The sequence below is a fragment of the Carettochelys insculpta genome, chromosome 3 (genome assembly GCF_033958435.1).
Source record: "Carettochelys insculpta isolate YL-2023 chromosome 3, ASM3395843v1, whole genome shotgun sequence".
In the NCBI taxonomy this organism is placed as follows: domain Eukaryota; kingdom Metazoa; phylum Chordata; order Testudines; family Carettochelyidae; genus Carettochelys; species Carettochelys insculpta.
In genome coordinates, this window is record NC_134139.1 from 63,745,428 (window position 1) to 64,010,686 (window position 265,259).

Genomic DNA, 265,259 nt, shown 5'->3' on the forward strand with positions numbered 1-265,259 from the left:
CAATCACTGAGGAGAACATTTAACTAAATGATAACATGGCTACTTGGCTAACAATGGTTTTGAATGTGAATTGCACTGAAATAGAGCTTTTTAGTATATAAAATAAACTCTTTCATATCGAGCATTCTGTCATCCAGAACTCTCAAATAACTGGCATTTTAACCATAGGTAAATTTTAGTTATGTTTTCCATAAGTAGTACTTCTCCGTAGGCGGAACAGAGGCCAGAGTCTGCCATATAGTAATGGCTGACTCCAGAATGGCTTCGTCCAGCGGAATAGCAATTTTGGACGAAGCCAGGGGTCTCAAATTTTCCGGGAGTTTGTGATGTTTCTCCTGTACCTCTGCCGTTTGGATGCCTTGCGTGAAAGCCACCCTTTTAAACAGCTCCTGAAACTGTTTGAGGTCATCCGGGGGAGCAACGTCCCCGGGGGCCGTGGCCTCATCAGGGGAGGATGAGGAGAACCACAAGGGTAAACCTCCCTCGAACTCTCAGGTTCTTGCGGCCGATGGTACACCCGCTCACTGGAGGCTTGCAAAGGAAAGTCTGGGGGTTCTACAATTAACTCCCCTTGAGATAGCTGTGTTTCCATCCCCGGCCGGGAGTGTCCACGGGGGTATTGGACGGCTGGGGGGGACCTGCCCCTAGGTGTATGCCTGGGGTGTCTGTGTCCAGCATGATAAGAACGACCATGGCAGCACGGGTCCGGGGATGGAGACCTGGACCACTCTTGGGGTGCGTACCCCCGATGTCTGGGAGAACGAGATCTCTGCGACGATTCAGATAACGGTGAAGCTGGTTTGTGATAGCACTCCAAGGGATCCAATCCCAGAAGGGGCGAAGGTGGCCCAAGCCATGGTGACGTTGGCTGGAGGAACGGAGAAGGAGGCTCTGGATAGGCCGGTGGAGACCCAGATCTTCTGGGTGGCGTGTGCAGCATAAGGGGAGGGCTTGTTGATAGCAGCATTGCAGCCCTGTCCGGAGAAGGGCTGCGGTGCCGGGTTTTTGCTCTCGCCTTTCCCCTCCCCTGCGGGGCCGGCACCGCCCCCTCCCGTGCCGGGGATCTCGGCGCCGCGCTCGGCCTGCTCAGTTGCAGTGCCGCGCGGATAACGTCCTCCAGTGCCTGCAGGCTCCGTGCCTGTTGGCCCTGCACTGCTGGCACCGCAGGGGTTGGTGCCGCCTGTGGCGGTGCCGCCGGTTCTGGTGCTTGCCTGGTGGCCGCCGCTGTGAGTGCTGCGTGTGCCGGCTGTTTGTTAATCGGAGGCTCAGCCTCTGCCACATGCGCTGCTGCGCTGCCGCTTGTTTGAGTATGCGGCTGGGGGCTGTGTGCTCCGCCCGTCCTGCTCGCTGAGACCGCCGGCAGGGATCGGGCTGGAGAGAGCTTCCTCTGTTTCTGCACCGAGGGGGTGAGGGAAGCTGCCTTCCTTTTGTGGAGCCCAGGGGGTCCCTCTGGTTGAGGCCTCTCCGGCAAGTCAGGCTGGAGAGCCTTATCAAACAAGAGCATTTTCAGCCGCATTTCTCTGTCTTTCCTGGCCCTGGCTGTGAGCTTAGCACAGTGGGAACACTTCTGGGTAACGTGTGATTCCCCCAGGCACCGAATGCATTCGCTATGCCCATCGGAGGCCGGCATAGCTTCGCGGCAGGACTCACACTTTTTAAAGCCTGAAGAGGACATCGCGGTGAGTCTTTTTGCTGTTAATAGGGCACTTAGCACTTAATTCGTGCCTGTTTACCCGTCGCGGACACCAGCCTGCAGCGGCGGGAGGCCTACTGGCCTTCATGTCCACGCGTCTTCTCCGCTCCTCTCTCTCTTTTTATTATTTTTTTTTTTACTCTCTTGCTTTCTCTCTTTTCTTTTTTTTGAAAAGAAAAACAACAATTTACACGTAAAAACTCTATCTAATCTGACTCTGGCCGTAGCCTGAGCAGATTCCGTCTGCAGCCGATGGCGGTTGAGAAGGAACTGGCAGGGACCGGATCGCGCACGTGGCCGGGGACGCGCCAGGGAGCGGCACGCGCTGGCGCATGCGCGATCCAGGAGAAACTGCTGGAAAGTTTCCGATCTGCGGCGCCGGGCGAGCCCGACACCTATGGTGGAGCACCCACGGGGACACTCGTAGAAGAACTTCTCTTTCTGAAGAGAATCATTTAGTTTAATATGCTACAACTGCTTGTCCTAAATCACACATGGAAAAAAACTTTTCAAGACAAACTAAAAGTCAAGGGTCTTAAATCTGACCACAGTAGCAGAAATGTAAATCTGAGGTAGTTCCACTGACTACAGTAAACCCTCAAGATATGTGCAACCAAGTTGCGTGTCTCGGGTTAATGCAGCTGCCGCCTCTGACAGGATTGGGAAACCACTCCTGTCAGGGGTGGCAGCCACAAGTCAGGCTGATCAGTTTCCCAGCTCCTGCAAGCCCAGGGGAGCCGGGAAGGAGGCAGCAGCCTGGTTCCCGTCTCAGCTCAACTTGCACAAAAATGTACTATGTGGTGGTTTCAAGAACGCAACCCCTATGTAACTTGAGGGTTTACTATACAGTGGAGTAATTCTTAATATACATGAAGATATTTAAAAAATAAAACATGTTATCAATGATCTAATGAGCAATTTCTGTTTTTCAATCAGAGACATATTACAGAACTATGGGACTGACTCTGGGTGTAAACTGCCACAGTTTCCTTCACATCTGTGGAGTTATGTCAGTTTATATCAGATGAATATCTGGTCCAAAGTCCCACATCCACTTAGAGGGCTGAAATTAAATAATTAAGAAACATGTCTCTTCTGAAATAATCTATATGAATACATTTTTGTGCTATCTGCTGTTCCTAGGAGATAAAAAAGTAAGGTACAAGCTATTTTAGGTGTAATGAAAGTCACTTTAAATGGCTAGAAAAAGATCTAACCAAAGGAACAATTGAGTTAAAGGAAGTTATGGATATAATGCTTTTATATATAAATATTTTGCAGAGGTATTTTTAGATCAGTATTTCCTAGCATTGAAAGGTAGATCACTGATGCTCCGGTGATGTCTTAAGGAGAGCTGGCTGGCCATGTGATACTAGCTATTCTTGTTCCCAGCTAAGTTGCATTAAAATCAGAAAATACATAAAAATTTCTTAAACAGAAAAGTCACATTGACTGGTCTAATTGCGAAAAGGATGTTATGTAATTGAGAATGGTCTATGCTATCACAAATAGACAGGGGAGTATGAGCTGTATGATTGTAATGGTGAAGCCAAGTGATCCATAAGGAAATTTATGTTTTAAGATTTTGTCTGTACTGTGAAAAAATTGGTAACAGCTGGTTGAGATGCTTTGCAATGAAATAATGGACTCATAGGTCTGGAAAGGACCTCGAGAGGTCATCGTAGTCCAGTCTCCTGTACTCAAAATAGGACTAAATAGTATATAGATCTTTCTTGACAGGTGTTTAGCTAACTCTTCTTAAAAATCTCTAGTGGTGGAGATTCCACAACCTCCCTAGCAATTTATTCCAGTGCTTAACTACCCTGTTTTTTTTCCTAATGCCCAACCTAAACCTTCCTTGCTGCAATTTAAGCCCAGGTTTCTTGTCCTATCATCAAAGGTTAAAGAGAACAATTTTCTGGTTGGGCACATAATTATTTTAAAGCAATATTTCAGTAAGTGACTATGATCAGTGACTTTATTAGCTGAGTAAGGATGGCAGGATCAAAATTCAATGCTAAAATACTCTTCTCATATGAGTGCCTAGAGAATTCTTCAAATTTCAGTCTGTTGTGTGTTCAGCAGGTAAGTTCATAGCAACTACTTCCACCCAACCGGCATGGATGGTCTGGATTCAGTCATTCAATAGAGAAAGTACCATGACTTTATCTCTCCAAAGTCCATCAGTGAACTCAGTGAGGTACATCACTACCATTGGCACCTGAGTAACTCACTTAATTTGTGGAGACCAAACTTCATGCACCTGTAGGAGGCATCAGATAGATGGATGCCATTCCAACTCTAACTAAAAGAAATAACACGGATCCTTTGAAGATATAACACAGGAAGCTTTTAATTATTTGAATTGCAGCTGCACTCAGGTCCCCATTATCATAAATATTGTTCATACGCAAGAGAGGCTACTGCCCAAAAAAGTTTACAACCTCAATAGTAAGACTGATTTCACATAGGGAACTAAATCACAGAGATTGTGATTTCCTAAGGATTATTCAGGGACTCTGTGGTAAAGCTAGGAACTGACTCCAGATCTCCTGAGTCCCTGACAAATCCATAAAACACAAGACCTCAACCATCCTTTTAGGGTAGCCAGGTGTCAGTTTTCATCTGAAAACCTGATCGAAAAGGAACCTTTCCCAACTCTCCCCAACCCAGTGAAAATGAGTAAAGGTGGGGAGAGCAAGCAACACAGGGAGGAGGAATGGAGGGAGTAGGTTGGGCCTCGGAGAAGGGCTGAGTCAAGGGTGTTCAGTTTTGTTCTGTCAGAAGTTTGCACCCCTTCTTCCTTCCTAAATTATAACTTTTTAGATGATGTAATATGAAATCTCCCAGGAGAACAACTGAGAAGTAGTGGCCTGCTTTTCACAGAAGCTGAGTATGTGCAGCTCTCATCAAAGCCAAATGGGGGAATTGCGTTGGGATGACAAGAAAAGAGCAACTTGAGAATCATGGTCTATTTAATTAATGCTGATTTCCACAGAACTGTATCTGAAAAGCAGGTCACACTTTTCCATTCTCAGGTTCAACCTTTTCCACTGTTTCATCAGCAAGTTTTACCACTTCTGAAACCCTGCTCACCTCTGGATTATTTATTACCTACTACTGCTTTTCAGCAAATAGTATTTCTCTTTGTTTACTCCTCTCTGCTCCAAACTCTTACATTCTATGGGCATGCTGCACCCTTACTCCTTTCACCAACCAACCAGCCTGTCTTTCTCCAGCACTAGGACCTACTAAATTCAAGAGTCCCTTCCTGCAGTAGGAAATGAAGCATTTGTTCTAGGCAGCAGCACTTCAGGAATATGTGTAATACTTAGTGCACACTGGGGAGCCCAGGCTGGGCCCCTCACTGGCTGGCAAAGGGCTGGGGCTGGCATGGTGTGGGGGTGGGGTGGGGTGGGTCCACTGGGGGGGCTGAGATGGGCCCTGCATGGGGTGAGGTAGAGGCTGGGGCTGGCATGGTGCGGGGAGGGAATGGGGTGAACATTTCAGAACCTTGCCCAGACAGACACGGACAGACACAGCACAAATAATACATATGGGCTGTGTCTACACTAGCCCAAAACTTTGAAATGGCTATGCAAATGGCCATTTCAAAATTTACTAATAAAGCAGTGAAATACATATTCAGCGCTTCATTAACATGGGGGCGGCCATGGCACTTCAAAATTGACCCAGCTGGTCTAGATGGGGCTCCTTTTCGAAAGGACTCTGGCTACTTTGAAGTCTCCTTATTCCTATCTGCTCATAGGAATAAGGGGACTTTGAAGTTTTGGGCTAGTGTAGACACAGCCATGATGTTCTATAGAATCAATGCTTCTGCTATAATGGACCCTATTTCCATGGGGCAGAAATGTCAGCAGTGAAAGATGACTTGCTGAATTGAAATAAACACTTTCCCTCTTGCAAAGTAATATTTATTTCTTTAAGTGATGCATGATTCCATTACCTAGGTGCCAACCTCACATTAATTACAAATAAGAATGGCCATTCTGGGTCAGACCAAAGGTCCATGTAGCCCCGTATCCTGTCTTCCAACAATAGCCAATGCCAGATGGTCCCGGAGGAGGTGAACAGAACAGTCATTGAGCAAACCCTCTCTTGTCATCCATGCCCAGCCTCAGACAAACAGACTAGGGACACCAATCCTACCCATTCTGGCTAATAGCCATTGATGTACCTAACCTCCATGAATTTATCTAGCTCTTTTTTGAATTCTGTTAAAGTCTTCGTCTTAACAACATCCTCTGGAAAGTAGCTCAGCAAGCCTACTGTGAGCTCCATAAAGAAAAATTACCTTTGGTTAGTTTTAAACCTGATACCCGTTAATTTAATTTGGTAACCTCTAGTTCTTACTTTATGAGAACAAGTAAATAACTTTTCCTTATTCACTTTTTCCATATCTGTCATGCTTTTATGGACTTCTATCATATCTCCTCTTAGTCTCTGCTTTTCTAAGCTGAAAAGTCCCAGTCTTTTTAATCTTCCTTCATATGGCACGTGTTCCAATCCCTGATCATTTTTGTTGCCCTTTTCTGAACCTTTTCCAATGCCCATGTATATCTTTTTTAAGATTAGGTGACTACATCTCTACATAGTATTCAAGATGCAGGTATACCGTGAATTTATACAGAGGCAATAAGATATTCTCTGTCTTATTCTCCATCCCTTTTGAAATGATTCCTAGCATTCTGTTTGCTTTTTTGAAAGCTGCTGCACATGGAATGGCTGTTTTCAGTCACAATGACTCCAAGCTGTCTCTGAGTAGTTATAGCTAAATTAGTCTCCATCATTTTGTATGTGTAGTTGGGATGATGTTTTCCAATGTGCATTACTTTATCAACATTAAATTTCATTTGCCAGTTTGTAGCCTAATCACATAGTTTTGTGAGATCTTTTTGAAGCTCTTCACAGTCTTTATTCTTAATGACCTTGAGCAGTTTAGTATAATCTGCAAATTTTCCCACCTCACTGTTTACCCTTTTCTCCAGAAGATTTATCAATAGGTTGAATAGGATCAGTCCCAGTATTGACCCTAGGGGGGACACCACTACCTAGTTACCACTCTCCATTCTGAACTTATCATTTAGTCCTACCCTTTGTTTCTTGTCCTGTAACCAATTATCAATCCATCAGAGGACCTTCCCTCTTATCCCATGACAACTTATTTTACCTAAGAGCCTTTGGTGAGCAACCTTGTCAAAGGCTTTCTGGAAATCTAAGTACACAAATCCACTGGATATTCCGTGTTCACATGTTTATTGATGGCCTCAGAGAACTCTAGTAGATTACACCAAAGAGAAATCCTCAGTGCGAGAGGATACCACATCATCATCTGGAAGGAGGGGCCCAACTATAGGATTGTTTCCCTCTGCTCTAGTTGAATGTTCTCCTTCCCTTTACCCTCCTCAGCAACACAGGGGCTGTGTGAATGGAGGGATAGTTCCACGGTGTCCCAGAAAGCCTCATCTAAATACAAATATAGTATAAATACCATACGTTTGATTTACTCTACTTGTGTCTATTCTTACAAGCATAGCACTAAAATGTACAACAAACTGTGCATTTAATGGCCTAGTGAAACGCTACTCAAAAAGGTAGCTATACTGGGATATGCTTAAGTACTTACTGTTTGAACTCCTCTTGTCTGGCACCCTCAGGACCTGGTCAGTGCTGAACGAGAGAATTTGCCGGACCAGGGGAGGTCAATATTTTCTAGCACGTTACCAACACTTTCACTGCTTACTGGGCTCTGAGAGGACATTTAGGAGTAAATCACAGCATGGAGTAAATAACAGCACAGAACATTGAGAACCAGGACTGGTGGCTGTAAACAAACTTTACGGGACCACAGGAAGCTTGTCCACACCCATGGTAAGTTGTCGTCCGGCTAGCTAAAATCATTCCAGATTACAGATGTTGCCAGACAAGAGAGTTCCAGATTAGAGACATTCAACTTGTCAGTACGTTATGGACAACTGTCTAACACTGTCAGGTACTCCACAGCATGGTCTCTTGTCTGTGCAGAAACCTTTAAAAAGGGGGTATGACTGAAGTGCCTGACCATGGAACATACTGGCCCTACACATCAGCTAACCCCATCTGACTAGTATCTCTGGGGGGAGCATTTCATGAGTCTAAAGTATCTCACTAACTGGCTTGGTTGGAGACAAAACGTGAGCTTCCTGTTTGTATCTATAGGCAATAGAACTTTCTGACCCCCAAAATATGGGCTACAGCCTTGAAGTTCAGATCCAGATTCAAACTTTTACCCAAGCTTATGCTTGTTTGGATTCAGAGCTCTGGTTTCAGCCTGTTATGTAGTATCTGTAGCACTGTGATATCTAGAGCTCAATCAGATATCCCAGGAAGTGGAATAGAATGTCTGTAAAGTTGGGACAGAGGGTTAGGTCAAAGGTTCTGCTTAAGTTTCGTTCTTCTCTGTTCCTGCAAATGATTTTACAGGGCTCCCGGAGAAGTCTGAGATCAAAGTACGGAATCCAGCATATGGGGTTGGGGTTTGTGATGCTCTCCAGTGGAGTTTTGCATCTATGAGTGGCTTTAAGGGAAAAAAGAAGCTTAAAACACAAAGCAAATTTGGAATATATATCAATGTTATGAAAGGGAAAATAAAAGGCTTTTCTTTTTAACAGACAGTTGTCTTTCTCCCACAGTATGCTATGCAGCGTTCATATCCCAGAAGAGAGCAAGTAAATAATTCAATCATTTACTCTTCAAAAGAAAGTACACAGAAGGTTAACAGAATGAAGCAAATTATCTTTAAGAAATTGGAAGCGGCTACTCAATTTCTCAGTGCTAATTCTGACTGTCTTCATGGCAGGAAAATCCATGTACATGACCACTTGCATTTGACTTTGGTTAGTGGAAGTCAGTGGTTAGAAGCACTTGGTATAGCACAAGCATGTAATGTTCTCTGGTTACTATGTAAATTAAAAACATCCTGAAGAATTGCTAAGAGAAGTCTGTCAGAGGAAAGGATTTGTTTCCCCCCAGGAGGACCTGGAGTTGTAAATTAAGTTAAACAAAAAAGGAAACACACACACACTTTATAAAGGAATTGCAGTGGCAATGATCAAGCTAGAGGAGTAGTAATGCGAGGCACCTTCAATTGGAAAAAGAACTCGTAGACAAAGGGTACTGGAAAAATTTGCATAGTGGGCTTGCTGAGCACCATTGCATCAAACTGTAAACCCCACATATGATAAATGTTGTATAAAGTCCTCCGCTCAGTCCAGTACAATATAAACATAAGTCCTGTAACTTTCAGTCATTGCTGGTTTTAAATCCTGTAACTTTCTGTAAGCTTTGTAACAGTAGCTTTGTTTTGTACATGCAGCTTTCTGCTCTATGGTTGTTTTGTTTCATCAGCTTTGTTTTGTGGCACCTGCTAGACCTATTAAGTGTTATAAGATAGTAAGAAACTAGACAGCGTAAGGAAATACATTTCTTTCTTTCTGTCTCTCTGTCTGTCTGAGTGAGGAAACCGTGACTGTGGGTGGATGTGCAATGGAATCAGTCCCTCAAGCCAACCTATCTGGACAACCAGCTGCCAACAGCACCTGGATGGCCCGTGAATAACAGGGGCTGAACCCTGAAAAAGAATCCACTTAAGAGAAAGAAGGCCCATCAAGAGAAAGTCAAAGGTTATGCTGTCTGTGGATTAACAAAAGACTGTCTAATGCTACCAACCACCACCTAATGGTAAAGCTCTGTATCTTAATTTATTAATGAAGCTGTTATAACTTATAAGTAGGACCATAAGTGACTTTTAAAAGTATCACCAGCACTAGGACTGTACATAGAGGTCAACAAGTCAAATTTTGGCACTCCGCCTCAGAAAGGTTACTGATCCCTGATATAAAGCTTGGATGCATAGGAGTCCTCTCTCTTTTTCCTTTCTCTTCTTGTCATCACCACTCTGCAGGAGTTAGTCTCAACTGTGGGTGAGGGGAGGAGGAGGAGACCCAGGGCTCTGGCCTCCTTCCCCTCTCCCCAGGATGGAGGATACTGACTGCTCCTGAGTAGTCAAGCTGACACCATTCTGGATTCATGAGGGCAGTCAGACACATTGGGCCCACTATGCCTTGGCTATCTCTCCTGTCTTCACTTGTGTGAGTTCATCTGTGTACGGGTGTAAGTGCAGGAGGGTATAGAGAGAGAGAGAGAGAGAGAGAGAGAGAGAGAGAGAGAGAGAGAGAGAGAGAGAGAGAGAGAGAGAGAGAGTGTGTGTGTGTGTGTGTGTGTGTGTGTGTGTGTGTGTGTGTGTGTGTGTGTGTGTGTGTGTGTGTGTGTGTGTGTGTGTGTGTGTGTGTGTGTGTGTGTGTGTGTGTGTGTGTGTGTGTGTGAAAAGCTAGTTCACTTTTTTCTTTAATCCAATAGTTGCATTTAATAAACTACATATATGAATGTAACCCTGGGGTGGTCTCTGGTATAAATTAAGGTAACAGTAACCACTTCAAATCTGGGGGTATGGCAGCATCCCTAATTTCAGCACCTACACCTAGTGTCAACCGAAGAGTTTAACTGACAGTACAAAGAAGCTGGGAATATTTGCTGCAGACTGAGATAATCATAGTAAACTTATAATTTACAATATGCAAACAAAGACTCTATGATAACCATAGCTCCTAGCTTGTAATTTGGGAGTGAGGAGTTGAGGATATTAAGGAACTATCAAACCATAATTTTAAATATCAAACCCATGCAAAACAGCACTGTAAAAAGTGCTGTTTTGCTGAAACTACTACAGTAATAAGCATGAGTTAGGCTATATCTACACTACTTATGTCAGTCTAATTTTTATACGTACGGGTGTGAATAAGCCATCCCCTTGAGTGACATAAATTATACCCATCTACATGCAGATGTGGACAATGCTATGCTGCAGGAGAAGCAATGCTGCTACCAGAGCTGCTCCCACTCACTGGGGATGGATTCAGTCGATGGGAAGCTTCGTTCCTTATGGGTTAGAATGGATCCATTAAAGAGAATTCACAGCAGTGCCACTGTAAAGTCTTGAGTGCAGCCATAGCCTAAATCTAATCACAAGGTAATAAAATATTACAACAGAGAAAAATCATCTTTGTTTTATAGCACAGAGCTTTGCAGTTAAGTGCATTTCAGAGAAATCAGCATTTATATATCCACTGTAATCCAAGAGAACAAATATTAAGCCTGAAGATACTCCTCTGAAACAGGAAGACTTATTACACCTATTTTACTGATGGAGAAACTGAGTCATTGAGAAATGAAACAAGAGGCCTCAGTCAATACACCAAGTTTGCAGCAGGACAGTGAGCAGAACCCAGAAATGGTTAAAACCCCTAATCTCATGACTCAGCCGTTAAAGGACACTTTCTCCCTGTTAGGGAATGAGTCTTTAATTATCAAGTTTTATTTTTACATTAAAAATAGAGAAAGATACTGACAGTGAGAATTTTATTAAAATAATTCTCCCCCACCACTAGCCGTCCCACATGCAGACTACAAATATGAGTTACTTATTGCATTTTATTTCGTTCACTACTTGAAGGAATTCACCACAGTAGTAATCAGCCAATGTTTGTATTGGGTTGGGGAAAGAAAATACAAAAAATACATTTATATGAAGTATTCTTCTTCCTTAGACACAGTCAGTACTTCTTAGTCTCACAGTGTTCTACAGTGTTCATAGGAGGATTTTCAGGATGTTAAGTGTCTCATCAAAATTCATCTCTAATGTTGAAGTGTGGCTGATCCTCAGGTTTGAAATTCTGATTGGGACTGCCATCCTCATTCAGTATTCTTTGAGAAGTGTAACCAACAATAGGGTATTTGGCTTTGTATACATTGTTGAAAATATCATCCAAAGATTTTAATTCTTCTTCTGTGAGTCCTGTCTAAATGAAATATGGGCAAGAAAAAAAAGACAGGTATTTACATATGTCTTTATTGATCATTTTAGTCCTGTAGTCAGCCTTCAGATTTAATTTGCTGGGCACAAAAACAATGAAAGGTTTACATTATCACAGAAACTTTCACCTGTAGGTCACTTATTCAAATTCAGCCTAATAGTGACAGAGCTTGAGCTCCTCAGGTGAAGTCGGTTGTTGGTTTCAATTAATTTTCAAGGGGAAAGGTGCCCACATCAAAAAGCACCATCAAAGCTGGCACACTTGGTATTCAGAGCAGACACACTAAGGATTGAATTGATCAAGGAAACTGAACTACACATCCTTAGATGCTTTTCCTCTAGACAACTATTAAGTTATGTTGATGAGGCAGTTGCTGTCCAAGTTGTGTCTGTTCTCCTGATGGAGAACTTCTCTCTCTAGGGCTCTCAGTTTGGTGTCTTTCACCAGTCCTAAATGCACTTTTTAAAGAATATATAAATAGTGGAAAGCAACATTAGAGGAAAACATCTAAATCCACATAATGGAAGGGGTCTCAGATTAAAAGGTATTGCAGCATTTCTTAGAAAGCATTTTCCTTTTTTACGGAATTGGGCTTTGCATAAATACACAGCAGGAGGACATACTTCAGGGAACTCAGGCAAAAGACTGAAATTTTGCAAAGAAGGAATTAAACAAACAAAGAAACCCATTTCTTACTATGTCATGAGTGAGATCTTCTGGGGCAAGTGACATCTTTGCAACTCCTCTTGTTGAGTCCTTCCCAACGAGGGCATTGTATGGGGCACCTTTCCCATAAAATTCTGTTCAAGGAGAGGACATCCTAGTAATGCTCAGACTACAGACAGTGAGAACAATGGGCTTTTAAATTCAGCCATTTTCTTAAACCAACATGAAATGAACCCTTTATACCCCTATATGAGCCAAAACCAAGGACTCATATCTGAGCCCCTGTCCTCTCAAATTTTGGTGAAGTTCTATGTCAAACTTTGGACTCCTCCTTAACTGTACCATGGTGTACAGAAAGATTTACCCTGTGCTTAGAAAAAGTGCATGCAGTGGCGGGGATAGGAGGAGGGCTGTGTTCTTAAACCTCAATATTTGACCTCAAGTTAGTGTTGGCATCTTATAATTTATCTATTCTTTGCAGAGCTTTGTTTATACCCATCTAAGAGAAAAGATCTTTGCCCTTAAAATGTTATAATCCATAAGGCAGGGGTCAGCAATCCCTGGCACGGGTGCCAAGACTGGCATGCAATCTGATTTTCATCAGCACGTGAGGTGTGAGCTCAGCCCTGCCCCATCTCCCCATGCAGCCAGGAGCTTGCTCAAAGCCATGCCACCTGTTACGTAACTCAACAAAAGACCAATTACTGCTCCCAATCACCACCCAAATGGTAAAGTTCTGCATCTCAATTTATTTATTAATGAAGCTACTGTAAGTGGGACTATTACGCCACCTCTACAAGAGTGGCTTTTCCTGGCAAAACCGGACTTTTGCCAAAAAAAAATGCACAGTGTCTATATGGCAAGCATGCTTTGTCAACAGGTTGTTGCCAAAACCTGGTACATCCACCAGCAGTGTTATACCTCTCAACAGTGTTCTGTTGACAAAACAGCTGTGTAGATGCTCCAGGGCCCTTTTGTCGACAGCCAGGGCTTCCAGTTCACCAGGCAGCCCTGTTTGCAGATATTCCAGTCAGCCCTTCTGTCAAGACAGGTCCTGGCAATGTGCTGTTCTCTGTCAAAAGAACAGACTGTTCTTCTGATCTGCTTTTATGTGTAGACGCAATCTGTCAACGGAAGTTTTGCCAGGAAATCTCTTCCGACAGTGACTGCTATTGACAGATGTAGATGTGGCCTTTGTGACTTTAAATAGCATCTCTGGAACTTGGACCCCACAAAGGTCAAAAGGTCAAATTTCAGCATTCCACCTTGAAAAGGTTGCTGATCCCTGCTGTAAAGCCTTATCTGGATACAAAGGAGTAACTGACTAACAGCCTTGCGTCTATATCTGCAAACCTAATGATGCATCTGATGAACTGGGTTTTTGCCCTAATGAAACTGTTAGTCTTTAAAGCATCACAGGATTCCTCCTTGTTCTTGTCTAGGTTAGGTATGAAAAGTTTATTATCCAGCATGAGATTGTTTGCCAGTGTGATAACAGTCTTGTGTAGGTACTTCAGTGGGCCTTTAATGTGCTAAAGTGGTCAAGTGACACTTTAATTTGCTTACAGTAGGTTAACATGTATGTGTCAGCTAACACATTCTAAATCCTAGCCTTGGTCTATGCTAAGAGAGTAATTTGAATTTAGATGACTTAGGTCCAATTTGTAACTAATCAGTCCTCACTACAAGGCCTAAGCATTTGTCTAAAGAACACACATTTGTATCCTATAAAGACCAGTGAGAATATCCCTCAAACATTTGAGGGACATTCACACCTGCCTTTACAAATGTTTTAACTCTCTCCTGTTAACGAGCAATCAGTTAACTGAAGGTACAAAGGTAATGTTAGATACTCCCTAACTCAAACCTTTTCATCACTGCCAAAAAAAGGTGCACTTTTACCTCCAGGATAATTATCCCAATGAAAACATACTGGAGACAGACCATCACAGTTTTTACCACAAGGTAGTCAATATTATACCCTACACTAACTTATTGTAAAAACAACAGTGGCTTGTTTCCTCTAGGGATTTAAAGAAGGATAATTAGTGTATATTTTCCCATTGTAAACCTATTTGCCATTTTCCTTTTTTTTCCTAGTGAAGACAAAATCTGAAGTAGATAGTCATGAGGGTTTACCTTGACTAGTTAACATGGCCTAAGATGGCAACTGCCTGTCTTTACGAGGATTATAACATGGATAAGATGGGTTATCTTAACAAAAGTTAAAAATACACCTCTTTCCAATGTATGGTAGGATGATATATAAGATAACAGTTCAGACATGAGTGGTGAAACATAAAACACCTCATGTAACAAGTGAATTTTATAAGGCTGAGGTAATGTACTTAGACCCCAATTCAAAACCCATTGAAGCCTGTAGGAGTTTTTCCATTGCCTTTACTGGGCTTTGAACAGGGCCCCTGGGTCACAAAAAATAAGAAAAAGATCTGTTCTGTTCCAGATAGATGTCAGCATGAAATGAGATATGAAATGAGATGTGAAGTTGAGAATGGAAGAAGGCAATTTCAGGAGAATGATTAGGAATGAAGAGCAAATGGATATGTTCTTTGTATTTGAACAGTGTATGAAGTTTTCTAAAGTTTGGGATGTTTAAGAAAAAAGATGAGACAATGTGAAGGTGAAAGAAAAGGGAGGGTGGAATCTGTTGCAAGAAGCCAACTCACCTTTTCCAGAAGTAACATCAAATACTACTCCTTTCACGGCCATGTAAATAGGCTGACCCTCCTAGAAAAAAGAGAGAGGCTAGCATGTGCTCAAAATAAAGCCAGTAAGCATACAGCAGACTGAGAAGATAATAAATCCCTTACTGTGTGTTCTCTAGCAACTTAAATCAAGATCAATGCACACAAGATTCACAGCTTGGAGTTTTCTTTCAGTCCCCAAATCAATTACATGCTGGAAAAAAAAATTCTCTGTGGGTCTCTGAGCAACACAAAGCTGTTTTTCTAACCTGGCTGTTTGGACTGCTGTCAGCTGCCAAATAGTCATTTATCCCTGTGTCAGCTGCTGGTACTAAACAGTAATGAGGCTGAATTCTGAGCCATAAGCAGGGATAGGGGAGAGAACAAAGTCTGCAAATCCCCCAGGTCCCATACAGGTCAATGTACCAAAATTACTCAGTGTTCATCATGTGGTATCCAGTGACATTTAGTTCACAATATCTAGCTTTGATGCCAAGTTCTGAGTGTCTGTGTTGTGACTACTGTGTTGACATGGAGGGGATGCAGGCTCCTGTGCTCACTATTGGAGTTTGCTTCCACTTTTAGGGTACCAAATTTTCTACTGTAATAGGTCTGTTAAACCCTGTTTATTTCTGTGCTGCATGAATCTGTCTCTTGCTCCCACAGGTCCTTGACATTCCTGAAATAAACACTGCTACTTGATATAGTCGATGAGAATATGGATTTAATCCCAGGAAATGATGAAAGTTCAAGAAAGAAAATATTCTGTTTGGAATTTAGCAGTCATATAATACACTCCTCCCTTCAGAGCCTTTTCTGGAGTCAGTCAGTACTTGTTCTAAGATGATTAAGTAAATCATTCTGGAGGTGGATGTTGTCTGAGGTGAAAGAGTGTAATAAGAAATACAGAAAACACACACACAGACACACACAAAATCTGACCTGCTGCCACCTGTTTTGCTTAATAAACCATTGATTCTACTTTGTATTCCTCTCATAACCTATTTCATCTGCCAGTGAGATGCTGGTTAGCATTTCTTAGTTTCTGGAGACAACCCCACGGAGGCCAACCAACAAGCTCTTCAGCAAAGATCTCTATAAATGTAGAAAAGGATTTTATTATTTTGAATTTGTTAGCTAAGATAATTTTCACTGTAGAAAGCTAAAACTTTGAGATTGCATTCCTACATTAATTTCATGATATCAGTAAAAACTGTCTACATACTTGACTTACTGAGTTAGCAGAACACCTTAAAGGAAGATTCAGAATCTATCATCTTAAATGTCATCCCTGGAAGACAAGGAGAGTAGGATGTAGATGCTTCATGTAACCCCCACACATCTCTGACAACTATGGGATTAGTTTAGTGAGAACAATAACTTCGTAAACAGGAAGTATTTTCTTTGAGGATCACCTCATTGGAGGAACCACCACAGCTTTTGGAAGAATAAAGAGATAACTGTGACTGGGTAAAATTTAGAGGTGTTAGTTATAGCAACAGAGATTAGGGAGAAACTATCAAAGGCTCTGTATTACAACATCCTATTGAGAGGTTTGCTCTTTGTGGTGAAACACATTCTACAGATCTTTCAAACTGAGGAACTGTCTATAAGCACTCAGATGGGAGAAGATATCTGGTGTCTGATCTTTTTCTGTGAGGACTGAAACAGGAAGACTATCTCGTTCTACCACTGTGCATCATAGGGGAAAAAAGATCTGACAAACTACTAGAGACTTTGGGCCCAATGCCTGATTATTTTGGTGGTTTTCCCTACCAGCCTGGGAAAAACTGATCAGCCTGACACCCCCGCCCCCACACCCCACTCATGCATCTGAGGAAGTGGGTCTTCACCTGCAAAAGCTTATGCTCCAAAATGTCTGTTAGTCTATAAGGTGCCACAGGACTTCTTATTGTTCTCAAAGATACAGACTGACACGGCTACCTCTCTGATACTTGACAGCTTGGATAGAGGTATGAGAAGCTTGTCCCTAAAGTACCTCAGCAATACTTGAAACTGTACTACTGGTTGAACCTCTCCAGTCCAGCACTCTCTCGCCCACCAACATACGTAATCTGGCATGATTTTAGTTAGCTGTACAACCACTTATCATGGGTGTGGCCAAGACTCATGAAGTCCTATAACGTTTGCTTACAGACACCAGTCCTGGTTTTCAGAGTTCTGTGCTGTTATTTAGCTCTACTTTACCCCCAACTGTCTTCTAAGAGCCCAGTGAGCAGAGGAAGTGTTGATAATGCTTCTAGACAAAATTGACCTCCTATGGTCTGGTAAATTCTCTCATTCAGCACTGGTCAGGTCCCAAGAATGCTGGACTAGAGAGATTCACCTTGTATTTGATTCAAAAAAGCATTTCTATAATATTTGCCTGAGAAGGTAAATGACTTGAGTGAACTTGGTCTATCTCAACAGAAAAACTATCAGATAGGGCTATCTGTAGAAGAGTTTCCACCAGTTACCCATTTTTGCTCTATTGCAGAGATTGGCAACCCCCAGCATGTGTGGCACTCCTGGCACGTGAGCTGATTTGGAGCAGCATGTGGCAGGAGCTCAGCCCCACTGCACCTCCCCCCATGCAGCATGGGAGGGAGCGGGAGCACAGGGCCAGGACTGAAGCCCTGCTACAGGGGTGAGGCTGCCCCCTTTCCACCACCAGAACACAGAAGTCACAAGAAGGCACTCTACCAATTGTAAGTAGGACTATCACTAGGACCATGCATAGAGGTCATAAGGTCAAATTTCAGCACTCCACCTCAGAAAGACTGCTGACCCCTGATCTTCCGGAAGAGCTTCTTTCAGATGAGTGCATCCACACACAAAAAAGCAGATCAAAAGAGTGATCTGCTCTTTCCAAAGACAGTGTGCGCATAGCCCCCGCTCTTTTGAAAGAAAAAGCCAGGGACTGAAAATGAAGACTGCTCTTTCAAAAGAAGGGCCCTGCAGAGCATCTACAGGTTTTCTTTCTAAAGAAGCTTTAGAAAGGGGATGCTCTTCCTGAAACGGGAAAGGAAGAGTGATTCTGAAAGGAGAACCACATTCTTTCAATTTACTTTTGAAAGAATGCTTTTTGTGTGTAGACACTCCATGTGCTCTTTCGAAAGAACCTGCTAGTGTAGACACAGCCAATGAGACCAAAATAAGTAACTGCATCCATGGCTGCCTGTGCCAGACAATCATTTCTGGTAGGTTTATTCAGTCTTTGCCTTACTGATTGTTACCATCAATTACCATGCCATCTATCAATTCCTTCTCATTAGTATATTGATCACTAACATATTTGAGTAGCTCAACTGTTACCTAGTAGAAAGGAATGGTACATATGCACACTACCCAATTCATTACAGAAACATGTCATATTAGCCTCTACATATGAACCATAAGAGTTTGCTATGCCCACCATCCTACAGCGTTGTTGTCTTCAGTGCAAAATTGTAACTTGAGCATTGCTGCATCCCCCACATATACAAACCCTTAGTTTGAGGGTTGTAGCGCTTTTAATTCCTATGGGCCACCCTGACAGGGATAACAGACCAAATCTCAAGTTAGCACAACTGCTAACACAATCATTGTATGTGAATGCAGGCAAGCACCTTTCTTATATACTTTACTCACTGTGCTGAACTTAGCAGGTCAATATCCCTTCACCTTCACTATAAATTACACATCCTCATAAGACAGGTCTTGTATACATATAAATTGGAAGTATGACTATTGAGTGGGGGAAACAGTGCAGGTTATAGCCCCATATAACAAAATAACATACTACTAGTTCAGTTATACCTTGGGGAAGACTTATGTTTCTTTCACATGACAACTACTGGCTTTCTTCTACTGGGAAGGATCAGTTAAGGTTGAATTGGACCCTTAACTGAAAATGTCAGGATTTTCAGATGTTGAGTAGTGACAGAGAAATAGCCATGGTAGTCTGTATTTGATTAAAACAAAAAAGCAGTCAAGTAGCACTTTAAAGACTAACAAAATAATTTATTAGGTGATGAGCTTTCGAGGGACAGACCCACTTCTTCAGATCATAGCCATACCAGAACAGACTCAATATATTAAGCACAGAGGTCCAAAAACTGCGATCAAAGTTGACAAATCAGAAAAATTGTTATCAAGGTTGCCAACAACTTTTCTGATTTGTCAACCTTGATAACAGTTTTTGGACCTCTGTGCTTTATATATTGAGTCTGTTCCATGGCTGTGATATGAAGAAGTGGGTCTGTCCCATGAAAGTTCATCGCCTAATAAATTATTTTGTTAGTCTTTAAAGTGCTACTTGACTGCTTTTTTGTTTTGATAGGCTTGTAAGATGTTAGTCATTATAACTGCAGTGTTTCTAGTTTGCCCACAGTTGCCATCCATTGGTAAATTTATGGACAGTCTGTAAAAAATTACCCGAAGTAGGACGTGTCCATAAAGTCTGTAAAAAAGTTAGATGTCTGTAAGTTTTGTAAAAGTGCAATACAATTTTAAAAAACTGCAATTATTCTATAGCAATTAATTTTTTCTGTGCTGCTTCTGCTGCTGTGCAGTAAAATGGCTGAAATTGGAAGTTTTAGTTGGTTATTTAGCCCAATGGTTGCAGTGATGTAATGTGAACCACCAGCTGTTATCATCTACATTATCCTGCCAAGTTAGCATCAGCACATTGGCAACATAACGAAATGAAAGTGAGTTAAATAACATATTGTTCTTGTGAGGTTACTGACGATTACGTTTCACTATTGGCCATTTATGTCATCTTACAATAGTATAAAAATTATGCCTGTAAAAAAATTTGTCTGTAAATTTTTCCCATTTTCTCCGTAAATGAAGTTTTTGTGGGTTGGCCACCCTGGGTTTGCCCAAGTTAGGTTTTTCCTGTGTGCGTCCTCATTTGTTTCCCAGCCATTATTAGCGTCGGAGAGCGCTGCCTATGCCTCCCACCGGGGCAGAGCAGGTTAGGCAGCTCCAGTCTGTGATGACACTTGATCGCCTGTTGATATGAAAAGTTTTAACATTCCTTAGGGGCGAGGCTGAACGTGGCTCGTTTCTTCCGCAGGGGGCAGAGCCCTTCCCCACGTAACCGTGCCCGCAGGGGGCAGCCCCTTCTCCCCGACAGCGCCTCCCCGCCGGTCCCTCCTGCCCCTACCTCCTGCCCGCTGTACCGGGCCAGTTCGGACTCAGTGAAGAGCCGCACGGGAGCGGGGACCGGCGTCGGCTTGAAGCGCAGCTGCGGCTGCTCCGCCAGAGCGGCCAAGCAGGCCAGGGCCAGGAGCAGCAGCCGCCCGCGCCCAGAAGCCATGGCGAGGGGGAGGTGGCCAGAGAGCTTCGGGGCGGGACTAGGGGCCTAGGAGGCTGGAGCCTGGGGGCTGTAGGCCGGGATCGGCCCCTTTAGGAAACACCTTCTGTCCGTCCCGCCCTGTCTGCTGCGCCCTACCCGCCAGACCCTCAGCCCCGCCCCCAGCTCCCCCCACCCCGCCCTCAGCCCCGCCCCCTCCCCACAAGGCCCTCAGCCCCGCCCCCAGCTCCCTCACCCCGCCCTCAGCCCTGCCCCCCGCCCCGCCAGGCCCTCAGCCCCGCCCCCAGCTCCCCCACCCCGCCCTCAGCCTCGCCCTCCGACCCCCCAGGCCCTCAGCCTCGCCCCCCTCCCGACAAGGCCCTCAGCCCCGCCCCCAGCTCCCTCACCCCGCCCTCAGCCTCGCCCCCCTCCCCACAAGGCCCTCAGTCCCGCCCCAGCTCCCTCACCCCACCGTCAACGCTGCCCCTCGCCCCTTATGTTGCACACCCCAGCACCCTCAGCCCCAGCGTCAGCTTTCCCCAATTGCTCTTTTCCCCCGCCGCACAACCCCCCCAGCCCCAGCTCCCCCCAAACCGCCCTGCCCTTCATCTCCTCCCAACCACCCACAGACCTTCACTTCCCCTGCCCCACAATGCCTTAACCCATAGCCACCTGCAGCCCCAGCTCCCCGCTCAAACTGCCCCTTGCCTTCCACTGCCTTACAACACCTTCTGCACCAACCACCCTCAGACCCAGATCCCCCCAAACCACCCCTCATCTCCCTCTGCCCCACAATACCTCCTGCACCAGCCACCTGCAGCCCGGGTCCCTACAAACTAGGAGGAAAAATTAGAGGGAAGACTGCTCCTTACTTTCTCTTGTCCCATAATGTCCCCAGCTTCCTCCACACAACTCTCACCGCTTCACCTGCTACTATCCCTGTGCCATCTCCACATTCCCAAATCCCCACTCCCTCAGCTCACCTGCTTCATGCCAGCCCTGTAGCTCTCTCCAGACTAGCCCACTCTCTCATCTCTCCCTGTCTCACACCACCCCAGCTCCCCCAATGCCAGTCCTGCAAGCACTTCCAACTCCCTCACTTACCCCCATCCCACACCATCTGGGCAGCTCTCCCCAGCTCCAAACTCCTTTCCTCCCATTTACTCACACAAGTGCTTCAGCACCCTCCAATTCCCAACCCATCTCTTCTACACCCACCCTGCATCTTCCCCAGCTTCAAATCCTTCACTTATCGCAGTAGCCCTGCATCTCCCTTCAAACCATGCCTCCTGTCAGACCTGCATCTTGCCCCAGATCACTCTCCTAATTCCAATCCGCTCTCAAGCCCTGCCCAGCTTTGCATTTTCTAATTCCATCTCTTCATCTGCCTGCCTCACCTGCTGTCCCTCATGCCACCAACCACAATCCCTCCCCAGTCCTGCATCTGCCGAACTGCAGCCCATTACCTTCTCAGTTCCAGCCATCCATCCCTGTGCCTTTCCCTCTAACCCTTTCTCACACCTTCATCCTTCATTTAGACTTCAGTTCATTGCCTGAGCCCTAACCCACAATCTAATCTCAGCACTACTATCAAAACAAAAAAGGCTAACAAAGACTTTAAAGACTAAAAAAACAGCTTTCCTTAACCAGACTTCAGTCTTTAGTTTTCCTTCTACTTTTGCCTTATCAACACAGCTAACCCTCCCTCCAATCTCATGGCCTAATTTTAGCTGTTTTTAATTTCTTTTGCACCACAGCCTAGTTCCAACTCTCCCTTACCTGTTGCTGTGAGAGATATGAATTATATAAGGATGAGGACAAATTGGAAAGAGTACAGAGGAGAGCCACAAAAATTATAAAAGGTTTAGAAAAATCTGACCTATGAGCTAAGGTGGGAAAAAAAAAAACTTGGGCATATGTTGTCTTGAGAAAAGAAGATTGAGAGGCCACCTGAGAAGACTTCCAATGTATTGCGGGCTGTTATAAAGAGGGTGGTGATCAATTGTCCTCCAGCTCCACTGAAGCTACCACCAAGTAATGGACTGAATCTGTAGCAAAGGAGATTTAGGTTACATATTAGGAAAATATTTGTAAGGGTAGTTAAGCTCTGGAACAGGCTTCCAACAGAAGTCATTGGGGTTCTCATCACTGGAAGCATTTAAAAATAAATTGGACAAACACTTGACAGGGATAGTTTAGGTTTACTTGGTTCTGTCATGCTGCAGGTGGCAGGAGATGATGCTCTCCCCAATCCTTCATTTCCATGGGTACATCTACTCTAGAGAGTTTTGTAGACAAAACTGGAGTTTCATGGACAAAACTCACAGAGCATATACACATAAAATGCATGTAGATGCTCCAGGAGGCCATTTTGTTGACAGAGCAGATCAAAAAATTCATCCACTTTCATGTGCAGATGCAATCTGTCGATAGATGTTTTGTCAGAACACCTCTTCCGATAGTAACTGCTGTGGAGAGATACAGCCTATGAGTACTGCAGGTTATGTGTATATAGCAGTCTGACAGCATGATTGATATTCCTCTTTAAACACGTTTATATATATTTTTGCAAAAGTGCAAGAGAAGGTTTTAAGCAAGTGCATATATATATATAAAAATTAGGAAGAATAATTAGGGTGATTGATAGAGCAATATTCCCTGTGGTATAAGCAGCCAGAATTGTAACAGACAACAGCAAATAAAAGTTTCTTTAATTTCATTCTCTGAAGTTTCTCTTCTTGCAGTCTCAGGTGATTATGCAGAAAATCAGGGGAAATAAGGTAAAAATCTTTAATTTAAAAGTGTTAAGGTTTTTCAATCTAAGGAGCAAGTGGGAAAATATGAACAGAGATAAATTCCGATTCTCAATATGCTTTCTCCATGCTTTAAAGTATGTCCTAGGGAAACACTTTGCACAAAAAAGGAGTTTGAAAAATAGATGGTGCAATAGCTGAATTCTATATGGAATGAAAATCAAGAATGAAAATCAGGTTAAACTATTCTTTTCTATTCAGGTTCTGGTACCTCTCTTATCAACATAAAATCTGAATGCCTTTTAGCAGTAGCAGTGTGACTAATATCAGTCATTTATACTGTTTTTGTGGAATATAATCTGATTTTATTATAAGGTATTCTTGTAATTTTTGCTCCATTACAGTGATATTATGAAGGGCAGAATTTTCAATAAAATAGATACAAAAACTAAAAGGCATTTTCAATGCTATTTTACATGGGCTTGAAAATTTTTTAGATATGGCTTAAAGCCTGATAAAGTGAACTGTGTTCATATTTGATTTTACTATAGTTTTCCCTTATACTGCGAAAACAGTACATTCCTTGTTTAAACCATGTTTGTTACAGTAGAAGCTTGATTATCTAGCAACCCTGGGAGATATTTTTGGATGGCAGTGGAGCAGATGCCAGTTATCCAGACGCCGGATAACATGGCTTTTACTGTATTAACGTTTCTGAATAGCATTGGGCTGAGAACTTTGGTACCACAATAGAAAGCTGTGTAGTCTAACATTTGTGGCCAGTTTTGTAACTGCTTAATTTTATTTGGCATGTACGCTTGTTAGGAGGCGTGTGAAGTCTGGACTTATTGCTGGAACCTGTCTCTAAAATCACAGTAAAAACAAACAAACAAACAAAACAAATAACAAAAAATAGACCAATCACAATTACGAATATTGCCAACCGTCCAAAAACAAAAATATGTTCCCTGTGTACTTTCCAGTAAAGTCAGTTCTTTTACAATTCTGCAGCTGTTCTCATCAATATTTTATACAGGAATTTCATGAACTTGACTCATATTTGCAACTGAATCTCCATGTTCCATTAGGTTTTCTGACTGCCAAATAGGTGTAGCATTGGGTGCCGAACACCATAGATTAGTTTCATTTTTTCCAGTTCCTCAATGACTTATCTCAATGACTCTTTAGGTTCCTGGAGTGTGGCGTATTGTTTAATATATGCGGGAACATCCCCTCCTAATGTTACTGAGGTCTGCACCTTTCCTGTGTCTAGGGAATCTACTGCCCAGACAATCTGTATCTCAGTCCACCAGTCCTCTCAGTCGTCTGGTGGAGGAGGTGGTTATTTCAGTTTTATTGCTTTTACAGTCTGAATAGCAAGTCCCATTGGGATCAGAGTCATATCATCAATTCCCTCTGTTGCAGTAAGAATTTGTCGAATATACATATTTTGAAAATCTAAAATTGTTCCCAGTCATTTTAAAGTTCCTGCTCCAGTTAAGTCTTCTCTCAACAGCACACATACAATCCAGAGGTCAACATACTTACTTTAGCAACTTACATTACAGCTTTCTCTTTCTGCCTTCTTCCCCATCATACAAGTATGTATTTGTGCCCACAACTTCCCATTCTTTCCTGTTTTAACATTCCAGGGAGCACCACTCATTCTCTTGACTCACTCCTTTGCTTCTTGCCATTCCACAGCTTTTCCTGGTCCTTCTGTTCTCCACTGTCCCATCTGAATTTCTAGCTCATGCACAGGAGCTCCCTCCTGTTACTTAAAAGTAGTTTGCACGTTTTCCATCCAGTCATTCCAAAGTATACATTCACCTCCATTCTCATACAGTGAATTCATCCATTCCATTACTCCTGGGGGCAGTGCTTCCAGCACCATGTGTTTTAAATCCTCAGTTTCAATTTCCCCTGATGTTAAAACAGTTAATTCATTAATTTTTAAAGCATTAAGCCTGTCTGTTAACCCTCTGGCTTGAGGTGCCCTTGACTTGTTTTCTGAACAGTTTGTTACTGTATTCCCCCATTTAACCAAAGTTCTTTAAATATACCCCCTTTCTCCTGGGCAGTATGTTCTATATATCTTTTAATAGTCTATTTATGGAATAGCCTTCAGGAGCATGTTGGGGTGGTAACTATGAGGAGGCTGTCTCTCTCTTTCACCAGGTGCGCCTCCCATTTTAACAGGAATTGATCTAGGTTTTGGCAAAGGTATTTCCAAAACATGGTTCTTATCTTAAGGTGGTGGTTTTAGTGCAGTAGCCTGTGCCCATGGGTCAATAGAGGATGGGACCCAGTCCCCAATAAAGTCTGTCCCCAGTGCAGCATCCATTCCAAGTGTCCCATGTTCCATTTTTTAATTTGGCTAAGGCCACCTTTTTCTATTTCTGTCCCCATCTTTCAGTGACCGTAAAAGCACTTGAAGGGGTATATTTTTTTCTTACTAATAGGGCACCACATTTTTCTCTTGCAAGTTTTCAACAGCTTTTTACAATTTCTTATTTTTTAATAATTGAAGGAGAAAAATATAATTTGTCTGGACTGTTTGCTGCCCTGCTAGCTGGGCTTGTGTTTTCCAGTGCTCTATTGACTATGTTACCTCCTCTTTCTCTCTGTTTTTCCTTTTCCTTTGCATGGGAGGCAAATAGAGTGGCAGGTTTAAGCCGTCTCACAGCCCTTGCTATCATTTGCAAAGTTCTGGATTTTTTGCTTTTATTACTCTTCCTTAAAGCTTCAGTTTCTATTCTGGCTTTACAAATACCAGTCCATGTTTCCCCACTTTCTTTTTAAATTAAAATGGACTCCCATTTCTGGTAAACCAGCAGGTCTTTACTTCATCCAACTCTGCAGGGAATTGAAGGGAGGGGAAAAGGGGTTTCCCTAGCTCATGGCTTTCTGTCATTTTAGATCGCAAATCCTTTAGAGAACAGCTTGCTTGCTTACCAGATCAGAGGTCCGGGTCACCAGTGTCATTCAGCAGATTTACTGTTGTTGTGTCCTCATAGGTCTTTGGCTCCATTGTTGATAAGCAGAATGCTACTTGCATGCATATTCAATTATATGGGCCCAATAATCACAGCAGACCCCATGAGGTTCCCAGATCGAAGGTGCCCCGCCAGGGTTTATTGCCAAGCAAGGTACAAATAACAGTTGCAAGTATAGTATACTGTACTGATACACTGCACAGATGTACCTGCATCAATGGACTGATGCAGTCAGTGGAAATTTTCCTGCCCACTAGGTCTGACCAAGATGGTCCCCAAGACACCACGTTATATACAGGTACAAACAAAACACATTTCACTGCTGCGTTACCACCCTCTGACGCTACTTAGCTTCAACCCATCACCCTGTACCTCAGGGTTTGATTAGATCATCTCTTATCCATCATGCTGTCATTTTAGACAGATTCCTGAACCTAGGTCTGTATCTGTGAAGAGTAGGTACCTAGGTCCTTTTTAATGAGCTGGTGGTACCTTGCTATTTCCACTTCTACCAATTATTGTTCTGCACCTGCTCCAATTACCAATTAGTGTTCTATACTCTCAGTCCTGTCTGTGCCAAGTTCTGTTAGCAGAGGCCTACCTCTTGCTCACAACTTAGCTTTCCTTTTAGCTATGCTTTGTCCATTGTTACTAGGCCTTAGCCCTCAAACCAGGCCTGGACTGTATGGGCTTAGGCCTTCCATCTTAGTACATTGAATATTCACATATTCTGGATAATAGAGAGGTATACTTAGTAATGCATAACACTAAAGAAAAACAAGATTAGATATAAAGAAACAAACAAAAATGTATGCAGAGTACTTTATTTACCAACAACAGTGGTATTGTACACTGTAAATTTATACTGTTTGCTGTATTTATTTGTATTTAGTTTCACTATCCTGTACTTATGGGAAACATAACCAAAATTTATGTATGGTTAAAATGCTGGTTATCTGAGAGTTCCATATGATAGAATGCTGGATATGAAAGAGTTTACTGTATTATCTGACCCTTTCCTAATGGTTCCCAACATTGTTAACTTTTTTTACTACTGGTACATATGGAGCAGATAATTTTAGAGACCTATCCACAACTTCCAGATCTCTTTCTTGAAGCCAGTCAGGTTGGTTTTTGTTTTGCTTTGTTTTTTGTCCCCACTGCTCTCCTTGATAGGCTGTTCAAGAACTATATCCCTTTGATGGTTAGAAACTTTGGTTTAAATTCAAGCCTAAATTTGGATGGCTATTTATATCTCTTTGTTCTTGTGTCCACATTGGTGCTTCACCTAAATACCTCTTCTTCTCTGGCATTTATCCCTCTGATATGTTGATAAAGAGTAATCATATCTTATCCCAGACTTCTTTTAGTTAGGGTAAACCAGCGTTTCTCAACCTTTTTTAATAAAGTACCCCTTTTTCAGAAAAAAAGTATAAGCAAGCCCCAGACTTCTCTCATATACCGCTAAGGGTACACATACCACCCACCAGTTGAGAAACATGGTCCTAAAGTCATCTGAGGTTTTGAAACAAGCGCCATTCAACCTTTGCAGATCACTGTACCCTTTTCAGGAGTCAGATTTGTTTTGCATGTCGCCAGATTGCACCTTACTTAAAAGGTACTTACTTATAAACACATGCAAAAATATCACAGAAGACTATTACTCCTGAAAACTTGCTGGCTTTCTACCTTCTTATTATCAAATAAATTAATTGAAATAGAAATATTGTACTTAAATTCTCCAGATCTGAGAAGTGAGTTTTTCCCACAAAAGCTCATCACCTGATAAATAATATTGTTAGTTTTTAAGGTGCTACAGGACTGCTTTCTTTGTTTTACGTTTCAGTGTATAAGGCACATGAAGCTGTAGAAATAAGTCATTTTCTGAATGAACTTTTAGATTGTACAGCCTTTACTAGTGTTTTTATGTAGCCTGTTTTAAAACTAGGCAAATATCTAGATGAGTTGATGAACCCCCTGGAAGACCTTTCAAAAGGTAGGTTTTCCATTCTTAAGATCATCCATGTAACCCTTCTCTGCACCTGTTCCAGTTTGAATTAATCTTAAACATGGAAGAACACAATTGCACATAATATTCCAGATGAGAACTCACCAGTGCCTTGTATAATGGTACTAACACTTCCCTGTGCATATTGGAAATAGCTCACCTCATGCATCCTAGACTGTATTAGCTTTTTCACATCTGCATGACATTCATGGCTCATAGTCATTCTGTGAACAAAACAGAACAAAAAAAGCCACTCAGATCTTTTTCTTCCTCTGTCACTTCCAACTGCTAATTCCCAAAATATAGCAAAGATGAGTATTAGTCCTTAAGTGAGTGAGTTTTCCCTTTGCACTATTAAGTTTTACCTCCTTTCTATTACTCCAATTTACATGGTTATATTTTGGTCCTCATCTGTATTGGCAATACTTCTCAACTGAATGACATCTGCAAATTTTATTAACATAAGCCCACTTTTTGTCTGGAGGTTATAAATAAAAATGTTAAAAAAATTTGATCCCCAAACTAATCCCTGAAGAACTTCACTAACAATTTCCTTCAGTCTGACAACTAACCTTTTAGTTTAATCCATTATAGTCTTCCCTTTAACCAGTTCCTTATCTACCTTTCAATTTTCACATTAATCCCCATCTTCTCTAATGTAACTAATAATTTCCTTTTGAGCAACTGTATCAAATGCCATACTGAAATCCAGGAAGATTAGATCTACTGCACTTCCTTTGTCTAAAAATTATTTATCTTCTCAAAGAAGAAAATCAGGTTGGTCTGGCATGATCTTGGGCTTGCAATTTCACATGACAGTTCCTTTCATATTCTTGGATGGAGATTATTAGGGCCCTCAATTTAGACTTATTAAAATGTTTGAGTTTGACTTGCCACTGAGATGTGGTGATTTCTATCTCAATATCCTCATCACCATTAGCCATTTTGCCTCTATTTGTAAGTTCTTCATTAGACTTCTTAAAAATGGAGGCAATGAATTTTTATTTAAGTGTTGGACCATTATCTTTAATCTCTACCCCATCCTCAGTAGTTAGAGGACCCAGTTATTTTTTCCTTATTTTCTTTTTATTTATGTGGCTATAGAACATTTTACTATTGGCTTTAATGAGTTTTAATTCCCTTTGCAATGCCCATATATGCTTGGCTTTTGGCAGTGCTCACTTTATCCCTATGTTTGCTGAGCTTTTCTTGCTGATCTATCCCATCTTCCATTTCTTATAGGTCTTCTGCTCTCTCTTAATCGTCTTTTTTAAGATGCTTGCTCATCCAAGTTGGGCTGCAAGCCTTCCCTACAAATTTTCCCATTGCTTGGGATCCAGGGGAAACCCGTCTATTGACATCTCAATCTGAGACTGTTCCTCAGTTTTGCCATCTACAAAATTGTTTGGATGTGGGAACTCTGATATCCTCTGCAGTGAAGACTGCTGCAGGGAATTCACATAGCTTCTCCAGAATGGCTGGTCTTGAGTGATTTTTTTTTTTTAGCATCTCAATCATCCAGTGACCACTGACTGTCTAGCAGGCTTTCTGCTTCTGATATACTTAAATAATTTTTGCTGTTAGTTTTTGTGTCATCAGTTAGTCACATTTCAAACTCTTTTTTGGTCTACCTTTCTTATAGTCTGTATTACTCTGCTGTGGGCTGTGACTGGAACCTGTACCATTGCTGGAAAAGACCGGAGGATCTGGCTCAGCAAGACCTGGTGTTGGGTCAACCAGAGGGCAGGTTGGCTGGCTCAGTGGTATTTCAGCACATCGAGTGACAGTGTCAGGGGTGATCTCTGTGACCAAACCCATTCTATACCCATCTTAGTATTTAGACTTCTAGCATTTGTATATAAGAACCTGTACATTTTATCAATATGCTGCTTACCCTCATGTGTTATATTTAAATGGGACTCTTATGTTTGCCTACTCTTTACTAGCTCCTACCTGTTCTTTACCACTTCTTTTCTATCCTCTTCACAAGAATATAGAGTTCACGCTTAATAAATTTGTCCCTAAAGAGATGACTAGCCAAATCTTGTGCTGTCCACACCTGTAGTCTTTCCCAGAGCCTTTACTTTAAAAACAAAAAAACCCAAAAAACCTTACCAGCACTGTCTGATCCCTACATTGATACCCTGCATTTATTACAGGCCCTGCATGGGGAATTGGAAATATTTCAAAGAATACTACCATGGAGATCCTGGATGTTAATAATTTACCCAGCTGCTTAAACATGGTGTCCAGGGCCTCTCTTACTTCTGCGATGTCATAGGTACCCATTGGCTCCTACCCAGCCTTGTACTAACGTCTGTCTCAGTGTTTCATGACATCTAGAAGCTTGGCACCTGGCAGGCTGTTTACCATGTGGTCATCTGAAATCCAAATAACTGTATTTCTTCTAATCAAAGGGCATTTTAGGTGACCATAACATCTTCCCAGAAGTTAGAGAACTGGAGGTAGATAGTTTTACAGTTTTCTTTAAGAAAAAGTCATCTTTATGGTCACATCCTAATTTTTTACTCAACATTTTCTACCTCAACCAGGTTATAATTCTTCATGGATTAGAATCTATGAATCTATAAGGCAATTAAGGACCAAATTTAGATCCCAAACAGGAACAGATTTCTTTAATTGTGGGACTATCTTAATCAAAACAGTTAATAAAACTTGTCTTGGTGGGGTGGGCAAATACTGAAAAGCCTCCCATGGGTGAATGGAAGGGTATGAGAGCCAACAGGTGAAATTGAACCAAACTCCTAGAAAAAGCTGGCATTTTAACTCTAACACGTGAGCAAAAACAACATTGAGAGAATGGGCTGGTGAAAACTGCAGGCATCAGTTGTGAGATCTCTTCCATTTTGAAGAAAAGCAGTTCTAATAGAAACCTTTCTGCTGCTTAACAGGACCTGTTGTTGTTGTTGTAGTGATGAGCAGAAAACTCCTATTCTGAGAATCATTCAGGACCCAAGCTTTGAGTCAAAGAATGCCAAGGCTGGGCTGGAGCATCCAACTGGAGTTCTGAAATAACAGTTGAAGAATGGATCAGCAGTGAGGCAAAACAGGTAAGCAGATCATACTTATCTTGGCAACTTGGAGTAACTAGAATGACCTTTGCTCTGTCCTAGCTGATCTTGTTCAGCACCTGCAGGAGCAGAGGCAAGGTTGGAAACACATAAAAAAAGACACTTTCTGCAAAGGCATGAGGATTGTGCCCCCTAGAGACTGATGAACCAGACCTCATCTTGATGAGAATTTCTAGCCCTTAATGTTGGTGGGAGTTAAAAGAGATCCACTTATGAAAGCCTCCAAATTAGAAAAAATATGTTTGAGAGTCAAGGTCCCACTTGTAATCTCAGGAGAAGTGCTTATTCTGATTGTTGGTTGTGGTGTTTTGAATGACCAGCAGGTAAGAGGCTGAAGTAAAAATATGACTTTTTATACAGCTTCATTGCTTCAGCACAGAGGGATAGGGATCTCCTTTCCCTGCTCCCCAGATAATTTATGTAAAACATGGAGGTATATTGACTATCATTAATTTTATGGATTGGCTCTGGAGGAAGGTGAGCATTCCCCAACTGCTCTGGATTCCAGGAGGGTAAAGATAAGACTCTTGGGTAGACCATTTGCTCAGAATAATGTGGGTCCCTGATATGCTCCATACCTCACGATGCATCTGAAGTTATAGTGAGTGTTAAAGGACATTGGTTAAAAGAAACTTCTGCACAAACTTTAGGCGGGTTTTTCCACCTATTGAGTAAGGTCCAGAATGCATCCAGGGAGGTCTTATTTAGACAGTTTATTTGGAGTGTGAACTTTTTTGACTCATCCCTGGCAGCAGCAAAGGTATAACTTATCATGTTGGGTTATAAAGGTACATACTGCCATGTGTATGTACACAATTTCTTGTGTACACAATTTCTTGTAAACATCTGTTGGATTATTTGACTCTTCAAAATTAGGTTTGTTAGTGTCTGCCTGAAGGTAAACCCTTGCCCTTATGGTGTTCAGAGAAGCTCTTACGAAGAATATCAGTTGTACTGTGGTCAAAGTGGACTTAGGCTAGCTCTCTCCAAGTCAGCACTGTGGAACAGGGACAGGGTTGTCTGTGCTGCTGTGCAGAGATTGTATGAATGGCCCTTGAGCAACTAGTTATCAAAGCAGGGGAAGACTGCAGGTAAACAGTTGTCACTGCTATTACATTTGAGAATACCTTTGGGGCAGAGAACAGGTCAGTGGGAAGCATTCAGTATTGGAAGTGATCCTGCCTACTTGTAAAAGACAGAACCTCTTGTGAGAGGTGTGAATTGTGACATGAGATCTGTGTCCTGAAGGCTAAAGGGCAGGATATAATATAGCAAGGCTAAAGCGCTAGAATATAACTATGGAATAATATCTGTGAGAGTCACCATCCAGAATTTCTCTGATTTCATGGTGTTTATCAGTCTGAGCTCTAATATTGATTTCTGCGTCCTCTGTTCATTTAGGCTGCATCTACACTATCGAGTTCTTTCAAAGGAGGTTTCAAAAGAAGAGGGCTCTTACGAAAGATCCCACAGAGCGTCTGCAAACAAAATGCGTTCTTTCAAAAGTAAATCGAAAAAATGTGGCACTTCTTTCAAAATCGCTCTTCCTTTCCCATTTCAGGAAGAGTGCCTTCTTTTGAAAGCTTCTTTCAAAAGAAAACATGTATAGATGCTCTGCAGGGCCCTTCTTGCAAAAGCGGAATGCTCATGGCGCCAGATTTTTGATCCCTGATTTGTTCTTCTGAAAGAGCAGGGGGCTGTGTGGATGCTCTCTTTTGAAAGAGCAGATCAATCTTTTGATACACTTTTTTGTGTGTGGACACACTCTTTTGAAAGAGGTTCTTTTGGAAAAGATCTTTGGAAGGGCATCTTTCAAAAGATCTCTGTAGTGTAGACACAGCCTTAGGGTATCAGAAAATACTTGGAGCAGAATTTGTTTCCTCTTTGGTGAAATGCCACTGTTCCTACGCATAAAAGAGAGGTGACTCCCTGTCTCCGTAACAGTTCATAAGATAAACAGGGACATAAAGAGATTGTGGGGGGAGGAGAGAGGAAAAAGGCAGTCGGGAGGTGAAACAGATCAAGTAACCTTATATTATAGCCTTCAACATCCATTTGTGACACATAATCTGTTCCCAAGCAGTTTGGATCTGAGGAAGTCCAAAGGGAAGGATGGAGGTGTACCAGAAGATTCCTGAGGGGGAGATGTACCAAGCCTTCAACGAAACCATCAGAATTGATAATTGGATGAAGAGGATAATTAGATGGAAGTAGCAGGCACAATAGGCAAGCTACTTGATATCTAAGCCTATTTTTGGGTGGGTCAGTACACTTAGGCTGTGTCTACACTAGCCCCCTTCTTTGAAGGGGGAATGATAATCAGCCTATGCAAAGAATACTAATGAAGTGCTGTCATGAATATGCAGCACCTCATTAAGTTAATTCTCCCTGAGGCAACTTCAAAGTTGCAAACTTCGAAGTGATGGCTTGCCGTGTAGCCACAGACACTTTGAAGTTCCCATGCAACTTCGAAGTACCTTTACTCCCCACTTCGAAGTAAAGTGGGTACTTTGAAGTGCCTGCAGCTACACAGCATGCTGGCTCTTCAAAGTTTACAACTTCAAAGTTGCTGCGGGGAGAATTAGACAAATGAGGTGCTGCATATTCATTGCAGCACTTCATTATTATTCTCTGCTCAGGCTGATTACCATGCCCCCTTCAAAGAAGGAGGGTGGTGTAGACACAGCCCAATAATATTTTAGACCTCTCTAGAAAAGCTGGTTAGCGCTTGCCCACTAATTCTTACTTTTTGTACAGGAGACCCCTTTCACATGCCAAGCCTCTGAGAATGATCCCTCCTCCATAACTTAGAAACACTTTTTATATATTTAACACCATTATAAATGCTGGATGCAAAGTGGGGCTTGGGGAGGAGAAAGACAGCTTGTGATCTCTCACGTAAAAACCTCACAACCCACTGAGGTGTCCCAGCCTCCAGTTTGAGAACCTCTGCTCTAAGCCAAATTGCTCTACTCATGACAATATCAGTAGAAGTGAAGTTGGGCTATTCTGTCACCTGCATTTAGGGAGCCATTCAAAGAGGCTCTTGCTGAGAATTGACCTTTAGCTATGATGATCTGGAACTGCTCACAGTGGTCTACAAGCAAAGATTCAATAAATCTCTTGAATTTGTCATAATTGGAATAGATGTACTTCATAATTAGATCCGGATAATTTAACTTCTAATCCAAAACTGTGGAGGTTGAAAAGTAGCTCTTACTATAAAATAAGTCATGGCATTTCTGGCCTTTATCAGAAGATGTAGACTTTGAAAGATGTTGCCGCCATGGTCACTGACAGACTACAAAACTAAAAAAAATTCATGGAGCGTGGGATCCCACATTTTTGTTGGGATGCATCTAATTCCAATATAAAAGAAAGAAAAATAAATCTTAAACCTACTCAGCTCTAATAATAACATGTTCTGACATCTTGTGGAAAGTCACTGTACTAGATCCTCTATGCATGAGTTGAAACTACTGACTGATAATCCCAGAAAGACGCTGAGCCAATGAAAGAATGAGAGAGGATAAATTTTTAATTCAGCCAACCTCTGACATAGGTGTTCCTTCCTCCTCCAGTAAAACTATGAAAGAGGAGTATAAAACTTGCTGAATTAAGCAACCCAGCAGCTGAGGCTATTCCCTTTCCTCAACTTTACAGTATGCCTCACAGCTCCTCCTGTTCATCTCCGCAAGCAAACAAGTAACAACAATCAACTTAAGAGCAAAAAGGAGCACAGAAGAGCATCAAGAAAAAGCATCAGCCTCCCAGTTCAGTGCTATTCTTAAACATCAAGGGTTAGATTAAATTAGCAAAGCACCCCAAGGAATTAGATACACATTTTCTTGTAGTGATTTTAATGGCATGTTGAAATGGTTGTCTAATTTAAGGTATTAACAGCATCTGTTATTAAATATCACACTGTTTACATGGGCTACGTCTACACGTGCACCCAACTTCGAAATAGCTTATTTCGATGTTGCGACATCGAAATAGGCTATTTCGATGAATAACGTCTACACGTCCTCCAGGGCTGGCAACGTCGATGTTCAACTTCGACGTTGCTCAGCCCAACATCGAAATAGGCACAGCGAGGGAACGTCTGCACGGCAAAGTAGCACACATCGAAATAAGGGAGCCAGGCACAGCTGCAGACAGGGTCACGGGGCGGACTCAACAGCAAGTCGCTCCCTTAAAGGGCCCCTCCCAGACACACTTTCATTAAACAGTGCAAGATACACAGAGCCAACAACTAGTTGCAGACCCTGTATATGCAGCACGGACCCCCAGCTGCAGCAGCAGCAGCCAGAAGCCCTGGGCTAAGGGCTGCTGCCCACGGTGACCACAGAGCCCCGCAAGGGCTGGAGAGAGAGTATCTCTCAACCCCCCAGCTGATGGCCGCCATGGAGGACCCCGCTATTTCGATGTTGCGGGACGCGGATCGTCTACACGTCCCTACTTCGATGTTGAACGTCGAAGTAGGGCGCTATTCCCATCCGCTCATGGGGTTAGCGACTTTGACGTCTCGCCGCCTAACGTCGATTTCAACTTCGAAATAGCGCCCAACACGTGTAGACGTGACGGGCGCTATTTCGAAGTTGGTGCCGCTACTTCGAAGTAGCGTGCACGTGTAGACGCAGCCATGATGAATTTTTGGAGAGGAGACATAAGCTATGTTGGTAAATAGGCAAAAGTTGTGGGATTTAATATGCTTCATGTTAATTTACTTATCTCAAGACAACTCCCTGAATGCCTCTTTTACATTGAGCTAAAAATGTTATTTGGTGTCATAGGACTTAGTGAAGATTGCTCAGTTTTGCCCTTTTATAACTATTTAAGTTATTGATAATATATTAAAAATGATTCAATGACCCTTAAATTATTTTGCCCATCTGTACACTGTTTTAGTTATCTGTGACAGAACCATTATTTGTTGTTTGTGCTTTTTCTTTCTTTAATCATAATTATTACTTGTGACTGTATGATTATATTGCTTAGTTTTAATCATGGTGTCCCTAAAGCATATTAGAGCATCCTATATGACTAAAATAGTGGGAATCACATTTCTGAAGTCGCACTGAGAGACAATTTCTAAGATTGGGGCTATAAACTATAAACTATACATTTTCATTGATTTTTTAGATAAAATCAGTCAGGGCTGTACAATTTCAAACATTCCTTTCTACCCACAGCAACAGCATTAGACAATGTTAATCTGCTAAAGACTCCCAGGAACAATTTTTTCAGGCCTCTGGTAGAAGACTACCATCTATTTATGCCAAGGAGATATTTTATTGCCAGATGACTAATCAGGGAGTGGAGTGGACTGCAAAGTGCTTCTGTAGCCATGGTTGTCCCACAATAGTACAGAGGCCAGTTAGATGAGGTGGTATCTTCTATTGGACCAACTTCTGTTTGTGAGAGAGACCAGGTTTATCACTTGCCTTCCTGTCACCCCAGGAGCACAGTAATGTCTGGGGAAAGTTTTATCCTGCTCAGGACAATTTTAGATTGTCTTGAGGTTTATTGAGAGAAAATTTGAATTGATTACGTGTCAGGAATTCCTTCCATCATAATTTTGTCAACTTGTAAAGTCCTCTGGGATGTCTCTGAATGAAAAATATTCTGTAAAGGCTAGATGTTATATTTACTGCCCAAAATCTGTGTTAATGCTAAAATAAGTTTGACTGCAATGCCTCATGCCCTTCCAGAAAGTGAAGCGCACCTATACTTAAACCTCTGAAAATAATGAAATGCATGCTTAAATTCTGGCTCCCTGGAACTGAGGATGTGCTGTATATTTCAGCGTGGGCTGTCCGATAGTCAGACACAAGGAATGACTAAATAAATGTGCCATTTCATGTCATGTGCTGCACCCCACAGAAATGTATTCTCATGCACTCCCAGCTGCCCTTTGCTATGGAGGGAAAACTGTACTGACTGACATGAGATTATTAGGTTGCCACAGCTCACATGACAATATGCGAGGTGCATTTGTGCCTAAAGGAATCACAGACCCCCTTGTTTCTGTTCTGTTACGTTGGTTGTGCAAATAAACAGGCACAATAATCTACCATGTATTACAGGGCAGATATGAGTACAAAGAAGTTGTTCCAGAAGGAATCTTTAGGACAAAGGTCAGGGGTAGGATGACCATCCATCCTGTACTGGGTGGGACAGTCCTATATTTGGGATGCCAAAAAGGCTTCCTGACTTTTTTTTAAAAGGGACTCATTGTCCCATATTTGCCCACCGCCCCCAGCCTCGGTGGCTTTCGCTTCCCTAGGGCTCCCGGGGCGCACCAGCAGCTGCCACCTCCTTCCTGGCTCCCTGGGGCTTGGAGGAGCTGCCCCTGCCCCCGATATCTCCCTGTCCCTTATTTGGGACAGAGAGGTATGGTCGCCCTAGTCAGGGGGTAGTTACATCTGATGGGGTGGTTTGGGCAGAACAGGTGAAGTGGTTGAGTAAGGTCAAGCATAGCCAGCTGGTGTTCACTAAACCTGACCTTTAAATGTGATATTTGCCTTAAAGAGGATATGGTCTGATAGTTTCTCTTCTTGGACCTTTATGCTGCAGCTCTGTGGTGTACTTTATAGTCTGAAAGGATGGAGTGCTACTTTGTCACGGGGATGCACTGTTGATAAAATGTGTAGTTGATTGACCACTTGAATTTGTTATGAAATATGTTCAAGAAGCCAAATAACCAATGTCAGTCAGATTTATTGGTCTAAACAAATAATAATATAGGACAGGAACAAGATTATATATGAAACCAGCTTCAGGGAAGTTGTCTCATGTACAGGTTTGATCTCCCTAGTCCAGCACCCTCGGGACCTGAATGGGGGAATTTGCTGGACCAGGTGAGATCAGTTCTATCTCTGCTCATAAGCCCAGCTGCTGGTCCCCAGACCACCTCCCTTCTCAGCCCCAGCCAGGCCACCAGCCCAGCTGCCAGTGCCTCTGCAGCTACCAGCCCTCTTGCCATCTGACTCTCAGCTTCTGGGGCTCTCTGGTCAGGTCCTACCACTTGAAGTTGTCGCTTTATATCCTACTTGTTTACCAGTAAAAGGTACTAATATACATCTGCTAAAGCTAGATTTAACCAACAAGGTTTTCACCTTGTTTTTCTGGAACTGTGCCTTTATCTTTATTCTGACAATATGCAATTCCAGGCGTTAACAGACACGAAAGCACCTCCTAGGTCTGTCCTAGGATAGATAGATAGCCTTGTGAGGGTAACTCCCTTTCTGTTGGTATGATAAAGTAAACATATGGCCTCGTCCTGACAGTTGTCCTAGCTGCATAGCTAGTTGTCCTAGCTTCATCTTGGTGGCAGGAAGCTGAGCAACCTGGTCCCAACCCGCTGTGCTCTCCTGAATCTGGCACCCAGCTATGTTGCTTGTGGGGAGTGGAGTAAGATGGGGCTGGGATGCTACACGTCCCACCACCATGGTGAAGCAGAGAAACCCAGCTGTGAGATGGTGGAGAACAGGTTGCTGAGTTGCTCTGTTTCACATGGCTCCTGCCACCACTGGTGTGTGCAGGGACAAGCCTGACCTCTGTTGTTGGTACCACGCCTCTCTGATAATCTCACACAATGCCTGGGCCCAGTGGGGCCCAGACAGTTCTGACTAATGCAAGGTTTTATGGGATATTTAGTATAAGCAAACAGATTGTAAAGGTACAGGACAGGATATGTAACTTTTATATTTATGCTTAACATATAGGGTGCAGATAAAACATACTAGCAATATAAGGTATATATGCTAGCCGGCATATATTGGCCAACAGCAGTTTGAAGCATGACTCAAACAGGACAGAACTAAAGTGTGTATGTTGGGGGGAAGGGTAGGTGGAGGGGAGACAGGGGTTTGGACACTATCTGAGAACCCTAGCAGGAGATACCAGTATGAGGGAGATAAGAGGCCTGGTTTGAGCTTTAGGTGTGCACAGAAAAATGTAAGCATGCTAGAATGTCGATCTCACTGTTTTTTAGAGAGGAGCTTTATCTCAAGTATCCTTGCTCAAATGACCTCGTATTTGGACTGCTACCTCACCCCAGACCCTCATTAATTGCAGGAGTCTTCAAGACAATGCACACAAGTGTTTGGATTTTAGAAAAAGCTGTTAAGCAAACTATCCTCTAGTGGTGTGTTAATACCCATTCTTCCTCTGACGTTTAGAGCTGTGATGAAGCTCCTCAACTTCTGTCTGTTTCTGGCATGTCTTTTAATTGTTCCTCAGCTGTCATACGTTTTTCAGCTCAGCTTCTACAGTTCTTTGCCATATTGTTTTTTGGGGGGACGTCATTTTTACTTGCCTTGAGGTGTCCATCTTATTGATATTCTGGTAATAGAATCAGTTTGGGTGTAACGTTAGAAGTGGTTTGTGTATATTTTTTAATGTGAAATGTAACAGTTGCATGATCAGAAAAGCAGCAATAATGGTATTTAGAATTTACTGACATATTATTTGCATATGCATAGCTTATTATCTTCAGTTTATATGACACTCTTCTGCTCCAAAGAATATCACATATATGGCTCTGATCCTCCAATCAGATCTCTTTGCAGGTGATTCTTTGCAGAGTCCCACCGAATGGAGTGACCATCCATCCCGTTTTGGGTGGGACAGCCCTGTATTTTGGGCACCATCCCAGTGTCCCAATTTATTTTGCCAAAGGAGCTAATTGCCCCATATGACACTTTTTTTTACTAGCGCAGGTGGCTGCCACCCAGCTTCTCCCATCTGGATGGGAGCCGGACCTGCGTGGCACCATAGCTGGCTGGGGCTGAGAAGGGAGCTAGAAGCCAGAGCCACGCGGTGGTGTGGCTGCTACTCGACTTCCCCTGGCTGGAGGGAGCTGGGAGCTTCACTGGCAGGGCTGCAGCCTAGTTTCCCGTACCTCAAATCACGGGGCAGCTGTGAGCCGCACCTGCTCCCCTGCCCCCTCCCCCAGCAAGGTGGCAGCCCCCCACAGGGCAGCCACTGCCTGACTCCCAGGTAGGGTGACCACCCGTCTCATTTTGGCCAGGACGGTGTCATTCCCGGGTCCCATATTTGGTTGGGGGAGATATGGTCACCCTACCACTGGAGTCTTTGGACTCTCTCTGGGCCTGATGGCAGAATCAGGGACCATTAACTGCGTATGACCTAGGGCCGTATGCAGAGAATTAGAAATAATGTGTACATCTCATACAGAGATTGTAAAATTGCTTTTCCAACCCAGTTTCTGAAAAGCCATACACCGTGTATTTTTAAATATTTCATTAAAACACATACTTTCCTAGGTAGCCTTTGCATTTTTACCAGACTGAGGCATTTCCTATTAAAATGTTTTATATCAGTCTGACAACCTCTAAAATGTAAGAAAGAGGTAGCTGAGTTAGTCTGTATCTTCAAAAACAACAAGAAGTCCCGTGGCACCTTATAGACTAACAGATATTTTGGAGCATAAGCTTTTGTGGGCTTTGGTGAAGCAGGTCTTTGCCCACAAAAGCTTATGCTCCAAAATATCTGTTAGTCTATAGGGTGCCACGGGACTTCTCGTTGTTTCTAAAATGTAACATTCACAAGAGGTGCATAGCCCTCTCTGTGGGCGTTGTAGTGCTGGCCCTGATGACTGTTTATTCCCATCTACATCCCCAAACACGTTTCATCAGCAATTACTAAAGAAATGTAGAAAGCAAAATCACTGTGGCCAGCTCTTGCTGTTCTATTGCAGGTCTTGCAGGATTTGGTCTATTTACTAAAGTCCCCAGCTCCTGTGGTTATGTGATAACCCAGGCTTTCATTTTTAAACATGCAAGTTGCTGCCTGTCTTAAAAACTTGAAACTCTGAACCCTCAGTGTTCAAAAACCACAAAGCAAATAAAAAGAAGCCAGAATTATTACTTTAAGCCCATCCCAGGATTTTTTTGGGGGGTAGGCCGGGGGGCTGACAATGTTTTTGAATGCCTGGGATTGGCTCTTCTAGTCGCCACATAGTCATCCCTCTGCGCTGCCTCTTCTAGGCTTCACGCACACGGGCATGTGTGTCTCTCGTGGGGAAACCCTGTTGAACATCACCGCAGACGCAGTCAGGAAAAGCCTCTTTCCTGCTGCACTCCGGGGATAGCTGCTTTAAATGGGTCGCGGCTCCGTGGGCGGCCGCAGGACAATGCACCACGGTCTGTTTTAAACTACATTTCCCAAAATCCCTCCGCCCTCCCGCGCAGGGGTTGGGGTAGCGGCAACTGCAGCCAGAGGAGGAGATAGAGAGCGAGCGGCAGGCGCTTGCGCCCAGAGCCTGCCTCCGGCTGCAAGCCCAGAGCCGTCTGGCATTGCAGCGCCGCGCTTCTTCCTCTGGGCCCCTGCAGATGTTTGTTCCAGTTCTGCTCGCGGATGGATGCCATGCGGAGGCAAGAGATCGCCGCATCGTACCAGGAGGTACCGAGGGACAGCGGGGTGCGGGGGAGGAAAGCAGATAGTTTCGTTGCGTGAGTAAATCTGCGTGAGAAAGGCGAGCTCCGTTGCAGGCGGCTGGCGCGGGCTTTTGTTTGCTGAGCGGTTGTGCGCCGGTCTGTGCCGTGCGACCTGTTTTAGGTCAGCGACGAGGCAGCCTGTTAGGTGCACCAGCCGCGTGAGATGCACATTAAGGGTGAACCCCCCCCAGCTCCAGTTAAACGTCGTTGCTGCTAATGATTACACCGTGATCAAAGAATTAAAAATGAAACTTGGGTCAGCTGCGTTCCTCATTAGGCGTACCTGTGCTCAGGCTCGGGTTACCTGGCTCTTCAGTCACCTCAGGCGAAGCAAGTCAGCTGGGTCACATCTTACCGGTGGAGCCCGAGCAAAACTGACCCACTAGCTTTATATTCCCCTAGGTCGGTGGTGTCCAATAGAAATTCAAGGATCTCTGTGGCGCTTTTCCCCCGGCCTTGCCTGGTCAAAATAAATGCCCTCCCTCAGGCCAGGCACCCCCCGCCCCCGCCCACAAATTGCTGGCAACTCGCCAGAGCTGCTACTGCCACCACGTGCTTGTCCCACCAAGTGGTGGGGTGAGTGCACAGAGCGGGCAGGGGGCGCTCCATGTGTGGGGCTCCAAGGAGCCACATTTTGCCACACTGCAGTGTCCAGTTCACCACGTGGTGATTGACAAGCATATTGGACACTGCAGCGCTAGGCAAACTGGAAAGCTCAATTCCTCCCAACCTGCAATCACTCAGAGATGTCCTCAGGGATCAGTTTGCTGCCCAAGGCATCCACCTGCTCTCTCTCTCCCTATGATAGAGCCCTGATTCCTAGGGTCCTTGTATTTAAATATGTCAGAATGAAACATGCTGATTTTTGATACAGGCTAATGTATGTCTTTGTGTTTAAAAACAAGGAAATGTCACTTAAATACCGTTAGTTGTAATATTATAGAACAAGCATGTCAGACATGCAGCCTGCGTGCCACTTACAGCTCAAGTGAATTTTTTTGCAGCCCAGCTGCCTTCATGTGTCCTCCTGCCCTCCATGCTGGAGGGCTGCAAAAGACAAGCCAGAGGTACGTGGGTCATTGCAGGGGTCATTCCCCTGGTGGCCTGCTGCAGCCCTCCAGCACTGTGGTCGATCATTCCTGTCCTGTGCTCCCAGGCAGCGGCTCAGGTGCAATGCTATTCTGCCTTGTGGAGCTGAAAGTAGCCCACTCCGGGAGGGACTGGAGCCATGGGCTGGGCAGAAGCTGTGCCAGTTCAGGAGGCATCCCAGCCCCTGGGGCACTGGGCACCATGCCTGGCCTGGGGAGCTGAGCATGTTTGCTGGGGAGACAGCATGGCCAAGGGGCTCCAGGGTGAGTGAGAGGGCTGAAGCTGCTGGCAGCTCTGCCCCAACAGCTGGGCGAGATTTGGGGCTTCACTGGGAGGAGTCAGACTGAGACTGCTCCAGGCAAGCCCCCAGCTGAGCTTCCCAGCTCCCAACAGCTTTAGTGGCCACTGAGCACCGGTGAAAGGCAGGAGCGTGTGTCTCTAGTCATCCAGGGTCCTAGAGGCCATGGGAGAGTTATGGCCACACTGAAACTGGAGGCAGGGGGAGGGACACATGCAGTACCATGCACCCAGCACTGCTGTGGCCTGCACCCTTCCTTGCCCTGAAGACCTGGGGCATGCAGCACAGGGTGTTTACTCAAGAACTCTACACTCACTTACGGGGGCTATGGTTTGCTTTGCTTTGCTTGTCAATTGCTTCCCCTGCCCCCATTCTCCAGCTTCTTTCTATTAATGCACCTTAAAGAACTGTGAACCTGGGCAGGAGGGGGAACCACAGACAATAATTACAAGTACCTTAAATGTATATTTAAATTTAAAAATTGCTTATGTATATTTAATATATTTATATTTACAATCAAATTTTATGAACTAAATATGAATTTTATTGTTTTATAATTTTATATAAAGTCTTAAATATGCAATTAAACTTATTGTATTATATTTAAACAAGACCTGAAAAATTTGATCTATAATAATAAATAATTACAACTTTCCTGATAGAAGTACATTTTCTTTAGTGCCCTGAAAGCTATTCGTTTTCATTTGTGTGGCCCTCAGTAGGCTTTGAGTTTAACATGCCTGTTATAGCATGTACAAGTGTAGATGGTTGACAGATGACTATCACTTAGAAGGGATCTGTTGGAAAGAAAAAGATACTGAAAGATCAATTATAAATCCTGCCTGAAGGCTGAACCTAATTTGCATATCAAACTCATATGTAAACCTATTATACTTGCTTGTACTTGTATCTTCCTTGGCAGATGCATAGAAGTTGTTTTGTTCATGTGAACCATCAGTAGAAACCTGCATCTGATCACCTTTGTCTTCACCATGTAGAGGCAGGGACACAGCTGTTTAGCTCATCTTAAGTTGTAAGCTGTATTTGGCTTTGGGTTTGCATTGTGGGAGGCCCTAGTTTAGCCTACCTGCATTTATCAGTTCTGCTCCCATTTCTCATCAGACTAAAAGACATAAGAAGATTTAAATAACCTCACGCACAAACCAGTGAAGCAGAACATTTATCCTTTTATTTCTATTCCCCAACAGGGTTTTCTCTGACTGAATGAAATTCACTCACATAAAGACAGGAAGTGGGTCAAGAGCACGTGTTGCTACTATTTCTGAAACTGCTTGTGAAGCATGGATCCTGTATCTCCCCTATCTGCCCATGTCTTCTAAGTCATTGTTAACACCTATTAAGTGGTTGCTACCAGCCATCCTCCCTTGCAAACAGAGAGCCCCCTTGCACTGACCTTTCACACCAAGATGAATTTCACACACTGTAGCTTCTTATATTCTCTGTGTCTTTTTGTTTTATCATTCCTTATTTTTCTTTCTAGCTGAGGGGCAAAGAACATTTGAATTTGCTTTTTCCTTTGTTCATTTGACTCCCATCAAAATTCTATGTTCAAACAGTAATTTCCTTTCAGAAGGCCAATAACCTCAGCTATATTAGCTTAGACAGAAATTGGGGATGGGGGGGACAAAAGCAGCAGAAATGTAGCACTTTAAAGACTAGCAAAGTGATTTATTCGGTGATGAGCTTTTGTGGGACAGACCCACTTCTTCAGATCAATTTAGTTTCCAGTACAGACTGACATTTATAAGTACGGAGGACAAAAAAATCACAAAGGATTGAACAAGGGGGGTGAGAGGTAGAGGGATGTTAATTGTCCTGTCTGAGATAATTACAAGCATCACAGGAAGGGAAGCAGTCCTTGTAATGCATGAGGTAGTTGATGCCTCTGTTCACACCACGTGCTAACGTGTTGAAATTGAATATGTACTCTAACGCACAAATCTCTCACTCTAATCTGTTGTTAAATTCTCCATGTTCAGTTAACATCCCTCCACCTCTCACCCCCTTCCTTCAATCCTATTTGATTTGTCAGTTTTTATTGCAATTTTTTTTTGGGGTCCTCTGTGCTAATAAATGTCAGTCTGTACTGGAAATGAAATTGATCTGATGAAGTGAGTCTGTCCCAGGAAAGCTCATCACCAAATAAATCATCTTGTTCTCTTTAAAGTGCTACATTTCTGCTGCTTTGTTACATTGGAGTACAGACTAACAGGGCTACCTCTCAGAGATCCTGGAGTTGTTTGTCATCTTTTAGTTTTATCTGAGCTAACAGTTTCCTCTTGTAAGTCTACTTCCTCCCCTATGTATCAAAAAACAGAAGTGCTGCATTCATTCTAGAGTGATTCTCCCTGGACATTGACACAGAACTGAGACACACTTTTAGGTGGTGTGAAAGTACAGCACCCGTTCTCTTCCACTCCTCCCAGCTCTGGAGATTGGAAATGTAAATTCTGTAATGATTGCCGCGGCATAGGAATGTCAGTGCTGAGATGGATTTCAGTTCCAGATCTTGGCATGATGTTGAAACCCTGTGTTCTTCATTACCTTTCACTTAATGTCCTTGCATGTCAGCTAAATATGTGATGGAATCTTGTACTGTATGTTGGGCAGCTATCACCATATGTGGCTGGTCCTTGGTATGTACACAGTGTATGTAAGATATTGATCTGAGAAGGTGAATGCCACTGTTTGCCTCTGTGTTTGCAAAACAACTTTCATTCATTTGGCAAATTGGAATAACCTTTCATGGTAACACCGCTCCTTGCTATCCTGTTATTGATTGGCTGATTTTGAGTACGTATGAAGATAGAACTGACTACAAAGTAGGTTTCGTCTGGTGACTTCTGGATTGAATGCTGTGCTCCCAAGTTTTAGAGGCTTACCCCACACTTCAGTTAAACTTTTGAAGTCTAATGCTATAATCCTTAGCTCTCGTCCACTAACACCCCGTCTCTGCTTACACTACATTGATGACATCTTCCTCATCTGGACCCATGGGAAGGAGACTCTGGAGGAATTCCACCGGGACTTCAACAACTTTCACCCCAACATCAACCTCAGCCTGGAACAGTCCACACAGGAGATCCACTTCCTGGACACCACGGTGCTAATACACGATGGCCACATCAATATCACCCTGTATCGTAAACCCACTGACCATTACGCCTACCTTCATGCCTCCAGCTTCCATCCCAGACACGCCACACGATCCATTGTCTACAGCCAAGCACTAAGATATAACCGCATTTGCTCCAACCCCTCCGACAGAGACAAACACCTACAGGATCTCTACCAAGCATTCTTGAAACTGCAGTACCCACCTGGGGTAGTGAAAAAACAGATCAACAGAGGCAGACGTGTGCCACAAACCCTCTTACTACAGGACAAGCCCAAGAGAGAAACCAACAGAACACCACTAGCCATCACCTACAGTCCTCAGCTAAAACCTCTACAGCGCGTCATCAGGGATTTACAACCCATCCTGGACAATGATCCTCCACTTTCACAGGCCTTGGGAGGCAGACCAGTCCTTGTCCACAGACAACCTGTCAACCTGAAGCAAATCCTAACCAGCAACTATACACCGTACCACAGTCACTCTAACTCAGGGACCCATCCATGCAACAAACCTCGTTGCCAGCTCTGCCCAAATATCTACACCAGCAACACCATTACAGGACCTAACCAGATCAGCCACACCATCATGGGTTCATTCAGCTGCACATCTATCAATATAATTTATGCCATCATGTGCCAGCAGTGCCCCTCTGCTATATACACTGGACAAACTGGACAGTCTCTATGTAAAAGAATAAACGCACACAAGTTGGATATCAGAAATGGCAATATACAAAAACCCGTACGAGAGCACTTCAATCTCCCAGGCCACACAGTAGCAGACTTAAAAGTAGCTATCCTACAGCAAAGAAATTTCAGGACCAGACTCCAAAGAGAAATTTCTGAGCTACAATTCATCTGCAAATTCGACGCCCTCAGCTCAGGCTTAAACAGAGACTGTGAATGGCTGGCTAAATACAGAAGCAGTTTCCCCTCCCTTGGTGTTCACACCTCCAGATCAACTGCTGGTAGTAAGCCTCACCCTTGCTGACTGAGCTAACCTTGTTATCCCCACCCTTGCTCTGGCTTATTTATACCTGGCCCTGCAGATTTCCAAGACCAGCGTCTGATGAAGTGAGTCTGTGCTCACGAAAGCTCATGCTCAAAACTTTTCTGTTAGTCTATAAGGTGCCACAGGACCCTTAGTTGCTGTTACAGATCCAGACTAACACGGCTACCCCCCGATACTTGACACAATGCTATATGTGATTCTTCGTGGTTTGGAGTGAATTTTGTATGCATATTTCTGGTCAAGTGTGTTCTCTGAACTTGCTGTGACTTTGGCTATCTTTAGGAGCATCAGCCCACCAACACAATTGACCTGATTACTAAAGGTATGATCCATGAAGTGACTTAAGTCCCTTTGTGGATCTGGGCCCAGGGGTTAGTGCTTGTAACATTGACAAAGATACCCGAACAGTTTGGGCTCTGAGTTGGAACAAGAAAACATGTGGTTGCTGTTTTTCTTTGCAAAGCATTTACTTGTTTGTTATAAGCTTCACTAAGCTCAAAAATAAAGAACAGCAATTGGTGAACTTTTTGACTGTATTTTTTTAATGACACATCTACTCAGGTAGTTTGGGCTGTGCTTTAGAGTAACTTGCACTAATAGCTCTTAAAAATAATATTTCTTGCGTGCCCTTCTGACTGTAGTGTGTGAATGCTTTGTTCTGTGGCACAGATTGTGATTTGTAGTAATACGTAGGATGAAACATTGACCTTCTCCACTCAAGAACATGGAATCATAGAATACTAGGACTGGAAGGGACCTCGGGAGGTCATCAAGTCCAGCCCCCTGCCCTAATGGCAGGACCAAGTACTATCTAAACCATCCCTGATAAACATCTATCTAACCTGTTCTTAAATATCTCCAGCGATGGAGATTCCACAACCTCCCTTGGCAATTTATTCCACTGTTTGACCACCCTGACAGTTAGGAACTTTTTCCTAATGTCCAACCTAAACCTCCCTTGCTGCAGTTTAAATCCATTTCCTCTTGCTCTATCCTCAGAGGCCAAAAAGAACAAGTTTTCTCCCTCTTCCTTATGACACCCTTTTAGATACCTGAAAACCACTATCGTGTTCCCCCCTCAATCTTCTCTTTTCCAAACTAAACTAGCCCAGTTCTTTCAGCCTTTCTTCATAGGTCACATTCTCCAGACCTTTAATCATTCTTGTCGCTCTTTTCTGGACCATCTCTAATTTCTCCACATCTTTCTTGAATTGCAGTGCCCAGAATTGGACACAATACTCCAGCTGAGGCCTAACCAGCGCACAGTAGAGCAGTAGAATGACTTTTTGTGTCTTGTTCACAACACACCTGTTAATGCATCCCAAAATCATGTGTGCTTTTTTTGGAACAGCATCACACTGTTGACTCATATTTAGCTTGTGGTCCACTATAACCCCTAGATCCCTTTCTGCTATAGTCATTCCTAGACAGTCTCTCACCATTCTGTATGCGTGCAACTGATTGTTCCTTCCCAAGTGGAGGACTTTGCATTTGTCCTTATTAAACTTCGTCCTATTTACCTCAAAACATTTCTCCAGTTTATCCAGATCATTTTGAATTATGACCCTATGCTCCAAAACAATTGCAACCCCTCCCAGCTTGGTAACATCTGCAGACATAATAAGCGTACTTTCTATGGCAATATCTCAATCGTTGATGAAGATATTGAACAGAACCGGTCCTAAAACAGACCCCACTTGTTATGCTTAACTCCTCTCTGAGTATGGTTGTCCAGCCAGTTATGCACCCACCTTATAGTAGCCTCATCTAAGTTGTATTGCTTAGTCTTTTTATAAGAATATCATGCGAGACTGTATCAAATGCTTTACTAAAGTCTAGGTATACCATATCTACTGCTTCTCCGCTATCCACAAGGCTTGTTATCCTATCAAAGAAAAAGCTATCAGATTGGTTCGACATGATTTGTTCTTTACATATCCATGCTGGCTGTTCCCTATCACCTTACCACCTTTCAAGTGCTTGCAGATGATTTCTTTAATTACATGCTGCATTATCTTTCCTGACACAGAAGTAAAGCTGACTGGCCTGTAGTTTCCTGGGTTATTCTTATTCCCCTTTTTATGGATAGGCACTATATTTGCCTTTCTCCAGTCTGGAATCTCTCCTGTCTCCCATGATTTTCCAAAGATAATAGCTAATGGCTCTGATACGTCCTCCATCAGCTCCTTTAATATTCTGGGATGCATTTCATCAGGGCCTGGTGACTTTCAGGCATCTAACTTTCCTAAGTGATTTTTAACTTGTTCTTTTTTTATTTTATCTTCTAAACCTACCCCTTTCCCACTAGCATTCACTATGTTAGGCATTCCTTCATCAGACTTCTCAGCGAAGACCGAAACAAAGAAGTCATTAAGCATCTCTGCCATTTCCAAGCTCCCTGTTACTGTTTCTCCCTCCTCACTGAGCAATTGCCCTACCCTGTCCTTGGTCTTCCTCTTGTTTCTAACGTATTTATAAAAAGCCTTCTTGTTTCCCTTTATGCCTGTAGCTACTTTGAGCTCATTTTGTGCCTTAGCCTTTCTAATCTTGCTCCTGCATTCTTGTGTTGTTTGCCTATATTCATCCTTTGTAATTTGTCCTTGTTTCCATTTTTTATATGATTCCTTTTTTATTTTGAGATCATGCAAGATCTCTTGGTTAAGCCAAGGCGGTCTTTTGCTATATTTTCTATCTTTCCTATGCAGTGGGATAGCTTGCTTTTGGGCCCTTAATAATGTCCCTTTGAAAAACTGCCAACTCTCCTCAGCTGTTTTTCCCCTCAGTTTTGCTTCCCATGGGACCTTACCAACCAGCTCTCTGAGTTTAACAAAATCTGCCCTTCTGAAATCAATTATCTCTATTTTGCTGTTTTCCCTTCTACCCTTACTTAGAATTGTGAACTCTATGATTTCATGATCACTTTCACCCAAGCTGCCTTGGACTTTCAAGTTTTCTACCAATTCCTCCCTATTTGTTAAAATCAAATCTAGACCAGCTTCCCCGCTGGTGGTAGCTTTTTCAACCTTTTGGAATAAAAAATTGTCTCCAGTGCAATCCAAGAACTTACTGAATAGTCTGTGCCCCGCTGTATTAGTTTCCCAACATATATCTGGATAGTTGAAGTCCCCCATCACCACCAAATCCGGGGCCCTGCATGACTTTGTTAGTTGTTTAAAAAAAGCCTCATCCACTTCTTCCACCTGGGTAGGCGGCCTGTAGTAGACTCCTAGACACTATCTTAGTTTTGAGGGTTCATGCGGATTGAAGATGCCACCAAAAAGTTTTGGTTTTTCAAGGGTGTTGGTAATGGTATGCTAGTCTGGGCTCAAAAAATCTGGATTCAGTTTCAGGCTCTCACATTTCCTTTGTTGTTTTGGGCAAATAAGTTAATCTTTTGAGCAGTGAGGATAATATGTCTTTTCTCACAACCTTAGGCTACATGTACACTACAGCCCTAATCAACACTCTGAGACTGATTCACAAGTGGTAAATTTAGCAAATCTAATTAAGACCTGCTATATCTACCACAGATAGCTCCCTGGTCAACCTTGTTGTTCTGCCCCGGATTAGAAGCGTAAGGGAAGTTGATGGGAGAGTTTTTTGTGTCAACCTCCTGGCTGCTCGCCCCGTGGCGTAGAACCCCATGGTAATTAGACTTAAAATATGTTGACTCCAGCTATGTTGTTTATACATCTGGAACTGTGTAGCTTGAGTTGACTTTCAGCTGTAGTGAAGCTCTAGCCATAGTCCTGTCTCTCTATTGTAAGTTCTTCATGCAAGGACTATCTTTTACTGTGTACTGTACAATGAGGCTCTGATACCAATTGGATCCCACTGCGCTGCTATAACACAATTCAATAATTATGATGATGATATAAAAGTACATTTTCAAATGTAATTTTATTCCTTAGCTGAATGAGGATGGGGAGCACGTAGCTGAGCATCCAGAGCCAATGGAGGAAGGGGAAGAAGAGGATGACAATCAGGATACCAGCTCTGCTATTTTACCAGGTGAGAGCTACTGATCCATGAGTCTGCTGGCTATTAAGTGCCTAATAAAAGCTGCTTGTTTTGAATGGTCTGCTGGGGGACATTTGGAACAATAAAAGGCTCAGGGACAGTAATGAACTACCAAAGGAAAGCCAAAGAGTTCCTTACCTGTTAGACCACATCACTGTTTCCTCTGCTCCTGACATCAACCTGGTGTTAGAACTAAACCAGAGAGACTCCAGCAGAATCCATGTAAAAGAAAACGCTTCTTTGCCTCAGTAGGGTGAAGTGCTGACCTGACTCTCCTGGGATTTGACTGTGCAATTCTAGAGAGTTGGTGTATTGCAAATTTGTGGCATGGCCTCACTAAGCAAGTTGCACCAATTGAACAGAAGTTGTGGCTTTAAACAAATTCAGGCCTTGTCTGCACGACAGTTTTGTCAAAAAAAAAAAGTTATGCTGTTTTAATGTCTGATGCATGTCCACACTGTATTTCCTGTGTCGGTAGAGTGCATCCATGCTAGCAGTCCTTGCATCTACACAGAGAGGAAGCCACTGTGAGTAGCTATCCCACTGCAACTGGCCAGGGAGTGCTTTGGGAAGGGTTTTCAATGCCTTACGGGGCAGGTATATCACACAGTGCAAGTTTCTCCATCCCATTGTTCTCTGGCATCCTGTACGTGGTCAGCTGTTTTTTCAAGTGACATGTGGTGTATGGGGAGGTCAGTGACAGAAGTGTGCGTGTTGGCTGGGGGAGAGACAGAAACAGCATGTGTTAGGAAAGTGTGCATGTGTTACTTTGGCCACTGCTGTGGTCCCTACTGATGGGGAGAGCAGGATTCCGTGTTAATGCTTCTGTGATTCCCTCCCAGTTCTTCCACAGCCTCTGCTGCCTGTGGCAGCAACTTGAGCAGCTCTGTGAGCCCTCTGTGCTGAGGAATGGCAAAGCTTCATGGAGCTTTGAAAAAGACCATAAGAACGGCCATACTGGGTCAGACCAAAGGTCCGTCTAGCCCAGTATCCTGTTTGCCGACAGTAGCCAATGCCAGGTGCCCCAGAGGAGGTGAACCAAAGACAACGATCAAGCAATTTGTCTCCTGCCATCCATCTCCCGCGCTGGACAAAAGGCTAGGCACCATACCTTACCCCTTGCTAATAGCCATCTATGGACCTACCCTCCAAACATTTATCCAGCTCTTTTTTAAACTCTGTTGGAGTCCTGGCCTTCACAGCGTCCTCTGGCAAGGAGTTCCTTAGGTTGCCTGTGCGCTGTGTGAAGAAAAACTTTCTTTTATTAGTTTTGAACCTGCTACGCATTAATCTCAATTGGTGTCCTGTAGTTCTTATATTATGGGAACAAGTAAATAACTTTTCTGTATTCACTTTCTCCACACCATTCATGATTTTATATACCTGTATCATATTGCCCCTTAGTGTCCTCTTTTCTATACTGAAAAGTCCCAGTCTCTCTAGCCTCCCCTCATATGGGACCCATTCCAAACCCTTAATCATTTTAGTTGCCCTTTTCTGAACCTTTTCTAATGCCAGTATATCTTTTTTCAGGTGAGGGGACCACATCTGCACGCAGTACTCAAGATGTGGGCGTACCATAGTTTTATATAGGGGAAGTAAGATATTCTTCGTCTTATTTTCTATCCCTTTTTTAATTATTCGTAACATCCTGTTTGTTTTACTGACTGCCACTGCACACTGCATGGATGTTTCCAGAGAACTATCCACTATAATTCCAAGATCCCTTTCCTGATCTGTTGTAGCTAAATTTGCCCCCATCATATTGTATGTATAATTGGGGTTATTTTTCCCAGTGTGCATTACCTTACACTTACCCATATTAAATTTCATTTGCCATTTTGCTGCCCAATCTCTCAGTTTGCTGAGATCTTTTTGAAGATTTTCACAATCTGCTTTGGTTTTGACTATCCTGAACAGGTTGGTATCATCTGCAAACTTTGCCACCTCACTGCTTACCCCTTTCTCTAGATCATTGATGAATAAGTGGAACAAGATTAGTCCCAGGACTGACCCTTGTGGAACACCACTAGTTACCCCCTTCCATTGTGAAAATTTACCATTTATTCCTACCCTTTGTTTCGTGTCTTTTAACCATTTCCCAGGAGGGGCACATGCTTGCTTAGCTAGATGCAGAGCAGGCAAGCTCAAAACAGCAAACAGAGCCAATATGGTGGGAATTGTGGGATATGGGGGGGAGGCCTTTGTAAGATAGGAGGCTTCTCCAGGCTCAGCTGAGAGAGCCAAACCAGGGCGAATTGCTTAAAACAGGGCTACGGACAGCCCAAGACTGGTGGTCCTCCACTATAAGGCAAACCAAAACAGCCACAAAGACCACCTCTGCTGCCACTCTGACCAGTAAAAATTTACACAAGTGAATCCCTCAGAAATTCCAGCTTCCCTTGTGCCATAATCAATACCCTCTTTACACAGATGAGAGGTTGTAAAAACCAATCTCACTAAATCCATTCACTAAATCCCTCAGTCTCAAAGGTCCAGCCACCTCCCTGGTCAATGAGTGCATTAAGATCTTACCCAAAGAGCAACACTGTGCCAATCCTTTAGAACCTAAAACCTAAAGTGATTGTTAAAGCAATTATATTACATACATCAATCACAAAGTTCTTGCAGCAGATGGAATAGGCTGCTATCTTCAGTCTCTTGAGTACATCCTTTATTAGGATGGGTCAGCAATCCTTCCAGGATGAGGCTATAGCAGAGATGTTCCTGAAGTGATGAGCTGGATTGAAAACTGAAAACAAAATGGAGGAGCCTCAGCGTCCCCTTTATACTCTTGCCCATGTGGAGAGAAATACATTGTTCCTCCCTGTGTAGGCACACTTTTGAAATGGACAACCACGTGAGCAGGTCACCCCTCTGTGTCCTTTTTTGGGCAGTCTGGCATTGGCAGCCTTCCAGACTACACATCCACAGCTAAATTCTTAAGATGTTCATTGAAATCAAGTGCTGCTTTACCTGGTGCCCTGCATTGTATTGTGGTCTCCCGGAAACAATAATTTCAGGTACAAGTACAGAGCCAGTACTTACAACTCTCTATATAAAAATGACACGAACATATTCAGTGAGTCTGCAGAGTGTTGCCACCAAAAGTAGCTTTGTAGTGTATACGCCCCTTGGTTCATTGAAACTGTGTAATGTGGACAAAGCACTGGGTTACAGCACTGTAAGTATTGTGTGGATGTGCGTTTTGGTTTAAATCAGGTTTATTGCATTTTAGATTAAGTTGACTTAAGAAAAGGTATTAACTAAAGCTAGAGTGACACAACAGCGGAAGATTGACCCACTCATGGTTGATCTTCTGGGGTTTCATTTCAGGCATGTGTGAAATGATGCTCCCTGGTATCAATGAGGAATAGGGAAGGTTGACCTGCCACGTGGACAGATGTAGAAGTCAACCGTGGATACATCAATTTTAGCTATGCAGTTGGCATAGCTCAAATTGCATATTGGGAAATAGAGGTGGGATGTATACATATCAAAGGACTCTGACTCATGTTGCTCAAGATAGTGAAAGTGGGAGGGTAACCAAATTTTTTTCTCTAGTTAACTAGACAACTTTGTGTAGCTTTATATAATATGCATATGTTAGACTTTACTCTTTAAAATGTAAGGGAACATATAGTTGACTTGATGCAGGCACCCTGCAGTTAACTAGCTGCACAAGAGCATTATAGTACTGAAAGCCTGTGGTTATACATAGGGTTAAAGTTGGTCAGAATCAGTAGGTGCAGCCTTGGGAGAAATGAGTTTTTTATTCTGTGGAAAGAAGGGCTGAACTGGGGACTTTTTGCTGTGAACTCTGGATTTTTCAGATGAACTGCCCTCTTTATTTTTTATTCTGCCTATTGTGTGCCTAGGCACAATGCAAGAGGTAAAAGAAGAGGCAGAACTATTGATCATACCTCCTCATGTTCCAGGGAAATAGCATCATTTGTTCTTACACTTTTAATCTGACTAAGCCCCTTGTTCCCTCTCATTTCAAATAGTTCATCTTGAAATTAATGCTCTGCATGATTCAGTGTGAAAGATTGTAAGTAAATACTCTTAAAAAATTAAATCCTATATTTTTTTCAGTCCTAGATTGTGAATCGGATACCAATAGCCCTTCTGTACGTTTCAGCAAGACCTGCCTAAAGAATGTATTTTCAGTAATTCTCCTCTTCATTTATCTGCTGCTTATGGCTGTAGCTGTGTTCCTTGTCTACCAAACTATCAGTGACTTCAGGGAAAAGCTCAAACACCCAGTGATGTCTGTCTCTTACAAGGAGGTGACCTTGTATGATGCACCTGGTAAGTCTCTGGAAATGAATCTTGGTTGTGAAGTCTGCCTGTATCTCAAGATGCTATTCAAATCTTTGCATGTGTTACTGACAGCATTTTGCAGGTAACAAGTGCTGATGCTGTTTAATCTCCATATTGGTCCAAGTGATGCAAAAAACACTTTGGGGCTTTGCTTCTCTTTTTGTTTAACGTATGGTGGGAGCGGCTTCAGCAAATGGAACCTTCACTCTTGTTCTGAGAGATCTGCTGAATCTTAACATATATAACATAATAGTAGCTTTAGAGCAGTGGTGTCCAACACAAATTTCAGGATTGCCACAACCCCCACCCCCCGCAGAGCCAGGCACCCGTACCCCCTGACAGCCACCCCCTCCCCGCACCAGACGGCTGGCAACGCAATTGGAGTAGCACTAGCTGTTCTGGGCCAGGGGTAGAACCGTGCCAGCTATGCTGGGTTGGAACCTCCGCTGCCTCTGCCACCATGTGCTTGTCCCACCAAGTGGTGGGGCGCATGCATGGAGTGGGCTGAGGGCTCTCCAGTTCCCCACATCGTGGTGTCCAGTTCACCACATGTAGTGAACGGGAGGACACCACAGCTTTAGAGACACATGCAGTTCTCCAGTGGATATGAGTTTTTTTTTTTTTTTTTGCAGAGTCCAGAGGCTTGAATGGGCTCATCTTGATCTCTTGGGAGTGAAAAGAATATTGACCACAGAAAAACTCCTTAAGTTCCTTAACCCAGCCAAGGCAGCACATCCAGCTGCTGCCAGGATCCCTGCCCCTTGAAGTGTCAAGGAAATAACAGTAGTCAAAATAGGGTAGAACTGTGTAGTCAAAGCACTGTATAGGCAGCCATAAAATCATCAGCTGTGATTCTCTGATGTTGCACTGCTATACTTACCTTATGACATTGCATCAGTAGGCAATGCCAATATTGCAACGCAACATCAGAGAATCGTATGGCAGTTACTTGGTGACCTTTTTGTTCTTTGGAGTATTGTATGTATGAGATAAATTAACCAGTTAATAGTCTGTGGTGGAACATGCAGTTCCAATCATCATTATTAGCAGCTGCTTACTCAGAGGGATACCATCAACTTAAAAATCACAATTCCATCTGAAATTTTTAACACCTATTCTTATTAGGAGTAACCCTCAGTGATTATTGCTCAAAAGATTAGAGAGAAAATATTTGGGTTTGTTTTTTTGTTAGTGATACTGTGCCCATGTAGCAGCATTCTGTGTATAGCTAATTGCTTCCTGTGTAGTCATTTAGACCCCAGTTCTGCAATCAGATCTTTGTGAGGAATGGTAGTCATGAGCCCATGTGTCTGCCCTTTTTGACTTCTCATGTGAGGACACACAGATTATTTCAGTAATTAGTTTAGGCTTATAAATCATATGGTAATTTATCACATGTAGAACATTTTACTTTTTTTTTTTTTTCCAATTAGTTGATCTCTATCATCTTCAAGCAAATCTGTGTTTCCAAAACTCATTGTGGCAAAAGAACTTAGCTGGTTTTCATAAGGGGGCAGCCAGAAAGAAACACTTAAAGGTTTTACACCTATCGTTGGACTTAGACATTGCTGTATTAGGTGGGGAAAATAGCTTGCCTATCTAATAGCAAACGTGATGAAGATAATTTGTTGACACATTTTATATTTTTGATTTAGCCCCATAAAGTATTTAGTAATTATAGTATTGGTTGGATAACACAGGAAGGAATGTCTTTTTGCTTTTATTTTGTCAGTCAGTGGCCGTGTCTACACTAGCCCCAAACTTCGAAATGGCCACGCAAATGGCCATTTCGAAGTTTACTAATGAAGTGCTGAAATACATGTTCAGCGCTTCATTAGCATGCAGGCTGCTGCGGCGCTTCGAAATTGACGCGGCTCGTCCTGACGGGGCTCCTTTTCGAAAGGACCCCGCCTACTTCGAAGTCACCTTATTCCCATGAGCTGATGGGAATAAGGTGACTTCGAAGTAGGCGGGGTCCTTTCGAAAAGGAGCCCCGTCAGGATGATCCGCGTCAATTTCGAAGCGCCGCAGCAGCCTGCATGCTAATGAAGCGCTGAACATGTATTTCAGCGCTTCATTAGTAAACTTCGAAATGGCCATTTGCGTGGCCATTTCGAAGTCACCTTATTCCCATGAGCTGATGGGAATAAGGGGACTTTGAAGTAGCCAGGGTCCTTTCGAAAAGGAGCCCCGTCTGGACGAGCCGCGCAGCGGTGAGGCGTGTCAATTTCGAAGTGCCGCCCGCATGCTAATGAAGTGCTGAATATACATTTCAGCGCTTCATTAGTAAACTTCAAAATGGCCATTTGCGTGGCCATTTCGAAGTTTGGGGCTAGTGTAGACGTAGCCAGTGACTTTAGAGATTCCATAGACATTGCTTCTCTTGGTTTTATATGATATGGTTTAAGACCTTGAGCCACTAAAACAATTAATCCGTAGAAGTACGGAGGAGGAGTTTGGATTTATTAGGAACTGGGGAAACATCTGAAAAAGGAGGAGCCTGTCCAGGAAGAATTGGCTCCATCTAAACCAAAATTGAACTGGATTGCTGGCACTTAACATTGAAATGGTCATAGAGCAGTTTTAAAACTAAGGGCTGGGAAAAAGTCAGCAGTTGTAGAGGAGCACATGGATCAGAGAGAGACATCGCTTAGGGGAGGGTGTGTTAAAAGAGATTCTCTTTGTTCTAGCAAGGAGGAGAGGATTGAGGGTAAAACATTGGTAAGATCAGATGAGAAACAATCAAATAAAAATAACACATCAGCAAATGGCAGACAAATAGTAACAAATGTTTAAAGTGCTTCTATACAAATGCTAGAAGTGTAAACAAGATGGGTGAACTCCTGGTATTAAAGGAGGATATTGATATAATAGGTATCACAGAAACTTGGTGGAATGAGGACAGTCAGTGGGATACAGTCATATGAGGGTACAAAATATACTGTAAACCCTTGCATAACTTGAATTTTCTTGCAAGTTGAGGGGAGATGGGAACCGTGGGCTTGCAGGAGCAGGGAAACTGACCAGTCCAGGAGTGCTGGTCAGTTTCCTGGCTCCTAGAGTGGTAGGGAGCTGGAAACCGGGGGCAGCCTAGTTCCCGTCTCCCTGCCGCTTGTGGGACCCAGGAAGCTGACCAGCAGGGAGGGGAAACTGAGCAAGGCAGCAGCCTTGGTCAGTTTCCTGGCTCCAGCCAGAACTGGGAAGCTTGGAACCAGGAACAGCCTGGCTCCCAGCTCCCCTCCGCTCCTTGGAGCCAGGAAACTAAGCAGAGCTGTTGCCCTGTTCAGTTTCCTGGCTCTGCAAGTGGAGGGGAGCTGGGAGCCAGGCTACTGCCTGGTTCCCAGTTCCTAACTACTCCAAGCACCAGAAAACTGCTCCTGTCAGGGGCAGCAGTCGTGTTAACCTGAGACACACTTAACTTGATTGCGTGTGTCTCAAGGGTTTACTGTAGCAGAAGGACAGAACAGTCTGTGCTGGTGGGGGAGTGACACCATACATGAAAGGAAATGTAGAATCAAATGAAGTAAAAATCTTAAATGAACCTAAATGTTCCATAAAATCTGTATGGATAGCAATTCCACAATCTAATAATAAGAATACAGTAACACGTATATATTACTGACTGTCTGACCAGGATAGTGGTAGTGACTATGAAATGCTAAGGGAGATTAGAGAGGCTATCAAAATTTAAAAAAAAAACAAACAAACCTCAGTAGTAATGGGAGATGTCAGCTATTCCCATGTTGATTGTTTATATGTCATCTCAGGATGGGATGAAGAGAGAAAATTTCTAAATACCTTAAATGACTGCTTCTTGGAGCAACTGGTTCTGGACCCCACAAAAGGAAAAGTAATTCCTGATTTAGTCCTATGTGGAGTGTAGGATCTGGTCCAAGAGTTAACTATAACTGGATCACTTGGAAATAGTGACCACAATGTAATAAAATTTAACATTCCTGTGGACTCAGCAGCCTAACACTGTGGTGTTTAATGTCAGAAAGGGGAAACTACAGAAAAGTTAAAAGTTACAGCACCAAAAATAAAATCCCTGCAAGCTGCATGGAAACTTTTCAAAGATATCATAATAGAAGCCCAATTTAAATGTATACTCCAAAGTAAAAAAACATAGAGGCCATGTCTCCACTAGCCCAAAACTTCGGCCATGCAAAGTTTTACTAATGAAGCGCTGAAATACATATTCAGCGCCTCATTAGAATGCTAGCAGCCGCGACACTTAGAAATTGATGTGGCTTGCTGCCGTGAGGCTCGTCCAGACGGGGCTCCTTTTTGAAAGAACCCCGGCAACTTCAAAATCCCCTTATTCCTAACAGCAGATAGGAATAAGGGGATTTCGAAGTTGCTGGGGTCCTTTTGAAAAGGAGCTGCGTGGCAGCGAGCCGCGTCAATTTTGACGTGCCGTGGTTGCTGGCATTCTAATGAGGTGCTGAATATGTATTTCAGCGCTTTATTAGTAAACTTCTAAATGGCCATTTGCATGGCCATTTCGAAGTTTTGGGTTAGTGGAGATGTAGCCTGAGTACCAAAAAAGTGCCTCCATGGCTCAACAACCAGGTAAAAGAAGCAGTGAGAGATAAAAAGGCATAATTTAAAAAGTGGAGGTTAAATCCCAGAGAGTGAAAGAGAAAGGAGCATAAACTCTGTCAAGCTAAGTGGGAAAACATAAGGAAAGCCCAAAAGGAGTTTGAAGAACAAATACTGAATGTTTAAGTACATCAGAAGGAGGAACCCTCCTACACAACCAGTGGGGCCACTGGACAGTCAAGATATTAAAGGAGCTCTCAAAGACAATAAGCCCATTACAGAGAAACTAAATAAATTTTTTGCTTCTGTCTTTATGGCTGAAGATGTTAGGGAGATTTCCAAATCTGAGTCATTCTTTGTAGGTGATGCATCTGAAGAATTGTCCAAGATTGAGGTGTCATTAAAGGAGGTTTTAAAACAAATTGGTAAACATAATAGTAATAAGTCACCAGGACCAAATGGCATTCACCCAAGAGTTCTGAAATAACTCAGATGTGAAATTGTGGAACTATTAACTGTGGTTTGTAATTTATCCTTTAAATCAGCTTCTCTAGCTAATGACTGGAAGATAGCTAATGTGGCACAGCTTAATTCATACATAAATAAAGATGCAGAGCTTTACTGTTTGTGGTGGTTGGTAGCATTAGCTGGTCTTTTGTTAATCCACAGGTAGCTTTGAGCAAGCTCCCAGCTGTGTGTGTTTACGAGGGCTGGGGCTGAGCTCCTGCCTCTTGTGTTGATGAAAATCAGCTCATGTGCCTCTCTTAACACCAAGCTTAATTTGTTGGGAAGAGTCAATGTGGTTTTTCTAAAGGGAAATCATGCTTTACTAATCTGCTGGAGTTCTTTGAGGGTGTGAATAAGCATGTGGACAAGAGGGATCCAGTGCATATAGTGTACTTAGATTTCCTTTGACAAGGTCCTTCACCAAGGGCGCTCAAGTAAACTAAGCTGTCATGGGATAAGAGGGAAGGTCCTCTCATGGTCAAAAAGCAGGAAAGAAAGGGTAGGAATAAATGGTAAGTTTTCAGAAAGAAAAGTGATAACTAGTGGTATCCCCCCAGGGTCTGTACTGGACCAAGCCTATTCAACCTATTTATAAATGATCTGGAAAAAGGGGTAAACAGTGAGATGGCAAAAAGGTCCCACAAAACTAAGTGACTGGGCTACAAAATGGCCAATGAAGTTTAATGTAGATAATGGTAAAGTAATGTACGTTGGAAAAATCGTCCCAGCTGTACATACAAAATTATGGGGAATAATTTAGCTGTACCCACTCAAGAGAGAAATTTTGAAGTAACTGTGGGTAGTTATCTGAAAACATCCACTCAATGTGCAGCAGCAATCAAAAAAGCAAACAGAATGCTAGGAATCATTACAAAGGGGATAGAGAATAAGACAGAATATCTTACCTCTGTGTAAATCTATGGTAGGCCAACTTCTTGAATACTACATGCAAATGAGATCACCCCTTCTCAAAAAAGATCTACAGTTAGCTTTGTTTTAACCAATATTCAGACATCTAGACTTCTCTATTAACTGGCATTCTGTCAGATGCGTGTGCAGCTAGCAGCTTCTCCACTCTCCTGCCCAGTGTCCCGCACCCAGAGTGGCTCCACATGCCATGTGGCCATGCGGGAGCCTCCAAGAGCACCTCCCTGCCCTACCCAGAGTGGCTCCCGATGTGGCGCTCTGCCCAGAATATATTGGAACCTCCTGCATATCCAGTATATTGTAATATCCAGCAATTTCCCAGTCCCAGGGCTGCCGGATATGAAAGAGTTTACTGTATTGGTGTTGGAAAAGGTTTAGAAAAGGGCAGCAAAAATGATCAGGGGTTGGAACACGTGCCATATGAAGAAAGATTTAAAAGACTGGGACTTTTCAGCTTAGAAAAGAAGAGAGTAAAAGGGGATATGATAGAAGTCCATAAAATCATGACTTGTGTAGAACAAGTGAATAAGGACAATTTATTTACTTGGTCTCATAACTTAAGAACTAGAGGTTACCAAATGAAAGTAATGGGCAGCAGGTTTCAAACTAACCAAAGGAAATTTTTCTTCACGGAGCACATGGTAGGCCTATGGAGCTCATTGGCAGAGGATGTTGTGAAGGCCAGAGCTTTAACACGGTTAAAAAAAGAGTAGGTAAATTTATGGAGATTAGGTCCGTCAATGGCTATTAGCCAGGATGGGTAAGGAATGGTGTCCCGAGCCTCTGTTTGTCAGAGGCTGGAAATGGAAGACAGGAGAGAGGTTACTTTGATGGCTACCTGTTCTGTTCCCTCCATCTGGATCATCTGGCATTGGTTTCTTTTGGAAGAGAGGATATTGGGCTAGGTGGACCTTTGGTCTGACCCAGGTACGGCCATTCTGATGTTCTTATGTTATTTGAGTTGTCTCATTGACTTCAGTAGGTCTACTGACATGCTTCAGTGCTTTTCTGGACTGGGATTTAAGGGTGTGACTCACCATCTTCTGTGGTTAATGTAAAGATTCCTATTGACTTTGGTGGATTTTGGATAAGGCCCTGGATGAGGCAAGGTGGGTTTGCTTGTTTGTTTGTTTGTCTTAAGCCGTTGCTCAAGACTCCATCTGACCCTGGTCCAGCAGAACATTTAAGCATGTTGGAACTTGGAATGCTGTGCTCGATCTGGGAGCTCAGCACTTTGCAGGCTTAAATCCAAGCCTAACAATTAACTGACTTTGACAGGAAAAATCAACTCTCTTATTTACACTTTTTCCAATTTTTTTCCCCTGAAACAGGTATTGCACTTTACCCAGGCAAGGCTCAGCTGCTTAGCTGCAAGCATCATTACTATGATAACATTCCGCCTCTGATAAACCCAGGTCAGCCAGGAGAAATTGAGTGCACCACTCAGAGGATCAACTACACAGATCCTTTTACTAATCAAACCATGGTAATAATTAAAAGAACAAAGTAGCAGAGTTCATGGGCTGGGGTGGTTTTGTGCAGTTCAGCATTCTAAAGTAGCAGTCTATGCTAACCAGGAACTGCTGGAAAATACTTCCTTTCTCTTTTCTTAAGCTTGTTCAAACGATCCATTCTTATTTTTAGAAAAGTGAAAGACATCAGTTGTTTTACCTTATTGTGGCTGCTGAAGTAGCTGAGTGATATGTATGTGATAAGAGACTGAATAGAGTGGAATGAAATAGATATTTTTAACAGTGCAACTTTTGGTTCATTTCTTATACACTCAAAACTGGCATGCAAGGTTAGATTGAGATACACGTTCCGTTTGTTGAATCCTGCTTCAGTTGAACGAAATAGAAGTTTTTCCATAAACTTTCAGTTGGAGCAGGATGGGTCCTTAGATTCCCTTTTTACATATTCTGTCTATGGATATACATACATCTAAGCTGTGTCTACACTAGCCCCTTCCTTTCAGAAGGGGCATGGTAATGAGCAAGGTTGGAAGATGCTAATGAGGCGCTGCCATGAATATGCAGCGCCTCATTGGCATAATGGCAGCCACAGTGATTCGAAAGTGCCGCTTTCAAATCATGCGCCGCCTGTGGGGATGGGGGCCTTTCGAAAGGACCCCCCAGACTTCGAAAGCCCCTTCTTCCTATTTGGTTTTAGGAATAAGGAGCTTTCAAAGACTGGGGGTGGAGGGTCTTTCCAAAAAGCCCCTGTCTACACAGGCGGAGTGCGATTTGAAAGCAGCACTTTTGAATTGCCATGGATACCATTATGCTAATGAGGTGCTGCATATTCCTCATTAGCATTTTCCAACCTTGGTCATTACCATGCCCCTTCCAAAAGGAAGGAGCTAGTATAGATACAGCTCTATTGTAATGTCATTTCTACCAGACTTGCTGGAATCTTCATGTGAATTTGGCACCCAGCTCAGCTGATTAGAATTAAGAAGGCATACTGAATATTATTAAGTCAGCCAAGGGTAATGATGCTCATGTAAAAAGGAATTGAGTTGTAATCCACCCTTATTTGCTGCATTTCAGAGATCAATATTTGATCATACTTAAATAATTTAATTTGAAAATATGCTGACGTGCCAGTTTAAATTAACATGAACAACAAATTTATACTTACTTTTTAAAGCCATCTGTGCAAACATTTCTTCAAGCCAAACATTCTTCCTCTTTGCTCTTCCCATAGTCTACCCACTTCTTTCTGGGGAGCTGCTCCCCCCTTTCTTTGTGTTGATCTTTAAGAGCAAAGAATATGTTCGGTTCAATTGTAATGTGTTTCTCTCTCTCTCTCTCTCTCTCTGATTGCCTGTTTCAGTGTGCTAAAATCCTGCATTTTGTGCTGCACATACTAGACACATTCTGAGAATCTTGGTGATCTTGTATGCTCTGATCTCACATTTGACTCCAAATCATCAGACCTTTGTCATTGTGGAGCGCTTTTGGAGTTAATGGGAATTCTCTTTCAATCAACAAATTACAGAATCAGGGCTCTAATATTGTTCATGCTGTCTGGTATGCAACTTAGTTTACACTGTTGTTTTCTCTGCTTAAAGTAGGGTTCATCAGAGTGAGATGACAAAGTGAATGCCCAAGTAAATTTGTTAGTCTTTCAGGTGTCACAGGACTCCTTGTTGTTTTAGCACAGGTGTGGCTCACTGAGCTGAGACTCACACCTCCAGTGTGAAGTGTGGACACACTTTGGCCGTGTCTACACTAGCCCCAAACTTTGAAATGGCCATGTAAATGTAAATGGCCATTTCGAAGTTTACTAATGAAGCTCTGAAATACATATTCAGCACTTCATTAGCATGCGGGTGGCCGTGGCACTTCGAAATTGGTGCGGCTCCTTTTCGAAAGGACCCCGCCTACTTCGAAGTCCCCTTATTCCCATCTGCTCACAGGAATAAGGGGACTTCGAAGTAGGCGGGGTCCTTTCAAAAAGGAGCCGCGCAGCGGCGAGCTGCGTCAATTTCGAAGTCCCCTTATTCCCATCTGCTCACAGGAATAAGGGGACTTTGAAGTAGGCAGGGTCCTTTCGAAAAGGAGCCCCGTCTGGACAAGCCGTGCGGTGGCAAGCCACGTCAATTTCGAAGTGCCGCAGCCGCCCGCATGCTAATGAAGCACTGAATGTGTATTTCAGCGTTTCACTAGTAAACTTCGAAATGGCCATTTACATTTACATGGCCATTTTGAAGTTTGGGGCTAGTGTAGACACGGCCTTCCAGACTAACCAGGGTCCAAGAGCTAAAAAATCAGTCACAGATATTAAGCTCAGAAGGGATTATAATAATCTAATCTGACATCGTATATGATATAGACCGTAAAACCCCATCCAGTAACTTCTGCATCATGCCCAATGACTATAATGAAAGTAGAATTCTAAAATGACATCCAACCTTGATTTAAAGAAGTCAGAGAACTGTCATGTCCACACTGCATAGTGAAGGTGCAGTCCAGCATGGGTAGGCATACCTGAAATTGCTTTAATACAGCTAGCTTGGGTAACAAAACAGCATAGATGTGGTGGCCTCCACACATCTAGGATACATGCTTGGGTTGCTGGCCTGTTACTGTCTCTGTGCTGCTGCTTTACCCATGTTAGCAAAATTAAAGTTAACACAAGTATGCCTACCTGTGCCATGATCACACTTTCCCTTTACTGTAGACATAGACTCTTAATCAGCAGCTAGGAATTTAAGCATGCTCTGGCATTCTCACTGGATAGCTTAGTTGATATATGTTTACCCAGCAACACATGCATGCTAGATTTGTCATGCAATAGTGACACACAGCAAGTTCAGTGGGAGGAAATGGGGATTCCTTTACTTTTTTCATAGGTCTGTCAACAATTTGTGCTCTCTCTCACTCTCTCTCTCTAGAAATATGCTTTGATTGTCCAAGGACCTCGAGATGTGAAGAAAAGGGAACTGGTATTTTTGCAGTTCCATTTAAATGAAACTGACCAGGATTTCAGTGCAATAAACTACCTCCTGTTCTCTTCTTTCCAGGAGTTCCTCAACAGGTACGCACAAGAATAAAGGGTGTGGCCAAGCAACACATTGTAAGATGCATATTTTTCCTAGTAGAATGAAAGCAGGACTTTTTGTTTCCAACTCCTATTTTTACTGAATTTAGGTATGTGTTTGGGGGAGTTTTGTGCTCTTTCATGCCTTGGAAAACTCGGAGGGATATAGCTCAGTGGGTTGAACATTGGCCTTGTAAACCCCTGGTTGTGGGCTCAATACGTGAGGGGGCCATGTGGGGGTCTGGGGCAAATAGATTTAAAACAGAAAACAAATCTGTCAGGAAGAGTACTTGGGCCTACTTAGAGGGCAGGGAACTGGACTTAATGACCTCTCCAGGTCCCTTCCAGTTCTATGAGATATGTATATGTCCATATATTTATTAATTTTTAATGGTGACTGAAAAAATGAGCTGTGAAAACTTTTCCAGAGGCAAAAATTATCTTTGCTCAATGTAGCCACCATTCATCACTTGACTTTTGGCTATTCAGTATCTCAGATGCACACATTCGCTAGCAGCAGTCTGTACTGCTGGTATGGATGACCTGGAAGTGAATCTCAGTGGACAGTACAAGCAGGAAATCCATTTTAAAGAATTATCTTTTTGTTCTTGTTTTTTTATGTCTGTTGGCGGGTTAAAAACCAATTACCAAAGAGCTACACTTACTGCTTTATCTGAAAACTACAAAATGCTTCACCTGTGTTGGTGCGATTTTCAAAAGCACTCAGCACTGGACAAATTTTTGCTTGCATTGAAGTGAAGTGTAAGCCTGCACTGCGGCTGGGAGCAAGCCTGACGTACGTGTGGGGCTCATGCTGGCACAACAAAAATAGCTATATGGTCACTTGCTTTGCTATTGTGATTTGAGCTCTCTCTCCTTTCTCCACCACTTGGGAGCCTGAGCAACAATGTAAACTCAGCACTTCAGTGCACAAGCATGAGTGTTGCTCGCAAGAGCCTGCAGACCTGGGCAGAGAGGTTGTCTACCAGCTACAGTCAGCCATATTCCCACTGATCGCTGCGGGAGCAGAATTAATGCAAAACTGAGCAGTCTGACTCTCTGAAGCATTTATTGAGTGTCCCTTACCTGCAGCAGGGGAGAAAAGGACCTGGCATGAATCATGCTTTTCAGCCTGCTTTTCTTTTCCTAGTGTTTATGTAATGTATAGGGTGCTGCCTTGATAACTTAGTTACCTGCTGCGTGGAGTCCATCAGCAAGTTGTATAATGCCTTTCTTGCTGACCACATACAAAGTCTGAATGCTGGCCCTTCCAAATACCTGCCCCCTTTGTGCCTTATTCAGGCTCTGTGAACGTGGGGATGTGTCCAAGTTAAGTAGGCAGGAATTGTTTAAAAATGAGCTGTACAAAAAATACCAGTGTGTGGCAGGATTGAAGCACAGTTTACGTAATGGCACTACATATGAACCATCTTATAAGCACAACAGCTAGGAATTGTGCTTGAAGGAACTAGATGCTACACCCTGGCACAGGCTTGCTGGAATGTGGCAGATCAGAAGTGACATCCTTACTTACCCTGTGGGAAAGGGGCAAGGTGCTCCACTCCTAAAGAAGCTGCCTACTGCCCCACCTGGCCCTCAGCACAGGAGGGCACCAGAAGTGCAAAGATAAAAATATCAAATGGTTTAAACTGGATGAACCTTTAATCAGAGGTTGATGCAGTGACAGCACCAGTGGGGGTCAGGGCAGGTGCGTGTGGTGCCTTTTCATATGGAGCTAGTGAGTGAGTCTGCACTGTGCTCCCATGGCAGCAGCAGCACCTATTTTATGGGGCTGGTTCCACCTACCTTCTCGGGCTTGCGTAACCTGGTGCTCAAGGTTGCACCCAGTCACACCTCCATCATGATGGCTGATGGCCAGGCCAAACTTGGCTGGCACTGTGACCCCATGCACTTTTCTTGTTGTGGCTGGAGTGAGAACTCAGCCACATGGGACAAGAGCTGTTACTGCTGGGTGACTGGAGTGGGCTAGCTTTGCTTTCCAGCTCACCACCAATTCACCCATTTCACCTCCTCGCAAAACATGATTCTGAAGGGCCTTGCGTGTCCATTTGCAGCAGTAAGAGAAGTGGGATTGGGATTTAGCATTACCTTTGATCAGTGTTAGTGAAGACTTACAGTCCTTTAGTAAACCTGAGCTCAGTTAGATTGGCAAACAGAGCCTAAGTGTTCTAGATGAGAGGCTGAGCTTAAATGAATTTTGGGAAATGATATTTTGTAACTTTTGATATAAAATAAACTTAGCATTAATCAGTTATTTTATAATTTGCTTTCCCTCCCCCATTTTCCCATGCATTATATATTGCTGCATTGGTCACCTAATATTAGCTACAGTATGGAAAAAAAAATGAAGTGAACTGAATAACTGCCAAACTCAAGCTTGACCATGAAATGACTCTAAAAACCTTGTAGCTCCATACATGAAGTGCCCTTGCTCTGATTTAGAAATTAACTGGAAATCTAACTAGTTTAGCACATATTTCATTTCAATAATTTCCTTATTATAATTTGTTCTCCTTCCTCCCGTTATTCCAATGCAGAAATCAGCACTGTGTTTGTAAAACATTAATTGTTTTACATCTTTGTCACTTATACTAAATTCTAGGTATTGGCATCTACCCCGTGTTCTTAATATTCACTCACTGTAATGTCAGGAAGGTCTCATAATAGATGCATTATCAGATATGACATAATAGTTCACAGCAAGTAATTCCTCTTGCAGATGCAGCAGTATGGTGTCTGGCATTGTATCGTAGGGAATTTCCATATGGATTCCTATGCCATGGCTACAGTTAGCTTTCATGTTGCTTTGAAATATAACAGATCAGCTGCTGTGAAATGGGCTCAGTTCTTAGGGTCTCCTGTCATCTATGGATGTGGTCCAAAGCTCCTGGAGACAGTAGAAAGACTCCTGTTGACTTCACTGGGCTGAGATTAGGTGCTACATGATTGCCCCATGGAATTTCTGTCTGTTAGTCTTTATTATATATTGTATGCCTGTGCTTAATAATTTAAGGCAAACACCATGAGTCAAGGCTTCTGCAGGGCTCTGTTGTATCTGGAGCTTTGTATCCTAAGTTTTGTGGTTAACCAGGCATTGAGACCCATGCCGCCTGTCTCTAGCTCAGTTTAACAAGACATCAGAATCACAGATTTACTCTTTGCTTGCTTGCTAGGTGGTCTTTTGGGTTTTATAGAATGTGTGCTATTTCTGGAGCCTGAGCTGTTGCTGCTTCTGCCATTGCACATGCACATGTGTGTGTGTGTGGTTTTTAAAGTTACTGGTGTGTGCCAGTGTTAATTGTAATGAGGAAAATTTAAAGAAACATCTCCTTATTAAAAAGGAAGCTAGAGAATGGAGGGGTTTTTTCTTTGATTTGTTTACCAGCTGGGTTAAAAGGAAGGAAAACAAAAACTTCATAGAAAATCTTGAAGGTATGTAACATCTTAGGAAATTTAAAATAAAATTAAAGTAGAATTGCAAGATGAACAGCAGAATTCAGTCATAACTGACATTGGGAATAGAGATGGTGCTAGTCAAGGTTTAATTAAAGTAACTGCTGGTCCCTAATGCCTGCATTGCCATTCACAGAACTGTAGAGATTAGTGAACAACAACAAAAAGGAACAGAACTTTCATAAAGACGGTCTTCGCACTGACTGTTGTGTATTGTATGTTATGACTTCCTGACTTCAAGACACACTTACACTAGAGCAATAATGAAAGGAATCCATAAAAACCTTGATTCAATACTTGGGCATTTCTGGCTCAGGATCTTGCATCAGGATTTGTTAGTACAGACAGATCCCTGTACTCCACTGAATCCCTCTGATTTCAGCGGGATTCAGTGGCGCTCCAAGTTCAAAATCCTAATGCATGCCTTAGCCACGAAATATTTTAGGCAACATCCATGTGGCTAATCAAAGGTTAGCCAGTGTCCATCTCAATTAAACCCATAATAAGTAGGTATGTTATCACTGGAAGCATTGTCTGGTAGTTTAATCATAACACTGGTGGTGAGGAGAGCAATCTTCTGTGGCTTTGGCACCGGGCAAGCTACAGCCTTTGCGTGTTGCATTTTCCTCATCTGTGAAACCAGGAATGATGATTTATGGGGGAGAAGTTCAGTTAATATTTGTAAAATGCTTTGATAGCCCCAGCCACAGCATGCTGTAGAAAGTGTATTATAAAACACTAATAGCAAATTCAAGATTCCAAGTTGTAATATGTGGAAAAGTCTAATTGGCAAAAGCTGAAACCAGCAGTAACGAGTGGGAAACAGCACTTGTGAACTGAGCAGGGGGAAGGGGTTGCTGAGAGGCACTCAATTAGCTGCTTTCCCTGTTTGTCTGTCTAGAGAAGAGCATTCCATCAGGGTTGCTGCAAGACGCAAAGAGCCCTCTCCCCCTTCCCTCCTTTCACACAGGAGCCAGGACCAGAAAGAGCTCCGCTCAGGGCATCTCTGCACCCTCTTTCCCACTCCTGTGAGCAAGGATGTCAAGGTTCCACTGCCTATTTCTCCTGCAGTGCTCAGCCTTGAAAGAGGGAGAGGAGAATGAAGAGCCCTGAATTGCTTCTCCAGTTTGGAATGGGAGAGAGGACCCAACTGCATAGCTTCCTTCCTGCCCTCTGGCCTGGCAGAGTGCAATAAATACAGGAGCTGTAGGAGAAGCAGAGGTGGTGGCAGAAGTAGATGGGGAATGGCAGATGTTGAGGTGTCAGACTCCTCCCCCCACTCTTTTGTCCAATCCAACCACTGACTGTAGCAATGACAGTGCAGCCTTTTGAAGCAAATTTACCATATGACAGTCAGAGGGAAATAGTTTAAATTATGTATTTAAAATACAACAAAAGTTTTCCTAGCTCACAAAATTCAGGTTGAGTGTCAATTTAAAACCTTAACTTTTCATTGTTACGTGATCCGGCGCATTTCCCTCTCTTCATCCCCACACCTGGACTCCAGAGTTTGGTCTGATACTTTTCAGTGTTTCCTTTTTTGATTCTGGCGCTCTAATAGCGCTACAGTAGCCTGGATTAGAAGCACATGCAAGCGCATAGCTAAATACTCATTGCCACTCCCAGATTTTCATCGACTTGAACATTTTAAAAGCCACAGGACTTCTCATTTTTGAAGATATAGACTAACTTGGCTACCCCTTGGGTACTTAGATTAGCCAGCTGTTTGTAAACACACTCAGACAAAAGGACCAAGCATCAAACACAAGAGACCAACACAAAAAGGGAATGGGCAAAACATCAAACAAAAAGAAAAAAGAAAATGAACCAAAACGTGATTAAAGTGAGACTGAGTCTTACAGTGGCTTATTTTCCCTAAGCGACAGTAATGAGCAGCATGTCTGTAGCTCATGGGGACAAACCTAGAGCAGTCCAATGCTTTATCATTCTGTCACGGAAAATGTATATTTAGACATTTACCAACCAGACAGGCCAATCACAAGACTGAGGAGTGACTAACCTACAGTGTCTTGGAAGAACTTTCCATACACAAGGAATTGGAAAATCTAGGTAGTAAATTATGAAATTCATTTGAAGTTTACAACCTTCGCGTCCCATAATTAAGGGATGCAGATAGATAAGGCCCAAACTAGCTTGCCAGCTGGTCAGTTTCCTGGGTCTCACAAGCCTTTAGTTGGGCTAAACAATCCAAGCTGTTTGCATCTCTTCTTGCAGAGCCGGGAAGCTGAGCAGGGCAGCAGCCTGACTCTCTTGCCAGCCGACATGAGCGGTCTTCCGCTCGTTGGAGTGACAGGGAGCTGGAAACCAGGCAGCAGCCAGACTCCCGGCTCCCCTCCACTTGTTAAAGCCAGGAAACTAACCAGGGCTGCTGCCTTGCTCAGTTTCCCAGCACTGCCCGCAGAGGGGAGCCAAGAGCCAGGCTGCTGCCTGGTTTCCAGCTCCCTGCCACTCCACCTGTATCAAATGCCATACCAAAATCCAGGTAGATTAGCTCTACTGTATTTCCTTTGGCTAAAAGAGTCAGTTTTCTCAAAGAAAGATTAGGTTGGATTGGCACAAGGTACTCTCTTCGTAAAACCACGTATTTTATCCCAGTGCCCGTTTACCCCGCATCCTTAACTATCGTCTCTTTCAGTTCTGTTGTTCTACTTTCACTGTGGAGAGTATTTCACACACACAGGTCGTGCTGCTTTGTTTCTCTACGGAATGACCGCAGACTTCTCTAGCATCTCCCTGGCTGTTAGTTACATGCTTCCCCATCACATGCCCCAAGTGCAAATCCCTTCATCACTAACGGTGGGCTAAATCTGGCACAGTTGTAGCTGAGGCCCATTCCTCTTGAACGACTGATTTACTTGATACCCAGCTCTTTAAATATCACCTGTCCTTGGTTAGTAAAAATGATCAGACTGTGCCTTAATAAATCATATCGGAGGGCTCAGCTACTCATTTCTCATGGAAATGTATTAAAAGTGGCTTCAAGGGCTGGCATCAAACACAGGAGGGCTAGAAACACAGGGATGTGCAGCCCTGCAAAAAGATACTTAATTTTGGTCCAAATGACATGACGTTAATTTCTTGATGTCTCTACCTTTTCGACCAAAGGTGGAGTGGAAAACCAGTGGAATACCCAGGATAATTAGGCTCTCTTTACTAATCAGTGTCAAACAGGTATCAGCAGTTTAAAAATAGTCAGGCCCATAGTACTAAAAAGTACCTATTTCGCTACTACTGATAACTGTCATTATGTGGTAATGTCTTCATTTGGGAACAATAAGGTCGTGGTCTAGATGGTGCTTGATCCTGCCAGGAGGGCACGGGAATGGATGATATGTCAAGGTTACTTCCAGTTCTAGTATTCTGTGATTCTATTAAAACAATTGGTGTTGCAAAACAGGACTCTTATTTTAAAATCAGACCTTCAGTATATATTCAAGGAACAAACAGTGGGAGTTTCACAAGTTAAGATTACTAAGCAAGAACACTGTACTTATCACATCACCAACAAAAGCCAAGAACTTAAAAGCAAGGAAATAAGTAGGTATAAATAACAGCATACAGACATAAAACATTCTGATCAAGTACACAGAATGCTTTGCAAGCATATGAGAGAACATGGACTCTCGTGTCCAGAAGCTAGCTGGAAATATGGGGACTCCAATTCTGATTGGTCTGTAGGTGCTACTGTAATAAAGGTTAATAATTGAGAGGAGACTGAATTACTGAGCATCTTGGAGGTATTTTTACCAACACGGATTGACAGGCAATGCCATTCAGAGAGGAAGGCTAACCTAGTGGTTGGGCCCCAAGCCTGGGACTTGGAGGATGTCCTGGCTCCTCCTAGTTTTTTTTCTGTGTCCCTAGGACATCTTGTAATCTGTGCCTCAGTTGCCAGTTTGTGCACTGGGAATGACTGCATTTCCCTACCTCACAGAGATGCAAGTGAGGGGAAAATACATCGCTAACTGGATCAGAACAGGTGTGTAATACAGACAAAAATTAAAATCCTACCACAAATTGTTTCAAAAAGTGTATCTCAAGTTCAAATAAGCAGGTCCTATTTCAAAGTAACAAAGCGGCATTTTAAAAAGCCTTCAGTGTTTTTAATTTGAACATCCTAATGTAGTGAAATACCTTGGTCCTGATTTGTTCAGATAATTAACACTGTCCTCCTCCTCTCCCCCTCAACCTCCCAGTCCAGATAAAGCAGAATTCATGAAAGACTGCGAGAGCTCATACTCCAGCTGGAAGTTTTCTGGTGGTTTTCGAACCTGGGTCAAAATGTCCTTAGTGAAAACAAAAGAGGAAGATGGGAGTGAGACTGTAGAATTCAAACAGGAGGTAAGTAGTGCTCTGCAATGTGGAAACCCTTAGCTGATTGTTACTCTAGGTGCTGCGGGCATCATTTACTACATAAGCAGCTGTAGCAGTGGCCTTGACTAATGGAGCTGCTTCTCAGAGCAAAAGGTAGCATGGCTTTGAAAAAGCATGCTGTGATGCAAAGTGACAGATACAATTGACTTCCACGTTTCATTGGTCCGTTTACCAGCTCACCAGCTAGCAGCTTCTAAATTGCTTTCCCACATTTCATAAAAGTATAATACAGCAAAGAGTTTATATGGCCCTTAGGGCTTTACTGCTGTTGCCTGGAAAAAAACTTGCCTGCACAGAGAACTCAGGAAGCCAACAGTCTTTGTGTATGTTACACTGATGAGACTAGGCCTAGAATATCAAAGTAAAGAGTAGAAGTTGGGACTTTCAAAAGGCACCCACTCTACACGCATTTTCAAGAGAGAGAGGAATTGTCTACATTTGTTGAAGGGATGGAAGTCAGAGTAATGGGAAAGGAAAATTGAGGCTGAATTTAAAAAAAGAATGCTTAGAAAGATTAAGTAAACTGTAGAATAAATGAAGTAAGTTAAGGAAGCTTGGGTCATTTAGATGTAGAATAGCTCACTTCAGAAAACATGGAAGTGAACATCTGTTCAACTGAAGAGGGCAAAAGACAATTATTTACATAGGTATTTTCATCTCCATGGAATGGTTTTGCCCTGAATTTCTCCCAGCACTAAGATGCTGAAGGACCAGAGCAATAATAGAGATGGAAGACTAGGTAGGTTTCACTGCATCCAGAGGTGTGACAAAGTCCCTGATTGGCATAAACTCCTCTAAGTCCTCTGCAGACATTGCTAGGTCTGTGGAAGAAACTGTTCTGTTGATGTAGTTACCTGCCTTTCAGGGATGTGGATTACTTGTGCCAATGAGCAGATCCTTAAATTAACTGTCCCTTTTGGTCAAATTCATGGTCATGGGATTTTAACATATCAAATTGCACCTTTCATCTATTTAAATCTGAAATGTCACAGTGTTGTACTTGTAGGGATCACAACCCAGAAAGGAGCTGGGGGTGGGGAGGGTGTCACAGGGCAGCCATCCTTCCTTCTGGTGCTGTTGCACGTGGTGGCACTGCCTTCAAAGCTCAGCAGTAGAAGAGCAGTGGCTGCTGACCGGGAGCGCAGCTCTGCTGGCAGAGCCTCCCCCAGCAGCAGCAGTGTAGAAGTAAGGATGACATGGTATTTTCACCTTTACTTTTGTGTTGCTGCCTGCAGAGCTGAACTGAGCTGTGTAGATAGTTCCAATGCTGAAGTTCTACAGTAGTGCTGGCGGTCCCATTGTTGCATTTCAAATGTAGACAAGACAACTTGTCTCATTCCCTGGTGAGGCATCTGCAAAACCACAACTGCCTTGTATGGAAAAAAGGTGTTTTGGAAATGGGCACTTGTGACTGGCAAGTGAAACATTTCTGCACTTAAGAGCAGGATCATAGAACCAGCAGTTTTTAGAGAAGCATGTGTGTTGCAGATTTGGAAAGAGAAATGTTCATTGAGACATACTCCATTTTGCTTTTTGAAGGGAGTCTTCCAGTTCTCACTGAACTCCCTATGTGCAGAAGCAGCATGGGGGCACTTGCGAAGCAATGATGTCAGGAAAAGGAATATCCTACTGGATAGGAATTACAAAGCGATATAATCAGAATATCATAAGAGTTTAAAAAAAAAAAGTTGAGCCGTACCACTATAAGTAGGGGATAAAAGTCAGAATAAACCAGAAAAAAAACCATTTTAGAAAGCAGCAAAGTATGTAAAAGCAAATCCTGGCTTCATACAGTAGATGGTGAAGGTCTTGAGGACTTAACTCAGCTTCCAAGTGGGACACTCTTATATTGGAGGATGTTAAGTCTATTTTTCTCAAGAATATGGGAAACAAAACTTCCTCTCCTCAGTGAGATTTAAAACATTTTAGAGTGTCTGGCTGATGTGCATCCCTCTACACTGTAACTTACAAATTGCATCCCAGGGAAGTAATTCTCTGTGCTTTAATCTACCCTTTCTAGTTGCTTTGTAGCACCTAGCAACCAAGTATGCTTGATCATGTATATCTTTATTTTTGTTAGTAAATCACCCTTTTTTAAGACAGTGATCTGATTCCTGTGTCCTAGGGAAGGGTCTGTGTTTCCAAGCTCTCTCCTAAGGGAGGGTTAAGAGCTTGTGGTTGCCCCACAGGGAGACATCCCAAGTGCGTCTTCCGGGGCTTTAAAGAAGGATTTTTTCTCACTTGGGTGGTGACAGCAACCTCCCAGGATCAGGGGATCTGTGACCTTGGGAAGCTTTTAAGCAGAAGCCTATAAAAGACAAGAGGATTTCAAGATCTCTTGTGGGCCCCCACCTTCTGCACTCAGCATGCCAGAGTGGGGAGACATCCTTGGCAACCTTTACCCAAAGGAAGCTGCAAAATCCTCCAAGAACTTTCCTCTGCCCAGCAGCTTAGTCACTGTTGTGCTCAGTTTCAACCAGATGTTTCAACCAAAGAATCAGTTGATCAGAGCTAAGCATGGGGTGGCAGAGGTATAGTCAGAAGTCTCTTCTGCATAGTGTTAGCATTTAAAAGCTTTATTTTGAAGATATCCTTTGAGATGCTTGAGCCCATAAAGTGCACCAATTGTCAATGAAATCTCCAATAGAAATGCTCTAGTCCAAAATCTGACCCCCTGTGTTAGAACTCTAGTCCAAAGTGGGCAATAAGCAGCCTACAGGCCCAACTCATTTCTTCAGGGTTAGGCCCTGGAGGCCATCTGGCACTTTATTTCCATGTACAGCCACAGGAATGTCTAATTGCAGCCCCAGTGGCCATGGGAGCTGTGGGAAGTGGTGTTCTGGTTGGTTATTGTGACACTGGTTACTCACCGCTGCTCCAGCCACTACATTCATACAGATATGGAGTGCTTGGATTTTTTGATCTGTCAAGGATATGTTTTGAAATGTGCATAAATTAAATAACAGGTATAACTACACTTTTTCTAGTTTGATGGTAAAAGTTAAAGCACGTCTTGTGACTTATTTGTTGGATTGGACACTGTAGTACATTTAGCCTTTCAGGGAGTCAAATGTTAATTTAGAAACTGTCAAAACAAATGAAACAGCTGAGGGGGGAGGAAATCACACAGCATGGCAAGTTTTGGAACTAGTCACATTTTTTTAGGTTGCCTTTTTCCTTTCTTCCATACCCTTGATTTACATTTCTACTGTATTACTCCTGTCGTACAAATTTCTTGAAGTAGCAGAGTTGGAAGTACAATTCTGTAATTAGACACGAGACTGCAGTGGACAGGGATGAGTAGTTCTCTATAGACCCAGCAAAAATATAGGCTACATGTTTCTGTGGTTAATCTCTGTGCAGTTTAAACATCTACTTATTATAATCTGTGCACTCAGAGTACACACAGTGTAATTATTAGTAAGGTACAGACTGTTTTGTTTTGTTAACCTTGATGTATTTCAGAACTAAAAATTGAGAGAAGCTCTTTACAATACAGGGTGAACCTCTCTCATCTGGAACCGGTCAGGTCCCGAGGATTCTGGATGAAGGAATTTGCCAGATATCAGGAGACTATTTTCTAGCATGTTACCAGCCCTTCCACTGCTTCCTGGGCTCTTAGAAAAAACATTTAGGGGTAAATTACAGCAAAATAACAGCACAGAACACTGAAAACCAGGACTGGTGGCTTTAAACAAACCGTGGGACCACAGGAAACTTGGCCGGGCACATCCATGATAAGTGGTCATCTCGCTAACTGAAATCATGCTGGATTACAGAGTTTGCCGTCCAAGCGGGTTCCAGGTTACAGAGCTTCAACCTGTACTTTTTTTATAGGAATTTTCCATTATTAAAATTCAGCGCTACTGTTACCACCTAAAGTGTGACTGTCGATATTTTTCAAAGTTCTAATACAAGCTACTGTACTGACAGTAAAAACATACACAGATATATGAACTCAGCTGCCATGTATTAGTATTTTAGGTACATATCAGTACTTTTGCCTCCTTGCAGGCTTAGAGATGGAATGGACACGTGCTTTCTGTTTGTTCATACATATTGTACAATTCTGGTATTTAGCTTTGTTAGCTCTCACATTTGTTGTTTTTCTAAGCAACTTAGATCAGATCACCCAACAACTGTAGATTATATTAGTATTGTTCCTGTTTGCAGAAAGGTAAGCATAAATTGCATAAGCCCTCCAATGAGTTTTCTAACCCTCATTGTCCCCTTCGTTGAAATTTGGGTTGCCCCAGAGCCACCTCACTTCCAGGAAGCTATAGTAGCTAGTCTGTGGTTTAGTGTTCAACGTATCTTCTGTTAACAGAGGCCTGCACGTTGGAACTGACCTGTTTATCACCCACTACTTGGTTCAGGTAAAATAGGTCATGTTGTCCACCCAATGGCTTGTCTTTACTATTAGCCAGCTGGACAGCAGCACTCATTCCAGGAGAAATTGAGTTATCATGTCTCATATAGTTGTGATAAATTGACCACCTGTCCAGGAGGGGTTAATTTATTGTGTCTAGTATAGATGTAAAATTGACTAATTGCTCACCTGTCAACTGCATCTCAGTGCTAAGTGCAATGGGAGTTGATGGGAGAGTATTTCCTGCTGATGCACCACAGCAGACCCACTATGCTAAGTAGATCTAAGTATGTCTATTTTGGCTATACTATTCCCATAGTTGTGTGACTTAGATCAATCCTTTCTCCCTGCCCCCCCCTTACTCTGTAATGTAGGCCTGGCCTTAGCTGTGGAAGGATCACAGGGGAAGTGACAGACTGAGCTCTCTCTCCCTGGGCTGCAGTTGCCCAGATCCAGCCTAGGCTTAGCATTGGGCATGTGACTGAGTATGGCTCTTCCCCCTACAAGTTTTAGGTGAAATGGAATATAAGTCTTTTATGTTTAGTGACTTTATATGCCAATATGGATCTACTCCTTCAGATGAAGAAAAACTGTACATTTTGGTAGAATTAGGCTATTGAGAGAGAGGGAAGGTTTGCTGTAGTCATTTTCAAAGCTAAGTATGGCTGTGTTGTCACTTGACCCTTTTGGAGCACAAACAGCCTCTCTTCCTGTGGTAGCTGGGCACTCCACAATAAAATAGCCACACTTTTTTTTTTTTTTTTTTTTTTTTTTTTTTAAATTAAGCAGAAGAGAAGAGGTAGATTCTGTTGAAAGTGAACCTGCTGTAAGGGCCTTACTCTTCTACAATAAGAGTTAAACCAGAACAATACTTGCTTCACATCATTTGACAGCCCCATTTCTGGTCTGTAAGTCTTTTCTCATTCCCTAGTCAGTGTAATACCAGGTTGGACTTCTGCTGGAAGAACTGAAGTAAACTGCCTTTTCTTTTCTCCAGACTAGCGTGGTTAACTACATCGACCAGAGGCATAAGCCAGCAAGTGACCAATTGTTTTTTGTGGTATTTGAATGGAAAGATCCTTTTATACAGAAAGTTCAAGATGTAAGTAAATTCTAGTCCATCAGACTCCTGAATGATTTAATTGAAAAACTAAGAAATTCAGTATACAACACTCAGAAGAAGCTGGAGGAAGGGTAAAATTACTTAATGGGGTTGAAAGTCTCAGTTCACTCAAACTCACATAAATGTTGCAAAGGTTGCTGACCAACTTCTACCACTCTTTAGCCTTGTAATTAGAATGCAAATAACATGACTTCCTACTATTGCTGTGCATCCACACAAAGACAAAATTTGCTTTGCATACAGTCTATGAAATTTTAATTGTCTGAACTCTTGTTTGAGAATAGCTCTTTCCTAGGAGCAGCCTAAAGAGGATGAAATGCCAAAATCAGGAAGATGCTTTAGAAAAACTAGGTACCAATGCTACATAAAATGCATAAAAAAATAGTTTGTAATGCAATTGAACATTGAACAGCTGTAACATATGTTGAGTGTGAGAGGAGTCAAAGGTAAACAGTTTCTCTTTTGCAGATTGTCACTGCCAACCCTTGGAACATGATTGCTCTACTATGTGGTATTTTCCTGGCTCTGTTTAAAGCAGCAGACTTTGCCAAACTAAGTGTTAAGTGGATGATCAAAATCCGCAAGAGGCACCTCAAGAGGAGAAGTCAAGCAGTGAACCACATAAGCTGAGGACTTAAACCATCTTGAAAACATTTTTAGCACACTGGATAAAACTTCAGCTGTAACAATGGAGCAGTTACATAAACTAACAAGTCTGGCTTTAAGGAGAACTACCACCTGTCACAGGAGTAACAGCATAAATTAACTGATTCAGTCCTTAAGAGGCTAACTCTGAAAAACAAGCCTACTAAACAAATGCCTTTTTAAAAAATGTAAATCATGAACTTCTTTACATCAAGCTTATGTCAGTTGGAGAATGGGGGTGGAAAGGAATTCATATAGTAATGTTAAAAATGTCAGCATTTTAGAACTGAATACAGACATGTCTAGAGAAACTAAATATGAATAGTAATTTAAGGTTTTATTGTTGTTACTGTAAGAGTTCCCTGAATCAGTAAAATAATGTGTCACCCTCATTGTGATAGGTACTATGCCTGAGACAATCTATAAACCTGAAGGAGCAAAAGCACTTTAAGATCAATGTAAAAATAGGTCAAAAGGTTTAATCTCATCTCCAACCTCTGAGTTAGACCATAAACCACCTTTGATTCCCCCCCCCCCCCCCCCCCCCCCCCCCGCAAAATTAGGTAAAATGTAGGAACTGTGTATTAAAGCAAGTTTTGGAAGCCATGTGGAATGTGTCATGGATCACTGCCAGTTATTTCTTCTTAAACAAAGACTCTTGCCTTAATACTTCCAGCTGTAGAATTATTCTTCCATAAACCAGATTCTCAAATATGTGCATACTCTGGTTGAAGTCAGTGAGAGTTTATTGAGAACAGAATGAAGTATACTTGTAGCAAATACAGAGGCAGGTCTGTGGATTTCTGTCCAGGAAGCCAGTTGGGGACAGCACAAAAAGTTGATAGAACTCAAACTTGTGAGTTTCTGTACCTCAGTTTCACTGAACCTAGTTGTTAAGTTCAATTTCCTTTTCTCATGCCTAAATTATTTCAGGACAGTCTAATACTTGAAGGCATAAGAACACTCATACAGGGTCAGACCAAAGCTGCACCAAGTGCAGTATCCTGTATTCTGACAGTGGTTGATGAATAGAACAGCTAATAACTGAGCGATTCCCTCCCCTGCCACCCATTCCCAGCTTCTGATAAGCTAAGGACTACGGGGATACCATTCCTACCCATCCTAGCTAACAACCCATCCTCCATGAATTTCTCCAGCTTCTTTCAATGCTTTTAAAGCCCCGGTCTTCACAATGTCCTCTGGCAAGGAGTTTCACAGGTTGACTCTGCATTGCATGAAGAAATACTTCCTTTTGTTTGTTCTTCTTATTTATTCATTTAATATGAATTCTAATGAGAGGCATACACCATGGCTATGTCTACACTAGCCAAACACTTTGAAATGGCCATTTTGAAGTTTACTAATGAAGTGCTGAAATACATATTCAGCGCCTCATTAGCACGTGGGCGGCCACGGCACTTCAAAATTGATGCAGCTCGTTCAGACGGGGCTCCTTTTTGAAAGGACCCCGGCTACTTCAAAGTCCCCTTATTCCTATGAGCAGGTGGGAGTAAGGGGACTTCAAAGTAGCTGGGGTCCTTTCGAAAAGGAGCCCCGTCTGAACGAGCTGCATCAATTTTGAAGTGCCGTGGCCGCCCACGTGCTAATGAGGCGCTGAATATGTATTTCAGCACTTCATTAGTAAACTTCAAAATGACCATTTGCATGGCCATTTCGAAGTTTTTGGCTAGCGTAGACATGGCCAATGAGAAGTCATGTGGCACCTTACAGACTAACGTATTTTGGAGCATAAGCTTTTGTTGGTTAAGATCCGCTTTGTCAGATGCAATGTGGGGCACAGTGTTTTCTTTTAAGCTTTCAGCACAACAAACTTATACTGACCTGATTTTTCTCTATAAAATCCAACCCCAATTTCTCTGATTACCTCCTAGAACTCATACCAAGTTCCTATTAGTATCTTACATCTAGAATACATTTATACAAACAAAATATGTGATTAACTCCAAAATACACTGAACAAGGAAGAATGATCAAACACTAGTTCTTCAGCATTTAATCATTCTAAAACAAAGATTTTCTTGTTAAGACTTAGCTCCTATTTGTGCCTTGAGCAATTCCATTACTCTTATGTTCCAAAAAGCAGAACAAACCAAGTTGCCCAAATGGGAAAAATGTGGTCAATTCCCTATGACTTACCTTCTAAGCAACAGGAACATTTGCAGTTGTAAATGCTACTTTTCCCTCTAAAGCTGAGATTATTAGCAGATTTCTGCAAATCTGGGGATAGGATGCAGATACAAATTTTGCCTCTAATTACCAGTACCAAGTAATCCAGCTGTCAAAATGGTCAGTATTTTAAGATGAAAAACTGAATTCTCTGGAGCCAGCATTGTCACAATTTCACACCATTTCTTTTGGGGGGTAAACCAGTTCTCTTTCTGTTCAGGAGCATAACTCTTGAGTGGAAAGAGAACCGGCTTATATCCCTTTGCGCTAAGTTATATTTCCAAGTAGCAAAAGTCAGAAATTTAACTATTCAGGCAGTTCTATTTTTGTGAAATAGAAGCGAAACAAGAGACTCTCTGGGAGTGACATCCTGACATAACTAAACACGAGTAGTTTTTTCTTAAAGAAGCAGTTTTGAAATAGAAACTTTCCTTTTATGTTTTAAAATAAGGTATTGTAACGCACATGACAGGTAGAGGTCCTTCGTGCTTGCATGAACTCTCTCCAGATACCACTAACACACTGTATGGCTTCCTGTTAGCATTAATTTGTTAATGTTTGAATGCATGTCCATAGCCTAGTTTGCCAAATAGGCTCTCTTGTTAGCATTTGAACCTATTCTCATGGTTTTAACTAGCTAGACTAATTGTTGTTTCTGGGAGTGTTGAAGTATCTCACCCAAGAGTTTCTTTTATGAGATCTCAAAAATATAAAATGTAGCTACAAAACAGAATGGTGCACAATCAGCAGGAACCAATGCCAGTATGGAATTGTCAAACCAATTATGCAAACCTTATTCTCATTTATCAAACAAGGTACAAAAAAAAAAAATCTTACTTTAAGCCAATCCCACTCCCTTCCCCCATCAAATGACTAGAAGACTCTCCAGTATGAAATGAAATATTTGCTCTGAATAAAAACTTTCTATAAAAGAACCCATGTGAAGTTTTTCGGTCAGTTTGTCCTCAAGAGACATCTGAGCAACTACAGGATATTTCCATCTCCTGTTTTTGCAAGTCTACCATCACTTTTCTTTTGAATCTTCATTTGCTCTGTAAACATGTTGCCCATTTTGACTTAAGATATACAGTGATGTATATTATTAAAGAGACTAAGTCAGAACTACGTTGTTATGTTCAGCCTTGGTATAGTCATGGTTCCCAAGGAAAAATACTACTCTCATATTTTTGAGCTTCAAGTCCACCGAATCAGCAGTCTTTCTAAGGGGAGCCCAGAAAGTGCATAAGCGCTTATCTGGGAGCAGGCTGTTTAAGGAAAACATTCTTTGATAGATCCTGCATCTCACTGAGACCTTCTCCACACAAGTAGAGACCAGAGTTTCATCAGTCACTCTTGAATCTGCAGCACATTACCATTTCCTTTCTGAAATCTAACATAATCCAAGAAAAAAGGAGTAAGGAAAAAAGTGCTTCTATACAGAAAAGCAGTAAACTTAATATATTGCACAGGATTTGCCTACCAAAGCCTGCATGAACTTTACTACAAACTGGAGTTACAAGCAGCAAAGAAACCTTTCTAGAACTTATCAAGGAAAACTATCTTCTCGACGTCAAGCAATTCTCATACATAAGCGGATACACAGATAAGGCAAATAGTTTCAGGAATGCACAACTTATTGGTGATGCAGTTCAACAGTGAAGACCTGGGCATTGACCATTCCACACTTCCCCAACTGTAGAGCTTGGACCCACATGATCTGTAAATACATACCATTAGTCAACACCCTTTATACTTCGTCAGCCAAGATTAGCCCTATTCCAGTGCTGGAGTATACGTAACTTTGGGGCTTTTCATTCAGGCTGAATTTTGCACACATTTCTACATAACCCACTCAATATAAAATTTCTGATCACCATGGATAGAGAACAAAAAGATGGTGATATACAGCATTAAATACAAACATAAAGACTTTATTGAATGCTGCTCAATCCCCCAGTGAAGATTTTATTACAAAACAGTTTTCACACAACTGCAATTTAAGAGATTGGAATGATACATCTGACAAAAGATGTGAGAAAGACTTGATTAAGTAAAACAAACAAGACTTCTAGTCAGCTTTTTCCATCTTATATTTAAGCATACTGCATTTTCACTAAATAAAACAAGGCATTTGTAGTTAGTGCTCTACACTTCCATATTAGAAACCTTGTCTGGAATGCCAGATTTTGTCTCACTCCCCAAACCCAGCAGAAGCTGAAAGTGCTGCAGAAACAGCTCAATCAGCCTCTGGAGGAGGGAACTGCATTCATTGCTCCACAGAGATTCCTTGGGCTGACACCAGAGCTCCACTGATGAGCTTTAAAGGAAGCTCCACCCTCAGCTGTAGGATGGGAAACAGATCCAGCAGACAGAAGCATGGAGGAGGCATGTGAACAGCATGGTCATCATCAACTGGAAGGTCAGACACAAGATGTACAGTAATCTGTTCAAACTAGTTTTATTTTGTTTTCATACTTCATCTTTTTAACTTGTGCTTTTCATAATTAAAAGTGTAAACACACTGCATAGGCATCTTCACTCAGTGGAATTAATGCGACAATATCAGAGCTCTCTCATAAGGGGCATATAGTATCCCATCAAGTTACAGGTAAAAGTAATGTACCTTAGTTTTATTTGAGAAAATACAGCAGAAGTAGAAGCCTTTTCTAGAATCTTAACATAGCCTGCAGCAATGTAAAAAGCATGTATAAAACAAGGGGGGAAATGTACAGAGACTATACCACCTATGTGCAACACAATCAAAAAGAAAATTCAAGTCATAATTCTCACCACTCCCATAATTCTAACTCATATTATGGATAAAATTCATTTCTGTAAAACTTCAGAAGTGACATATCAATGATCAGACAAATTTACAATATGTTGTGGTAATGATACTTCAACTATTGTATTTCTATTTTATAGATTTTCTTCATTTACATATTGCCAGAAAAATAGTTGGCCATTTCTACTGTATGACTGAAGTTTGTTTTGCAATTTTTACATATTTCAAAAATGTGTACAAAAGTATATCTGTCAAGTAGAGGTCATCATTTCTTTATTTGGCACTTGTACTGTTGTGTGCATTTAGCACATTGTGAGCACTGTTTTGCTTTTCAGCCAGAGTCTTCTTCAGCTTTAGCTCATCTAACTTTCTCCACAACTCTTCACGTTCCAATTCCTTCTTTTTCTCTCTACAGAAAAAGTAAAATGATTAGATGTCTACATTCCGCATGCAATTGTAGTTACTTTGATGAAACAGCATACGCTATTTCTTCCTACAAATTCCAGTCAATTTTCTTTAAAGTCACCTCAATGAGGAGTCAGGATTTTTCCCATGCCAAATATCAAAGCTTAGCTTCCTGATTCTCAATAACAGAATATGACATCTGCTTTTGAGAGCTTACATCATCCTTTGACAAACCATATCAGTCAACTTGCAAGTCCTCTATGCCCAGACTTACACATCGGTTGCATTCCCGGGCAACCACATTTAAGTCACATTTCATGCAAGTCGGGGAGCCAGGAAACAGACCAGTGCAGCAGGACTGGTGGGGAGCTGTGAACTAGGCAGCAGCCTTGCTCACAACTTTCCTCCCTACAGGAGCCGGTAAACTGTCCAGCACTGCTCAGTTTCCCAGCTCCCTGGAGTGGCTGGGAGCTGCCGGATTCCCATATCCCCACCACTCCTGGGGAGCCAGGAAACTGACTAGCGCATTAGTGATGGTCAGTTTCCCAGCTCCTGCAAGTGGAGGGGGGCTGGGACAGGAAGGCAGCTGGAAGCCAGGCTGCCATCTGGGTCCCAGCTCCCCACCACTCATGATTTCGAGTTGCGTTAGTCCAAATAACGCGCAAGTTGAAATTGTATAAACGGGTTTCACTGTATAAGCAATTAATTGTACTATAAATACTGCAGTTTTTGTTGCATTACCAAATTTAGCACATATTTCTTTTTTCCAGGTGTTGCATTTCAGAAACAAACTATTAAAATGAATACCTTTGTCTTTCTGCTTTGTACGAGCCTGTAAGTTCATCAAATAACTTGCCATTCATTTCCATCAATGTTTTCAGCACATTATATACCAGTGCTACAATGGTTCTAGAAAAAACGGAAGGCACTTTTAAGTTATTGACTATAAGGTTTGTTTACTAGCATCTGCTTTAAATGTCTGACTTTCCCTTTCTTTTCCAACTGTACTGCTCTGTTTACAATAATATTCTATGACCAAGAACTTGAGGATTTATTAAATATGCAGCATTTAGTAAATTTCACAGAATCATAGAATCACAGAGCTGGAAGGGACTCAAGAGGTCATCCAGTCCAGCCCCCTGCCTCAAGCAGGACCAGCCCCAACTAAGTCATCCCAGGCATGACTATGTTAAGTGAGGACTTTAAAACCTCTAAGGATGGAGATTCCACAACCCCTCTAGGCAACGCATTCCAGTGCTTCACCACACTCCCAGTCAAGTCGTTTTTCTTAACATCCAACCTACTCCTCACCTTCTGCAACTTCAGACTATTGCTCCTTGTTCTGCCATCTGTCATCACTAAGAACAGTTTCTTTCCATCCTCTTTAGAGCACCCCTTCAGGACGTTGAAGGCTGCTATTAAATCGCCCCTCAGTCTTCTCTTCTGCAAACTAAATAAGCTCAGATCTCTCAGCCTCTTCTCATAGGTCACATGGTCCAGCCCCTTAATCATTTTTGTTGCCCTCTGCTGAACCTGTTCCAGCACATCCATACCCTTCCTATACTGGAGGGCCCAAAACTGGATGCAATACTCCAGATGTGGCCTTACCAGTGCCAAAAAGAGGGGAACAACAACTTCTCTAGATCTGCTTGAAATGCTCCTCCTAATGCACCCCAATATGCCATTGGCCTTCTTGGCCACAAGGACACACTGTTTACTCATATCCAGCCTTTCATCCACTATAATCCCTAGGTCCCTTTTCACTGTACTGCTGCTTAGCCAGTCAGTCCCCAGCCTATAACAATGCTTGGGATTCTTCTGTCCCAAGTGCAGGACTCTACACTTCTCAAGCCACATCAGATTTCTTTTGGCCCAATCCTCCAATTTATCCAGGTGACTCTGGATCCTCTCTCTATCCTACAATGTATCAACCTCTCCCCCTAGCTTGGTGTCATCCACAAACTTGCTGAGGGTGCACTCCAGTCCCTCTTCTGGGTCATTAATAAATATGTTGAACAACACCAGCCCCAAAACCGAGCCTTGGGACACTCCACTTGAAACTTGACCACTACCTGTTAAGCCTGACCATCAAGCCAGTTTCTATCCATCTTACAGTCCCTGTACCCAATTCATACTTCCTTATCTTATGGACAAGAATGCTGTGGGAAGCTCATTGTCTTGGTTTATAAAACATTAACATAGGAAGTCTTCACACAAACCAGCCTTAATGAAAAATTTTAAAAATGTTAATATCCTCCAAGGCTGCAAAAGGCTAGAAAATTGTCAGTGCTTTAAAAGACTAAATTACATTAAAAAGTAAAATGTATTATATAACACTTATGTCCATAAAGAGAAAGGTAACATGGATAAAACCCTCAAACTATAGCCTAATGAGTCTGAAACATCGGAAAAATTTTGACAGAGCTGCTGATTACACTACCAAAAATGCTTCATGAACATGGGAAGTTATTTTGGGGTGATCTATGCTACTCTCCCTGTTAGAAAATTGCAGGGCATCACAACACCAGCTTCATCTTTGATTATGTAGGTAAAAATTAAAGAGAGCTCAGATGTGCATCTAAGTTTTATTTTGAGAACAAGAAATCCTGTGGCACCTTACAGACTAACATATTTTGGAGCATAAGCTTTTGTGGGCAAAGACTCGCTTCATTAGATGCATGACTGTGTATGTGTCCAGAGGGGTATTTAAAAAGTGAGGTCCCAGTAAAAGGGAGCGCCAGAGCTGTCAAGGTCTATTCAGGAAGGAAATGGCCCATTATCAGTGGTATGTATCAAAAGAGGAAAAAAACAAAGCCAGATCAGACAGGAGGATGTAACCCATTGTCAGAATCTAATGGGGAGATAACACCCAGGGCAGAGAAGCTACTTTTGCAAGGTGCCAGCCATTCCCAGTCTCTGTTTAATCCTTGAAGCTTTGTTTTGTGTATGTCTATCAATAATCCAGTTTAGGATTATGCTTCTCTACCAATGCCAGTGAGAAAGATGCTATTCTGACCTACCTCCCTTACTTCTCCTCCAGTAAGTTAGTAGGTCTATACTTGAGAGTTAATATTTCAAAACAAATACTGGCACATTTCCAGGGTAGAAAGAGTTATACTTTACTTTATGAAACCTTCAAAGTGCATATCTTACTAACTCAAGCAGCTGGATGATCTAGTTGTTCTAAACCTTATCCTCTCCTCACTCTCTGAACTAGCATTCATCTTCACTTGTCAAGCTATGTCTGACTTTTAAACTAAGCTTTTCAGGGCTGGGACTATTTGATTGAAGAGTGTCATGTACACTCAGGACACTGTCTATACTATTAATTTCAAATATTTATTAAAATTTAAAATGTTTTTAAGAAGGTATGACTGATTGTTTAATACAATAGATGTGCTCTTTGCACTTCTTAAAGGTGAATAACTAGACATAGCATGGTGAAAACAAACAGGAAGCCAACAGTCACTATATTTTGTTTGCTTACTTTCTCACCCCCAAAGTATCAGGATGGAAAACATCTCCCAAACACAGCACAAGAAGGAACCTTAAAATCTAATTTAGAATACTTAGGATGTTTTCTGATTGCATCCCCACAAGTTTTCACAGTACAAACTTTCACCTTCAATATTATACTAAAACTGATTAAGCTCTTATCTTCTAGTTAGAAAAAAAATCATTTTGAACTATATAGTTCTGAAACATCTGTGTCCAGGAGTGTCAACAGAATAAAAAAAAATCTTCTGAATTTATTAATCCTCTAAGTATACTTTTGTTATCTAACCTATCTGGTTTATGGCACAACTTAGATCATGAGAAGAATTGAGGCAAAAGAGGGACTTCTCCTGTGACTGAGGAAAAGGGATTCACTTCAGGTCTGAATTTTATTAAGGTCCCAAGAAACACAAAAGTCACAGAACTAGTCTTCTATTTAGAACAATGATAGTTCAGACTCACAGCTGATGAGCATGCAGCAAGATAAACAGTCTTAATAATGGGCATCTGTGATGATATTGCACGCTTGCCCACACAAACTTTGAACTATATGGATAACAATCTTACATGTTCGTCAACTCCTACTGCACTGTTCACTTTGCACCTTTGATGTACCAATACAGAGACCCAAAAAATAAATTACTTTCTAAGAAATTAAACTTCCTATCAGTACTAGAAAAGGAATCTATCAGCTCTGAGTAAAATGGAGTCTCCAACTCACACACATTTAGAACCAGATATACTTTCGTTTCTCCTTAATACTAGACTATCTTGGGTAAGTCCAGTTTTTACTACAGGTTGAACCTCTGAACTCCAGGACACTCTGGTCTGGCAACATCTGTGTTCCATGTTGCCAGACCAGAGAGCCCTGGCTGCTGGGATTGGGGGCCAGCTCAGTCAGGCAGCAGGGAACCTTCGTCCATCTGGGCAGCCACCACCACAGCGGGGACCAGTAGTGTGTGGGCAGCAGCAGGTGGAAAGATGGGCAAGAGATGCTGGCAGGACGCCAGCTAGAAAACCAGCTGGGCAGCCAGACTGGGAACCAGCAGGAAGCCAGCTGGGGAGCTAGCAGAGCTAGGAAACCAGCCAGAAAGCCAGCTGAGGAGTAGCGGGGCCACATCAGCTCGGGTAAGGAAACTGCAACCAGGGCCAGGAAGTCTGTGCCCACAACTGGGCTGGGAAGCTGTCAGTCCTGGAGCCAGGATGCAGATGCAGGGGCCAGGAAGCCTGTAGCACCTCAGCTGGGGTTGGAACTGGAAGCCAGTGTTCTGGTCCAGGGAGCCACAGGCTGTGTTGGGGAAGTGGCTGGAGCTGGCAGCTGGGAGGAGAGTCCCAATGGCATTGACCTACCTGGGTCTGGCAAATCCCTGGTCCAGGACCGCTCAGGTCCTGAAGGAGCTGTACCAGGGAGCTGCAACCTGCATCTACTTGAATATTTGTAGCTGAAGATGCATTCTCCATGAAGAATGAATGATTCAACCCATTAGATCAGATTTAGGTATTCTGCTTTTCATATCAAACGAAACTACAGCTTATAAACTTTTCAAGTGAGTTCTTTGTACCTCCTTCATCTTTAGGAAAAAAAAGTTTTCCTTTGAGTGCTTGCTCATATAAATTTCATTCTGGGTGTGCCTGCACCCACAAGTGGGGTCAAAGGATTTTTGGTATACTTACGGATGGCTATGTTGTCTCCTTGCATGCCACGTTTATTCACTGATACATCAGGTGCTGCTAGCCCTCTGCCAGTGGTGGGCAACCCATACTTGAGGGCTCCATGCAGCCCCCTGGGATTCTGTGTGGGGCTCACAAGGCACTGTTTACCATTGCCTATGCACAGGGATACCAGATTCCGCTGGTTTTCACCCACAGTTTTTTCCCTGCCAGTATTACAAAGGGTCACACTCATAAAACAAGGGCACGTGAAGTGAGGTGCATGCTGATTGTACACAACACTGCGATGACCATGCACACCCTCCGTATCCAAACTGCTGCTAGGAATCAATCAGCACACCCTGTGAATTCTAGGTAAGCAAGCACAGTTAGCAAAACTACCATATTGCAGAAGAACATCTTGGTTACAACAATCTTGTGGCCCAGTGAGATTAAGGAGGGTCACCCACTAGCTTAGATTGCCCCTGACTGTCCTACACCATCTTGCTTCCTCCCTACCGCCAGTGGTGGTGCCTTTACTTGCTTGTCAAGGATATGTGGTTTCCCTTATCTGTAACACTAGTCTGCCCAACTCTAGAAAAGCCTTTGCAGATTGCCTCATCGGGACCTTCTCATCTCTCTGCAAGCAGTCCCTCCATCCAGAGCTGGTCAACATAATCTTCCAATGGTGGGGAACTCCCCAGGTGGACCTGTTCATGTCCAGGCAGAACAGGAAGTGCTTTCGGTTCTGCTCCATTCAGGGTCTGGACAAGGGTTCTCTCTCAGAGTCCTTCCTCATTTTGTGATGGGGTGCTCATATATGACTTTCCACTGATGCCATTAATCCACAAGGTTCTGTGGAAAGTCAAGCAGGACAAAGCACAGGTCACCCTCATGGCCCCGGCAGCACGTGATTGGACCTATCAGCAGCAACTCCCCTCCCATTGCCTCTTTGATCAGATCTGTTGTCTCAGAACCACGGTAACCTGCTCAAGCCTGGGAGCCCTCCACTTGACAGTGTAGCTGTTGCATCGCTGAATGAGGATGAAAGAGCATGTTTGGCCTTCGTTCAACACGTTGCTTGGCCACAGAAAACCCTCAGCCAAAGCAACCTATTTGGCAAAATGGAAAAGGTTTGAGTGCTGGACTGCAGAGAGACATCTTCAGGCCAAGCAGGATTTGCTGCAGAAAAGTCCTAGATTACATGTGAAACTTCAAAGATTGTCTTTTTCCTCCAGTAAGGTCCATCTGGTGGACATTTCAGCACTGCATTCATTGGTCCAAAGGGGGTCCCTCTTCACCCATCCTATGACAGTGCATTTCCCAAAAGGGCTAGAGAACCTCTATCTACCTGTACCTTTGGGAGCCTGTCCCCATCTTGGGACCTGAATCTAGTGTTGTCAAGATTCATAGGCCCCCTTTGAGCTCCTAGCTTCCCGCTGCCTCATCCTTCTGTCCTGGAAGATCTCCTTTTTAAGGCCACTAAAGCATCGACAAAGGATGCTGGAGAGCAGGAGGCTTACTTTGGAGCTGCCCTATACGATTTCCTTTGAGAACAAGGTACAGCTGCAGCCTCCTGTGGCATTCCTGCTTACGGTTGGGTCCCAAAGTTTTATATGGATCAGGATATATATATATTTTTTACCAGGATATATTTACCTCTGTGCGTGCGTGCATGAGTGCACATACACACTGGTCAGGATTTTTATTTTTTAAACTTCTTGTATTTATTTTACTTTTACATTTTATTATCATCTTCCCAAAGACCTATGCCTCAGATGAGGAGTGGTGACTTCACACCCTGGCAGTCAAGCAGCTTCTTGTTTTTTATATCGACCGAATTAAGCTGCTCTGTAAGCCATCAAAGCTGTTTGCTGTGGTGGAATATGGGATGAAAGGTCACCTTGTGTTCACACAAAGAATCTGACCCTGGATCACAGCCTGTATCCATTACTGCTAGGAGCCAGCAAGGATACTCCTGTCAGCAATTGTAATGGCTCAGTCAACTCAGGCATGGGAATCCTTGGAGTCCTATCTAGTGTTGGTGCCTATTCAAGAAATCTATCATATTACAACGTGGTCCTCTGTCCACATGCTTGTACCACATTATGTGCTGGTGCAGAGCTGTGCTATAATCTGCAAAACTGGACTCCAAGTCCATGTCCAAAGATTCAGCTTTGGAATCATCTCTAATGAAATCGACATGAGCAAGCACTTGAAGAAGAAACGGTTACTCATCTTTCATAACTCCTGTTCTTTTAGATTTGTTGCTCGTGTCCAATGTCCAATCCATAAAGAAAGGTTACTCACCGTAGTAACGGTGGTTCTTCGAGATGTGTCCCCGTGGGTGCTCCACATTAGGTGTCGGGCTCACCCGGCGCCGCAGATCGGATCTTCCAAGCAGTTTCTGCCGGACCGCGCATGCGCCGGTGCGCGCCACTCCCCCGCGCGCTCCCGGCCACGTGCGCGATCCGGTCCCCGCCAGTTCCTTGACCAACCGCCTCGGATGCTCCTGCAAAACACTAAACAGAGATCCGAAGCGGGGAGGATGGGCGGGTAGTGGAGCACCCACGGGGACACATCTCGAAGAACCACCGTTACTACGGTGAGTAACCTTTCTTTCTTCTTCGAGTGTCCCCGTGGGTGCTCCACATTAGGTGACTACCCAGCAGTAACCCAAGATAGGAGGTGGGTAATCTGAGTATGTGCAGCTTGTCCCCGAGAGGACCGCTGTCGAGAGACGGGTATCCTCCTGGAATACCCTGTGAAGGGCGTAATGTTTGGCGAAGGTGTCACAGGATGACCAGGTCGCCACTCTGCAAATGTCTTTTAGCGCAATGCCCTTGAAAAAGGGCTGTTGATGCTGCCACCGCCCTAGTGGAATGAGTTCTGGGCATGGCCAGGAAAGGAGTCTTTTTGAGTTTGTAGCACTTTTTAATGCAAGATACGATGTGCTTCGAGATTCTCTGCGAAGAGAGACATTCTCCTTTTGATTTGGGAGCGATAGAGACTAGGAGTCTATCCATTCTCTGGAAGGACTTGGCCCTGTCCATATAGAAAGCTAGCGCCTCCTCACGTCCAGGAGGCGTAGGCGCGCCTCTTTGTCAGAGTTATGAGGCTTTGGATAAAACGAGGGTAAACAATAGGTTCGTTAGTATGAAGCTCAGAAGAAACTTTAGGAACAAAGGCTGGATGCAGCCGTATGGTTACCGCCTCCTTGGAAAAAACAGCGCAGGGTGGCGTTGCCACAACTGCCGCAAGCTTGCTCACCCTGCGAGCTGACGTGATTGCGAGAAGAGAGGTCGTCTTTATCATAAGGAGGCAGAGGGAAACCGTGGCCAAAGGCTCGAACGGTGGTCCCCTTTTCGCATTAAGCACCAGGTCCAAGTTCCACGAAGGTGGAAGCGGTTTCCGAGGGGGGACGTATAGGTTTACCAGCCCTTTAAGGAACCTGGTAACCATGGGATGGGCGAACACCGTGTGCCCTGTCTCTCCGTGTGTGAATGCCAAAAAGGCGGCAAGGTGGACCTTAAACGGGGATAGCGAGAGTCCTCCTCTCTTGAGGTCCAGTAAATACTCTAATATCACAGCCATAGGCACCGAAAGGGGGGCTAGCTGTTTGGTAGAACACCATGCCGTAAAGCGAGTCCATTTCTGCTTGTAGGTCTTCCTGGTGGAAGTCCTCCTGCTACTTTCTAGGACTTGCTGCACTTCCTCCGTACATGTGCTCTCTAGGGAGCTGAGCCATGGATTAACCACGTTTGTAGTCGCAGGCCTTGGGGGTGCGGATGCACTATGGACCCCTGGGCTTGCGTGAGCAGATCCGGCGCCAGCGGAAGGGGCATCGGTGGCCGGTCCGACATGCGCAGGAGTAGGGGGAACCATTGCTGTCGATCCCACGTTGGGACTATCGGGATCATTCAGGCTCCTTCCCTCCTGACTTTCTGCAACACCTTGTGGATGAGCACTGTGGGAGGGAAAGCGTAAAGCAGGGGGCCCCTCCAAGAGATCGCGAAGGCGTCCCTCAGGGACCCCCGTCCCAGTCCTGCCCTGGAGCAGAATCGTGGGCACTTCTTGTTGTGCTGAGTAGCAAACAGGTCTATCTGGGGAAAAACCCCAAGCGTGAAAAATCGGTTGCAGCAGATCGGGACGGATCTGCCACTCGTGCGTGAGTGCGAAACGCCTGCTCAGCTGGTCTGCCTGCACATTGTGAGCGCCTGGGAAGTACGAGGCTTCCAGGGTTATATTGTTGGCGACGCAGCAGTTTCACGACCGGACTGCTTCTGCACATAAGGCACGGGACCGAGCTCCTCCTTGCCGATTCATATAAAACATGGTGGAGGTATTGTCTATACTGATCCCGACTACTTTGCCTTTTATATGGTCTCGAAAGTGTCTGCAGGCGTTGAACACTGCTCTGAGCTCCAGTATATTTGTGTGCAGTGACTGCTCCGTGGAGGACCACAGCCCTTGCGTCACCTCTTCGCCCATGTGTGCTCCCCACCCTATGAGGGAGGCGTCTGTAGTAAGAAAAACCAATATGTGTGGTTGGTGGAAGGGTACCCCTGTTAGCAGGTTCTCGGGGTTTACCCACCATTGCAGGGATTTGCGCACCTCTGTTGTGGGCGACGCCACCCTGTGAACAGTGTGTGCTGCCGGGTTGTATACGCTCGCCAGCTAGTGCTGCATGCTGCGCATGTGTAACCTGGCGTTCTGTTGTACGAACGCCGCTGCTGCCATGTGGCCCAGCAGCTGTAAGCACGTCAGAACCAGCACCGTAGGGCTGAAGGTGAAGACTTGCACGAGGGAGCCAACGGCCCGAAAGGGAGTCTCTGGTAGATACGCCCTCACTGTAATAGAATTTATGCGTGCCCCTACGAACTCTATGTCCTGCGTGGGGTCTATCTTTGATTTTGTCAGATTGATAGCCAGGCCGAGCGAGAGAACGTGCCTGTTGTGACGCATATTATGCGTAGTACCTCCTCCTTCGAGGCCCCTTTGAGTAGGCAGTCATCCGGATACTGGAATATAAATACCCCCTGTCTGTGCAGGTAGGCTGACACCACTGCCAAGGGCTTGGTGAAGACTCTGGGGGCCGAGGAGAGGCCAAACGGTAGGACCTTGTATTGAAAATGTTCTTTGCCTACCATGAGAAACCAGAGGAATCGTAGGTGAGCCGGATGAATAGTTATGTGAAAATACGCGTCTTATAAGTCGAGGGCTGCGAACCAATCTCCATCGTATAGTGCCGTAAGGATGGAGGCGATTGTGATCATCCGAAAGCGTTGCTTGCGCAGGTACCGGTTGAGGCCTCGAAAATCTAAGATGGACCTCCCGCCTCCTGTCTTTTTCCCCGTGAGGAAGTACCTGGAGTAGAACCCTCTCCCTTGCAGTTGCTCCGGCACTCTTTCCACTGCCCCTATGAGCATGAGATGGTCTACCTCCTGCTTGAGCCTCGCCACGTGGGAGGCCTCCTGGAGGTGGGGCCTGGGTGGAGGTCATGGCGGTGGGAGCGACTGGAAGGGGATGGCGTACCCCGTGGCTATGATCTCCAGCACCCATTTGTCTGTGGTGATCCTTCGTCACTGGTTATAGAATGGTCGGAGGCGATGGTGGAATAACCGCTTCGGATGACCTTGCGACGGTAGTGATGGCGCAGCCCTGGATCTGTGTGTCAAACTTGTGGCCTTTGGCCCTGCCCGGAGGACGCACGGCTGTGTTGGGAACGACGCCTGGGAGTTCTGTACTGCTGGTGCTGTTGATGTCGCCCTTGCTCGTAACCCCTGTGGTACTGGGGACGCTGTTGCTGAGTCTGCAACATCCAGGGCGATCTGAACTCCCGTCCTCGAGGCCGCGTAGCCTTCTTGCATGATGGCCTTGAGCACTGGTTTCTTGCCCTCTAGAAGCGAGTTCATGAGGGAGGTTAACCTAATGTGGTTATCGAAATTATGGTTCGCTAGATGCGCTGCGTAATTTGCCATTCACAACAGTAGAGTGGAGGAGGAGTAGACCTTTCTGCCCAACAGCTCTAGCTTTTTGGCATGTTTGTCTGTTCCCCCACATTGCGACGACTCCACCACCAAGGAATTTGGTTGTGGGTGGCTGAACAGGAACTCCGTGCCCTTTGTCGGCACGAAGTTTGTTTTTTTTTCGTTTTGTTTTTTTTCCCGCTCTCTTGTGGACAGGCGGAATAGTCGCAGGAGTCTGCCATATCATAGTGGCAGACTCCAAGATCGCGTCATTAAGCGGTATTGCTATTTTGGAGGAGGCCGGAGGTCTCAGATTTTTGAGGAGCTTATGGTGTTTCTCTTGCACCTTAGCTGTCTGGATGCCTTGCGTGAAGGCCACCCTTGTAAAACAGCTCTTGGAACTGTTTGAGATCGTCCGGAGGATGGACGTCCCCCGGGGCCATAGCCTCATCCGGGGAGGAGAGCGAGGAACCACTGGGATACGTCTCTGTGGACCCTTCCGGTTCCTGCTGGTGATGGTACACCCTCTCACTAGAGGTTTGCGAGGGAAAATCTCGGGGTTCCATAACCAGTCCCCCCTGAGATGCTTGAGTCTCTGTCCCCGGTCGCAATTGCCCTCGGGGGTACGAGATCGTCTGTGGGGATCTTTCCCTGGTAGATAGCCGATGGTGTCTATGCCCCGCGTGGTAGGGGCGACCATGGCAGTATAGGCACTGTTCTTGGGAAGGTGACCTAGACCACTCCCTTGGTGCATACCCTCTGCGTCTGGGGGAGGGCTGGAGAGAGCGATTTTGCATAATAGTCCAGCGGTTCAAACCCCAGGAAGGGTGAAGGTGGTCCCAGCCAGGGTGAGGCTGGTTGCAAAAAAATGGAGAAGGGGGCTCCGGGTAGGCTAGGGGGGACCCCTGCCTTCTGGTTGGAGTCTGTAACATAAGCGGAGGGCTGTGAGAAAGCAACTCCACAGCCCTGTGCGGAGAGGGGCTGCAATACCTCCTCTTGTGTGCAGCCTTCCCCCTCCCTTGAGGAGGTAACTCTGCCCCCTGACGTACAGGGGATTCCGGCCCCGTGCGCACCGAGCTCGGCACGCTGGAGGGCGGTGTGCTCCGGTGCCTGCAGGCTGCGTACCTACGCGCTCTGCATCGCCGGTTCCCCGGGGGTCGGTGCCGCTGCCTGCGGTGCCGCCGGTACCGGCACTTGTTTAGCCGCCGCCCTGCCTGCGGTGCAGGGCGGCTGGCTGATTATCGGAGGCTGAGCCGCTTCCACGTGGCTCTCTGTGCCGCTGCTGATCAGCTGTTGCTGCGGCTGGGGGCTGCTCGCTCCTCCGGTCCCGCTCGCTATTGTTGCCGGCAGGGATCGGGCTGGGGAGGCTTTCCTCCGTTTTTGGCAGCTTTCCTTTTATGGGCCCCGCAGGGTCCCTCCTGCTGCGGCCGCTCCGGCACGTCTGGCTGGAGGGCCTTATGAAAAGCAGTTTTAAGCCGCTGCCCTGCCTGCGGTGCGGGGCGGCTGGCTGATCATCGGAGGCTGAGCCGCTTCCACGTGGCTCTCCCTGCCGCCGCTGATCAGCTGTTGCTGCGGCTGGGGGCTGCTCGCTCCTCCGGTCCCGCTCGCTATTGTTGCCGGCAGGGATCGGGCTGGGGAGGCTTTCCTCCGTTTTTGGCAGCTTTCCTTTTATGGGCCCCGCAGGGTCCCTCCTGCTGCGGCCGCTCCGGCACGTCTGGCTGGAGGGCCTTATGAAAAGCAGTTTTAAGCCGCTGCCCTGCCTGCGGTGCGGGGCGGCTGGCTGATCATCGGAGGCTGAGCCGCTTCCACGTGGCTCTCCCTGCCGCCGCCGATCAGCTGTTGCTGCGGCTGGGGGCTGTGCGCTCCTCCCGTCCCGCTCGCTGTTGCTGCCAGCAGGGATCGGGCTGGGGAGACTTTCCTCCGTTTCTGCGCTGATGGAGTGAGGGAGGCAGCTTTCCTTTTATGGGCCCCGGAGGGTCTCTCCTGCTGCGGCCGCTCCGGCACGTCTGGCTGGAGGGCCTTATCCAAAGCAGCATTTTAAGCCGCATCTCCCTGTCTCTCCTTAATCGCCTCTCGGCAGGACTCACATTTTTTAAAGCCTGAAGAGGACATTGTTGGTGAGTCTTTGAGTTTTATTAAGTGGGTACTTAGCACCTTCTTTGTGCTGTTTTCCCCATCCGATGGCCTGCCTCAGCAGGAGGGCTGATGGCCGTAGCTCCTGGCCTCCGGCGCTTGTTACTGGGACTGGCTGAAGCTGTCCCGCTCGTAGTTTGTTTGTTGTTGTTTGTTCCTTTTTTTTTTTTTTTTTTTTTTTTTTGCAAAATAACAACCGGCTAACTCATAATAGCCTAAGTATCTGAAAAAAAACTTTGAAAGAAAAACAGATAAAGTCGTTGAATACGCTATTTGGCCTTAGCCTAGTCGGATTCCGTCTGCAGCCGACGGCGGTTAAGAGGAACTGGTGGGGACCGGATCGCGCACGTGGCCGGGAGCGCGCGGGGGAGTGGCGCGCACCGGCGCATGCGCAGTCCAGCAGAAACTGCTTGGAAGATCCGATCTGCGGCGCCGGGCGAGCCCGACACCTAATGTGGAGCACCCACGGGGACACTCGAAGAAGAACTCACCTTCCTCTGCTGGGCTATGGCTACTCTGTACCCTAAACTTGAAGCAACACACGTAATTTCTGCTACACAAATTGCATAAACTATGTTGAGTTTATTTCAAAATAAGCTATTTTGGCATTTGTTGCTGTCTACACTGCACTATTTTGAGACATTTCTTAGTACTCCTGCAACAAGGTATATAGGGATGCCCAAATAGTGCACCCGTTATGTTGAAAAATATTTCAAAAATAACAGGCACATTTCATAGATGCAGAGGATCTATTTCAGGATCCCACAATAACTCTGCAGTGTACACATAGCCTTGAAGTTGTTAGCAAGAAGTAACTCAAGTGAAGGGCTGGAAAGCACCTGATATACCAGCACATGAGGATGGCATGTAAGGGGGCAACACTGCCAGCCTTACAGATATTTCTGAGGTAAAAATTTCCAATGACCACACACAGGCACACACACTTACAGAACTAACATGGGCAATGCATCTTGAAGAAAAAGTTCCTAAAGGCGGGTAACACTTAAATGCAGAAAGCAACTAACAGTTCTGTTGATCAAGCACGAGCCAGAACAAAATGTAGCTCTTTCTTCCAAAATTCTGTGGTGCCCAATAAACTAAAGACACACACAAACAATCCTGTGTGTATTTGGTGTCAGACACTCATGCTCTGATTAAAATAAGGCTTTACCGGCCAACACTGAAGATAGGTTATCACTTAAAGATGGCAGAATACTGAACATGCTCTAATCTGTTATTTCTATGTCATTTAACAAGAAATCTCATTTTCATTCCAAAACATTTTATTAACTGAAAAAGACACACTGATATCCTAAGTGCAATAGTGATCCTATTTTTTTCACTTTTTAAGTGAAACCTCACACAATGGGACCTTGGCTCTACATTTAGAAGTTGTCTATTACTTTACAGCATTCAAAACTCATTTCTTTTCTCTCACATCTATTTGTATGACTAGATGGTGGACATGCAAAAAAGAAAAAAAGTTGTCCTTGTTTTGAGTTTAAAATTTTCCTTTATTACCCTTGATAAAAATAAACTTATTATTTACATAGCTGTTGCAACAATACTGTGGTTCAAGGTCCCTTTCTTGGATTTTGATAACTCTTAATGTCAGTTACTATGTTATTTTATAATGATACGCAAAGTCAAACTTGTGTAACAACCACATCCCCATCCAATTTTCTTATACATTTTGATGTCAATGGGATTACTCACCTGTGTCAAGATAAGCATCTACTTAAGCACATGCATGATCACAAGCTAAGACAGGAACACAGGCTAATACAATTTATTTCTAACACTTAAAGTCAAAAGCAGCAATACATACGGATTCCAGTGTTCTTTGGAGATCTTGTATAAACTACCAAACATAATTGGTAGAATTTTGTCAATGTTCTCCTCAATCAGACTAAGAATATACTCATTATTCCAGAAGTACAAAGCCCTTTCTGCAACCTGAAATATATATTTCAGAATCAGAACCACAAAACAAGATACTACTAATTAATGTAGAATTCAAATGTGCAACAGTATTGAAAATAGTATTAAATACCTGAAAATGTGAACTTGACACACACTTGGATATCTGCTTAAATAGAGGTTCTTCTATTTTTTTGAACTGAGTAGGTTCTATTACATCTAAGATTTCTTCAACTTCACCTAAAAACATCACCTGTTTTATAAAGAAAGTTATTTGTATTTATGCATGCCATTTAGAAAGTATATAGAAAGTCTATGAAATCTATAACAGAACTAGAGTGAGGACTGCCAGCTGAGTAACAGTAAATAGAGCAGTGGTTTTCAACCAATGTGTGATGAGAACTGTCCCAATGTGCTGTGAAATTTTGCCAGTTTCCCCTCTAAGCGGCTCTGGAAACAACTACCAAGGAGGCAAGGGAGGTAGAGGAAACTAACCACCCCCTACCTGCTGGGGTTCAAGCAGAAAGGCTACCTGAATCTCAGTTGGCATGGGGTTTGTCAATTTCCCCTTGCAGTGGTTCTTTGCAGAGCTGCCCTGTGAGAGGAAACGTTGACCTTGCAGGAGCCTTTTCATGCTGACAGCAGCTGAAATGCTGGGGAGTCCATGTCCCTTCCCTGCTGTAGCAAGTGGGGAGGGAAGGCGGGAGGGAGCCTGTTGGAACTGGGATGCAGTTTAAATGTCACATCCCAGCTCCAATGGGCTGGAGAGGAGGGGAGCCTGCAACTCTGGAATGGCCTCTCCCTGTAACCCCCATAAGTTACCACTGAAAATTTCAGTGGTTAGTTGATTACTCAACATCCCATTTGATCCCTGTTTAGCTTGTTATATGCACTATGTTCCAAACCTCCCTAGTGAGATCATAAGCATAGCAAATATAAATACATGTAAACATTTATGAGCAATCGATTCAGATGAAAAAGGTGGGTGTGCCGTGGAATTGTCTCACTGAAGTGTGCCATGTTACTGCAAAAGGTTGGGAACCACTGAGACAGAGTGCATGCTGACAAGTATGTTGCAAGAAACACAGTACACTACTGCTGTGGCTCACTATCACCTTGTATAAGTCATCTTATTTCAATGTTTTTGTTTTTTCTTCTTGATTTTTGGTAAGGGGGCTTACTTATTGGTTTCAGTTGCCAGAATATAACAACCATCTTTTATTGCCTATTCTTCAGGATTGCTTTTAAAGTTTTTAAAATATGCTTTTGAAGATAAAACTAGAAAAAAATTCTTTAGCTTTGGCTGCATAGACTAATTCCTTTCTAGTCTGGATTTTTTTCTTTCCCTTTTACAAATGCTTCATTTTAATTTTAAAATGCCACGAATTTAACAGTACTAAGGTAATACAGAAAATCAAACACAGCTGACAAATATTGGCATCTTAATGGACAACACTTTCATATAGAACTAGAATGTTTCGCTGGCAAATAAAGCCACCAAACGCCCAGCCATTTTACTTTTAATGACCCAGAATGTAGGAAAAATTGGTTTTAAGACCATTTTAAGAATTAAACAAACATCCTTAAATGTGTACCAAGACAAGAAATTACCATGTATAACATTTTTGTTATAAAGTAATAAACCTTTTCATTTGCTGACTTTGATCACTGTGGAAGTTCAATCAGATCCTTGTCAGTGGCAGAAACAGTAATCTCTTTAACTACTAACATTTTGAAAAAAGCTTTAGTGTTTTGTTTTAAAAAATTACACTAATGCCTGTCAAAGAACAGGACTTAATAAGCACATTTGTTTCAATGATAATACATTATTGGAGTAATCTTCCATGATGAACAAATATAAGAACATTTACTAATTATCTGTGATGTCAGATTTAAAATAAAGTAAGTTTGCATTATTTGTGGCAATTTGTACAGCAAACTTAAGTGCCCTGAGACATCAAAAACCACAAGATCCCACAAACATTACAATAGGCATACATCACTTCTGATCCTGCAGCACTTTTTGTACCAGTTAAAAGAGAATAATTTATTCAAAGGTAAGTAACAAGACCAACCTCTTTCTGACTGCAAGTTTTAGGCCAAAATTTGAGCAATCCTCTGATAACCTATGATAAAATTAAAAACAAGTTAAACCAGAACAAGTTTCTAGTATGTATTCACCTAGATTTTTAATAATATTAAAAATATTAGAATCATTAACATTCTACTTTATAATTAACTCACTACTTTTTCCACAAATGTAGTTCAAAGGTGACAACTATTTTGGGTCATCTGACATGTTTTTCCTTGTGTTCAGAATAATCTAGTATCTTTACTGGTAAATGTATACAGATTCAAAAACTTCTGAGAGCCCCACCTACTGCTTTGGCTAGATCTCTCTCTAGAGAGCCATCCTTTGGGGAGCACTTATGTCAGCAACTCAAGACCTGGAACCATCTAAAGAGCCATAATTGCTCGATCATGCACTCACTCTCTCAGATCTCTCAGCTGTTACAAAGTTAGGAAGAGGAATCACAGCCCCAAATACCTCCTATTCTTTCTATTATTTGAGATGCCAAACTAAGAAAATACTAATATGCAGAAAAAAATATATTGAGGTAACTCTACTGGGAGTTAACATTCTGAGACTGGTAGAGACCCTAGAAAGATTAATTATAGCTGCTCTAGACAGTTGAATAATGTAGAAATTGAGGAACTGAAAACAAACATCTGACTTTACCTCTTAACTGAGAGTGGTGTTAATTAAAAGTGGAATTCCATGTGCCAATTTTACATACTTCAGAGGTGGAAATATTTCAGGTATGACAGACTGACTTCAAAGAAAGGGGCCCAATACGATCCAGTCAGACCAGGCTGATCATAATAGGGCTGAACTGAGAACTTGAGCTACTTGGACAATCTTTGAACAGAGATGAAGTCCCCCATTGGATTTGTTCCCAGTGACAGGCAGATAAGAGGCTTCATGATTTCTTTGTTCTGTTTTACTTGTAGAACAGCTCAAATCTGTTGTATTCTAATGTATGTAGCCTGGATTCACCAAGTAAATTGTGAGTTTTAGCAAAAACGGATGAACTGTTTGAAACAGAAATTCAGAGAACTTCCTTGGAGGAAGTTTAATTCTTGAAGGAGGCTTAATTCTGCCTTATGTCAAAAATAAAACAAAATAATGTCCCACAGTTAACAGGACACTGTAAGAATTTTCCATTAGCAGCTGGACCTCATCTTTTGTCTCAATACAATAAGAACATAAGAATGGCCATACTGGGTCAGACCAAAGGTCCCTCCAGCCCAGTATCCCGTCTGCCGACAGTGGCCAATGCCAGGTGCCCCAGAGAAGGAGAACAGAAGACAATGATCAAGTGATTTATCTCCTGCCATCCATCTCCTGCCCTTGTACTGAAGACTAGGGCACCATACTTTACCCCGGCTATCAGCCATTTATGGACCTAACCTGCAAACATTTATCGAGCTCTTTTTTAAACCCTAATAGAGTCCTGGCCTTCACAGCCTCCTCCGGCAAGGAGTTCCACAGGTTGACTGTGCGCTGTGTGAAGAAAAATTTCCTTTTATTAGTTTTGAACCTACTACCCATCAATTTCATTTGGTGTGCCCTAGTTCTTGTATTATGGGAAAAGGTAAATAATTTTTCTATATTCACTTTCTCCACACCATTCATGATTTTATGTATCTCTACCATATCGCCCCTCAATCGCCTCTTTTCCAGACTGAAAAGTCCCAGTCTCTCTAGCCTCTCCCCATATGGGACCCGTTCCAAACCCCTAATCATCTTAGTCGCCCTTTTCTGAACCTTTTCTAATGCCAATATATCTTTTTTGAGGTGAGGAGACCACATCTGCACGCAGTACTCAAGATGTGGGCATACCATAGTTTTATATAGGGGAAGTATGATATCTTTTGTCTTATTATCTATTCCTTTTTTAAAAATAACATCCTATTTGCTTTACTAACTGCCGCTGCACACTGCGTGGATGTCTTCAAAGAACTATCCACTATAACTCCAAGATCCCTTTCCTGATCTGTCGTAGCTAATTTTGACCCCATCATGTTGTATGTGTAATTTGGGTTATTTTTTCCAATATGCATTACCTTACACTTACCCACATTAAATTTCATTTGCCATTTTGCTGCCCAATCACTCAGTTTGCTGAGATCTTTTTGTAGTTCTTCACAATCCCTTTTGGTTTTGACTGTCCTGAACAACTTGGTGTCATCTACAATGCTCATGCAGAGATAGTACAAGTTGCACCTTCCTGGTCCAGCATGATTGGGATCGTTGAAAACAATGCGCTTGACCAGGGAGGTCCACTGCCATGGGCCCCCAAGCCTGCAGCAGGCACACGGCCTCGTCCCCTTAACTCCCCGGGGCTGCTCACCCAGCTGCTGCTAGAGGATGCCAGCCCCAACCCTGCACTGTGGGGATGCTGGCCTTGTGTTGCCCCCAGTGGTGTTGCCAAGGCTGTTGCCCTGGCCAGACCTCCTGCCCTCAGGCTCCCAGGTCCAGGAGCATCTGTGGTCCCAGTGGACCACAGATGTTGCCAGACCAGAAAGTGCCGATTTTAGGAGGTGTGAACTGTACAGAGAAAATTGCCCTACAGGCACAGAGAAAGTTAGTAGTTTTAAGTCCCTAAATAAACAGTACCACAGACAACAGATATGGACCAGATCACTAAGAAATAAATATTCTGAGTAAATACAAAGAAGTTTTTGAATGGAAAGATAAGTTGCAGCAGCAGCAAGTATTAGTTCAGATCATAACAAAAAGCAAAAGCAACTATTCCATGATGGCCGTGTCTACACTAGCCCCAAACTTCAAAATGGCCACGCAAATGGCCATTTCGAAGTTTACTAATGAAGCACTGAAATGCATATTCAGCGCTTCATTAGCATGCAGGCGGCTGTGGCACTTTGAAACTGACGCGCCTCGCCGCTGCGTGGCTCGTCCCGACAGGGCTCCTTTTCGAAAGGATGGGAATAAGGGGATAAGTTGATGGGAATAAGGGGACTTCGAAGTAAGCGGGGTCCTTTCGAAAAGGAGCCCCGTCAGGACGAGCCACGCAGCAGCGAGGCGCGTCAATTTCGAAGTGTCACAGCCGCCTGCATGCTAATGAAGCGCTGAATATGCATTTCAGTGCTTCATTAGTAAACTTCGAAATGGCCATTTGCGTGGCCATTTCGAAGTCTGGGGCTAGTGTAGACGTAGCCGATGTGTGAAAAAGGGACTAAATGGTGACAGACGTAAGAGACCCTAAACCCAGTCCTCAGGCTCTGTCCACACCAAGGGGCTCTTGTGGCAGAGGGATTGTCAAAGTACCATATGTTCCATAACATGGTCTCTTCTCTTCTAATGGGAAGAGTAGAGGAAAATCTATAGAAGACTGTGTGTTACAAAAAAGGCTAACTGCCATGTTCTCTTAGGAAAAAATGCCAAATCCGGGAACCACTAAATATACAGTATCTTCCTGAAGATGAAACAGAGCCTGTTCCATAACACAGAACTATTCAGATTGGCTGTAGATTCTGGCATGTATCACTGCACTGGTTCATATTTTTGACATTACCATAGCCTCTAACTTTGAAAATCCATAAAACCCTCATTTCAGGAGGGAAGCAGCTGATGATTTTGGAGAACAGAGTATCACTTCAATGAAAAGTGGATGAGAGTGATCATAATCACAGTATGAACCAGGAAAGTCTCAAGTTCAAATTCATGAAAAGGAAGCAAGCTATATGCAGAGAAAAACAGATCGCTTAAGACCACCAGATTTAAAGGAAGCTTAGGGAGTGGGCTTCAGCCCAATCTACAACTTCAAAAAAAAAAAAAAAAAATGTTTAGAGCCCTAGAACAAGCCCTGTCAAAGTCTATTGTGCCAGGCTGGGAGGCTTGTTTCTGTGGGCTTTGTAAACTTACACAATAAATCAGCCACCTAGAATAGCAGACATGGACTGTTAGATACTCAGTAAAGAAATGGAGGGTCTTAAACAAACCAAATGTACCAGACGTGTCTGTAGCCAATTGTTCAAAATTAGTATCAGCAAATAATGCTATCACTGATGAGAGAGCTGCACTGACGTATTTCAATACAGATGAGAAATACAAAAATAAAATCCTCAGTTGACGAACACTTACTGGTTCTGTTAACGTTGTATCTTTTTCCAGGAACTGTACAACACAATAGGCCAGCTAAAATGTAAGTAAGTAACACAGTTATTTAACTATTTTAACTAACCTTGACTATTAATACAGCATAACTAAATATCACAAATGATAGTAGAAGCATTTAATCAGCAAAATATCTTAGTCTTGGCAGATGTAGACCTTTTTAATTTTTCTTCCTAGGCGTAGGAAATAGCTAAATTTAACTAAAAAATATTTCAGTCTATTTTAGCTTTTAAAAGTCTTCAGTAAGTCCAGGGCTGCATCTATACATGCCCCTTCCAGAGGTAATGAGCAGCCCAGAAGATGCTAATGAGGCATGGATGTAAATTTCCTCTACCTGATTAGCATACAGCCATGTGATTTGGAGTTCGGAAGAACAGCCCGGGTGCTTAATTTTTTATTAATGAAGACACTTGATTATTATAATGCAGATCCAGCATTTAGACAGACTTTTCTTGACTTCACTCCTCAATTAGAAGTGCAGTAAACTCTTTCACATCTGGCAGCCCTGGACTGGGAGGTTGCCAGATATTCAAATTTTCTGAACAGAGAGGTATACTTAGCAATGCATAACACTAAAGAAAAACAAGATTAGATACTAAAACAAAAATATAGGCAGAGTACTTTATTTACCAACAACAAACGTATACTGTATATGCTGTATTTATTTGTATTTGCGTTCACTATACTGTGCTTATGGAAAACATAACTAAAATTTACCTATGGGTAAATGCCGGTTATTTGAGAGTTCTGGATGACAGAATGCTCGATATGAAAGAGTTTATTTTATATACTAAAAAGCTCTATTTCAGTGCAATTCACATTCAAAATTATTGTTAGCCAAGTAGCCATGTTATCATTTAGTTAAGGCTGAAAACACAGATCATTAATGTAAGGGTAAAATCTAAGAAAATCAAGAATGAATGCTATACACAAAAAGACAGATATGTTAATATGTCTCTTTTTAAGTAATACCTTCTATTGGATACACTTCTTTTGTTGAGAGATACAAACTTTCTAGTTTAATACACAGAGCTCTTCAGTTCATGGAAAGAACTCTGTCACAGCTAAACACAAGGCAGAACAAAATTATTCCATGTAAGTAGTTAATGCATATTTCAAGGTGAAGTGACTCGTAAATCCAGGAATGGGGAGGAAAAGTGTGTGGGGGAGGGGGATGACCAGGGTGGCATTCTGGGGTTGTTAAAAATTGTGGTAATAAACCTTTAATCCAGTGTCTGTATTCATTCCATGACTTGTAGTGTCCGGTAAAGTAACGAGTTTAAATTTCTAGGCTAATTTTTTCAAAGTGTTGAGCAAGTTTCTGTTGAAGATGGGGACTGAAGTCAGATACAGTGTGATTGCTTTGTTCATCCATGGGTGACGTGTGGTTTTGGTTTTTGGAGTGTCCGGTTTTGGCCCCCTGGATAGATGACAAACTGCCTCAGATTTCCACAACTTCAACTATTCAAATCCATCCATTGAACTCTCCAATAATTTCCACACCAGCATTAGCGTCTTGAAACTAAAATCAGCATCAACACTAGAAACACACAGATAGCTACATAAAAAGAAACCCCAGGATCTCAATGCCTACCTTAACTGACCCAGAACCCACAAACTCTGTAATCCATAACCAGAAACTCAGATATCACACAATATTTTCCTGTGAGAAAGTCCAAGACACACACCTGAGCAAACTCAAAACCACCTTCACCAAACAAGGACATTCCACCAGAAAAGTAGATTGCATCATAGAATAAGGGTGACCTAAATACTCAGAAATGCTTCAGTTCAGAATGCCCTCCTCTGACCACACAGTCCTAGTTGTCACCTACTGCCACCTCACACTGGAACCCATGCAGGCTGCAAGAATAGTCCGATTGAGTCAGACCAAAGGTCCATCCCCCACAGTATTATGCCTTCTAATAATGACCAAAGCCAGGTGGCCCAGAGGAAATGAACAGATAATCAACAAACAATCCATCTTCTGTCCCCCATTCCCAGCTTCTGAAAAACTGAGACTAGGGACACCATCCATGCCCATCCTGGCTAGTAGTCATTCACGTACCTAACCTCCATGAATTTATCTAGTTCTATTCTGAACCCTATTACAGTCTGGACTTTCACAACATTTTCTGGCAAGGGGTTCCACAGGTTGGTTGTGCAATATGTGGAAAAAATACTCCCTTTTCAACCTGCTGCTTATTAAATTTAATTTGGGGATAACACTTCCCTGTTCATTTTCTCCAATATGCATCATGATTTCATTTACCTCTATCATACCATCCCTTATTTGTCACTTTCTCAAGTTAAAAGTCTCATTAATCTCTCTTCTCATGGAAGCTGTTCCACACCACTAATTCTTTTGGTTGACCTTTTCTGAATCTTTCACTCGGCAAGTTTGTGTATACACAGAAAGAGAAAGGGGGGCGGGGGACTAAACCACATCTACACACAGTATTCAAGTTTTTCCTTTTTTATTTTGATAGATTACATATTCAAGATGTGGGGATACTATAAATTTATATAGCAGCAGTATTATATTTTGTCTCATTCGCTATCCCTTTCTTAATTACTCCCAAAATTCTGTTACCTTTGACCGCTTCTGCATACTAAGTGGATGTTTTCAGAGAGACTCCAAAGATCTTCCTTGAGTGATAACTAATTTAGACCCCATCATTTTATACATATATCTAGGGATTATGTTTTCCAATGTGCATTACTTTGCATTTATCAGCATTATATTTCATCTGTCATTTTGTTGCCCACTCATCATATATAAGTGGTTCACTTTCATGATTAAGTTCCTTCCTCTTTGCAGTCTAGCTGAAACTTTATCTTGGGTAGTTTTGCATCATCTGCAAATTTTGTCACCTTGCTGATGAACCCTTTTCAGAGATCATTTATGAATATGTTGAACAGAATTGGTCCCAGAATATACCTCTGGGGGACATGACTATTTACCTCTTGCCAATCTGAAACCTGACAATTAATTCCTATCCTTGGTTTCCTATCTTCAAGCCAATTACTGATCCATGAGAGGACTTTCCTTCCTATCTCATGACAGCTTAACTTCAGGAGCCTTCAGTGAAGGACCTTGTCAAAGGCTTTCTGAAACCTAAGTACAGTATATCCACAGAACCCCCCTTCTCCACAGGCATGTTGACCCCATCAAAGAATTCTAGCAGACTGGCAAGGCATGACTTCCCTTTACAAAAAGCACATTTACTCTTCCCCCACATATTATTTGAATATTTGTGACAATATTTTTCTTTACTAGAGTTTCACCAAGTTTATCCAGTACTTGAAATCAGTCTTTCTGGCCTGTAATTGCTGTGGTCACCTCTGGAGCGCTTTTAAAAAGTTGGCACCACATTAGCTAGCCTCCAGTCATTTGGCACAGTAGATTTATATGTCAGGTTACATACTACACTTAGCAATGGTGTCATTTCACTCTTAAGTTCCTTCAGAACTCTTGGGTGTACATCATGTAGTCCTATTTAGTTATCAAGTCGTTCTAAAGTTCCTCTACTGACACCTCAATCTGTGAAGGTTCCTCAAGTCGTTGCCTAAAAAGAACAGCCCAGGGTAGGAAATCTCCTTCATATCCTCAGCCATGAAGACTGATGCAAGGAGTTCATTTAGTTTCTCCACAAAGGCCTGTCATCTCTGAGTGCTCCTTACCATCTCAATCATCTAGTGGCACCACTAGTTGTTTAGCAGGCTTCCTGTTTCTGACGTATTTTAAAAAAATACTCTCAAATAACTACAATTCATACTCAGTAGAGACCCCATCTTGAAAACAACCTTACCTGATCCCCTTTTTTGGGCTTCAAAAAAAAAACACCCCAAACTCATCAGCTGAAGCAAGCTCCTCACAGAACAGGACAACAACAACTCAAAGTACCACCAGACCCTGCCAGAACTGTAGAAATGCAAAACCTCAGACATATTTCCATTGTTGAAGTGATCAAACCCTCCACAAACACACAACTCAAGATCCCTGGAACCTATATGTCCATCATAAGTAGGCCTCCTACCAAATCCATGGTCTGTTTTGGCCATTCTCATGGTTACAGGAATTTTAATACACACGTATCCCTGGATTCACAAACGTAATTCGTTCCATGAAAACTGTAAGGTGAAAATTCATAAATCAAACATGAAATTCCCATTAATTTCAATGTACAAAAATTCCGACTGGTTCCCACCTCCCCCACTCAAAAAATCACCCAATATTTTCCCCACATATTATATAATCATAGAAATAAGAAAAGTGCTACTTTATTGCTCGTTTATGACATTTATCATCACTAGTCAGTTCTTTCATAGTGGTGAAGAAGGTGGTGTTGATGCAAGTTCCATGGGATGATCTGCGTCCTCATCGGAAGCAGCTTTGTAGTGACTTCATCCTCCTTAACTGTAGCTTTACCTTCAGCTTTTGAGGCTGAGAGTTTAGGATCAGCTGACTGTGATGAATGTTTAAGAGAAGGTGATAAAGTTGAGGGTTGAAAAAAAGTGATAGAACTGAAGTTTGTACTGCAGCCCTCTTTTCCTGATAGCATCGAATGGCTTCATGAATTTGTTGCTTGCATGCTGAGCTCCGTTCTAAATTTGGGTCACTGTCATCGAGAATTTGGATAGCTGCCTCCAACATACTGAAGAATTATGAGAGCGTTTTAGTGTCCAGTGTTTTCATCCAATTCTCTTGCCTCCTTTTCTCATAACCTTTCTGCATCCAGCTGCATTAATTCTTCACTGTGTGACAATAACAGGTCTTGAACATCATCTCACTAAATCCTGCGTGAATTGCCAGTTGCACAACAGAATTTGAATGTCTTCCACTTCACCCTCAAACACATGGAAATCATGAACTTATTTTGGCAATAGGATTTTCCAAACACCATTCAAGATACTTAGCACAAATGCATGGAAAAAAATTACTCAATAAGCAATCTCGATGCTGTAGTTTTTCCACTACTGCTTAATTGTTGGTTTGTCTTCTCCATCTGACGCCGATATAACACAGCAAGATAGCAACATTTGTGACTAACATTCGCGAAGTCAATTGTTTACGAGCAGCTGCCACCACCCCAGGGCAGGGAGGGCCGGTGGCCACCTGTTCACCAGGGCTCCGGGGTGAGCAGCACAGGTGGCGGCCGCTTGGCTGGGGCTCCAGGCCAATAATATTCACAAAATTTAACATTTGCAAGGGTTCTCAACACTGAACCCTCACAAATGTTGCGACCCTAGTGTATACGATAAACCCTCAATTTTATGGGCTAATGGGGGGGATGGGTGCCCATTATACCTGGAGGTCCATTAAATCAGAGGGCTTCCTGGCAGGGGTGGGTCGCAGTCTCCCTCCCTCAGCTCCTCCAAACCTCCGCTCAAAATGCCCACTACTCACTGCCACAGAGGAGCCACTGGAGTCTGCTGCCACTGCTGGGAGCCCGCCATGACCTGGAAGAGCAGCTGCCGCCACTGGAGCCTCCACACACTCCTCCCACTAGCAGTGGGGTACATGTGCGAGTGCTGTCTGCCCACGTATAGGCACCACCCCAATGGGAGGAGTACATGGCGGCTCTGGGGAGAGACAGTGGCTCCGGCGCTGCAGCAGTAAGGTCACTGGGGAGGGAAGGCAGGCATGTATTTAGGATTTTACAGACCCTGGTTAAGTGGACTTTGGGAACAAGGGGTCGGTTTTTCCTGAAGTCCACTAAATCAGTGACTGTAAAAATTGAGGATTTACTATACCTAACCACCAGTTGCAGATAGTAAGCTTTCAATGTAGCAATGATGCCTTGATCCACCGGCTGAAGAATGGAAGTGGTAGTTGGGAGCAAAAAAGCCACTTGAATGATATTGCCATAATCTTCAACATTGATATGGTGGACCGGGAGCATTATTGAGGATCAGCACACATTTATTATCCAGATTATTTTCAGCACAATATTTAGAGATGAATGATGAAAGGTAGCTTGTTATATAATGAGCAAAAAAAAACCTGCTTCGTCACCCAGGCCTTTCAATTAGAATGCCAGACCACAGGTAATGATGCCTTGTTTAAGCCTTTAAGTGCCCTCGCAGTTTCTGAATGGTAAACAAGGAGAGGCTTCAATTTCATGCCTCCTTCCAAATTTCCAACAAGAAGTAATATCAGTCTCTTTTAGAGGCCTTGAAGCCTGTTGCTTTTGTTTTATCCCTTGAAATAAAGGTTTGAGAAGGCATTCTTCAGAAAATTGCAAAATTTTGTCAAAATTTAAGATTTGTTTTGGAGAATATTCATCTTCATCAATTATCCGTTGCAATGCAGCTTGGGAAATGTTGGTCACCTGAATATCAGCAGATGCCGTTTCGTCTGTAACACGCAGATTATGAGAATGTGAACAGACTTGAAAATACTCTGATCACCTGTGAGGTGCTTTGAATGTTACCTCAGTGGCCCCCACTTGCCTCTCTTCCTCAGCTTTCTTCTTCAGGTACTTAAACAAAGACAGGACTTTCTCCCTTATGATGAAGAAGCTCAAAGGCATGTTGCATTCACTATGGCTGTCAATCCAATGTATTAAAAAGCCTTTCAAGTTTACTCATTACTGCATCCCTGACTTTTGTTATTCAATGCAATTTTCAGCTCCACCAACATACATTTCTGCCATTTCTTTTATCTTTTCTTTATGCACAAAGATCACATGCACTGTCGATGCTACCAAGTTCATTGCCAAACGTATGTTTTTTGATTGCTTGACCTCTTCAATTCTTTTAATAACTTCAAGTTTGGTAGCCCTGGACATTGCTTTCCTTGGTTTCTTGGCATTAGTGACAGCTCCTGAAAAAGCTTTTTGACATCTAGGACCTATGATGACCACAAACAGCAAACATATTTGAAGATTATATCACTCACAGTCAAATGACATGAACAAAATGAAGCACGCAAGACAACGGGGAAGAGCTGGATGGCTGAGGGAAATGAGTCAGTCTCACACTGTGTTCTGCTCTATTCCTCCGCATTCATTACTTATGAAGCGGATGCTTGGATGAAGGTTAGTAGTTCTTAGTAGCAAAAACGTTAGTAAATTGAAAAAGAGGTATACATTTACATTGTTGTAGTGAAAATTTGTAAATCAAAAGTTTGTAAATCAAGGGATAATTGTAACACATTTCATGATTTCAGCTTCTGAAATTTCAGTGTTGTAATTGTAGGTTACTATGGAGGTTGTTGTACTGCTATCCTTACACTTCTGTGCTGCTGGTGGTGGCTTGGAGCGATACTGGCACCATTACTGTTGCACTGCTGCCTGCAGATCTGGGCCCTCAGTAAGCAGACCCATTCTTAAGCCACCCAGTTCTGGTGGCACCAATGCAGAGGTAAGGCTCGTATGATATGGTACTGCCACCCTTACTTCTGCACTGCTGCTTAAGGGGCACTGTCTTCAGAGCTGGGCATGTGGATAGCAGCTGCTGCTCTTAAGCCCCTAGCTCTGAAACCAGTGCAGCAGTAAGCATGGCAATACTGCAACCCCTCTAAAATAAATCCTGAAGCCCTCTCACTTCCATCTATGATTTGCTGTTGGGTCAGCACCCCTAATTTGAATAATATAGGGTAAAAACAAAAGATCAGATTTCGTAAGGGGAAGGCCAGAATTCATGGTCCATGCTGTATTTTTCATGGCTGTGGATTTGGTAGGGCCCTGATCATAACATGTTGGGTACCCCATCCTGTACACTAAATGCCCCAACAACAATAATGTAGGTGAAATCAGACAATTACTATGCTCTTGAACAAACTCTCACAGGGAAGCAACAGAGGACAAAAACACCATGTCACCTGTGGGTGGACACTTTTCAGAAAGCAAACACACTATATCTGACCTAATCAGGAAAACTTCACAATACTTTCAAAAGATGAGCCGGGGAGTTGATGTCATAACTCTGCCAAAAACTAAAACGTAACAAATTGAAGAAACATTGGATTTATGGCTTATGACAATTTGTAATCCTCTTACGACTCCTCTCCTCCCCATCGACCCTCAACAGTTCCTTGAAATCTGTTAACTACTTACACTAAACAAGCTGTTTCACCTTATACTGAGGGTTTGTTTACACTATTCCCGCCCCCACCCCAAGGGGGAAAAAATTCCAACCCCCTGCCCCCCAGCATTCACACAGTCAAGCCTGATAATCTGGGATAAGAGAGCTTTTATTTCAAAATAATTACTCAGAATAATTACTCCCACACAAACAACTTTCACCGACTCCCCCCTCCCTTCAAGGTCAAAACTGAGTGTTTGTGTACCAGGCAGAGGTATTGTCAACTTTATCAGCATTCAGGGAAGCTTCCCATCAAGCAGAGATAGGGAGTCACTAACCAGTGCTGCGAGCTCTGCCCTTCCTACCCCCCCACCCAGGTGAGCCAAATCACCCAGGGAAAGGGCCGCCCAGCACCCCATAAGCCCCAAGAATTTGGGAAAGCATTTCTCCAGGTAGCCATTTCTGCAACGTCTGCTTTTCTGGAGGGAGTAAAAGCCACCATGTCACACCACTTCACCCTGACCCCCCAACTGGGAAAGCCCAGGAATTTAGAGAAACGTTACTCGCTTCGTGTTGTAATGAAGGCTCTTCAAGATGCACTCCCCCATGGGTGCTCCACAGCATAGAGATTTTTCGTAGCAGTCCTGAGTGGGGCTGCGCTTGTGCCACCCAAGGTAGCGTATGTATCCCTGCTCTCTGCAGTTGCTTTGTTGATGCCCTACATCAGGTAGGGCCCAACTACAGGTATAGAACCAGCTAGAATGGAGGTGTGCGGGACGTGGAGCAACCACAGGGACACACATCTCGAAGAACCACTGCTACTGCATGAAGTGAGTAACTTTTCTTCCTTCTTTGAGTGCTGTCCCCATGGGTGCTCCATGGTAGGTGACTGTAGAGCAGTATTCCTCTAACTGGATGGTGGGTTTTTATTTGGTACATCTACTGTGGACAGAATTGCCTGACCTACTGCCATATCTGTATATGCATGGGATTGCAGTGCACAGCTGAGTCATGAATTTGTGGTTAGAGGACCATGTAGCTGCTTGACAGATGTCCTCCAAAGGCACTCCCTTTAAAAAGCTGTGGGATGTAGCTATCACTCTTTTAGAGTGTGCTTTTGGAGATGCTGGTAATGCTCTGTTTCGAGTGGAACAACAATGCACTATACACATAGATATGAGTCTTGATAGGCATTGGGATGTTAGAGGCAGTCCCTTTCATCTCTCCGCTATGAACAGAAATAAATTCTGTGATTTTTCTGAACAATTGAGTTGTTTATGTAACAGATAGACCCCCCCTCTGGAAGATTACAGTGTCTAGTTTGGCCTCCATGTGAAAAGTACGCAGTTTAGGATAGAAAGTAGGTAATAATGTTATAGGCTCGTTAATATGGAATGGTGAGCACACTTTTGGTACAAATGTGGGATGTGTGCATAGTACTACCTTGTTTTTCTGGAAGGTTACATCAGGTGGAGAATCAGTCAGAGCTGCTAGCTCGCTAACTCTTCGAGCTGACATTATTGCTACTAGAAATGGTGCTTTCGTTGTTAGCATGGCCAAAGAGCACATAAGCCATTGGTGCAAAGTGGGAGGTCCCACATGTGTGTGAAGGACTAGTTCTAAGTCCTTCTGCAAGGAGGCATGATGTTTTGTAGGCCTTTCCAGAATCTTTTTACAACAGGGGCTACACATCTACACTAGCCCCAAACTTCGAAACAGCCATTCAAATGGCCATTTCGAAGTTTACTAATGAAGCGCTGAAATGCACATTCAGAGCTTCATTAGTATGGGGGTGGCCGTGGCGCTTCGAAATTGACGCAGCTCGCCGCCATGCGGCTCGTCCCAACGGGTCTCCTTTTCAAAAGAGCCCCGCCTACTTTGAGTCCCCTTATTCCCATGAGCAGATAGGAATAAAGGGACTTCGAAGTAGGCGAGGTCCGTTCAAAAAGGAGCCCCATTGGAATGAGCCGCGCAACGGCGAGCTGCGTCAATTTCGAAGCGCCGCAGCCGCCCACGTGCTAATGAAGCGCTGAATATGCATTTCAGCGCTTCATTAGTAAACTTCGAAATGGCCATTTCGAAGTTTGGGGCTACTGTAGACACGGCCAGGATGAGTGAAAATAGAGAAGCCTTCTGTAGGAGGGTGAAAGGCTGAGATCGCGGAAAGGTGAATATGAAGTTGAGGACAGTGACGGAATTCTCTTTTAGGTAGAATATATATTCTACAACCATATGCAGAGGGGTTTCTGTCAGTTGTCTGACTTTCAGAGCAACAGAGCATCACTTCCACTATGAAAGGTAAGTTTTCCTAACTGATGCTTGTCTGCTCTATAGGAGCACACCCCGTACTTGCTGGGAGCAGTGTTCTGGGATCCACAGAGAAACCAGGCCATCAGATGGAGGGCTTGCAGCCCGAGGTGGACAATGGCACCGTTCTGTGAGAGCAGGTCTGGGTGGGAGGGAAGCAGGAAAGGATGACGATGACATAGGCGATAGAGTAAGGGAAACCAGATTTGTCTGGGCCACAGTGGAACAATTATCAGAGAGGTAGCCACGCTAGTCTTTATCTTTGAGAACAACAAGAAGTCCTGTGGCACCTCATACACTAACAGATATTTTGGAGCATAAGCTTTCATGGGCAAAGACCCGCTTCATCAGATGCTGGAACAATGAGGATAATTTGTGCTCTGTCTGAATTTTCCTGAGGACCGGGGCAATTGGGAGAATAGATGGGAGTGCATACAGGAGGTTAGTATGCCAGGAGAGAAGAAAGGCATCTCCTAGAGACTTGTGCCTGTTGCCCGCTCTGGAACAGTGACAAGTAACAAATGCATTTGGTGTTCTCTTGCATTGCAAACAGGTCTGTTGATGGTTGGGCCCACATTCGGAAGAGCTGTTTGGCCACCTTGTGGCGGAGCTCACACTCGTGCTCCAGAGAAGTGGCAACTTAAAGCGTCTGCCAGGGAGGTATTCATACCCAGCAGATATGACACCATGAGGACAATGTTGAGGCTGATACACCAATTCCAAAGTTTTATGGCCTCTGCACAAAGGGACTGTAATCTGGCCCCTCCTTGACAATTTATGTAGAACATCGTTGTGGTGTTGTCTGTAAGGATGTGGATGGTCCTGTTTCGAATGTGATGTAGGACATGTTTGCAAGCACTGGAGACAGTGCATGTTTGAGGAGGTTGATAAGCAGACTCTGCTCCTCTGCAGATCATCGGCCTTGTGCAGGATGCTGTTGGTAATGCACTCCCCAGCCAAGAAGTGAAGCATCTGTTGTAATTTGGCAGGATGGTTGGTTGTGATGGAATGGAACACCTATCAGAGTGTTCCATTCTTGAGTGCACTATCGCAAAGGGTCTTTCTTTAATGAAAATATATGTTGAATCTAGCAGAATATGGAAATAAATGGATTTCATTAAATTGACTAGCTCTTGGTGGTGACCGGTCTCTTTACAGATCAGCTTGACAGTAGTGAGGTGACCTGTAGTATCACTGTTGTTTCTCCATGCTACATCTGTGAAACTCAGAGTTCGGGGATGTAGTGAATCATCCCCTCAGTTCTTGGATTACAGGGCTAGGGCTATTGTCAGCAGGAAACATTTGTTTTAGCCCTAGCCCCTCTCAGTGTTGTGGGTGAGCACTGCTGCTGTTAGAGTTCTCAGTAACAGTTCTCTCGGTGCCAAGAGAGAATGGGGCACCATGCATCGATCAGGAACTAGTGCTAGCAGAATCTCAGAACTGGCACCGTGGGGTTTGAAGCTGGCTTGGAAGCATGGCTCATTGATTTTGAGGAGGTTAACACTGAGGGCTTGGTCTTGGACTGAATGCCCAATGTGCCCAGTTTGTCCCCCATGTTGATCCTTGATCCAGGCACAGGGGGATTGATTTGAAATAGACTGAGTCCCTATTGGCCATGGATGAATGTCCCTGACAGAAGGGAAACTTCCCACTGGTGATGGCTCCACTTGAGGCTGAAGTGCCTTGTCAATCAGGAGCATTTTACATCTGAGCTCCCTTTCCTTACTCACTCTGGCTGTTAAACTTTTACAGTCAGAGCAACAAATAGGATGAATGCAGAAGGTCACCAATGAGGAATTATACAGGAGGATACAGCCTAAAGAGAACCTACTCCAGAAGGTTATACAACAGAAGTTACAGCTATTCGGGCATATTTGCGAATTGAATGACAAACAAACAATCGAGACCCTGGTATTCGGCATACTGGACTGTTCAAATAGGAGAGGCAGACACCGCAGAGAATGAGTAGATGATATTGTAGATTGGTGCAGGGCTAGTCTACAGAAGCTAAGCCACTCTGCACTGGAAGGGAAAGATGGAAGGAAATAACAAGAGAGGCAGACACCAACAGGCGCAGAGCCCATGGTTACTGATGATGATGATAAACCTTGGAGGATGCGTGACTCCCTGAGACAATAGACACATTCCGAGTGTCCATCAGAAGCTAGCACGGAGTCCTGGCACTTGGGGCATTTTTTGAAGCTTCCTGAAGACATCTTATCAGTTGGAGGTTGATCTTTTGTTTCTGCTGTGTTTTAATTGTTGATAAGCTGGTAGGGGTTTTTTTGTTCTTTGAGAAGCTGGCCTGTTAGGAAACTGAATAGCATGAACTGAAACTGATGAAAGGTGGAAAAGTCCCCTTTCTTCATCAACTACTACTACTACTACTACTTCTTCTTCTTTTTAAAACAAAAAAGCAGTCAAGTAGCACTTCAAAGAGTAACAAAATAATTTATTAGGTGAGCTTTGGTGGGACAGACCTACTTCTTCAGAGCATACCCATACCAGAACAGACTCAATATTTAAGGCACTGAGAACCAAAAATAGTAATCAAGGTTGACAAAACAGAAAAGAATTATCCAGGTGAGCAAATCAGAGAGTACAGGGGCAGAAGGCTGGGGGGAGGGAGTCAAGAATTAGATTAAACCAAGTATGCAAAACAGTTTTTTAAAACTATAGTGGAGTAAATTTTATATATATATATATATACATACATACATACACACACACACACACACACACACACACAGGCACACACAGGCACGAAGAATTAACTATGAACAAGAAAAAGAACAAGGTAGAAGCTAACTAACTAAGACTAATTCTGTCTACAGGTTGAGTTGAGAGGAGAGCCATTACTCTGGGCACAGCCGGGGACAGCAAAGCAGCAACTGAGGAGAGCGGGGCCGCTCGTGCTGCCCTGGTGGCACAAATGGCATGTGCCAGGGTGGTGCGAGAGCAGCCCCACTGAGGACTGCTATGAAAGATCTCCGTGATATGATGCTAGGTGAGCCCAACACCTACCCTGGAGCACCCATGGGGAAGGCACTTGAAGAATAAAAGGTATCCAGTGCTGTAAGCTCTGATTTTTTTCCCCCACTCTTGAAGCAGAAACTGCCCTCCCTTCCCCCCACCACAAGCCCCAGGAATTCTGAAAGGCAGACAGTGCTGCATGCTTTTTTTCCCCCATTCTTCCTTAGGGAGCAGAAACTGCTCCACCCACCTCACCCCTCACCCGCAAGCCCTGGACAGGACAGATCGCCCGAGACAGCTCTCACTCCAACACCCCTGACCCCTGTCTGAACCCCCCCCAGCCCAAAGCCCTGTCCTCACTGCTCCACCCTCAGGCCTCACCACACAAAAGCCTTCTGCCCTTACCTTCTATTCCATGCCCATACTGCAAGCACCCTTCACCCCCTGCTCTGACCACCTAACTCTCCCAGTCCCCTTTTCTCACTCTATACCACCTATATCCTACAACCAGCCATCCCACACTATTTATTCTAGCAAGACAGAAAGACTGCAAATGTTGCCTACCAGAAAGGTCGATGGGATCTTTATCAGAGAGGTAGGCGAGTTAGTCTGTATCTTCAAAAACAAATAGAAGTCCGTGGCACCTTATAGGCTCACAGATAATAAGGTTAAATGCAGTGCCTTGCATGGTGACAAGTATCAGAGAGGTAGCCAAGTTAGTCTGCATCTTCAAATATGTTACCTGTTAGTCTATAAGGTGCCATACGACTTCTTGTTGTTTATGTTGATCTTCGAATTACTTGCGACTTTTATTAACGTAAACGTCTTTGTTCCTCATTTTCCAAAAATACAACCATTTGCATGAACCATATATAGTTTTTTTGTTTTCCAAACAGAAAAATAAATCTTACTTCACTTAAATATCTGATAAATACCGGATCAATTTGCTAACATGCAGTATTTACTAAGCAGAGTAGAACATCTTTATTTCAACTGTCTAAGCCCATAGAAGACAAAATTTACTTCTTGAACAAAGACATTCAGAATTCCTGGACTCTTTAGTAAACAGTAATTGTTATATCAAGATCTAACAACATAAAAAAGTACCAAGATTAAATGTCTTTGAGCTGTGATTAATCAGTAAAACCTAAGCATTTTTCAAATGCTGGCTATGGCTTTAAGCCACATTATTGTGCTTGTCTACACTTGCCAGCACATGTTAAAAAACATTATGCCAGAAAGAACATTTTAAAAACTTCTTAGTTGCTTCCCCTTCCCCCACAGATGGAAAAATTTGTAAGGTTTATCTATACTTATAATAAAATATATTCTGTTCCAATTTTTTCAAAAACCTACCTGTGCATGAAATAAAGCTAATCCTTTAGCAGTATGCATAGGAATCAACACCTTCATAAGAAACTGTTTATGTTCTGCTTTCAAAGGCAGTGCAAAACCATTAATAATGCTGAAAAACATGAATAAGCACAATTATTTTATCTTAAAAGCCAGGGGAACATTCTTTTTCTAGGTTGAATAAAAAACTATTGTACTCAAAGCTGACATTTTCTAGATACTTTACAAAATGCAGCTATTACCTGAGAGATTGGGAGGTGGGCAAGAAGCCCATTCTCAGCAGGTATACAGCTGTACCTCAGTTATCAGTTTCTGTAGTACATAAGTTCTGTTCTTTTGTGATCCCTGGTGATAATCTAAAGCAAAGTTTCTAAGATTTTTCCATCTTAGAATCAGGGTGGTACAAAAAAAATTCTCTCTAACCTTCACCAAAGTATCTCACAGTGGAACTTAGCAAGGCCCATTAGCCATACATCATCTTAGTAAAACTGACACACTGTCCAGTCACGATAATTGTAAGGCAACCTTGACAGAGAAGAGACGTGTCCTATTTTACTACTAACATATAAATAAAGGCAGTGGCGGGTGTTAAATCAGCAAAACTGCCAAAAAGTGTTTACATTGATTGACTTTTACTGACAGTTGTGTTGCTAAGATCTGTGTAGTGTAGACATTGCCTAATTAACATGGCAGAGAAGGAAAAACCTGTTAAACATCACCTTCGGTTTAGGAGTAAAAGTTAACACTACCCGCCTGAGATACATAACTGGTCTTTTAGCAAAGTCAAGACTGAGAAATGTCATTGTTTCTAACAAAGCATAGGGAAAACATCCCCTCTTTAAGGGAAAAAGCTACCTTTCATGCTTTTCATACATCACACCAAAGCCAAAAAGAGAAGAAGCCAATTTAAAAAAAAAATCGTTTGTGGATCATGTAACATTTACACAGGGAAAGCACACTATTCTAATTTTATATTTGCATAGCGGCATGGAAATAAAACAATATATCATCATGTCTTAAGCGTCATAACCAGTCTTTTTTGCCATCTCCAAAATAATTGGATAGAAACAAAAAATAATGCTAAATTGTTCATTTCATATTATCAAACAAAATGTACCTTCCCAATATCTCAAGTAGTTCAGCAACACCATTGAAATGTTCTGTTTCATATATAAACCTGTAAAAATAATAATCAAAACACTAATAAAATGAATGTAAGGGGATAAGAGGAATTTCACTTTTAAAATATATTTGATAAATAATTTGTATTTTCGTTCTATTTTTGCTTTCCTTCAAAGTTAAAAAGTCAGTTAGGTCTTTTTTTCCTGCACAGACATACCCCAAACACAAAACTAGGAAGAAGTAAGCCATCCAATGTAACTTGAATCCTTCTATTGTGGGAAACAGTAGCAGTGAAGTCAGGATGAACTATGTAAACACCTACCCAGGATCTGTACTGCGTAATATCCACACTGAAACCAGCAACAGCATTGACATCACTAATTTTATTACCTGCTTCTAGCGGGATTCAAGCTAGTACAGGTGGGCTAACCAACGTATAGTTTCTGCTGTGCAGATCTATGGTTAGAGTTCATTCTTCCTTCATATTAAGCTAAATCACTTGGCGTGTCAACACTAGGAACTAACTTCGACGTTATGCACTACATCGGAGGTAGCCAGCAGAGAGAGTCTACACATTTTTCCTTACTTTGAAGTTAACTTCAAAGCCCTTACTCCATTCCCGGGAATGGAATAGTGCCCTACTTCAAAATTTATCTTCGAAGTAGGATGTTTCGAAGTAGGATGTGTGTAGATGCTCTACTTCGAAGTTGCTTACTTCAAAAGTTCTACTGCGAAGTAAGCAACTTCAAAGTTATTTTTGTAATGTGGGCACAGCCTTACAGAGTGAATTAAACTTGTTGAAGTACAGTAAAATCTCTGTTTATCTGCCACCCCTAGGAAACTGGGGATGCCAGATAATAAAATGTGCTGGATGGTAGAGCAGGGCTAGTTAACACAATGTACTGGTTATCTGGGTGCTGGACAACCAAGCTTTTACTGTAAATATATTAGAAATTTGCACCAGTGTAAATAAAATTTAAAATGGTACAACTAGTACAAAATTTCAAACATAATCAAGCCCTAAACTAATGGCCTGATCTTGCAAGTTCTGAGCTTTCTCAATTCTCATTCATAAACCTCTTACAGATGGAGTTGATGTAACAGACAACCTAAATTCCCTGTTAGCTAGACAACACATGCAATGACAATTCTTCTGACTGGTTCAAGTACCACCATTAAAAGGAGAACCTCATTAAACAGGAAAATATTTATCATGTAGGCTATATAAAGAACTACAGTAATAAAGTACCTGAGGAAAATGTTGTTAATTTGTTTTCTGATGAATGCCCTTAACCCAAGGAATTTTCCATAAATTCGATGAAGGACAGTCTTTAGGAAATCACGCTCTCGCGGGTCTTCACTATCAAAAAGCTCCAACAACTTTAAAAAAAAAAAAAAAGATATTACTTATAAAAAAGAATTACTGTCAGTTAATTCTACGTATTATTAGACGCAAACACAATTCTGTTAAAATATTCAACATTAAATGTATATAACATTAACTCATAGTTCAGAAGCTTTATTTCCTGCCCATAAGCACAGTTTTATCCATCAAACATTTAAAAAGCAGTATACTTTATAGCTTCAAAAGTTTGCAAACAATTTTTAAATTGCAAAATCAAATCAGTATCTTAGCTGTATGTATAACTAATGGGAGATGTATGAAGAATAAGCAGAAAGAATGAAGTGCTAGAAAATAAATACAATCATGACAATTGGTATTTGGGGGATAATATGCATGACTGGAATATTGGAATAGTAGGATATAACTTGCTTAGGAAGGACAGGCAAGTGAAAAATTGAGGAAGTGTTGCCATACATATTAAAAATGTATACACTTGGACTAAAATTGAAATGGAAATAGAACAGATGTGTTGAGAGTCTCCCGGTACAAATAAAGGGGTGAAAAACCACCAAGCATAATGCTATGGCAGAGGTCTAACTACAGACCATCTAACCAGGAAGGTTTTTTTTTTGTTTGTTTGTTTGGGTTTGGTTTTGTTTCTAAAATTAAATGCTAATAAAACTAATACTAATAGTAGCACTATAACCTTGTTCCTCTTTTTCCAAGCCTTATTGTGGGAAAATGCATACAGGGTGGAGGGAACATGTACATGTTTACTCTTTAAAGTATGAAGATGTTGTCATTTTCTCTCCTACAAGCTCCGAGGACCTCTGCTCATGAAGTAGATTTACCTGGTGTCAGCCTGCCAAGTGGTCAGAAAAAATGGCTTTGGGAGGTTCTGAAGCACTGAGCTCATTGTGCAGCAGTTGAGAAACCTTTTGCCCCAACAGACATTTACGGAAACAAAGACAAAGCTCTTCATGTCTTTTCTCCTTTCATTTAGTTTAGTACGGTCTTATCACAACTAGACCCATGTCTCACTGTACTGATGTTCCACTCAGTTTGTTTTTAATATAGGTGGACACCAAACTAAAACTCCAGATTTGAACTATATTGGACCTTGTGATATTCAAGAGTAGCCTTTAATTTTGAAGCTTGGCACCATCTCATTTTGCAGCTTGTATGCTGGAGAGTTAGCTTGTAAAAAAACTTTAGTGGCTAGGGCACTGCACTCCTCTTCTCTGTGCCTTTTGCAAATGATAGCATGGGGCTAAAGCTACAGGTCTTCTGCGGCTTTAAGATCTACAGGTGAAACATAAGCAGCGTTACCTGGGTGCTGCTTTTTGAAATGTTAATATAGGCATCCGAATGTCCATAGAGTGAGTTCAGAAGGGACCATTGTGATGACGGTTGAGTGATCACCCTTGACAACCGTAGATTCTTATGTGCCTCAGGTTCTCTTGGTGCCTTATGCCCAGCCTCATCAGGGATTATCCTGCTTAGCAGAACTATTACTCTTCTCCTCCTTGAACCATTCCCACCTGATTGCCCTGTGTGAAATATGCTGAGGGTTCAGTCCACTTCCTTGTGGGCAGGTACTCATTTTACAAAACTAAACTCGTCTTTCTTTTGCAATGCTGTTTCCTCCATTCATGGATTCTAAAGCCAGAAGGGACTGATCTCTCGCACAATGCTGGCTACAGAACCTCACCCAGGAATCTAAGCCTCAAAACACTAACAGATGTGCTCTAACAGAAAAGGCCTGGTACCTATCAGACATGACTCACTGAAATTTGATCAAAGTGAGCACTAACCAGTATCTACATTCCCCCTATGATTTGTGGCCACACGGTCCTGCAGCTTCCCATTAAACCCTGTACAGAGGGCTCAGGAGGCAGTGGGGAGAGCTCTCTCCCCAAATCCTGAAGCTGCTAGAAATGGTGAGGGGCACTGGCCCCTCTCCTCCAAATTAAAAAATGTCTCTAGTGATTATTATTTATGGGCCCCGCTGATTCCTGAGAGTTCCACCAGCCTCCCTCCAGTGCCCCACAGCCCATGGCCCCCTCCCTGTATCTCTGTTCCCCACTCCTGCCTCCTTCTGCATCTCTGCCCCATGGGCCAGGAGTTGCCAGTGTCTCTCCCACCATCCCCCTCCCTTCCAGTTGTCTCATGCCCAGCCAGGCTGTGCCTGCTCCAATATTCTCCTTCCAGCCTGTCACAGCCCTGCCTTCCCACCCCTCTTGCTTCCTTTTATTTTCTCAAGTCCCAGCTCTGTTCCCCCAAACCCCAGAATTCTCCCCCTGCTCCTGATTCCTGTAAGTTCTATCAGCCTCCCCACAGTGCCCCAGCTCCCTACCCCCCAGCTCCCTGGTCCCCGCCCCCAGCCCTCTAGTTCTCTGAGCCCCAGCCACCTTCCTGCCCCGCAATGGCTCCATCCCCTGCCTGGGCACTTCAGGGCACTCGGGAAGGGCTCTCCCTTGTCAGCACTGTCTGCTCACAGCCCATGGAGAGCAGCTGCAGCTCAGCCCAGGCTCCTGATCCACATGGAAGTGGCAGTAGTATGAGATTGGGAAGCCCCAGTTGTCCCTTCTCATCCTCAGAGCAGGGATTAAACCCAGTAGCTCTCAAAAGCTGCCCGCCCAAGCCGGGCAGGGGCCAGTACAGACAATCTGGAGAGAAAGGGGAGGGGGGCCTTGCAAAGTACCAGAGCTGTGGCCAATAGTGCTGCACCTAGGGCGAATGCCCCACTTGCTCCACCATTGTTACTCCGTGCCAGCAGGGGAGATACAGCAGAACTTAAAAGTGCTGCTCACTCTCGCTGATCACTGCCAATTTCACTCACATTGCCTACAAGTGATGACTAGGATGACAGTGGAAAGATCTTAAAAATAACAGAAGGCCTCTTTAATGCACGTCCCTTCTATTATTATTTTCATCAATAATAATTTTTCTCGCTTTTATCCTTCTTTTAACAGCTCATACTTGTTACAGAGATTGTGAGCTCTTTCCTATGTCTGCAAAGCGCATTCACACCTGTAGTGATGAATTAATCATATTCTGTTACAGGAGTTGGTGGTGAAAGCAGACCAACTATTCTAGCAGATGTCTGGAAAAATAACACAGCAGGGCACAGATTACCAACATGTCTTTATTCACAGGCAGAGAGGGGAAAGGCACTTTGGATCCTATTATTGAGTAGACATCGTGAGGAGCACGGTTGTTCTCATGAAAAATTGGATCCTAGTTCCTGTGAAAGCAGCTAGCTCTGCAACAGATTAAACTTTGGGAAGAAAACCTATTTTATAGCTCAGAAAGGTAAATATGCAGTATGACCCCAGTTATTCATTTTATTTCGTTATGTTCTCTAATTATGTTTCTTTCACTCTCTCTTGTTCCTAGCAGAATCTCTCCCCTTCCTTAAATAAATCTTCTGCGTATAGTAAATACTATACATTATGTAGGAACCATGCCTTAAGATTAAACTAGTAAACTGGGGTACTTTGATGCAGAGGATCTGGAGTTTGTGTGACTACTCAGTGTCAGGGGATAGATATTATAAAAGGAATGTTTCAAAAGGGACATGGCCACTGGGATGCATCTGTTAATAGACAAAGCAAAGACAAAGCTTGCAGAATCCAGAAGAGAGCGTTTGAGGGGTTGAAAGGCTGATAGTGTTAATAAAATGGCAACCAAGTGGACACCGGCAAACTGCACTCATGCTAGGGTTAACAAGTAACTCTCAGCCTTCAGTGCCCTGAGAATCAAACAAGTTTAACTCATGTAGTGAGAGTAAAGAAGTCATTACAACAGATAATCCTCAGTACTGTGCTATTTTCATAGGAAAACATTAAAATACGCATCCGTAAGAAACTTGAGTTTTGTTCCACAAATTGAAGCTATTGTATATTATATTTTTCTTAAAACTCAATATCATCTTTATGTTTTCTGTTTCTGAATTTCCAGACTACTTGTAGTCCAGGTAGATGTTCCTCTACTAGTATAATAGTTGGCAAACAAAGGATTCTTATGTCATTTAAATAAAACTGGGTATTTCATGACCTACAGGTAAAACATGTGCATTATTTAGATATTCAGCTACACAACACAAAACAAGAGCATCACTTTCAGTTAAGAGTTATCTGAGTGTTAAATACCAATAATATAAACTCACCTGCTGTACAAATTTCTGATCAATGTATCGCTTTGCAATACTAGGCTGGAAATCTGGGCTCTCCAAAAATCTCAGGAAAAATTCATACACCAGCTACAACATTAAAATGTAAACATTGAAGTTACTACTACTGTTTAATGAGCTAGTAAAGGGTTCATCTACCAAATACATTATTTCTAATAATTTTAAATGGGAAACTAGGTTATTGAAAATATGTTCATGTCAAGTACAATTCAAAGAGTATATAACTTAAGGTGAAGACAAATATGAATACAATCAGACCTATTCACACCCTTACAAAATTTCCTTTTTCAAAATTCACTTTTTAAAGTTTGCTCCCCAAAGTTAGATAAACTAATTTTGTTTAAAATCTGTGTTTTTAAAAAAAGGCAGAAATGCACTAAACTTTAATCCTTACTATTACTTAGGCTTCTGTATACTTTACACTCCATCCAAACAGCAGAGTCTTGTTGCAGACTTTAGACACAATACTATACAGCATATATTGAGTGTTACACCTAAAATATTCCAAGTGCTAGTACCCCTCCCATGTGCCTTGGCAGTTCCATAGGAAAGAAGGGCCTAAGTGAAGCTGAAGACTTGTAACAGACCAGAGAAGTATGGATGGGTCAGAGCTCATGCCTCACTCCTGAGATGCTGAGCAGCTCAAATGTAGAAAATGGCACACTTCAAGTCATAGTAAAAGGCAAGGGAAATTAAGAGGGAACTACAATTTAAGGCTTCTTCTATACTATGAGATAAAAATCGACAAATTCAATTTTTAACCTCGTCCTTATCAATTTGAATGTAAGTGTCCTCAGATGTTCTGGAAATTCTAGCCACCATTTCTCCATGTCACATTACCACATCTCCATTGTCTTATCGGAGTTCAACTGTGCGAGCAATGCTTTGTTGGATGCTCATCCCACAGTGCCCTAGCCCTGTTGCATTCCGGGGGTTTTGTATCAGAGAGTTGGGGGGCGGGGAAAATTGCAGCAGTTACTTGTGGGTGTTTGATGTCACTATCCCAGAATGCAATGCACCCACTAACTGCATGAAAATAAACAGGAGATCATGCCATTTTCTCCAGCATAGTGGAAGTACAAGCATGGATCCTCGAATGCTTTGAGTCATTGCGCAGACTGTTACAGCAACTTCCCAGAACGTGGTGCACTTTTTCTTTTGACTATAAAGGGAGTGGGTTGAGAGGATGGTTGAGGGTGATGAAGATTTTGAAGAGAAAATTGCTCAACTGCAGGCCAAGAACTTAGAATTGCTAGCTACCCTGGATGCATTGCGGACGGTGGAGCAGTGGTTTTGGACTTGTGAAACCAGCACACACTGGTGGAACCACATAGGTTTGGAGTCCTGTGACGACCGGCAGTGGGTGCAGAACTTTCGCACGTGCAAGTCCACTTTTATGGCACTTTGAGATTTGCTGGCCCCCAGTGTGTAGCACAGCAATACAAGAATTAGGCCAGCTTTAACAGTACATAAGCAAGTGGCAATCACTCTGCCAAAGTACTCAATGCCCAACAGTTACCAGTGAGTGACAAATCAATTCAGGGTAGACAGATCTACAGTGGGGGCCATGGTGATACAGGTAGCCAAGGCAATCTGTCGGCATCTGCTGAGGAAGACTGTGACCCTGAGAAATGTGTGGGATGTAGAGGATGGTTTTGCTGCCCATGGGGTTTCCTAACTGTGGTGGGGCAATAGATGGCACACACATCCCCATCCTGATCCCAGACCACCTGGCCTCTGAGTATATAAATAGAAAGGGATACTTCTTGATGTTGTTGCAGGTGTTGGTAGATCACAAAGGTCATTTCACCGACATCAACATGAGATGGTCAGGGAAGGTTCACAATGTATGCATCTTAGGAAATTTTGGTCTGTACAGAGCTCCTGGATGATATTTTTTTCTCAGACTGGAAAAATCAAGACTGGCAATGTGGAGGTGCCTCTACTAATACTGGGTGACCCCACTTACCCTCTGCTTCCTTTCCTCATGAAGCCATACACAGGCACCATGGATCACAGCAAGGATAACTTCAAAGACTCAGCAAGTGCAGAATGGTGATGGAATGTGCCTTTGGCCATTTAAAAGCGAGGTTCAGGTGCCTATTTGCCCATTTGAACCTTTGTTCAACTAATGTCCCCACTATGATTACAGTATGTTGTATTTTGCATAACATTTGTAAATCCAAGTTTATCTGAAATAAATAGGATGAAATTCAACAAGGACAGATACCACTAGGAAGGAATAATCAGTTGCAGAAAAACTACAGGAGAGAATTGGGGGTTATAGTCTATCACATACTAAATATGAGTCAATGTAATACTGTTGTAAAAAAGGTAAACAATCTTCAATGTGCAGAAGTGTTGTTACAAACCAAGTATGAGAATTTCTTCCACCTTACTCAGCACTGCTAAGGCCTCCACTGGAGTACTGAGTCAGTTTGTGGGCACCACATTTTTGAAAAGATTGTGGGCAAATTGGAGAAAGTCCAGAGGAGAGCAACAATAATGATTAAAGGTGTAGAAAACATGACCTACATTTTAAAAAGAGAAAAACATGCTTCGTCTGGAGAAGAGAACACTATGGAGTGAGGACATGGTAACAATTTCCAAGTACGCAAAAGATTGTTATAAAGAGAAGGTTGACAAGGAGGACAATTTATCTGCTGAGGTCAGGACAAGAAGTAGCTTAAATTGCATCAAGGGAGATTTAGGTTAGACTTAGGAGTTAGTGAAGATGAAAAAAAATAAAACAGGTGAGAAGAAACCAGTCTAAAGTCAGTGCATTGTACTATAAAAATTTACCACCGCTGTGAGGAGGAAACAGAGTTGTGGTGGTCGGTGATTCTCTTCTGAGGGGGACAGAGGCACCATCTGTCACCCTCCCATTTCATCTCGGGAGGTATGCTGCCTGCCGGGGGCCCCGTATCTGAGACATTATGGAGGTGGTGTTGAGGATTATCTGGCCCTCCGACTACTACGCCATGCTACTCATCCATGTGGGCACTAATGACACTGCAAGGTGTGACACTGAGCAGATCAAGAGTGACTACATGGCTCTGGGAGTACGGGTAAAGGAGTTTGGGGCACAGGTGGTACTCTTTAGTCCTTCCTGTCCAAGGTAGGGGCCCAGGCGGAGAGAGGTGCATCCTGGAAGTGAATGCCTGGCCGTGTAAATGGTGTCACCAGAAGGGCTTTGGCTTCCTTGACCACAGGATGCTATTCCAGGGAGGACTGCTAGGCAGAGAAGGCGTTCACCTTTTGAGGAGAGGGAAGACCCTATTTGCACACACCACTGGCTAACCTAGTGAGGAGGGCTTTAAACTAGGTTCAACGGGTACAGGGGAGCAAAGCCCACAGGTAACTAGAGAAGATGGATACATGGGAGATGGGTCGGAAATGGGAGGGAGCACGGACTATTATGGCAGAGAAAAAGGAGGGTCAGGGCAAAACTGGGAGGCAAGATCAAATCAGTATCTTAGATGCCTATATACAAATGCAAGAAGTATGGGTAGTAAGCAGGAAGAACTGGAAGTGCTAATAAATAAATACAACTATGACATTGTTGGCATCACAGAAACTTGGTGGGATAATACACATGATTGCAATGTTAGTATAGAAGGGTACAGCTTACTCAGGAAGCACAGACGGGAAAAAGGGAGGAGGTGTTGCCTTGTATATTAAAAATGTAAACACTTGGACTATGGTGGAGATGGACATAGGAAACGGACTTGTTGAGAGCCTCTGGATTAAGCCAAAAGTGGAGAAAAACAAGGGTGATGTCTTGCTAGGAGTCTACTACAGGCCACCTACCCAGATGGAAAAGGTGGATGAGGCTTTTTTAAACTAACAAAATCATCCAGGGCCCAGGATTTGGCAGTGATGGGGGACTTCAACTATCCAGATATATGTTGGGAAACTAACACAGCGACACACAGACTATCCAGTAAGTTCTTGGACTGCAGAAGGTTTTTTATTTCAGAAGGTTGTATGTTTTACATCAGAACCGGTTCTGTTCAATATTGTATGTTCAATGTTGAAAAACCTACCGGGGAAGCTGTCCTAGATTTGATTTTAAGAAATAGGGAGGAACTGATTGAAAATCTGAAAGTGGAAGGCAGCTAGGGTGAAAGTGATCATGAAACCACAGAGTTCACAATTTTAAGGAAGGGTAGAAGGGAAAACAGCAAAATAGAGACAATGGATTTCAGGAAGGTGGATTTTGGCAAACCCAGAGAGCTAGTAGGTAAGGTCCCATGGGAAGCAAGACTGGGGGGAAAAACAATGGAGGAGAGTTGGCATTTTTTCAAAGGGGTATTATTAAAGGGCCCAAAAGCAAAGTATTCCTCTGTGTAGGAAAGATAGAAAATATGGCAAAAGACCGCTTTGGCTTAACCAGATCTTGCATGATCTCAAAATAAAAAAAGGAATCAGACAAAAAATGGAAACTAGGACAAATTACAAAGGGTGAGTATAGGTAAACAACACAGGAATGCAGGGGCAAGATCAGAAAGGCAAAATGAGCTCAAATTACCTACAGGCACAAAGAGAAACACGACGACTTTTTATAAATACATTAAAAGCAAGAGGAAGACCAAGGATAGGTTAGGCCCATTGCTCAGTGAGGAGGGAAAAACAGTAACGGGAAACTTGGAAATGGCAGAGATGCTCAATGACTTTGTTTCGGTCTTCACTAAAGAAGTCTAAACAAGGAATGCCTAACAGTGAATGCTAGTGGGAAAGGGGTAGCTTTAGAAGATAAAATAAAAAAAGAACACGTTAAAAATCACTTAGGAAAGTTAGATGCCTGAAAGTCACCAGGGCCTGATGAAATGCATTCAAGAATATTAAAGGAGCTGATGGAGGAGGTATCGCAGCCATTAGCTATTATTTTTGGAAAATCATGGGAGACAGGAGAGATTCCAGAAGACTGGAAAAAGGCAAATATAGTGCTCATATATAAAAAGGGGAATAAAAACAACACAGGAAAACTACAGACAGATTAGTTGAACTTCTGTGCCAGGAAAGATAATGGAACAAGTAATTAAGGAAGTCATCTGCAAACACTTGGAAAGTAGTAAGCTGACAGGGAACGGCGAGTATGGATTTGCAAAGAACAAATCATGTCAAACCAATCTGGTACCTTTCTCTGATAGGATAACGAGTCTTGTGGATGAGGGAGAAGTGGTGGATGTGGTATACCTAGATTTTAGTAAGGCATTTGATACTGTCTTGCATGATATTCTTATCAATAACCTAGGCAAATACAATTTAGATGGGAATATTATAAGGTGGGTGCAAAACTAGCTAGATAACCGTACTCAGAAAGTAGTTGTTAATGGTTCTCAATCCTGCTGGAAAGCTATAACAAGTGGGGTTCTGCAGGGGTCTGTATTGGGACCGGTTCTGTTCAATATCTTCCTCAACGACTTAGATATCGGCATAGACAGTATGCTTATTAAGATAAGGAGGGGTTGCAACTGCTCTGGAGGATAGGGTCAAAATTCAAAATGATCTGGACAAATTGGAGAAATGATCTGAAGTAAACAGGATGAAGTTTAATAAAGACAAATGCAAAGTGCTCCACTTAGGAAGGAACAATCAGTTTCACACACACAGAATGGGAAGCGACTGCCTAGGAAGGAGTATGGCAGAAAGGGATTTAGGGGTTATAGTGGACCACAAGTTAAACATGAGTCAACACTGATGCTGAGGCAAAAAAAGCAAACATGATTGTGCGATGCATTTACAGGTGTGCTGTAAACAAGACACAAAGTCATTCTTCCAGTCTACTTTGCACTGGTTAGGCCTCAGTTGGTGTAGTGTGTCCAGTTCTGGGTGCTGCATTTCAAGAAAGATGTGGAGAAATTGGAAAGGGTCCAGAAAAGAGCAACAAGAATTCTCTAGACTTTGATCACATGACCTATGAAGAACGGCTGAAAGAACTGGGCTTCTTTAGTTTGGAAAAAAGAAGATTAAGGGTGGGGGGACGACACGATAGTGGTATTCAAGTATCTAAAAGGGTGTCATAAGGAGAAGGAAGAAGACTTATTCTTCTTGGCCTCTGAGGATAGCGCAAGAAGCAGCGGAGGGAGGTTTAGGTTGGACATCAGGAAAAAGTTCCTGTCAGGGTGGTCAAACATTGGAATAAATTGCCTGGAGAGGCTGTGGAATCTTCACCTCTAGAGATATTTCAGAACAGGTTAGATAAATGTCTATCAGGAATGGTCTAGACAGTACTTGGTCCTGCCATGAGGGCAGGGGGCTGGACTCGATCTCTCAAGATCTCTTCCAGTCCAAGCATTCTAGGATTCTATGACCGCATGGAGTGCAGAGGTTGACACCATGAGCAGGGCTTACTCACAGCTGTCTACAAGGCCATTCTCCAATAATGTAAAAGGATGTAAAGGGAGGGTCACTTTCCCAAAAATATTGGGCAGCTGTGTTATCAGCCCTCTCCACCCCCACGCAGGTCCCTGTACCACAAGTCCTCTGGGGACCTTGGCACAGCAGTGAGCAGCTGTCCCCCATGAGTCCCTGCAATGATTTGTGCACCCCACCCCACCCCGATACCAAAACAAAACAAAACAAAACAAAACAAAAAAAATCACACCCTGGTTGTCATCAAAAGAATAAATTTATGGGGGGAGGGGAAGAGGGTTAAGAGGAAGGGAAAAGAAGGTGTCAAAGGTGGTAGAAAAACCATGCCTTTTGTAGTGGCTCTTGGGAGTAGAGCACCAGACTGGCCTTGCCCTCCCACCCTGCGTTTGGGGACCGCAATGATGGGGGGTGGGAAGCTTGTATTCAGGGGAGTCCAGGCAGCAGGGAACGGAGCCCGCAGTGATCCATAGGGAGTCCCTCTGCAGCTCCAATATGGCATGCAAGACCCCTGTTTGGTTGCCCATTGCTGTAATGATCTTCACTGCATCCTCCCTCAAGTGCGCTGTTTGCTCTCTCCGGATCTCAAGGACAGTCTGTCGCCACTGTGCTATGTTCTTTTTACTCTCTCTGGTTTCTGTGTGAGCCCGCTCCAAGCGCTGCAGGATAAGTTCCTGCTTGGACCTTTTGCACTTCCTTGCCCTGTCTCCATATTGGGGATGCCTGCTGAAAAGTGAAGGTCAAAATGGAGATACAATTAACACAAAGCACTTACCCATGGAATGAGGGAGGGCTCTGTCTTACAATTAGTGAAACTTTCTTTTTGCAAGGCCACTTAAGGCTTCTTAAGGAAGACAAGGATTCAAACTGTGCATTGCACACCATCGCTTAACCACACCATTTGATTGTGGACATGGTAAGCTACTGTCTGCTTTAGAAGGGAATGGGTGCAAAGCAGGGGAAGCAGGCCAGTGTCCTGGAACAGGGAGCCAAGTTTTTTCAGCCATTCAGCAATCCTCCATGAGGAAAACATAGGTGTGCTGGACCAGGGTCCGTAGTGCCCGGCAGCCTCACTGCAGGAGGGAAGGTTCAATCCCAGCCGCGTGGGAAGGGATCCCTGCAAAGTGAAAGAAATGGTGGGAGGGAGAGAAGACTGAGTACCCTCCAGCTGCACGGAGAGGGGAAGACAGAGCGCTCACCAGCCATGTTGTGCAGCAATGCACTCCAGGGAAATGTGAAAAGGAAGGGAGAATTGCAAAAAAATCCAATGCAAATTCCTGTGCTTTTTTAGGTTGCCAAAGACATCACCACCCTCCTAAGAGTAACATAGCAAAAAACAAGAGAGGATTGTCCTGTGTAAGCAAAAGCCTGGAAAATCTGCCAGAAAGCTATCTGGTTGCCTAGCATGGCAAGGTGTGCTATCGTGGAAGCTGCTTTAAGTCAGGCCTGCCCAAAAACTTTGTGCAAAAAATACAAGGAGTACCTGGATGAGGCCTTCATGGAGACTTCCAAAAAGGGTAAGCACTCCATCCTCAGAAATATTAACAGGCTGTTCTGAGGGACACAGCTCCAAAGAAAGCCCACACCCTACACAGCTGCAACCTGCTTCTAGACTTTAGAAACGGAAAAAAAAAAAAAACCCCTCACCAGAACATCTGGGCCCCAGAGGCTCGTGAACCAGCATAGAGGTGATCTACATAGCAGGGGACTGGCTCCAGGTCTATTGTGAAGAGCTCCCTTCGGCCACTGCTGGTTGGCCCTCTCCTTCTCTCCATTGACCTCTTCATTTTGGACCCCAGCGACTCTTGGGTCACCCTGGACGCCGAAACAGGGCCTCCAGAAGTGTGGAAATTCAAAGTGAGCAATGTGTTTGGGTCGTCCCCCCACAAGAAACATGTGCAGCTATTCATAATAGCGGCAGGTCTTTGGGGATGACCTGGATCACTGGTTGGCTACCCGAACTTTGTGATATGCCTGCCAGAGTTTTTTCACCTTCACCCAGCATTACATAGAATACTGGGAGTAACCTCTGGTGATCATCCCATGCAACATCTTCTCAAATTGTTCCAGATTTCTCTTGGAGTCTCCAACTCTGCTCTCCACTGATTCATCTCCCCAAACTGCAATGAGATCCAGAACCTCCTGATGGCTCCATTCTGGAGCTTTCTTGAGACCCTGAGAACTAAGCAGACTACTACCCTGAGTGCTCATGATTGCAAGAGATGGCTACTGATGCAATGGCTACCGATGCAATGGACAAAAGAAAGTTTAGCTTCTGGGAGCCCCTTACATTTCCTGAGCCTTCTGGTGAGGAATTCAAATTAACGGGCTTCCTGTGAGTTACTTCTTGAGCACCTGGAGAGCAGAGGAGATGGAAGCAGCCATAAACAGCAGGTAACTGTGTAGCTTTGTGGGATACATATGAGACATTTCTGGAGGTTAATAAATTTGATGTTAAGACATGGTGCTTCCAAACTGGCCTTCATTTGGACTTTTAAATTTGAACTTGATGCTGCACCAGCCCATTTTGAAGATGTTATCGAAATTAGTGCTCCCTCAAACGAGCTAATGGTAGTTACAGTGATGTTGTACTATCAAGCTAACTGCCTTAAATTCGAATTTCTCTTGTAGTGTAGACATCGCCTCTCTTTCCTCTCCCAAACTATTAGATGCACAAGAGTGAGGCCTCTTTATACAACGAACTGGAGGTGGAAATGTGTTTTGTGCATTGGGTATGGCACATAAGTTTAGGCACAATGTCACTTGGAGAAGAGGCTTGGTTGTTAACAAAGACCATTTTAGCCCTGTTGTGCATACTAAAGCCCATACTACATGCTACTGTATGGTTACTATTGAACGGCTCTTAAAAGCTTATGAAGAGTAATACTTTTAGTCAGATATTGAAACTACAGCCTTTAGAACATCTGGTGATACATGTATGGAATCCTAGTGAAGGCTAGTTAAATCTTTTTGGAGAACCAACAATTAACTACAACTTCTAAATAAAGGTAGTAGAAAAATACCTGTAATGGACCATTATGTAATAATACATCTTAAAAGCATGTATTCCTGGATTTGTGTTTGTGATCATCAATTAAAGCATTTTGAATCTGTGCTCTTGATAGGCCCAAGGAAGGAAATTTGCAGTGAATAGCTGTTCTTTAAAATAGAGTGCTTTCAAATTGAAGAATCACTAACTGCTGGGAATATCAAATTATTTTGATTTTCTGTAATTGGAACCTTTTGGTTCTTTTAGAATAGCCTGAAAATCTGATTTCTTGTGATTCTGTACTTTTTCTGGTGCTCTGTGTGTCTGTGCACCCTTTCCCAGTCACATCTGGCTTCCTTCACCAATACAGCAGAGTTCTAGCACACAGTTGCAGTTTCTCTACCAGCAGACCTTTCAAATAGCTAAGTCTGGGGGGCTCTGGTGGGGGCGGGGGAGAAGCTTGAATTGGTCTTCCCCACCCCGCCCCCCGATAACTGGTCCCATGTTGTCATTTTATTGTGCCTGTATGCAGTTCTCCACAGAGCAATGGAGAAGGTAATGGTGTAGTAACTTACAGTGCCAGCCTCCTTGTGAACAACTGGCATCAAAGCACAACTGCAATATTCTATTGGCTTACTGAAGGACAAAAACTTCAGGCCACAAAAAACAGCCCTCTAGAATTTCTAGAGAATCATGTTCTCCAGAGGGTTTCCAAAGAGCTTCTGAAAGTCCAAGTTATCAGGCTGATTTGACCTAGAAACAACAAATGGTCAAACAACCTGGACATCAAAAGATTTTGTGGAGCCAGCAGTGTTACCTAAATTCTCTTCACGTGTTCAGGGCTCTCCACTGGCGTATATCAGTCTAATTTTGGAATGCTAAAATAACTTTCGCTTTGAAAAGCATACTCCTTGAAAACAATAGCAGTAACTTTGGTTTCAGAATTATATGTAGTAAATGAGAAAATAAGTAAAGCACCCACACTGACCACTGCTGAATTAGCAGAAGTTAGATATGAAGCAGGGTGTACCTGGCTGTAGTGCAAGGATACCCAAGTTTTCAGCTGTCAGGACAGTTAATTACAGAAAATATACACTTTTGTACAAAATTCTGAAGCAACAGAGACAATTCCTACCCTGAAGAGCTTACAGTTAACATGGACAAGGCAGCACAGGGGTGAGACAGGGTGCCTAGTCATTTTATCTTCTGAATGTGCACAATGATGTAGGTAGGAGCTCGGGGAAAAGCAAGAGGAGAAGAAGAGAGGTCATGGTGTGGTAAGAAAGTAAGGGGATATGGCAATGGAGAGGGAAGATGAGGTGGAGAGCAGCACAGGGCCAGGAGAAAGAAGATGGAGAAGAGTCCCTCGTACAGGTTTAGTTTTGTCTTTGCTGCATCAACTTCTTGGGTGTGCTTTTCTGTAGATGTGTGTATATGATTGAATTGATAGTTCTTTGTGGGAATCTCATGTTCTACCACTGCAATCCTACAGTACACTGAAAACTGTTTGCACCAGTTGTTGTATGTCCTGAAAGGCAAGTGGCCCAGTGGTTAAAGTTGTATTAAGTATGTCAATGTGTTTTAAAATGGGAGTTCTCTTAAATCTGGTATCCAAAAGAGAAAGCTTGGCTTGCACAAACTCCATTTCCAAGTCTCTCTGTAACATACGAAGTTCAAAACTCGAAACCACCCCATTTCAGCAAAACTGTGGCCTTGAGTGTCCACAGACACAGATGCCCACAGCTCACAGTGGCTGCATTTCTATGTTCCCAGCCAACCGGAACCGCAGGAAGCAGTGACCAGTTGCTTCGTGAAGCTCCCATTAGAATGGAATGGTGAACCGCAAACTCAATGTAAACAAAACTCTTGTGGCCCACCAAACAATTATCCTGACAAACTGCATCTAACTGTAATGGCACTGGAATCAGCAGGCCAGTCAAAATGTGTTGGAGGACCAAATGTGGCCCATGGGCTACAGTTTCAGAACCTTTGCCTCCCACTGAGGGGGCCTCTGCCTCTCATTGAGTGACAGTGTAAGCTGGTGTTATGACTCAGTACTACTACAGTCCAGCAGCGGACATCTGAACTTGGAAGAAGAGAAAGAAAAAGCCAAACTGCTTCTGTCACGGTGAAATGAACAATACTAACCAAAGAGTGGTATCCAACTCCTATGAATGAGCATATGTGGGAAAAATAATTAATCAATAATTAAAGTTGCCCGGCCAAAATTTGTTTATCAGGAAGAGTAGCTCAACGTAAGGGTCAAAAACTGACCATTTCAAATAGTATATGGGATTCAGACTCTTCAGCTTATTCCTCCTAAACAAATTCACAACATAGAAGATGTTACTTACCCAGTAACTTAGATTTTTTGAGATGTTTTGTTCCTATTCATATATCACTGTAGCTTGCATGCATGTCTGTGCACTCTTGATCAAGCCGATGTATACCGGCACCTCATGCTTCAAACCAAGAGACTATAAGCAGGCATGAACCCATCACCATTCAGTTACTTTTTGAAAATAGCGAAGAGGAAAGGTGAGTGGGAAGTGGAGCACTCCTAAAGACAAAATATCTTGCACTAAAGCAATTTGTAAGTAACTGCTTCATCTTCTGCAAGTATGCGTCCCTATGAATGCAATACTATAGGGCTCCCAAGAAGTAACTCAGCAAGAAGCTGGGTGCTGAGGAGGAAAGGCCAAGGAGGACTCTGTTACCCAAGTTAGTATGTCTGGAAACAGCTAAGACAATGTAATAATTGGCAAAAGTGTGAACAGAAGACTGAGTTGCAGACCTACATATTTCTGCTATGAGAACACTGTTCAGTACAGCCATAGATGTAAACTGAGCCTGAGTGGAGTGTGCTACCAACTTTGAAGGGCAAAATCCAGTAGACCCACAACTGGTTGAAATGCATCTTGGAACCCAGTTTGACAGTCTGCATAGAAAAAGGCTGCTCCTGAACAATCCGTGTAAACAATAATTCAGAGGCCCTGACTTCTAAATCCTGTCAAGGCAGAAAGTGAGAGCCCTTTTGAATAGAGGGTATGTACAGCAGTTTCATCTCTGGAGGCATGAGACTGTAGTTAGAATGCTGGTAAATTAATTTCTTGATTAATACGGTGTTCAAAGAAATCCCTGAGAAACAGTGAGGATGGAGACACAGCAAACCCACCATTTACCTTCAGTAGAGATAAAGTTCTTCAATGTGACCACCATGCTTCGTAATTTGTTTAGTCAATCAAACCTATGACCCAGTGCAATCATAGCTATTTCATGCAGGTAACAGTCAGTAAAAGACATTTTCCTTGCCCCCAGGGAGCTAATAATTATTAAGAGGAACCTTAGAATGAATGGTTACTGCTCAGGAAAATGTGTGTCTAACTTTGACTAAGCAGCCAAATACTGCCTTTAACAGGTTTGTAGGTAATATTCATAGCTGTATACTTATTATTTAAATAAAGTAGCACAATTATGGATTACCATTATACAGTCAAGAAGTGGTATCTGAAATTACCATTTGATATACAAGGGTGCACCAGGTAGCATAAATATCTGCTCCTTACTGAGTTTTTGCAAGAGGACACTTCTCATGCACCCCACCCGCCAAAACCAGGTTTTAAATACTAGAATACTTCATTATTGAAGCTAAATGCGAGGTCACTAAATGCAATCAAAACCCTGCTGACTACTTGGTTTGCTTGTTCAAATAACCATTCATATAAAAAATGGTATAACAAGTCAAACGTGATTAATAGATCACTGCTACAAAATCACGAGGTTGGTACAGGAGTGCAACAATGAAATAACTCATTAACTGTTATCCAATTACAATGACTGTATTGTAGGCATGGGGGTGGGAAGAAGAGGCAGATATCTGTTTTGCTCAAAAGAAAAATTAAGTCTGTTGCTCTTATTTCTTTACTGTCAAAAGAAAAACCAATTTATTTAAATACATGTGTACTTTAGTTAAACCTCACAAAAACGCATTATTAATGGTACACAAGGCAAAATGCTTGAAGACGATGGCTATATAGGAGAAGTTAAAATAATGCTATATTGTACAGGAAAAACATATTCCAGGTTTTCAGCTATCCTCCATATTGTAAAAATATAGGTCCCTGCTTTCAAAAAAAAATCAAAAAACATACCTAAATTCTTTCTGATGGGGGCTTGCATGTAACTAGGGCAGAAAGATGCATTCAAACTTATTCAAATAATAATCCAGCCCTTTCTAAAGTTAGATATGAGAATGATAAGGAAATACAATAAAAGGTCTTCAAAGAAACAACCAAAGGAATACATCACCATTCAATTTCTACATTTCAAGAATGGTTGAAAAAATAATCACATACCTGTATGTGAGGCCAGGAGGCTTCAAGAGTAGGTTCATCTTCTTCTGGATCAAAATCTGGATTATCACTTGGTGGAAGTGTTCTAAAAATATTAGAACTAATCTGCAAAGAAAAAAATTGGATTTGTATTGTTGCTCATCAGATTGCAGAAACCAAACTGAACAATGTTGCCTTTATCTGATATCAACACAACAACAACTATTTTACCATTTTCTTTTCTTTTCACGCCTGCATTATTATCAACCCAAATAATCAAATAACTTGAGTCAAGCCCCAGAAAATCATGAGACTAAAACCTGGATTAATTTTTTGTCTCTCTGTTTTCAGTTTTCTGGGCATTTGGGCTTGATTTTTAAATCATTGTACACAACCATGAGGACTAGAAATTTCTTTTAAATAAAAATTTTAAATTGTATATAAATTACACAATTTCAAGAACTAGAGCTTTAAGTCATGGGCGTCCAACCTTTCGGCTTTCCTGGGCCGCATTGAGTGAAGAGGAATTGTCTTGGGCCGCATATAAAATATATAATATAGTTAATGTACATAAATCACATAATCATGTTAAAAGTTTACGATCTTGTGGGGCCGCATTACTAGCTGTCCAGGGCCACATGCGGCCCGCGGGCTGGACACGCCTGCTTTAAGTAAAACATCTAACATACATAACATGGAATAAAAATTGTGAGCTAGCAGCAATACATTTGGGAATAAGAAAATTGAAGGAATTTGATTTTAAACCTTTAAAGTATTTAAAAAAAAAAAAAAAAAACTTAAAGATTACTCAGTACATGAGAAGTTTTCTTAGAGCTACTATACCAAGCCCAAATTTTCATGTTTGCATTCAGGATCGACAGTAGCATTCAACTGCAAGAGGCAGAACTAAACAAAAATGAGGAAGCTAAATAAGCAGAAACCACAAGAAACAGTCCCAACAGTGAAATGCCTGCATGCTGTATGCAAACTACGAGTGGGGTTCAAACCAGATGTAAATCCCAAAGTAAAAAAGATAAATGCCACCATGCCTAAACTCAGAGAAAAAGAGAAAGGCCGTGTCTCCACGAGCTCCCTACTTCGAAGGGAGCATGGTAAGTAGGGTGTTGGGAGATTATTAATGAAGTGTTGCGCTGCATATGCAGCACTTCATTAAGCTAACTCGCCCCCATGGCAACTTCGAAGTGTTAACATTTTGAGGAGTGAAGGGACTTCGAAGTTGCCCAAGTACTTCGAAGTACTGGCAGGTTAGTTGCGGCTACATGCAAGCCGGCACCTTGAAGTTTAACACTTTGAAGTTGCTACAGGGAAAAATTAGCTTAATGAAGTGCTGCATATGCAGCGCAGCACTTCATTAATAATCTCCCAACACCCTACTTACCATGCTCCCTTCGAAGTAGGGACCTAGCGTAGACACAGCCAGCGAGAGACAAAAAAAGACATCCTGTAAAAACTAGAAAAATACAAAGGAGATAGTCCTCAGTCTGGGAGAAAGACATTCACAATGGACTCGTTGTCCATTCCTGCTCCAGAACAAAACTGTCCCCGTTTTGAGTTGTGTTACTGCAAATATAGCTATCTCCAGATAAACTCACAAAGAGACGTCATTTACTGCAGCGTTCTTCAGTTACTACTTCTGCTGATCAAATAAAATCTCTGCTAATCTTCCAGTAGTATATATTTAACTTGTCTGCAAAGTGGAGATCTATAGGATAAGTTTGCTGTATTATGCACCATTCCCATGGACCTACTCTCTCTGTAACCTCATGCTACCTGTTATATAAAATACTGCTCTGATATTGATAGTTATCTGAAGCACTTTGCCATGTCATCTGGGGAGAAAGGACAAGAAATAATATATAGGCCTTCATTCTAGAACACTGATATGCACTCTTCTCCTCCCAGAAATTCCACTGACCACAAGTTATCAAATTCTTGAAATGAGTTCACCAGCCAAAATTGGAAGCAGATGACTGTGGCCAATGGAACCGGGGAGCTAATGCTGAAATGTCTTAAAAGAAGTTACATTCAAATCCAACATGATCTAGGAACACAAATATAAGTAACATCAATTTCATAAACATGCTGGCTGTATTTGTTATAATGTCTTGCTAGTCTGTGATACAAAAGCCCCATCTTTAGATGGGCATATGGAGATATACACACATCAAGGTCATAAGGCCCCTCAACTTGAGGAACATCACCGGTTCACATGAGTTCTTTTAAAGTTGGGGTGGAGAACCTTTTCCGGGTTGGGGGCCACTAAACCATAGACAAATCAGTCGGGGACCACACAAGTGAGGAAAAAACCCTTCACCTATGTGGGTCCCCAACTGTAGGGGAACATGGAGTATGGACAGGATGGAGGGTGAAGGGGCAGGCTGGAAATTGGGAGGCGTGGGTGGAAGAGAGGCTGCAAGAGTGGGCTGGAGATGGGTGATCCGAGACAGAGTGGAATGCAGGAATTGGCTGTGGGTGGGGGATCTAGACTGGAAGAAGGGTGCAGGAGGGTTTGGGAAGTGGAGTCTATGAGGGAGGGGGCAGAAGCAGGTGTGTGGGGGGGAAGCTGGGCAGGAGCAGGTGAAGTGTTTGGGTTGCAGAGTCAGAGGGAGGAGGCACAGGAGCAGTCAAGGGGCATGGAGTTTGGGTGATGGGGGTGCATTTACCCTCTTTCTCCCAGACACACATGGCTCTCTGCCCCCTCCCTCTGCTCCCAGACACCACCATCCACTGCTCTGACTGGCTGAAATGCCAGCCAATCAAAGAAGTGGGATGAATCCTCCAGGCAGCACTATCAATGCCACTCCCCCTCTCCTTCCCTCGGCTGGAGAAATTGCAAGAGGTGCCACGCCAAGCAGCTTCCTGCTCCCCTCACCCCTCAGCAGAGCCCATGGCCTGGTTCCAGCCCCAGCTTACCTTATCCAGCCTCTGAAGCTCGGGGCTCCACACCCCCAACCCCACCATAGACCAGATGATGGGGAGCAGAGCCCAGAGCCTCAAGGTCCAGATCCAGAAAAGCTGAGGTCCAAATCCAGATCATGGTCAAGAGGTTCCCCACCCTTGTGACGTAAAAGTATTACGACTGTAAACCTCTTTGGTCCAGAAGAAAATAAGCTGTCTTTGAGAATCCAGAACTGCCCAAATAAAATGATACAAAGCTACAACCAAGACTGCATCTTCCAATAGATCTTGAACCCTGGTGTTTGGAAATTTGTTCTCTCTATTGTAAAACTTTTGCTTCATTCTCTATGCCCTTTCCTTGATTCTCAATGAATCAATCATCCAAATAAGGGTAGATACTCTGACATCAAGTGTGCTGTATGAATATTCAAGGTGCTTTATGTAGGCACAATAGAAGCCACTTACTACTGATCTCTTGTAACACTAAACAATCTTAACAAAAGTAATTAACCTTTTTAAATGAAAAAGTGAGTGAGATGTGAAAATGTATCCTATAAATCAACAGCCTCAAAACCAGTAAGGAAGAATATTAGGGACTAGGATAAGCATATGGAATTTGAGCAGATGAGTAAATTGAGCTTCTACAAAGGTCTAGATTGGGTTGGAGACCTCCATCTGAGAAGTTACCTGAAAAAAATCCCTTCCTCTGAAACTCCTCAGGAAACTTCCTCTATGGGACCAGACTTTAGCAGAAAACAAAACTTCTGATCTCAGTAAATTCTCGTGAAGAGGATCCCTGAAGAAAAATAAGGAAGGAACAAGGGAGGATGGAGAAGAAGATGGTGTTTAATTGAATGGAGCAGCACTATTAGATGATCCCCAAGACCTAAGAAAGCTTCCAAATTTAGAACTACTTTGAGATTCTTGTGCATCTCACCAAACTGGGGGCTGGTGAAGAGGAAGATTATTCAGTATGTATCCCTTTATCTCACTGTTTGCAGGGTCTGCCTGTCTGCTGGATATGGTACAACCTGTTACAAGGGTTTCTTCTGAAATGAGCAGAAAATAGACAAGTTACTCCAAACCTCTTCCTAATCATCTGAGAAATCCTACTGATCTCTCAATAGACTTAATATCTTTGATTTTCTGAGCTATGGCTGAATAGCTAGACACCATTAAATGGAGAGCTATTTAGGTGGTTGTTTTTAGTGCAACTGCAGGAGTATTAATGAACAGTCAGGAGCAAACCCCTGAAAGTAATTATGAATGGTGCATCAAAAGCAAAGAAGGATGGTCCTTAAATGTGCTAAGTAAGTAACTGACCTTCAATGACAAAGGTGTCGGCTATTTTTTCTCTGGGCTTCCAGCAGTGACTAAGGAAAACAGTACTACTGTCTCCCATTGATAATATTGGTATGAGGACACTATCAGTTCAGTCTGCCACTCTTATAATACCTGGTATGGACAGAGATGAACATTTTTCTACCCCAAATGTCTACCTTCTTATCTAAAAGGACAGAGTGGGCTCTTTTGCTCTTAGAATGACAGTTGCCATTACCAGTAAATTTGGAGCTGGCTAAGTCTACAAGAACAAGAAGGTGTCAGGAAGCAGCTGGAATAGTTTGTCTGGTTTCTTAGCAACTGCTCACCCAGTTGATAGATTTAACTAGGTTTATTAAGGTATACGTAATGTCAAGAAGCAGTAAGCTACTCATATGTCTTGCAGGCAAGCCCAGAACCCAAAACTAGGTATCATTTTCCTTTAATGTTACTGAAGAGGTCTTCGAGGTAGTAGCTATGGATTCTAAGCTTTCCAGAGGAGGACACTGAAGCACCCCCATACATTAAAATATGTTTCAACATCTGTACATATATATACATTTTGACGTTTGACAAACACTTCTAGTTCTTTAGATAGAGTATCTGGGACAAGTAAAAGAGACTGTTCTTGGTACCAGCGAGACTGAGTGATCCTCGCAGGATGATTTGGCGAGGGCCATTTTCTTGTAACCACTTTTGGGAAAAATCTCCCTTTTTTCAGACCTTTAAATTTAAAAAAGAAACAAATACAAAGGAAAAAGTCAATATGGCCACAAGACCCATGATGAAATATGCTCTAATTTGCCAATATCCAGTAGGGAATTTCTTACTATAATCAACATGGAAGCGCAGGTCATCTCACAGTCAGAAGCAGACAGCTTCAATAACGGTCATAACACTACCTAGGTTCCCCAAATTATCCACTGAAAAAGGAACAGTACCTAAAAACGTGCATCAATTGCTAGTTCACTCTCCTTCCCACAATGCCACACATTAATGAAGACATTAAAAGTGAGTGGCATAGAAGTACCTCAATTGTACACTCAATTCATCTATCAAAAAAAGTTTCTATGGTATCAATATACGTAAAAGACAGAGAGAAAAAGAAAGCTCATTTATAGCGATATACAGTCCAAACTATTAAAAATTTAAATCATGACCAAAATACACTTCTCCATTGCAGTCTTTTCCCGTTACTAAATTAATGAAGATTTCTTTCAGAAACAGTGTTTCAGGCAGGCGAGTCTTGTAAGAGGAAACATCTTATTGGCATTTTCTTGCTGAACAGTCTCTCTACCAAATCCACTGTCTTTCCCACTTTTTTCCCCATGATTACTCCTCCCGATAAGGTACCAGAACTTGAACTCCTGTCTGAGCCCAAACACCACATTACTGTTTTACAGACAGTCAGAGACCCACAAACCCAAGTTAACCGACCTGAGCCAGCCACAGGTTTTGAATTCCTGTGTACACATACCCTAAGGGAGCCACTAACAAAAAAGGAAGTTACTCAACTTGTGCAGTAATGGTGGTTAAGAGGCGTGCCCATAGAGATGCTCCGGTGTAGGTGTATCTGTGCCTCTACAACTCTAATGGGAGATTTTTAAGCCTGCTCATATGCATTCTCACCCTGATGTCTGCTTTGAAGGTATCTAGCATTGTGTGAACAAACTTATGAAACAGTTTGCCCCTTATGGAGAACTCTGAAATGCAGGGTTGCGGAGCATCCATAAATAGACATATCTTGAAGAACCATTGGTACTGCACAAGGTGAGTAACTTCCTCTTTAAATAGCACACCCACCACAGGAGGTTGTGACTTTGTTACTACAGAGAGTACTCAGGAGCCAAAAGATGGCATCAGAGGCTGACTTTCCAGTAATCACAATGTTTGGCAGAGGCTCAAGTTGCTGCTCTGCAGAGTTAGACTCTGGATGGAGGCAACAGATTGTATCCTTGATAAAGGTTAATGTAAACAGACTCATTTGGATAGTTTTTCATCTGCAATTGCAGAGCATTTGGATCATTCTGTCAACAAAAGGAACTTCCTGAAGTCCTTAATCCTGTTCAAGAAGAATGCTACTGTTCTAACATCTAGCATATCCAGAATTGTGTCCCTCATGTTATGATGTGTGTTGCCGGGGGGTGGGGGCGGGACAGGAAGATGGATCTGTTGATTCATATGAAAAACAGACACCTTTGGAGAACAGCTTGGGATGTGGCCTCAAAGATACTTCATCTTGAAAAAAAGACCATGCACGGTGGGTGCACCATCAGGACCTGTTATTTCTCCTGTGTGCCTAGTGGAGGTGATGGTGATTAGAAATGGACAGGTGTAGGAGACAGCAGGTTGCCATTGGCTTAGTGGAAGATCTAGTCAAAGCCTGAGGATTACATTAAGATCCCAGTTTGGAGCAGGTGGTTCATCATGTAGGAAGAGATTCCCAATGACCTTAAGGACTCTGCATATCACCAAGTGTGCAAAGACAGAGTATCCATCTGCAGTGAAAAGCCACTTTAATTGTAAAACATACCTTAAGAAAGCTGAGTGAGTTTTGATCTCTTGAGGTATAAAATGTAACATATTAAAGGGATGGAAGATAAGGTTGGGTGTATGTGCTTAGAACAACAAACCTGGAATTGTTTCCACACTGTAAGTAAGTAAGTAAACTGCATGGTCAACTTTCCGTTGTGCAGAAATAGAACTTTCACCTTAACAGGTGAGGAATGGGCCAAAGAGGAACCAGAGCACATACTGTCAATTTCATGTAAGAGAACGAGACTTGTCTTGGCCAGGAGGTGGCAATCAGAATAACTCTCGCTTTGTCTCCCTGAATTTTGATCTCCTTCAAATTGGAGATCTTCTGCAGTTCTTTGGGAAGCCCAAAAAGGTGTAGTCAAGAAGCCTGCTTCATTACAACTGTCATGGAGATCAAGGGAGCTACTTTATCAGCTATGTCCAATGGCATCCATAACATCATTCGAGCTATTAACTGACCCTCTGACACTGGTGTGTTCAGTAAATAGCCCAGGAATTCATTGTATCCCATAATTAATAAAATTATATACATGACAGCCTGTTACTCTAAACTAGTACTGACAATAAATATACCATCCTCCCATCCTGTTTGAAGTCAATTTGGCATTATGTAGCTTACCTCATACATTAACCACATCAATTACGATGGAGCTGGGTAACAGATGCTGAAACAGGAAGTCTGCCTCTGTGGGAGACGTAATTTTTTTATCTGTTCTCTTGCTGGTAGGTGTGTTGGAGGATGGTGTCTGCCAGATGACTTTGGGAGGATCTAGAAAAGGCAATTCTGGATAAAGAAAAGGTGTTCAGAATATTCACCAGCTTGTGATGCATAGCTGAATATTTGCCGCCTCTTAGTAAGATACAGAAAGTTCTCAAAATCATCCTCTAGTGATGGGGGTGTAGGGAGGGGGGATTTCAGCCTCATACGGTGGAGATAAAGGAAATGTTTGCTGGACGGGTAGCTTCTCCTTCAAGCCCTTCTTCTTACTCTGCAAAAAAGCTTCTTCCTTCCTTAGGCTCAGGAGTTCTAGACAGTCAGGCTATAGAAGACTACAGGAACCTCTGAGGGCCACTGGCTGGCCCCGATGCATATGTTGCCTCAAGATTACAATACAGCCACTGGGGAGAAGGCCAGGAGTCGCGGGTTACCCCGGAGGACTTGTGCCACGATCACTGAATATCTCAATGGAATTGAGGAGTCTTTGTACTGTGATAGCAGGCCACGATGAACAGCCAGGCAAATGACCTCTTCCTGGACATCGCTATGTAAGGGAGGTGCTGACAATGTATTTTTGATACATAGTCCAGTGTAGAAAACAGTTACATGCAGCAGGATGTGACCAGCAGCAGGGCCCCAGTATTGAACAATGGGGATTGCACTTCTTCCCCAACCATAAGGTCTTCCACGGAACTGGAGCTTTTCCCCCTCCAAGCCATTATTGTACAAGGTGAGGAAGACTGATTTTTCTTTGTTCGTGATTCTACACTTTTGGAAGTTACAAGCTCAAGGCAAACTGTGAGGGATGGGGACCACATGTGCAGGCTTAACAGACACTATCGCCAAATACATACATCTACAGTGGAGCAACTATAGGGACTACTCAAAGAAGAAACATGAATCCCTAATTATGCAAGGCAACCCAGAAGGGAAAAGGAGAAGCTTAGAACTGAGTATCAGTTACAGTTCCTTTGGTCTCTGCCACCACAAAGGATGGCTGATCCGTCCCTCTTCTTTTCCATACACAACATGCCACTTACCCCCACAAGAACATAAGAACGGCCATACTGGGTCAGACCAAAAGGTCCATCCAGCCCAGTATCCTGTCTGCCGATAGTGGCCAGTGCCAGGTGCCCCAGAGCAGGTGAACCGAAGACAATGATCAAGCGATTTGTCTCCTGCCATCTGTCTCCAGCCTTTGACTAAAGGTGAGGGGCACCATACTTTACCCTTGGGCTAATAGCCATTTATGAACCTAACCTCCAAAAATTTATCAAGCTCTATTTCAAACTCTGTTAGAGTCCTGGCCTTCACAGCCTCCTCCAGCAAGAAGTTCCACAGGTTGACTGTGGGCTGTGTGAAGAAAAATTTTCTTTTATTAGTTTTGAACCTACTACCCATTAATTTCATTTGGTGTCCTCTAGTTCTTATATTATGGGAACAAGTAAATAACTTTTCAATATTCACTTTCTCCACACCATTCATGATTTTATATACCTCTATCATATCGCCCCTCAATCGCCTCTTTTCTACGCTGAAAAGTCCTAGTCTCTCTTGCCTGTCCTCATATGGGACCCTTTCCAAACCCTTGATCATTTTAGTTGCCCTTTTCTGAACTTTTTCTAATGCCAGTATATCTTTTTAGAGGTGAGGAGACCACATCTGCACGCAGTACTCAAGATGCGGGCGTACCATAGTTTTATATAGGGGAAGTAAGATATTCTTCATCTTATTCTCTATCCCTTTTTTAATAATTCCTAACATCCTATTTGCTTTACTGACTGCTGCTGCACACTGCATGAAGCCTGCTTCATCAGAGAACTATCCGCTATAATTCCAAGATCCCTTTCCTGATCTGTTGTAGCTAAATTTGCCCCCATCATATTGTATGTATAATTGGGGTTATTTTTCCCAATGTGCATTACCTTACACTTACCCACATTAAATTTCATTTGCCATTTTGTTGCCCAATCACTCAGTTTGCTGAGATCTTTTTGAAGTTCTTCACAATCTGCTTTGGTTTTGACTATCCTGAACAGGTTGGTATCATCTGCGAACTTTGCCACCTCACTGCTTACCCCTTTCTCTAGATCATTGATGAACCAGTTGAACAGGATTGGTCCCAGGACTGACCCTTGGGGAACGCCACTAGTTACCCCCCTCCATTGTGAAAATTTAGCATTTATTCCAACCCTTTGTTTCCTGTCTTTTAATCAGTTTCCAATCCATGAAAGGATCTTTCCTCCTATCCCATGACCACCTAATTTACATAGAGCATTACACAGGCATCTGAAGAAGTGAGTTAACTCACGAAAGCTCATGCTCTAAACTTTTCTGTTAGTCTATAAGGTGCCACAGGACCCTTCATTGCTGCTACAGATCCAGACTAACACGGCTACCCCTCCGATACTAATTTACATAAGAGCCTTTGGTGAGGGACCTTGTCAAAGGCTTTCTGAAAATCTAAGTATATTATGTCCACTGGATCCCCCCATCTGCGTGTTTGTTAACCCCTTCAAAGAACTCTAATAGATTAGTAAGACACAACTTCCCTCTACAGAAACCATGCTGACCTTTGCCCAACAAATCATGTTCTTCTACGTGCCTCACAATTTTATTCTTTACTATTGTTTCTACTAATTTGCCTGGTACTGACATTAGACTTACCGGCCTGTAATTGCCCTAGAGCCCTTTTTAAATATTGGTGTTATATTAGCTGTCTTCCAGTCATTGGGTACCAAAGCGGATTTAAAGGATAGGTTACAAATCACCATTAATAGCTCTGCAATTTCACATCTGAGTTCTTTCAGAACCCTTGGGTGAATGCCATCTGGTCCTGGAGACTTGTTACTGTTTAGCTTATCAATTAGCTCCAAAACCTCTTCTACTGACACTTCAATCTGGGACAGTTCCTCAGATTTGTCACCTACAAAGGACGGCTCAGATTTGGGAACCTCTGTAATATCCTCAGCCATGAAGACTGAAGCAAAGAAATCATTTAGTTTCTCTGCAATGGCATTATCTTCCTTGATTGTTCCTTTTATATCTCTATTATCCAGGGGTCCCACTGCTTTTTTAGTGGGGCTTCCTGCTTCTAATGTACTTAAACATTTTACTATTGTTTTTTGAATTTATGGCTAACTGTTCCTCAAAATCTTTTTTTGGCTTTTCTTATTACATTTTTACACTTAATTTGGCAGTGTTTATGTTCCTTTCTATTTTCCTCACTAGGATTTGACTTCCACTTTTTAAAGGATGCCTTTTTATCTCTCACTGCTTCTTTTACATGGTTGTTAAGCCACGGTGGCTCTTTTTTAGGTCTTTTACTGTGTTTCTTAATTTGGAGTCTACATTTAAGTTGGACCTCTAATATGGTGTCCTTGAAAAGTTTCCATGCAGCCTGCAGGGATTTTACTTTAGTTACTCTACCTTTTAATTTCTGTTTAACTAACCTCCTCATTTTTGTATAATTCCCCTTTTTGAAATTGAATGACATTTATGTCAAGGCCTAGAGGATAAGTGCTATAGGAACGGGCTTCATAGTCTCAAACCACTGGAGACTATCCATGCTGACTGAACCTGCTACAAGGGACTGTAAGTGGCTTCCATTCCCACTATGTAACCTGAGCAGTACAATCATGAGCAAGATCAAGCAACATAAGAATGGGCATACTGGCTCAGGCCACTGGTCCACCTAACCAGTGTTCCCTCTAATTTTTTCCACCCATGGTGTAATAAGTTTTATTATGTGGACAAAGGCATATGCAGATGTGCACTACCAATAGAAACACATGCTGCCACTGTGGGCACTCTGTTAATCAGCTAGGCAACACCTGAATCTCTTCTTGTCAGTCGCGGAAGCACTCAGCTTACAGAGAACACTGCACCTAACCCAATAGCCTCTCTTCTATCAGTGAGCAATGCTAGATGATTCAGAAGTAATGAACTGAACAGGCAATCAGAATGATCTATCCCATCATCTAATCCCAACTTCTGGAAAAACAGAGGCTAACAGAGCACAGAGTTACATCTGTAACCAGAATGGCTAAAGCCATTGTGGACCAATCCTCCATGAACTTACAGAATTTTTTCAAACCCTGTGACAGTTTTGGCCTTCAAAACATCCCTGGCAATGAGTTCCACAGGTTGATTGTGGTTTGTGTGCAGAAAGCATTTCCTTTTGATTTAAGCCTACTGCCTACTAATTTCATTTGCTGAACCTAGTTCTTGTGTTGTGAGGAATAAGTAACACTTCTCTATTCACTTTCTCCACATCAGTCAAGATTTTATAGGCCTTTACCATATCTCCTCAGCCATCATTTTCCCAAGGGTATGTTTACACAGAACAGTCATTTTGAAATAAAAGCTGTCTACATGATGGAACTGCTATTGCAAAATAAATTCAATAGTGGGAGTCTTATTTTGATATCGGTAAGCCTCACTTCCCGAGGAACAGCACCTATTTCAAAATAAACCAGAGTGTGTCCAATGGGTCTATTTCAAAGTAGGCTCCATGCATTAAGATGATGTATTTTGAAATAACTAAGGGCTATTTTGAAATACATTTTGTATCTAGCAGTGTTATTTCGAATAACAACTATTCCAGAATAAGGCTGCCGTGTAGACATACCCTACGACTACACTACATCGCTGTTTCAAAAGATGCTGTTTTGGAAGGTATCTTCCAGAAGATCACATTTCAAAAGAACACATCTACACACCAGAAGCAAATCAAGATTGCAATCCACTCTTTCGAAAGACTGGTCCATTCTTTTGAATGGGAGCATCTACACAGCCCAGGGCACTCTTTCAAAAAACAGGTCAGGAAACGATGCGGACAGGGCCACATGGTAGACAAGCCCTTCTGGGGCTGCAGCCAGCCACTCTCTTAAAGGATCCCTCCCAAGCATCCCCGCCCTGCACACGCTGAGGCCTGCTTTGCAACAATGAACACTGCAGAACTCAAGCACGCACAGGAGCCACTGTGGAGAACGCTATGGATCCCCTGTAGCTCCCCGATGGGGAACTCTTCAAGGCTGTGGTCAGCCTGCTGGCTACAGTACTCATGGGTGCCCTCCAGTGGCTTTGGGGGACCACCCACTTTGCTGCAGGCCACCTCTGTGGGGCAACGGCCATGCCCTGCCCCTTTGGATGATCCACTGCTTGTGGGGCTATTCTACCAGCACTGAGTGGTGCGACTGCCTCATGTGCTGGGGGAATGGGATGACGATGACTGGCTCCAGAACTTCCACATGACAAAGCAGATGTTTCTGGAGTTATGTCACTGGCTCGCCCCAGCCCTCCACCCGCAGGACACCTGGATGCAGCCCGTGGTCCCTCTGCAGAAGAGGGTAGCCATTGCCATACAGAAGCTGACCACCCCAGAAAGCCACTGCTCACTCGGCCACCAGTGTGGGGTGGGCAAGGCCACCGTAATGACTGTTCTCATGGACGTAAGACATGCTTGGGTCAAACACCCACCATGTGGAATGGGGAGGGGGTCCCAGGCAAGGGGAACCCACTGGAACTGGGTGCAGAGGCCCAAGAGGGAGCAGGGAGAAATGGAGCTCTCTGTCACGCACTTATGAGCCTAGTCACCTTCTATCCCAAGCATGTCGTCAGGGTGCTCTCTTCTTGTAAGTCACCCAAGCACTCAGCTTACAAAGAACACTGCACCTAACCCAACAGCCTGTCTTCTATCAGTGAGCAGTGCTAGATGATTCAGAAGTAATTACTTCAGTCATACCAGACTGTCTGCGTTGGGGACTTCAACATGACCATCACAGGGTTCATGGAGCTGGGCTTCCTCAACTGCTTCGGGGCACTGGATGGGACCCACATCGCCATCTGGGTCCCAGACCACAGTGCAGGTACCTTCATCAACCACAAGGGATATCACTCCGTGGCGTGCCAGGCCCTTGTCGGCTCCATCGGGCAGTTCATGGACATCTGCATCGGCTGGGTCAGGAAGGGCCCATGATGCCCAGGTGCTCAGGCATTTGTGGCTTGGTCACAGGATTCAAGAGGGGACCTACAACCCCCCATGGGACCTCTGGGTCAGGGATACGACCATACGTCCCTGCATTGTTGCCAATGTTGCTTACCCCCTGCACCTCTGATTCATGCTGCCCTATACAGGACATACTGGCCCCACTCAGGACATTTTTAATGAGTGCCTAAACTGAACCCAGAACAAACATGCTCAGGCAGGCATTTGGGTGCCTGAAGGGCACTTTCAGTGCCTCCTAACGTGCTCGGAGGTCGGTCTCCACAACATGCTGACTGTGGTGAGGGCATGCTGCACTCTCCACAATACTCTGGGGATGAAGCACAAGCCATTCATGCTGAGGTGGGCTGCCAAGGCTGGCCACGGCTATGAGCAGCCAGCCCATGCCCTGTGCTACCGGGCGCACCAGGAGGGTGTGTGGATAAGGGAGGCCTCATTCAAGAGTCTCATTGACCCTCCCTCCCCCCAGCACCATCCACCACACCCCCCCACACTCATCCCTTACTGCTGCCCCCGCCACCCCGTCACCGCTCCTCCACTAATCACACGGGACATGCGAGTGATTGAAAATAAACTGTTTAGCCATATACAGAAACTGTTTTAACTAAAAACTAAACAAGAAGATATATATAAGGAAGAAATGGGAGAGTGGGGAATGAACTTGAAGGGGGGTCCTGGGGCAGAGGCCTTAGTCCTCCATGGGGGTGGACGGCCACGACCCATACAGCGTGCATGGTCTCCTACTGCTCCGAGCCTGGCATCCCCGTTGGGGCTGGAACTAGGGGGTGGCAGGGGTGCTGCAGCCATGGGCTCAGAGGGAGGCATGGGGGGAAGGTGGGGTGAGGGTAGGCTGGCTCACCCTGCCCACAAGTCGCTGGCCAAGTGCCAACCGGGCAGCTTGTGGGAGGTGAGGCAGGACAGCAAGGTCGGGGCAGCGAGGGAGGGGGTTTGCACAGGGAGCTGCAGGACTGTTTAGCATGGGAGTGGGAGACTGGTACAGACAGCTGGTCATGGCCCAGGTGAGACTATCCAGGGCCCCTGCCACCTGATCCCAGGCCGCCTGCTCCAATGCCAGCCACTCCCAGAGGACACTGTTTTGCTCTTGCAAGGTGGCTGTGTGATTAGCAGCCTCCTCTTCATGATGGCACCAGTGCATGCCTCTACTGCAGCAATGCATGGGCACGGAGGTGCCCCAGCCCCCTTGGCAGCTGCTGCGGGGCTCCCTGGGCCCTGGACAGGGCTCATCGGGCCCCCAGCTGGTAGAGCTGTGGAGACAGAAGGGATGACCCATCAGTCCCATGACCCAGCCCCAGGGGCCACAACCCCTGTCCCTGCCCCTGCCCCACTCAGTCCAATGGCTAGAGGCTTTGGGGGATCCCGGGTGCTGGGAGTCCCTGCATGGGTAGAGCATGTGCAGGCTTTGGTCACACACATCCCATCCCTCCCAGGCCATGAGGCCTGTGGTGATATCCATGGGGACAGGTGCTGAATGCCATGCTCGGCCCCCACCAGAGCCTGGGAAACATGGCTGTCCAGGGTGCATCTGGACTGGGGCCGGTGGCCATGTGAGCAGCCCACGGCCAGCTGTAGCAGGCATGGGATCCCTCCCTCTACATCCCAGGGCACCCGGAACACCTGATACCTACCTGGCAGTCCCTCCAGAAACTCGGGGGAGGCGAGGGCCCATATGGATGATGCGCAGGGGACTGCAATGACAATGGTACCGTCACTAGAGCTCTCGTTGTCACTAGGGGGCTTCGTCTCCTGCTCCAGCTGCCGGGGGATGGTGTCACCCAAGGGGCCCAGTGGTCCTTCAGTTCTGTCTTTATCTCTGGCCTAGCAGTGTCCAGCACCATGATCAGCAGGGCCGCCTCCTTTGGCCCAAGGAGGCAGTCCAGCTCCTGGAATTGGGAGTGGCTGGTGGGCACTGCCCCTGAGCAGCTGGCTGTGTCCCAGGCCCAGCAGTACACCTCACTCAGTTCTTTAACTTTGCTGTGTACCCGGTCTGCCATGTGGTGGGGGTGCCCCTGGGCACTCAGACTGGTAGATAGCTAGCCAAATGCCACAGCATTCTGGCTCTGGATGCCTATCTGAAGAAGGGCCTCCTTCTCATCACCCCAAAGTCCTAAGAGATCCTTCACCTCTGCCTCTGTCCAAGAGGTGGCCCTCTTCTTGGGGCCTTGACTGGGCTCCTGAGAGCCCTCTGCCAGCTCAGAGGGGGCCCCGAGGGAGAGCAGGGGTCCTGGCTGCTGGCCCTGGGGGTGGTAGGGTGGCTCTTGCAGGCAGAGCATTGGGAAGAGGGCGTGCTGCTGGAGGTTTGAGCTCTCCCTGCAGCCACCACGCTCTCAGCTTCCTGCCACGGGTTTCTGGATCTGTGCAGCTTTAAACGTGGCCAGACACAGGGACCATAGAACTCTGCTTGTGCTGGCAGGGGTGTGTCTGTGCTCCAGCTGGCCAGCACCATAGAGGACTGCTCTTCTGAAAAGAGTGTCTTCACACATTTTCTTTCAAAAGAGTCTTTTGAAAGTAGGCGCTCTTCCTGAAACAGGAGTGGAAGAGCAATTTCGAAAGGCAGGCTGCGTTCTTTTGAAAGTCCTTTCCAAAGAATGTATTTTGCGTGTAGATATTGGCCGTGTCTACACGTGCCCCAAACTTCGAAATGGCCATGCAAATGGCCATTTCGAAGTTTACTAATGAAGCACTGAAATGCATATTCAGCGCTTCATTAGCATGCGGGCGGCAGCGGCGCTTCGAAATTGACGCTTCTTGCCGCCGCGCGGCGCTTCCCGACGGGGCTCCTTTTCGAAAGGACGCCGCCTACTTCGAAGTCCCCTTATTCCCATCAGCTCATGGGAATAAGGGGACTTCGAAGTAGGCGGGGTCCTTTCGAAAAGGAGCCCCGTTGGGACGCGCCGCGCGGCGGCAAGAAGCATCAATTTCGAAGCGCCGCTGCCGCCCGCATGCTAATGAAGCGCTGAATATGCATTTCCGCGCTTCATTAGTAAACTTCAAAATGGCCATTTGCATGGCCATTTCGAAGTTTGGGGCACGTGTAGACGTAGCCATTCTGTGGGATATTTTAAGAGAGGTCCTCCTTCTGAAAATTATTTAGAAAGACTTTCTAGTGTAGACGTGGCCAATGTGAAAAGTCCCAGTCATTTTAATCTCTCCTCATGCAGATGTTATTCCATACTCATCATTTTTTTGCTTCTAGCCATACCTTTTCCAATTCTAATATATATTTTGAGATTGAGTGACCACAACTGGATGCGGTATTCACTGTTTGTGTGTACTCTCAATTATACTGAAGGATTTTGATATTTTATCTTTATCTATCCTTTCTTTTTCCTAATGGTTCTTCACCTTGTTAGCTTTTTTGACTGACAGTGCACAATGAGTCGATGTTTTCAGAAACCATTCACAATCACTCCAATATCTCTTTCTTGAGTGGTAACAGCTAACATATAACTTTGTAAGTATATCTGCCAGTATCATTCTTTGTAATTATCAACACTGAATTTCATCCACTGTTTTGTTGCCAGTTTTGTGAGATTTTTTTTCTGGATACTCTTCAAGGACTGCTTTGGATTTTTCATAAAAGACAATGACTAAGCATCTGCCACCAAATTACTGACTGTGACCTCTGACGGTTTCCATCACTGTGGACATGATCGCTATCCTGCTTGTCATTCAGGCCTTTAGCATTGTGCATCACCTTCAACTAAAATGTTTTGCTAGAGCCTTATATCCAGGCTATGTCTAAATCTTGCTGATTCTTTCTGCTTAACTGCTCAAAAATAAGGCCCCTCTCATCCATCCAGTTAGAACTCATCCAACCTCTCTTCATCTTGTATTGATTTCTGCAACTTTTTTTCCTGCAATCTTGCCTCACTCATATCCATTCAGAGTGCTGCTGCAAAGTCAACCCCCCATCCTACCTGTCATCTCTTATTCACTATTTGAACTGTGGATGCTTATCTCTGATCAGCCCACAATACCAACTCCTATTGCTGAGTTTACAAAAATCAGCCCCTTTTGGAAAATTTTACAAACAACCAAGCATCTTTGTGCTTTCACCCATGCTTTCTCACATGCCTGGGAGGTGTACCCTGTAAAGTGCTGCAAGCTCCCTGGTTATACAAATTCAGAACCTTCCTCAATATTCTTTTTCCTACAAAAATATTTGATGAAAGTTAGGCTGTTAATATGCATAGCCCACTACCTATATTACTGAACAACACTGCCTTGTTGTGGGAGTAAAAGTGAACAATGTGTCATCTCTTGCTTTATTTTTAATTAGGATTGGCATATTGTTCAACTGACCAGTCAGATAACATCAGATGATCACCTATTATTCGACTACAGTGAAGTATTTCAGCAACAATACTGAGGCAAGCCACAACCTACCATTGTTATCAGTTGCCAGCTTACCTAAACATCTCGATCACTCACTGTGTATTATATGCTAATGTCACCTGCCATGAAAAAGCTGAACATCTCTATTGACTGGAATCTCTCAGAATAAGCACTTAACACTTATATGATACCCTAACTATGCTAAAAATAGTAATTATTCCTTTATATTTTAGAGCATCAGTTCATTACTTTTCATTTTCCTGTGTTTACAAAAACTAAAATTTAACTCAGTTATTTTCTTAAGCATAAGTATCTAAGGCTAAGCTTACTGGACACCATAAAGACACTTACTGTTCTGATACATCAGAACTTTAAAATAGTTGACTATTTTTGACATTGGATAATATCTGACCAATGTCTGGCTGTCAATGGACTGATTACTTTTGGACTAGTAAAATGGCCAACCTACACTGAGTAGTCAGGTGATTAGATTACTAGCAGCCAACTGAAATCCCATCTACACAAACATTGCCACTGTTTACTGCAACCATTGTGGCTGAGGTGGTGCTGATAACAATGGGAAAATTATGGCACAACAGCCTGGTGAAAAAAATACCTCATATCATTAAATATCAAGGTCAGTGGAATGCAATACACTTCTGCTGACAAAAATAACCAAAACAAAGAGCATATGTAACACTACCAAATGACATTTATTGTGAATCTAGCCTATTTACACCAAGCTTCATCCAACTATGTAACAATTCTCATTGATGGGGCCTCCTGATTTTATGAGATTTTATTAAACATAAGTGTCTTTAAATAGCCCTTGGGGAAAAATGGCTTAATTCTATCCGCAAAGCCTACAGACAATCTGTGGGAAGCTTCTGAATGGATTTGGTCTTGCCTAGGCAGCATGAAAGATCACTGACTACAAGTATCGGAGGGGTAGCCATGTTAGCCTGGATCTGTAATAGCAACGAAGGGTCCTGTGGCACCTTACAGACTAACAGAAAAGTTTGAGCATGAGCTTTCGTGAGCACAGACTCACTAATGAAGTGAGTCTGTGCTCACGAAAGCTCATGCTCAAAACTTTTCTGTTAGTCTGTAAGGTGCCACAGGACCCTTCGTTGCTGACTACAACAAGAGAGTTCAGTTATGTTCGCCTCTTGTTTCACTAAGGTTTGGGGGAGAAAACTGGGAAATTAGTCAACTGGTTCAAATGAAAATCTGACACAACCTTCAGCAGGAATTTGAGGTGAGACTTAAGAGTCACCTTATCTTTATGAAACACTATAAAATGGACTTGCCATAAGGGTCTAAATTTAATCTATCCTATAATAGATGCTAGTTATGGATACTAAAATGTCAGTATTCAAAGACTAGTGGAGAAAAGGTGAGAATAAAAGCAGTTCACTAGGGGCTCAAAACAGAGTTCCATTAAACCAGAAAACATTATGTTGATGCCTTAGAAAACACCAGCTTTCAGACTGAAGGTAAAATAAAGCCACAGAGATGCAGGGCTGGAAGGGATCTCAGGTCATCTAGTCCAGATTCCTGTGCCGAGGCAGGACTAAGTATACCTAGACCATTCCTTACAGGAGTGGGCAATAATTATGGGGCCACACTCCAAGATTTTGGTAAGTGGACAAAGGCCACACTTTTCTATAGAGGTGGTGTGAAATTGGGACAGAGGTCGGGCACAGAAAAGAGCTCAGGCTAGAGGATTATGGTGCCAGAGAGGGCCTGGGCTCAGAAAGGGAGTTGTGACCTAGGGCAGAGAGGAGAGGGATATGGAGAGTTTGGGTGGTGACTGGGGCAGCAGATCAAGTGGAGGGTTAGGGAGTGGATAAGGGTGCAGGAAAAGATTCTTGCCTGCAGGAGCAGAGTACTGCACCTGCCCCCCAGCACAATCTCTCAGCTCCCATTTTCTGTAAATCAGCCAAAGGAGCAGCCTGTCACTTCTTAACAATGTGGGCCTGCTCTGTGCCTTAGGGGCCAGTGGGACAGGCTGTGAGCCGGACTGAAAGGCTTGGGCTGTACCCAGCCTGCAGGCCATATCTTGCCCTCCCCTAGTCTAAATCTCTTAAAATCCTACAGTGGCAAGAATTCCTAAAAATGTTTTGGAAGCCTACCGTAGTGCTTAATTATCCTTCAAGTGAGAAAGCTTCACCTAATATTTAACTTACACTACTTTACTGCAAACTAAGACCATTACTTCTTGTCCTACCTACAGTGGACATGCAGAACAAATTATCGTAGTCCTCTTTCGAATCGTCCTTAGTATAAATGAAGATTTATCAGGTACTCGGCCTCTTCTCAATAGTCAACTTACATAATGTTTTTAATCTATCATCCAAGATAAGGTTTTCTAAACTTATTATTTTTGTTGCTTTTTCCACATCTTAGAGTGTCGCACCCAGAACTGAACAAAATACTCCAGCTGAAGCCTCACCAGTACCAAGAAAAGTGAGAAAGCTACCTCTCACACCTTACAAATGACAATCCTGTTAACATATGTCAAAATATTGGTCTTTTTGCCACCATGACACATTGTTGACTCATTTGTGATCCGCTGTAACTCAGATCCTTTTCTTCAGTATTACTACAGTTATTCTCCATTTTCCACAAGTACATATGATTTTTCCTTGCTAAGTGCACTACTTCACATTTATCTTCATTGAATTTCATCTTAATTTCAGAGCACTTCCCAAAAATGCTTATAATCCTTCCCAGTTCACGTCTTTCACAAATTTTATAATCAGCTTCATTAATAACTTAGGGTGAAGTGAAAAGAATGCCTGTTTTGGGTCTGGCCATGGCCATAGGCCCATTAGATGTGTGTTCCCAATTTGACAGTACCCACCTCAGAGTAATTTCATCATGATCACATTTCTGTAGTTTATGAGAATGTCATGTTAGACAGCTTTTGATTTAAGTATAACTTTTGATGCAATCAACTTTACTGCTCTCTCCTATCAACTAGGACAGCAACCCTGTCCAAAATTGATATTAGGTTGATTTGGAATGATTTGTTCCTGATAAATCCTTGCTGGCTATTACTTCCCATCTTATTACCCTCTCGGTATGTACACAGCAACTGCTAAATGATGTGTTTCATTCTCTTTCAAGGCATCAGAAATGGCTGATTCATCTACCAGTCCCTAGCTTCTTTTCCATTCCCCTCCCCCACCCTTTCTAAATATATGTACAGGTTGAACCTCTCTCTTCTGGCACTGCTGGCACCTCACCTGTGTCAGACGAGGGAATTTCCCAGACCAGGGAGGTCAGTATTTTCTAGCACATTACAAAACGCTTCTACTACTTACTGGGCTCTTAAATTACATTTGGGGGTAAATTACAGCTAAATAACAGCACAGAACACTGAAAGCCAGAAATGGAGGCTGTAAACAAGCTTCATGGGACTGCAGGAAGCTTGTTCACACCCATGATGAAGTGGTTGTCTGGCTAATTAAAATCATGTCCAATTACAGAGTTTGCCAACAAGAGAGTTCTGGATTAGAGAGGTTCAACCTGTACTACATTTGTCCTTCTCCAGTCCTCTGGGACCTCACCAGTCTTCCATGAGTTCTCAGACAATTGCTAACAGTTCCAAAGGTGCATCAGCTAGTTCCTAAGTGCTCCATGTTAAATTCTGTTTGCCCCTGCCATCTTGAATATATCTATCTTATCTAAATGTGATTTAATATGTTATTTTCCCTGCTTTGGGATTGTGTTCCTTCCCCCTTGTTGTTATTATTTCTTGTGTTAAGCATCTACAGCATGGGTGTCCAACCTTTTGGCTTGCCTGGGCCGCATTGAGTGAAGATAGTCTTGGGCCGCATACAAAATATATAATATAGTTAATGTATATAAATCACATAATAATGTTAAAAGTTTACGATCTTGTGGGGCCACATTACTACCTGTCCAGGGCTGCATGCGGCCCGTGGGCCGCAGGTTGGACACACCTGATCTACAGGGTGAACCTCCCTGGTTGAGCACAGTTGGTACTCGACAGATCCCAAACAAGAGAATTTGCCAGACCAGGGGAAGTCTGCTGCCAGGTGGCCCTATGCTCCTGAGTGCTACCACGAACCCAGCCCAGGCCTTCTGGGATTGCTCTGGGTCTGGCTCCTTGTTCTGCCACAGGGCAAGCAGGGCGTTGCAGCTCACACCGGCCTGGCCCCACAGATGCCAACTCTGGTTAGGCTGCCAGACACCAGGCTGCAGATGCTGATTCTGCCCCAACCCTTGGGTTCTCTGGTCCTGGAACATCTCTGGTCCAGTACAAGAAAGTCTAGGATTTGAGAGATGCAACCTGCACTCTCAATGCATCTTTTTAGTTAAGTTTGAAACAAATCAGCATTAAACACTTCAGCTTTCCTGATACCTTTATTAGCTCTCCTCACAGACAGCATGTCTATATTATTCCCTGCATTGATAGGCAGTGATAGATTTAGTGGGGAGGAGGGTCAGTATATCTAGGACAGATACAAGGAAATTGACTTCCAATCACTCTCCCGTTGTATCTGGTACACTACCAGAAGGAGAAGCATAGGTGGAGTCAATGGGAGAGTGTCAGCTGTCGTTCCAGTGAAGACACGGTGGTAAGTACATCTAAGTATGTTGCCTTCAGCTACATTTTTTCACATAGCTGAAGCTCCATAACTGAGATCAATGGCCCAGGGTAGTGCAGACTACGCCTAAGTAGCGGATTACACTTTATCTCTCTCCTGTTTTTAATGTATTTAAGAATCTCTTTTTACTGCTTTTTATGTCCCTTGCTACTTGTAATTCATTTTGTACCTTCACATCTGACTTTTTTTCCCTATATTCATAGGGGAATATGCAGACATTGCTGATAAATATACTCTCATAAAGCTGATAAAATCCCAAATGTTTAGAAGATAGTAAATACCAGAACAGAAAAACACAGGCTTCCATAGAAGACAGGTGACAATACAATGCCTAAAAAGAAAATATCTTCTATTTTCATATGTAAATGAGCCAATTAAAATTTCTTCTGCTATGTACCAAGGTGAAGAATGGGATTTTTTTTTTTTTTTGGTACAACCTCCATTAGAGTCTCCGTGTGACCTGGCATATGATGCAAAAGGCCTCGAAAAAATCCTAAAACATTCAACTGTCTAGGAGAAGAAAGGATAACTGCCTCTTTGGTCAAGGTGGACTATGTTGCTCTTGGAATTAATATTCTATTTCCTTCAGGTATTCTTCCACAGACACATTCCTGCTGGTGGAGTCCAAGGCTGTAGATACTGATCCTCTTGAATAGACCTACAAGATCTCATGGAGGAGAGATATTTAATTCTAGAGATGGGCAGTTGAGGAAGGTTTCCTATTTGGTTGTCCCCAAGGAGCTCAGTAAGACCAAGACGAAATGGTTTTAAATGTAAGAGCCAACAGGCTGTATCAGTGGAAACAAGAGTGGATGTTTCTTATGAAGTCCAGAAAAGGTGGAGAGTGTACTCTATTGAAGATGCTTCTTGTTATATTTCTGGTTCACTCTCCCAGACATATCTTCAGTAGATTTCCAAGAATTTCTGATTCATCATGCTGTCTTACTTTCTGGACTCAAAACCCCCTTTCCTCTGATTCATTCTCAGCCAACTTCTTGCATTCCATTCCCACCCCCCATATTTATCCTCTACTCAACATAGTTTCTGACGTCCTCTTCACTATACCTGATCACCTTCTAAAGCCAGTTTTTTTTCAACCTTACACACTCAATCCTCACAAAAGTTGAGGAGAGAAAGGAAAATTTAGCTAGTTGTACAACAGAAAAGCAGGAGGATAAGCTTGACAAGGTATGAAGAAGAATTCTATAACTGGATGCTAGACCATACTTCCAAAGTTATTGGTCAATCCATCAGTACTACTAGTACATTTCAAAATTGTGACAGATGAGAGTTTACAGATCCCTCTATGAGAGAAAGAGCTAAGAACATTTTTCTCCTATGTTAAAACCTTCAAAAACTGTTGTTTAGAAGACTTCAGATTGGTAAATTAGAGTGCTATCAGACAAGATTTAAATACATGGAATATATATATTGCAAACCAAAAGTGAATGAGAAACAGAGATTGTTTGAAACTAACATCTCTTCCTTACGTAAGAGCAGAACTCCTAATATAAAAAACTGAGATGTTACTGTGAACAACACTTATATTTCCTTGGTTTTTTTTTTCCTATAACCACAGCAATTTACAGAAGAAAAGCATTGCAGAACACATTGGTCTAGAATCTGCATAAACCATACAGTTACATCTACGTGATGTAATGAAGTTGCAGAGTGCATTTACTCTGAGTAGGACCAGTTCCTTCAGCTTGTAGCATAGTTTCCTTTTTATTGATTCCAACCTTGATGAGTTTTAGCCCAAGTACTCACTCTTACGAGTTCATTTGTCTATTGAAATTCTCAAGCCAGGAAGCACTGACACAACGACGCTCCAATTTCCTGAACTTTGTGGGATATTTTTCTTCAGCTTGCCCAGAAGGTGGTTATCATCATCATCATCATCATCATCAACAAATATGGGCTCAGTACCTGTTGGTGCCTGATGTCTCTCTCACTACTTCCTTCAACCTTTCCCTGTCAAGTGTGGAGTGGCTTAGTTTCTGTAAACTAGCTTCGCAACAATCTACTATATCTACCCTTTCTCTGTGGGGTCTGCCTCTCCTATCTGAACCATCTGTTATGCTGAATACCAGGTTCTTGACTTTTCATTTGTCATTCATTCTGCAAATATGCCCAAATAGCTTTCACTTGCATTGTAGAACCTTCTGCAGTAGGTTCTCTTTCAGCTGTTTCTTGCTATATAATTCCTCATTGGTGACCTTCTGCATCCATCCTATTCTCATGATCTTTCTAGAGCAACTCCTCACAAATGCCTACCCTTCACTTTGAATCCTTCATTATCACCCACGTCTCACATCCATACAACATGCTGCAGAATAAATGTTTTCAAGATGCTTGGCTTCGTTTCTAAGCTAACCGTTTTGCTTTTCCAGATCTTATCCATCGCCTTCAACTCGCTCTTGCTTTTGCTATTCTAGTTGCTATTTCCTTCTTAAGGACTAGATTATGTGTTACGTTGCTCCCCAGATATGTGAGCTTCTCTAGTTCAATCCCATCTATACTGATCTTCCTTCCTATTCCCTTATCTCCAAATACCATTGTTTTTCTTTTATTGATGTTTATAATCAGTCCATACCACTTCCTTCCTCATTTAGCACCTGCACCGTTCTCAATAGCTCCTCCTCATCTTCCTTAATGATAACTATATCACCCACAAACCTCGAGTTGTTAATTCTTGTCTTGTGCACAGATATCCCTTCTACCTCTTCACTGATCTTGTCCATCACTCTCTCTAGATGCATGATAAAGATAATCGGCAATATCAGCTCTCCTTGTTTCATACCTCTACTTGTTCTAAGCCAACCTCCCAACTTTCTGCATGTTCTCATCACTGCCTCTGCATTGTCACTGATATCCTTCAACAACTGTATCAGTCTGACGTCCTTCGTATGTCAAGTCTAAAAATGTAGCTCTGTTGCATTTACTGTGCTATATCTACCAAAGCATCTTTTCAGATTTGACAAGTTCCACAAAGCTTCTGAAATAATTCTTTAAGCTGTCTAAGTCGATACACTAATGAGCTACACTAATTTACAGTGTTCACCATGGACACGTTCTAGAATTTATTTTGTAACAAAAGTTCTAAGAAATGTTAGTTTTAAATAGATCAAATAAATACTGTTCAGCTCCAGTTTTTAACTTACCATTTTTACTATGTCAGCATAAGCTGACTCAACAATCACTCCACGAGTTGTTGAAACATATTCAACCAGTTCATTCAATGTAGCTCTCTTAATTTCTTTGTTTTTGAGGTCAGAAACAGAGTCCATGAAGTCAAACAGTATACAACACTGCTGCAACTTCTGACAAAAGAGGTCTTGCTGGTCAGTTGAATTGGCATCTATAAGCAAAAGAGAAAAAGCCACTTAAATGGTTAGAAATTGAAAAGTGCTGATTTCTAAATTTCATAACAGCCATAACGTGCATGAAATACCTGCCTTAGTATTAATAATGAAGACTAATTGACCTCCTTTGCTTGTCACCCACAATGTTCAACCTTGTCATATCTAAAACCAAAATTGTTTGTCACACGAATATGAAATTTAACTGAGGTTTTGATAGTATACCCATAATGATTAAGAGATTAAATAGGAAATATATCAAATAAATTACTTCTAAAAAAAACCAAAACTAATGTGTTTTACACAAAATGTTTTAAGCAAGTAACAAGCTTCCTCCCCTATGAAACTAACCACCTCAGTCATCTATTTGTGCCATTCCATCCACTAATTCTTTACTATATTGTCTATTTAAAAATTTAAAAACCTGCTGGGCACATACCCTGTCTTTTTACACATATGTGAAGTTCCTGCTAAAATGTATCAATAAAGAATTGACTCCAGTATTTCCCAGAAATTATTTTATCCTGGATTTTCACAATTAATGAATTAATATTTTTCACTATTTAAATTCTCCAATTTGCGATCACTTAAGATCATATGTTTAACATGACTGACAAGATTTTAATAAGGCATCAGTTTTTGTATATCCTCCCAGCCTGCTACAAAGCAAAATTCATCCATTAATACTGCAATTTGGATCTCCGGCAGAGTAAGTTTTTATAGTTTGTGTCTAAATAACTCAATCTTATAAAAAAAGATTGCTGGAAAAAAATGTTTTTCCTCAAAATATTGTGACCCTTTGAATTTTTCATACAACAGCATAAAAAGCAGGCATAGTTCTTGTGGTTAAGTGATAAAACAATTTAATTTCACACTATGTAAGTAGATGCAACAGTAGGAAAAATGTCCCTTGTCTCACTGATCATTGTTTGTATTGTGACATCATCAGTGTGGAAGACTCCCCTGCTCTGTCAGTCGGTAACATAAAGATGTGCCTTGCTGAAGAATTTTTATTCATATTTCTTTATCTGGGCACACAGGCATGCTTACTCAACTAAGAGTTTTCAGAAACGGAAAGTGAATGTAGTTAACCTATGCTACCTTGACTGTTTGATCAACATAGGCAAGTCCAGTGGAGTGTCTATACTGATATTGCTACATAAGAGGCAAGTCAAAAGAAAGAAAAACTTCTTTAGTAACTGCTTTGCTGCAGATATATAGAGAATTCTTACTCTTGCAACACATGCTACCTGAGTGAGCCAGGAAGGAAAACTTCCCTTGCTTTTAATGTTTTTGGCCTCTGCAGTCAGGCCAGCTGAAAGGCTTTGTCCTTCTGAGCATACATTAATCTTCAGTCTTGGAAGCAGTCAGAGCTTTCCTTTTTTGGATTAACACCCAGAGACCAGCTACTCCAATATAGGCCCAAAAAAGCCAAGAACAGAATACCACTGGTCATCACCTATAGCCCCCAATGCAAAGCACTGCAATGAATTATTAAAGACCTACAACCTATCCTTAATCAGGATGCCACACTCCAGGTGACAGGCCTGTTCTCTCCTACAGACAACCTCCCAACCTTATGAGGATTCTCACCAACAGCCACAGTCTATACCGCAGGAACACCACTCCTAGGACTTTTCCTTGCAACAAAGCCCGATGTCAGCTTTGTCCACATATCTTTTCTGGAGATACCATCACTGGACCTAACCAGGTTATTCACAGAATCACAGGCAGGACTTGAGGCACACCCAAGGACGTGGGCAATCAGGTGATGGCACCTGGATAGGTACAGGCAGAAGCGAAGACTCACCCCTGGACATGCACTGAGGGGCAGAAGTCTCAGTGAATCCTGGGGAAGGTCATCATTTCTGGGCCACCCACTACATATCAGAGTCAATGAAGGACCAACCAGCACCAGATCACCCCGGGTGAATCCAAGAGGATGGGGCTCAGTGCATGGGATGCAGGGGCATTAGGACTACAGGCCCCAGTAGTATCTGGTACCTTCTGCACCAAGGATGCTGCCATCAATGGAGTTGGTGCCAATGACTTGGGCATCTTGGAGGCATGCACTGGAGACTGGAAGCAGTGCTGTGCCAGCAGTTTTGGGTGAGTCAAGCCCTTCCTTGGTGCTGAGCCAGGAGGCAAGGATTGCATACCATGAGCCAAGCATGGAGGTGCGGAGCCTTGCCACAGCAGCTGAAGTGCCGACTCCATGAGAGCTGCTGGAGTTGTGGGTCTTGAAACACCTACAGATAAGGCACTTATCTGCTTCAGGAGTTTCACCCAAACAACACAGGCAGGAGTTGTGATGGTCACTCGTTGGCACAGACCTTAAACAGTCGGAGCACTTAAAGCCCTGTGACTTTGTGATTTTGTCCTCACCCACAACTATTTCAGATTTGGGGACAAACTATACCTTCAAATCAGTGGCACTGCTATGGGCACCCGCATGGCCCCACAGTATGCCGACATTTTTATGGCTGACCTGGAACAACGCTTCTTCAGTTCTTGGGGCCAAGCGCCCCTCCTCTACCTGCACTACACTGATGATGTCTTCATCACCTGGACCCATGGGAAGGAGGCTCTTGAAGAGTTCCACCGTGATTTCAACAGTTTCCACCACACCATTAACCTTAGCCAAGAAATTCACTTCCTGGACACTACTGTGCAGATAAGCGATGGTCATATAAGCACCACCCTATACCAAAAACCCACGGACCGCTATGCTTATCTACATGCTCCAGATTCCATCCAGGGCATACTACACGATCCACTGTTTACAGCCAGGCACTACGGTACAACCATATTTGCTCTGACCCATCAGACAGAGACAAACATATACAAGACCTTTACCAAGCTTTCCCCAAACTACAATACCCACCTAAGGAAGTGAGGAAACAGATTGACAGAGCCAGACAGGTACCCAGAAGCCACTTGCTACAAGACAGGCCTCGTAAGGAAGACAAGAGAACACCACTGACCACCACATACAGCCCCCACCTAAGGCCTCTCCAGCGCATCATCAGTGATCTGCAACCCACCCTGAACAATGGTCTTTCACTCTCACATACCTTGGGAGGCAGGCCTGTCCTCGCCTACAGACAGCTTGCCAGCCTTAAACAAATCCTTTGCAGCCACTACAAATCATAAATCAGTGACTCTACACCTGGAACCAGCCCCTGCAACAGTCCTTGCTGCCAGCTCTGCTCACATATCTACACCAGTGACATCACAGGACCTAACATCAATCATACTATTAGGGGCTCCTTTACCTGTACATCTACTAATCTAATATATGCCATCATGTGCCAGCAATGCCCCACTGCAATTTACAATGGCCAAACTGGACAGTCTCTCCATAAAAGAATACATGGACATAAATCAGATATCAGGAACGGTAATGTACAGAAGCCGGTGGGTGAAAACTTCAATCTCCCTGGACACTCAATGACAGATTTAAGGGTGACAGTTCTGAAAGAAATTTCAAAAATCAAACGGAAAGAGAAATCTCCGAGCTGCAATTCATTTGCAAATTTGACTCCATTAACCATGGATTAAACAGAGACTGGGAGTGGCTCGCAGCTTACAAAACCAGCTTCTCTGCCTTCGGCTTTAATATCTCCCCATTAGACTCTGTCAAAGGCTCACATCCCCCTGTCTGATCTAACTTGTTTTTTCCTCTTTTGATAAGTACTATTGATACTGGGCCATTTCCACCTTGTTGAATAGACCTTGTCAGCTCTGGCCCTCCCTTTTACTGGGACCCCACCCTTTAAATACCCCTCTGAAACCACTCCCCCACTCATGCATCTCATGAAGTGGATCTTTGCCCACGAAAGCTTATGCTCCAAAACATGCTCACCTTGATAATTTTTTTCTGATTTGTCAACCATGATTACTGTTTTTGGTTCTCTATGCCTTAAATATCGAGTCTGTTCTGGTATGGCTATGGTCTGAAGAAGTGGGTCTGTCCCACAAAAGCTCACCTAATAAATTATTTTGTAAGTGCTACTTTACTGCTTTTTTGTTCCAAAATATGCGTCAGTCAATAAGGTGCCACAAGACTTCTTGTTCTTGACGCTACAGACTAACAAGGCTCTCTCTCTGACACTTAAAGCCCTGGAATCTTTTCATCCCTAAGCCCCTGAAGGGGAAAATGGTAGGAGGAGAAAGACTTCCTTATCAAGGGAGACAAACTGAGCCAAAAACAATGATTATGCTAAACACAGCTATTTACAACAATTTGCACAGACAAGGGTAGGGATCTAAGGCATAGCAACAGGTATTTGACTAGAACAATGCAACAGCCATCACAGGCAGTAAGAAGAGAACTGAGGGGTGCCAGGTCCTCTGGATCATGTATAGACTCTGCATAGGCATGCTAGGGGGGTACCCCAGCTGACCAGTTGCTAGTTGCTTTTCAACAGCTGTGCATGCTAACTTAAATAAATATGAACAAGCACTCAAAGAATCTGAAGATACTTTCAGTTTAATGTAGGAGTTAAAAATCTGAAATACAATGGTGAGAAACTATGCTTCTAAAAAATTAAAGTAAAGCAGAAAGTTAACACACGCCACATTGCTCCACTATATTCTTAGTGTCAACATATTCTGGTAGTAGGAGAAATATATTTATCTTGGCCAGTGCTTTTTTCCCCTACCCGCCCCCCCTTGAGGAAAAAAAAAAAAAAGGTGCTGGTACTCAAGTCTGATGGTTCCTCATAGGAGTTGAGTGTTCAATTTTAATGCCCCACTCCCATGCTGCTGTGGGACTGGCAGTGAAAATTTTTTCTGGTGTTCTAACAGAAAAAAGGTGCTGGAAGTCCAGCCCAGTGCGTGCCACCAGAAAAAAAAAAAAAACCACCTTGATCTGTGTGTGTATTTTGTATGACACCAAGATAATAAAGTAAGGTGGGGGGGACTTCCTAAATGTTCTAGTTGCACAGATGGACTCCATTACTTAAACTCACTATAAAACCAATTCATATATTCACTATACAAATTTTTCAACATGACTTTTTCCTGATGAGACTAACAAACTAGCTAGGTTAAAAATCCTTAATTTTTAAAGCATTTACTTTCTAAAAGTAAATCAGGTCTACAATTTTGTATTATTTGCTCAGAACTTCTGTTTAAATATGGTTTTCAGACAGGTAGCTAAACATTTGCCCTGCTGTAGAGTAACTGCGTATCCATTAGCTTCAGTTAACAGTTGAGCCATAAAGCTATACTGACTGGAAGCATTCAAGTAAGTAGTACAGTGTAAGCCACCTAGCACACTTGAAAACTTAAAATCTTGAAAAATTTTAGATTTTTACTGAAGGTCACAGTTGAAACAAAATTTGAAGCCTCAGAGAGAGAGTAATTAGAATGTGTTTTAATAGATATATTAAAATGAGAGTCAGGCTAAAATTTATTATTTTTGTTATAAAATTGCAAAATATTATAAACACAATTTTTCAACAGTGCCCATGTCATTGTTACAGCAACGAAGGGTCCTGTGGCACCTTATAGACTAACAGAAAAGTTTTGAGCATGAGCTTTCGTGAGCACAGACTCACTTCATCAGATGCTGGTCTTGGAAATCTGCAGGGCCAGGTATAAATAAGCCAGAGCAAGGATGGGGATAACAAGGTTAGCTCAGTCAGCAAGGGTGAGGCTTACTACCAGCAGTTGATCTGGAGGTGTGAACACCAAGGGAGGGGAAGCTGCTTTTGCATTTAGCCAGCCACTCAGTCTTTTGTTTAAGCCTGGGCTGAGGGCGTCGAATTTGCAGATGAATTGTAGCTCAGAAATGGCTGGCTAAATACAAAAGCAGTTTCCCCTCCCTTGGTGTACACACCTCCAGATCAACTGCTGGTAGTAAGCCTCACCCTTGCTGACTGAGCTAACCTTGTTATCCCTACCCTTGCTCTGGCTTATTTATACCTGGCCCTGCAGATTTTCAAGACCAGCATCTGATGAAGTGAGTCTGTGCTCACGAAAGCTCATGCTCAAAACTTTTCTGTTAGTCTATAAGGTGCCACAGGACCCTTCATTGCTGTTACAGATCCAGACTAACACGGCTACCCCTCCGATACGTCAATGTTAACATATTTGGAAGCAAAAGGCAAATCTGATTTTAATTAAGTTACATCTTAAGTAGAACATTTATTATTAGTTCTAAAAAGCATGAAGTCTTCCCACTCTTGTGGTTTTCATGATCTTCCTCATCTCCCAGTAGAAAGTTTCTACTGATAGAAATTTTCTATACATAATCTTTGAACTGTTTACCAGAGATGTTAGCTAGATGCATATATAAAAAAAGATTTGAAGGCTGGGGAAATCGACAGCAAGATCCAGGAACAGTGTCTTGGGAAAGACCACATTAGTCTTCTTCCTATGAGGGCTGGAAAAACGAAAAAAAGACTGTGGCATTTCACCAAAAATGTTGGGTTTCCTTCTTGGGAATTAAATCCTTCTATAAGATGCTAGCAAACCATAAAGCCATATCATATATCACATATGGTAAAGCCAAATTACATCTCTATTCTACTTCTTAAAACCAGTGAAAGAAGAAAATCCACTCATGGTTTGTCAGACACACGAAAGAGGGCAAAATTAGATTTAGAACATTATTTATGAAGCAGACAAATCTGAACATAATTTTACACAGAAAGGATGATTACATGGCAATTCATTTCGTGTGCCTATGACAGAGGATCTACCTAGTCTTCACTTTCAAATACAGAAATGGAAGGTGAAAATTATAAAATTTTAGAAACAAATATTTATAATTAGTTTACCATGCACTTGGTTTCTATAGTGATCATGGTATATTAATACCAATAAGTAAAAATAGCCATAAGCCCTTGAGCTTTTGCCTCTCTTTGCTACCACACCACAGACCACTTTTGACTTAATGAATGTCATAGTCCCAGAATCCCTTATTTCTGTGTATACTCTATCAGAAAATCCTCATTTCATTTTCTATCTTTCTACTTCCTCACTCCCTCATATTTTCTCTCATCCTATACCACCTGATGTCGTCATCTCCCAATGCTCCAGAAATAACCAGTAAGTATGGAACCAGCGAGTAAGCTACTTAAATCCAAAACCCCACCCCTTAAAACTTCAAGTTTTAGAACAAAGAATTTATTGCTTCTGCAACCCTGCAAAGTCTGAAAAAGACAAGGTTAATAGAGATGGCGAACCAAATATATGAGTCCTTTTAACTTTTCAAAGAACAATTTCTTTAAGTCTGCAAACAAGCAGAGATACATAATCTCGGTAGAAAAAAAATGTTAATGTTGATTTAGTGTTGCTGGATTTTATCAGCTAAGCATAACTTGAATCTTATATAAATTCAAGCATATCAGGTACAAAACCCTACTGTTTAATAGGAATATTCAGTTGAGTAACCTGAAATAAACCAGAAAAAGGTAATTACCATTCCTCTCACTGTTCTGTTCTATCCCCATTAAGTTTTGAACTTTTGCTGCTTTAAAAAAAAGCAACACAACTCACCAACCATTCCATATTAATTCAAAAAAGGAAGGTGTTGCCTCCGTTAGAATGTACTCCGTTACCATTCAGGCAAAAATGATAAAATGAATACTAAGTTTGTGTACTGAAATGCTTCCAGGTTCACCACAGCATCTCATTTTACCCTGAAAGTTCAAATATCAGGGTATTATTATACTGTATTACCTGTTATGATATAGTAATTTGGTGCGGAGCTAGTCTACAGAAACTAAGCTACTCTGCACTGAACAGGGAAAGATGAAAGGAATAGTGAGAGAGGCCTCAGACACCAACAGGCACTGAGTCCCTGGTTGTTGATAATGATGATCTGTTAGCCATCTACCAATCTTAATTCATTGTAAGCAGCTGAAAGTTCAGTGAGCTTTAAAAAAAAAAAAAAAAAAAAAAATCACTACCATCTTTTTTTAGAAGAATTCAACCTACACTTTGGCAATTCTGCACTGTAATTGTATACAAAAAGGTTGAACTTAGAATAAAAGAATAACTCAATATTTTATTGTGACACACAGTTAAGTAGTACTGAGCTTTTGACAGTCATCCCTGAATGAAAATTTATGAATTTAGGATCCCCCCTATTATTCTACAATGGATTGTTTGAGTAAATATCACATCATAGCAGCACTATACTAACACATCACAGTGATATGCTGCGGATACGATCCAAAGAGGCTAATTTAGGAAACTTGCTCAGCAGTACAAGACATGTAGCTTTTCTTGGCATTGCCCCTAAAATGACAGCAGTCCTCACATGGGATTCTGAGATCTATTTTCACTTATAGTACCCAAAACTCAGTCAGGCTCTTATAAAATAGTTTAGAAAGCACGTAAGAGCTGTAATTGTAATCCAATTTAGTTACTGACCATATCAGTGAAGAAAATGAGTCCTATACTCAAATTAAAAAACTCTCCAATTGTAATTTAATTAGTGTAAATCAAGACATCTGAGGTGTCCTAGTGATTAAATTGTACATACAAAGCCAACTGTAGAAGCAAAAACCACACACAATTTCACTGGTTGCATTTTTAAAAACTGCAACCCATATAAGATGCTCTTGTGAAGCTAGTTCTGCCAACTCAATATGCTACCTGCTCCATGACTAGGCCTTAGTGCATAATTCTCATTTGGCAGAGGGGTACGTTTATCCTGGTTTTGGTCTTTTAAATGAGAGGACACCACTGTAGTCGCCAAATGGAATGTCAGGAATCACTTGTTAGACAGTGGTGTTAACTGTGCTAAGGCCTGGCCTGTAAACTTTCTGCCGCTTTAACAATGCACTTATAGTTAAAGCAGCAGCCCCACAGCATAGACACACTTATAGCACTATTTTAAAACAAACACTGTGTGCACCGCTAAATTCTTAATACAATTCCACTCAAGAACTCACACTTCTTGAGGGCCATGAGGTAGAGAAGCAAAGGCACGTGGGACAGGTCTGCACTAGGAGAGAAAAAAAAAAAAATCTATTTTAGGTACACAACTCCAGCTGCAAAAATTCTGTAGCTGGACTCGATGTATCTAAAAGTCTATTTTTACCACTGTTCCTATAGTGGGAGGTGAATGGGAGAACCTCTCCCTTTGACTTCCCTTACTCCTTGCAGTTGTGAGGAGTACTGGAGTCAATGGCCCCACTAAGCACACTAAATCCAACCCTGGAAGATCAACTGCCAGTGCACTGATCTTCCAGTAAGTATAAACCTACCCTTAGTGGGGGACACCAATCCCATAGCAATGTCAAACAGTTGACTGACCACGTGAGTAGGATTAAGGAGACCTGGCTCTTGCACCAGTACTGTCACTGATTTGCTGTGTGGCTTTAGGCAAGTCTCTAAAAAACTACAGGGCACGTGTTTCATGTAAGTAACTCATTGAATAGTAAGATAATATAGAAAACCTGATCAATGTACAGATTGGTTTTAGACAGAAGGTTTTCAAAGTCTATGATATGTACTGATATGAAAAATATCTTCAATGCAGTGTTGTGCAAGAAGAATATCTGCGTAAGCGGACAAGATTTCAGCTTCTGATCGTAGAGGTAAGGAAAACTATAGCTTCTCCTTAGATTAGTTTATCAAAATGATGTATACAAGTCCAGTAAAACAAGTACAATCCTCCCTTCCAGAGGTGGAGATTGGAATCAAAATCTTGAAACAGAACACTCCCTGTATGACAGTGCAATGCAACTTTAACTGTGTTCGCTGCAACTCCATGAGACACTGGAAATGGTTGAGTAATGGCTTACACCATAATAGACAGGAACAAAAAATGTCTCATCTGTATTATGTTTATCACAATTGAACCAGAGCAGTAATCTGTATGCACTCCAGCTGCATTCACTGTGTCTGGTGTATCAAAACTGTGTAGGGATTAATTAGAGCCAGGTTGCCAAAGCTGTGATGTGTGGCTATCATGTATAATGCCCTACCAAATTCACAGCCCAGAAAAAAACACATCAAGGACCATAAAATGTAGCCTCCCACTATAAAATCTGGTCTTTTGAATGTTTAACTTACAATACAAAGATGTTAGAGAGGAGATCAGCATATCTCAAATTGGGGGTCCTCATCCAAAATGGAGTCGCAAGATTATTTTATGGGAGTTGTGGTACTGTCACCCTTACTTCTGCACTGTCTTCAGAGCTGGTAGCTGGAAAGCACTGGCTGGTATCCAGGTGCCCTGGGCTTCAGATAATGCTCTGCCAGTAACAGCACACAGAAGTAAGGGTGGCAACTGTATCATGCCACCCTTAATTCTGCTCTGCTGTTGGCTGTAGCTCTGCCCTCAAAAGCTGGGCTCCCAGCCAGAAGCCACTACTCTTCATCTGCTCAGCTCTGAAGGCAATGTTGCCCCTTCAACAGCGCAGGATTAAGGACAGCAGTACCACAGGATAGCAACCCACCTTACTCCCTCAATTAACTTATGGGTCAGGACCTCTACACTTACACCACCTCAAACTTTCTAAATTTAAGTAAATGAAATCATGTAATTTATTACTTTTGAAATCCTATGATAGTGAAATTGACCAAAATGGACCATGAACTTTGTATGGCCCTAATGTTCCAGGAGGGATCAAATATGCATAATTTTAGCACTGAGTTCTATAGGTTATTTGTTAGTAACATTGCACTTAGCAGACTGCCCCAAGAGGCAGGGGTTTGTTCCTGTGCTCAGTTCAGGAAGCTCATGTTTTTGCTACTTATTTGAGACTTCCGGTTGAATGAATACCAGATAAAACAGAGTTTACATTCTGACACGATGTCGTGGGAAGTATGCTGTCTACCTGCAGTCCATATTGAAGATGTTACAGAATGGCTGTAGAAGTTTGTCTGTCCCTCTGACTGCTACTCCATATCACTTATTCATGTGGACATTCGTGATACTGCCAGGTATTACTCTGGGCTGATCAACAGTGATTAAAGAGCTCTGGAAGCAAGAGTGAAGGAATCAGAGGTCCAGATTTTGCTCTCATCCATCCTCTCATTTGAGAGTAAGGGCCAAGAGAGGGACATGTGCCTCCTGTAAAAGAATGCATGACTGGGCAGACAGTATCAATGTGAGAAATTTGGATTCTTTGACCACAGGACAATGTTCCAAGAAGGTGGACTACTAGGAAGAGACTAGGTCCACCTACACAGCCTACTGAGGAAGGCTTTACACTAGTTTCATAGGTGACAAACCCCATAATTAAGTATAAAATAGATGATACTGAAGAGAACTAGGTTCTGGGAGGGGAGAAATATGGAAGATTACGACAGTTAGAGAAGCATCAAGAGGGAAAACTGTAGCTAACTCTGCTCAACATCTTTGATATAGTCCTGCTCTAGTAAGGTGCACGTAAACGGACCAAACAAGAACCCTTCCTGTCCTACACTTCTATGAGTCTCCATCTATATATAAATTCAAGTACATAAACTAAGTTACATTGGCACAACAGAGACTTTGAAACATGTCACATGACTGGAACATAGGTATAGGCCGTGTCTACACGTGCCCCAAACTTCGAAATGGCCATGCAAATGGCCATTTCGAAGTTTACTAATGAAGCGCGGAAATGCATATTCAGCGCTTCATTAGCATGCGGGCGGCAGCGGCACTTCGAAATTGATGCTTCTTGCCGCCGCGCGGCGCTTCCCGACGGGGCTCCTTTTCGAAAGGACCCCACCTACTTCGAAGTCCCCTTACTCCCATCAGCTCATGGCCATTTCGAAGTTTGGGCACGTGTAGACGTAGCCATAGAGTGGCATACCTGCATCATGGAGGACAGGCATGATAAAGGAGAAAAAAAATGGCAAGAGGCAGATCAGTTGAGAGACTGCCATTTCAGACTTCATTCCAACCAACAGTGAGGAAGCAGCAGCGAATCTGAAGGTGGAAGACATTCTGAATGAAAATAATCATGAAAAGGGACTTCATGATTCTCGGGAAGGAAGGAGAGCAGCAATATGAGGACAATGGAATTCATAATTTAAACATGAACAACTGTAAGGTCAGGTCTCATGGAGAGAAAAACTAAGGGGAAAAGGAGTTCAGCAGAGCAGGCAGTTTGCCAAAGAGACAACATTAATGGCACAGCTGCCAACTATCCCATGCAAAGGAAAAATAGGAAAAACAGCCAAAGGTCAATATGAATCCATCAGGAGATATTTCGTGACTTGGAAATCTAGAAGGAATCCTACAAAATGTGCAAACAAACAAATTGCTAAGGAGTACAAAAGAACAGTCTGAAGTGTAAAAGGAATAACTTAGTGTGCAACAGCAATCAAAAAAGCAAACAATGTTAGGAACATGAGCTCTGCGCGCAGATACAAAATTTGTAACCACAGCAGTAGCCACAAAAATGAGCCATTGATGCAGATACCCACAGCTATAAAGTGGATAACTGCAAGTTAGCGGGGCTCTAATGATATGCCCACATCTTGAATACTGCATGCCTCTCAATAAAAGATATATAGGAATTGGAAAAGGTTCAGAAAAGGGAAACAAAAATTACTGGGGTATAAAACAGCTTTCATTTGAGAAGAGATTAATAAACTGGCATTTACAGCTTAGAAAAGAGAGAGATGACTGGGAAGATATGATAGAAGTTTATAAAATCATGACTTATGTGGAGAAAGTACATAAGGAAGTGTTATTTATGCCTCATAACACAAGAGCTAGGGATTGCCAAATGAAACTAATAAGCTGATAGTTTGAAACAAACAGAAGGAAGCACTTCATCCACTCCCCTCACCCCACCCTCACACGCAAAGCACTGTCAACCTGTGGAACTCTTTGCCAGAGAATGCTGTGGAGGCCAAGACTATAACAGAGTTATAACAATTCAGTTCATGGAAAACAGGCCCATCGATAGCTAGAGACCAAAATGGGCAGGGTGGTATCCCTAGCCTCTGTTTGCCAGAAGCCAGAAATAGGCAACAAGGGATGGATCACTTGATGTATACTTTTTTTTAAATCATTCCCTCTGGGGCATCTAGCATCGGCCACTTTCAGAAGACAGAATACTGAGGTAGATGGACCTTTAGTCTAACCCAGTATGGCCATTATGTTATAAAGTCTCAACTTTCTTCAGGTAAGCAGCTATTAAGCTCTGCTTGTCTGAGTAGAGGACCTATACTTCAACTTTCTCTTACCTCTCAAGTATTTTGTCTATTTTGCTCCAGAATTCACTAAACTAGTGAATAGTAACAGATAATTAATACAATATTAATAAAAGGAAATAAAAGCAAGCCAAACAGGGAAAGAATAGACTAAAGAATATTTGCATAAGATAGGCGTATTCAAGTCAGCAAGGCATGATGAAATCCATCTCAAGGTATTTAAGGAGCTAGTTGCAACAATCTGAGAATTGTTCGCCATTAGTCTTCGTGAACTCGGAGAATGGGTGAGGTCCCAGAGAAAAAGGACAAACATAGGATCTTTTTTTTTAAAAAATGGGGATAAACAAGAACTGGGGAATTACTACTTTGACTGATTGTTTAATCAAATCCATCTGTAAACATCCAGAGGATATCATCATAATAAGGAATAGCCAGGATAGATTTTGCAAGAACAAATTATGCCAAACCAATACAATTCACTTATTTGGAAAAGGGTTACTGGCTTAATGGATGGGGTTGGAGTTTTAAAAAAAAAAAAGAGATATATCTTGATTTTAAGTAAGGATTCTGACAGTTCCACATGATGTTCTCCTAAGCAGAAGTGGTTAGGATGAAATTACTAGAAGGTGATTGTGTGTAACTGGTTGAAAGACCATACTCTAGGATATGCTGTAACACTCTGAAGCCATAGATAGTGGGATGACACATGGATCAGTTCTGAGTCTAGTACTATTCAATATTTTATTAAATTATATAAGTTATAAAGTAGTGACTATTCATGTAGAGTATGCAATCATCATCAAACTGGAAAAGGCTGCAGCCAGCTTGGAGGATAGAATTAGAATTTAAAATAACTAACAAAATGGAGAACTGGCCTGATTTCAATCACATGAAATTCTATCAAGAAAATACAGTGTACTACACTTGGGAAAGAAAAAAAACAACAAATGCAAAACCAAAAATTGAAAAATAACTGGCTAGATGACAGTACTGCTGAGAAGGATCTGGAGGTTACAGTGGATCACAATTGAGTAGGATTCAACAATGTGATGTACGTGAGAAAAAAGTTAATATTCTGGGGAGTACTAATAGGAGTGTTGTATGTAAGACAGGAAAAACTGTCCTGCTCTACTTGATACTGGTGAGGCCACAGCTGGAGTATTGTGTAGAAGTCAGAATGCCACACTCCAAGATTAGAAAGTGTCCAGAGGAGAACGAGAGAAACAAAGTGGTTTAGAAAACCTGCCCTATGAAGAGAAGTTTAAAGAACTGGGCATGTTTTATCTCCAGAAAAAAAAAAAAGTTACTGAGCGCAGATCAAATAAAAGACTTCAAATGTTAAAGGCTATTATAAAAAGGCCAGTGATCTATTGCTCAGTGTTCACTGAAGGAAGGACAACTAGTAATGGGCTTAATCTGCAGCAAAGGATATTTAGGTTAAATGGTGGTGGGGCAGGAAACCTACTGCATGAGAGTAATTTAGCTCTGGAATATGCATCCAAAGCAAACTGAGCATCCCCATAACTAGAGATATTTCACATCAGATTGGACAAACAAGTGCCAGGGATGGTCTGCATTTACTTAGGCTACATCTATACCAAGCAAAGTCAGACAACCACAGATATGCAATTCTAGCTTCAGTAATTACGTAGCTAAGTAACAGAGAGGAAGCCGTGCTAATATTATTATATAATATATATTAATATAATATAATATGCCGTACGTAGCTAATATTGACATATCTGTGCTCGGCTAACTTGGCTCTCTGTACTGGGGAAGGTCAATGGGAGAGTTTATCCCATCGACCTCCCTTATTCCTTGCATCTCACAAGGAGTGCAGGAGTCAACTGTGATTCTTGAGAGTTGCACTTTGTGCATCTATACTACATGCACAAAATCAAACCTGGGGTAGTATAGACATAGCGTTAGTGCTGTTGTAGAATAGGGGTTAAAGTTGGTGACTTTCAGCTCCTTTCCAGGGCCTAAACTTATAGGATTCCATGTAAGTTAGGAGATGTACTGTATTATCTTAAAATTCAACACACTTGGAAGAGAAGCATGTGGTCTAATCTAACAGAAACATTTTGTTAATAGAGGAAATATCCAGTTTTCCTGAGTTGTTTTGCAACTGTTCTCTCCTCTCCCACACTACATATGAATCTTAACGCAGAGAAATTAAACTTCTTTGATTAATCAATTTTAGCAAGAGAGATAGTTATTTTCAAAGACAAACAAGATCATAGTACAATATATTCTAACAAAGATAAGAATTTTGAGATAATTAGACTGATAGCCAAGGTGAAACTTTGGCTCCTAGTGATAGGACTCCTACTGATTTCCATGGGGACAGGTTTTCATCCCTGATCATTAAAGGAGGGATACTTTAGCACATAAATGTACAAGATCGTCTGAAATCAGTGCAGTATCCCATTACCAGTGAAGCTGAACATAAGCATCCAGTCCTACAAAAGAATGTCTTAACTAGTTTTCATTGACACTGAAGTTCACCTCTCCCCTCCAGACATTCACAGTAGTTCTTCTGAGTTCAGTAGTGATGGACACTGCACTAAAATAAGACTCAAATTTGTTAAGGTGTCTTGCAAAGAATTTTTTTTACAAGATTGGGCTAATTTCCATTATAATGTGCCAAGACAACAACTCTGAACTTTTCTTTTTATTTTCCCTTCCACCCCACCCCCCCTTTAAATATCAGAAACATCAAATCTGATACTCCTGACCTTTTATTAAGGGGTCTGCTGGATGTGTCTGCACGGCTACGTCTACACTTGTCCCAGACTTCGAAATGGCCACGCAAATGGCCATTTCGAAGTTTACTAATGAAGCGCGGAAATCCATATTCAGCGCTTCATTAGCATGCGGGCGGCCGCAGCACTGCGAAATTGACGCGCCTCGCGTCTCATCCCGACGGGGCTCCTTTTCGAAAGGACCCCGCCTACTTTGAAGTCCCCTTATTCCCATAAGCTGGGAATATGAGCTGATGGGAATAAGGGGACTTCAAAGTAGGTGGGGTCCTTTCGAAAAGGAGCCCCGTTGGGACGAGACGCGCGGCGGCGAGGCGCGTCAATTTCGAAGTGCTGCGGCCACCCGCATGCTAATGAAGCGCTGAATATGCATTTCAGCGCTTCATTAGTAAACTTCGAAATGGCCATTTGCGTGGCCATTTCGAAGTCTGGGGCAAGTGTAGACACAGCCCACATATGTTAAGTGTGCAGCGGTGAATCTTTAACAAAGTCATCCTTTAATCTGCATTTATAAAAAGCTGAAGCTGACTAAACATTTCTTCTCTATGTCAGTAGCTTAACTTTCATTCTTAATTGGAGAGCTGGGTATCAGAGCAATCAAGATGTTTTAGGGCAGTCAAACACCAGAATACAGGAGATTTTTTCTTTTTTTTTGCCTTTCAACAAGCACTGGGGGAAAAAAAAAAAAAAGCCACACACACACACACACCCACTGTCCCCTCTGCAGCTACACCCCAAATTCTGAATTTTTTTAGATGTCTTAGTAATGGTTCACCCCCTTATTCTGTAAAACCAGGAACCTCTTAACTTTTTCAAATTACATAAATTGACCCAAAGCACCAAGTTTAGTTATCTACAACCTTAACTCCATCTCATCTATTCAGTTATTTAAGGAAAAAACCCTTGAAATTAATGCAGTCTCAAAAAATGCACACTTGTAAGTTGTGGAGGTTCAAAGCTACAGTAATAAAAAACACCCAATTAAAGTTACAAAAATCAACATGAATTTTATCTGCTCTTCATTCTCTCCAATGACTTCTCTCAAGTCCACATGAAAACCAGACAGGAAGACATTTTGCTAAGCACGTTCTGACATTTTAAGTACATTTTAGTTGTGATTTGCCAGTGGAATCATGTAGCTCTGAAATGTGCTACAGCTTTGGTTTTGTACATTCATAAAAGCAATTCCCCAACATTGTGTTCCCGACATACGATCAACCTAATATTTGGTCCAACCTTTCTGAGTTTTGTAGTTCTAAGTACAAGAGAAATGTGTCTATGCCAAATTTTACGTAAGCACTAGGCTTTTAAACTCTGCCATGAAGTCTCTAGGGGTCCCATGCCAGTCCCAAGCCTGGATAAAGGAGGAGATTTGGTCATATGAGTGATGCTGCGCTGATCGTAAGACAACAAAACAAACGAAATCTGATGCCAGTACACGTAACTGATAAGATGCCAGCTGAGACATCGCCCAGATAAACAAGGTCCACCATACCAATCAAGCAATTGGGGTTAGGTTGATAAGATGGCTACCAAAAGAAAATTACTAAACCCATATACTATGGGCATAATGGACAGGTCAAACAAGAGAGGCAGACCCCGCAGAGAATGAGTAGATGCTACAGTAGACTGGCGCGGAGCTCGTCTACAAAAACTAAGCCACTCCACACTGGACAGGGAAAGATGGAAGGAAATAGTGAGGGAGGCATCGGACACCAATGGGCACTGAGCCCATAGTTGTTCGTGATGATATGGATTTTAGATTTGAAACACCATATATTTTTCAGGGACTAACAGCTAATCTGAATGTGATAAATTCTGCTGAAGAGATTTAAAAACCTTTCTCCCCAAAGTTTTAAAAAGGCAGGAGTAGCTATCATGAAAGATCTCTGGTGCATGGCTAACTAGCTCTTGCTCACATAATCATGGTCTAACTGACTGACACGTGAGGCTCATAAGGAACCTTCCTCCAGACCAGATTGGGAGTGTCCTTGAAGGGGCTACCCACAACAGTTTGGTCTCCTAGAAGCTTGTTCCAAGTGGGCACAGTGTGGGGGGGCACGTCTGGACGGTATTAGTGACCTAATATACCAGAAGTCACACTAAAGAATCTGGTATCCCATATGAGCCTTGAACCTATGACTGACAAGGCTTCTTTCTTAGACAAGCTAATTGTTTCTGCTGAAACTTAATCTACGCTACACTAGTAGTGTACACTACAAAGAAACTGATCTATGTTAAGTCCACTTACAGCCACTGCATTAATTACTGCAGTAACTGACATCCACACTACCCTCCTTCTGTCTATGGTGCAGAAAAATGGCATTACACTTGAATTTAAATTTACACATGTTGCATTCTCATGCAACACAGGAGAGCCAGGAAACTGAGGAGGGCACTAGCCCTGGTCACTTTCCTGTCTCCAGTTAGCAGAGGGCAACCAGGAACCAGGTGGCAGCCTGGCCACTAGCTCCCCTCCACTTGTGGGAGCCGGAAAACTGACCAGCACTTTTCTGGCTCCCACAGCGAGACAAGGAGCCAGGAACCAAGCAGAAGCTTGGGTCCTGGCTACCCTGCTCTGGCAGGAGCCAGGAAACTGATTGGCACATCGCTGTTCAGATTCCTGGCTCCCACAAGCACCAGGGAGCCAGGTGCGGCTGCCCCTAGCTTGAAAAAGCCACGCTGGGCAGACAGCTGTGGTGGCGCAGCTTCTCCGAGCTGGGAGAAGCCAGAGAAAAGCACACCACTGTGGCTGCCTGCCTGCCTCGCTTCCCCAAGCTGGGGGAAGCTGGAGGAACAGACAGCTGTGAAGGCACATCTTACTGTCCACCCAGCTTCCCTCAGGTGGGGGGGCCGGGTGGGCAGACAGCCACAGAGTGGCTTCGAATTGCACTGAACTCACATTAACGCAAGTTAAGCACAACTCAAACGCATGCATTTCGGGGGTTTACTGTACCATGAAGCAACAGCTCCACCCTTTCTTCCAAATCCCTTTTCAAAGTTCCCTTCCCTCCATCAGGCCTGTAACTGTAGAATTAACTCCCACCTCAAGCAAGAGGCTAAAGATTACACTGGAATGAAAGACGAGCTACTTCATTCCCTAATGGTCATTGGGTCGTTTCAGGTCCATGTTACAAGGATATTGGTGAGGAGTCTTGAAAAATTGCTGTGCATCTTGTATGTGTTTCAGATTTAAAAAAAAAAAAACTTCTCAAATCAGTTAACATGGCACTGTTCAAAAGCAGAGAAATCACTTCCAATATACTTGAGAGTTCTACATATCCTTCCCAGATTGATGTAATGTTCTTTTGACGAAATAAAGGCAACTAGTCCTGAGCAATAAATTAAGTACATTAGCTTTCTTGACTGGAGAGCTCTATTATTTTAAACTCAACACCTATAAAATTAATATCTGACCAAACTATGTAGTACTGATTATGGAAAAAAATCTAATACCAAATTGGCACACAGAAGATGCAAAAGATTTAAACAGAAAAGTTCTTCACGTGAAGACTGTCAATATGCTCTATATTTAGGCATCACGTTTGATGAAAGTATATTCCAAGACTAAAAAAATCCAAGTTTAAGGATAAGAAAGGTCACTTCTTTCAAGAATTAGAGGCCAAACGTTCCACTTGATAAACTAGGAGCAGTTCCTAATTTGGACAAAATTCAGTTGCTCAGGGTTGGGCAAAAAAAAAAAAGGCCTCTATACCAAATCCTAAAAAAGAATTTTGAAACAAGTGATAAAAAAACAGTTCTAGGTTCTCTGTTTCAAAACGATGAACTTCTTGCTAGCCAGAAGAGCAAATTGTGCAAAGTTTGTTATGTATTGTAAATATATTTCTAACATTTTTATCAAATACCTCACAGATCTTCCACCTAATTCAAGTTTACTCCCCTCAAAGGAAAATCTTATCCACCCTACTAGTAGCTCTAGAAGATCTTAATAAAAGATACCAAATAGAAAAATAACAGATGGACCAGGGTGAACCCTCACAAATATAAACAAGCAATTCACCACACCTATGAAAGAAATACTTTACAGAAACATTTGCTTAGTGCATAAGGGACAGACATATTTATTAAGTTGGTATTACCTATGGTTGATCAGCTGCCACACACACACACACACACACACACACCCGCCCCCAACTGATTATATGTGGATTACATGGCTTGGTTAAATCAGACCCTCCTGAAAAACATCAACTGTTGCCCATAAAAGGCTGGGAGACCTCAACTGGGGAGGTCATCTTCTGTGATTAGCCCTGAAGGGAGAGTACGACACAAGAGAAGGAGTCTCCTACAGCAAGCGCTAAAGAGGAACAATACCCAGAACAACTTGAGGCAGTCTGGAGGGTTAGAGCTCAAAAAAAGTAGGATGGAAGGTCCCACTTTATGTTTTCTTTAATTCTAAAAGTTATTTTCTGGACCTTGCTTCATGATGCTGAGACAAATAGTATGGGGTGCGGTGGAAGGTGATCCTGCTACAACCTCTATAAATATATTTTTGAATAGAACTGTATGTTACTCAAACACAGCAGTGGATTACAAACATCGAAAACGTAAACTTAAGTCTCAGTTTGATTTTGATTAAGTTATGTACAAGTTCAACTTTAGCATAAAATTTATGTATTTACATTTTTGTAGTATATCCGCTAAAGCTTAGCTTAGATGTAACATCTGGCTTTCAATTAAGTCCAAACTACCTCCCTGGAGGGCTGAGGAACAAATGCTATTGTCGCTAGTTTTCGGATCCCATATTAGGATGTTCAAGATTTTACACTGGAGAAAACATCTTACTAAAGCCTCCAATTACAACAGCATCCTCCCCCACTGTCACCCCTTGCACAGAGATCTCTCAAGCTTTGTAGCTGACGGATGCTTAGACCTGCTTCCAGTTCTTCCACTGCAACAACCAACTAGTTTTCCACCAGAAGACAGCCTCAATTGGAAATAAACTCTCAAACAAAACTTCCTCTCTTTCCACCATGCAAGGTGCCATCAGGAAATGTTTATATTCCTTATACATACAGTCCAAGGAGTGTATAATTACACAGGAAATACATACACATCCATTTTACTGCCTGTACTTAATTTCTCCAGAGGCACTGAGTTACTTGTTTACCAAGGGGGCGGGGCTGGGCGAGAAGCTTGTCTTTCTGCTATTTCACCATTTTTTCAACTGGTAAAGTTTCTTGCTTCAGTCCAAAAACTGAAGTTAATATGGTACTTCAAAAACTACTCACATCAAATTTTGATGTAAGATTACAATAATGCTTTCCAAAATGAAGCTTAAGAATTCCACGACTTTATATGCTGCTGAAGTGCAGTGTATGTTTTAAATATATCAAATACATTATATGTTGGTCAAACATGTATTATACAAACATATATGAGTAAACTGTAACCTTAAACTAAAAGACCAATTAGTTTTGAACTTTGGTTATGTATTTTAGAACTTAAGTACCTGAACAAATTCTTTAAGTTTTTCTCAAGTTTCACAAAGTCAAAGTTAAAAGGAACAGGAAGACTGTTTTAATGTACTTTTTTAAAGCCTTCCACCGCTTTAATGATTTTTAAAGCTCTATCAGGAACACTTAGTTTCTTGAGATTTTTTGGTAATATCACAAATTGGACTCTGCCTATACCATGCACATACAAGGGAAACAATTTAATTAAAGAGCATAATTCTATTATTTTATGCATTCTGCCACTAATAACGCTTTGCTGTCCACTTGTCCAAAATTAACATTTTTGGTTTATTCCAACATACACCATCACCATCTGAAAAAAATATCCACAATGAACCATGTGCATTTATAAAAAAATCAAGTTAACTTCTGTTTCACATAGGGTGCTCTAGTTCTGGAGTGGGAAAAATATTGCCCATGAGCTGAGTACTGTCTGTGGCCCAGCAGAAGCCTCAGCCAGGCTCCCTGCTTGCCTCACTCCCACATGCCACTCAGAGAAGCCAGCTGTGATGGCCATGTGCTTCTCTAAACACATGAGTCTGAGGGAAGGGCTTTGTACCCTGCTCCATCCCCAGCATAATCTCACCTCTCCCACTGGCTGGAAACCAGTCAACAGGAGCTGCCTATTGGCAGGACAGACAGTGCATGAAGTCAAGCAGTAGGTTCACAGTGTTCAGAAGAGCACATGGCCCCTGCAGCAGGCTGCTGTGAATAGCATGCAAGGGAGCTGGGCAGATAGGGAGCCTGGCTGAGGAACCTGCTGGGTTGATGGCCAGGAGCAGCCCAGGTAAGCGCCTCCTAACCACAGACTGCTTCTGGTACCCCAGCCCCCACCCCACATAACTCAAACAATCAACACCATTAAGTGTCCTTAGAATAAGATCAGTCTGTATTTTCTGGGAAAAAGGCATGGTGAGACAGAAAGAGTTCCATTAAAAAAATGCACTTTTGGAGAAAAAACAAACTTTTGTTATCCCTGCAGTTCTGTGTTGCGTGTAAGGGTGACACTATCAGTAAGGGTATGCTTCAGGAAAAATCACATGAAGTAGGAGCTAAAATTTAGCTATATTTCACAACAGATGGGGGGAAGGGTAGATACAAAATTTTAAATTACTAGTGTGCCACCCACCTCTCAGAATGGTTATTTGGAGCATGTGACAAAAATGTATAGTTTTAAAAATAGTTCAATTACAGGTTCTTTTTAAAAGAAAATACATTTTGTTCAATTATTTGTTTTGAAGAAGTTGCAATTATAGGTGCTCCTCTGGAGTTAAATTAAACTAGCAACATGAATAAATAGACAGTTTCACATCCTTAATTTAGGTCACTTCAACCTCAATGTTGGAGCTCATTTGCCCAAAGAGATTCAGTTTGCAGGTTTAAGACTTTGAAGACTTCTAAACCCTTAATTCTGGCACTTAACTAGGATTGAGATGGTTAAGCGACCTAAATGCAAGTATAAGTAACTGTGAAAACAAAACTGCACCCACAAAATTGAAAGCCCCACTAGACTAACTGAACAGCTAGTATTTAAACTCCAATTTGGCAGAGATTTTAATCACAGGATGTACTTTCACATATTCAGTGGGACCCCACATGCAAAAAGTTAAGCATGTGCTTGCATCTTTGTATGATGAAGGCCTCATATTCACGTAAACATTCAGCTTATCACTGAAAAATTATTCGCTCATATGTAGTCTCTAATGCAAGGGCTCTGGTATCAGCTATCTAGAACTGATATAATTGTTTAATATGTTTTATTAGAAGTATAATAATTAGATCACAGCATATTTAAGTATTGACTATTAAAGCGCAATAGAGTTCATCCAGACTTACAAACTCTGGAAACTCAATGGAAAAAACAAATTAATATTTAAAAAAAGAGTTATCTTACCTTAAAATACTAGTTTGCAAAAACTGCATAAGATATTTAACAGGAAAAAATTCACTCATCTGTCAAAAGAATACTCAATTGTCAGCATTATTTTCCCACTCCTGTTTTAAGAGCTGTAATGTCTCCAATAGAAGAGAAAAAAATACCTACTCTGTTCATTTATATTTTGTAGCACTTGGACAGTTTCACTGTTTCTCTTTACACAGTCACTTCTCTTTGAATGGGTCTGTTAAAAGCAGTTTTATCAAGTGTTTAGTTAAAATATACAACTGTGACTAAAAAAACTAAACAAAAAACAAACAAAAAAAACCTCAAACACACAAAGAAGGAGATTGGCCTTTTTCTAGATTGCTGGAAATCTAGTAACTCCAACCACTCTGAAAGTTCTGTTTGTTTGTGTTAAATTTAACCGTGTTATATGAAACCTTGCAGCAAGTCTAATCCTGACAACGGGTAGGATTTTTCACGAGAATTTTTATCAGCCTAATTACAAGACAAACCTAATATGGCTTTTGAAACTATCAGTAAACTGCATGACCTTTACAGTGTAAATCGCTGCAGCAGGGAAGCTGAGTTAGTCTGAAGCATCACAAACAAGCAGTCCTGTAGCACCCTGAAGAGTAACAAATATATTGCATAATAACAACCATACAACTCATGTTTATGGCTAAGGTTCTTTTGAAATTTACTACAACTGTCTGAATCACAAAATTTGCCCTTACCATATAACCACCAGTTTTGTACTATTGTAGCTTTGAAAGACCATGAACAACTTGAATTTTATATTTAAAATATGTGCAAGACTTTAGTTTCTTGCCAAAATAAATCTAAATATCCATAGAGTCTGTTCTGCAATATCCTCATGAGTTTAATTGTCCTGTAACATTTAAAATGTGGTCTAGAACAAAAGATAACATACAAAAATTTAGCTATCAATTTAATATTGGTACTGCCAGCATCTAAAAACCTTAGTTCACCATATGAGAGAGTATCAGCGAGAGAAGAGCTTTTAATGGAAATCTGTAAAGAATTAAACTGAAACAAGGGAAACAATTTACTCAAAATCCTTTGACATGGATGCGAACTGAGCAATTAGGCAAACACATTTTCTCGTATAAATTAGAATACTGTAGCACAAGTGCAGTGTTTGACAGTGTAAAATATGCCTCAGAGGAAGAGCAAACGGCAAACTACACTCCCTCAAAAATTTTTAAGAGCAATCAACTGTTTTAAAAACAACCTGGAGTCGGGAAAGAAGGATTTTGAATTTCACTAACACACAGAGTCAAAACTAAGCTTTTAATCCCAATTACTCAGAAAAGGGGTGTAATCTTGAGGAACTAACTGAGTTAATCTTTCATCACGTAGCAAACTGTAATAGAGCTGTAGGAGGAGTTTTTTTTCTTACATCAAACTAATATGGACCCCAAGCTGTGCACGCCGTGGGACAGAAAGGATGTGTGGGTGCGTTACATTTCCTGACAGCCACTACCTAGAAAAATGCAGGGACAAGAGCAAAAGGAGAACGGTCTTTGAGGACTAAAGGAAGGAGCCAGTAGAAGGCGAGTTCGGGGCTTCGAGATCCGGAAAAGGAAGAAGAGGACACAGACAGTTCTGAACGGGGGAGAAGCGGGGCAAGCTAGGACGAACTAGGAATTTGAAAGCAGGCTATAGCCGCTCAGCCGCACGCGGCTCACTCAAGCATCTGTAGCCCAGGGCTGGGGTGTGTCGGGCCGTACCTTTGAGCTGGGGCAGAGGCGAGAGCTCCACCTGACTGCTCTGACTCCGGAACTGCGAGGAGCCCTGCGAGCGCTTCTGCCTCTGAGCCTTGCGCACCGATTTCCGCGTGAAGCCATCCACCTTCTCCGCTGCAGAGATGGCCGCCGACATGGCTGGGCGGTGAAGAGGGGGACGCCGCTCCCCAGAAGCATATATCAAAGCAGTGGGGGAGGACGGGGAAAGCAACCAAGATAGCCCCCTCCCCAGTGGAGGGGAGCCCGGCAGCGAGCAGGCAGCTGCTCCTCCCCGCCGAGCGACTCCCTCGGCAGATCCTAGATTATCCAAGGGCTGGGAGACTCCTCAGTCCGGGCCGCGGCGTTCCCAAGTTCCTGCTTCGCTCGCAACTTCCTCCCTGCGGAGCCAGCTCCCGAAACTTTCCCGGCGGAGCCGCGGGACGGGCACGGCCGCCACACGCTGAACTTTCCGGCGGACGGGACGGGAGGGAACCGCGCGGCTCGCGCTCTCCCGCCGCCAAAGACAGCGCGAGTGCTGGGTTCGCCTGCGCCCTCTTCTCCTCAGCCGGGCTCGCCTCCGCCAGTGCGCGCGGAGCTCGCTGTCATGGGCCGGAGAAGCACGTTCCCCGCTCCCTCAGCCACCGCCGGGAGCCCCCCGCGACTCTGTTGTCATCCTGTCCCCTGGCGGCCCGGGCCAGCTCACACCGCGGGTCCCCGAGTGTCTTCGCGTCCCCGCGAGGCCGCAGCAGCGCCAGGAAGCCCCCTGAACCAGCTCTAGAGCCTCCGCTGAACTTGCCAGCGCCGAGCCGAGGGAGGAGGCGGGGCACAGTTTGGCGGGGGGCGGTTGGGATGGCTGTTGCGGCTTGCGCGTGAGTGATGGACGGGAGAAGAACAACCAATCGAAAGACTGAGATTGAGGAACATCGTGCGATGGCCCAGTTGATGCCGCGTGACCTCCGGCCCCAAGATTGACAGAAGGATTGGCCAACTGAAGATGGGGATGTGGGCGGGATGTGGAGACGCAAAAGTGATAGGAGCTGGGTAATAAGGCGGGGCAAGCGAGAACCAATCCAGAGTGCGGAACCCTTCATGGGTGAGACTTTGCCTTGGTGTGTCGAGTTTGTCGCACCTGTCCGGGTGGGGTCGAGGGAGGCTGGTCTTGTCAGGGAGGGTGAAACGGCCGAGGCTCGAGCATCCCTCCTCATCCCGCCCAGCGTGTCAGAAATCCGCCAACCCCCAGGCCTCGGTGGTGTGCTTAGGCCGCCACTCCGTGGCCGTGGGATGTGGCGCGGCGCCGTCAACGGAGCGATGCATGTGGCGCTTCTCTGGCTGAAACTGCCGGGCGCGGAATAGAAATACGTCACTTACTATAATAACAGTGAAAGGGATCCAGGGCTTCCGGCTCTGCGGCCGGTGCTGCGCATGCGCTGGATGCGCTCTGCGAAGCGGGAGTGGGCTGTGGAACGGACACGCAGTTAGCGCTCGGCGAAGGGGTGAACTGACTCGTGTGTACGGGCTGTCCTCGGCTGGCCCCACGGGAGGCGCCTCACGCTTCGCTCTCCTGCCAGTGCCTGAGGTCGCGCTGGCTCACTAGTCCCAGGCTGCGCTTCTTTTTAGCCTGCCTTAGTGAGTGCCGGTTTAGCTGATGACAACGGTAGCGCAGGCAGCGTGAGTTATTAGAGACCCCCGCTAAGACGGTGCTCCACAGGGCTCAGCACTGTAATCTGCGTCCTGCAAAAGCACGGAAGCGCCTGCTCATCTTTTAGGACAAGTGTTGTGATTTCAAGGGAAGTAGCCATAGGCTTCCGTGCTTTGCTGAGTCAAAGCGCTCAGCATCTCGTAGGCTTGAGCGCACATGCGGTAAGAGTCAGTGTCCAGCATGAAGTGCTTACGATCTACGGGTCAGACAAAGGCTGGGAGAAAGGAAGCATTATTTTCCTCTTACCAATGAAGCACCGGGCCTGCATGCAGGAGTTTCTGGGAGGTGCTGCTTTTTGTGTAAATATGGACCACCCCTCACAGCCCTTCTACCCCCAGCCTCAGTTTTCCAACTGGCCCTGCCTGTCATGCCTACTAGGCCTAAATAAACTCCCAGCCGTTCCCCAGGCCCATGTACCTGCCTCAGACTGAACCTCCCCCATCCCAAAGATTCACATGTCCCCACCACGTTTGGCCTGGCAGGGGGAGCATGACTGGGAGGGGCCAGGTAACGTACTATAGCAGCAGCTGCAGGGGATTGCCACCCACCTCAGCACTTGCCATGTGGATCTCTACCTCAGCCTGCTGAACCCTTCTTCTCTGCAGGTGGCTGGGAGGCGTCCAGCCACCCAGTGGGGCTTGGTGGCCCCGAGTCAGCAGTGAAGGGATGGGGGTTGTGTTGTGGCAATCCCCTGCAGCTGCTGCTGCTACTGCTACTGCTGCCACCTGACCCAGTAACTTCTGGCCAGGCCGATTGGGAAGGGGTCTAGGGGACAGAGGTCTGGCAGAACAAGGAAGAAGGCTCAGCTCAATGGGGTCAAGTGAGCCCATTTGCACTCATACCATCCCTGAGCATGGGCCTTGGCGTTTCCCCACACACACACACACAGCATTTTAACAAAATCCACTTTACAAACAGTATTTGGCTGTTCATTCCTAAATAACTAAGACAAAATACTGTTCAGCTCTATTAAAGTAAATTCTAACACCTTTTAACTGGTATGTCCAAATTTCAATGTATAGAACGCAGTGCCATGTTCCAGAAGGTCATGGGACATATTCCCTCTACTGGTATTGGAGTGAGTGTTCCTGTCTGTTCCACGTAGTCTTCAATAGTTGTTATTTCCTGATCAAGGCATCCTCTGAACTGTGTTATAACATCCTTTCCTGATGTCTAGCTCCCTATTCCTAGTCCAAAACAGTCAATCCTTAAGTAAAATGCTTTAAGACCTATGGATGAAAATTATATAAATGCCAAGTGCTAAGTTAAATATAAAATATTTTCTAAGCATACGGTTCCTTTCTGAATTTTTTCTTTAAAGTTAATATTTTTTGATTGCCAAATTCAAAAACATCCTGGACTTGAAGTATCTGAGAAAATGCAGGAAAATGGTTCTGGCTAACAGCATTGGGATGCCTGTTTTTAGGTGAATAGTAATAAAGAGGAAGCCATGCTAGTCTATACACTATCAAAACAAAAAGCAGTCAAGTAGCACTTTAAAGACTAGCAAAATGGTTTATTAGGTGAGCTTTCGTGGGACAGACCCACTTCTTCAGACCATAGCCAGACCAGAACAGACTCAATATTTAAGGCACAGAGAACCAAAAACAGTAAGTAAGGAGGACAAATCAGAAAAAGATAATCAAGGTGAGTAAATCAGAGAGTGGAGGGGTGGGGGAGAAGGTCAAGAATTAGATTGACCCAAGTATGCAGACAAGCCCCTGTAGTGACTCAGAAAGTTCCCATCACGATTTAAACCATGTGTTAATGTGCCGAAGTTGAATATAAAAGCCAGCTCGGCTGTTTCCCTTTCCAAAACGGTGTGATAATTCCTTTTCAGTAACACACATACCGTTAGGTCATTGACAGAATGCCCCATTCCATTAAAATGTTGACTAACTGGTTTGTGGATCTGGAGTGTTTTGATGTCTGTTTTGTGCCCATTGACCCTTTGTCTAAGGGAGTTAGAAGTCCTGGAACCTTTCCCTGCAACAAAGCCCGCTGCCAGCTTTGTCCACATATCTTCTCTGGAAATACCATCACTGGACCTAACCAGGTTACTCACAGAATCACGGGCACTTTCTCATGCTCCTCTACTAACATCATATATGCCATCATGTGCCAACAATGCCCAGATGCTTTGTATATTGGACAGACTTCTAACTCCCTTAGACAAAGGGTCAATGGGCACAAAACAGACAACAAAACACTCCAGATCCACAAACCAGTTAGTCAACATTTTAATGGAATGGGGCATTCTGTCAATGACCTAAAGGTATGTGTGTTACTGAAAAGGAATTATCGCACCGTTTTGGAAAGGGAAACGGCCGAGCTGGCTTTTATATTCAACTTCGGCACATTAACACATGGTTTAAATCGTGATGGGAACCTTCTGAGTCACTATAGGGGCTTGTCTGCATACTTGGGTCAATCTAATTCTTGACCTTCCCCCCCACCCTTCCACTCTCTGATTTGCTCACCTTGATTATATTTTTCTGATTTGTCCTCCTTACTGTTTTTGGTTCTCTGTGCCTTAAATATTGAGTCTGTTCTGGTCTGGCTATGGTCTGAAGAAGTGGGTCTGTCCCACGAAAGCTCACCTAATAAACCATTTTGCTAGTCTTTAAAGTGCTACTTGACTGCTTTTTGTTTTGTTTTTAGGTGAACATTGTGTTCTGCAGTAGTCTCTTCAGAAGTCTTGTGGGGGGGGAAAACCACTTGACCGCTGAAAATATTTCAGCTCAGTATTATAGTGTAACTTCATACCTCACCTGTAAAAGAAATATCAGCAACAGACAAGCTATTCCAAGAAAAAAGGAACAAATTACAATGTTCATTTTATCAAAAAAGGAGACTGTTTTAGTTGGGTTTATTTAACTTTTTCCTATCTTGAAAAAGTTGAGTCAGAATCACTGCCCAGTTCATAAAAGACAAAAGTGAAAAAATGTTTGGCTCTAGGTTCTGCTTTATGATAGATTCTACTTATAGCTTTTAGGAATGATCCTCCATTGCAGGGAGGGAAAAATTATTCTTAAAGGCTGTAATGTTTGAAGAAACACTACAAACTTGATTTTTAATTGACTAAATTAAAAACAATTCCTTTGAACAGTATGACCTGAAGTTTAAAAAGATTAATCATTTGAAGAAATTGGAAGGTTTTTTCCCTTCCCCATTCATGTTTTTAAGAGAAAGTTACTAAGGTTTTGACCCTACAGTTACACAAATAACTTTACTGATGTGAGTAAGTAGGTGGGACTATTTGTATGAGTCAGGCTACTCTTGTATATTTCTTTAGAGAAGTGGGCTACATAGAGAGAAACAATTAAATGACTTAACATAAAAATACTGATGCTGCAAAGGGTTATGCATGTGCTTAATTTTACTCATATGTGTAACCCCATTCTAATGAAGATACACCTAAATTTAATTCCCAGAGACACTCTGGGAAGAAGCAATACTGTCATGCTCAGCAGTAGTCTGTCTGGCTCCATAAGAGATGCAAAATATCCCTTTTGGGGTGTGAATTTACAGTTAACTTTTTCCTAATGTCCAACCTAAACCTCCCTTGCTGCAGTTTAAGCCCATTGCCTCTTGTTCTATCCTCAGAGGCCAAAAAGAACAAGTTTTCTTCCTCCTCCTTATGACACCCTTTTAGATACCTGAAAACCGCTATCATGTCGCCCCTCAATCTTCTCTTTTCCAACCTAAACAAGCCCAATTCTTTCAGCCTTTCTTCATAGGTCACATTCTCTAGCCCTTTAATCATTCTTGTCACTCTTTTCTGGACCCTCTCTAATTTCTCCACATCTTTCTTGAGCTGCGGTGCCCAGAACTGGACACAATAGTCCAGCTGAGGCCTAACCAGCACAGAGTAGAGGGGAAGAATGGCTTCTCGTGTCTTGTTCACAACACACCTGTTAATGCATCCCAGAATCACGTTTGCTTTTTTTGGAACAGCATCACACTGTTGACTCATATTTAGCTTGTGGTCCACTATAACCCCTAGATCCCTTTCTGCTATAGTCATTCCTAGACAGTCTCTCCCCATTCTGTATGTGTGAAACTGATTGTTCCTTCCCAAGTGGAGCACCTTGCATTTGTCCTTATTAAACTTCATCCTGTTTACCTCAGACCATTTCTCCAATTTATCCAGATCATTTTAAATTATGACCCTATCCTCCAAACCAATTGCAACCCCTCCCAGCTTGGTGTCATCTGCAAACATAATAAGCGTACTTTCTCTGCCAATATCTAAACCATTGATGAAGATATTGAACAGAACCAGTCCTAAAACAGACCCCTGTGGAGCCCCACTTTTTATACTTTTCCAGCAGGATTGAGAACCATTGAGAACTACTCTCTGAGGAAAGTTATCCAGCCAGTTATGCACCCACCTTATCGTAGCCTCATCTAAGTTGTATTTGCCTAGTTTTTTTATGACTATCATGCGAGACCGTATCAAATGTTTTACTAAAGCCTAGATATACCACATCTACCGCTTCTCCCCTATCACAAAGCTTGTTATCCTATCAAAGAAAGCTATCAGAGTGGTTTGACATGATTTGTTATTTACAAATCCACTCTGGCTGTTCTCTATCACCTTGCAGATAATTTCTTTAATTTCCTCCTCCATTATCTTTCCTGGCACATAAGTTAAGCTGATTGGCCTGTAGTTTCCTGGGTTATTCTTATTCCCCTTTTTATAGATGGGCACTATATTTGCCCTTTTCCAGTCTTCTGGAATCTCTCCCATCTCCCATAGTACACCTTTGTATTACCATTTGCTGCATGGTAACAGAGAGCCGTAGTTTGTTTTCTTTTTTGCCTGTATGGAATTTGCTGAATGGTTTTACTTGTCACAAACAAGCTTTTCATAAATACCAACAAGTGTTATCCTTTACATCCATGGTAGGCAACCTAGGCTCGTGAGTGGGCTGCATGAGTGGCTCTCCTTCACCTCAGTGTTCTGCAAGGTTGTCATAACCAAGATGGTGTCCCAAGACAGGGAAGTTTTGCTAATTGCACTTATATACTTAAAATTTGCAAGATGTGCCTATTTAGCTGTAGCTGAGCTTTCATTGGATCCAGAGGGAGCTCATGGCTCTCACAGTCAATGTTGTGTGCTATAAACACATACCTCAGTTCATGTACGTGTCACTTTAGTAATGCCAGTAGGAAAAAAAATGCAGATGGAAACTAGCAGAATCTGGTAACCCTATGTATGGGCAACGATAAGTAAAATGTTTCGTAGCCCACACATAGAACCCCAGCGGGCCACATGTGGCTGTCAGGTCTCAGGTTGCCAACAACGGGTCTACATATGTAAAGTTTTCTGTGATAGAGTTGAACACAGAGGCTATACAATAAGAAGAAACTATTTCTCTTGGGAAATGTGTGCCGCTGAAGATTTAGAAACTAGTTCTTTAAGAAATATGCCCCAATGCACAATGAAAAGTGTAAATGTATCAAAAAGCTAACCAATTGGAATTCTTTCTGCCTCAGCTGCTTCCTGCCATGAGACAAAGCTTGATAGAAATAAATTCTGATTGGAAATCTTGGTAATTGTGGGAGCTCATATAAAGCAAAATTGGTCAAGGCAAAAAAATTGACATATAGGCCATATTACAGAGAAAAACTATAAGAATGGATATGCTTGCATGGTGAGGTCCCAGAAGTCCGCTATACAGGTTTTGAATGCTTTCATAATGTAGAGACTGTCTTAATATAGAATTTCTTTGTGAACTGCCTCTTCCATGGGCTGTTCTAAAGGAGTTTCAAAAACATCCTTGAGGTAGAATCACAGTGACAAGCAATATTGCCTCTTAAGTGTTAAAAAAGATCATAAGTTTGGACCAAAAAAATTGAGATTTAAAAAACAAAAAGATAGGATTCCTTTGATTTGCCTTCTAGTTTGAGCCTTTAGAGCGCACCTGTTTCATGTTTTCAAGTTTTCCTCCACAGCAACAGCTAGCAACTTAGTAATTAAATGCAGACAATTGAGATTCTTATTTAACAGTACGAGTCAAGGAGGTTTGTCCTAAACTCAAACTACTAAAAGAATCATGATAAAATCTTGAGTGTTGGCAACTCTTAATAACTTTTGCTAGCAAAGCTCTGCAGAATGTATTTTTGCTTGTTAATAAGGCTAGGCCTAGTGGATAGAACTCCAGACTTGAAATCAGGAAACCTGGGTTCTGTTTGTAGCTTGGCCATTGGGCTGCTGGTAATTTTGGACAATTCACTTCCCTTTCTGTTCTTCAGTTTCCCCATCTGTAAAATAGAGATAATGATACTGACCTCCTCTGTAGATGAAAAGCTCTTGGTAGGAGGCAGATGTATTATTTATTATAATCAATCAATTTGAGTTCTCCTGCACAGAATCCATAATAAATTCCTTGTGGCAAGTTAAGTAAACATTACTGAAACTAGAAGAGACCCATACATTCCTGTTATGGCTGGTCTATACACACAAATATATCAATATAATTATACCGGAATAATTATGCTGGTATTGTAACTCCAATAAATTTTCTGTGTAGACAAGTCCCTTTGTCATGGTGCAGTAATCAGCAGTGTTTGTTCCTGCCATAGTGAAATGTGACATTATAGCAAAGACAGCCTCCCACATGGTACTTAATCTGCAGCAGACCCCAGCATTTCCATCTTGCTGCGTTGGGATAGAGCAGCTAAAGTGACCTGGTTCACCCTTCTTCCAAAGACCTGATACCTCAATCATTAAACCCAGAACATGCAGCAAGATTCACTTAATCCTTCCCTGTGAATACATGAGCCACAGTTTGAATTTCAGTCTGTAAGAGGTTTTGTTTTGTTTTGCAGGATTTACTGAACACAATTCATGTGACTGTGCTATTTATGGAGGAGTAAACATTGCCAGGGGTCTGTTTAAAAAGGCCAATGACCTGGATTTTTTTCCATTTGAATTGTCTCCGTGAGTCAGATATGTTTAACCACACATTTTTTTACCCTTTGTAGCTGCAAACTGCAGTCATTTTTAACACCTTAGAATAATCCTAACTAAAAAGATCAACATCCAAGGGGAAAAAAAGCTTCATTGTAAATGGCTAATTAAAGTGCATAGTACCCTTTCATTTTTGGAAGCAGTAAATTCTAATCCAGAATCACCAATGAATCTATGTATGTAGAATGAATTTTACCTCTAAATAGTAATCACTGAATTACAATAATTTTGTAATTCAGGATCCTAATTATGGTATTATTTTTACAAATCCTCATATTTATAAAAATGTTTTATGGATTAAAAAATTAAACTGAAACCACTTTGGAGGTGTGGGGACTTACATGTTCTCCCTACAATGCTTTCAGTCTAAACAGTATTGTGTTAATGCAGCAGAACCTAAATGTGAAACTGCTTAAAAAATACATGCATCTAGTTTCACTGTTAAGAGTGAGTGTTGTGAAAATAATTAGATAACACAAGTGGTGGGACTACTTAGCACATCTTTATGTTTGTGGAATACATAGCATTTTTAAGAGTATAAAATTAGTTATCAAAGTCAGACTAAATAGACTCGAAGCTGATAACTATGCTACAAATATATTTATCTATCCTCACTTATACAAAAGACTGAGGGAAGATAAAATTCGTATCCGGAAAGACAACAGATATATGCTTTGTCAGATTGATGAGGAAATGAGTTCCAGAGTCAAGGGTCTTCTTCCACTGAAAAAGAACTCATAGGGCTGGAAGAGACCTCAGAAAGTTATCACATTCACCCTCCTACCCAAAGCAGTACCAACCCTAACTAAATCACCCCAGCCTGGACCTTCTTAAAATGGGATTTAAAAACCTCTAGGGATGGAGATTCCATCACCTCTCTAGGCAACCCACCTCCAGTGCTTCACTGCCCTCCTTAGTGAAATAGTTTTTCCTAATATCCAACCTAGACTTCACCCACTGTAACTTGAAAACATTGCTCCTTGTTCTGCCATCCATCACTACTGAACAGCCTCTCTCCATCCTTTTTAGAACCCTGCTTCAGCAGGTTGAAGGCTAATATCAAATCAACCCTTACTCTTTTCTTCTACAAACTAAACAAACCCAAATCCCTCGGCCTTTCCTCATACGTCATGTGCTTTAGCCCCCCCCACCCCAATCATTTTGGTTGCCCTCTGCTGGGGCCTTTCCAGTGCATCCACATCCTTTCTATATTTGGGGGCCCCAGAACTGGGCACAATACTCCAGACATGGCCTCACCAGTGCCAAATAAAATGAAATAATAGCTTCACTAGATCCGTTGGAAATGCTCCTCATAATGCACCCCAGTATGACATTAGCCTTATGGCTACAAGGTCACACTGTTAACTCGTATCCAACTTCTCTTCCACTGTAATCCCCAGGTCCTTTTCTGCTGTACTGCTACTTAGCCAGTAGGTCCCCAGCCTGTAACAATGCTTGAGATTCTTCTGTCCCAAACTTGTCCTTGTTGAAACTCATCAGATTTCTTTTGACCCAATCCTACAATTTGTCTAGATAACTTTGGACCCTCCCTATCCTCCTACCTCTCCCCCTAGCTTAGTGTCACCTGCAAATTTCCATCCCCTCATCCAGGTCATTAATAAAGAGCTTGAACAATACCAGTCGTAGAACTGATCCTTGGGGCACTTCACTTGAAACTGACCACCAACAAGGCATCCAGCCATTGATCACTACCCATTGGGCACAACCATCTAGTCAGCTTTTTATCCACCTTACAGTCCATTTATCCAATCCATACTTCCTTAACTAGGGGCAAGAATATTGTGGGAGACTATCAAAAGCTTTGCTAAAGTCAAGGTATCTCACATCCATTAACTTTCCCATGTCCACACAGCCAGTTACCTCATCATAGAAGCTAATCAGTTTGGTCAGGCAGGACTTGCCCTTGGTTAATCCATGTTGACTATTCCTGATCACTTTCCCATCTTCCAGATTCTTCAAAATTGATTCCTTGAGGATCCCTTCCATGATTTTTCCAGCTACTGAGGTAAGGCTGAATTGTCTGTAGTTCCCTGTATTGTCCTCCTTTCCTTTTTTAAAGATGGGCACTATATTTGCCAGGACCTCTTCCGATCATGATGAATTTTCAAAGATGATGGTCAAAGGCACTGGAATGACATTTTCCAACTCCCTCAATATCCTTACATGCATTAAATCCAGACCCCTGGGTTTGTGTGTGTCTAGCTTTTCTAAATAGTTCTTCAGGTGTTCTTCCCCACCAATGAGTGCCCACATCATTCCCATATTGCATTGCCTAGTGCAGTAGTCTGAGAACTGACTTTTGTCTGTGAAGACAAAGGCAAAAAAGGCATTGATTGCTTCAGCTTTTCCTTATCATCTTTCACTAGGTTACCTTCCTCGTCCAGTAAGGCCCCCACACCTTCCCTGATTTCCTTCTCTCTCTTGGTGGTCTCTTGATAACAAGTAGGATGTCTTCATGTCACCCTCCTACTTGTGCATCCATTGATGGCTGATCAGCCCAATTCTGGAGCTGCAGATCTAACTACAGAAGGGACAGGTGTTGGTAGCTGTTGGAGGGGCCAAGGGCAGTTTTTGATGCTCTTTTCTTTTTCTCTGCCTCCCCTTCCTTGCACTGTGGTGGGACCTCTCAAATTGTGTCACCCCTCACAGATTACTGTTCTCCACCAGGGACGATCTTGAGCAAGGTTCTCCCAAGTATCAACACCGATGCTGCACTTTTTCATGTGTGCCTTCAGTGGGTACCTTATATTGCTTCCACTGGCCCCCAAGGCTCCTCTTTCCCTCCTCCGATTTGGATCACCCTCTTATTGTTAACATGCCTGTAGAAACCTCTCTTTTACCCTTCACATTCCTTGCCAGCTGCAATTCCAATTGTGCTTTCACCTTCCTTATTACTCCCCTGCACTCTCAAACAATATATTTATACTCCTCTTTAGTTATCTATCCAAGTTTCCACTTCTTGTAAGCTTGCTTTTTGTGTTTAAGCTCTACTTCCGAAGCATCAGCTTTTGACCAGGAAGCAGACAATCTGGGCAGAAGAGCCAGTGGTATTCTCAGATACATTTCTAATGTTTCTTGACTCCAAGTTTGCTTATATTTTTAAGGCATTGGCTTATAGTCCCACCACATGCACAGCCTGCTCTGCTGGTCAAGAATGACCCCATCTCCTTCTCATTGCTTTTGGGATATCAAGTTCCAGAAAGTATTTGGAGGGCCTCTTGGAGCACAGGGCCTCCAACTGCACCTCACTGCTGCACAGTAACTCAAAGGAGGGTCTCCTTATGCCTCATTTATGCGTCTGTGAAGTACCAGGGCATAATCTGTCCCATGCAGTATTAACAAATATTTTTGAATTTTTCATTCTGGTATCAAGGAAAAATATGATGTTTTGTTGGACATACTGTCGATGATATAAATTAAATACATTTATCATATACAAGTTCCAATCCACATATAGGGAATGTGGCAGAAGGAATGCAGTGCTACTGAAGGCTGGGAGGAATGAGTCTCCCAGAGGTCATCTGCATGAGAATGCAAAAGGTGTGCATGTGTGATACCTTTTCAGGCAAAGCCTAATGGGTAGCAAGTAAGCCATGAGATTTGGTCTATTATAAACATGTAGTTGTAAAATCACAATTTAAGCTGACACTTAATGCGGGAGTTGTGAGATCTCACCAATGCTCTGGGTTGTTGTGGGGGACAGGGCAGTCGCCGTAGCTGTGTAAGACATTGATTACACAGGGCTCCCTGGTTTAAAGCATTGTGAGAGAAGAGAGGAGGGGTACTGGTTGAACTAGCTTGTTGAGTGCTTTGGCCCTGCCTATGCCTTGGCCATATAGCTATAAGCCTGGCTTGACTAATTCTCCTCACCTGTTGAAAGATAGAGCTGGATACTAGGGTGTTTGTGAAAACCCCACACTAGAGATACCAAGAGCTGAAATCACAGAGTGGCAGCTGAGGCCACACAGAGCTGAAATCACAGAGTGGCAGTTGAGGCTACACAGAGCTGACATCACTGGGTTCTGCTTTAGGGCAGTCCCAAGCAGTGGGGTTAGGACTGGAGGACAACAGCAGGACCAGCGGGTGGCTGGTAGGAGCGGCAGCGGACAATGGCGACTGGCGGGCAGCTGGTAGGAGCGGCGGCGGGCAGCTGGTAGGAGCGGCGGCGGATGACAGCGACTGGCAGACGGCTGGTGACAGCAAGGGGAGGCTACAGACAAGTGGACAGCTAGTATTGCCTTGGTGATGTATCTGTGGGCTTTGAGTTTGGGACTGCACCGCAGAGGGTACACCCTGTAACTGTGTGTGTCTGGAAAAGGGCCAAGAGCCCCAGCAAGAGACTGGGTTCTACTGCATATGGGGACGGTATCTGGGTAAAAGGGTTTTTTTGTCTCTTCTGTGCTGAGATATACTGCATCTGTCGCCGTAACCTTGGGGTAGGTTACGGTCATTAAACAAGCCATTTCTATCTCAGACTCTGTGCTTGCGAGGGAGGGCAGAACCGCCTTACAGGCACCCAGCACGGGGGTGAAATTGTCCCAGGCCACTGGGTGGGGGCTCGAGCCGGTTGGTTGTATCCTTGATAGGAAAACCCCACAAGAGTTGAACCCGGCCCTTCCGGCAGGCATCTGGCGTTAACAGAAGGGTTACACACATTATAATAGAACCATCAGTATATCTGAACTGGGATGGTAGTTGCAAAATAACACAGAAAGAGGTCTTTAAAAATATATCTTGTCATAGCAGGACCTCTTCTTGAAATAGTTAGACCCATCAGTAACTTTGTCATTGCCACACCTGCAAAGTAGAATGTCACAGAAAGATTTTCTTGTCTTTCCTCAGAAAAATATGGATTAATCTCCCTTCTGAAACTGTGGTCCACAACTGAGTCTGTTCACTTTGAGAGGCATTACCTCCTTGTTCTACATTTGTTTGTAAAGTATTTATTCATCCTACCAACATTGACAGTTCTACTTGCTCATTTATCACATCTGCTATAGTGAAATCTTTGCAAATTTTTCTACAGGGCAAATTAGGAAATAAACTGACAAATAAGGAGACTGAGTCTAGCTCAAAGGCTTTTTTCTATTTTACACACACACATAGGCTTGACTCTTCTTTTGGCTGCTCTCTAGGGTATGAGATGGGAGTACAGGAAGTCCTCAACTTATGAACAGGTTGTGTTCCAAAAGGTAGTAAGTTGTTTGGAACCTGGAATGCATTTTCCCATAGAACAATGTTGTAAATGGTGGCTAGGTTCCCAGACTAGCCCACAAAAGCCTATTTAATCCATAACGTAACTGAAATATTGTATACTTGCAATGAAAAATAGTAGAAAATAATACTATTGTAATACTAGTAATTAGTCAGAAAAACAATAAAGTTGACTAGGGAATAGTTTTATTTAACATTGAGTCCTGGATGATGCTTGAGGAAAGACAGGTTTAATTAGAGGAAGATGAGGAGGAAGGTGGAGATTCTGGAGATCCCTTGGACGCAGGGCTAGAATCTCAGTGCACAGGGTTGTTAGATTTTGAGGGTCCCCTAAGCTCCAGGGTGGGGCCAAAAGTGAAGGGTTCAAATTGCAGGAGGGGGCTGTGGGTTGAGGTGGGGGTTGCTTGCTGGAGGGGATGATGGCCCTGAATGGGGGTGGGGCTAGGAATGAGGGATTTGGGGTGCAGTAGGGGGCTCCAGATTGTGGCCCAGAGGTTTGGAGTATGGGAAGAGGCTCAGGGCAGGATGTGGGGGTGCAGTCTTTGCAGGGGTTAGGTGCAGGAAGGGACTGAAGGCAGGAGGTTGGAGCAGGGTGCAGGGTTTAATCATGAGTTAGGGTGTGGGAGGGGTCTCAGAGCTGGGACAGAGGGTTATGGGGTGGGTGGGTGCTCCAGGCCTCACCCCCTCCTTTGGGACAGCCCTGGACAAGGTTAGGGTCAAAACCCCAGCCCATCCTAATTAATAGCCATTGATAGAGCTATCCTCCGTGAACTTACTGAGTTCTTTGTTGAACCCTGTTATAGTCTTGGCCTTCATATCACCTCTGGCTGCCTATTAACAGCATGTGGTGGACCCTAGTTTCTGTGATACATGATGGAGTACATAACTCACCCTTATTCACTTTTCCACACCAGCCATGATTTTATAGACCTCTGTCATATCCTGCCCGCCAGTTATCTCTTTTTCCAAGCTGAAAAGTCCCATCCTTATTAATCTCGCCTTATATAGCAGTCCATTCCACGTGCCTAATCATTTTTTTGCCCTCTTCTGAGCCTTTTCCAATTTCAACATACGTTTTTTGAGACGAGGCGACCACATCTGCATGCATTATTCAAGATATGGGTGTACCATGGATTTATATAACGGCAATAAGATATTCTCTGTCTTATTATCGATCTGCATTCATGGAACACTATACAAATCAGAGCAGAAATGTTTGGGTTTTTTTTTAAATTTGCAAACAAGAATCTTTTGCCCCTTATAAATTCCAATAATTCTTATGCATTGAGTGAAACTGTTTGATTTGTAATATAAATACTTTTATTACAAGCTAGTTTTTACATGATAAACTTTTCCAGCATCTTACATTAGATTAGGAGAAGAATGTTTTTATGAGCTAATAGAGCTTTTGTTTCTGACAAGCCAAGAGTTATAAAAATGTAATTGCAATTCCTTCTGGCTAAGATAAGAATTGTCAGTAATGCTCAGGATTTCACCTCGCATGCAAGGTAGAGGCACAACACTCTGCTGAAAACAACTGAACCAAAGTCAAGGAATTTGTGCTTCTAAACATGATCTGCTAGTAATGTTTAACAAATCTAGCTATTTTAGATGATATGCTGAATACTCCAAATAACCAGGGCATATAAAATTAAATTGTAATCTTACTTACAGTATTTTTAGCTCTCAAAATGTATGGTTAGTCTCCCAGTATTTGATGCTTTTCTTACAGCTCCTGCTCTTAGACTCATGTGATTACATGGGAATCTCAGCTTTTTGGTTTTTTTAAGTTCCTTCCCTTCACAGCCTCAGAGAAAAATTTGAAAATGTTAACACGAATGGGTAAAAAACCAGAAGGCAAATTTATAAAAAGTATTATTTTTAAATACCATTTTTCTGTGGGCCTGGCTTCTGAATTTTGAATGTTTATGGTTGGCAATGCTGCAAGATAGAAAAAATCTCAAAAGCTCCCTCCCCGCTACCATGTGAGTAACTCCCCGACCACACACCACATGGCTGCTGGACTGTGTGGACCATGCTTCTAAATAGTACCATGTCCTATTCTGTGAAGGGTTTCAGTGCTTGAGAGGGCTTACCCTTGTGTTCCCTCACAGGGCTAGCAAGAAATACTACAGTCACCATACTAAAGCTGAGCAGAGGTTATTCCCTACAGCATTTAACAATGTACCTTTTACGGGACTGCCCCTCCCAAACCGCCATGCAGCTGGCGAGCTAACCCCAAACCTGTTAAATTTTTAAGCAGTGAATCTCTGCTGGAACTGTGCTTCAGGACATATGCCTCTGCTCTGTGCTGCATTGGATATTTTCTAAAGAATGTTGTCTTCTGTCACTTTTTAAAGAGGATCCCCCAATCCAACAGGTTCTTTGGTTAAAGATAGTTTCCTATGCTCTCTCTCCATGGCCAAACTTTCTTCCCAAATGTGTGGCTTGGGGGATGTTTTCCTATGAAGAAATGGAGCTTGTGGGCTCTCTCTCTCTTCCTTCCCTCTCCCACATAGGCAGTTCTAGGGCTTCTTTACCAGAAGAGGCAAGGGAATCCCTGCTATTTGCAAGCTAAATCGTTCCTGAGTGGGGCCAACAGTCAACAGTCTCAAGAATTTGTCTTTCCTCAAGTTTTTTCTTGTCTAATACTTCCTTAACTTTTCCTTCTCTTCTCTTCAGTCCTGGATTCATAATGAGTCTTGGTGCTTGAGCCACTACTATTTCTGATGGAACAATGGTGCCTTCTCAGCACTCAGACCAATAGACAACAATGCCCTCTACCACTGACACTAATTCCCTCTGGGATTCCATAGTGAGTCTTGAAGTAATTATTGTGCTTGACCCACTACTACTTCTGATGGTGTCCTCACTTCATATTGGAGCTGTCCGTGTAATGGCGCCTTCCAGCACTCTAACGACACCAATGCCCTCTGAGATTCCATACTGAGCCTTGAAGTAATTACAGAGCTTGAGCCACTGCAACTAGACACCAATGACTTCCCAGTGCTGGGAAGAGAAACCAGTTCAAAATTAGATGTCAATTCTGATGTTCTGGGGCTGAAGTTAGGTAGGCTTCCGCTGCAGCAGGTAATGGGAATTTTGATCAGTTGAAGAGGCTATTCACTTATATGTTTTATCCCTTTCCCCAAACTGTCGTCTGTTTTGTTTGCTTAGGCTAGAACTCAAGAGGCCTAATCACAATCTCAAATTTCCTAGGTTGCAGTGGACCCAATACTCAGCCACATGGGTGAGTGAAGCTTTTTGGGGTCCTCTTCCCCACCACTGCCCTGTTGTCAGGCCCTAGATGCATTCAAGTTCTCATTGCATTTTAATAGATTCTCATGGGATAGGTTGTTCAAAATATTTGCAAAAACCTTGCTAATAATCATGTTAAGTTAGAGTTTCACAACCCTGTCTGTATTTGCCAAAAATGTACTTGACCTTATGTTTCTGCAATGATTTTTACCTGTACATTGTTCTGGCCACTGTTTTGATACTTGTTCATCTATTTAAACATGATGCTATGCTCAAATAGTCACCAGTTCCATAAAACATGAAGATAAGAATGGAGCTACTAATTCATAAATTCAGTAGTTATCTCTTTTTGCACTCTGTCATTTTTATTACCTTAGCTGTTCAAATATTTCCTCATTTTGAGTGGGCTTCTTAACAAATGGTGCTGAAGTCTGCTCTCACTGCTGAAAAATGAGATCACATGATTAGAGAGATCAGTGAAAATGACAAATTGAACTTCCTCAAAATTCAGGTTGTTCAGATCTGGGAATAAGGGATTGGATGCGATAAATAACTAAGATCTTAGTCTTTTTGTCTTCTCTGATTTAAGATCTTGAATAACGTTCCCTTGGTCTAGGTTCTGTTTAAAATAAGTTACCCATTTCTCTTGTGAGACAGGAATACCATGGATGCTACAACAGTTGCTCCGTAGACTATGATGAAGTATTTACATTGTGTTTGATTTTATTCTCATGAAGATAGCTTACATCATTTCACAATTTCTTTCTCAGGTGTTTTCTCTCATGTTGACTATCTCTAAGGGTGCATCTGTACTAGTGCTTACAACCAGAGTGCCATATTAGATTTAAAAATTAACATGAAATTCACCCTGTACGAAGGGCCAGCACAGGACTTATGTAACATTTAAGGTTTGTATGAGAGTGATGCATAGGTCTTGTGCTTGGCAAAGCAGTGAATTTCATTCTTAATAAACAGGGGTATTTGTTCTTTAAATTTCTTTTACACATTAAAATGCTTACAAAGAAAGCTGCCAGGTAGAATGCTGGCTGGTAGCTACCAGCAAATTCTGGATGAGTAGGTATAAGGAGGAAAACAGAGCTTGTATCTAAACATTCGCTCTGATAGCTTATGGAGAGGGGTTTTTCAAGGCATGTTCCTGATTATTTAGGGATAAGTCCTTCTACGAAATTTAAAGCCCATCTAACAAGCCCTGACAATTTTGAACTAACCAATTAGAACCTGTTCTTTTGTGACTGAAGACTGTCTTGCCCAAATAGTCTTGCATCTCAGATGATATTCTTGCATTCTGTGAATACCAATCCTTCTCCCTCCCCCTCCTGGTGCACCAATACATTGGTCTCTAGTATCAGTCTTCACCTTTCTTTGCTCATGTTTGGCCCCCAAAAGGATTCACCGTTAACCTCTTTTCAATTTTCATTACAGGTCCCTGATTTGATGTTTTTATTATAAATATCTTCCTTCCTTTCTGTTATTTGCTCCAACTTGGATTGTAATCAATGGAAGCTATACAGCATCTTTTAGAATAACTGAGACCATTAAAGTGATACTACTTGCCCTGCTCACTGGGAGGCCTCATACCACCTTGTTTTCTGTAGGTCATAGATTGTTTTAGGTCATACGTCTCACTATGTAGGCACCAGTTGTTATTACCTATGTCTGGATCCTTTGTATGATTGCATCTAGTCAAAAGATTGTAGTAGTGGTTTTAGACAATACCTTCACCAGATGATGGTGGTGACTAGTTTGGAAGGCTCTATATTAACAAGTGGCCTCCTCTTGCCCTTTGTTAAGAGTCAGTTCGTTTTATGTCCACTCCTGCCCATATACAACAGAGCAGATTACTTAAGAAATAGATGTTTTTCTGCCAGTAATATTTTTTTATTGAGTAAAACTGTTGTAGAGAGCCCTTCTATTTCAGCTACTACAACTAGGTTGTCATGAAGAGGAGAAAGGGAGCAACAAGCAAGGGACAGAGGAAGTTGTTCTGGACAGCCCAGAGCCCTTCACCACAGACCTGGAACCAGTCCGCCCACAGCAGGCCCCTCCACGCTGGTCACCTCCACACCGGTCCCCAAGCACTCTGGAGCAATCAGTTTGGGTAAGTCTTTATTCTGCATGCTAGAAGCAGGTTGGGGGGTGGGTATAGCTCTAGGGTTTTGCATAGGTACAGGTTTGCTAGCTGTGCTTCTGTGCCCCTCAGAATAGTGTATTAATGGTTCTTGGGATGGAGCACTTCTTTTTGGAGATCTCCTCGAAGACCTCATCCAGGCACGCTTGTATTTTTTTCATGAAATTCTTGGGAAGGCCTAAGTTGTTGCAGCTTCCACGGTAGCACACCTTGCCACGCCAGGTAACCCGATAGTGATCTGGTGTCATGGCGCTGCACAGCATTTTAGTAAATTTTCCAGGCTTTTGGTCACACAGCAGGAGTAGCTGCTCTTTCTCCATATCTGTTAGTTTTAGGAGGGTGATGTCTTCTTTGACAACCTGCGGAAGTACAGGAATTCACATCTTTATTTCTTTTTAACATGATTCCTGCCCTTTTACACTGGCCTGCAGCAACCAGCAGGTGCTCCGTTCCCCACCCCGCAATGCAGTTTGCAGACTCTGCGGGGAGGGTTTCCCCACCACATATCCCTTTCCAGCCATTGTTTCTTTTAGTTTTTCATACCCCTCTTCCTCACACCCCTGCGCCATGCTGCTGACGGGCTCTGCTGGGTGTTTCTCCTCCCACGTCCCTTACCCAAGCATCATTTGTTTTCAGTTCTCAGGAATCCCCCTGCGCCACCCGGGGGATTCCCCTCTGTGCTTTTCCTCTCCCTCTTCCTCTCCCTCTCTGCTTCCTCTCCTTTACATCCAACCTTTCTTTGGGTGTTTTTTTCTTTACATTATTTTTATTGTGCATCGAAGCCCCACATGCAGCCGTCCATTTGTCACTGCCACGGGACACCTAACCAGGACATCTAGCAGATGCCCCTGCTTTGCAGACCTTCCCATTCCCATCAAAAAAGGATAATTGCTTATAACTTACCATGTCCACAAAGCAACGTGTTGGAGAAGCGATGGCAAGTGAGGTATTGTGAAATACACACTTACAATCCCATCCTTAATAACCCATGTGTCCTTCCAAAGTATACTTTCACTGATAGTACACAGAAAGACCCATTCAGTGCATGTCAAAGCACATTATGTGAATTATATCTAAATTTTAACTTTCATTTTCCAGACCCAGGGCCCAGGGTTGCATTAAAAACAGGAGACACAGGAAAGCAAAACAAATTATGATCATGCAGCACATACAAGACACTCATGCAGAATGTAAGAACTTGACAAAGGATACCGCTCAGTGGCATCACAGTACAGCTGAGTGGCATCAAAGTCAAGTAAAATTCAATGAGAGAACGCTTGATCTGCAGCCTCAGAAACTGTCCAAAATGAATGAGGTCATGGCAAAGCATACTGAGGATGTGGCAAAGCAGACCAAGGTCGCTGTAAAGCTCGTAATGGCCATTACTCAGCAGACAGAGATCCTGCGCTCCCTGCTTGAGTTGCAGAGGGACTCACAAACCAGCATGGAGTCAGTTGATACCCACTGCCCAGAGTCCCCTGAGGAGAGGGCACCCACCCCCGTCATCAGGGTCCCCACATGTGGGGAGGCAGAGCAAGGCTATCTTGCCACTCCAGTCCCAAGAGCCATTGCAAAAGGCTATTCAAGCACCCTTGAGAAGGCGTCTTTTCCTGGCAACTTCAACATCTCCTAACCCCAAAATAAAATCATTCCTTTGAGCTCAGTGTGATTTCTTGTCCTGCAGGAGTGTGGTGGGGAGGAACACAAATCAAAATGGGTGGGTGGGAGGAGGGCAAGTGCCACTGAAGGCACAGCTGCCCGGGGATACTCCTTTGTCCACAGCAGATACATGACTGAGGAAACCGGGCGGGGTGGGGGGGGAAGGGTCAGTGCTGCTGAAGGCACAGCTGGGCAGTGAACCTCCCTGGTCCACAGCAGATGCGCGGCTGAGAGAACTGGGTGTGGGGGGAGGGGCAGTGAAACTCCCTTGTCCCACCAAAAAAAAGCATTCATTCATTATGGCACGGTTGATTTATTGGCATTATGGCAGAGACATGCATAGGTACCATGTGCCTTTCAGATCAGTCATAAAGCTGTTTTTTAAGGCATCTCTTATTGCTGAAGCCTAAGCGTGGTTACTGGTGGATGGCAGTTTAGACAGCTATGAGTAAGCCCTGCCTATTGCCTCCACTTCAGAATTCCATATAGGTGGGAAACTCTCCCACCTTGATTCACATATGTTGTGTAAAATAGCGCACACTGTAATAATGGTGGGGACATTAGCTTCAGAAACGTCCAAATGGGTCAATAAACATCTGAACCTCACTTTCCAATGTTCAAAGGCGCATTCCATGATCATTCTGCACCTGCTCAGTCCATAATTAAAGTTTTCCTTGCTGGGGTCCAGGTCTTCTGTGTAGGGTTCATCAGGCAGGGAAGCAGAGTGTAAGCAGGGTCGCCCAATATAACAATGGGCATCTCCACATTGCCAATCTTGATTTTCCAATCAGGGAAAAAAGTCCCATCCAGGAGCTTTTGGTACAGACCCGAATTTCGGAATATGCGCGCGCCGTGAACCGTCCCTGACCAGCCAATGTTGACATCGGTAAAATGACCTCTGTGATCTACCAACCCCTGCATGACCATGGAGATTTATATACTCCAAGGCCAGTTGGTCCGGGGCCATGATGGGGAGGTGCATGCCATCTATTGCCCCATTGCAGTTAGGAAACCCCTGGGCACCAAAACCATCCACTATTGCCTGCTCCCAGGGTCACAATCTTCCTGAGGAGATGCTGACAGATTGCATGGGCCACCTCCATCACCATGGACCCCACTGTAGGTCGGCCCACCCCAAACTGATTTGCCACTGACCAGTAACTGTTGGGGGTTGCAAACTTCCACAGTGCAATTGCCACTTCTGTACGGTTAAAGCCGGCCTCATTTTGGTGTTGCTGCACTTCAGGGCGGGCACCAGTACATCGCAAAGTTCCATAAAGTTGGACTTGTGCATGCGAAAGTTCTGCACCCACTGCTGGTCATCCCAGGACTCCAAAATGATGTGATCCCACCGGTGTGTGCTGGTCTCCCGAGTCCAAAAATCCTGCTGCACTGTCAGCAATGCAGTTATGGCAGCCGCCAGCTCTGCATTCTTGGTCCGCAGTTGGCACAATTGCTGTTTCAAAACACCATCATCGTCGTCATCAGCAGCAGCAGCAGCAGCAGCTGCTGCTGCTGCACTAGGATAGACAAGCACCATCGAGCTTTGGAATTGAAGGACAAATTGCGTGACAGCCCCTGTGGTTGCAGAAATGATCTGTGCTATGATTTGGAGCGGTCATGGATCCATGCTTGTGCTGGAATGCCGCAGCAGGAAACAGTGCGATCTCCAGTTCTTTTTTCACACGGTTACTGATGCAGTGAATTACGGGATAGTGATTGGAATTCTGGGATTCCAACATGACACACCCACAAGCAACCGGGGCTAAGGCACTGTGGGATAGGTACCCACAATGCAATGCTCATGCTGTTGAACTTTCACAGGGCAATGGGCATGCAGAGATTTGACACAGAGAAAAGGTGAGTCGAATTTCAAAAAGCTTTGTGGACACTTTATTCGAATTCATGGTATCAAGATTAAGTATTCGATTTTATTATATATTGAAATTATGTTGTAGTGTAGACACAGCCTCAGTCTCTGGGTAAAACAGCCTTCTTTCTGTGCACCACCCTCTCCTAAAGGAATTTTCCCTTTTAGGCTCCACCTCCTGCAGGCTGAACAAGCCTTGTAGGTGTGCTTTGACAATATTCCACAGGCCCAGAAAAGCTCATTAGCCTTCTGCCGCCCTGTGTGAGGGTGTGTCTTTTCACAAATGCAAACAGAGTTCCTTCAGGGTGTGGATTATTTCAGAGCCCAAATTCACTGAAGCTGAAACTTTTTGAACCAAACTAATTTTGTTTTGAAACTGATCCCTATGTTCTGTCATTTACAAAAACACACAATAACGTGTTGCTCTTAGTGTAGTTGGTGCACAAAAAATAGTGCTACAGTAAACTCTTTCATATCTGGCAGCCTCGGGACCGGGAGGTTGCTGGATATTCAAATATTCTGGATAATAGGGAGGTATACCTAGCAATGCATAACACTAAAGAAAAACATGATTAGATATTAAGAAACAAACAAAAATGTAGGTAGAGTACTTTATTTACCAGCAACAGTAGTATTGTACACTGTACACAAACTGTATTTGCTGTATTTATTTGTATTTATTTTCAGTATCCTGTACTTATGGAAAACGTAACTATAATATACCCATCTCTAAAATGCCGGTTATTTGAAAGTTCCAGGTGATAGAATGCCAGATATGAAAGAGTCTACTGTACTGTAGTAATATGGCATTGAGATGAATTATAGATCACTTGATTCAATGGAATTGTTTTAGAAGATGCATTATGCTTATAAATATCTCAACGCACAGTCTCCACCTTGACTGACCTTTGAAGAACATTCCATAGATAGTTGAATTGCTCACACAGCAGGCTTAGTTCTAGGTCAGGAGAATAAAAAGAGAAAAGCTTAACTGATGAAGAAGAAAGACTTTTGCTCTTTATGTGTTGTTAATGTATGTTTTTGGATATTTTTGAATTGGAAATCTGTCCAGTGGTCACTACTCACTCATCTTGGATTGCAGTTGCTGCTCTCAGGTTTAATCATTGTGTTCATATCTGAGGGTATTCCGTTCTTAAAACTAGAGGCCAAAAGGATAGGCAGCTAACTGCAGCCTTCAACATTTTAACCCACAGACTGCAGGCACTTTCAAGAGCGCCCCCTGTACTAATATCAGAGGGGTAGCCGTGTTAGTCTGGATCTGTAGCAGCAACGAAGGGTCCTGTGGCACCTTATAGACTAACAGAAAAGTTTAGAGCATGAGCTTTCGTGAGTTAACTCACTTCTTCAGATGATCTGAAGAAGTGAGTTAACTCACAAAAGCTCATGCTCTAAACTTTTCTGTTAGTCTATAAGGTGCCACAGGACCCTGTACTAATGTTACGGTGATGTCTGTGATGTCCAAAAGAGATTCCCTCCAATATTCAGTCTATAATGTGACTTGCTGATGAATTTTATTATGTTACACTCCACTTTTTCTCTATCCCTTTGTTTTTAAGTCATTGATGAGCAACCTAGGCTAGTGAGTGGGCTGCCTGAGAGGTCCTCCTTCACCTCAGTGGACTGTAAAGATTGGAGTAATCAAGATGGTTTCCTAGGATAGAGCAGTTTTGCTAAGTGCACTTGCTTACCTAGAATTTGCAGGGTGTGCCAACTGAACCATAGCAACACTTTGCTTGGATGCAGAGGGTGTGCATGGCTCTTACAGTCAATGTTGTGTGCAATCAGCATGCACCACATTTCACATGCCCTCACTTTACATGCATGTCACTTTCGTAATACTTTTAGGAAAAAAAGTCTATGCAGATGGAAACCCGTGAAATCTGACAGCCCTGCACATGGGTAAAGGTGGGCTACATATGGCACCTGCAAAGGTAATAAAACGTCTCTCGGGGCACACACAGAAGCCAGGTGGGCTACATTTGGCCCACAGGCCATTGGTTCCCCAACACTGGTCTAAGCCAAATAAGAAAAAAAAATTGCCAACGTTGAGCTACTTGAACAATCTCCCTAAGGACTGAAGTCCTTTGTAGCTTATCAGGGCTGAAATAAAAATGAAAAAAGGATTTAATGATTATGACTACATATCTAATCTCATCCATCTTTTCGTCTAAGTATATATACCACACCTATCAACAGAGTATCTGAGTGCTTAACAACTATTGCTTTGAACAGTTTATGCTTGTACTTGCTAGGTGTAGAATTAGACTGTATGAAGTATGGTATATGTTCATTTCTGCACATATAATACAGAGTACAGGATTGACCTCTCTAATCCAGCATTCTCTGGTCTGACAACATCGGTGGTCCAGCAAGCTTTTCGTTAGCTGGATGTCCATGTATCATGGATGCGACCAAGTTCCCCACAGTCCCATAAAATTTGTTTACAGCCACCAGTCGCAGATATCAGTGTTCTTTGCTGTTATTTAGCTCTAATTTACCCCAAAATGTCTTCTAAAAGCCTAGTAAGCAGTGGAAGTGTTAGTCATACTGCTAGACAATATTGACCTCCTGTGATTCAGCAAATTCTCTGGTTCAGCTCTGATAAGGTTCCAAGGGTGCCAGCTCAGAGACGTTCAACCTGTACTTGTATTTGACTTCTTTGTTAACTGCATTGCTGTTTGTCATATACCTGAAAATAGAGCCACTGTAGTTCCTGTCAAGTTTCTTGTGATAATTAACTCATAATCTTTTTCATTGCTTACCACTGCACCCTTTCTTTGTTATTATGTACTAGCAGAATTTACCTGGTGTTGCTCAGGTACTTACATCAAATTTTTTTTAAGTAAAAGGAAAATGTACATGCTTTATTGAATTTTCTTTTCAAAACTACAGTGTTATTTTTATGAAGTTACTTTTAGTAACATTTTAAAAGGGAGTTCAATCAAGAGTATTTTTTATCTTCTTCCCAAGAAACTCATATGGTTTGCTGTGTTTTAATAAAAAAGGGCTACAGTATATCCAGTTTCCAAACATTTTCTTCTAGTTTTCAAATCTTAAGAACTGATTTATCTGTCAAAACAGCCCGAGTCCAAATTCCTCCGTTTTATCTCCTTTCTGTAGGTTTATTGAGAAGCAGTCCTGTTCACCATTTCCTTCTGGGAGCCCCAGCGAGACATGCCTTTAAAGAGACCTCCCCAGACACCAATTCCCTGCCTGTGCTGCAGATGTGCCTACCTCCTTGAGGGACAACACAGCTAGAACAGCGGTTCAGATCTTTCTGGGAGACACAGCTTGTTCCAGGGAGCCATGGGCCCAGAAAACCCCCCAGGCTTGTGCTGACCCCGTACAAAGGTGCTTCAGCAGCTGCCGAACCTTCTAATGGCTGTCCTTCTCTTCCTCATGGAGGGTGAGCCTGAGACTACCTGTGAGGACCTCACTGTGAATGCAGGAGGGTTACATCTGCATCTGTCTCCTCCAGGTGCACAGGTGGATCTGGAGGCACTGCACCAGTTCCGACTGGTGGGACCAGCTGGTCAGGGGGCAGTGGGACAACCAGCAGTGGCTCCAGAACTTCTGAATGCAGAAGGCTACCTTCCTGGAGCTCTGTGCTTGGCTCTCCCCCACCCTCCAGAGACAGGACACCTGGCTGCAGCCCACCATCTCCATGGAGAAGTGTGTCACATTTGCCCTCTGGAAGCTCACCACCCCTGACAGCTACCACTCACTGGGCAACCAGTTCAGCATGGGGATGTCCACCATTGGGACCCTCCTCATGGAGGTAACACACTCATGGGCTGCAGTCCCTGCATGGGGAGGGGAGGGGTGTCCTGCCCAAGGGGGACCCTCAAGAAGTGGAGTCAGGGGTGTTAGAGGTGGGGTTGTGGGGAAGCCCCATCCCTGGGGGACTGTGCCATCCCACCCTCACAGAGCCTTGCTGCTATGGGGGCAGCTTCACAGGGGCTCAGGGAGAGGAGGGTGCCAGGAACTCCTCTTCCAGGGCCCTGGCACTCCCTCCCTCAGTCCCTGATATGTGTGTCAGTCCACTCCCTCTGCAGGTTGTGATGGCCATGAACACCATCCTGTTGTGGAGGGTCATTTGTATGAGAGACATGGACGCAGTTGTGGCCAGATTCACTGCTCTGGGGTTCCTGAACTGTGTTGGGGCTATTGATGGGACACGCATCCCAATCCATGCCCTGGATCATATAGCATGGCCAAGTATACCAGCCACAAGGGTTACCTTTTGTTAGTGTTGCAGGCCCTGGTTGACCACCATGGACAGTTTATGGACATTTACATCTGATGGTCGGGCCAGGCACATGACATCCATGTGTCCCAGAACTGTGGCCTGTGCCGGAGGCTGGAGGTGGGCACATTCTCCCCCTGCCCTGAGCTAGCGGTCGGGGATGTGCAGATACCACGCTGCGTTGTGTGAGACATGGCCTACCCCCCTCATGCCCTGGCTGATGAAGCCGTATACCAGACAGCTGGACCCCAGCCAGGAACTGTTCAGTGCCCACCTGAACTGGGCCAGGATGCAGGCCGAGTGCACCTTTAGGGGCTTGCTCACCCACCTGGATCTGGAGAAGGACAACACCCACTACGCTGTGGCCTGTGCAACATTGAGGAGGGGAAGAAGAAGCCCTTCCTCCCGGGGTGGGGGCAGACACCAGCTGTGAGGGGTGTGCATGTGAGCAGCCAGACACATCAGGACGAGATGCAGCTCCGCGGGGCCCTGAGGGGGACCTTTTCCCACAGTATCCAGTAACCCTTCCCAGGGCCCCCCCCAGCAGGGGTCTCAGTCCCACAGCCCTACCCTGTCTTCCCCATGACTCCTCCCTTCACCCCTCTACTACTCCCTGACCCCTGCACAATGAAGAGGACTCGGGTGTGGTGAATATTTAAGGGGCTTTTACTCAACCAAAAAAAAAAGTGTGCAAAAATAAACAGTGCAATTCAAACCTATTTACAACAAACTGGAATGCAGTGAATTATTTACAGTGGGGGGGCCCTGGGACAGAGGGAGGGGGCATCAGAGCTTGGGTGGGGGGTTTGTGACAGGAGTTGGGGGGGCCTCAAATCATGGATGGAGTGGGGAGGGTCATGACCCAAGGGACAGCGGAACCCCGAGCGGCATCAGCCTCGGGGTCCCCTCCTGCCGTGGGCTCAGGGCCCCCATCATGGCTGGGTTGTGGCCAGGACTGGGGAGGTACAGAGGAAGTGGGGCTGCAGAGGGTTCTGTGTGGCCAGGGCAGGCCTGGTGGACCGGAGGAACTTAAGAGCAGCAGGGGAGCAGTCTGGGGAGCAGGGGCAGCCGGGGGTGGGAGCCTGGGGGTAGTGGGTGTAGGCAGGACACCCTGCTGGATGGCCATCGGGGGTGGGGTGGGGCAGAGGGACGGGAGGGGCAGCAGCTGCAGGTGGCTGGGTCATCATGTTTCACCAGACTCCAGTGGCAGCATCCAAGTGGGATCTGAGTTGGTCCCAGACCCGCTACCACCACGCCATGTTGGACGGCAGCTGCCGCTCCATGATGCACATCATTGTCCAGAGGGTGGCATTGTGGTCCCAGTGGAGGTCGTCATAATCACACCAATGGCCCCTCTGGCTGAAGGCTTATCCAAGTAGTGAAGTGGGGTTGGCTCGCCCTCGTGGTGGTGGTGGGGGCGGGTGGCTCAGTCCTCAGACGGTGTGGGTCCAGCTGAGCGGAAGATGAGGAAAGATGGTGAGTCATTCATGCAATGCAGCACCCGAGGCAGCGCCCACCACCATAAGCACCGACCAACACCTCCTGGGCCAAGGGATGGGAATATCCCAAGAGCACAGCAATGTGTGGCCTGCACTACAGGCCCTGTCACACAGGGACTCTGCAGTGCCTACAGAACCGTGCTGACCCCTGTGACCAGCTCTGACAATGCCATTTTGTTGACATATCCCTCTAGTCTAGACATAGCCTAGAATATATAGTAGATTATTTGTTTTACAGTAACATTGACTAGCCCCATTGTGATAGTCGGTATATAAACAACAGTAAATAGAGGTACCTATCATAAAATGGCTAAAAAAAATCTGTCATTATCTTTGATCATCCCACTTGCCACATTCTAGTTGAGATCTAAAACACTGCATCCACAGAAATGCATTTTCATATGCTTGATTTACCTGATTCATTTTTGATCTTTCTTCACTCTGCTGCTGTCTGATATCTCTCATTGTGTTTTCATTTTTATTGAAGCAGTACGGTAGGACACAGGCTCTTCTGTGGGGACTTCAAATCTATTTTCAAATCAATATATAGTTGCTGTAGCATCTGCACTTCACAGCTGTTTCACTGCTTTTGCTCTTAAATTTATTCCACATGTATCACCATCCTAACATAATTATTCTTATTTAGTCTAGTTTTTTTAGTTTAATTTTTTTCTGTATTTTGTGCTGTTCCTCACCGTTTATACTTTTGATCCTTTGCATTATCTATACACTTAGAAAATATTTTATGTCACTATCATGTGAATCACCTGGAGAATATGTATCATCAGTGTGTTAAATGACAACTTTTGCTTGTAGAAAAGAGTACAATACATTGAGGTTTCAATGTCATTTCCATTATTCCTGGTCTTTAGAGGCACATAATCTTCGGAGAAACTTTTCTTTTAGGCTGGTATTTGTTCTTGGTTTCAGATCAAAGGGAGTGTGATGGGTTTGGGTACAGAGACCCCCCTTCAGACTGTCACTTGAGGTGCTGAAAATACTACTGAGCCCATCTAACTGCCTTCTTGGGCGCTTCACCACCATGTTCTGCTGAGCCAGACCCTCCAGTCTCCTCCAGTGATGGCACAGACATGGGGTCACAGCAGAGCAATACAGACACTGAGATCAGCTCGGCTCTGGGTAGGCTCAGTCAAAGGGCCTTGACACAGCACCCAGGAGCATAGCCCCAGTGGGACCAGAACCCCAGATGAATCCATCTTATTCTTTATAAAACTTTTATACAGAGCAAATTCACACATTGTTCGCCCCCTTTATCAATGAAAGAGAGAGATGCATAGCTGTCATCCTTCTCCTCCCAGGTAACAATTATTTATACTGGGTTTAAGTGTTTGCAACTGATAGCAGACAGATCAAAGGAATTTATTAAGCAAAGTAAAACACACCAGCTAAGCCTTGTTACAAATCGTAATTTTTCACCCTAGTTCTTATTTCAATAAAGTCCTTCTCAAGCCAGCGATGTCCTTTCTGACCTGGGTCAAGCAGTTCTCCTCAACTGCTCTCTTTAAAATCCTTTTTGTTTCTAGATTTTTCATGTAACCTCTTGGGATATCGAGGTAGTCTGTAAAGCCAGATGAAGACCATCATTGTTTACTTCCCTTACCCTATGCACAATTTCCCTAGGGCAAAAAGCCTTTTTCAATTCCCTGACACTTCTGTGGAAAAATTCAAAATTCGAGATGGATTCCAGCATCAGATGACAGAGACATATCTTTGTAACACATCTGCAGGAAGACTGTTCTCCCACTCAATTGTCTTTTGTGTCACTCTGTGTCTGGCTTCTTCATTGTTTTTCTGATGGACTGGAAATAGGCTTTGCATGGCAGGAACACACTGATAATATATCCACTGTCAATAGCAGTGTTTTCTGTAAGTTGAGCACTTGGGCAGCCAACCAAGAGAGAGGCAAATGCTGCCCAACTGATCAGCAGAGCACCCACAGCCAGCAGCATAATGTTTCTACTGGTGGTGTACCTCTGCACATGTGTACATACATAACAATTTATTCTGCATGCACATGGATGGAAGAAAATTAGAGGGAACATTGGTCAATATTCCTAATTTCAGATACAGAAACGGTACATGCTTAGACGTGAAACGTGCATTTAAAGGAGTACAAGACTTACGGTGATATGTTATCTGAAATTTTAAGTGTGTGATTCACTGTCGTAGAGCCTCCTGCTGGTTACACTGGACATTAGCTCTGACTACGCACAGGTTGTCTTTCCTAACTGACGTCTCATCATCCCTCTGCATTGCTGTGAGGTGTGCCCCCCAGGCGCTCCCCCCACAGCTGTGGACCCACATCACTCTCAGAATTGTGGTGTCCTCTTGAGGACATTGGTCTCCAGGCGTGCCCACCACTCTGATCTCTCACCCCTTTCCAGGGATATATCAACAGTGCTCAGTCCTACACTTGCCACTGTGGCCAGCTGTAGCCCCAAAGTCCAGCCCCTTGCCTCAGCTGCAAGCCACATACTGTATAGGCCATTCTCCCTGTTGGCCAGAGCAATATCAGGGGGATGATTGGACCCAACTTACTCACTACTCTGAGTCCTAGCTCAGGGAGCCTCTGACAACAGGCTTTTCCTGCCTTCTTGTTCTCCTCTTGCTCCCTGGAACACTTCTGTGTGACTCCATGCACCTTCTTGCCCCTTAAATCAAGGACTGTGCCTGGCAGATATCAGGCCAGAGCCTCTCTTTTTAGCTTCCTGGACCCTGCCCAGCACTGCTCTATCCAAGGTGCTTCCTCTCAGCGAACTACTCCCTGTACTACTACTACCCAAGTGCTCTGCTCTGCTGAGCCACTCCTTATAACAGGGCTGCTCCAGCAAGCCACCCTCTCTCTCTGATTGGCTGGAGCTCTGTGCCTGCTTTATCCCCTTCTGGATAGAATGCTTCGGTACAAGTTAGTCCATAGTTCTGCAAAATTTTATGCGTGCACTGAACTTTACACAACTATGTAGCCCTGCAGCTCCCTCAGTGTGTAAAGTTAAGCATATGCTCAAGTCTGTGTAGGATGAGAGCCTTGAGGTAGTAATGGTAGGAAACAGTAGGAAAACAATAGAAAAAGTGGACATAAGTATGTAGGACAACTGAGCCAGGGTGGAGGAAGAGGTCTGTAATCTGAGAAGCCTTTTCCTAATGAAAAGTGGGCCAGTCAGGTGACATGATGCTTCTTTTTTTACTTAGAACACTGAACCATATAACATAAATTACATGCACATTTGAATTAGGACAATTCTGTACACTCCCATAAGGGAAGAGATCAGCATGAACAAGCTGGCAGTGGCTCTGAAGCTGGCTAAGCAAGAGTTAACTGAGTTTGTGTAGATCTTTTGCAGCTGGCTTGTTAATTCACCTGAATGGAAGGAAGAGAAAGTAGCTCGCAGGAAGAAAAGTGGGGTTTGAACAGACTTGTTTGATGTGAGAGTGTTGAGTTGCGATTGTAGTAGACTTGTATAACTGGGAGAAACCCAAGGCTACGGCCACACAGCCCAGTTATTTCGAGAAAACAGCTATTTCAAAATAACTTTTCCGTCATCTACACTACACAACTGCTATTTTGAAATAGCGGGTGCCTTATTTTGAAATTGATAAATCTTATTGCAGAGGGAATAGCGCCTATTTCAAAATGAGCACTGGTAAGATGAGGAACAAGGGCTAAATTGAGATAAGGGGTCTCCAGCCACTCTGGGCAGACACAGGGGAACACCATGATCCCTCCTCCATCCCGGAGCCCCAAAAGGCAAACACTGTGCACACTGCGTTTGTACTTTGGAGAAGGCCCCACAACCCAGAGCACTCCGCTGCTGCTCCTGGTAGCCCTCATGCCCCCACATGAGCCACAAGAAGGAGTCTGAACAGCCCACCGTAGCTCCCCGGAAGCATGCCCAGCCCCTTAGGAGTCTGCCCGGTCCCACAAGAGGCGTGCACCTTCCTGATCAGGTGCAGAGATCAGGACCTCATCTGAGGTTTGTGGGGACAAGACCAACCTCCAGGATCTCCACAACCAGTGCAGGAATGTGGATGTCTATGGCTGCATGGTGGGTGGTCTGGCCAGAAGGGGCCAAATCCGCACCCAGGAACAGGTGCGGATGAAAGTCGAGAAGCTGTGCCAGGCCTACTCCAGGCCCAGGGAGGGAAGGTCCCAGTCCAGAGCAGTGCCCATCAACTGCCCCTATATGATCTGGACTGGATTCTGGGGGACAGGGCAGTCCCACCCGCTCCCACAGTTATTGACTCCGGCCTGGAGATACCCATCATCATCAAGGAGGTGGGGAGTGACAAGAGTGAGGAGTAGGGACAGGAGTATGATGATAGCTTAGAAACCTGAAGTTCCTGAAGGAAATATTATCAATAAACGTTTGTTAAACACCAGCAGTTCTGAAGATCCCAAGCATGTATATTAGATTGGGGTGTGCAAAGTGGGACATAAGGGAGAGTGCAGCACAATCAGCTGCTGGGTGGGTGTCAGGCTCATCCATCTCATGAAAAATGTTGAAACGTTACTGTTTTTAATGTATGTGTATTCACATTTATATACTAATTAATAAAGTTTTTACAGTCTACATACTTATTTTCTTACGTGTTGAACAGTAACAGAGAGGTAGTGTATACAATGCCACATGCCAAAAGGGTGTTTTACATGAACATAACCTAAATTGCTGTTGGTTTTGATTACATTAGACAGATGGAAAAACCATTTGGAAAAATTAGATGTCTGCAAGTCACCAGGGCCTGATGAAATGCATCCTAGAATCCTCAAGGAGCTGATAGAAGAGGTAGCTGAGCCGCTAGCTCTCATTTTTGGAAAGTCATGGGAGACAGGAGAGATTCCAGAAGACTGGAAGAGGGCAAATATAGTGCCCATCTACAAAAAGGGGAATAAGAACAACCCAGGAAATTACAGGCCAGTCAGCTTAACTTCTGTGCCAGGAAAGGTAATGGAGCAGGTAGTTAAGGAAGTCATCTGCAAGCACTTGGAAGGTGGTAAAGTGATAGGGAACAGCCAGCATGGTTTTGTAAAAAACAAATCATGTCAAACCAACCTGATAGCTTTTTCTGACACGATAACGAGACTCGTAGATAAGGGAGAAGCAGTGGATGTGGTATACCTAGACTTTAGTAAAGCATTTGATACGGTCTCGCATAATATTCTTATCGACAAACTAGGCAAGTCCAACTTAAATGGGGCTGCAATAAGGTGGGTGCATAACTGGCTGGCTAATCGTACCCAGAGAGTAGTTGTTAACGGTGTTCAATCCTGCTGGAAAAGCATAACAAGTGGGGTTCTGCAGGGGTCTGTTTTGGGACCAGTTCTGTTCAATATCTTCATTAACGATTTGGATATTGGCATAGAAAGTACGCTTATTAAGTTTGCAGATGATACCAAGCTGGGAGGGGTTGCAACTACCTTGGAGGATAGGGTCATAATTCAGAATGATCTAGATAAATTGGAGAAATGGTCTGAAGTAAACAGGATGAAGTTTAATAAAGATAAATGTAAGGTGCTGCACTTAGGAAGGAATAATCTGTTTCACACATACAGAATGGGAAAAGACTGTCTAGGAAGGAGTACAGCAGAAAGGGATCTAGGGGTTCTAGTAGATCACAAGTTAAATATGAGTCAACAGTGTGATGCTGTTGCAAAAAAAGCAAACGTGATTCTGGGATGCATTAGCAGGTGTGTTGTGAACAAAACACGAGAAATCATTCTACCGCTCTACTCTGCACTGGTTAGGCCTCAGCTGGAATATTGTGTCCAGTTCTGGGCACCCCAATTCAAGAAAGATGTGGAGAAATTAGAGAAGGTCCAGAGAAGAGCAACTAGAATGATAAAAGGTCTGGAGAACATGACTTATGAAGAAAGGCTGAAAGAATTGGGCTTGTTTAGCTTGGAAAAAAGAAGATTGAGGGGGGACATGATAGCGGTTTTCAGATATCTTAAAGGGTGTCATAAGGAGGAGGGAGAAAACTTGTTCTTCTTGGCCTCTGAGGAGAGAACAAGAGGCAATGGACTTAACCTGCAGCAAGGGAAGTTTAGGTTGGACATTAGGAAAAAGTTCCTAACTGTCAGGGTGGTCAAGTACCGGAATAAGTTGCCAAGGGAGGTTGTGGAGTCTCCCTCGCTGGAGATATTTAAGAACAGATTAGATAAATGTCTATCAGGGATGGTGTAGATAGTGGTCGGTCCTGCCGTCGGGGCAGGGGACTGGACTCGATGGCCTCTTGAGGCCCCTTCCGGTCCTAGTGTTCTATGATTCTATGATGCGGGGGGGGGGGGGGGGTGTGGCTTGCTAACTGAAGGAATGAAAAGTGAGGCCTAATGTAAAAAATCTGCTCACCCCTGTACTTGTAAGGAAACATTTAGATGATTCATAATAAAGTTCACAGATATAAGGCAGTAAAATTCTATCCTAGGATAAGAGATCTTCAATTATCTTTGTCATAAATAGCTTACGTGAAATAGTTACAGAAAGGTAGCTGTATCTTCACAAAATGAGAAAGTAGTCCTGTTCCCCCTTCACTCTTCCCTTCTGTCCTTTGTAGCTGGTTTGTCAGTTTTCATGTAATTATTCTATCTTTCTGTTAAATTCTTGTCATGTCAGTTTGCTTTTATCAGAATTTCCAGATCTGAAGAAGTGGGTCTGTCCCACGAAAGCTCACCACCTAATAAATTATTTTGTTAGTCTTTAAGGTGCTACAGGACTGCTTTTTTGTTTCATATGAAATACTATAACTTCAACAAAAATAATGGGTCTTTCCCCTTTCTTTGCAGTGGGTATGAGGAAACCTGTTAAAAGGATGACCAGGAGCCATTGTGCCTCAGCTAACTCAAGGAAGTATGAATAGTATTTCTACATCCATAGTGAAGAGGAAGCATATTTTTCTCTGAGGCACTTGAAGAAATATGCAACCTGTTGAGAGGGAGTTCTAGCAACAGTCACTAATGGGATTTTAGCTAAAGAACCAGCAAAGCTGTTGGTTAGATTTTCGAGGAAGAAATTTACTGAATAAAGGTAGACAGTGCTATTCTAGTACATAGAATTAGAACTGCCCAACTCTGTTATAAGCCAAAGTCTGCTAACAACTAGTGGAGATTTTCCTGTTTTTCAAGTGGTTGTGGGATGGCTTTTGGAACAAGAAGATCTTAGTTCTGTCCTGCTAATGCTATACAAGTTTTGCATTCCTATGGTAGGCTGAGTATGCAAAGGGACAGCTGTGGAATGCTAGGTGGTCACAGACTCATTCCAGCCTATGGGACAGCTTTCCTTTCAGGACGAAAGACTTTAGATAAGTCAGCATTATAATTTAAAGGTAAACTTGCCAGCTTTTTACCTCAATATGTGAATTCAGGTTTCCAGGCTTCTGTGACTTTGTTCCCGTTAATGTTGGCATCATTGCTGATGCTGACACATTGAGGCTCCCAATCCCTGATCTAGGGCTCTCATTAATGTGTAAAGCAAATAAGGAGCAGACTGCCTTCTCTAAACTGTGTTTAAGTATTGTCTATAGCCACTGTGAGTAAGAGACTGAACTCTGGTCTTGTGTATGAAGTGTAGGAGGAACTAGTTGTAAAACACAGTTGTGATCAATAAGTCTGTGTGTGAATTTGGGATTCTCACATTTTCATTTTTAAAGCATGTTAATGCATCTCTGTAACAGCCTCCATGCTAAGAATGGCTGGATTTTAAGGTAAACACGGACTGTATCTGTCTTCTCTCCCAAGCTCATAGCTCATCACTTTCAACTGTGAGCCATACATTTAGTTTTGCAGTTCAGGAGTCCAGCAAAAAAGTGTGAGTACAGAAATTCTTTCATAAGATCTGGAGCCAGGAAAATATGGTAAAAGAAAATTGATGGATTAAGCAAAAAATAAACCAAACCAGTGCTGCAGGAAATTGAACTTGAATGTAAGAGCAGCATCTGGACTGAGTGGGAAGTTGGATTTGGCAGGCGCTAAAGTGTTGCAAGCACTTCAGGAAGAAATTTAGGTACTGATTTTATAAAATTCATTTTTACATGAATAGTCCTAACTCATGCAAATAACTCCACTTCAGAGGGATTACTAAGGGCTCCAAGGATCAAGCTCTTAGAACAAATCAGCTGTTGTTATTGGCAATACCAAGGATAGAAAACAAAGATAGAAGTTCTGTAATGTAAAAGGTGAAAGAATTGTTCAGCTGTTCTTTACGGGGAGTTTGGCTAGGTCAACTAAGTCAAGCATGCTGGAAATCTAGCAAAAACTCTTATAAGAGCAAGGTGTCTGTTTAGGGAAATGATAATTCTGGCTGTGAGAGGAGGGGTGTATTTCAAGTATACATACTTGCCAACTCTGTCTTTCAGTTGGGGCACTCCTTGCTTTTTGGATTCTTTCCCAGCCTCCTGTAGATTTTGGAAAGCTTCCCACTCAGCTGCTGTGTAACGGGCTTTGAACTTCAAACAGGAACACCCAGCACCGGAGGGGACACCACCACCCTTCCTGAGCTCATATACTGTACTCGGTGTGTGGAAATGATAGAATTTTTTCATACTGCAATTGTCAATAAGCTGGGAAGCATAGAACCTGGTACCAGGGAATCTGAGAGCAAAGCTAGGTTTAAGGCACAGAGAACTTCCAAGCTGTTGGAAATCAACATTTGTATATTATAATACTGTGCAAACCGCGCGCACGCACGCGTGTGTGTGCGCACGCATGCATGCACACACGTGCATGCACACATACATGGTGTAGCTGGGACAGAAATGCCACAAGTAATATGAAAGAAAAATATAGAATCTGAATTCTGATGTAACTTTAGTTATAGCATATGCATTATACCAATTTTTTTAAAACATTTTTGGTTTGTATGAAGCCAGTTCTGAACAAATGCTGTCTGGAATCTCCACTACGTTGCATCTGACAAAGCAGGTCTTTGCCCACAAAAGCTTATGCTCCCAAAATATCTGTTAGTCTACAAGGTGCCACAGAACTTCTCGTTTTGTGGATGTGGCTTACACAGCTACCCCTCTGATAATATGGAAATTGCCATGTGACTCAAATCAACAGAGCCTATAAGTAGGTATGCTGGCTCTAGCCAGTACCATTTGCTTCCAGATGGTGCAAAAATCTCCGTAATGGGCAACCATGGAATAATCTAGTTCTAGAAAAGTTTCTATTTAATCCCAGGCAGTTAGTTGTTGACAGGTGCTCTGAAACTTTAGAGCTCAAATCCCTTGTAACTTTTTTTTGTCCTACGACGGTGGATGTTTTCATCCATATAAATGACTATCCAGTTTTAGAATTCTGCTAATTTACTGGGGACAATGATATGTAGGGACAGTGAGTTCCACAGATAAGTGGCTTGCACTTTTTAGCAAATGCCAATTTTCCTTCAGGAATTGTAATATATTTCCTTGCACATGTTTATAATAGACTGTGTAGGAATACCTGGTTTATCTTGCCTTTGCCATTTATTGAATAAACCTAATCAGTCCTCTGTTCTTCTCCTCCAAATATTTCCATATATGTAAGTCATTCTATTCCTCTGTTTTCTAGTGTTCTGGGTATTTGGTTTTGCTTTTTAGTTGCCTTTTTAAAAATCTGACTATAAGAACTACACAGAGTGGTCAAAGTGAGGGTACATACTGACATAATGGCATTTTAATATTTTCACTTTATCCTATTATTTATATATTTTTGTTGCTTCTGGAATGTTACTGACACTGAGAAGGAAGTCTTCAGTGAATACTCTACAGTGACATCCCAATCTTTTTTCCTGAATGTTGACAGTTAATTGAGGACTGAGCAGGAATTCTCAGAAGGAATAGCTTGAACTATTTATGTACTGTGCATCATGTCACTCTTCAAGACTAAAAAAAAAAAAAAATTCTTTCAATCTTCCCTCATGCTTTCTAGACCTTTCATCATTTTTGTTGCTCTTCTCTGGACAGTTCTCCAATTTGTCCTCATCTTTCCTGAAATTTGGTGCCTGGAACTGGACACAATACTCTGCTTGTGGCCTACTTAGCACGGAGTCGAGCAGAAAAATTACTTTTTGTGTCTTGCTCACACTAATCCTGTTAGTACATCCCAGAATGATATTTGCTTTTTTCTGCAACACTGTCATAATGTTATATTCAGCTTGTGGCCCACTGTGACTCCTTAGATCCCTTTCTGCAGTATTCCTTCCTAGGCATGTTGCACTCCCCTGTTAGTACCCAGCCCACGCTGTAGAAGCTAATGATCCAATAAGCAGCTCAAAGGAGTGCATTACCTTGCTGTCAATGTCATTTTCTCAGGACTTTGCTTAATCTGCTACCATATTACTCATTCATCAAGCTTTGCTAGGCCCTTCAGATGCTCCTTTGTGTTCTCTAGTGCTGAGTAACCTAAAATACTTTGTCATCTGAAAATTTTGCCACCTCATTGTTCGCACACACCCCTGCTTCCTAATTATGAATTAATATGTAATCACATCGAAGCCAATTAACAGGTTTCTATATTTTTTCTTGGCAAAATCAAGAGCGTTGTCTTGCATGTTCTTAAGTTGAGAGAAGTGTGAAGTGAAGCTGAGAGTTTCTGCCTCCCAAGGAACACAGTAGGTGATGCTCTTGATTTGCCAAGAATAGCAGCAGTTAGTTTAACATATTGAATGTTACATCTCCTCCAAAACCAAGCATATCTCATCTGCTCTCAAGAATGTGTGATTATTCTGCCTCAGCAGAGTGATTTGCACAGATCTGGTTCACTGAGTGCTCCGTCAGTACTGTCTTTTAAGAGATCTAGGTCTAATGCCAAGTTTTGTGGTCTCAGGGTATGTCTACACCAGGAAATTAGTTCACCTGGTTTTGTAAAGTCAAGAGTGCAAGTCTGCACTTGTACAGAAAGTCGATGGAGTGTGTCCCCATTAAGATTTCCAGGTTTGACTTCATCAGCAATGCACTCTGGTACCTATCCAACAGATCCTGCTGCCCTGCTGCATTCTGGGTTTCTGTCCCAGTATGTGATGAGACAAAAATGTGCTGCAGGCGGTTGTGAATGTGTGATTTCAGCATCCCATAGTGCAATTCACCCTCACCCTTCCTTTGAAAAGTAACTGCAAAAAAATGTTTTTGCATCATTTTTACATATCCTTGCAGATACATTGCAGGGCTAGCATGGAGCCCTTGCAGCTTAAAACTGTTATGGAAAGGGTTATGAGCACCTCATGCATTGTGCTGTGCTATGGTAAGAGCCTAAGGAGCCATGAGAGTGATGAAAACTCCCAAGAGGATGCAGACATATATCAATGTGAATCACTACAGAGGAGGAACCAGGAGATGCTGACTGCATTTGATGCTTTGTATACAGTGGAGCACAGGTTCTGATGCTGTGAAACAAGCTCAGACTGGTGGGATCACATTCTTCTGCAGGTATGGGATGATCAGCAGTGGCTACAAAACTTCTGCATGCGTAAGGCCACTTTCATGAATTTTGTGAATAACCTTCCCCCGCCCTGAAGTGCTGTGATACTAAAATGATTCCTGCTCTGACAGTTCAGAAGCATGTGGCAATAGCTCTATGGAAGCAGCTACTGGTTAATGGGCAATCAGTTTGGAGTAGGCAAATATGTAGTGGGGGCTGCTGTGATTCAGATAGCCAAGGCAATCAATACCTTCTGCTATGAAAGACAGTGACTTTGGGAAATGTGCAGGACATAGTGGACGGTTTTGCTGCATTGGGCTTCCCTAACTTTGCCAGGGCAATAGATGGAAAGCCCTATCTTGGCACCAGACCACCTTGCCACAGAGTATATAAACCACAAGAGGTACTTCTGCATGGTGTTGCAGGTGTTGGTGGCTCACAAGTTTCGTTCCACCAACATCAACATGATGGGATGGTTAGGAAAGGTGCGTAATGTGGGCATCTTTAGGACATCAGGTCTGTTTAGAAAGCTCTGGAAAGGGACTTTCTTCCCAGACCAGAAAATTACCTTTGGAGAAAAGGACATGCCCATAGTGATTGTGGCTGATTCTGGACTGCAGTAAGGAGCACTCCAAATACAGGCTGAGCACGTGCAGAATGACAGTAGAATGTGCATTTGGCCATTTAAAAGCCAGGTTCAGGAGTCTCCTGACTCGGTTAGAGCTCAGCAAAAACAAAATTCCCTTGAGGTGGCAGCCTGCTGTGTGCTTCACTATTTACATAAAAGTAAGGGAGAAAATTTCATGCCAGGCTAGAGAGCAGAGGCATATCACCTGGCCAGTAATTCTGAGCAGCCAGACACCTGGGCAATAAGGAGAGCACAGCAAAAGGCACTGCTAATCAGGGAAGCTTTGAAAAATAGCTTTATGAATGACCAGACACATACACAATAGTCATGTCTGTTGCTTTTAAGGAGGTTCCCCCCAAATGAAGTGTATAAAGCTTGTAAACCACCTCATCTTCCCCACCCTCCACTTCAACACAACGAATAAAGACACTGGTTTTTTTTATTCTGGGAACACTAAAGGAATTCATGGCAAGGGCTTCAGGAGTAGATAAGCAAGGCCATCTTGTTATGACGTGTAGGGAATGTCAGCCTTCTGCTCTCAGAAGCACCTCTGGGAGTGGAATGCAAGGCTGCCCTTCACTCCCCCCCCCGCCCCCCCAGCACTATGGGACACCAGGGAGGGAAAATTAGGGCACATAAGCCGTGTCTACACGTGCACGCTACTTCGAAGTAGCGGCACTAACTTCGAAATAGCGCCCGTCACGGCTACACGCGTCAGGCGCTATTTCGAAGTTAACTTCGACGTTAGGCGGTGAGACGTCGAAGTCGCTAACCCCATGAGGGGATAGGAATAGCGCCCTACTTCGACGTTCAACATCGAAGTAGGGACTGTGTAGTCATTGCGCATCCCGCAATGTCGAAATTGCAGGGTCCTCCATGGCGGCCATCAGCTGAGGGGTTGAGAGACGCTCTCTCCAGCCCCTCCGCTCAATGGTGGCCGTGTGGAGCGGCCCCTTAAAGGTCCCCTCCCCCTCCCTTCCTGTGCAGGAAGCTGAGGGAACGTGCAGGCGGCAGCCCAGACGTGCGGCCGGCCTGCACGTCCCTCAGCCACCCAGAACAGGGCCAGCACCTGCCATGGCTGCCCGGCAGCCCCCCCAGCACCCCCAGGGGACCCCCCCCAAGGGGAGCCAGGGCAGCCAGGCTGGCAAGCGGCAGCGGGGCCCCTCCTGGACGGAGGCCGAGCTGCGGGACCTGCTGGGGCTCTGGAGCGAGGAGGAGGTGCTCCAGGTAATGGGGAGCAAGAGGCGGAACGCGGATGCGTTCGCTCGGCTGGCCGACGGCCTGGCTGCCCAGGGTCACCCTGCCCGCACTCCTGATCACGTCAGGAGTAAGGTGAAGGAGCTGCGGCAGGGTTACTCCCAGGCCCGGGATGCGGCTGGCCCATCTGGGGCCGCCCCCGTCACTTGCCCCTTTTACAGGGAGCTCAGGGCCATCCTGGGCCCCCGGCACACCTCCTCCCCTCCGGCCACCCTTGATACTTCGGCCGACGAGCCCCAGCAGGCCCTGCAGCTGGAGTCCGCCCCGGAGGTAAGCCCCGCACCCCGGGGGCCCCCCCCCGGAGGCCATCCCCGGGACATCGCGGCAGGAGGAGGAGGAGGAGGAGGAGGGCGGCTCCTTCTCCGCAGAATCCGGGCTGCAGATCCTCCTTCTGCCATCCTGGAGCAGCAGCCGGGCCTCCGCCCCCCGGGGATCTCCGGACCGTGGGAGTGGACCGACAGGTATGTACCCCCCTCTGGTGTACACCCCTGGGCTTGAGGGGTGGGGGGTAATAGATATGTGTCCAGGGCCCCCCACATGCTCACATGGCCATGGCCCCAAGGACAGCAGGGCCATGTCCCTCACAGCAGTGCATCAGCCCCTGCCCCCCCGCTACCCCGCACGACAGTGCCATGCCCCATCCCCAGGGCAGGGGGGAGCGGAACCTCGAGGGGCCCCCGGGAGGAGGGGGTGGGACACCCCGCAGCAGCAGCAGCAGCAGCAACAGCAGCAGCAGCAGCATATGATGGAGTGGGGGGAGTGCAAAAGGGAGACTCAGGCTAGATATGAGCAACAAGAGCCGAATAGCTCCCAGGGGCAAAGGATGATCCTGGGGCTACAGCTGGCAGGTGACACCTCTGCCCTGAACAAAGAGGAGGGAGGAGCTGAGCTGGCTTGGAACTGGGGGGTGAGGGCGGGGCCCACAGGTAGAGGCTAGGGGAAGGGAGAGCTGGAAGGCAGCCAGCCTGAGGAGGGGGAAAGCTGCATCCCAGAGGGGCACCCCTTGGGGTCTTCTCCCCAGGATGGGTTGGAAGGACTGTCTCTTCCGACAGCTGGTGCTGTCACTCCTGGGAGAAACTGGGCATCTGTGGCCTAAGAAACCTCTCCTGTCAGACCCTGCGGAGTGAAGTGAGAGTCACTCCAACCAGAGGACGGGGTGCAGTGCAGGGGGACCCCTGAACCCCATCCATCACAGCAGCATCTCCCGGGGACGGGGATGGGGAACCTGCAGCACAGGGCTGGGGGGACAAAGGCCACGGCTCAGGGCCCACACTAACGCCTGTCTCCATTCTTCTTCCCCCCCTCCTCTCCTGTGTCCCGCACCTGCACCATCAGAAGGACCGGAAGAGAGCGCCGGCAAGGCATCAGTGGTCCCGGAGAGCCCTCCGGGGCCATCGCTCCAGGCAAGCCCCTCGGCCGAGGACCGACCGGCCCCACGGCGGGCTAGATGGCGGACCCCGCGCCACCACCAGCCGACGGCGATGGACCCCCAGCTGCTGGCCATCCACCGTCGGCAGCTGGAGGTCGCGGAGCAGCACCTGCAGCTGCAAGAGCGGGCGCTGGCCTGGCGCCAAGAGGCATGGGGGGCCTACATGGAGACTTTCAACCGCCTGGTGGACTACCTGGCCCCCCCATGCTGCGCCGGCTGCTGCAGCACCCGACATGCCTGCTCCACCCGCCGCACCACCAGGTGCTCCGCACGTCGCCGTCCCGTCCGCCGTCGCCCCGCCACACACCGCTGAGGGCCGGAGCGCCGAGGGACCCCTGGAGCCAGCTGAGACTCGCCGGGCATATCTTCTGGTCCGCCCCGCCCGCAGCCAGCCCTGGACAGGGCTGCGGCCGCGGCGGGCCTCCCGGCCATCCACGCCCAGTGCCGGACTTTAGGGGCGAGGGGCCCGGGACGTGCCCCCCCGCCCTTGTATATAGTTGGGACTTATTATTTTGTGCCCCCCGTTTGCCTCGCCCCCCCCATGTAAATAGTTCTCCCCTTTATCCTCCCTGGTTTTCTTTTTATTACTGAGCACACTTTTTTATTACTATTGTTTTATTTGTACATATTACTTTGGTTCCACACATGTTGCATATAGTTTGTTCTTGTTTTATATTTATAGTTAAAAAAAAAAGTTCTAAAAGAAAAAGCAGTTTAAGTTCAGCCACAAGTGCGTGCTGTCATTTGTCCAGGAAAAGTGGGAGGGGGGGGGTGTGGTTGGGTGCTCCATGGTGTGGGCGTTGGGGCAGGGAGTATGGTGGAGGAAGGGGCGGGCAGTGGGGGGCCTGGCAGAGTTCACCCCGCGGCCTCATCATCAAAGTGGGCCCGCAGGGCCTCCCGGACCCGGGTCCCTTCGGGGTCCACCTGCCGACTGGGGGCAGCAGGTGGCTGCACGTCGGCCCTGCCGGCCTCCACAGCCCAGCCCTGGAAAAAGGCCTCCCCCTTGCTCTCCACCAAATTGTGCAGGGCGCAGCAGGCACCCACAATCTGGGGGATGTTGTTGGGGACCGCATCCAGGTGGGTCAGGAGACATCTCCAGCGTCCTTTCAGGCGGCCAAATGAGCGTTCCACCACCTGGCGCGCGTGGTTCAGGCGCTGGTTGAAGCGCTCCTGGCTAGTGGAGAGATGGCCCGTGTACGGGTGCATGAGCCAGGGCCGGAGTGGGTACACCGTATCTGCGATGATGCAGAAGGGCATGGTGGTGTCCCCCAGAGGGATCTCCCGCTGGGGGATGTAGGTCCCCGCCTCCAGCCGGCGGCACAGGCCCGAGTTCCGGAAAACACGGGCGTCGTGGGTGCTGCCAGGCCAGCCCACATAAATGTCCTGGAAACGGCCCCGGCTGTCCACCAAGGCCTGGAGGACGACAGAAGAGTAGCCCTTTCGATTCAGGTATCGTCCTCCACTGTGATGCGGGGCGCGGATGGGGATGTCAGTCCCATCCAGAGCCCCGAAGCAACTGGGGAAGCCCAGGGTGGCAAAGGCCGCGATGGTGGCATGTGGGTCCCCCAGCCTCACGAGCCTGTGCAGGAGCATGGCGTTGATGGCACGCACAATCCGCAGGGAAAGCACATGGGACAGCACCAATGAGGGGTGAGCAGGGTGTGCGTGGCCCTGCCCTGCCCTCCCCTCCCCTCCCCTGCCCTGCCCTCCCCCGCCCTCCCCTCCCCTCCTCTGCCCTGCCCTGCCCTCCCCCACCCTCCCCTGCCCTCCTCTGCCCTGCCCTGCCCTCCCCTGCACTCCCCTCCCCTCCTCTGCCCTGCCCTGGCCTCCCCTCCCCTCCCCTGCCCTCCTCTGCCTGGGCCCCCCTCCCCTGCCCTGCCCTCCCCCCGTGGGTTCTCTTACCTCCATGAGGACCGCCCCAACGGTGGCCTTGCCGACACCAAACTGCTGCCCCACGGATCGGTAGCTGTCTGGAGTGGCCAGCTTCCAGACAGCGATGCCGACCCGTTTCTCCACTGTGAGGGCACGCCGCATGGCAGTGTCCTGGTGCCTGAGTGCGGGGGTGAGCCACTGGCACAGCTCCATAAATGTCTGCCGGCTCATCCTGAAGTTCCTGAGCCAGCGGTCATTGTCCCACTCCCCAAGCACCAGCCGCTCCCACCAGTCGGTGCTGATGGGGTAGCTCCACAGCCGCCGGCGTGTGAGGCGGGGGGTGGGGGGCGGGGTGCTGCAGGGTTGGGGGTTGAGCCCTGCTGCCCTGGGGGCAGCTCCTCCTCCGGTGTAGCAAGGAGGTGCTCAGCTGCCTCCCGCATGGCATGGAGCAGGGCAAGCCCTGCTCCTGCCGGGAGAGCTGGGTGGACCTCTGGCTGCTGCTGCTGCTGCTGCTGCTGCTGCTGCTGGGGGTCCATGCCTGCGGCGCCCGGGGTCTGTGTGCCTATGGCTCCTCAGACCGCGTGCTGTGCAGGCTGAGTGTGTCTGGGAGGGGCCCTTTAAGGGAGCGGCTAGCTGTTGCCCCGGAAGCGCTAGTCCGCCCGTTGACCCTGTCTGCAGCTGTGCCTGGCATCCCTATTTCGATGTGTGCTACTTTGGCATGTAGACGTTCCCTCGCTGGGCCTATTTCGATGTTGTGCTGCGCAACGTCGAAGTTGAACATCGACGTTGCCAGTGCTGGAGGACGTGTAGACGTTATTCATCGAAATAGCCTATTTCGATTATTTCGATGTAGGCTTCACGTGTAGACGTAACCATGGTGAGTTTATGGGTTGTAGAGCTACTCTACCAGGGGCTACAAGAGCTATGTTTGCTGCCTCAACAGCTGCAACATCTCCCTCTGGTTCTCCAGTTTACGCTCTCTGTACTCTCTCCTCATGTCACAATCTGCTCTCCTTTGCTCCCATTCAGCTCCATTTTCCTGCAGTGTGGTTCTCCTCCACACATGTAACTATTCCCTCTCCCTGCAGGTGGCTTCCATGTGCTCCATGAACAGATCTTCCCGCATTCGTTTTCTCCTGTGGAGCTGTGCCACTCTCGCAGCTGGCGTGGGGAACAAGTATTGATCACAGAGACTGCTGTTGAACATGCTGTAACAAACCATAAGTGAAGGTCAGACATTAAGGAGATACTTTTATTGTAGATAAGTTTAACACCACACAAAGGAATCAAATGAAAGAACCTCTGTGAAAGGCAGCAGAAATGTATTCCCTGCAAGGACAAATTTGGACTTTTACAGGTCCTCTGTACAGCAAGTACTACATAGGGATTTGCTTCACACAAGTATCAGAGAGGTAGCCGAGTTAGTCTGTATCTTCAAAAACAACCAGAAGTCCTTCTGCACCTTATAGACTGACAGATATTTTGGAGCCTAAGCTTTCATGGGCAAAGACCCGCTTTGTCAGATGCACGAGTCACACAGTTCGCTTCCAGTCATGGTAAGACACAGATTAGGGGCATGTTTTGCAGAAGCGGTTTCTGCACCTGTGCATGCTGCATGTGAGTGGGAGGCTAGGGGCCATAGCAGGGGTGTTCACCATGTGTGCCCTCCTCTTTCCATCAGCCTGTGGTCAGGTCCCCCCACCCATAGCTGGAACAGTGAAACTTTTCTTTTCCCCGGAAGCCCAGAGGAGAGAGGGCAGGGGCCCAGGATGGTGAAACAGCTTGCATTTTCCTCCCCGTATGTGATCACCATGGGATCTAAAATCTCCCCCTCGCCCACCCTCCTGGATGGGACAGTGAAAGTTTTCCTTTCCTCAGCAGCCTGGGAAAGGAAGGGTGGTCCAGGGATGGTGGCGCATGTCTCAGTTACCATGTGGTCTAAAAACTCCACCCCCACACACACTCCTGGCTGGGACTGTGAAAATTTTCCTTTCCCCAGCAGCCCAGGGAAGGGAGGGCAGTGTCCATGGATAGCAGAGCAGCTTCTCTGGCTGTTTACCTTGCTCCCTCAGGCACCACATAATCTAAAACTCCCCACCCCAACCCCTGCTTTCCTCCCTATAGCTCTTTAGGGCACCACATTTCACACACACACACACACACACTTTTCTGGGACAGTGAAAATGTCTTGCCCCCCAGCAGCCTGGGTAAGGGAGAAGTGTGATCCAGTCATGGCAGGGCAGCTTGTGGTATCATATGGTAGCTTAATGCTTCTTGCCTTGCTTCTTCTGGGGTGCAAAAAGAGACATCAATCTGCTCAGAATAAGAAAAATTGATAAGGAATGGATGCTAACTCATTGTAGACAGTGGGTTGGTAGATATGCAAAACTACTGTGGTGCCATGATTCCACATTACTTACTGGAGACTTAGCATGCAAAGGTATCCTATCTAGGAGGTCAGAATAAGGCAGGCCTCCCCAAAAAACCTCATGAGAAAAATTAAGGCGCACCTGTGTGAGAGCTTTATGGAGATGTGCAAGGTGGATTGGCGCTTTGTTCCCAAACACATTAACAATCTGTTCCAGGGGCCCCAGGCTGTGTAGGCACAGCAGCTGCAAAGCTTCGCACGCAATTGCTTTTAGTCCACTTGTCGCTTTGTTAAAAACGAGTACTCACCAGAAGTGCCCTCCCTTCATTCAGGGTCCAGCTGTGAAATGTTTTGGGATGAGGGGATAAGACATAACGTTACAAACAGCTCATGGCTGCCTGCAAGATAAATTGCTCCAGTCACCTGCTGACAATTCTCCTCCTCTTTCTCATCCACCATGTCCTCCTTGCTGTTGCCAGATGCTTCCTGAGGACTCTCCCCGGAGGTATTAACAGACTTTTTGGGGACAGTGGCTGGGTCACTCCCTAGAATACCATGCTCATAGAAGCACTTTGTTTGTGGAGATGACCCATAATGTCAGTTTGCTTCCTTTGCCTTCTGGTACACCTGCCTGAGCTCCTTTATTTTCATGCAGCACTGTTGGCCATCCCTGATGTACCTTTTTTCCTCCATGCTCTGTGAGATTGTTGCATATATGCCTACATTTCTTTTGCTGCTTCGTAGTTTCACCAACACAGATTCCCCCACTCCCCACAGCAACGAGGTCCTAAATCTCCTGCATGCTCCATGCTGGAGCTTGTCTGTGACCTGAAAATTCATGACAAGATGTGCTGCTGAGGTTTGGTGCCTGCTCTGCTCGACACACTTGCCCCAGAGGAAATTAATTCAAATCTCCTGAGCTGCTTCCTGCACACTTAGAGAGCAGAGGAACTGAAAGTGATGACCAGAGCAGTCATGTTGAAACACCATGGGGCATATCAGGAGGACGAGAATGTCAAATTTCCCAGGGCTCCATCTCCACCACCCTAAAGTCCACCATGCAAGGTTGAATTTGGCATTACTCCTTGTGAAAAAGGAGTATAAAAGTTGACCTTAGGAGCCCTTAACATCGATGGAATGGCCCCTGTAGCGAGGAATAATTCATTAGAAATTTGACCAAGTCACCTAAAGTCGAATGAAGCTACATCTACACTACGAGATAAATTCAAATTTATGAAATTCGAATTTGTAATGCTGGGTTTTATAAATTCGAATTTGAGTATGCACCACTCCCCACAACTCTGAGTTAGTGCTGTCACATTAAATCACCAAAGATTGACTGTTGCAGCAGTGCATTGTGGGAACCTATCCCACAGTTCCCTCAGCCCCGTAGCATTCTCGGTTTTTTTCACTGGTGCAGTATGGGAAAAATGCCCTGCAAGTGGTTGTGGGTATCTGATGTCATCTTCCTACGTGGCATTGCCCTCATTCCCCTCCCATGGAAAGCAAACAGCTATTTTTTTCAGAAGGAAAGACGGGAGAGTAGGGAATCCCAGGCGAAAGAAAATCAAATAGGCTGGCTGCAGAAGATGGCTGAACCATGTAAACTGGTTGCTCAGTAGCTTTTCCCCTGTAGAAAGAACACCTTTAGGTACAACTTTTGTCTGATCAGCCAACTAGTGCACCAGGCAGGGGTCTGTCATACCCACATGCCAGAATGACTCTGTGCCCTGGGATCACCCAGGTGGCTGGTCATCTCAGCTGGCTGCTCAGCCACTTTTCCTCTCTTTGAAACCATCCCTGCCTGGGCAGAATGGTATGACTTCTATGTGATAAGCCAACTAGCGCGCCAGGCAGTGGACTGTCATACTGCCCTGGAACCACCCAGGTGACTGTGCCATCTCAACTGGCCACCCAGCCTGGGTGAAAATATTACAGGAACAGAGTACAGCTTGTGATATCCAGCCCCCACCCCCAACCCATTCTGTGAGAGGATGTGGTTGAAGGGCCAGTTGAGAGGGTCCCTTCAGGGGCTCTTTCTACCATGGAGGCCAGCTCTGAATGCCAATGACTGCAGGGGCTGGCCTTCCCACATTCTTGATAAAAAGCCTTCCGTATCTTAAATTTAAACCATCCCACCATTATCGTAAGGAATACAAAGGTGAGGGCTTGAATAATTATCATCACTACAAAGGGATGTAACAATATGTGCCAGGACTGGGACAATTCTCCAGATGCAGCAAAAAGAGTTTCCCACCAGTGATTGAAATTAGAGCTTTTCTTGATTCTATTGAGCACCTGTTCTATTTTGATCTGTGATGCACTGTAACCCTCAAATCTTTCCCCTGTTTTTCCAGATCCTTCATATGATCTGGCAAGTCAGGATGCTGGATAAGTTGCTTCAAGGTTTCCAAGTTAGCTCCTAAGCTCACTGGTTCAACATGCCCATACAAATCATATACAGTTTTGATGGTTCTAGTGTTGAGCCTTTCTGACACGTACACAATATCACCCTCTTGTACTACTAAAATGAAACACATACACAAATTAACATGAGGATTATTCTGAATGAGACACACAAAATTCACTATAAATTCAGAACATAAACTTCTAATACACACACAATCACTGTTAACTATTACAACTTGAGATCTGGTATGTTGATCTGATTCAAGGCTATAATGACATTTACCTTGTTGAGCATTTAAAAAGATATGAGGGCCTTGACAAACATCAGTTGAGCAAACATAACCATCATCTTATTCCCATACACAGGCATCTAAATTGACACCACGGTCTTGAGTGCCCATTGTGGAATGTCCACTGGTGTCATTACAGTGTTATTAACAATCATACCCAATGGAACAAGTGGATAAACCCATCCAATCCTTACATTGGCAATGGTGAGAATATGCCCTATGATTTGATTGGTGTCCACATGATAGGTAAAATCTAAGAGCCTCCACCACTGATGATGCTCTCTTTCAAACTGAGTTACCTCTTTGATCAACATATTTCTCAGCTCAGTCAGGATGGCTGCATGATATCCCACTCTTAAAATACCTGGAGCTATATTTTGGGGCCAGGCTTGGGCCTGTATACAAGTGACGGCGCATGAAACATTAGTCTGCAAGGTGCCCAGAACATTAACTATGTGAAAATGACTGTCATTCTGGGCTGAGAATCATTCCTTCATGACTGAAGCTATTTCATAATTGAAATCTCCAGTTTGGTTCAAAGGAGTGACCAGGATTTCTCTAAGGTAGAAATGTGATGTTTCACATTGCTAATGCATTGAGCAAGAATTCCTGTGCTCACAGCATTCATCACACCCAACCCAGTACCAACTCTTCCCAAAATTTTCACAGTCAAATCTCCCTCATCCCTAGAATAATCTAAGGCAATGCCCTTGATCCAAGCATTCCACCTCTTTATCAGTGAACTTAGAAAAGGCTCACATTTAGGCTGAAAAAACTGTGCCTGACATTGGAGGCCTATAATAATTCTATTCAAGGCATACCTGGGGTTTATAATCAAGAGGTGTTTTAAATCTTGTTTTACCATAACTGGCCCTATATGACTTATATAAGGTCTTGGAAGTACCATTATTTCCCTATGTTGTTTAGCTTCAAAGACACTAATCAGATCCCAAGTTCCTGAATCTTTTACACATACATTTATATTAAAGAATTCTTCACAACTAATTATAGGCACAAATTGTTCATCCAAAGAATATAAACTATTTACATTATGGGACACATTACAATGCCGCTTGTTCCAAGTGGAACTGCAATTTAACAAGATATAAAAAGACTTAGAAGGAGTGTGCAATCTAGATTTCATAGTGGGTTTCTAAAATGGGGCTTACACATTGACCACAATTTCATGGCTCCCCTCCTTGACCGTATAGCTCAGGCTGGATGTCATGCAGGAGCACTTTTTCTGACTGTCACTAAGCCACCCTAGCAGTTTACAATGCACAAATTACACAACTCCCAGGAACAGCTTCTTGCCAATTTAACCACTACACCCAACAGCTCAGAGATTAGGTCTCACTGACCTTTATCATAGGGTACCGGGATAAGGTTATCCTTTCCTCCTTTCTCTTCCTTCCACTGCAACGCATGGTAGGAGTCACTCTGGTGAGCAAATATAGATACCAGCCCTCCCACATCTGTTACCTGTGGACAAGGGTACTCCCCTTCTGCCCCCAGAAACCCATACCTCTTTACACCATGCTGGGGCTTGATTGCACAGTAGTAATGTTCTCCCTCATGTAAAGTCACAGCCATACAATTATTTACAATGGTCATGAAGAATACAAGAAAACTGAGGAGCTGTTCCTAAAATGCAGACCATTAGAACAACAATTACTTAAAGAAACAGCTCTACTCTTTTACTCTTGAGTTCCCTTCCAAGATTTCAGTTGACTAGAATGAAACCATTTTGACTTAGATTTCTTACCCTCCTTCAATTCTACTTCTTATAATGTTGGGTTGGCCTTATTGTTAATATGCACAAGCCCAACCCACCATGTCCCTGCTCAGAATAGTATTTATAAAGCACCTTATCCCCAATATTCCATTCAAAGAGTTTAAATTGGTTTCCCAGTCTTTAGTCCATAGTTCTTGTATGGGACAGTCTACATCACATCAGTGCCATACAAAGAAAGGTGGCCATCCAACTCAAATCCAATACAAACTTATCAACCTGAAGCCACGGTTGATAATCATCAGGGGAACTCCACCCACCCACCAACGTTCTGGCATTTTCATCACTCAACCAGTCAAGACTTCTTGAGTGGTCAACCCATGAAAGGCCACTGTGGATGTCATTATCATCAGGATTAGAGGTAGCTTCACATCCTAATTCTTCCCTTGGGAACTGATCACCTTCTGGAGTGTATTCTTGTAAGCATGGTTAGTGCATGCAACTAATCCTGAGCTTTGTGGGTGACCAGCAATGTGCAATTTCTATTGCATGCCCAGGACTTGACATAGAGCCTTGGTTACCTTACCCACAAAAGTGAGGCCCAGGAGCTGAATCAATGCAATCCAGCAAGCCAAATCTGGAGAAAATTTGTTCTAAAAGCACTCAGACTATTGTTAGTGCTGTACAGTTCCTGGTGGGGTAGGCTTCCACCCATTTCACAAAGGCATCTATAATTCCAAGACAATATTTATGGTCTCTGCCAGTGTTAGGAAGCGGGGCTGATATAGTTTACCTGTAGGCAACTCCAAGGCCCCCAAATAGGCTGGTGCTTCATATGGCCCTTAGTGACCTTTATATCTGAGTTATTCGCAGCACAGGCGATGCAGTTGGCAATATGCCTCTCCACATCTTGATGGATACTGGGCCGCCAATCCACCTGCAATAGCCACCGTGCAGTCTTTTCAATGCCAAAATGGCCTTGTTGGTGCCCCAAACCAATCAGTTCTCTCCATAAGCAGGTAAGAAATACCAAGACAGGTGCATCATTCTGTATTTCCTTCTTGATTGCCATCACTAGGCCATGCTTGCTCAGGAAGATATAGTACTCCCTATGTTCCCCTTTCTTTAATAGCTGCTGAATCTCTGAATTCTTTCCTGGGAGATCCTTAATATTATGAAACCTGGAGAACTCTTCTGATCTGGGCTCTGTTTTTGCCACCTTTTCCTCAGAATGCACCCAGAAGATTTCTTCCCCACGCAGCACTGTCTCTTCGGCTAGGCAGTCCATCTGGTTATTAAGGTGGGAGATTTCAGCAAAGTCCTTTCTACGGATCTTTACTTTCAGGAGATGAGTCTCACCAGGTCTTTTACCAGCTATTTCCCAGGCATGTACCAGGTGTTTAGCATGAGCCACAGGATGCCCATCAGCCAGCCTCATACTCCTCTGCATTTCCAGGGGCATCCATTCAATCAATACTAGTATAACCTAGCTTGAATCAGAGCATATACACAGGTTGGTCTCCGCTGTCTCAGCATACAACACAGCCAGTATTGCCACTGTTTTGGCAGCTTATGCTGACAAAGGCTGGACTGTACCTCTCAACATCTGTGACAATTAGGGCTGGAGTGCAGCATAGCCAGCATGGGGACTACCTTCTCAGTGGAAACAGCTCCTAACAGTAGCCCAGATCCTGAGGCCCTTCTTCACTGCCTCCTGGTAGCTCGTCTTGAGAACAAATGGCACCTTGGTTTCCAGATTGGGGAGAGGGCATTCGTGTTTCTCACCCTCTGTCAACAGTGCTTATGGGATGATTGCTAGTTTAGGCATTTTCTCAACTTCTGTATTACAATTCATGAGGCTCAGAGTCCAATTAGCCAGTCTAGGATCTGATACTTGCCCTTCATTTATACACCCCGAGAGGAAGTATTTTAGTGGGGTGTGGGTTGTCTTAAGGATCACTGGAGAAATGCCAATTAGGTATTCTCAGTGGCCTGTTGCCCAAACTAAAGCCAGGATCTCTTGCTCACACACCGTAAACTGCTTTTCCACCTCACTAAGGATCTTGGATCCATAGGCAGCTGGATGCAGGCTGATCCCTTGATCCTGCATCAACACAGCACTGATATCCTGGCTGCTTGTAGCCAGTCTTAGATGGAAAGGATGGTTAGGTTGTGGATAGGCGAGATCTGGTGCTTTGGTGAGAGCCTGCTTGAGATTCTTGAATGCAGTCTGGTGTTCTGGGCCCCATTGCCACTCTTGAGTCTTTTTTAACAGCTCGTACAAGGGCTTAGCCATTTCTTCATACCCCTCAGTAAACTCTCATGAGATGCCCATAAGTCCTTAAAAAGATCTTAATCCTGAGATGTCTTGAGGCACAGGTAGCTTGCAAATCAAACTGACTCTGAACATCTGGCTGTTTGCCTTCTTTCCCAATGGTCATTCCCAGATAGGTGACCTCTGGGCAAGACAACTGTGCCTTTGCAAGGTTAACTAAAAAGCCAGTTTCTCTGATGACTTTCAAGACCTCATTGAGCATGTCCAAGTTTTCTTGCCTGGTGTTGGTGGCTACGAGTACATCATCCACATAGCTCAGGACTGATTTTCTGCTGCTCAGAGTATTCCACATGCTGGATACATAACAGTGGCATATTGATGGCACATCGTGTACGCCCAGTTGGACGCACGTGAAGGTAAGCTGTTGGTTCCTGAAAGTAATATGACTTTATACCACACAGATGGATGATGTGGTATAGAGAAAAAAAACACATTATTTAGGTCTAGTACAGAAAACCATCGGGCTCCAGATGAAATAGCAGCCATCACTTCATTGAATTTTGCCACTGCAGGGGCCAACCTTGGTGTTACTTGGTTGAGCTCCCTATAGTCCACTGTCAATCGCCAGGTTTTTCCATCCGATTTTACCACTGGGGAAAGGGGAGAATTTCAAGGGCTCTCGGTTGGTATGAGCACTCCTTGCTGAACCAAGGCTTCAGTTGTCCTGTGGAGCCTTTCTTCAGCAGCCACAGGATACCTGTACTGCTGCTGTGGCTTGGGATCGGGTCCTTCAACCTTCACCTCTGCTGCTATCTTCCCACACTGCAGCTTATTCTTAGCAAAACGCTTTAGTGTTTGGAAGTGATTAGGGTTACATTTTCCTCCAAGACTGGCATCTCAATTTCTTCTGGTGCTCTTACTGCAGCTGCTCTGTGTGATGCTGGTATCACCTCATGTTGTGAGCTATGCTGATCCTGAAGTAACCTCTGGTTTGGTAGGTCTACAATAAGGTTACACCCGCAATAATGTTCATTCCTATTATGTCTAAGCCTCCCAAGGCTTGCAGTCCCGGGGGGGCTTTGGTGGAAATTGCATGAATCCTATATTTTGCAGGCTGAGTGAGAGGGACTGTACATTTGCCTCCATTAAAGCCCTCTAAAACCCTTGTTTGCTGCACAGGAATCTTTTGTGCTGCTGGTTCTGCATCTAGGCATCATAGTGAGACACTAGCACCTGTGTCTACTAGCATCTCCTGATTGAACCGTCCAAACTTTCCCTCTAAGACCACAATGGTAGTAGGTCTGCACAGCTGTCAATGGATAATTGTGCCATAGCTGGAGTCAGAGGGGGAGCCTGGCTCCATCACATGAGGTTTGGTGAAGTCTTCTCAGACAGCTGCACCAATTTCTGCAGGAGCTCTTCTATGGGTAAGTGATCAATGTCTTCCTGTTTCTCATGGTGAAGGATCTTCTTCCTTTTTGGGAACTCCTTTCCTGATTCGGCTCAGAACGTGACAACTGCCACTTTTTTTTCCCACACACCAGAAGCTGCAAAAGCATCTGACTGGACCTCAGAAGCATCTCAAAGCTTAACCCCCAGCTCTGGGAGCAAGATGTTCAGAAGGTCCAACTGCCCTAATGCCATCTTCATTGTTGCTGTTAAACCATGCATGACAATCTCTCTAAACTCCGGAGTGTCACACACTGATGCTCCTGCTATTTGGTATAGCAACTTCTTTCTGGTCAGGTACTTTTCTGATCACTCAGATTTTGGTACTCAGAATAGTAACTGCCTGTGAAGTTCTGATGAGGATGATAAAATCTTAATATCCCGTCTAGCAGTGCTTTTTTTCTTCCTACACAAAAAGGTGCCGAAACTCAAGCCCCAAACCGCCCCCCAAGGCTTAAGTCCCCCTGCAGCCCCAAACTGCCCCCTAATGCCCCCCCAGCTCAACCCCCCAGCCACAAACCACCCGCTCAAACCACCCGCATAGCCCTGCTCAACACCCCTCCAATCCACCCACTTCCCCAGCTTAACCCCCATCATGGCCCCAGCTGAACTCACCCTCTCCCCTAGCTCAACCCTGCATGGCTGTGCAACCCATGCTCAACCCACCCCTCAACTCAACCCCCACCGTGGCCCAGGTTCAAACCATGCCCCCACTCAACCCCCACTGCAGCCACATGGCCCTGGCTCACCCCAACCCCCACACGGCCCCAGCTCATCCCCTGCCCACGCCCTGGCTCAACCCCCACTTCCTGATTCAACCCCCCCACACAGCTGCATGCCCCCCCCGCATGGCCCTGGCTCAACTCAACCCCCTGCCCTCCCCCCACAGCCCTAACCCACCCCAGGCTTAACCCTCCCCAACTGCCCTCCGCAAACCCAGGACTTACATCTCTGCTGCTTCGCTGGCTGTGCTGCTCCCCCCACGTACAGCCACAGGAGCAGCTCCCTGACCTGTGTGCTGAAAGAGCAGGAGTCTATTTAATTGGTTTAATGGTCCAGCTGGCTGTTAAACCAATTAAATAGAGTCCTGCTCTTTCTTCTGCAGGCAGGGAGCCAGAGACAGAGCGGCAGCAGTGGCACCTTTTAAAAATGGCACCGGGAAAAAATGTGGCAGAACTCAGTCCCGCTGCATTCCACTGGGAAAAAAAAGCCCTGCCCACTAGGAGTTTCAGTGGAGATTCAGAGTCAGCTATCTGAATGCTAATGAGCAGTGCTCCAGACTCCTCACTGGACATGCCTTCCCTGGCAATAGCAGCCAATGTTCTCTCTGCCTATACCAGGCAGGGCATACAATCTCGCAGCCCGATCCATGTCTGTATGTCGATTTAATGGACCCATGCATTTGCCAACTGCTCTGGCCGGCTCAAGAATGTAAGTCTTGACATCATGGCTGGTCTCTGTGGGTTTGCTTGACCCTGGACCATAACTTATCACCATGGTGGTCATGGGTGCTGCAGGCATTGCTTTTCCTTCCTGCTCACATGTTAAAGGTGGGGCAGAGGGGAATCTTATCCCGTAACTCCCTTACACTCTTGTTTAGCTGCCTGGGCAACTCCCTAAACTTTCCACATCGGACTCTTCAAAGCTGCTGCAGAAACCACTGGTCTCACTAGAACTCCTTCACAGTGGGTCTCTACTAACAGCCCTCAGTAGTCCCTTTGTCTGCTGCAGTTCCCTCTGTACTTTCAGGAGTTTTACTTGGCAGCTGGTGTGCCCCACTGATTATGACTGACTGGAGCGCGGTTCTTTTAGGAGCTCCTGAATTGCTGCCTGGGTCTCCTCCTGCTTTAGGTTTGCTTCATGGAGTTCCTTTTCCCTTTTGATAACCAGGTCACTGAGGTCTAAGACTTTTATATCCAGCCTCCCACTCTGAGCCACATAATTGGCTTCTGTGACTCCAAGCCCTCCACCCTACTTCCCAATTTCTCTAATTCTAAGTTCTTAGCATTAACTTGCTGTTCAAGCCAGGCCATCTGAGCTTCACTGAACTCATGCAGCTCCCTGCAACCTATGAACAGGCCATAGACCAATGCCCTCTTCTCCTCTTTTTTATTGGGACTGGGCTTGTCCTTCCCATTTTTTGACTATGGTGGAGTAAGTCTTCCCACCTCTGAGCAGCCCTGCCATCCAGGGATTCTTGCCCTTACTGAAGGTATCCATACAAGAGGCAGGCGATGTTTTATCTATTGTGTAATAGTATAACCAAAATGTTTTTTTCTATAGCCATATTGAAATGGCCTTCCTCTACAGCCAGAATAAAGAGCAGAAGCCATTAACTGTAGAGCTACAAGTCACATACTCACATTCCATCTACTCTCATTACAGTAGTGTCACACCAGGCCGTTAAGAGGGAGACCACATCCTAATGCCACCCACTGTCACCAGATAAAGAAAGCAGATCTCAAGATGGATAAAGAAAACTTAGTTAATAGCATTTTGTCTTGCAAGAAACTATTTATCAATAGGTGAGTTTGTGGAATCCCCATTCTATGATGATTGCCCTCACTTTTCCACTGTTTTCTGAATAATCTCTGTCTGGTTTGTAATTGTTCCCAGCTACTGTATAATTAATTTTGCTAGGTGTAAATCAGTTAAGGTGGTGGGTTAGGATTGGTTAGGTAATTCTGTTGCAGTAGGTTACAATTGGTTAGTTAAATTATACTAAAATAATTGGTCAAAGTACAGGTAAGCAGAACTCAAGTGTTACTACTTAAACCCAAGTCCATGAAAGAAAACATCAGGAAGAAGAAAAAGGATAAAAGAAGGAACACCTTAAGGGAAGAACTTGGGAGGATTCACCCCCAAGGCAAGAATTGCCAGACCCTGAGGTGCACCAACCAGCATGCAGAGAGAGTGCCTTTGTCTGTCCCAACAGGGGAAGTCTGACTGCCTGTATCAGGATTGGTGAGCATGATACCGTGTGCTTTGGCATGTGTCCTGCTTTGTTGGTAATTGTAAATAAACAGAGAATAAGACTATTACTGTGTAAGACTTTTTCAGTGGCACAAATCCTGCATACCCACAGGGAATTGTGCCCTGAGTCAGAGGAATTGGGTGAGGGTGGAGTTTAAATTAACGGAGTCATGCCTTGGGCCCTTGGGATTGGGTAAAGGTGCATGTGTCCCTGAAGTGTGGAAGGGATAAAGAAATTTGTGCGGGTAACAGTTGCTGGTAGCCAACCAGACTCTCCATACATCCAGGCACTCCTCTTGGAGGGAGTGGTTCCACACAGATATGGATGTGGGACTTGCAGTTTTTCAGCCACAGCCTACTTGACTATGGGTCCCTCAGCACTCAGTGATGGCTGAGTATAGCTGAACAGACAGTGGCATTGCTCTTGTAGGGTGGGGTTAGTTCTACAGTGCTGGGCTAGAAGTTCCACCTGCCCTGCTTTAGTGGTATGCTACTATCCCTCCACAGATCCGGGCTAGCACCACCTAATGAGTTGGGCCTATGCCACAGCACATGGCCTGAGTAGTGCTTTCTTGCCACAGTCCAACCACGTGCTTCCTGACCTAGTAGCGAGAAACTGCAGGCAAACGGTTTCTAAAAACAGACTGCACCCGCACTGTTTGGGCTCATTGGAGGGAGGCCGTATCCCTCTGCTGCAAAGCTTTAACGCTGCAGAAAAAACACAGGCGGGGTCTCACACCTCTTGCACATTAGTCCAGATAAAGGCCTCAAGTTCTGACCACTGTCCAAGACACTCTCTCCAGTGGGAGATCCCGGTTGTCAGTAGCTACCCATCCTAGCCTCACACTAGGCAGATAGCCAGAGGCTGTGGGAATCTCCAGCACATTAGCTGTTGGCCCGGTGGCCTACCGACTAATGAGGCTTCACAGCAGTGCACCAACTGGCAGCCTTCCTGGTCCACCCTGTTGTTGTCACTCCAGTGCCCTTGATAGTGACAACCTTCCCACTCAGCCTGGTGGCTGTGTGCTAACAGAGCCGAGAACAAAGCCAAAACCAAATAAAAACCTACACAGCTAGGGAGCCCTGCTATGGTCACCAAAACTGTTAGGCCCAAACAGTTTAAATTATATAGTTTTGCTAGACAGAAGATGGGCTGCCTGCAGAATTCTACCCCCTACGCATCTGTCATCAGTTTGGTGCAGTTAAACCACAGGTAAGTTGGGTTGAAATAACTGGGTTTTTATTAAAACATCAACAAAAATTGGGATTTGATTACGCAAATGAAACTAGGACTCCCTATAATATAAGGATAATGGGTCATTCGTTAGCGTAGTCCTGACCCTTACACTAGGACCAGGAGTAGAAAGAGAAAGACTATACCATATACTGAGTGACAGGGGAGGACACAGGGACTGGATACTGGGGACGTCAAGGACAGGTATGTGGATATCCTCAGTCTTCTCCTTTCTGCTGTTGGCCCACCATCCTGCGTGTAGTGAGTGGACCCTACTTATGTGCTTTGTGAATGCAGGTAAGAGAGAGGATCCCTCTGGTGTTCTTTCCTCTCAGCAGACTGGCACTTTGTGGGAGGTCTCTGTGTCTCACTGGAATTACCTGCCAGTGCATCACCCAGCAACACAAAGCCCTGACTGTCAGCCACGCTCCTATACCTGTTCTCGTTGCTAGGCAGATTTGCTCTGTCCCTGGTTTTGCACCAAAAGTCTGGAGGAGAAGGGGCACCAAAATGGAGGCCAAGTTGTTGTTTTTCACAACAAAGATTGGGACCAAGATAGCAACTGTAATCAAAATCACAACAACCAAATTTTCTCTAACAAAATGATCTGGACCAACGTGGTCCGGTATCTTCAACATGGTGGGCCACATGGACACAAGCTAAAGCTTGTGGGCCACACATAATAATTTTATCTTGTAAGGCTAGGTGAGCGTAATGGTATGTAAAGATTCTTATATTATGAAGCCTGGAGGCTTTGGCACTAATAACCTTTGTTGACACAATAGTGTTGTAACAGAGCAGCTCCCTCATACAATGAACAATTTTATTAAAACTATATTTGGCAAAGTAAGGGATGGAGGTTATGGAAAATATACATTTATATTCTCCAAAGCTCCATGGAAAATGTATGAAAAAAAATTGATAACTAAATAGATTAGATACAAATAGAAAAAGCTAAAGATGAAGAGTAGGAATTAAATTTCTACTGAACTAGCGCTAGTTTTATTCTTTCCTGGTAATGGGAAGTCTAGGGGCAAGGGTTTTCTTTTACCGGAGTACCCATATAAATAGCCATGTTGGTGATAGCAAGTCAACGACATGCATCCAGTGCTTCATTTCCCATTTAGCTTTGGGTCTTGTATTTCACTCGTTTCATTACAGAAAATGTATTTTTACATATATAAGTACTACTGAACATTGAATATATGTTGAGTGCAAAGTTTCAACTTCGGGAAAGGCTCCTTACAGGCCCACTTACAGAAGCTATCCTGACCCCACCCCCCCCTTCTTTTTTTTTTTTTTGTGCAGTTCACACAATTCAAGCTGAAGATCTGGTGAGTGTGTCTCCACTGTAGCTTCCATTGGATTGTTAAACAAGTGGAAAGTGCGCTTCAGTTTGTCAAAGTCTGCAAATCTCTTGTCAAACTCACCAGATAGAGTTTCATTTTTCCTGTGAAGCTTGAAAAGCCTGCCTTGATATCATGTGTCATCAGTTCACAACAAGCAGCAAAGTGTGCAAGATTGTTCTTCCTTAAGAATTGCAGCTTCCTGTGGAAAGCTTTAATGTGGCCAACTAGCTGGGACACATTCTGTAGCCTATCTTGCGAGTTCAGGTTCTGCACATTCAAGTGAGTTGTCATGTCTGCCTGGAATGTGAGGGAGTGAAGAAAATCTTTATCTTGCCATTGATTTTGATATTCGTGTGTGGTGCCAGTTTGTTCATTCTGAAGAAAGAAAGGGTTTCTTTTCTTTTCTTTTCTTTTCAAAGAAATGCCGGAGTCTTCCCAACACTCAGACACCTGATATCTGAGTGCAGTGGTAGGTCACTAAATTCTGCATTCAGATCTTCAAGGAAAGATATGAATTGCCTATGTCCGAGATTTGTTGTCACCTCTAATTAAGTGCACTGTTCTGACAACGCTGGGCATGACATGGCTCATCTGTATTATCTTAATACATAATGCTTCTTGGTGAATAATGCAGCATAGTGCAATACAATCCACTCCATTTTCCTTCAGCAAACCAACTAACCCCTGCTTCACTGCCATCAGTACAGTGGGAGTCAGTTGCTTTGCTGAAAGACCTTATGACATTTATGCAGCTCTTTCACCATGAGTTATAATACAGGAACACTTTTGAAACCCTCCATATTCACTGACAGCAGAATCAAGAGCTGCATAAACGTCTGACCCTTTTGAACTACCACCTAAGGGTTGCGTCTTGATCAGTTCTCCAAGTACCACAAAATCCTCATCTACAGTATGTGTGAAGCTGAGCATTTGGCTTATGTCACTGATGTCTCTATTTTCATTTACATTGATTCATTTTATCTTTCAGTTTAAAAGAAACATGTTCATTAAGTTCACTTACTCTTCTTGCAACCCTTGGAGAAGACAATACACACTTTCAAATTTTCTGGCCACTTCAACTTCCCCAAACATGTGCCATCTTCACTGCATATGTCTATCAGTTCTCCACCTCTAAATGACTTGTTCTTTTTCACAAGCATCAGAGCCACTTCATACAATGCAGTAAGCTTTGCAGATTGAGGCTTCCCACACTTAAATGGCACATCCTTTTGCTTCTGATGTTGGCTTTTTGGGTCCATCAAAATATCAGTTTGTGATTTCCCCACATACTGGACATAGTAGCTGTGTCTACACGTGCACGCTACTTCGAAGTAGCGGCACTAACTTCGAAATAGCGCCCGTCGCGGCTACACGCGTCGGGCGCTATTTCGAAGTTAACTTTGACGTTAGGTGGCGAGACGTCGAAGTTGCTAACCCCATGAGGAGATAGGAATAGCGCCCTACTTCGACGTTCAACGTCGAAGTAGGGACAGTGTAGACGATCCGCGTCCCGCAACGTCGAAATTGCCGGGTCCTCCATGGCGGCCATCAGCTGGGGGGTTGAGAGATGCTCTCTCCAGCCCCTCAGCTCACTGGTGGCCGCGTGGAGCGGCCCCTTAAAGGTCCCCTCCCCCGCCCTGACTCTGCAGGAAGCTGAGGCAACGTGCAGGCTGCAGCCTGCACACGCGGCTAGCCTGCACAGCCCTCAGCCACCCAGCCAGCGGCGATGGCGAGCCAGCAGCCCCCCCAGCACCCCCAGGGGACCCCCCCAAGGGGAGCCAGGGCAGCCAGCCGAGCCAGAGGACCAGCCAGTCTGGGAAGCGGCAGCGGGGCCCCTCCTGGACGGAGGCCGAGCTGCGGGACCTGCTGGGGCTCTGGAGCGAGGAGGAGGTGCTCCAGGTAATGGGGAGCAAGAGGCGGAACGCGGATGCGTTCGCTCGGCTGGCCGATGGCCTGGCTGCCCGGGGTCACCCTGCCCGCACTCCGGATCATGTGAGGAGTAAGGTGAAGGAGCTGCGGCAGGGTTATGCCCGGGCCTGGGATGCAGCCAGCCGATCTGGGGCCGCCCCCGTCACTTGCCCCTTTTACAGGGAGCTCAGGGACATCCTGGGCTCCCGGCACACCTCCTCCCCTCCGGCCACCCTTGACACCTCGGCTGACGAGGCCCAGCAGGCCCTGCAGCCGGAGTCCGCCCCGGAGGCAAGCCCCGCACCCCGGGGGCCCCCCCCCGGAGGCCATCCCCGGGACATCGCGGCAGGAGGAGGAGGAGGAGGAGGAGGAGGAGGGGGGCTCCTCCTCCGCAGAATCCAGCCTGCAGATCCTCCTCCTGCCATCCCGGAGCAGCAGCAGGGCCTCCGACCCCCGGGGATCTCCGGACCATGGGAGCGGACCCACAGGTAGGTACCCCTCTCTGGTGGACACCCCTGGGCTTGAGGGGTGGGGGTAACAGAGATGTGTCCAGGGCCCCCCACACGCTCACATGGCCATGGCCCCAAGGACACCAGGGCCATGGCCCTCACAGCACTGCAGCCATCAGCCCCTGCCCCCCCCCACCCTGCATGACAGTGCCATGCCCCATCCCCGGGCCGGGGGGAGCGGAACCTCGAGGGGCCCCCGGGCGGAGGGGGTGGGACACCCCGCAGCAGCAGCATGTGATGGAGTGGGGGGAGTGCCAAAGGGAGACTCAGGCTACATATGAGCCACAAGAGCCGAAGAGCTCCCAGGGCCAAAGGAGGATCCTGGTGCTACAGCTGGCAGGTGACACCTCTGCCCTGAACAAACAGGAGAGAGGAGCCGAGCTGGCTTGGAATTGGGGGGTGAGGGCGGGGCCCACAGGTAGAGGCTAGGGGAAGGGAGAGCTGCTAGGCAGCCAGCCAGAGGAGGGGGAAAGCTGCATCCCAGAGGGGCCCCCCTTGGGGTCTTCTCCCCACGACGGGTTGGAAGGACTGTCTCTTCCGACAGCTGGTGCTGTCACTCCTGCCAGAAACTAGCCATCTGTGGCCTAAGAAACCTCTCCTGCTCTCAGACCCTGCGGGGTGAAGTGAGAGTCGCTCCCACCAGGGGACGGGGTGCAGGGCAGGGGGACCCCTGAACCCCATCCATCACAGCAGCATCTCCCGGGGACGGGGATGGGGAACCTGCAGCACAGGGTGGGGGGGGACAGAGGCCACGGCTCGGGGCCCACACTAACGCCTGTCTCCATTCTTCTTTCCCTCCTCCTCTCCTGTGTCCTGCACCTGCACCTGCACCATCCGAAGGACCGGAAGAGAGCGCCGGCGAGGCCTCAGTTGTCCCAGAGAGCCCTCCGGGACCATCGCTCCAGGGCAGCCCCTCGGCCGAGGAACGACCGGCCCCGCGGAGGGCTAGATGGCGGACCCCGCACCTACTACCGGCGACGGCGACGGACCCCCAGCTGCTGGCCATCCTCCGCCGGCAGCTGGAGGTCTCGGAGCAGCACCTCCAGCTGCAGGAGCGGGCGCTGGCCTGGCGCCAGGAGGCATGGGGGGCCTATATGCAGACATTTAACCGGCTCGTGGACTACCTGGCCCCCCATGCCGCGCCTGCCGAGCCATCGCCCGCCGTGCCCGCTCCTGCAGCCCTAACACCAGCTGCTCCGGCCGTCGCCGGCCCGTCCGCCGTTGCCCCACCACCCACCGGCGAGGGCCAGAGCGCCGAGGGACCCCTGGAGCCACCTGAGACTCGCCGGCACCGATACCTTCCGGTCCGGCCCGCTCCCACCCAGCCGCGGACCAGACTGCAGGCGTGGCAGGGCTCCCGGCCGGGCACGCCCAGTGCCGGGCTATAGGGGCAAGGGGCCCAGGACGTGGCCCCCCCCCTTGTTGTATATAGTTGGACTGGTTTTTTTGGTGCCCCCGTTTGCCCCATCCCCCCCATGTAAATAGTTCTCCCCGTTCTCCTCCCTGGTTTTCTTTTTATTATGTATGCCACACAGTTGTTTCTTTGGTTTGTTTTATTTGTGTACATATTGCTTTGGTTGAACGTTTGTACTTAGTTTTCTGTTTGTGCTTCACATATTTATTTACACCCCAAAAAAAAGGTTCGGCCAGAAAAAAAAAAATTTACGTTCACCCACAAGTTCGTGCTGTCATTTGTCCAGGACAAGTGGGAGGGGGGGGGCGGTGGGGTGCTCCATGGTGTGGGCGTTGGGGCAGGAGTGTGGGGGAAGAAGGGGCGGGCAGTAGGGGGCCTGGCCAGAGTTCACCCCGCGGCCTGTTGGTCGAAGTAGGCCTGCAGGGCCTCCCGGACCCGGGTCCCCTCGGGGTCCACCTGCCGACTGGGGGCAGCAGGTGGCTGCACGTGTGCCCTGCCGGCCTCCACGGCCCAGCCCTGCAGAAAGGTCTCCCCCTTGCTCTCCACGAGGTTGTGCAGGGCGCAGCAGGCACCCACAATCTGGGGGATGTTGTTGGGGCCCGCATCCAGGCGGGTCAGGAGACATCTCCAGAGTCCCTTGAGGCGGCCAAATGAGCGCTCCACCACCTGGCGCGCACGGTTCAGGCGCTCGTTGAAGCGCTCCTGGCTAGCGGAGAGATGGCCCGTGTAGGGGTGCATGAGCTACGGCCGGAGGGGGTATGCCGCATCTGCGATGACGCAGAAGGGCATGGTGGTGTCCCCCAGAGGGATCTCCCGTTGGGGGATGTAGGTCCCCGCCTCCAGCCGGCGGCACAGGCCCGAGTTCCGAAATACCCGGGCGTCGTGGGTGCTGCCAGGCCAGCCCACGTAAATGTCCTGGAAACATCCCCGGCTGTCCACCAAGGCCTGCAGGACAACAGAATGGTAGCCCTTCCGATTGAGGTATCGTCCTCCACTGTGATGCGGGGCGCGGATGGGGATGTGAGTCCCATCCAGAGCCCCAAAGCAGTTGGGGAAGCCCAGGGTGGCAAAGGCAGCGACGGTGGCATGTGGGTCCCCCAGCCTCACGAGCCTGTGCAGGAGCATGGCGTTGATGGCACGCACGACCTGCAGAGAAAGCACATGGGACAGCCCCAATGAGGGGTGAGCAGGGTGTGCGTGGCCCTGCCCTGCCCTGCCCTGGCCCCCCTGCCCTGCCCTGGCCTCCCCCCATGGGTTCTCTTACCTCCATGAAGACAGCCCCGACGGTGGCCTTTCCGACACCAAACTGCTGCCCCACGGATCGGTAGCTGTCCGGAGTGGCCAGCTTCCAGACAGCGATGCCGACCTGTTTCTCCACAGGGAGGGCGCGCCACATGGCAGTGTCCCGGTGCCTGAGTGCGGGGGTGAGCCACTGGCACAGCTCCAGGAATGTCTGCCGGCTCATCCTGAAGTTCCTGAGCCAGTGGTCGTCGTCCCACTCCCCAAGCACCAGCCGCTCCCACCAGTCGGTGCTGGTGGGGTAGCTCCACAGCCGCTGGCGTGTGAGGCGAAGGGTGGAGCGGGGTGCTGCAGGGGTAGGGGTTGAGCCCTGCTGCCCTGGGGGCAGCTCCTCCCCTGGGGCAAGAAGGTACTCAGCTGCCTCCCACATGGCATGGGCCAGGGCAAGCCCTGCTCCTTCCGGGAGGGCTGGGTGGACCTCTAGCTGCTGCTGCTGCTGCTGCTGGGGGTCCATGACTGCGGCGCCCGGGGTCTGTGTGCCTATGGCTCCTCAGACTGCGTGCTGTGCAGGCTGAGTGTATGTGGGAGGGGCCCTTTAAGGGAGCGGCTAGCTGTTGCCCCGGAAGCGCTAGTCCGCCCGTTGACCCTGTCTGCAGCTGTGCCTGGCATCCCTATTTCGATGTGTGCTACTTTGACGTGTAGACGTTCCCTCGCTGTGCCTATTTCGATGTTGGGCTGAGCAACGTCGAAGCTGAACGTCGACGTTGCCGGCCCTGGAGGACATGTAGACGTTATTCATCGAAATAGCCTATTTCGATGTAGGCTTCACGTGTAGACGTAGCCATCACGTGCTTTTCCATCCATGTCTCTGATGTTTACATGCACATCAGCTAAACTGAAACCAAATTTAAAGTGTGGCTTAAATGGACGAATAATGGAAACATAGGTATGGCTGAGACTGAGTCTCCTTAATGCTGTTGATTCACACTATTCAGTTTGACTGAGTATCTTAGCACACACAGTAGAAGACAATCATCCTTCAAAATGGAGATCACCTGGTATAAGCACCATACAAATGCCACATCTAGATATGGCAAAGTGAGTACAGTATAAATTGCAGCCTGTATTAATACCCTTGCTCCAGTCAGTTTAAGCCAGATTCTTATTGTTCTTTTTTATATTTTGTGTTTGAGTTTACTTTGGATGTTTTTCAATATTTGTTTAAAATAAGATTTGAGATGAGTTGCACATTTAAAATCAGTTTTAAAGTGTGTTTCAAAGCCAAGCATTGACAATCTGACTTATTGCTCTGTTCAAGTGCTGTGACTGCTATGTGGATCCATTCAAACACATATTTACCAAGAAGAATTATAATAATAAGTAGCGTGTGGGGGTGGGGGACGGTTGGGTTGATAAGTTGGCCACCAAAAGAAAATTACAACTAATGCATATACTATCAATTGGAATGTCCAAATGCTGTAGGCAACTGGAAAGTTAGAGCTGCTTTGAAAAGAGACGGAGGGATACCAATGCAATATACTTGGACTGGTGGAGATGCGTTGGATGGCTTGGGAGAGATGTGTGGTTGTGAAGTCATTTAGTCCAGGAATGAAATGAAGCGTGAGGCAGGAGTTGAATTCCTTCTTAGCAAAAGAGCTAGAGGAGCACTGTTAGGACACAAACTGGTGAGTATGAGAATGATGGTAGCAAGATTCGAAGCAAAACTGTTCAACATCTCAGTCATTCAGGTGCACTCGCCCACACTGGCTAGCATGGAGGAAGAGATTGAGCTATTCTATAAAGCCTTGACAAAGATGCTGGAGGACATACTGAAGAGAGATGTGTTGATCGGAGGAAATTGGAACACAAAGGGTGGAAAAGATAGAGAAGGCTGAGAGAGAGTCATGCGAAGGTTTGGATACTGAGAAAGAAATGAATAAGGTGAGAAACTACTAGGTTGCTATGGAGCACAAGATGGTGATCTGCAATACTATATTCCAACAAAAGGACTGTACGAAGTGGACATGGTGATTGAACAACAGGAAGTCCAAGAACATGATAGATATGATTTTGATAAGAGTAAGAGTGGCAACATCAGTACAGCAGTGTCAAACTTTCCAAGGAGTGGATATGGACTTGGGCCACAGTCTAGTGATTGGGAACATCAAGATGAAACTTAAGAGAAAGTATAAGACATAGTTCAAGAAACCAAGAGATTGTGGTGAGGCAAGGTGAGGAAGAAATAGGGAGTGTATACAGAGCAATGCTCAAAGAGAAGATCAGGAATACAGGCATAGAAAAAGACCTAGATAGCAGAGTTGAAGGGATAGCCACTGTGATAGAAGAAGCAATTGAGCAGATGATTCTGGAAGAAGAGAGGATCAATAAGAAGTGGCTTATGCAGGATACTCTGAAGTTGGTTCAAGAGAAGAGAGCATTGAAGATCAGAAGGGATGTTTCCGAGAGGGCGTAACAGCAATATAGAGTGAAATGCAATGAGGTAAGTAAAATGGCCAGAATGAATAAGACAAAATGTTTAGAGGAGCACTGTGAAGATAGAGAGGTGTTACAGTGAGTGTAAGACCAGGGAAGATAATCAGGAATTTTAATAGGAAGTGGCAGCCAAAGCTGAGGGTGATCAAAGATGAGAACAATGAGGTGCTCATGAACAAGGAAAAGGTTGTGCAGCGATGGATGAGATATTGCATCAATCTGTAAAAAGCACAGTAGGACCCAAGTGTCTCAGAGAGACTGATCAAAGAACTGAAAGAGATATCACCAAACATTGAGAGTGAAACTGATATTTTGAAGGACGAAGTGGAAAGAGCAGTGAAATGACTGAAGAACAACAAGAGCCCTGGAAATGATAAGATCACGGGAGAGATGATCAAATATGGCACAGAAAGTATGATTCAGGAAATACACTGACTATGTAAAATAGCATGGAAAGAAGGAAAGGCACCTGGGGAATGGACAAGTTCCGTGCTAGCGACAATACACAAGAAAGGAAGCACATTGAAATACAAGAACTACAGAACAATTGCCCTAACAAATCATCTTGGCAAGGTGCTGATGCTGATGCTGATAGAAAGACTGAGATCACAGATAGAAGAACATCTAGTGGACGAATAAGCAGGATTCAGGAAAGATAGAAGTAACATACAGCAGATATTGGCACTAAGATTGATAGCAGAGAAAGCTCAATGAAAGAGCAAGAACATCTACAATTGCTTCATCAATTTTCAGAAGCCATTTGACAGTATAGACCAGAAAGTGACTTGGGCGGTGTTGGAGTTGTATGGAGTGGATAGCAGACTGATACGGTTGTTGAAGGATATCAATCACAAAGCAGAGGCAGTGGTGAGAACATGCAGAGAGTTGGGAAGCTGGTTTAGAACTTGAAGTTTGTAGATGATATAGTTATTGAGGAAGATGAAGAAAAGCTAGCGAGAATGGTGAAGGTGTTAAATGAAGAAGGAAAGCTGTACAGACTGATTATGAACATTAATAAAACAGAAACAATGGTATTTGGAGGTAAGGAAATAGGAAGGAAGATCAGTGTAGACAGGATCACACTAGAGAATGTAGAGAATTTCACGTATCTGGGAAGCAACATTACGTATGATCTAGGCTGTAAGAAGGAAATAGCAACCAGAACAGCAAAAGCAAGAGCGAATTTAAAGGCAATGGATGAGATCTAGAAAAGCAAAGAGATTAGCTTTGGAATGAAGCTGAGCATTGAAAACCTGTGCTTTTTAGCAGCATTTTGTATGGATGTCAGACATGGGTGATAACAAAAGGTTCAAAGAGAAGGATATTGGCATTCGAGAGGAGCTGTTATAGAAAGATCCTGAGAATAGGATGGATGCAGAAGGTCACCAGTGAGGAATTATATAGGAAGATACTCATGAAAGAGAACCTGCTGCAGAAGGTTATACAATGGAAGTTACAGCTATTTGGGCTTATCTGCATAATGAACAACAAGCAAAAAAAGTCAAGACCCTGGTATTGCGCATAATGGATGGTTCGAATAGCAGAGGCAGACCCCTCAGAGAATGGGTAGATGATATAGTGGATTGGAGCAGAGCTAGTCTACAGAAGCTAAGCCACTCTGCACTGGACAGAGAAAGATGGAAGGAAATAGTGAGGGAGGCATTGGACACCAAAGAGTGCTGAGCCCATGGTTGTTGATGATGATGATGAAGATATGCTAACACTATAGAGTCACTATTCACTGTGGCTACGTCTACACTAGCACACTATGTTGAAGTAGCCTATTTCAAAGTAAGAACATCGAAATTGGCTACTTTGACACGTATCATCTACACATCCTCTGGGGTTGGTGCCATTGACATTCAACATCGAAGTAGCAATGGGGAACGTCGAAAGGAGCTGCCCCGGAAGGAAATGCGGAGTGTCCACACACACAAGCGCTCCCCTTCGACATAAGGGGCCAACAAAGCCTGCAGACAGGGTCACAGGCTGGACTAGCTCTTCTGGGGCAACAGCAAGCTGCTCCCTTAAAGGGCCCTTCCTGGACACACTCTGCCTGCACAGCACGAGGTCCGCAGAGCTGACAATAAGTAGCAGACCCTGTGCACACAGCATGGACCCCCAGCTGCAGCAGCCAGAAACCCTGGGCTAAGGGCTGCTGCACCTTGTGATGACAGAGCCCCCCAGGGGCTGGACAGAGGGTGTCTCAATCCCTCAGTTGATGGCCGCCATGGAGGAACCCGCTATTTTGATGTAGCAGGATGCAGATCATCTACACACGCCCTACTTCGACGTTGAACGTCAAAGCAGGGCGCTATTCCCATCTTTGGACAGGAATAGCAATTCCGATGTCTCACTGCCTAATGTCGATTACAACGTCAAAATAGCGCATGCATGTGTAGACACAACACGTGCTATTTTGACGTTGTGCCAGCTACTTGGAAGTAGCCAGCTAGTGTAGACGCACCCTGCGTGTCATAGATCCGCAGTGCTTTATATATGTTTCTTTGAAGATCTCCCAGCTATGCAGACTTGCTGTTACCATGAGTGGAAGTGCTAGTGTGGAGAGGGCAGTGATGTTTATACCACTTTTTCTTTCAGATTTCAAAGAAAAATCTAGAGCATGCAGGGGTAAAAACCCATATTTAGGGCTGCCTTTGCCTGTCCACTCTAGCACTCCCACGAGAGGAGTTTAGCCCCAGAGGGGCTGCAATAGTTAGTGATATCCCAGAAAAGGCCAGTGTAGGTAAAACCATTTAGTTCCTGCTGGAAGCAGAACTGTGCCAGCTACACGCACATTCAACAGTGATGATCTTTTTCATATATGTTCATGGCTAGTGCTATATTTAGTAGAGTTTGACTGTTGAACATGGATAGAATATTAGAGATTAATATGCTCACGGAAATCATGCTCTAATAATCCCCCCATTGTTCTAAACACAGGGGTGTTGTGCTGTATATATGGACACACATCCTATCAGTGCAGAGCTGCGTTTAAAGTTGTTTCAGACTTATTTACTTACAAGCCATAATGAGGACAGGGGCTAACTACATAAGAGTTGTTGCTATGATGTATTTGAGTAAGACAATCCACTTTCTTCACTTCCTTCCTTCACCAGTTGCGTAAAGTTGGCGTGCAGAGAAGATGACTTGCAAGGAGGAATGAGATGGTTGAAACCTTTTTGCTGCTTTATGATGTCTGAAGCAGTTCTCAAGCATATTACTTCCTCATGAGAGCAGTACTGTAGCTGATGTATCTCTGAGAACTTGCAGTCAGCACGATCCAGTATTCCAGGGTGGATGAGGCTTTTGACTTATGAAGAGCTTTCCAAAATGAAATTGGGGAATGTCACCATTACAATAAGGAAATTGAAGATGGGTTGGGAAGGACCCCCCCCACACACACTCAAATTACTGTTTAAGCTAAACTACAAATACTAGCAACTAACACTGCTAACAAATTAACGTCTATAGCTAGGAGAATAAGGAGCGTACTTGCATGAGCAAGCCACCATAGTTCCTATAACCCTCTCTGGTGGTATGGAAGAACAGAGGAGGTGCTTGATCAGCAGGTTGATATATTGAGTGCCACGACGGTGCCACTCCAGGTTGCTTCACAGCTGACCCAATGGGTGCTGCTAGGAGAAAACCTTTCTGATGACTGTGCACATGGTGCTCACACACCTAACTGGAATCAGTTAAGCAAGGACTCAAAGAACAGGGCCATTCGCCTCATGGACATACCAAAACAATGATGGGGTCTTTTACTAACTGCTCCAAAACATCTAAAAAAAGCAC

At 44.1% G+C, this 265,259-nt stretch overlaps 3 protein-coding genes across 5 annotated transcripts; 1 reads left to right on the top strand and 2 right to left on the bottom strand.

Annotated features, from left to right (window-relative positions):
• Positions 1-11,185: 11,185 nt before the first annotated feature.
• NENF (neudesin neurotrophic factor) lies at positions 11,186-20,410 on the bottom strand. Its single transcript, XM_074990004.1, has 4 exons — positions 20,149-20,410; positions 14,979-15,039; positions 12,322-12,425; positions 11,186-11,610 (listed from the first exon to the last, which is right to left on the bottom strand). Exons 1-4 carry the CDS (start codon positions 20,299-20,301, stop codon positions 11,434-11,436), a joined length of 495 nt encoding a protein of 164 aa, XP_074846105.1. The 5' UTR covers positions 20,302-20,410; the 3' UTR covers positions 11,186-11,433.
• Positions 20,411-41,412: 21,002 nt separating this feature from the next.
• On the top strand, positions 41,413-80,534 carry PACC1 (proton activated chloride channel 1). 3 transcript variants are annotated; one of them, XM_074990006.1, is made up of 8 exons: positions 41,413-41,557; positions 51,041-51,140; positions 55,245-55,460; positions 62,780-62,934; positions 65,848-65,990; positions 73,685-73,829; positions 79,229-79,333; positions 79,823-80,534. In XM_074990006.1, the coding sequence occupies exons 1-8, from the start codon at positions 41,513-41,515 to the stop codon at positions 79,982-79,984; spliced, it is 1,071 nt and encodes a 356-aa protein (XP_074846107.1). In that variant the 5' UTR covers positions 41,413-41,512; the 3' UTR covers positions 79,985-80,534. The 3 variants fall into 3 exon arrangements, with proteins under 3 accessions (XP_074846107.1, XP_074846108.1, XP_074846109.1); XM_074990007.1 differs by lacking the exons at positions 79,229-79,333; positions 79,823-80,534 and adding an exon at positions 77,362-77,700; XM_074990008.1 differs by lacking the exons at positions 41,413-41,557; positions 51,041-51,140 and adding an exon at positions 52,693-52,747.
• A 3,562-nt stretch (positions 80,535-84,096) lies between these two features.
• Positions 84,097-193,451, bottom strand: PPP2R5A (protein phosphatase 2 regulatory subunit B'alpha). Its single transcript, XM_074990005.1, has 13 exons — positions 192,618-193,451; positions 167,426-167,622; positions 141,791-141,892; positions 128,048-128,140; positions 123,781-123,911; positions 122,527-122,586; positions 121,413-121,521; positions 106,713-106,766; positions 102,619-102,669; positions 100,677-100,796; positions 100,452-100,579; positions 86,184-86,285; positions 84,097-85,380 (listed from the first exon to the last, which is right to left on the bottom strand). The coding sequence occupies exons 1-13, from the start codon at positions 192,766-192,768 to the stop codon at positions 85,245-85,247; spliced, it is 1,434 nt and encodes a 477-aa protein (XP_074846106.1). The 5' UTR covers positions 192,769-193,451; the 3' UTR covers positions 84,097-85,244.
• Between the last annotated feature and the right edge of the window lie 71,808 nt (positions 193,452-265,259).

What these genes read in the sequence shown, in the direction of transcription:
- NENF (XM_074990004.1), bottom strand. Translation starts at nt 20,301, where the DNA reads ATGGCTTCTGGGCGCGGGCGGCTGCTGCTCCTGGCCCTGGCCTGCTTG. An exon ending in CCCGGTACAGCGGGCAGGAG is followed by an intron (nt 15,040 to 20,148) that starts GTAGGGGCAGGA and finishes TCTTTTTTCTAG; the next exon opens with GAGGGTCAGCCTATTTACAT. An exon ending in TGATGTTACTTCTGGAAAAG is followed by an intron (nt 12,426 to 14,978) that starts GTGAGTTGGCTT and finishes CTCCTTGAACAG; the next exon opens with AATTTTATGGGAAAGGTGCC.
- PACC1 (XM_074990006.1), top strand. Translation starts at nt 41,513, where the DNA reads ATGGATGCCATGCGGAGGCAAGAGATCGCCGCATCGTACCAGGAG. An exon ending in CAGCTCTGCTATTTTACCAG is followed by an intron (nt 51,141 to 55,244) that starts GTGAGAGCTACT and finishes TATTTTTTTCAG; the next exon opens with TCCTAGATTGTGAATCGGAT. An exon ending in TTCCAGGAGTTCCTCAACAG is followed by an intron (nt 65,991 to 73,684) that starts GTACGCACAAGA and finishes TCAACCTCCCAG; the next exon opens with TCCAGATAAAGCAGAATTCA.
- PPP2R5A (XM_074990005.1), bottom strand. Translation starts at nt 192,768, where the DNA reads ATGTCGGCGGCCATCTCTGCAGCGGAGAAGGTGGATGGCTTCACGCGG. An exon ending in CCTCCTGGCCTCACATACAG is followed by an intron (nt 128,141 to 141,790) that starts GTATGTGATTAT and finishes TTAATGTTGTAG; the next exon opens with CTGGTGTATGAATTTTTCCT. An exon ending in TAGCTTTATTTCATGCACAG is followed by an intron (nt 106,767 to 121,412) that starts GTAGGTTTTTGA and finishes CTTACATTTTAG; the next exon opens with CTGGCCTATTGTGTTGTACA.